The sequence below is a fragment of the Dermacentor variabilis genome, chromosome 9, assembly GCF_050947875.1.
Source record: "Dermacentor variabilis isolate Ectoservices chromosome 9, ASM5094787v1, whole genome shotgun sequence".
Lineage (NCBI taxonomy): Eukaryota > Metazoa > Arthropoda > Arachnida > Ixodida > Ixodidae > Dermacentor > Dermacentor variabilis.
The window spans coordinates 120,675,796-120,964,153 of record NC_134576.1 but is presented as its reverse complement, the minus strand read 5'-3'; the positions used below and the strand labels follow the sequence as shown (position 1 = coordinate 120,964,153).

General features: G+C 45.8%; 1 protein-coding gene across 1 annotated transcript; it reads right to left on the bottom strand.

Moving 5' to 3' along the window:
* Positions 1-91,320: 91,320 nt before the first annotated feature.
* Positions 91,321-249,709, bottom strand: LOC142558531 (uncharacterized). Its single transcript, XM_075670664.1, has 9 exons — positions 249,490-249,709; positions 147,082-147,531; positions 122,971-123,081; positions 121,255-121,461; positions 117,886-118,362; positions 116,062-116,367; positions 114,450-114,788; positions 92,939-93,298; positions 91,321-91,544 (listed from the first exon to the last, which is right to left on the bottom strand). The coding sequence occupies exons 1-9, from the start codon at positions 249,707-249,709 to the stop codon at positions 91,321-91,323; spliced, it is 2,694 nt and encodes an 897-aa protein (XP_075526779.1).
* Positions 249,710-288,358: the final 38,649 nt, after the last annotated feature.

Below are 288,358 nucleotides of genomic sequence, written 5' to 3'. Positions count from 1 at the left end.
TCAAGGAAGCACACTTCAATGTTTTCCGACGGGTTCAGCCCAACGCGCCCCACATTAAAAAGAAAACTGTGCGACTGATGCAGTGTTTCTATAAACCCGTAAAAAAAAGGCATATCACGATTCTTGCGCTTCTAGTCGCATTAACTGCTTTCCTGTAATAATGCCTCCACGATACAACTGCGAACTTGGGTACATATGGCACGCGTTCGCGAAAATGTGGAATTCCTCGCTCTTCATGTGTTTGGCAAAACTTTCAGTAACAGTAAGCCTCTTCACGGTTGCTCTGGAGCCGATAATTCAATAACATTCACTGCATGCTATCTTGTTCATTCCCTGTAACGACTCCGGAAATACTTGAGTATATTTATCAAATGCTGCATCAGCAATTCCCCGCAGGGGCGTCTGCGTCAGCAGGCGTTTGGTGTGTTGCGACACCACGTACCCGAGCACACGAGGGTTGGACCCTCCCGCGTGTCGCCGTGTGCGGCTTAGCCGTGTCTGGGGAAAGGGGGATCCTGGAGGTTGAGCCGATGCCGGGTGTTTGGACCTTTAAGGCCCCCCGGCGGAGGCAACACGCCTCTTTGGCCTCTGCTTCACATAGACGGCACCTCCAGACTGACCCACCTGGAGGAAATCGGCAGTCGCCTTTTCCTGTCTTTCTCTTCCTACAACCTTCGTCTTTCCCTTACTTTCCACCTTTCCTGTCTCCTTCTCTCTTCTATTTGCTTCCTTCTTCTTGGCGGCAAGGGTTAACCTTGTGTGAGTAGCCAACCTTGGTTATGTCATATTGGGTTATAGTGGCAACGTACAGCTGGCGTTTGCAGGCCCTGTTTTTCAGGCCCTGCAGCGTCCCCTTGTTGGACTCCATGGTGGGTGGCTGGCGTTGCTGCCGAAAACTACATGTCCACTCATGGCTACCTCTTTCCCTCCACTACCTAATCGCCCTCAGAAAAGAGGGCGCACCGATGAAGTCTTCCAATTTTTTGGCCGCCAAAAAGAATCCTTCCCGCGTTTCCATGTCATCCACTCTGCAAAACCAGATAAACCAGTAAGAACTATCTCACCCTTCCTTGTTTCCAAGTCACTGACTGAAGCCTTTGGTCCTGGATATAAGGCGTCGAGGATGTCAAGCGGCGATCTCCTCTTGGAGCTCCGCGATCAAAAACAATATGATAAATTGTCAACACTAGTGTCATTTGGGGAAACCGAAATAATAATAACCCCGCACCGCACGATGAACACCACCCGTGGTGTTGTCTCTGACGATGACTTAATGGAGCTCACTGAGGCTGAACTCTTGGAGGGCTTCAGTGACCAGAATGTAATCAATGTTAAACGAATTAAGATGAGGAGAGATGGAAAAGAGATCAAGACGAAACACCTGATACTGACTTTCGGCTCAAGTGTCCTTCCCGAGTCCATCGAGGCTGGTTATATCAAACTTCGTGTTCGGCCATACGTTCCCAATCCTCTCAGATGCTTTAAGTGCCAACGTTTCGGCCACAGTTCACAGAACTGTCGAGGCCGGCTGACTTGTGCCAAGTGCAGTGACAACGAACATTCCTCCGAAACGTGCCAAAACACTCCACATTGTGTCAACTGTGATGGCGAGCATGCCGCGTACTCGCGCGCCTGCCCGTCCTGGAAAAGAGAAAAAGAGATTGTGACAATCAAAGTCAAAGAAAAGATATCTTTCAAAGAGGCACGTAGGCGGGTGTCATACTTGTCTAAGAGCAGCTTTGCCGATGTGGCGCGTAAGGGGGCAGCGTCACAACGGCCTCCGGCGGCTGTCCGACCCACAAGCAGTGAGTCGGCAGTTACGCCATCTGCCCCTGCGGCGGTTGCAGCTAGCGCTGCTCCGTCAACACTGCAAGGGGGACCATCAACCCCGAAGGTGGGCGCAGCCGAGGCTGCCCCAACCACCCCGGCCCCTTCCAGCGCTGGCAACAGCCGGTGCAGCCAAATCCCGCAGAATGCCCCATCGACCTCCGGGCTGGTGGGCGCAGGGGTCTTGCCCTCCAAGGGAGGACTCTCCCTTGTAACTTCTCGCTCGCAAGAGCACGTGTCCGGCGCCTCAAAAGAGGCAATGGACACTACACCTGTCCTCAAGGCGCACCAAACGCCTAAGGAGCGTCGAGGCTCCCTCGAACGCTCCAGAAAGGGCAGAACCCCTGTTACAGGGCCTCGAAAGAGCTTTGTAACCTAAGGCATCACCTCCCTTTCCATAGACACAGCACTTATTTACTTCCAATATGGCTACACAAATAATTCAATGGAATGTCAGAGGTCTTCTTAGGAACCTTGATGACTTACAAGAGCTTATCCAAAAACACAATCCAAAAGTGCTGTGTCTACAGGAAACACACTTAACACCACAACACACAAACTTTCTCCGACCGTATGTCAAGTTCCGCAAAGATCGCGATGATGCTTTCGTATCATCAGGCGGTGTTGCCATTCTTATTCATAAAAGTATTTCCTGTCAGCATTTACAGCTACAAACGCCCCTTGAAGCAGTCGCGGTTCGAGCTGTTTTTCTCAATAAACTCGTCACCATTTGCTCGCTTTACATACCCCCACACTACAAATTAACGAAACATGAATTCCAATCGTTTATAGACCAATTGCCAGAACCTTATGCTGTTCTTGGCGATTTCAATGCGCACAGCTCCCTGTGGGGCGACTCTCGTATAGATGCGCGAGGACGACTTGTCGAACAATTCCTTTTCTCTTCTGGTGCGTGCATTTTAAATAAGAAAGAACCCACTTATTACTGTCTTGCAAACAATACCTTTTCTTCAATCGATCTGAGCATAGTTTCCCCGTCCATACTGCCTGAACTCGAATGGGAAGTTACGAACAATCCCTACGGAAGCGATCACTTCCCCATACTATTAAGAACACTTAAAGAAAATGAATATCCACCACAGGCTCCTAGGTGGAAGGTTAACACAGCAGACTGGAAGAAATTCCGAAACTTAACTAGTATATCATGGGATGACATGTCTTCTTTAGAAATCGATGCTGCTGTAGAGTACTTGACAGCCTTCATAATAGATGCCGCATCTAAATGCATACGTGAAGTAAGTGGTTCGGCATGCAAACGGCATGTCCCGTGGTGGAACGATGAATGCAGAATCGCACGTAAGAATCAGAACAAAGCGTGGGGGTTGCTACGCGCTTCCCCCACTGCAGAAAATCTTGTCAACTTTAAGAAAATAAAGTCCCAAGGCAGGAGAACCCGCCGACAGGCTAGAAGAGAAAGTTGGGAGAAGTTTTTATCGAGTATAAACTCTTATACAGATGAGGCGAAAGTATGGAACAAGGTAAATAGAATTAGAGGGCGACAAACATATTCACTCCCTCTGGTAAATACACAGGGCGATACACTGCAAGATCAGGCAGACTCACTTGGGGAGCACTTTGAGCAAATGTCGAGCTCAACGCACTATTCCCAATCCTTTCTTAAACATAAAGAAATAGTAGAGCGTAAGCCAATCATACGAAAGTCCAAGCAGAATGAACCGTATAACCGGCCTTTCGGTATTGCCGAGTTGAGAGCTGCCTTGAACACATGTAAAAGCACTGCACCGGGACCTGACAGAGTCATGTATGACATGATCAGAAACATACATACTGACGCACATGTTACACTTCTTACACTTTTCAATACTATTTGGGCTTCAGGATACCTCCCATCCACATGGAAAGAAGCGATTGTAGTTCCTGTTCTAAAGCAGGGAAAAGACCCTTCTCTAGCATCAAGTTATCGTCCAATAGCTCTAACTAATTGTCTGTGTAAGCTTTTTGAAAAAATGATAAATCGCAGACTTATACATTTCCTTGAGCTCAACATTATGCTCGATCCTTATCAGTGTGGATTCAGAGAAGGGCGGTCGACAACCGATCATCTGGTGCGCATTGAAGGAAATATCCGCGATGCATTTGTACATGGGCAGTATTTCCTATCGGTATTCCTTGACATGGAAAAAGCGTATGACACGGCATGGCGTTACGGGATGTTGCGAGACCTGTCGGAGATGGGCATCCGTGGAAACATGCTGAACATAATTGAAAGCTATTTGTCGGATCGTAGCTTCCGTGTGAAAGTCGGCAACGTATTGTCGCGACCTTTTATACAGGAAACAGGCGTACCCCAGGGAGGAGTACTCAGTTGCACTCTCTTTATCGTTAAAATGAACACACTTCGTCCTTCACTGCCAGCGGCCATTTTTTATTCCGTTTACGTAGATGATATACAGATAGGTTTCAAATCTTGCAACCTTACTGTGTGTGAAAGACAGGTACAGCAGGGCCTAAACAAGGTGTCCAAGTGGGCAGACCAAAATGGATTTAAAATCAACCCGCACAAAAGCTCTTGTGTTTTCTTCACAAGAAAGAGAAACCTGGTACCTGATCCCTGTGTAGAACTGGGTGGACAACAAATTCCCTTCAAGAAAGAGCACAAATTTCTAGGTGTTATTCTCGACTCCAGGCTCACTTTCATTTCACACATAAAATATCTTAAAGAAAAATGTCTAAAAACCATGAACTTACTTAAAGTACTATCCCACACTACATGGGGTAGCGACAGGAGGTGTCTCATAAATCTTTACAGGAGCCTAGTTAGATCACGATTAGATTATGGTGCCGTAGTATATCACTCTGCTGCACCGAGTGCGCTAAAAATGTTAGACCCCGTTCATCATCTGGGTATCCGCCTGGCCACTGGCGCATTTAGAACAAGCCCGGTGGAAAGTCTATATGCAGAGTCAGATGAATGGTCACTACATTTTCAGAGAACGTACATCAGCTTTATTTATTTTCTCAATGTGCGCTCCAATAAAGAACATCTGTGTTTCAAGACTGTTAATGACTTAACGTGTCAAACACTTTTTAATAATAAACCCTCCATGAGACTTCCTTTCTCACTGCGTGCAAGAGAACTTAGCACGGAAATGGATGTCCCTGTTCTTGAACATCGACTAATGCCTCCAACTAAGCTATTACCGCCCTGGGAGTGGCAGGTGATAGACTGTGACGTGTCCTTTGTAGAGGTCACAAAACACGCACCCGACATCGAAATCGCTATGCACTTCCGCGAACTTCAATCGAAGTACAGGTGCTCCGAATTCTACACAGACGGGTCTAAATCACATGCTGGTGTATCTTATGCTGCTGTTGGTCCCTCTCTTTCTATATCTGACTTACTGAACCCGCAAACAAGTATCTTCACTGCAGAAGCTTATGCAGTACTGTCTGCAGTAAGACATATACAGAAATTAAAACTCGACAGAGCAATTGTATACACAGACTCGCTAAGTCTCGTAAAAGCGTTAATTTCATTACAAAAGCTTAAAAATCCTGTATTCATTGAACTCTACTCCCTCTTATGCAGTATTTATATATCACATATACATGTAGTAATATGCTGGGTACCTGGCCATAGAGGTATCGAGGGTAATGTACTGGCTGATAAAATGGCCACATCACTCACATCACTAAACACTTTTTCTGCAGCTGCTGTCCCGGTGACAGATTTGAAGCCTTTCTTGCGTAAGAAACTGCGACAACACTGGCAACGCATGTGGAGCGCAGAAACAAACAATAAACTTCACGTTATAAAGCCAGAGCTAGGTTTTTGGCCCTCCCCAACAAAATCACGGCGAACAGATGTCTTATTCTGCCGCCTCAGAATAGGGCACACATTTGGTACACACAATTTTCTCCTTACTGGAAATGAACCTCCAATCTGTGGTAGATGTGGTGAGAGGTTGACCGTCCTCCACGTCCTCTTGGAGTGTCGCGAAGCCGAACCTGAAAGAAAGAAGCATTTCCCTCTTGCATATCGTCATTGCATACCTCTTCACCCAGCTATGTTTCTTGGTAAAGAACCATTTTTCAACACCAAAGCAGTCCTGAATTTTCTAAATGAGGTTGTCCTACATGTTATGAGCCCAATAAATTCGTAGCGCATCCTCTCTCCAGAGGATGCCGCTGTGATAGTTGTTTTATATAGCACGTGCCTCCAGGCCCTTGTGTCTCAAGGGCTCTCACGAGGCCATGGTGCTCTAGTTAATTTTAGAAACCTATGCATTTTTTTTAATCGTATCATTATTTTACAATGCACCGTAATGCTCACAGTACACGTCATTTGTCACCGCCATAATTTTATTAAACGTACATTTTACGCACTTTACAGTGACTATATTTTAGGCCCCTTTACAGCCACGTCACATCAACTTCACAGAATTCACAACTCCACTGCGAAATCACTAACACTTGCATGGCGCTCTTTGGCCATACCTGGCCCTTGCGCCAATAAAACCCACACATTCATTCATTCATTCACTTCCTGATCGCCCTCAGAAAAGAGGGCGCACCGATGAAGTATTTCAGTTTTTTGGACGACAAAGACCCAACTTCCCACGATTTCACGTCGTTCATTCAGAAAAGCCAGATAAACAAGTACGCACAATCTCCCCATTTCTAGTTTCTAAGTCTTTAACTGAGACTCTTGGTCCAGGTTACAAGGCATCAAGGATGGCAAGTGGAGATCTCCTTTTGGAGCTCCGTGACCTGAAACAATACGAAAAGCTACCTAATCTAGTGTCTTTTGGTGACTTTCAAGTTACAGTGACTCCACACCGCACTATGAACACTACACGCGGCGTTGTCTCAGATGATGACCTGCTTCAGCTGACAGAGGCAGAGCTCCTAGAGGGCTTCAATGAGCAAAATGTTGTTAATGTGAAAAGAATAAAGATCAGGCGCGATGGTAAAGAAATTCCAACCAAACACCTAATTCTCACCTTCAATTCAAGTGTCCTGCCCGAATCAATCGAGGCCGGGTACATAAAGCTCCGTGTCAGGCCTTACGTGCCTAATCCACTCCGATGTTTCAAATGCCAGCGCTTCGGCCACAGCTCCCAGAGCTGCCGAGGCCGCCAAACTTGTGCTAAATGCAGTGCCAAAGAACACACCACTGAAACTTGTGAGAACGCTCTCCGCTGTGTAAACTGTGATGGGGAGCACGCCGCGTACTCGCGGTCGTGCCCATCCTGGAAGAAAGAAAAGGAAATTGTTACAATTAAAGTCACGGAAAATATCACCTTCAAAGAGGCACGCAAGCGGGTTTCATACCTGCCCAAGAAAAGCTTTGCCGATGTGACGCGTCCGGGGCAGCGTCACAACGGCCTCCGGCGGCTGTCCGGCCCATAGTCAGTGAGTCGGCAGCTATGCCATCTGCCCCCGCCGCGGTTGCAGCTAGCGCTGCTCCGCCAACCCAGCAGACGGGGCCATCGAAGCCGAAGGTGGGTGCAGCCGAGGCTGCCCCAACCTCAGAGGCCCCTTCCAGCGCTGGCAAGGGCCGGCGCAGCCAAATACCCCAGGGAGCCCCATCGACCTCCGGGCTGGTGGGCGCAGAGGTCTTGCCCTCCAAGGCGGGACTCCCTCTGAAATCTTCCCGCTCGCAAGAGCACGTGTCCGGCGCCTCACAAGAGGCAATGGACACTACACCCATCCTCAAGGCGCACCAAGCGCCTAAGGAGCGGCGAGGCTCCCTCGAACGCTCCAGAAAGAACAAAACCCCTATTACAGGGCCTCGAAAGGGTTCTGTAATCTAAGGCATCCCGTCCGTTTCCGTAAACACAGCACCAATTTATTTTAAATATGGATACACAAATCATTCAATGGAACATTAGAGGTCTCCTTACAAACCTTGATGATTTGCAAGAACTCATCCACAAACATAATCCAAAAGTGCTGTGTTTGCAGGAAACACATTTAAAATCCAGACACGCAAACTTTCTCCGTACGTATGTTACGTTTCGTAAAGATCGCGATGATGCCATCGCATCATCGGGTGGTGTTGCGATTCTCACACATAAAAGTATAGCATGTCAACCTTTACAGCTTCGAACGCCCCTTGAAGCAGTGGCGGTGCGAGTTGTTCTGCTAAACAAACTCATCATTATTTGCTCGCTTTATATACCCCCACATTACAAATTAACTAAACATGAATTTCAGTCCTTTATAGATGAACTGCCAGAACCCTATGTTGTTCTTGGCGACTTCAATGCGCACAGCTCCCTGTGGGGCGACTCTCGTACAGATGCGCGAGGTCGTCTTGTTGAACAGTTCCTCTTTTCTTCCGGTGCGTGCTTGCTGAATAAAAAGGAACCCACATATTACTCTCTAGCAAATAGAACATTTTCTTCAATATATCTTAGTATAGTTTCCCCGTCTATACTGCTCGAACTTGAATGGGAAGTTATGAACAATCCTTACGGGAGCGACCACTTCCCGATACTGATAAGACCATCTAAAGAAAACGAATGTCCTCCACAAGCTCCTAGGTGGAAGATAGACACAGCCGACTGGGAGAAATTTCGAACTCTCACTAACATCTCATGGGCCGACATGTCTTCTCTAGAAATTGATGCTGCTCTAGAGTATCTTACATCATTCATGATGGATGCCGCATCAAAATGCATATCCGAAGCGAGTGGTCTGGCATGCAAACGACGTGTACCGTGGTGGAACAGCGAATGTCGGACCGCCCGTAAGAATCAGAACAAGGCGTGGGGGTTGCTGCGAGCTTCTCCCACCGCTGAGAATCTTGTCAACTTTAAAAAAATAAAATCCCAAGGTAGGAGAACCCGCCGACAGGCCAGAAGAGAGAGCTGGCGCAGGTTTTTATCGAGTATTAACTCGTTTAGGGATGAGGCCAAAGCCTGGAACAGAGTTAATAGGATTAGAGGGCGGCAAACACATTCACTCCCCCTGGTGAACACACAGGGCGATACACTGCAAGACCAGGCAGACTCACTTGGGGAATATTTTGAGAGCGTGTCAAGTCCAACAAATTATACACAGTCCTTCCTCAAATACAAAGAAACAGAAGAACGTAAGCCATTAAGAAGAAAAGGTCGAGAGAATGAGCCTTACAACCGTCCTTTTTGTATTGCTGAATTAAGAGCTGCCTTGAGCGTATGCAACAGCTCCGCACCAGGATCTGATAGAATCATGTATGAAATGCTCAAAAACCTACATAATGACACGCAGGTTACACTATTCACACTTTTCAACACCATTTGGGATGCAGGGTACCTTCCAACCGCATGGAAGGAAGCCATTGTGGTCCCTGTTTTGAAACAAGGCAAGGACCCTTCCTCAGTGGCAAGTTACCGCCCGATAGCCCTCACAAGTTGTATCTGTAAGGTGTTTGAAAAAATGATTAATCGGCGACTCATCCATTTCCTTGAACAGAACAAAATACTTGATCCCTATCAGTGTGGCTTCAGGGAAGGGCGCTCCACAACTGATCACCTTGTACGTATTGAAGCAAACATCCGTGACGCGTTTGTACACAAACAGTTTTTCCTATCCATTTTCCTCGATATGGAGAAGGCATACGACACAACGTGGCGATACGGGATCTTAAGAGACTTAGCAGAAATGGGCATTCACGGTAAGATGCTAAGCCTCATAGAAAGTTATTTGTCCAATCGCACATTCCGTGTAAAAGTCGGCAATGTACTGTCACGTCCTTTTACACAAGAAACTGGTGTACCCCAGGGAGGCGTGCTTAGCTGCACGCTCTTTTTAGTGAAGATGAACACACTTCGTGCTTCATTACCTCCGGCCATTTTTTACTCTATCTACGTGGACGACATTCAAATAGCTTTTAAATCCTGTAACCTCGCAGTGTGCGAGAGGCAGGTACAGCATGGTTTGAACAAAGTATCAAAATGGGCAGAGAAAAACGGATTTAAAATCAATCCTCGCAAAAGTTCTTGTGTTCTTTTTAAACGAAAGAGAGGCATGGTCCCGGATCGTTGCTTAGAACTGTGTGGACAACAAATTCCTATCAACAAAGAGCACAAATTCCTAGGTATTATACTTGACGATAGACTCACTTTCATTCCACACATCAAATATCTCAAAGAAAAATGTCTAAAAACAATGAACTTAATGAAACTTCTATCCAAGACTACGTGGGGTAGTGACAGAAATTGTCTAATGAATCTCTACAAGAGCCTAATACGGTCACGATTGGATTATGGGGCCGTAGTGTATAACTCTGCCGCCCCGAGCGCACTAAGGATGCTGGATCCTGTCCATCATCTAGGTATCCGCCTAGCCACTGGTGCTTTCAGAACAAGCCCGATCGAAAGCCTTTATGCCGAATCGAATGAGTGGCCGCTCCACTTACAGAGATCATACGTCGGCTTTACTTATTTCCTTAAAGTGCATTCCATTCCTGAACACCCATGTTTTAATACCATTACCGATATGACGTATGCTACACTTTTCCGCAACCGTCCGTCCATAAGACAGCCTTTCTCGCTGCGTTTGAAGGAGCTTAGCGATGAAATGCATGTCCCACTCCTGGAGCACCGCTTAATGCACCCACCCAAGCTATTACCTCCTTGGGACTGGCAGGTCATAGAATGCGACGTATCCTTTGTAAAAGTTTCAAAGCATGCTCCAGAGGTTGAAATTCGAATGCATTTCCTAGAACTTCAGTACAAACACTCATGCACAGAGTTCTACACAGACGCTTCCAAGTCACATGGCGGAGTATCATATGCAGCCGTTGGTCCTTCTTTTTCGGAATCCGATGTACTACATCCAGAAACAAGTATCTTTACGGCAGAGGCCTACGCTGTATGGTCGGCTGTAAAGCATATAAAGAAAGCAAAACTCCAAAAAGCCGTTATATATACAGACTCCCTTAGTGTGGTGAAGGCCTTAATGTCACCCTACAAACATAAAAATCCTGTACTTACTGAGGTCTATTCCGACATGTGCAAAGCTTATCTATCTAACCAGCAAATCATCATATGCTGGGTACCCGGCCACAGGGGAATCGAAGGTAACGCTTTGGCAGACCAGATGGCTACGTCAATTGCACTCCCTGCCGTTAATAATACTGCTTTGGTGCCCTTCACAGATCTGAAACCTTACATACGAAGGAAACTGCGAAACCACTGGCAACGCATGTGGGACGCAGAGATAGATAATAAACTGCACGTTATAAAGCCACAGTTGGGTTTTTGGCCCTCCCCAACAAAATCTCGGCGAACCGATGTCCTATTCTGTCGCCTCAGAATAGGACACACATTTGGCACCCATAATTATCTGCTTACTGGAAGTGAACCTCCAATCTGTGGTAGATGCGGTGAGAGGCTTACCGTCCTCCACGTGCTCCTGGAGTGTCGGGAAGCCGAAACGGAGAGAAAGAAACATTTTCCGCTTGCTTACCATTACAACATCCCTCTACACCCGGCTATGTTTCTCGGCAAGGAACCGCTTTTTGACACCAAGGCAATCCTCAACTATTTAAATGATGTCGTAGTACACGTTATATGCCCTTTAAATTCGTAGAGCATCCTCGCTCCAGAGGATGCCACTGCGACAAGTTTTGCATAGCACATGCCTCCAGGCCCTTGTTCTTCAAGGGCTCTAAGGAGGCAGCAGTGCTCTAGCATATCTTATAACCTTATATATTTTTACGCATCGTATCATTCTATTTAAATGCATCTTACTGTTCATGGTACACGTCAAAAGTCATCGCCATAATCTTATTATATAGATTTTGCGCACTTTAGCGCGACCATTTTTTAAGGCCCCTCTACAGCCACGTCACACCAACTTCATCGAACTCATGATTTCACTGCAAACTCATCAACACGGACATGGCGCTCTTTGGCCATACTTGGCCCTTGCGCCATAAAACATCCAACATTCATTCATGCATCAGCAATTTCAGCGACTGACTCATATAGCGAAACGAATATGATATTTCTGTCATACTTCGCGACTTTTCGTGTAAGAAATTATTGTTTTAATGGAGAGGCATGGGTTTGAGTTACCACTTAAAATATATCAGCCTTTTGTTAGACGGTTATTGGGAGACACGGGGTTCTTCGACACCTGGGGCACACGCAGTTACACTCATATGTGTGTTAGGAGCAGCAATTGCCCGCTATGTATTGCCCAATTGCCCGCCCGCTAGCAATTGCCCGCTACCACCACCACCACCAGCACACACGCCACAAAACGGACAATTATCCGTTGAAATTGTTTTGAAGCTGCAATTGTTTTAGTGAAGGTTTCGCCCGATGGACGGTGAATTGACACGAATAGCAAAGTCTAGCGTTGCTCTAGAAGTATTTGAACGATGTTGTAAACTGTAAGCGGGTGCGACAAGTTTCACGACGTCGCACACTTGGCAACTCCTGCTCCACAGGAGGAACAGTGCCCTCGCAACTACCAGGCATCTGAGAACGCTAGCATCATGAGCACCGGCGGTGGTGTAGGCGGCGTCACACTAAAAACAAGGAAGCTTACCAGCAAGTATTCGGCTGGTGTATTAAGCAATATAGCAACAACGAACATTAAAATCATAGAGGCTCTGCTATTCTCATGGATGGAGGCAGAGTAAAAATAAAGAGGCCACGAGTACCTACATAAGAGGTATGAGTGAGAGAGAGAGATTAGCTCTAGATATTGTTCAGCAGGTTAGGGGTACAAGACGAAGCCTAAACGGCGGCCTGTAGCCCTACGTCCCTGGCGGCGACTTCGGCCAGCTGGACGTCCCAGTGTTGGTCCTCTGGCGCCGAGCTGACCAATGTTACATAATTTGCATTTTTTGCGAATGCCGGCCCAGGTAGTAGCGACTATAAGCCACCGGGTTCAGACACGTATTGACTTGAAGGAGGCGCTAGGCCACCACTTGTTGCTTAGTAAGTGTTTGGTCCTGTGGGCGATTCAGGACCTTTCGAAACCTGAAGTGAGTCGTGATCTCTTTGTAGTTTATCCATGCGATCCCCTCTCGACCTAGTGGGGACTTCACTATGCTTCACTAAGTCGAGTGAAAGGTTGCATTTGCGCCGTGCTATGATGCGTACTTAATGTCGAGTTTGTGGAGCATGTTTCTGCAGTTGGAGTTTTGTGTGTGTCTCGTATTGCGCTACTTTTTGAGCTTCTGAGAGTTCTTCGAGTGTGTTGTGCATATGTAGGGTTAGGAGTTTGCCGGGTCCTGTGCGTATGGGAAGTCCTATACCTTGTTGTAAGACTGTCGATTTGGTGCGTTCTATATTGATCTTCTCTGAGGCTTGGAACTTTAAGTGGACATTTACGTACACTGCGCGGCTAATATGGAAGGCCTTTACGTACGTTCCAAGTAGGCCTCCTTCTTGCCGGTAACGTTTGTATGTCCTCAAGATGAGCCTCATTGTTTGTTGGGCACAGTTTTCTAGTAGTTTGATGGTTTCCCTGGTACATGCGTTTCTGTCGCTCCTGTCTGTCGCTCCTGTAAAATGCGCTGGTATAACATCGTTATGATTATATCGCCATTCTCTCCAGAGACGAAACCTGAAACACACAGCCCTGGAAAAAAATCCTACAGATGTGTGCGTCGATTATGCCATTGTTATCTTCTAACGCGACATGAAGCGTCGGTCTGTTAACCCTGTGAGCAGAAGTTGATGGCGTTTACTTGCATTTAGGGTAGCTTCCACCACCGCAGAAACGCAGTGGCTGTGGCATTTCTCTTACGAGCCCGTGGTCGCGGGTTCGACCCCCGCAGCGCTTACCGCATTTCTACAGAGACGATGCGCAAAAAACTCTCATGCACTTAGACCGAGGTGCGCGGTAAAGAAGTCCATGTGGCCAAAAACGAATACGGAATCCACCAGTGCGGTGTGGTGTCTCTCTTAGCCTCGGTGAATTTTCGGGCGTTAAACCTCATGAATGAGCCAGATCATTGTGACTGTAAGAAGGTGGAACGGTCGGCGCTTTTCGTAGTCTCCATTCCTGTGCATGATGCGCCCCTCCCCCCCTCACCCCCGGTTAGTGGCCAGGGAGTGTCGCTCACTTGAAACTTCCTCATTGAGTGGAGATATGGTGCCACGGGGCGTCAGATCAGAATAAAAAAATTTCCCCGCCCGTTGAATTCTAGCCAAAGACGAGGCTTGCGTCCCATAGGAATTAAGCCGTGCACAGACGCAAAGGAATAACTGTTGCCGTTACCCATCCGTGGGTCGTGACCTACGACGCAGTGCATGTTTCTATTAGAAGGACTTACCGTGTGTTTGGTCACATTACATTACTTTTAGAGTAAAAATGTGTCGGCTACTTACGTAGAAATACAAACAGATGGCCGACACTGTTTGTACTAAGTGATGGTGGTATGTCGAAAAGTGCGGTAATTCTCATAAAAATGATGTCATTATGGCTTCTAACTGATGTGAAGTGAGCACCGAGGTTTATGTCAATCGAAAATTAAAGATTTGACAACATGTAGCTCCGCTGCGAGGCCCAGCGTTGCAGCAAGTATCACGTGAGGCCCAGCACTGCACTCAAGCGTCATGCGGTCCCTGCAAGTGTTGGTATCGTCGATTACAATTTCTCACCTAAGAGATAACCAAAATATGTAAGGCTGTGAAACTCCTGACGTTGTTTACGGCAAGGCGCTGCGCTCAGCTAAACAAATTTGAATATCTACACCGTTTATAAGAAATACTAGGTTCAGTGCATTTTGTAATCGCAGTTACAGCCTGCTGGATAAAAAAAAAAGAGGACGCAGAAACCCAGCGTGTAAATACGTGACTTTAGCGAACGATAGGCAATTGCACTTCAACATAACAATTCTCCTCAAAAAGTAACCTTCGTTAGTGATGTACTGTGGTGGAAAACCGTGCAAACAAGACGTATAATGTTTGTCTGCCAATGCAAGTCGCATCAGCTGGTGTGTTGTGAAACGCAGTACGGTAATTTAACCAACAAGTGATCATTAGTAGTTCCTGTATATAGAGCATATCGTACTTGATAGATGTCAATGCTGAACACTGACATGGAGCCGATCCTTTAATAACGCTTACTGCACACTACGTCACTCTTCCGCCGCAACGACTATCAGAATCAAGTGAGGATGATCTGGAGTAAGCTGCGGTAATTCTGACGTCATCAGTTTCGGCACGCCGCGCTTGGCAGTCGAAGTTTCAGTCCAAGAAGTGTGGCTTCATTAAGCAGAGTGCACAGGAGTGCAGTGTAGGAGGCGTTGGCTCTGCATCGTCCGGGAGGGCTCACGCCAAACTGTTCCCTCACGCAACACCTGGCTCGCTATCGCTACCGCGGATGTCGCCTTTCGCCCGCTCTCCTCTGGCGAGGCGCAGTTCGTGATGTGGCGTCGCGGCAAACGGAAATGCTAGTTTAAGAGGGAAGAAGTTTGGGCGTGTTGGCAGTTCAATCGTAAACTGGGATACGTGGCGCAAGAACGAGACAAGGACGAAGCAGGAACACTGGAGGAGTGCTAACTTTAAACGATTGATTTATTGCAGCAGGTAAGCATATATATACTCACAGAGAAGCCACGGCAACAGATACACAGAAAGGGAAAGAAGAAAAGGAAAAGCAGTCATGTGACAACTACGCCAAAAAATTCAAGCTCTTCCTTAGATAAAGAATGGACAGCGTGCTAACACAATCATCACCTGTTCTAGCTATCTCAGCTGCTTCGACAATTTCCCTTTATCTTATTCCTGTCGCGATAGACAACAGTGTGTTTCAAGATAGGGTGGCGTGATGCATCCACGTCCCATTTCCTACAATGGGCAGTTAGACGCCCATCAGTTGCCCTCTAATTTGTTACTGTGCTCCGCCAGACGCACGTTTAAACGTCTGCCCGTCTGGCCCACGTAGTACTTCCACACGTAAGTGGACTCTTATATACCACGTTACGAGTGCATGTTACAACAGGATTCTTGTGTGCGGTAGCGCAGCCTGGCTTTCGTTTCCGCGTGGGACAGCTCAAGCCACTCAACATCAAAAGTTTATTAGGTGCTGCAAAAACAACGTTCCCACCAGACCGTAGCACTACCTTTTTTTTTTAGGTTGTGGAAAACCTTATGAAAGTACACAATTCCAATTTTTAAAATCAATTGTTGAAAGTTAGCACTCGTCCCTTATTCCTGCTTCGTCCTTCTGTCATTTTTGCGCCATATATCCCAGTTTACTGTACTTAAGGAGCCGTTTAGCAGCTGTAGACGACAGTCACCGGCTTTTTCGCTCAGTGGGCCATTTGGCTCTTTCGTATCGTAATTACCAGTTTTGCCCCGAAGCGAAGCACTGACAGCGACAGCAAGGGTTAGCGTTGTGTTTGAGCTGCTCTGATGGCGTTCTGATATCACAACTATGCGACGTGGCGCGACTTCGCACGCAAGGCGACTCTTGCCGCGTAGAAGAGACAGCGCCCTCGCAGCCACCAAGCATCTCACAACGCTCACGTATAGGGTGCGTTGACCCCAGTGACGTCACCTCGGTTACCGGCCGGTGTGTCAACCCCCGTCCGCCTTGCTCTCTTCTCTTTCTCTTACCCCTGCCTCCTATTTCTTAACGCATACTATGTATAGTGCTTGTCAAATAATTTAAAACGACAACGCCCACATTTTCGCATGTAATTCTGCACTTTGAACTGGGAAAAAGTAAAACTTAAAGTAAACGGCAAATACGGTGGCTGTTTGACATGTCACATTTTGCAAGCGTTCTAGAAATTGAGGAGATAGATACGGTAAAATCTGAGCCCATTGTTAGCGGCTGAAGTATTTTACGATAAAGTGAAATTAAGTAAGCTACATCGTCAACGTCATCAACAATGCTTACAAAAATTATAGTTACAATTGGTTATAGCGAGCAACATTTACTTTTCTGAAATGATCTTTGAATATAAAACACGGAGCGAACACTTTGATCGGAACTTAGTATAATTAGGGCACATTTTCATGTATACAATATTTTCCTGCATACATTAGCAATATTAGATGGGCCGCCTTTCATGCCTTGGGAATAGAGTGGATATTTCTTCAGAGGTTTAGTCATGAACGTAACCTTCAAACATGCTCTATTCACACGAAACCACAATGTTGAGTAGAGGATGCAATTATTTAGCGAAAGAGTGAGTGAATAGAAATAGGCGATGCATCTGGCCGTCAATGTCATGTCTTCACAAAAATGGGTGACAGGCGAGTTTCTCACGTGTAATCGTTCTACTCCCCCCCCCCCCCCTCGATGATTTTCTTTATCAGAAGCAGACCAGCGGAGTGTAATTTACAACGAGCAGATCAAAAACGGGAACCTAGAAGCGACGAGACATTCATTTGCTGGTCATTAGGTGGTTCGGCACCTGTTCTAATAGCAATTGGAGAATATGAATAAGCTGCAAGAGTCGACGCATCTTCGTTTTCGAAAAGGCGCATATAAAAGAACAAATCAGGAGGATAGTGTAAGAGGTGTTGATATTGAAAAAAAAAAGAGACGACGGAAACACAGCGTATAACAAAGTGACCTTCTATGCGCATACTTTCGTATGCAATTGTACTTCATCGAAATAGATTTTCTCAAATAGTAAGCTTCGTGAACGACCTTGTGTTCTTAGCAAACGGCCAAAACTTACATATCATAAAGCTGTCTGCACTTGTATTTGTGCAAGCGCCTTTGCCGTAAAGCCAGTGACGATAGAATATTAACTGTCCATTACTGAATACTCTATTAATACTACCATAGAGAAAGAAAAAAAGTTAAGAGCGGACACTCTCATACACCCCCAGCGGCCCCATCGAACCTAGCGCGCCTGGCGGTTGATGAGAGCAACTGGCCTGCACTTCCTGCTTCGGTTTCGCTAGCGCGAAATTTGGATTACCCCTCGTAACCGACGTTGGGCTGTCGCGGAAGCTTGTCATTTCAGACAACTTTTCGTCACCCGAATGGCAACGATTTTATTTGTCGCTCACTCTTTTGTCTAGTTGAATATTTGGTGTGAATTGAGGTTGTGACGCAATTTTTATTTCGATTAAGTTGTAACAGATGGAGATAGAGGTAATCATAATTCACTATGGCTTTATCCATCGCGCTTGTCTTCTGTGTTTTGGTACAAGCGCTCATATGTATCAAAGAGACAGAGTTTCCGCAATGTTTTTATTCCAAGTCAAGATAGGCTTCTTCTGGGTTCTGCCGTTGTCAAAGCACCACGACACACAGCAGTAGCTGCAGTAGCTTGGACCGCCGGACGGCATGGCATCAGCACGTTCTGAAAATATCAATAAGTTCACGCTTCATTAATTACCAAAAACATATGTACACATCATAACTGTACCAGGAAACCGCGTTGAATGAATAGCGAACCGATGCACAATATAAAACCACCGACACATCCTGACCTCTGACTCATGTAACGCGGACTTACAAGGATAAATGTTAATACCCCGTACAGGGGTGTTCAAAAGTTTCCAGGCCGCCATCCTATTTAATCCCATGGAGGGCATCGCGGCCTGTGAAGTTTTGGACACCCCTGTACGTACTCAGTATAAGGAGTATATTGGTAGGCAAAATAGCAGTTCACATAAGCGTGATGAAGATACATTCGAAACTTCCAAATACTAGGCCTTTGTTCAAATGCGCGCCACGCCACGCCTACGCGACAATACGTTGTGCAATGTCTTCTCCGCGAAAAAATGATAAGGAACCGAAAATTACTAGAATGCGCAGTACTTCCCAACACGGCCGCCGCAATAAGTACATGCAGTAGTCATTGGTGACTTTTCCCCACCGTTACTTTTCTGTATAAACAATCCGCACGGACGCATACACCAGCGTTCGTCCATGCGCCGTAGATACACACCTCGCTAAAGTACCAAACGCAATAAGCTATGCTCGCTGTTTGTCACATGCCATTGTTTGCAAGCAATATCGTTGAAATATTCAGGAGCCCTTACACTATAAGGGAAACGAGCAAGCAAAACTTGGCTACAGCGTGCCTAACGTCCTGCTTTCTTTATTTAGGTAGCGCCCGTCCCCGGAACGCCGTTTTCGGTCTGAATCAGCGTGGCGTCTTTTATGTTCTTTCCAGCGTTCGTCGGCCTCTAGAACGGGCCAACGAAAAGACCGTCAACCGTGACGCGATCATTTAAACGCGGTTTAGGAATTCAATTTTCTCGAAACCGGAATTTTCCTGAAATGTGCAATTCATGACATTGACCTTAAGCGTTGTCCGGCAGATCATTTTTAATCCGCCAACACGAACTATTTCAATGGAACGCCGATACCGCGGTTATCGCAAACAGCGCTGGGCAAAAACGGTTTACCCTTGCAGACCGAGACGCAGCGTCTCGATGGCGTCTGACAAGCTGCGAGTCGCAGTGCAGTGCACAGCCGTGAACCGGTGCAAGTTAATGGCAGCTTCGCGGAACGCAACCAACAAAGATTATGCCGTTCTCGGTGGGGATAGCAAGGAAGTATAGCTAGTACAGCCCTCTTGCTACGCGTTTCTTGAGGGGGCATGCTTTTCGCATTGTTCGCGTCTAGCCGCCTCATATAGAGCCGCAAACTGCTTTTTTTAGCGAACCTAGCTCGTCACGCTCACAAGTCAATTACTCCAAGCTTCGCTTAAAAACGTGACTCACCTTTCTCACACACAAGAACACCGCCGCAGCCGACGTTCACGAGACGTTCCCGCTGGCAGCCCGCTGGTGTCGTTGATTTCTTCTCGATGGACGAATGGTGATTGGTGTTGATGGCAGGACGAATGAAGAACAAAAAGCACGGAAGGTGTCTTCGATAAATTCTGTTTTTATGTATCAGAAACACGCCAAATTTGGGTGTAAAATTATTATTTTGTAAAGCGATTGAGCAGAATTCATTACAACATTTTCTTTTTTTGCGCCTGCGTCCCCTGGCGTTTGATGAGAGCATTAGTTCGTTACGTAGCCGTGACGTAGTTCCTGAGGCCAGATTTCTCGGAGTGTCCGCTCTTAGTCTTTTTCTTTCTCTATGATACTACTATTAACTGTCCATTACTCAATGTTCGCGGAAATGTTCAATTCCTCGTACTGTATCTCATACCTTTCGGTCTCCTGCCACTGCTTTGGAGCCAATTTTCTATGACATTTAGTGTAGACTACCTCACTCATCCGTCGTTACGACTCCGGCCCCTCTTGAGAATTTTCTTCAAATTCTGATTGAGCTATTTCGGCAACAGGCCGAAGGAGCAAAACTGATAGAGTATTTCCTTCACACCTTTAGTCTTTTAGTCTAGGAACATGTTGTCTTAATCAATAGACGTGTGACTAAGTTTCCGTTTGAAGTATATGACCTGTGCTTAGATGGCTCATATGTAACGGTACCCAAATAACAAGACGATGAATGTGCCCTTGACGTTATGCTGCAACTGGTTTATTCAGTTTCCGTTGACGGGTGGAGCATTGACAGGAATAGCAACATCTCACGTTGCGTCAGAACTCCTTGGATGATGTTTTAAGTGTATGCGTGTGCGTGATGTTCGTACGGAGCACCACACCTGGCAACTCCTGACGCACAGACTGAACCGCGCCCTGTCACCTAACAGCCTTATGAGCGCCGTCAGTGGCGTAGCAGGCTTCGCACTAGGGTCTGAAAAGCTTACCATCTGTAATGCGGCCGGTATAGTAAGCAGCATAGCAACAGAGAACGTTAAATTCAAGGTTAGGATGTCTGTGAAAATCTTCTAGCTGGATGCACTGGTAAAAGAATAGGATATAAATATATAGCTAAGAAAGAAATGTGAAATGAGCATAGAAACATTTCATGATAACTCAAGGAGAAGCTCTTTTTAAAGCGAGATCAGGATGCCTTATAACGCGCAGTTATAAAGCGAGATATCGAAAGAAAGAAGAAACGTGCGTAGAAAAAAAATTTTATATCAGAATGCGAAAATATCTACCCGGTTGTTGGGTTAGGCACCGCTGTCATGCTTAAAGGGCTGGGGTTCACGGACAGCAGGCTTAAAGTAAATATGTCGGCCCTAGGGATCAGCAAAAGGTTGTTGGAGGTGTGTTGGCATAAAGGTTAGGAGATCACGAACAGCCGATGGGTGCAATAACAAAGCTCTCTATAGCGGAACACAATGTTTGATGCAGCGCATATTTGTCGTCGTAAGCTAATTAAGAACTGCGAAAAAAATAAGGAAAATAGAGCGTTGTCAAACGGTGTTCACCTGTGGCGTTACTTTATTTATTACGATTTTCTGACTGCACAAGCATTTTCTGTTTTGGTAAATCAGTTCAACCCATAACCGCAAGGTGGAGGACAGTACATAAAAAATAAAATGGTGGATGAAAATTTGTCTTTAATGGAGCTGTTTGTTTTGCTTTTCCTTCATTACGTGTTGTTACGGAGGTATTCTGTAGAATATACCACAGAAACTCCACTTCTGTCCTAAATTAATAAATATAGAATTTACCTAACTTTGTGGGCTTGACTTTCTGTTCTTGTTAGTACGGGAACAATCCTTCACCAGTGTTTAGCGACATTTGTGTAACCGCGTAAACAGCTATTCGATGATGCTTGAACGCACCATTTTAACATCCTTATCTTTTATGTACGTACGTTACTTATTTAGTATCACAAAGAGTTTCATTTTTTTCCTTCTCTACTAGAGCAAAGTCAATGGAGCAAAATCAATACAGGATTTCTATCATACTTGGTGACTTTTAGTGTAAGAATGTATTAGTTTAATCGAGAGTCATGGAATGGAGTTTCCCCTTAAAATATATCAGCTTTTAATTAGACGGTTAACGCAGAAGTGCACACACAACAAAACGGACAATGTGCCCCTGAAATTATGCTGCAATTGTTCTATTCAATGTTTCGGCCCACGGACGATGCATTAACTCCAATAGCAAGGTCTAGAGTTGCGCTAGAACGCCATGGACGATGTTGTAACTTTATGCGGGTGGCACAACGTAGCATGGTTGGCAACTCCAGCTGTTCAAAAGGAACAATGCCCTGGCACCTACCAGGCATGTGGGAACGCTAACGTTAAGAGCATCAACAGTGATGAAGGAGGGGTTGTACTAGAAACTATGAAGCTTACCAGCAAGTATGCGGCAGATGCTGTAACCAACGTGGCAACAAAGAACGTTAAAGTCAGAGGGCCTGAGGCATACTCTTGGGTGGCAGCAGGGAAAAACAAACATTCTTCGAGTTTAAGCTTATTTGAGTTCTTCGAGTGCATTGTGGATATCTAGGGCTAGCAGTTAGTCGTTTCCCATGCGCATGGGAAGTCCTATAGCTTGTTGTAAGGCTATTCATAGATGCTCTTTAATTTAGGCGCATCAGCTTGGCCTCGCTCATGCCGAAGTGATGACTGATTATCGTCAAGATGAGGCTGATTGTTATTTGGGCAGTTTTTTTCTAGCATTTGGATGGCTTTCTCGTTACACCCGTTGTCCGGCATGCGAAGTCCTGGGACTCTGATGCTCTCGATCACGCATATTCGGATGGAATCTGCGTTAAGTGTAACGTTTGATTGCTCCTTGGACCTCTTGCAGCCCCTACGCGTCGGGTGGTAGTGGAGCAACTCTTGATTTCTTCGGTGAACATCGCAGCTCTCTATCATCACGTAAGTTTCAACCTTGTTTATGGCTACTTGCAGACGTTCTTCTATCTCACCAACTCTTACTGAAAGGGTGATGTCATGTTCGTAGATAATAAGCGGTGACTCTTCAATGCTAGTTAGTCCTGCCGGTAGGCCTAACACAGCTATATTCAACAGAAAGGTAGAGAGGACCAATCACTGCAGCATGCCCCAGATACCGAGTTGTGCGTCCGCTGGTCTGAGCTCGCCTATTGTGTTTTGCGCGATGCGGGCCGTGACGAAGTCCTTAATGTACGCGCACGCTCGTTGACCCATTCCTAAACTTTGTAAGTTCTCTAAAATAGATTTGTGTGCCACGTTGCAAAAAGGTTTTGGGAGATCCAGTCCAAGCTTAGTTTTGGTTACCGCTATCTGAGATCCCCCGTATATTGCTTTGTTTTTGCGTTGTAGCATAATTTCAGTGGCCAGTTTTCTTCGTGAACTGAATCAGAGTGTGCGTGAAAAGGCCATTCTCGTTCATGTAATTATTTATTTGGGTGAGCGCCACGTGCTGCAAAAGCTTGCCCGCGCGCGACGGTGATTGAATGGGCCTGAGAATTTCTAGTTGGAGTTTTTTGCCTTCTTTAAGGATCATTACCACCTTCGAGTTTTTGCACTGACGTCGGATGGTTCCCTGCTCCCAGCATTCGTTCAGATACCTGGTGAGAGGAGTGATAAGATAAAATCATCGGCGAAGATTTCGCACGATCTTGTTGTTGATTCCGTCGGCTAGCGGCGCGGATTTCGTGTTCCACTCCGGCCTGCGCCACAGTTACGGTGCTGTGAAGGTTTTTGGTTTTCCTCGTCATTATACGAGTGGTGTTCTTCCTTTGTTGTACTACCTACTTATCACGTTTGTTTTTCTTGTAACAGGTCTTTCTCGGCGCCTGAGTATGTGTGAACTATATTGTTCAGATTATGCCTCTGCGTGGTCTTGCCTTTTTCTGGTTTAGAACTTGGCGCAGGAGTTTCCACGTTTCAGATAGCCCCATCTGTCCCTCCATGTTTTCGTATGTGGCCTGTCTATATGGCCGGCTTAGCGCACTCGCATGCTCCTGCATGTATTTATAGAGCATGGCAACTTCTCGCCGCAGGGTTCGGTTTAGCTTTTGCTGTCACCGGCACTTCCCACATATGTAGGACTTTAGTGTCCTCCTTCTCTAGTCCTGCTGCCTCTGGAATATGTTTAATGGCTCATTTCACGCTGTGGTGAAGCTTTTGCGGCCCAGTCTCTACGTCATCTATGACTTCGTCGGTCGTCGTTGTGGTCCGAAAACGAAGGCATGAAAGGCAACATAAGCACAGCCGTCGCTCATAGGGCTACAACCACGGAGCGGACTGCGAATAGTTGTAACACCTGCAATCGCTATAAGATCTCCCTTTTATCATCGCTTATGATGGCGCTAACATAATCCTAATCCATAAGAAAGGGGACGCCAAAGACTTGAAATATTATAGACCGATCAGCTTACTGTCCGTTGCCAACAAAGTATTTACTAAGGTAATCGCAAATAGAATCAGGAACACCTTAGACTTCTGTCAACCAAAGGACCAGGCAGGATTCCGTAAAGGCTACTCAACAATTGACCATATTCACACTGTCAATCAAGTGATAGAGAAATGTGCAGAATATAACCAACCCTTATATATAGCTTTCATTGATTACGAGAAAGCGTTTGATTCAGTCGAAACCTCAGCAGTCATGGAGGCATTACGGAATCAGGGTGTAGATGAGCCATATGTAAAAATACTGGAAGATATCTATAGCGGCTCCACAGCCACCGTAGTCCTCCACAAAGAAAGTAACAAAATCCCTATAAAGAAAGGCGTCAGACAGGGAGATACGATATCTCCAATGCTATTCACAGCATGTTTACAGGAGGTATTCAGAGGCCTGGAGTGGGAAGAATTGGGGATAAAAGTTGATGGAGAATACCTTAGCAACTTGCGATTCGCTGATGATATTGCCTTGCTTAGTAACTCAGGAGACCGATTGCAATGCATGCTCACTGACCTGGAGAGGCAAAGCAGAAGGGTGGGTCTGAAAATTAATCTGCAGAAAACTAAAGTATTCTTTAACAGTCTCGGAAGAGAACAGCAGTTTACGATAGGTAGCGAAGCAATGGAAGTGGTAAGGGAATACATCTACTTAGGGCAGGTAGTGACCACGGATCCGGATCATGAGACTGAAATAACCAGAAGAATAAGAATGGGCTGGGGTGCGTTTGGCAGGCATTCGCAAATCATGAACAGCAGGTTGCCACTATCCCTCAAAAGGAAAGTGTATAACAGCTGTGTGTTACCAGTACTCACATATGGGGCAGAAACCTGGAGGCTTACGAAAAGGGTTCTGCTGAAATTGAGGACGACGCAACGAGCTATGGAAAGAAGAATGATGGGTGTAACGTTAAGGGATAAGAAAAGAGCAGATTGGGTGAGGCAACAAACGCGGGTAAACGACATCTTAGTTGAAATCAAGAAAAAGAAATGGGCATGGGCAGGACATGTAATGAGGAGGGAAGATAACCGATGGTCATTAAGGGTTACGGACTGGATTCCAAGGGAAGGGAAGCGTAGCAGGGGGCGGCAGAAAGTTAGGTGGGCGGATGAAATTAAGATGTTTGCAGGGACAACATGGCCACAATTAGTCCATGACCGGGGTAGTTGGAGAAGTATGGGAGAGGCCTTTGCCCTGCAGTGGGCGTAACTAGGCTGATGATGATGATGATGATGATGGCGCCAGGCGTAAAGCGTATTTATTGCGCGCCTGTTAGCAAAACCATGCTAATAATACTCATCATCTGCCTATTCTAGCTAAAAACATTATCCGCCTATTTCTGCAATGCCTCTGAATGCTCACAACGTTCATAAGGTACCTCTGTAAATGTCTTTGTCGTGCCAAAAAATATAACGCTTCGCGTTATCCCAGGACATGATAGTTTCGTCTCACATACATTCAAAATTTCCGCCTTTCTCGCGGAATTGGAGCTCTTTGTCGTTTACAGTTGTTTTTGGACTCTGCGGAACAGTGCGGATAAGGGTAGTGCGGCACTCTGCAGCGCTGGCATAAAACTGTTGTAAAGCTACGGGGATTGGAAGATTTATCGCTCGAACCTTACAATATGCTTAGTACTTAAACTAAGTACGAAGATCGTGCTTCGCTCATTGCTCTGAGGGGATGATCCAGGGAATATCATCCTTAAGCTTCATTATGCAACAAGCGCCTGCAGCTCGACACATTACTCCTCTTTAGATTCGAGTTATGTCTCTGCCACACCGTAGCTATCACAGATATCTCTATTTACGCATGCAGATAATTTCGTTCAATTTCAGTCTGCGAGCACTTGTTTCAAGTATTTGTGGATCCCGGCTTGTGATAAAAATAATCAAGGAATGCGCAATGCGCTGCCTCTTTTTCGTTTCTTAAGTTCCCCTTCCGGATGTTCAATCCGTCTTTTCGGGCTAAACAGCATTGCCTCGTTTGCAGAAGGAGCTATTTAGTAAAATTTATTATTAGATGGGTAACCGCAGCTCTTTTATGGTGCTCTGTGAGTTTACCAAATTTACCGCAAAGCTCGCCAATACCCACGCTTGTTTTCACCATTGCAACAAAACTACAACATGATGAATTAAGAAATGAAGGAAATGCAGAACCCGTCTTTCTGATGCGCATCGACGCAGTGACTTGGATTACGGAGGAATGCTCCGGCTGCGCACGTGATTCCACAAATATAAAGTTCTCGCTTAAAAAGAAAAGGAAAATCAAGTAATGCTGCCTGAATTGCCAGAACGCGCTGTAGGTAGGGCCTTGGCAAGTATGTCGCATACATACATATATATATATATATATATATATATATATATATATATATATATATATATATATATATATATATATATATATATATATATATATATATATATATATATATATATGCGATATTGTAGGGACTTTTACTTGGTATTGTCAGTGATTTCATTAATGTTTGTTCCGTTCTTTTTCGTTTTTTTTTCTTTCTGCTTGCCCTGCTGCTTAAGGACTCCATCATACTGTGTAATTTTCAGCATAAGTTGCACATGAGGGTACCACATATGTGTACGTGTAATATTTTATATCATTCATTAATTGTTTTTCTTCGTCACCGGAGAAAAGATCGCGACAATGCAATGTATTACTGTTAAAGTTGTCAACGCTGTTGATATCGAGGTTTCGGGTTTGATCCCGGCCACTGGAGCCCGATGTCACTAAGTGCAAAACGTAAGAACGCTCGGGAACATGCACTTACGTTGCATGTTGAAACACCCAGGTGATGAAGAATACTCTCCAAAACACGACTACGGCGCGCCCCATAAAGATATTGTAGGTCTGGCATGTAAACTCCCAGAATATACATTTTTAGCAGATACCCACGCAAGTACCGAGACGAAAGAAAAAGTCCGAGTACACCTGATCAGTTTTAACGAGTTATTAATTTCAAAGCATTAATGTCCAGTTGGACGGCGCTGCGCAGTCTTTCGAGTTTTGCGCTGCTAGTAGTGTCCCACAGCGGAATGTGCTGTCCGAGCTAGCACGCAGCAGAAGCCTGAAGCACCAACGCCGCATGGCGCCGTTCAAGCGGTGCACTTGCTACTCAGGCAACGCCATCATGTGTCCCTTTTCACCCGCTCTGCCGCAGCTTCCTACATCGCATAAGGCCTGTGCACTTCGACCTATGACGTCATGCAATCTTCCCCGGCTGCCACAGAATCTAAAGCAGATGGTCGGGAGTAAGCTGCTGTAATTTTGACATAATCACTTTTCGAACGCCGAGCTTGACAGTTGAAGTTTTGGCCCGAGTATCGTAGCGTTATTAAGCAGTGTGCACGGGCCTGCTGTATAGCAGGCGTTGCCTCTGATTCGTCGAGGAGCGCTCGCGCCAAGCTGTTCCCTCACGCAACACCTGGACAGCTATCGCGGCCGCGAGCGTTGTCTTTTGTCCACTCTGATCCCTTGAGGCATGCTCCTGACGTGGCGTCGAAGATGTTAGTAACTGTGTCGAGGCGCAGCTCGTGATGGTAGTGTTGCAGCCAATGGAAATGCAACGGGTAGGCGCCGCTTCGCTCCTGCAGCCGACAGACACCGGCTATTTAACACAGTGGGCCATTCGAGGCTTTTGTGTCATAATTACTAGTTTTGCCTCGAAGCGAAGCATTGACAGCGACAGCAAGTGTAAGCGTTGCGTTTGAACTGCTCTCTTGGTGTCCTGATATTGCAACGATGCGACGTGGTGCGATGCAACACAAGAGCGACTCTTGCCATGCAGAAGAGACAGAGCCCTGGCATCCACAAGGCATCTCACAACGCTCACGTATATGGTGCGTTGACCGAAAGGTGACGACACTTGGGCTACTGGCAGGTGCATGCATCTGCCTCATCCTCTCTTCTCTTTCTTTTTCCACTGCCTCCTATTTCTAAACATTTATTTGTTCAGTGCTTACGAAACAATTTAAAACGGCAACGCCCCTATTTTTGCCTATAACTCTACACTTCTGTGAAAGAGGAAAATTTATAAAAAACGACAGTATGGTCGCCGTTTGACATGCCACATTTTGTAAGCGTTCTAGAAATTGAGGTGACCGACACTGCAAAATGTGAGCCCTCATTTGGTGGCTGAAGTATTATACATTAAATGAAATTAAGTAAGCGTTCTCCTGCACAATATAAACACCTCTTACAACAAAATATAATTACTGTTGGTTATTGCCAGAAACATTTACCTTACTAAAGTGATCGTAAAATACTATAAGTGGTTGAACTCTCATTATAGGACTTAGTAAAATAAGAGCTCATTTCTTTCTAAAAAATACCGTACTCTAAACATTAGCAAACTATAAGTAGGCCGCCATTCATGCCTTAGGGAATGGATTGAATATGTTTCAGAGGTTTAGTAACGAACATAACCATCGAGCTTGATTTATAACTTAGTGTTGTAAGGCATCGTGAGCTCGCTTCGAAATGAACTTTTCCTTGTGTTGTCGTGAGACTTTTCTCTCCTGACTTTACTTTTTTCTTGATTAGTTAAGGTTAAGTTAAATGTTACGTATAGAATACTTCACCTTATACGCGCGTACTTCGATGTACGATTGTTATACTTTCAGGAAATTGATTTCCTGAAAAAGTAAGCTTCGTGAGTGACATAGTGCTTTTAGAAACCGTGAATACCAGACATATGGTAAAGTTTTTTTGCACTTTTAGTCGTATAAGCGCCTCTGCTGCAAAACCAAGGACAATACACTATAACCTATGCATCACTGAATACGGAGCACATGCTCTCGAAAATGTGCAGTTTCTTGGGCGCTTTCGCAGTCGTACTGCTTTGGAGCCGCTTCTTCAATGATGCCGAGTGCAGACTAGCTCACAGATCCGCCGTGATGACTCCGGAAATGCTTGAGAATTTTCGTCAAATGGTGCATCAGCGATTTCGGCGAGTCGCTCAAGAACAATGGCTAATAGAGGATTTCCGCCACGCTTTGCGACTTTTAGCGTAGGAACATATTATTTTAACCGATACACATGTAATTGAGTTTCCGTTTGAAATATATCCGCCTTTGCTTAGACAGTTACTATGTAGGAGCGCACAAACCACAAGACGGACAACGTGCCCTCGAAGATACGCCGAAAACGATTTGTTCAAGGTTTCTCCCGACGGGTGGAGGATCGACAGCCTCAGCAAGACCTCGTGTAGCGACATATCTCCGTCGAAGATGTAACTGTATGCTGGTGCGACATGTTGGGCATGTCATGGCACGCTTGGCAACTCCTGCTGCACAGAAGGAAAGGCGCCCTGCCAGCTACCACCGTCATGAGCGGCGGCAGTGGCGTAGCAGGCATCGCACCACTATTTGGAAAGCTTACCAGGAATTATAATTCGAATTGGCCAGTACAGTAAGCTACATAGCAACAGAGAACCTAAAACGGAAAGTGAGAATGGCTGTGGCGGTCTCCTAGTTGGAGGCACTGGTAAAGGAACAGGCTACGAATAACTAAGAAAAAAAAGTGATGTCAAGGGAGAAACACTTCATGACTCAAGAAGAAGCTGCTTTCGAAGAGAGCTCAGGATGCCTTATAACACGTAGTTATAGATCCAGATATGCCAAGAAAGAAGAAACGTCCGCTTGCTGTGCGAAAAAGTTGGGCTAGGCACCGTTGTCATCCTTCCTCCTCGCCCAAATCTGTCGCAGCGCGGTCAGGTAGACAGCCTTCTGAATTTTCAGTCGAGAGCTCAATCTTACACAAACTTGCCAAGGTTACCGAAAAATACTAGAAATTTGGCAAAAAACGCGGGAGCGAGAAGGTGTTAAACGGAGGCGTTCTTGTACTCCTCATTCTACTGCTTGCTGCCACATGCTGGCAAACGATTTCTCCAGCTTGTTGCGTACTGGCGTTCAGGAATCTGACGTTGAAGGAGTGATTCTGACTATATCGAAGATTTTCAACCTTGAGTTTGGAGTCTTGTTACGTGGCAGGTATATGAGCTAGTGCATGTATGCAATCTCTTACACAAAGTAGAGGCGTAGGATACTTTCCATTTTATTCGTCTAGACTGAATTGTGGCGTTGTTCTTCTTTACATTGAATATCTCGTAGCATTTCTTTTTCGTTTGGTTTTTTATTACATTTTATGAACTGTAAGCAAGGCTATGCTTGAACCCCTTTAGATGGCGCCGACTGCTCCCCTTAATTTATAGATGGATCTGTAATCTCCCCTCCTTGTGTTTTTCTGTTTCGCGTATATACATATAGATATATATATATATATATATATATATATATATATATATATATATATATATATATATATATATATATATATATATATATATATATATATATACCCCGCAGGGGCGTCTGCGCAAGCAGGCGTTTGGTGTGTTGCGACACCACGTACCCGAGCACACGAGGGTTGGACCCTCCCGCGTGTAGCCGTGCGCGGCTTAGCCGTGTCTGGGGAAAAGGGGATCCTGGGGGTTGAGCCGATGCTGGGTGTTCGGACCTTTAAGGCCCCCCGGCGGAGGCAACACACCTCTTCGGCCTCGGCTTCACATAGACGGCACCTCCAGACTGACCCACCTGGAGGACATCGGCAGTCGCCTTTTCCTGTCTCTCCCTCTTCGAATCTTCGTCTTTATCTCCCACTTTTTTACCTTTCCTGTCTCCTTCTCTCTTCTTATTACTTCTTTTCTCCTGGCGGCAAGGGTTAACCCTGTGTGGCTATCCAACCTTGGGTACACCATATTCGGTTATAGTGACGGCGTACGACTGGCGTCGTGCAGACTTGCATGCAAGCTCTGCCGCGTCCCCTTGTTGGGCTCCGTGGTGGGCGGTCGGCGCTGTTGCCGAATGTATACATTTTTCCATGGAAACTTCTTTTCCTTCCCTTGCTGATCGCCCTCAGAAACGAGGGCGCACCGAAGATGTCTTCAAGTTTTTTGGACGCCAAACCCAGAATTTTCCCCGCTTCCACGTTATTCATTCCGAAAAGCCAAACAAAGCAGTGCGAAACATTTCTCCATTCCTTGTTTCAAAGTCCCTCAATGATGTTTTTGGTCCAGGATACAAGGTGTCGAGGATGGTAAGCGGCGACCTCCTCTTGGAGCTCCGCGATGTAAAACAATATGAGAAACTACCGCAACTAGTGTCATTTGGGGAGACCGCCATAACAGTAAGCCCTCACCGTACAATGAACACCACCCGTGGTGTTGTGTCAGATGATGATTTGCTTGAGCTGACTGAAGCGGAACTCCTGGAGGGCTTCAGCGAACAAAATGTAATCAACGTCAGAAGAATTAAGATGAGGCGGGATGGTAAAGAGATTCAGACGAAGCACCTAATAATTACTTTTGGATCAAGTATCTTGCCCGAGTCAATCGAGGCCGGGTACATCAAGCTCCGCGTTAGGCCGTACGTGCCAAACCCACTGCGTTGTTTCAAATGCCAACGCTTCGGTCACAGCTCGCAGAGCTGCCGAGGCCGCCAAACTTGTGCTAAATGTAGTGCCCAAGAACACACCTCTGAAACATGCGAAAACGCTCCACACTGCGTGAACTGTGATGGCGAGCACGCCGCGTACTCGCGGTCGTGCCCGTCTTGGAAAAAAGAAAAAGAAATAGTTACAATCAAGGTTAAAGAAAATATATCTTTCAAAGAGGCACGCAGGCGGGTTGCATACCTACCTAAGGCTAGCTTTGCCGAAGTGGCGCGTCAAGGGGGCAGCGTCACAACGGCCTCCGGCGGCTGTCCGACCCACAAGCCGTGAGTCGGCAGCAACGCCATCTGCCCCCGCGGCGGTTGCAGCTTGCGCTGCTCCGTCAACACAGCAGACGGGGCCACCGACCCCGAAGGTGGGCGCAGCCGAGGCTGCCCCAGCCTCCCCGGCCCCTTCCAGCGCTGGCAATGGCCGGCGCAGCCAAATCCCCCAGGGAGCCCCATCGACCTCCGGGCTGGTGGGCGCAGGGGTCTTGCCCTCCAAGGCGGGACCCTCGCTGGTAATTTCCCGCTCGCAAGAGCACGTGTCCGGCGCCTCACAAGAGGCAATGGACACTACACCTATCCCCAAGGCGCACCAAGCGCCTAAGGAGCGGCGAGGCTCACTCGAACGCTCCAGAAAGGGCAGAACCCCTGTTACAGGGCCTCGAAAGAGCTCTGTAACCTATGGCATCACCTGTTTCCATACACACAGCACTTTTAACCTTCAATATGGATACACAAATTATTCAATGGAACGTTAGAGGTCTTCTTAGGAACCTTGATGACGTGCAAGAGCTTATCCAAAAACACAATCCAAAAGTGCTGTGTCTACAGGAAACACACTTAAAACCACAACACACTAACTTTCTCCGACCTTATGTTAAGTTCCGCAAAGACCGCGATGATGCTGTCGTATCATCAGGCGGTGTTGCCATTTTTCTTCATAAAAGTATTTCCTGTCAACTTTTACAGCTACAAACGCCTCTCGAAGCAGTGGCGGTTCGAGCTGTACTCCTAAACAAACTCATTACCATTAGCTCACTTTACATACCCCCCCATTACAAATTAACGAAGCATGAGTTCCAATCCTTTATAGATCAATTGCCAGAACCTTATGTTGTTCTTGGCGATTTCAATGCGCACAGCTCTCTATGGGGCGACTCTCGTGTAGATGCGCGAGGTCGTCTTATTGAACAGTTCCTTTTTTCTTCAGGTGCGTGCTTGCTGAATAAGAAGGAACCCACGTATTACTCCCTAGCAAACAGAACCTTTTCTTCTATTGACCTGGGCATAGTTTCCTCGTCCATTCTGCCTGAACTCGAATGGGAAGTTATGAACAATCCTTACGGAAGCGACCACTTCCCCATACTATTAAGAACACTTAAAGAAAATGAATATCCGCCACAGGCTCCCAGGTGGAAGATTGACACAGCAGACTGGGAGAGGTTCCGAAGCTTAACTAGTATATCATGGGATGACATGTCTTCTTTAGAAATCGATGCTGCTGTGGAGTACTTCACAGCCTTCGTAATAGATGCCGCATCTAAATGCATACGTGAATTAAGCGGCTCGGCATGCAAACGGCATGTCCCGTGGTGGAACAATGAATGCAGAATCGCACGTAGGAATCAGAACAAAGCGTGGGGGTTGCTACGCGCTTCGCCCACTGCAGAAAATCTTGTCAACTTTAAAAAAGTAAAGTCCCAAGGTAGGAGAACCCGCCGACAGGCCAGAAGAGAAAGCTGGCAAAAGTATCTATCGAGTATTAACTCGTTTTGGGATGAGGCCAAAGCCTGGAACAGAGTAAATAGGATTAGAGGGCGGCAAACACATTCACTCCCCCTGGTAAACACAAAGGGCAATACACTGCAAGACCAGGCAGACTCACTTGGGGAATATTTTGAGAGCGTGTCAAGTCCAACAAATTATACACAGTCCTTTCTCAAATACAAAGAAACAGAAGAACGTAAGCCATTAAGAAGAAAAGGTCGAGAGAATGAGCCTTACAACCGTCCTTTTTGTATTGCTGAATTGAGAGCTGCCTTGAGCGTATGCAACACCTCCGCACCAGGATCTGATAGAATCATATATGAAATGCTCAAAAACTTACACAATGACACGCAGGTTACACTACTCACACTTTTCAACACCATTTGGGATGCAGGGTACCTTCCGACCGCATGGAAGGAAGCCATTGTGGTCCCTGTTTTGAAACAAGGCAAGGACTCTTCCTCAGTGGCAAGTTACCGCCCGATAGCCCTCACAAGTTGCATTTGTAAGGTGTTTGAAAAAATGATTAATCGGCGACTCATCCATTTCCTTGAACTGAGCAAAATCCTTGATCCCTATCAGTGCGGCTTCCGAGAAGGGCGCTCCACAACTGACCATCTTGTACGTGTAGAAGCAAATATCCGGGACGCATTTGTACACAAACAATTCTTCTTATCCATATTCCTCGATATGGAGAAGGCGTACGATACGACGTGGCGTTACGGAATCTTAAGAGACTTGTCAGAAATGGGCATCCATGGGAATATGCTAAACCTAATAGAAAGCTATCTGTCCAGTCGTACCTTCCGGGTGAAAGTAGGAAATGTACTTTCGCGTCCTTTTACGCAAGAAACGGGTGTACCGCAAGGAGGCGTGCTCAGCTGCACACTCTTCATCGTGAAGATAAACACGCTTCGCGCTTCATTACCACCGGCAATCTTTTATTCTGTCTACGTGGACGACATACAAATAGCTTTCAAATCCTGTAACCTCGCAGTGTGTGAGAGACAGGTACAGCACGGCCTGAACAAAGTCTCAATGTGGGCAGACAAGAATGGATTTAAGATCAATCCTAACAAAAGCTCTTGTGTTCTTTTTACAAGAAAGAGAGGCCTGGTTCCGGATCCTTCCTTAGAACTGTGTGGACAACGAATACCTATCAGCAAACAGCACAAATTCCTAGGAATCATACTTGACTACAGACTCACTTTCATTCCACACATTAAATATCTGAAAGAAAAATGTCTAAAAACAATGAACTTAATGAAACTTCTATCCCAGACTACATGGGGTAGTGATAGGAAGTGTTTAATGAACCTATACAAAAGCCTAATTCGGTCTCGATTGGATTATGGTGCTGTAGTATATAACTCTGCCGCCCCGAGCGCACTAAAGATCCTAGATCCCGTCCACCATCTAGGAATCCGACTGGCCACTGGCGCTTTCAGAACGAGTCCCATACAAAGTCTATATGTAGAATCAAATGAATGGTCTCTCCACCTACAGAGATCATACATTAGCTTTACATATTTCCTTAAAGTACGCTCCAATCCTGAACATCCATGTTTTGATACCGTTACTGATATGACGTGCGCTACACTTTTCAGCAATCGTCCCTCCATAAGACAGCCTTTCTCGCTGCGTGTGAAGGAGCTTAGCGATGAAATGCATGTGCCACTCCTCGAGCATCGCTTAATGCACCTAACCAAGCTCTTACCTCCTTGGGAGTGGCAGGTGATACAATGTGACATATCCTTTATAAAAGTTACAAAGCACGCTCCTGAGGCCGAAATCCGAATGCATTTCCTAGAACTCCAGCACAAGCACTCCTGTGCAGAGTTCTACACAGACGCTTCGAAGTCAAATGCCGCGGTATCCTATGCAGCCGTCGGCCCATCGTTTTCCGAATCCGATGTACTGCATCCGGAAACAAGTATTTTTACGGCCGAGGCCTACGCATTACTCTCTGCTGTAAAGCACATAAGAAAATCGAAACTTCCAAAAGCAGTGATCTATACAGACGCTCTCAGCGTCGTGAAGGCCTTAATGTCACTCAGCAAACATAAAAATCCCGTATTTAATGAACTATATTCGGTCTTGTGCGACGCGTACTCATCTAACCAGAATATCATAATATGCTGGGTCCCTGGCCATAGGAACATCGAGGGCAACGTTCTGGCGGACGAGATGGCCACGTCTATAGCATCGCAAGCCGTTAACCCTACCGCCAAGGTGCCTGTCACAGATCTGAGGCCTTTCTTGCGAAGGCGGCTGCGGGCCCACTGGCAACGCATGTGGGACGCGGAAACCGATAATAAGCTCCAGCTAATAAAGCCACAGTTAGGACTCTGGCCCTCTACAACAAAATCGCGCCGAACAGATGTCCTATTCTGTCGTTTAAGAATAGGACACACATATGGCACCCATAACTTTCTACTGACCGGAAGTGAGCCTCCAAACTGTGGTAGATGCGGGGAGAGGCTAACCGTACTCCACGTCCTCCTGGAGTGTCGCGAAGCCGAATCTGAGAGAAGGAGACATTTTTCCTTAGCATACCGCCAACACATTCCTCTTCATCCTCTAATGTTTCTCGGTCCAGAACCGCTTTTTAATACAAACAGCGTCCTAGGTTTCCTCAGAGATGTCGTCTTACATCTTATTAGTCCCATGAATTCGTAGCGCCTCCTCTCTCGAGAGGATGCCACTGCGATAATTGTTTTGCGTAGCACATGCCTCCAGGCCCTTGTGCTTCAAGGGCTCTGAGGAGGCAGTAGTGCTCTGGCATTTTTTTATAATCGTGATATATTTTACCTATCGTATCATTCTTTTTATATGCATCTAAATTTTCATAGTACAAGTCATACGTTATCGCCATAATTTTATCATACAGATTTTACGCACTTTAGAGCGTATATTTTAAGGCCTCTTTACAGCCACCTCACACCAAGTTCATAACAATCATAATTACACCGCAAACTCATTACCACAGACATGGCGCTCTTTGGCCATACCTGGCCCTTGCGCCATAAAACTCCACACATCATCATCATCATCATATATATATATATATACTTTATTTATTTCTTTTAGGTTTAGATTCTCAAATACAGTGCATCTAAAGCAAAAAATAATTTCCCCGCTTACCTGCGCTCTCCAGATTGACAGCACGCAGTTTCAAGATAAAACTATCATCTGAGCCACGGAATTGCCATTGAAAGCCCATTCGTGAATCACTCGAAGAATGCAGAACGAAACGAGTTAAACCTTACGTACCTTAACCAGAAATCAAAAGCTTCGTTGGTGGTTTCCTTTTGGCAAAGTCTTTTTGAGAAGCCAATATTCCATGCTCTAAATCTTATCATACTTTCCAGCCTATCCACAACACCTAATGAATGATTTGAATAAGGAATAATAATGAATTAATAATGAATAAAGAAGTTTAGAGGTATCACCTACGCATTAGCTGACAGATGCGTTAGCTTCGACAAATCATAGGGTTTCAGTCAAACAAAGCATGCGTAATTCTTAGCCATCGTCACCATGCGTCGAATTAAGAGCACTAATAAAGAGTCTCGCGGTTCGTCTTTTCACGTTGGCACGATGAAAAGAAGAAACCTTAGAAATTCCACATTAGGGCGACGTTGCTTCTTAAGCATAACAAAGTATACAATTCATTTATTATTCCTGAGATAGGACCTATCAAACCAACTATGCCTCTCGTATGAAGCACAAGAACTTCGAGAAGACGTTTATTTGCTAAGTGCATTTAAAGCACTTAATTACACAAGAGGCCTAAATGTTTCGGAAAAAAGGTAACCCCAAAACGGCGCCTCTTCCACCTAAATGAGGAATGTCAGCTCTTCTACATTTTCCTAGTAAGCTGGTAAAATTTTTAGGTGTTTAAGGGCGGAGAACGGGGCTGAAAACGATATTTTTTGCAATTTTATGAATAAGTCAAAGTCGCGCACTTCAATGTTTTCTGACATATTCAGCCTAACCCATCCCTCCTCAAGAAAAAAATGTGACTAATGTATTGTTTCTATGAACTCGTGAAAAAAGGCCTATCAGGCTTCGTTCGCTTTAGTCGCATTAACTGCGTAGCTGTAATAACGCATTGACAATACAATTGCGCACTAGGGTACGTATGACGCACTTTCACGAAAATGGGGAATTCCTGGCTCTACATTTGTTTACAGAAAGCTTCTTTCAAATGTAAATACCATAAGCCTATTGTTGCGGAACCGGTTACTAAATAATGTTTACTGCATGCTATCTTACTCATTCCCCGCAACGACTCCGGCAATACCTGCATATTTTCATCAAATACTCATCAGCAATTTCAGCGATTGACTCATTAAGCAAAACCAATACGGTGTTTCTATCATGCTTTGTGACTTTTAATGTAAGAAAGTATTGTTTTAAACAAGAGACATGTTATTGAGTTTCCGCTTAAAATATATCGCACTTTCGTTAGCCTGCAATGCGAGACATGGGGGTTCTTTTAACATCTGGTGACACGAAGTGACACTCATAGGGGGCTCAGGTGAAGCAATTCCCGCCTATGTACGCCAGGCTAACCCCGTCTGCTGCAATACAACCACCGCCACCAGCACACACGGAACGAAACGGACAATCTTCCCTTGAAGTTGTTTTGAAGCTGCAATTGTTGTACTGAAAGTTTCGCCCGACGGACGATGCATTGACACAAATAGCAAGGTCTAGCGTTGTTCTAGAATACATAGGCCATGTTGTAACTGTATGCGGGTACGACATGTTGCACGACGTCGCTCGTTTGGTAACTCCTGCTGCACAGGAAGAACAGTGCCCTCGCCGCTACCAGGCATCTGAGAACACCAGCATCATGAGCACCGACAGTGGTGTTGCAGGCGTTTCACCAGAAACTATGAAGCTTACCAGCAAGTAAGCGGCTGGGGTATTAAACAACATAGCAAAAAAGAACGTTAAAGTCATGAAGACTGTGCTACTTTCATAGGTGGGGGCAAGGAAAAAAGACTCAGGCTATGAGTACCTACCTAAGAGGTAACAGTAAGAGAGATAGATTAGCTCTAGATATTGTTCAGTGGGTCGGCGCACAATACCAAGCCTAAACGGCGTTCAGTAGCCCTTGGTCTCAGGCGGCGACCTCGGCCAGATGGATGCCCCGGAGTTGGTCATCAGGGGCCGAGCTGAGGAGTCTTACATATTTAACATTTGTGCGAATACTAACCTGGGTAGTAGCGGCTATATTCCACCGGGTTCAGGCACGTATGGGTTTGAAGGAGGTGCCAGGCGACCGCCTGTTGCTTAGTAAGAGTTTGGTGAGTTGAGCGATTCGGGACGTTTGGAAATCTGAAATGAGTCGTGATCTCTGTGTAGTTATCCATGCGATTCTCTTTCGCCCCTAATGGGAACCGCTTTGTGGCTCGGCGTGCAAATCCGCGGGCCACGGCATGAGCCGTCTCGCTTGCGGGGAGAGAAGAGTACTCCGGATGCTTTCGTAGCCCGTGCCTTTTATATTAACGCTATCACTTCAAAAAAAAAAAAAAACGGACGAAAAGCTGAATTCTGCTCCACTAATTCTGAGCTTTAACTACAAGAGAGCCCATAACATTAAATAATTGCATGCAACCTACGAAAAGATCCCAGTGTGATGTTTCTTATGAGTAAATAAATCAACGTTTTGCAGTTTCACCTGTAGGACGAAGCCTTGGCAGTGACAGCTATGTTTCATGTCGTACTTAAACACCTCGGATGGTGTTCTATCTAAAGTCAATACGGCATGTCGCACGTGCGTGTTCACGCGAGGCAGGTTGCAAGGAAAGTGCTGTTCAACTTAAGAAACAGCGCTTAAGAAACAAACCAGGCACCTCACAATGCCGGTGAGACGAGCGCCACCGTCGGCCTTACCGGCGTCGCACGTTGCTGGTGCGCGAGATGCGACGGACGAAAAACCGTCGGAGATAGTCATCGCCCGGTTACCTATTATAGTCAGCTATAGTCATAGCACATTTTGTATTACTCATCAATACACTCTTAACAGGTAAAATATACGCGGTAGCAATAAAAAATCATCCCTTCCCCTCTGTGAAGAAGGATGAGCAGCGAAACTGCGTTTTTTGACGCCTGTGTGCATATATCATTATTATTATTATTATTATTATTACTACAGCACAAAGACAACGAATAAATCTTTGATTGTGTAGTGATTTATTATATTATGAAGTATGTGCAAGTACCGCAGATGGTACACTCGAATTGAAGAAAATTTACAACTTCACTGTGAACTACATAATTATAAAAAGTAAATGAACCTCGGCGCTTTGTGAGAGTGTTCTTAGCGACTAATTCTCATATTATTTGTTTCGGGATAGTTTTGAGAAAGCAAGAGTTACTGCCGTTTTCTCTAACCATACTCCCTCCTTAGAAGCTCATGCATTGACAGCACGCGGCAATTCTGTAACGCCGACAACTTCACTGTCAACTAACTAATTGTGAAAATTAAATGAAACTCGGGGTGATGATATTTTTGTCACAGCGGCCAATTTCAGTATGACTTTTTCTAATATGTCGACATTAGATTGAGAGCTACAGAGCATTCGCTAGAAACTAGAGACAGAAATTTTTTCGTGTCGACGCGACGCGTAGACGGACGGTCATCGACCACCGCCAGATGGTAGCTATATCTAGCTTCACTGTAATATCCAAGGATCAAAATGCGGTCAATCTAAACGTATGCAAGGGGTAGCAATAATAATAAATTATGGGGTTTTACGTGCCAAAACCACTTTCTGGTTATGAGGCACGCCGTGCGAGGATACGTGATCGGTTCTAAGGAGTTGCGAATGCTAAAGCATCGATGCCCAATTGGATAGCTCTGAGTGGTCCTTCGAGATTTGGACTGCGAGTTGTGTACCATAGCGGAACGTGCTGTCTGAGCCAGCAAGCAGCAGTAGCCTGACGCACCAACGCCGCATGACGCCGACGCGGCGATGTGTTCGTACATAGCACAATGCCTGTGCACTTAAACTTATGCCGTTACGCAACCTTGCCTGCCCGACTGCCATAGAATATAATGGGGATGCTCCCGAGTAAGCTGGTGTTTATTTGCCGTCATCGCTTTCGGCGCGCCGGGCTTGGCAGTGGAAATTTCGGTCCAAGTAGCATGACGTCGCTGAGCAGATTGCACAGGCCTGCTGTCTAGGAGGCGTTGGCGCTCCTTCGTCGAGGAACGCTCGCGCCGAGAGCGAGAGCGACGGTGACGTGGCGTCGCGGCGATGCCCTCTCTCTTCCCTCACGCAACACCTGGCGCGCTATGGCGGCCGCGGATGTCGCCTTTCGCCCGCTTTCCTCCGTCGAGTCGCAGGTCGTGACGTTGTGTGGAAGCCAACGGAAATGCCTGTTTACGCGGCGTTTCGCTGCTGCAGATGGCAGACAACAGCCTTTACACTCAGTGGGCCATTTGACACTTTTGTGTCATAATTACTAGTTTTGCCCCGAAGTGAAGCACTGACAGCGACAACAAGGGTTAGCGTTGCCTTTGAGCTGCTAGGATGGTGTCCTAATATTACAACGATGCGATGTGGCTCGACGCAACAAAAAAGGCGACTCCTGCGACGGAGAAGAGACAAGCGCCCTGGCAGCCACCAGGCATCCCACAACGCTCACGTATAGGGTGCGTTCACCCAACGGCCGGTGCATGTGTCGACCCCCCCCCCTGCCTCAACCTCTCTTCTCTTTCTCTTTACACTGCATGCCTCCTATTTGTTAACGTTTATTTTTTGTATTACTTGCGAAATAATTTAAAATGACAACGCCCCTATTTTTCCCTGTAGCTCTACACTTCTAGGAAAGATGAAATATTTAAAAAAAAATGTCAGCATGGTCGCCGCTTGACATATCACATTTTGTAACCGCTTCATAAATTGAGGTGACAGACACTGGGAAATGTTATGCTGTAATATTATACATTAAAATGAAATTAAGTAAGCGATGTCCTGCTCGATATAAAGACTGCTTATAACAAAATATCATTACTATTCGTTATAGCCAGAACCATTCACTTTTCTTAAGTGATCATCCAATATTAAACAGTGATTAAATATTCGGAATGGAACAATACAATATTTTAAAGTGAATACAATATTTGCCTGTATACATTAAGAAACAATAAATGAGCCGCCATTCATACCTTTGGGAATAGATTGCATACTTTTCAGAGGTTTAGTACGCAACAGAAGGTTCGAGCTTCGTGACCTTCAAACCATCTCTATGCACACGGAGTGCAATGTTGAGCAAGTTCATGCAATCATCTAGTGACACAATGAGCCGATAGAAAGAGACCATACATGTGGCGGTCAACGCCACGGCTTCACGAAAATGGGCTAGTAGTGAGATTTCTCATTTGTGATTGTCTTACCTCCCCCCCCCCCCAGCCTTCGATGATTTTGTTTACTACAAGCAGGCCAGCGCAGTGTATTTTAGAACGAGCACATACAGAACGGGAACCCAGATCTCACGAAACGTTCATTTGCTGGTCATTACGTGATTCGGCACACGTTTGAATAGCACTTGGAGAATAATAAGCTGCAAGAGTCGATACGTCTTAGTTTTCGAGAAGGCGCAGAATGAAAAAAGAACAAGCCTGCAGGATAGTGTAAGAGTTGCCGATACCTAAAAAAAAAAGGATGCGGAAACACAGCGAATAAATACGTGACCTTTTACGCGCATACTTCGATATGCGGTGGTACTTCAACGAAATAGATTTTCCCAAAAATAAGCTGCGGGAGTGACATAGTGTACTTAAAAACTGTGCAAACCAGACATATTATAATGTTCTTTAGTGCTTGTAGTCGCATAAGCGGCTTCACTGTAAAACCAGGGTCGATACGATATTAACTATGCATTACTCAATGCGGAGCACACGTTCGTAAGGACGTTCAGTTCCTCATACTACATCGTAGGTGAGAATTACGCAGACCTGACTGCTTTGCAGCCAATTCTTCAATGACGTTTAGTGCACGCTACCTAACTCATCCGCCTTAACGACTCCGGCCATGCTTGAGCATTTTCGTCAAATGTCGCATCAGCGATTTCGTCGAGTAGCTCAATAAGGATAACTAATAGAGGATTTCCGCCACACCTTCTGATTTTTAGTGTGAAAACTAACTATTTTAATCGACAGACGTGTAACTGAGTTTCCGTTTGGAGTATATCAGCCTTTGCTAGACGGTTAATATGTAGGGTACACAAACAACAAAACGGACAATATGCCCTTGAGGTTAAGCTGCAACTGATTTATTAAACTTTTTCCCGACGGGCGATGCATTCACGACAATAGCGAGGACTAATGTTTCGTTACAATTCCTTCGACGACGATCTCTCACCTAAAGTCTCTCTCTGTCTTTCATTTGCCTTTCTCTCTCTCTCTCTTGGAGGACGATGTTGTAACTGTATGTTGGAACGAAGCAGCACGCCTGGCAACTCCTGCTGCACAGAAGGAACAGTGCGCTGCCGTATAACCGCGTCATGAGCGCAGTCAGTAGTGGCATTGTAGGCGTCTGACTAAGAACTGGAAAGCTTACCGGCTGGAATGCCGTCCGTATAGTGAGTAGCACAGCAACAGAGAACGTTAAACGCAAAGTGAAAGTCGCTGCGGAAATCTCCCAGCTAGAGGCATTGGTTAAACAACAGGCCATGAATAGCTAACTAAGAAAGAAAAGGGAAATTATCAGAGAAACATTTTATGCTAACTCAAGGGGAAGCTCTTTTCGAAGCCAGCTCAGGATGCCTTATAACGCACCGTTATCAAGCCAGATGCACCAAGAAAGAATAAACGTGCGAAGAAGAAACATGTTATATCAGAATGCGAAGATAACTGCCCGGTTGTGGGGTTAGGCACCGTTCTCATCCTTGGAGGGCTGGGCCTCAGGGACAGCAGGCGTAAACATGTCCGCCATAGAGATCAGCAAAAGGCGGTTGGAGGTGTGCTTGCAGAAACGTCGGGAGACCACAAAAAATCGATGGGTACAAGAACGAAGTCCCCTGTAATGGAACACAATGTTTGACGCTGCGCCACTGAACTGTGGTGCTTTTTATGTTTACACTGAATACCTAGTAACGTTTTTTTCGTTTTCCTCTTTATGAACTGCATGCAAGGTTATGCTGGTACCGCGTTAGATGTCACCGACTACTCTCCTTAATTCATAGATGCTTCTGTAATCTCCCATATATATATATATATATATATTGATTTAAGCTTTTGATTCATATACCCAGGTGTTCCTGAAGAAATCTCTACACAGTGACAATTGATATGAAAAATTGTATTGTACCCCTGCCTGGACTATCCACAGTGACAGCAAGCAGTTCCAAGATGAAACTATCATCTGGGCGCCGAAGCTGAGGACCAAATATTTAGCGCGATCGCCATTGAAAGCCCATTCGCGAATCACTCGAACAATGCAGAAGGAAACGTGTTGTTCCTCTCGTAATTAAACCTCAAGTCTAAAACTTGGTTGGTGGTTTCTTTTTAGCAAAGTATTTTCGAGCAGTCACTATTCCGTGCTTTAAATCTGATCACACTTTCCAGCCAACGAACAACACCTAATGAGTAAAAGGATTCGTCTGCAAGGACGATTTGAAGCCAGCCGAAAGCCATTTAATTTGTACTCTGAGCCATCATGATCGCGTAGCGCAATTCATCAAGGACATTAACGAGCCTCGTTCGTAAAGAAGTTTGGAGCCATCGCCTACGGATTAGCAGACGCCTGCTTTAGCTTCGACACAGCGAAAAGCTTCAGTCAAACAAAGCATGCACAATTCTAAATCATTGTATCCGTCCGTCGCATTAACAGCACTACTAAAAGTCTCGCGGTTCGTCTATTCACGTTGGCACGATGAAAAGAAGAAACTCTAGAAATTCGACATTAGGGCGGCTTTGCTTCTTAAACCTAACAAAGTATACAATTCATTTATATACATATCTAAGAAAGACCGATAAAACAGACTATGCCTCTCGTATGACGCGCGAGAACGAGAAGACGTTTATTGGCTAAGTGCATCTAGTGCATATAATTACACAAGAGGCCTAAAAGTTTCGGAAAAGTAACCCAGAAGCGGCGCCTTTTTGACCTAAACCTGAAATGTCAGCTGTTCTTCATTTTCCCAGGGACGCGGGTAAACTTTGTATGTGTTTCGCATAACGTCTCAAAACAGCTGCAAACTATATTTTTTGCAATGTTATCAATAATTCAAGGACTCGCACTTTAAACATTGCTGACGTATTCAGCCTAACGCACTCCAAATTAAAGAAAAAAAGCTTTGTGACTGATGCAGTCATGACGCACTTCTTGAATATCACACTTCCTGCTCTTGTAGTCGCATTAACTTCTTTGTTGTAATCATGCATCGACGATACAATGGCGCACTAGGGTACATATGGAAGACGTTCGCGAAAATGTGGAATTTACCGCTCTACTTCTGTTTTGAAAAAGTTTCTTCGAGCGAAAGCAAGGTCACACCGTGATGCTTTGGAGCCGATTATTCATTAACGTTCACTGCACGCTATCTTACTCATTCCCCGTAACGACTCCGGGAATACTTGAGCATATTCATCAAATGCTGCATCAGCAAATTCAGCGATTGACTGATGGAGCAAAACCAACACGGTATTTCTATCCTACTTTGTGACTTTTAGTATAAGAAAGCATAGTTTTATTCGGGAGACGTGTTATTAAGTTTCCGCTTAAAATATATCAGCCTTTCGTTAGACGGGTAATGCGAGACACGGGGCTCTTCGACACCTGGTGACACACACAGTGACACACACAGGGAGCTCAGGCGGAGCAATTGCCGGCTATGTATGCCAGGCTAACTCCACCTGCTACAATACTACCTCCACCACCAGCATACACACTACAGAACGGACAATGTTCCCTCGAAGTTCTCTTGAAGCTGCAACTGTTTTACTGAAAGTTTTGCCCGACGGACGATGCATTGACACGAACAGCAAGGTCTAGTGTGGATCTAGATTACTTGGATCATGTTGTAACTGTATGCCGGTGCGACATGTTGCACGACGTCGCATGTTTGGAAACTCCTGCTGCACACGAGGAACAGTGCCGTCGCAGCTACCAGGCATCGGATAACACTAGCATCATGAGCACCGACAGTCTTGTAGGAGGCGTCACACTATAGAAACTAGGAAGCTTACCAGCAAGTATTCGGCTGGTATATTAAGCAACATAGCAACAAAGAACATTAAAGTCAGAGAGGCAGTCCTACTCTCATGGGTGGGGCAGATGAAAATGACAAATGGCATAGGTGACTACCTAAGAGGTAAGAGTGAGGCAGAGAGATTAGCTCTAGATATTGCTTAGTAGGTTATGGGCAGAAGACCAAGCCTAAACGGCAGCCAATAGCTCTTAGTCCCTGGCGACGACCTCGGCCAGCTGGACGCCCTGGAGTTGGTCCTCCGGGGCCAAGCTGACCGGTGCTACATAATTAGATTTGTGCAAACACCGGCATGGGTAGTAGCCGCTGCAACCTACCCGGTTCAGACACGTATTTGTTTGAAGGAGGCACCAGGCCACCGCTTGTTGCTTAGTAAGTGTTTCGTGCGCCGAGCGATTGGGGACCTTTCGAAATCTGAAATGAATCGTGATCTCTGTGTAGTTATCCATGCGATCCCCTCTCGACCCTAGTAGGGTATGCTGTGTGGCTCGGCGTGCAAGTCCATGAGCCGCGGCGTGCGCCGTCTCGCTTCCGGGGAGAGAGGCCTGCGCCGGGCGCTCCCTCACAAGCGGTGGGTTTGGTGCAGCTCATTGCGTATTTGCTTTGTACGGAAGCTACTGCATATGAAATAGCCGATTCCTCTGCTATACTACTTCGGCGTTGTCGGTGGGAATTGAGCCGCTTACATTTGGGGCACCATACACGTGCGCTCACCAGAGCAGGATTGGCCACCCTGGTGCAGTACTTGGCCTCAACATCCTGTGTGAACACAACAATCAAACCCCGGCCCTCAGTCCCCATCAGCTGTGAAGCAACTGACCATGGCAGCGGTCAGACCTGCGACGCAGCAGAGGGTGCTAAGAATCCCTGGTTCCGGACAGGCCGTCATTGGAATCTGAACCTGGCAACGTTTAATGCTAGAACGTTATCTAGTCTAGTCTAGTCTAGCAGGGCTACTGGAGGAATTAGAGGGCAGTAAATGGGAAATACTAGGTCCAGTGAAGTTAGGAGGACGAAAGAAGCATATACAGTGCTGAAAAGAGGGCACGTCCTGTGCTACTGGGGCTTAGCGGAGAGACGAGAACTAGGAGTCGGATTCCTGATTAATAAGGATATAGCTGGTAACATACAGGAATTCTATAGCACTAACGAGAGGGTGGCAGGTCTTGTTGTGAAACTTAATAAGAGGTACAAATTGAAGGTCGTAGAGATTTACCCCCCTACATCCAGTCATGATGACCAGGAAGACGAAAGCTTCTATGAAGACGTCGAATCGGCGATGGGTAAAGTTAAAACAAAATACGCTATACTGATGGGCGACTTCATTGCCAGGGTAGGCAAGAAGCAGGCTGGAGACAACTCAGTGGGGGAATATGGCATAGACTCAAGGAATAGCAGTGGATAGTTATTAGTAGGGTTTGCAGAACAGAACAATATGCGGATAATGAATATATTCTTGCGCAAGCTCGATAGCCGAAAGTGGACGTGAGGGAGCCCGAATGGCGAGACTAGAAATGAAATAGACTTTACACTCTGCGCTAACCCTGGCATCTTAGAAGATGTGGAAGTGCTCGGCAAGGTGCGCTGCAGTGACGATAGGATGGTAAGAATTCGAATTAGCCTAGACTTGAGGAGGGAACGGAAGAAACTGGTACATAATAAGCCAATCAATGAGTTAGCGGTAAGAGGGAAAACAGGAATTCCGGATCAAGCTACAGAACAAGTATTCGGCCTCAACTCATGAAGAGGTCTTTAGTGTTGAAGATATGAACGACAATCACACGGGCATCATTATGGAAGCTGCAATATAAGTCGGTGGTAACTGCGTTATACAGGATGCCAGTAAGCTATGGTAGGAGACGAAAGAGCTGATCAAGAAACGCCAATGTATGAAAGCCTCTAACCCTACAGCTAGAAGTAGAAATGGCAGAAATTTCCAAGTTAATCAACAAGCGTGAGAGAGCTGACATAAGTAAGTATAATATCGATAGAATTGAACCTGCTCTCAGGAATAAAGGAAGCCGAAAAGCACTGAAGAAGAAACTAGGAATAGGCAAGAATCGGATGTATGCGTTAAGAGTCAAAGCCGGCAATATCATTACTAATATGCATGACATTGTTCAAGTGGCTGAGGAGTTCTATAGAGATTTATACAGTTCCAGTGGCACCCACGGCGATGATGGAAGAGAGAATAGTCTAGAGTAATTTGAAATGCCACAAGTAACGCCGGAAGTAGTACAGAGAGCCTTGGGAGCTATGCAAAGGGGGAAGGGAGCTGGGAAAGATCAGGTAACAGCAGATTTGTTGAAGAATGGTGGGTAGATTGTTCTAGAAAAACTGGTCACCCTCTATACGCAGTGCCTCATGACCTCGATCGTACCGGAATCTTGGAGGAACGCTAACATGATCCTAATTAATAAGAAAGGGGACACCAAAGACTTGGAAAATTATAAACCGCTCAGGTTACTGTATGTTGCCTACAAAGTATTTACTAAGGTAATTGAAAATAGGATCAGGAACACGTTAGGGACCTCTGTCAACCAAGGGACTAGGCAGGATTACGTAAAGGCTTCTCAAGTATAGACCATATTCGCACTATCAATCAGGGAATACAGAAACGTGCGGAATATAACCGACCCTTATGCATAGCTTTCATTGATTACGAGAAAGCGTTTGATTCAGTCGAAACCTCAGCAGTCATGGAGGCATTACGGAATCAGGGTGTACGCGAGCCGTATGTAAAAATACTGAAAGATATCTATAGTGGCTCCACAGCCACCGTTGTCCTCCATGCCTGCTGTTTTTTTTTCTCTCTAGTTCTCTCTGTTTGCTTTACACTACGTCATCCTGCGCCGACAATGCACGAAACTGGGACTCAGAATCCGGGTTCGCACTTTCTGGCAGAAGTGAAAGAGATCATATTTGTCGCTTGAACTCTGCCTAAACAGCACTTTTAAAGAATCAAAGGAAAAGAAATCTGCCTCCATTCCCCCCTGTGAAAATGCATGTGCAGCGAAACCGTCGCCGAAGTTAGACAAGCGCCCCCAACAAAGGCGACATACGTCACACGTGCACGCACGTTGGCGGAAGTGCGGCATGCATCCTCAATCTCCTAGGCCCTCTGCCAAGTGCAAATGCGTTACCGCAGTAATTGAATTTCTCAAAGTAGACTGCGCCAGAAAATTGGTGAAGCACAACTTACACACGAGCTGCAGACGTCGTACTTTCATATGGTATTTCGAAGATACGAAAATAACGGCACGGTCACGTGACGATATATCGCCTGATGACGTGATCTGATGACGTCACCACGTCAAATGAAACGTCAGGCGATGAAGTCTTCGAAAAGTGATGATCTCACCCGACGACGTCGTGTGATGCCTCCTGGAGCAGGAGCGCACCGTGCGTTTTCCCCTTCTTTGCGCTGTCCCCGGGATCGCCCCAGATTTTTGCGGGACTGCTGGGCGCGGACACTAAAGATCCGCCTTCCAAACACGCGATATTAAACACGTCTTTCGAACACGCGAAAGGCCCATTTTGGAAGCAGAATCGTAACGTTTTGCGAGCACTTGTGGGGTCTTTCAAGCGGAATCCCCCTTCGCGATACAACGCCGCGAGCGTTCCTCTTTCTGGCATCATTTGTGCAGGCTGTGTTCCGCACCCGAAAAGATAGAAAATAGGTAACACGGGATACTCAAGCTTTCCGCTTGAAAAGGCATACACGCAAACACGCATAAGGTTTGAAGGAATGAGATTTAAGAACGGCTTCCAGGCGCAGCATATGCGGAAGCTGTGGCAGAAGTAACAGCAGGAGCAGGAGCAGCAACGGCGGTAGGTCGAACTGTTCACTGTGCGGAAGAAAACAATTGTGAAACGATTTTCACGTCGGGAAAATGCTCCAGGTTCAATGTGGGCACAAGCCTCACTCGGTCTCTAAATAACTACGGGAGAATTCGAAGGATACAGAGTTTGCAGCAGCCACTAGGGAATAGAGTTGACGAAACCCTTATAACCTAAGCACGTGTTGGTGAGGGGTTTCTGCCTGCCGCACTCGTCAACCAGCACAGCCAATAATGTGACCTTGAAAAGCATATGCGAATCGCAGACCTTTGTCGAATTCGCGACGCCTACTCGCTACATTCCTGACCAACATTCGTACACTTGAGTGCATCCGAGATCAAGCACTCTCTTACCTGCCTATGACTCTCGATGCGTGCATCTACAGTGGCTGCCGTAACGGCTCCACCGTGAGCACGACGCGCATTTCGATTTAAGTCATTGGGACACACATCAAACACCCTACTCGCCTGCTATTGCACCTTCTGGCTTGCCTGTATACAGTGAGGCAATGTAGAACGGATGTCAATGTCAGTGCACCTCCCCATACCTACCTGCCATCAGGTTTTAGACTTGATAAGAGAGTGCCGTCAGCTTTGCGATGCATACACTACAAAAAGGTGCTCCTCGAAACTCCTGACTTTATCAGACAAATTCGAGGGCCGCTAGCATTATTAAAACAAGCAAAGTTACGATGTCTATACAAGGAGCAGAGCAGCTGACCTCATTTCTTTACTGACGGTCCTGTTTAATGTATTAGTTTAGCGAGCGCCGTCGTGATACAAGATAAGTTGGTTGGCGACTTCCTTACAGAGAGACCACGTGTGTCCATAGTTGATGGGCTTGATGTATCTTTAACAGAAAATGCCCTTATATTTTAGTAGTTGTCGGTGTTTTTTGAGCGCATTAAGCTTGTATACGCTAGCGTGCGCTGGCGATGTCATCATCATCATCATCAGCCTGGTTACGCCCACTGCAGGGCAAAGGCCTCTCCCATACTTCTCCAGCTACCCCGGTCTTGTACTAATTGTGGCCATGTTGTTCCTGCAAACTTCTTAATCTCATCCGCCCACCTAACTTTCTGCCGCCCCCTGCTACGCTTCCCTTCCCTTGCAATCCAGTCCGTAACCCTTAATCACCATCGGTTATCGTCCCTCCTCATTAGATGTCCTGCCCATGCCCATTTCTTTTTCTTGATTTCAACTAAGATGCTTTTAACTCGCGTTTATTCCCTCACCCAATCTGCTCTTTTCTTCGTTTGGCAGGCATTCTTAAATCATGAACAGCAGGTTGTCACTATCCCTCAAGATGAAAGTATATAACAGCTGTGTCTTACCAGTACTTACGTATGGGGCAGAAACCTGGAGGCTTGCGAAAAGGGTTCTGCTTAAATTGAGGACGACGCAACGAGCTGGCGATGTACCGCTAAAGAAACTAACTGCTTTCAGAGCTGCACACGTGTACGGATTGCTATAAACAAACAAGCAATAGGCCCGTTTAACAGACAATCCTGCAGTGCGGCGGTGCTGCTGACGTCATTCTTTCCACCAATAGGAGTAGTGTGTCTAGGTAACGTGAGAGGATAGAGTGTTTCTCGCGTCAGTACACTCTCGGAGCTGCGATGTGTAGGCCGCGCGCCATGCGTTCGGCCGAAGAACAGGCGGTGTTTGATGAACGCCGCCGGGAACTCGCTCGAGAAAGGGCTCGTTGTAGACTAGCCGACCTCACCGTGAGGGAGCGCAAAACCGAGGCGTTATGACAACGAAGAGCCGCGGTTCTTCGCTTGCACCCGTCTTCACAGTAGTGTAAAGGCGGTAAATATTTTTCTTTTGTCGTTAACTTTTTTCTTGGATGTTACGTGACATTTATTGAATCGAGAACTAGATGGCTTGATAGACATTTGAGCACGTCATGTTGATAAACTGATGCTGTCTGCACTGATCACATGATTCAAAACCTGAGAAAGAAGCTGTAGTGAATATAGAAAACAACCCCACGCCACCCACACCATCCTCCGAAATTTTCAAGGGGGAGAAAGCAGACTGACATTACAGCCAACGTCATAAGCTTTAGGTCATTATTTTTTTTATTTCAGCAAAATTAATTCACCGGCGAAAGGTATGTGAAGTTGAAGACAAGGCCCAACTTTTCGATGAGTAAATTGCTTTATCATATCTCTTTCATGTTCTCGTTCGTTTTTTATTAACAAACGAAAAAAAAGCAAGTAGGACGTTTTATTATTCTTGATTATTTCTCTGCGGCACTGAGTGAACGGGAGCTATACTATATCTCTGTGAAGCCAAAAGCGACTAATGAAAACGCCGTGAGCTCTTTCCTCAGTCTTCTCTTCAAGAACATTGAAAGTGCGACAAGCTGCAGCTCGACTTGTTCGCGACAAACTTATATTGAATTGAATTCTGGAGTTTTAAGCGCCGAAACTACGATTTGATTGTGAGGCACGCCGTAGTGGGGAACTCCGAATTAATGTTGACCACCAAGGAATCTTTAACTTACTCACCATTCCTGGGACACCGGCGTTTTTCATTTCGCTCCCATCGAAATGCGGCCGCCGCGGCCGGGATTTCATACGGCGACCTCGTGCTTAGCAGCGCAACACCATAGCCGCTAAGCCACCGTGGCGTGTCGGCGAGCTTATATACGCTTGAGTATTTCAAATAAAAAAGCCCGAGGCGAAATGATATAGACTGGAAACGTTAAACTCAGGAACAGAAAAAGTTTGTTGCAATACTGAGCGGAAGACCACATCTCTCACTGACATGAGGACGTTATGCTTTCGCGAGCAGCGAGCAACTCTTATTTTGTCGCCTCGGGCCCTTTTTTTGTCCCTTCACACTCCTGCGAGACAGCTGACTACCGTATAGTCGAAAACAACAGTAGCCCTTTTTGTCTTTGTATTGTCATCTATCAGTGGCACTTTCCCTACAATTTCCTGGCGCTTTAATTCTGCGGAGCGCGCGTGTTCTTGTATTGTACCACGCGCCAAACCTTCTTTCTCGGGAGAAATAGTTCGTTACGCAAAAATGAATTCGTCCCCGACTAGGATCAATTTTTCTGCCACTGCGATACTTTTTTTTCGAGAAACCCGTATGGGTTTCCTTTGTAGCGATTGCCACGATTGAGTGGATGTCTCATTTTTTCTTTATTAAAAATAAATGTAATAGCGCTAGAAGGTGACGCTATCTGCAGCCCGAATAGTGTACACTATGGTACACATGTACACAGCAGTCGCAGATGTTCGTCCAGTGCTCGGAACAGAGAGCGGGAATTCCTATCGGCTACAGCAAACAGCGTCAAGTTATGAGTTGCGCTCAACGAACATTCCAGAATCATGTGTTCAACGCACTCCTGAATTCCCGTTGTCTGCACAAAGACGTCACACATTGTTTTAGCTGTTAGCAGTTTTCACATTAAAATTAAGCATACACGGTGTCGAAGCCTATACGTAACTCGTCTCTCTTATACTGCACACAACGTACGCAGACTGCGAAGCGTTGCTGCTGCGTGCGTTCATATTAATTTCCAATCCCCCGTATCTGAACGCCTATACGGGGAGCAATGTGTAGACAGCTAGGTCGTGGGCTTCTTGTGGTTCCTGCACGACGATTTGAACACCTTATGCTTGACTTTCCTGTTTTCCTTGCGCAGCGCACGTTGCAATTAAGGGACTAAACATAGTTTACTTGACCTGCAGTGTAGGACCCTTGATTATTGCCTGTATCCGAGTGGTTGTGCTTCTCCGCGCGGCCAGGTTCATCGCAGTCTGCTTACTTTTCTACAAGAAACTGACTTGGGTTCCCTTTTGTGAGAGATTTCACGAGGGATGACTTTTTTTTCCTAATTTGGTTTTTGCGCCCTTTACATTCCTCTGTACCGAGTGCGACCTGCGTGTTATTTTGTGTTCCCGTGTGTATGTTCTGTTCCTATTTGCTCACTCTATGCCTCGCATTACTTTCGCATTTGTGGCCTGAAATCTTGCTGTTTCTTCTTTACTACCTTTCTCCTTATCTTCAACTTCCTTTTCGATCCCCTCCTACCTTTGTGCCCCCCATTGCTGCAGTTGCCAGCTTGCTACTTTGCTATTTCGCTATATCCGTGGGTTTGTGTGTTTCCTTGTGAGATAATAATCAATCAATCGTTTATTTACCGTACCCAGGAACAGTCATTAGGTCTGATCTCAGGCGTACGCATACAATAAAGAAGAGTGACAGGAGAACATAAGTGAACAAAAAGAAACAAAGCATAAAAAGAGCAATCTTGAAAAGAAGAGTGTACGTACAAGCCGTACGGTGAATTCCAAAGAAAAAAGAGGGGAAGGGCAGGTAAACAATATGTGAAACTATGACACAACAGTGCAAAGTTCGGAAAAGAGCATTGTCAGCTGTTTATGAAAAATATCAAGACACGCATTATAAGGTGCCTGTGTTCTATGGGCGGTTGAGTGCTGATGATTACAGGCAGGGACATGGAAAGGTCTATGTCCTCTGGTGATTTTGCGTGGAATACGAAGCATGATAGAATTGAGGAGTTCGGAGCAGGTCAGGATACCGTGAAGGAGTTTCAATAGAAACGGAAAGCCAGCGCGATTACTTCAGCAGTGAAGTAAGGGAAATGACGGTAATTCAAGAGTGCAAGAACAAGGTGCAGTGCCTGTATTAGAAACGCGGTGATGATATATGCTTAGAAACCTTTTGTGGACCCGATCTATTGTGTTACTTGTTTACATAATGCATGTTGTCAATGTTGACAGGTTGTTGTGTACACCTTGGAAGCGCTGTAGGAGAATTGGATCCGCTCGATAGTCTGCAGACAGTGCCAATAGAGCAGGTACCCCGAACTGCAACGGGTTTAGTTTCAGCTCAAAAGTGTAAGGTTGTATCAGAAAAGACACCGAGATTATCGATATCGCAGACCTTACACAATAGTACAGAATGTACAGAATAAGAAGAAGGAATGTTTACTGCTTTGCGTGTGAAAGTCACGACTTTGATCTTAGCAGCATTCAAGGTGAGAAAAAGAAAACAGGTGAGAGTGCAGGATACGACTGTCATCAACAGTACGAATTTGACTGAAAATCCTGATGTCATGGCCATATAGAAGGAACGAGGAATTCCGAATAGAAGAGACAACGTTATTAATAAAACAAATTGAGTTGTCCTAAGGAACACCGTTAGTTGCCATGTAAAAAGAAGACGTTTGGCCATTGACGTTAATACAACATGATCACCAGGAAGGTAACTCAGCAAGGGACTGACAGTTGACAAGTCAACGACAAAGTGCGTAAGCTTAATGAGAAGCAATGAGTGGTTGACTACATCGAAAGCCTTGCCGAGGTCGCCGTAAATGCTGTCAATTTGCCGCTTTGAAGTGCCGGCGCGAAGATCTGTGTGATGACACTTGCGAGATTTGTGGTAGCGGTGCGGCCGGTGAGAAATTCATCCTGTCTTGTAATAAATGATTTCTTCACAGCAAAATACAATATGCTGTGAAGAGCAAGTTCAGACACCCTAGAGAAGAGAAAGTGGGCTGCACTTCGAGACATGGGTTTTACAGCCAGACTTAAATGCAGGAACAACACGAGCAGTTTTCCACATGTGAGGCGAAGTATAAATATTGAAAGCGTTATTAAATAGAGATGTCAACAATGGGGTAAATATACTACAGCAAGCCTTTAGAATTGAGGAAGGGATGCCATCAGGGCCGCAGGATAGGGAAGGCTTCAAGCCCTTAAGACATTCGCTGATTAGCCTTTCGTCACAAAACACAGCACTTGATGTAGAAGCCATCATGTGCTGCTGACTGACACCAGCGTTGAAACCTGAAGCTTTATATCAGAACGAGAAATGGGCAGCAAAACATTCCGCGACTGCTTGGACTTCTACTCCGCTAAAGACGAGCAGGCAAAAACACTCTGCACTTTTATTAGAGCGTTTGTAGAGGTACTTCCAAAATTCCACCAGCCTGCTGGAGGCGCTCTTTGCCAATATGTGAATCTGAGTAGTGATCCGGCTCATAGAGGCGTTTGCAGAAATTCCGAAAAAAAAAATTATTCTCTCCACTCATTAGGCACGGCACTTCTGTATTTTTGGGTGCGCGTGATCTGTTTACTTTAGGGCGGTTAAACGTACAGATGGGAACCAGTGTGGGCAATTAGAGCCTTCAGGTCCGTACTGCGGAATGTATTTCAGCCTACTGCTCAGAACAAGCTCCGCAAACTCAAGTATTTGGTGATCAGCATTGTTTTTTTTCTGTTATCTATGACCAATCATACGCCAACATAATCACACCGCTTGAAAGCAAAGCTCTCTCGAGAGGATTCATTTAAGCCACTGGAGGAGCTCTGCCTCAGGGCTGAAACAGAGGCAGTTATAATAGTAATAATAATAATAAGGAAGTTTACTACTACTACTACTACTACTACTACTACTACTACTACTACTACTACTACTAATAATAATAATAATAATCATAATAATAATAATGCATTTCCAACACCTTCACTTCATTTATCACATTGCACCTATTGTGCTGCAAAAGCGTGAATATTCTGTTTTTTTTTATTTTTTGCTATTGCCAAGCTTTCGCATCTCGATTGCCAAACGTTTATTTCTCAATTACAAGGAAGTCTCGTACTACAGACCCTCTTACTATCTGTAATTTTTGCTCTTGAGCAATGTCTTTCGCCAATCAATTGGGACGGCCAATAGTCAGTTTCGCTATCAGCACGTATGACACAGTCTGTTAGACTTATCAGATGCAAAACATACACACCCAGTTGTCCTGACGAGAACCCGTTGCACAGTAAGTCACAATATGCTTGCTCTTCATCTTTGCTACAGCTGTGACTGGCCCCATCATTCATAGGAGAAATGAGCCGAGCACGAAACAAAATGCAAAGACCTCCGGGTTCACGCAGCTCCCGACCACGTCTGCTGCAAATCTCGAAGGCCCTGAGCAAACTGCGGCCAGATTTATAGGGTTTAACGTCCCCGAGCAATGAACAGACGCCACCGTAGGATCGCGCTCCGAATGAACCTCTCCGAAATGATTTAGAACGGACTCGATCATTGATACTCGAACCTTTCTTGCATTCTACCGCTATCAGAATGCGGCTGCGGCGGTGGGAGATTCGAAGAGGCAACTCGGTACTAAAGCGGTAGGGCGTTGTAGAAACTGAGCCAACACGGTGGGTCCCCAACACGAAGTGCAAAATCTTTCTAAAGTACACAGCGCTGTTCGATATTTTCAAGTGCTCCACACCTCAGGAAACCTTGCCACCATAGAGTTGATCGTTATTGGGAAGATGGAAGAGTCGCGCCTCTCGAAATTTTTTACACCAAGGGCTGCGCCTTTTAATGACATCCCGGAAGTGACGCCTACGCCGTGACTGCTTACTTCCGGCTTTTCGTCAACGGACGCCTTCAGCGCCAAGTGTTCTGCAGGGGGTCACCTTGCGCCGACGCTTGAACAAGGGCTTCCGTGCAAACACGAATATATTGTGACCTAGACATGGATGAGCCTCTGCGTTATTGTTTTTTTTCTCACGTTGTAGGGTTGGAAGTGTTTCAGTGAGGCAAGTAGAGCGGAAGCAGGCAAGTAGAGCGGGGGAGGGGGGGGGGGCTGTTGTTTTCTAAACATGTCCGCTTTTTTATATACTTAGGTCAAACTTCTGAAACCTTACTTCCTCACTAAAGAAGCCGTCATTGAGGTCGGGCTGCTTTACGTCACTTGCGAAGACTTCCATGTTGAGGTGCCTGTAATGAAGTCTTCGTAGATGCATGCAGCTTGGTCGCAAGGCGGGCCCGAAGCAACCCTCATTCTTAAGTCACCCCTGGCCCTGCAAGAGCACTGCACCTGGCAGCATGTAGAATCGATAAAATGAATTCACTGCTTCCCTGGGTCACACTCTCTGTCATTTATTTATTCCTGCATTGAGCTTCCCATGGCAAGCGAACAGTCATAGAACAGTCTTCGACGCTAGGCAACTTCACTTCAAAGTAATTATCCTCGCTTTCTATCGTGTCTTATTAAAGCTCGGCACTTCTGAAAACGTTCGCGGTCCTCGCCTCAACGCCAGTGCCCGTTTTATTAAGATCAGAAACATTAGGTGCCTTCAAGCCGATTACACCATAGCTGGCCTCAAACCATGGAACGAAATTTTTCCATAAGACATTCGACAAGCGCGGGGCTGTGTGTCGCACAGCTATGAGTGGTTGCCTCGTTAATTCGAGCTTCGTCGGAGAAATCGAACAAACGCCTCCCACTGGCTTCATTTCGTCAAACCATCTCGCACAATTATTTCTCCCCCATTTCTCGCCGTCAGGGCCCACTCGAAAGCCCACATCTGGAGAAAAAAAAATTGCCAAGCCAGTCAAAGCACACGATTCCCCGTTCGCTCACTTTCAGTCAAAACCAGATGTTCACTCTGTCAAAAGCACACGGTGTCTGCCTCTTCATTAGCCTCGCGCTGTCAATGGGCACCGAAGCTGACATACAGCACGCTCTACACCGTCTCCGAAATTCAATAGAGCATTGCGGACGCTATCTAGCTGCCCTATAATTCGATCGGTCAATTAGCATAGCTTTCTCTGCAAATAATGAAGCTCGTCTCCCATGCAAAAAAAAAATGGAAGCGCAGAAACCACCGGTATTTTTATGTATTCTCTATTCCTACTTTTCGGCAGCCCCAACAGGGCATTATCACAGGGGGAACATTGCAACGAATTGGATTTTACCACGAAAGAAAACAAGCATTTGCAAAGCGAACCAAGAAAGAAATGTGAACAGCAAAGTAGGATTTGGAAAGTAACGCCGGCAGCATCTCCATTAAACGGCATTCAGCAACAGTTTTACGCAAATTGTGCTTTTGTTGTCAGTGTGATCATATTGCGGAGTCCTAGAAATCTATTCGCTTTACGAAAGCAATGACGAGCATGAAAGTGCTTATTTTCTGCAGTGAGGATATCGAGATGCGTTGCTCTGTTTCATCGCGTAGTTCGCTAGAGAACAGGGCTACAGCGTGCGCAGCTGTAGCGACAGTATATCTGGCTATACATATTTATTCCCTTTCGCCGTATGCCTTTTGTCTTCAGCGACCCGCGAGCGCGCGCTCTCCCCCGCCGCCGCCACAGGGTGACGAATCGGCGGGAGAAGGGGGGCGCTGTCCTTCGCGAGCCTTCCACCACAGAAAAAAAAAGGGATAGGGATTGTAAGGAGAAAGAGGTGACGTTTGCTTCATCCCATTAGGGAGCACGGCTGAGCGCCTACACAGACATTTTGTGGGGTCTTACGTACCAAAACCATGATCTGATTATGAGGCACGCCATAGTGGGGGATGCCGGATTAACTTTGGCCAGCTGGGGTTCCTTAACGTGCAGCTAAATCTAAGCACATGGGTGTTTTTGCACTTGGCTCCCATCTAAATGCGGCCGCCGCGGGCGGTATTTGATCCCGCGACCTCGCGCTTGGCAGAGCAACACCAAAGTCACTAAGCAACACCGGCGGATATACCAGCACCTTCACCACAGCATGCAAACTTTAAGCTACCCCAAAAGCTTTCGCGTGATAGCGTGTTCATCTCAAAAGAGCTATTATACAGACTTTGCAACCTAAGCTATAGACGGCGCTGCGGACGTTGCTGAGCAGCACTGCTCGCGGAAGCAAATGAAAAAACAAATTGTCAGGCACCGCAGTTGCGTAGGCGTATTGTGTATGGGGAGTACGGGCTGTCGATATTGTGTCTCCCGCGCATTTGTTCGCACAAACCTGCTGTTGGGAGTCCTATCGCCGTTTGACGAAGAACACGCCTACCCAATTCTGTAGAGCGAGAGGACGTGCCCTTTCCACCGGAACCTCTGTATGGATGGCGAAAATCGAACCACCACCGACTACCGAACAAGAATCGCCGGACCACTCCGTCGACCACCAACCACCAAACCGACGAGCACCAGCCACCAATCCAACCATCACCAATCCACTGACCAGCAATCCATAAATGCCCTGCCCACCGACCACCAATCCACCTAACACGGAGGACAGAAATAGGCGAGAGAGGTAGGGAAGGTTATTCGCTGTAATAACCGACTTCGTCCGGCCAGCAATTTATCGGCGGTCGGAGCCAGAAATCTAGCACTCGCATCTCCCGCTGAGCTGGCGGCCAGATTTTTTTCACCTGTCGAGTATCGCCACAAGAAGCTGCCAACGTGCTCGGGATTGTTCACACTGAGGCGCCAAGGCTGGCTGAGTTGATTTTCTTCTTTTTTCACATTCACGGCTGCTTCGTTGCTTGTGTTGTCACTGATTGATTCACGGTGTTTAATGTCCCAATGCAGTACTAGGTTTATGAGATACGACTTTATGGGGTGCTCAAAGAACAATTTCGATCACGTGAGGCTCTTTATAACGTGCGCCTAAATTTGGCTGGACGAGCAGTTTTTGCATTTAGCCCCACTCAAAATGTGGCGGCCATGGACGAAAATTGAACCCTCGAGCTCGCTATCGGCTATAGATTACTGCAGCCAATGAGCATCACCGGTGGTTCATTACAATTAGATCTCATTATTCTTTTCCTTTTTGTTGTTAATTTAATCACTCGAAACCTGCCTCATTGTAAGGCATTGATTGGTCGTCATAGGCAACTCATAAGCTGTGCAATTATGCAATTTTGTCCTATGTTAAATGAACAATTTTTTGGTGTTATTGTTCTACTCTTTGCAGTCGTAGTGTGGCTACACAGCAATAAAACACGTTCAAGTCAAAGATCCTTGCCAAATCGGCGCCACGGGCTACAGTTATTGACTTTCACGCGCGAAATATTCAAACTCATGGGATATCTAGAAAAGTTGCTGCTTGTAGCGTTCGCCTTGACCAGATCTCATTACATCCAGATGTCACGTTGCTGACAAGCAGCCGGAAAACATATTCCAACACGTGCATCAGATGACGTACCCCTCGTTTGGAGCATCGTCAGGCGTGAACACGCCTTGCTAGGAAGTAACATGCAACGGCGCCACCACCGACGCGAGCTTCGCCACCGGCCAGCCAATATTGGCATCCCACATCCGCAAACCTCTGCTCGACCAAGCGAGAAAGCGGAGCTGGTGGAAGAGCTGTGCCACCAAGATTCATCGCTGCCATATCTAAACGGGATCACTGTCACCGTGAAGGCCAAAAAAAGAGTCAACAAAAACTGCCTGACGCTTCAAAACCATAGCTAGTTCCCACAGTTGCTAAGACTCGTCGCCTATTTCTTTGTGAGACATATGGTCAAATCAACAGCCTTGTCGCTCACGCTGCCCTGTCCTCCCAAGAAAACGAGAGAGCGCTGATGAAAGTACACCTATAGAGTTTTCTAGTCAGCGGCTAACAACGCAGAAATGCTCCCTAGAAAGAATATTTAGTCATCAATGTAACGCTGATAGCTTGCGTGTGCAGGATACACCTCATGATGAAATAACTGTTTGTCCCATATTTCACTCCGGTGATTTAGCTCCCTCTTTTACAATTCTCATGCTTTTCTAAGAGTATGATTCCTTTCAGGGGTTCAGAGTAGTGCTGCTGTTATGAACAACAAAAAGAATAAAAAAGTAACTCTCACTATAGATTAAAATTTGGAACAAAGACTCACCGCGCAGAAAAGGGATTGTCACTATTGCTCTCTTTTAGGAATGTACTGCCTGCGCTTCTAGCCACTATCTTAGTTTCTATGGCTACTAGCCAATCCTGAACCACACTTCCGGGATGAGAGCTTTGCGGACACTGCATTTAAACAGACGCTGTAAGGTTCGATCCCTGTGAATCCAAAACAGGTCCTACGTACATCTTTGCGCATAAGCGCCTTCGAAAGCTCGCACCTGAATAGTCGTGCATACAGACTTTAAATAGCTGTTGTCGGACTGGCTACCATAAAACCAGAACTACCCTCACTTGGTAGACAAGCTTGTGTTACGGTGTTTGAATGGCTGAAACCAATTCGATTCCTGTAGATCCAGAACGAGTGTAATGTAGACAGAGCTTTTGGGACGCGGAATTTCAGTATTTGCTATCGGATTGGTTCCCAACCAGTAGAGAGCAATGACCTGCTTTACTTAGTACGAGCTTTGTAAGTGCGACACCTCAGTGACAGATACTTTCGTTGTACGCCTCTCATTGCGCTGCGTCATTCTATGAAGCAAGACTTCTGTCATAATGAGCAAGGCAACGGGAAATGAGACACGGTTGTGTAATATGAAAGAACCCAGTACGTTCGCCACATGTCGTCTTCGTCCTTCGGGGAAAAAGAAAACAGCGTGGACCGGAGCTCTTCTTCCTCTAATTAGAGCATGACGAAGGAGTGCGGTTTAGCCGAAAACTGCTCCCACGAGCGAGAATGCGCGTTCGTAGTAATTACGCCGCCATCCCGAAGCCGTCTTGTTTGCAGTACGCATGCTAGCCTAGAAACGCGCCGCGCTCTCTCTTTGTGTGGTTCTTTTTTTTTTTTTGGTTTCGCGTCACCTTATCGCTTGCAGTCTACGTAGGGAGCCAAGATGGTGCAGAAGTTGGCTTCGTTGAAAGTTTGAGCCCCTCTATATGCGAGCACGAGAACTTACTCTCCGCCCAAGTACCGCTAATATCCGATACCTACGCCTACACCTCTCGGCCCCCTTATTCTGAAATGAAAATTTCCAGGCATTTGGAGAAAGAAATATATCTCACTAAGGTAGTTTTGATCCAAATGCGCATACGTAAGAGATTGGCTCATTGAAAAACCAAAGGCTGCCGCACAAAGAAAGACTGAAAGGACTTCAAGGACTTGAAGTTGTCCAGCTCGTCTCCCTTTAAAACGGGGAAGTTTACATATGTGTTCCGTCTTATCAATCATTCCTTACGAAATGCGTTTAAGAAGTTTCGCTAGCGCGGCGCGTATGCGTACAACCTGGTGCAGTCTCTGTGCTTGCTTCGATGCTCTATAGCGGTGCGTTCTTGGATGTAATCAGCTAATGACGGCTTTCGCTTGCCAGATACAAGTCCTATCTTTTTAATTTTGTTTGTCGCTTGCCCTCTTTTTTTCTTTTTTTGACCCGCGATAAGACATACGGCATGTATGAGGGTTCAGACAAGATCACAGGAACATTTGCAGGACACTGAGCGTCAGTTTCTATCCCTACCGAAGTTTTCGCACAACTGTCAACTAAAGCATTGTCATAAACGTAAAGGTGGTTACGTTTTTGTTAGGGCTCTAGTCGTACTAGGAGGCAGTAACCATTCAGACTACCGCTATCCATATTGATAGCCCTTTTAGCCAGGCAACTATGCTGCAGCTTCCGTGTTGTAAATCGCGACACAGCAGGACTAAAATAGTTGCTCAACTTTGTTGCACTTATGCAGACTGGCGGCTTCTGGCGCTATCGTAGTTGGCGCCAGCAGGTGCACACACACGCATAGGCACAAAAAAAAAGAAACAGAGAGAACATCACTCTACGGCGTGCATACACCAATATTGAAGAGAAGCCGCTACGACCCAAGTCTACAGGATAGTGTGGCTGTGCTTGTTTTGCTCTGCAGCTGATATTACTGGGGATAGAGGCTTAATGAAACCTCGCGAATGTCTTTATCGTCAATGTGTGGTTTTTGGGCTTTTTGTGTCGTTTGCTTGTGCGGCCACGGTGTATACTAGAGTTATCACACTGCGCAGAGTGTAGCATATCAGGAAGTCGTCCATGATAAGATCTCCGACTTATCGATAAAGTCAGCATGTATTCTATGAAAAAGAAAAGTCGAATAATTCCGTCAAGTTTCAAGAGATTGTGGATTATATAAAAAGGCAGCTTTTTTTTTTTCGTCCTATGAAACTCCGAAAGAGTCAGTAGGCCTCCGCCTTCCCATATTTGCGGAATCTTACTTCCTCGCCGAACTACCACATTTTCCACCTCCAGTTTCGTGCAAAACTTCTCGTGCTTTTTTGTTTGTTTGTTTCGTCACACAGCTATGTGCTCATCACAAACAGACGTTCAGTGCTTGCGTGCACTGACTTGACGCAATCTATTTGAACGTTGCCAGCACAACGAAAATTGTCCTTTAAGAAAACAACGATGTAGATGCGCCACGATACCGTTCAGGGACTTCTAAGACCCGCTCTTCCCAATTTGAGAGGATTCCACTTGCTTGCTCGTTTGCCAGCGTGACCTCTTCACTTACCTCAGCGAAGCAAGAAAAAAGGTCAAAGGAATAGTGCAGTAAAAAGGCGGGTTATTTTGCCGATTGATTCAACTGCAATTACCAGAAATACAACGGAAGTAAACAAACGGCAGCTTCCGCAGTAATCAAGACGCTTAGAAAGGTCGACACGCCGCACGAAAATATCAACATCTAAGGTAGCCGAGCATTGAGGCGACCCTTGCGAGTCACCGCAATGTTTCAAAACACTTCAAGAATGCTGCGAGTCTGGGGTGACTTCAAGAAAGTTCATAGCCACTGCGTCTGCAATGCACTGCCCATGGAAGGCTGATAACTCAGCGTGCTGGGCGTGCTGGTTTTTTATGTTGCGATACAAGAGGAAGGTCGTCTTGTGTCGCCTTTGTATCGCATCCTGTTGCCAAGTGCTGGTATCGCAGTACCTATAGGAGGTATTCGATATTGATTTCACTGGTGTCAGTTGGCGTAGAGGGAGGGCTACGACCAGGAGACGAAGAGGAAAACAAGAAGATAGAGAGAAAACACGAGTAGGAAAGGCAGGGAGGTCGACCAGACGACTGTCAGGTTCGATACCCCACACTGTGCGGTGAAAGAAAAAGGGGAATAGAAACAAGAAGAAGAAGAAGTATTTTAATGATTGGAAAATGTAGAGTGGTCGGCCGGATAATGGGAGCATCTGGCCTGCTACTCTACGTAAGGGAAGGGGAAGAGGGGAAGAAAAAGGGTCACAATGGGGGATGATAATGGTAGGAACGAGGTGAAGGACACATTACACAACTGGTATCACATGTGTGAGTCCAGGCCCGTGTCACCTAGGAAACGTGAAAGTGCACGCATTGTTTCTGTCGTCTGCCAACTCTGTGGCCATGCGCCTAGCAAGAGGTCCTCCGACAGTGGTCCATTGTGTAAATGTCTCAATGTATCTGCCATTGTCAGTCTTTCGCGCACATACTCACGGCACACCACGAGCACATGTTCTATAGTGTCTACAGCGCCACGCACTGAACAATTCGGGGAGTCTGTCCGTCCGATAATGTGCAAATATTTTCGCGTGAAGGCGACGCCTAATCGCAGTCTGTGTATCAGGCATGTATGAGGGCGTGGAATTCCACGCAGAATAGGAAATTTCCTATCGGGATCCAGATAGAAACAAGAACACAGGGAGATAGTAAGCAGTGAGTTGTACGTGGGAGGATGCACAGGAGCATGACCAGGTTAAAGACTGAGTGCCTCTTCTCTTCGCTTACAAGGAGCGCGACATTACAAGGTCATGAGACACAAGTGCTTAGTTGGCCACATTTGTTTTCAGGGCATAGAATATGGCAAAAGAAACTAATGCTTGTAGAACCAACCTTGGTTGGATACTTTTGTAAGCGATTGCTTTGTAACAATCCCTGGTATGCAGTAACGCAGAAATACACATATATATTTATGTATTGCATATTTATATACGTACATGTTTACTCATTTTTACGCTAATTCTCAATAAATTTTCATACCTTTCTCTGCTTTTCCTTCTTCCGTCTGATTCTTTTCTGGTGCATTTTCAATCCGGCCCTCTTAGAATTGCCGTTATTCTTCGGTACTGCCTGCATGGCGAAAGTGCTGTCATGAAGACTGAACCGGCCATTCTGTTTTTACAGGTTTTCCTGTGCAATGCACCCATTTCGGCATACACTTCAAGCAAGGAAACAGCCATCGCCAGCTGCGAGGTACATCGCATCCAAGGAACATCGTGGCAGCTTGCTACTTCCGGACTGGAGCATGCGCACGGAACAGCACCGATAACGACAGTGACATCCCAGCGCAGCAGCTATATAAGTGCAGTCGGCACGCAGCAATCCCGTGGGCATGGCGAAAGTGCTGTCATGAAGACTGAACCGGCCATTCTGTTTTTACAGGTTTTCCTGTGCAATGCACCCATTTCGGCATACACTTCAAGCAAGGAAACAGCCATCGCCAGCTGCGAGGTACATCGCATCCAAGGAACATCGTGGCAGCTTGCTACTTCCGGACTGGAGCATGCGCACGGAATAGCACCGATAACGACAGTGACATCCCAGCGCAGCAGCTATATAAGTGCAGTCGGCACGCAGCAATCCCGTGGGCATGGCGAAAGTGCTGTCATGAAGACTGAACCGGCCATTCTGTTTTTACAGGTTAGTAAATTTGAGAAGTGCTTCAGAAGTGACAACCGGTTTATTATTGTTCTGCCATGCCCCGAACTATGTGCTTCTTGTGCCCTGGAATGTATTTCCATTTTGCTGATACTGTCTGGTGATGTTGAGCTTAATCCTGGTCCCAAAACAGTTGAAGGAATGCTCGCGGAAATTTTGGAAGGGCAAAAACTAATGAGTGAGGATATAAAACAAGTAAGAACAACACAGGCTACCTTTTCCAACCAGTTAGAAGTCATAAACAAGAAGATATCGGAGATGGAATTGACCATGAGAGCTGTAAAGGAAAATGAAGGAAAAATAGAGCTCCTTCAAACAGAAATTAACAACATAGGTAGTGCTCTGCAGTACAGCCAAGAAAGAATGGCTGATTTAGAAGATCAAAGTCGTAGAAGCAATTTAATTGTCTTCGGAATAACGGAGAGTACTACTGAAACGAATGATGAATTAAAAACGCGAGTTCTGCAAGATGTATTTGAGGAGAAACTTGGAGTGAAAGTCAGCACAGTTGAAAGAATTCACAGAATTGGGAGACAACGGACGAATAAATATCGACCAGTTATTGTAAGATTCTTTGACTACAACGAGAAGGCGAAAATATTCCAGAACTGCAAAAAGCTAAAGGGCAGCAGTATCTCAGTTGCAGATGATTTTTCCGAGGTGACGCTACGAAAGCGTAAAAACCTTTGGGAAAGTGCAAAAGCTGAAAAGGCCAGAGGAATGAAGGTTCGCCTCGTGCGTGATAAGATCTTGATCGACAACGACACGTTTATCTGGGACGAAGAAAAAAAGTGTCGAAAGAAGGTGGTTAAGGGAGGGTCAAGCTCGCGTATAACAAAGTGACAAAGAGAAAGCAAACCCAGAGATTTGAACTTGATTAATGTCAACGTTCGTAGCCTGGCAAACAAGACAGTCGAATTTGAACACCTTCTTTTACAGTACAAGCCAGATGTCGTTGTTGTCACAGAAACGTGGCTACGCCCCGAAATAAAAGACAGTGAATTAATCCCTCCGGGTTATATCATGATCCGCAAGGACCGCGGAACGCGTGGTGGAGGCGTGGCTGTTGTTTGTAAAGAAGAAATTGAGCTGATCGTTCTGGCTGACTGCCCTAATACTGAAAGCATTTGGTGCAGAACAGAGTTCCTAGGAGTTCCTTTTATTATTGCAGCTGTCTATCGACCTCCGGATGCTCCTCTTTCATTTTTACAATGCCTTCAAGATTATATGTGCAACAATGTTCCTCTTAACACACGTGTCATTATTGCAGGAGATTTCAATTTACCGGGAATAGATTGGGTTGATCTTGCAGTGGGTACTACAGATGTTGCTCATTGTGAAGCTTTATTAAACCTGACTTTCAGTTACGACCTAAAGCAAATAGTTCCTGAAAGTGCTAGGGTTACACAGACCTCGGAATCCTTACTTGATCTTGTGCTTATTTCAAGCAATGTACCAGATTGTAGTGTTTCCGTCAAAGACGGAATTTCTGATCATAAAATGGTTTTGCTTTGTGTAAAGGAGGCCGTCCCGACGAAGCATTCAAAGAGGCCAACTATCTGTATAAGAGATTATAGCAACGCCGACGATGTTAGCATCTTGGACTGTCTTGAAATGTCACTGTACTCGTTCGATGGGGCGACTGACGTCAACATCTTGTGGAATAAGTTTAAGAATACGGTGATCTACTGTCTGGAAAAGTTCGTGCCAAAACGAATGAAGGTAGTAAAGAAGCGCAATCCTTGGATTAACCGCAATATAATACAGCTTAAACGAAGAATAAGACGCAGAAGTAGGAATAAAGAGAGGAACAAAATGGAGATTTCGCAGCTTTCCCAGACCCTTAAGCACATGCTCGTAACGGCAAAAGAACACTTTTACTCGCAGACGCTACCCAATTTCATGAGAGATTCACCACAGCGTTTTTGGCGTCATCTTGCCCCGTCGCACGAACAAATACAATATGTCTGCATTAATGGCAACATAATTAACAACTGTGCTCAAATTGCTGAAAAATATAATGAATATTTCCATTCTGTGTTCGCTCCGCCGGAGCCATCTTCCACTGACCTTGATGAGAATCGCACCGAGGGTAGGTTGCCTATGCCAGACATCGTTTTCTCTGAAGAGGGGATATATGCACTACTCCTTAACATAGACACAAAAAAATCAGCCGGTCCTGATGGTATCCCAAATGAATTTCTAAAACGATACGCGGAATGGATATCTAAGTATCTCTGTATAATTTTTAAGGCGTCCCTGGAGCAGCACAAATTACCGTCTGACTGGCTGACAGCTAGAGTTGTCCCCATCTATAAATCCGGCAACAGACACAGCATCGAAAATTATAGGCCCATTTCAATTACCTCCACATGCTGCAAGATCATGGAGCATGTAATATCAAAAAGCTTATTCAAATATTTGGAAAATGCTAATATCCTTCTTCCTAACCAACATGGTTTTAGGCAAAAATTGTCAACGGTTACCCAACTCACCGAAACCATACACGATTTTTCAAGCGTACTTAACGAGAAAGGTCAGTTAGATGCTGTTTGCCTCGATTTTTCAAAAGCGTTCGACCGCGTTCCACACCCAGAACTTCTTGATAAACTGCTTAGTCTCGGCGTTAACATAAACATTGTCAAATGGATTCAATCATATTTAGTAAGAACACAGTTTGTGGAAGTGAATGGTGCGACATCCAGAGTGTTGCCTGTAACGTCAGGAGTCCCTCAGGGATCGGTGCTGGGCCCTGTCCTTTTTCTCAGTTATATAAATGACATTGCAGACCAGATTAACCCCGTTATCAAAGTTCGACTTTTTGCAGATGACTGCTTAATGTATACCGCAATATCCAGCCGCAATGACCAGACCGTCTTAAATTCCGCATTAAAAAGAATTAGTGACTGGTGTAATAAGTGGAAAATGAAAATAAACTACAGCAAGACTAAGTATATAAGGGTAACCAAGAAGATAACAAATATACACTCCTTCGATTATGAGATAGATGGTAAGGTCATAAGCCGCGAAAATCACATTAGGTACCTCGGAATTACCATATCCAGTGACCTCAACTGGAAAGCACACATAAAGAACATATGCTCATCAGCTGAAAAAAAGCTCTGGTACTTGAGGCGAAAGTTAAAACTTGCTCCTCAGCAAACTAAACTAGCTGCATATATAACGCTTGTTCGTCCTACATTAGAGTACGCAAGCGTCGTGTGGGATCCGTTTAAAAAAAACCTGGTAGATAAAATTGAAAAACTTCAAAGAAGAGCGGCAAGATTCATCTTGTCAAAATATCGTTCAACGGACTCCGCAACTGAAATGCTCAGGAAGCTCAACCTACCGCCACTTTTCGAACGCAGAAGGATAGCTAGACTGAAATTTCTTTACCTGATTCGCCATAACTGGTTTAACCTTAATACACAGCAGTACATAAAACAGCGTCTGTCTCGAACAGTACGAAGCAGCCACCTAGAGCAAATTCAACCCATTCCAGCACGAATAGATACACATAAGTACTCGTTTTTCCCAAGAACAATAGAGGAATGGAACGCGCTACCACCTGAATTACTAATACTAGACAATGTAAATAAATTTGAAACCACACTAACAAAATTCTTTACTTCGGTTAGAAGTACATAACTACTGCTTTAATAATGGTACTTTGTCGTATGTTCCTGGTTGTAATACACACAATAATTCCAGCGGCAGTGGTACAATTAATACCACCCTACTGCAATTTGTTTTTGCTGCTTCTTGATTTGCATTGTGCATTTGCCTGTGTGTATGCCTTATCTTGTTTGCTCTACACTGCGGCAGTGCTGCTATCTTGTATTGTTTGTCTTGAAACCACCCTGTAACGGCCTTCGGCCAACAGTATTGTTAAATAAATAAAAATAAATAAATACTCAGTTTTTCACAATAAGGACTGAGAGAAAAGCACCACAAAGCGCCCCTGTTATACCCCGTGAAACGCTTGTCTGTCTCATTGGGAGAATCGTTTGTGACGGGTAACGTGATGCGCTGGAATGCGTCGCGTAACATTTTGTTTTCTCCAGCGTCGACTATAAGATACGCGCTCATTTTTGTAGGAGTAAATTGTTGCTATTCGTCGTGCCTGACGCGCAGAGTGAGCGCAACATTTACTTGATATCAAACGCGGTAAATAACAACACAAGACGTGCTTGACAATGGGCGTTTCGCGTTTGGAGTAAGGCAGGCTTGTGAAACCGGTTGCATTCCCGCGCTGTCCGTTTTGTCGGTTGGGGCGCCGACTGCCAAGGCATGTCTATCTACCCTTGCAGCTATGAAAACGGGAGAAGCATGCGGCTGTAAGCCTTCGACGTGTGTTCGCGCCCACTTATCTTTTTCGGTATTTTTTCAGTCAATAAAGAGACCGTACAGAATCGACACCACATATGATCTTGAATCGGCGTTTATTTTAGCAAGTATTGAACATGCGTCGTCTGACAATCGTCGACCACGTCGAGTCTCCATTTCAGTGTGATCCGCGATATTATTTTGCTAAATCGGTGCATGGATTGAAATCCGAGAAGGCTGCTAGGCTTCGGCGTCATGTTTAATCATTTTGTCAAATCAATTCTGCACTGTGCCGTGATCTATCACTTGCGAAACGAAGCCCTGCACGCGTGGTATTTTCTCCGGCCCAAATTCCCAATTCAATTTTATTTTCCCCTCTTACAATACAGAAAGAAAGGGTTGCAGAAAGAAGCTACGCCAGGGTAGCTTGACGAGTATGCAAACCTAATGTTCAGCAGGGAGGCAGTACTGGAACTTGTACAATACACGTAGATTCAGTCTTTGAATTTTACAGTGTGGCTTGTTGTTAATAGGAACATTCTAATGAGGGACTCTTACTTTTCTGCAGGTCTTGGTGCAAGTGCAGGCTGGGGCTATGTCAACGCACTGTTCCGGCGTGTAACAAGAAGCGAGTGCTACCAGTCGCAAAGCGCAGAGGAGAAAATTCGAACATGAACTACGCTCCCGTGTTCTCATTAACAGTGGGCTGCACTGCACATACTGCAAGCTTCTTGTCAGCAATGCGAACTGTTTTATAATTTACCAAAAAATATAGACGATGCAAAAGAACGCGGTTGCAGAAGGTTAGGATGTGAAAGTATTTCCTTGTACACTGGGCTAACTTTTCAAAACAATCTACTGATTCTTATTCATTGTGGCAGAGAATGGTGTGAAAGTACTTTTTGATGTTCTCTTCAGACATAGAAATGTTCGCAGGTGTGATGCAAATACCCTTCGTTAGATAAATAAAAAACTGGTCATGAGAGGCAATGTCAGGAACGGTGCGAAGTTCTCGCTGTTGTATCACATGCCTTGTTTCCTTTTTTTTTTCATGGCTTGTTTTCCCTCAGCTATTTGTTAACATTATTATCGAATTTTTTCTACCTTCCTTTATTCCAATTGTTCATGCATGCGTGGAAAACAAATGTGCGCTTTCCATGTAGACAACATGCTCCGTAAGCTATATGATTGCAACTTACTCCTTGAGCGTTAAGTAATTAAGCGCAATCGCTAATTATATCACTTGTTTTAATATCCACTGGTCGTAATATTGGGTCGCTGAAGGCGTAACCTGCCTATCTGTGTACCTTGTGATATCCGTACGCCATGCCATAGCGTACCCAGGTACGCTGTAGTATCTGTACTCCATAACAAGCATGAATACTACTACGTGCATAACAGAACTACTACGTCCATAACTAGCATCTTAGTAACTAGAAGGATCCACGTTGTCGCACATCATTCTTTCATTCATACGTCAGTTTCATGTTGTTCACAAGTCACGAGATATTCGTCACCAACATGTCCAATATCATATATAAGGAATGCGGTAATAAACTTTTGCTCAAACACATCGAAATACGTGATTATAATAACCTCAATGACCACTCTAATTCGCGTTATTCCAATCATATCAGCGTGCATAGCGTTTCAGCGCAGACACCAGCTGTTCGTTAAGACAGACCAGAATGTTCGATCCTAAGTAAGGCCAGGATAGTTCTAGCGGTGTCTGTACTGCACGCCGTATCTCTACAAAGCAGTAAAGCACAGTACAGGAACACAGTACAGGAGTACAGGACACAGGTACAGGTCCAGGACACAGGTACAGGTACAGGACCACAGCACAGTAACACAACAAATGACCAGAGTACTTCAGCGAGGACGTCATTTTTTTAGCTGAGACGTTCTATAATATTTGATCACAAGTCAAAGCCAGTATTGGCGATTTCAACTTTTCACGTCTTAATATCTAGCGCACAGTACTACACAGTAACTGCGCACAGTACTTCAGCAAAAACGTGACGTCACCGACGAAGCACAATGCAATTTCTTCCTAGTTCCCGCCAGTTGCAGCTCCTTACAACTCACACGTTGTTATCCTAAGTGCCCAGTACTAAACTGTAAATGAGCACGGTACCTTAGCGAAAATTTAATGCCTTTCTCTTAAACCCACATGAATACCAGATCCTGTATATCCGCGCCGGATCTGGCTCTCACAATAGTGCACACTTATGGAGATGTTCTTTCTAAGTCTATTGCCTTATGTTGAGAACACCCATTACAACTTTCAGCAGTGTTTCCTTGCGGAAGTTAGTCGCACCGTTTCTCTGACAAATGAGGCTTCTCATTTCACGCAGCCCTTTTTTTCCGATGCTGTGCCTGTGGCGCGAAAGACAGCCCAAAGGTAAATAATAGGGTTGCGCAAGGATACGGGCATATTATCGCCCCGCACTGGGAGTGTCTACTGCTGTGGCTGTTCTTTCCAGACGTGCGCCATGCGGTAGAGTAATCGAAGCTGTCAAAGGAGAAATTTATCGCAGTGGCTTCGGCCACGGTTCCGATGAAAAGCGCAAACGACGGTATGCTGCTCGCCGTCGATGGACACGTACAAAAGCAGGCAGGCAGGCAGGCATTGAAAGGGAGCCACTTTGTAATCTTGAGGCAAGAGTGGAGTCGGGGATGTGTGGTGAAGGCACTTTGCGGAAGACATGATCATTTCCGTACTTCCGTTTCGTGCAGGAAGTTCTTTGCGTATCGGTTCTGATGTGTTCGGCCACCTGTTGCCTCTTTTTTTTTCTTTATTTTGCAGTTTATTCGTACTCAACAACAAAGCTGCCGGCGAGTTCATGTTATATATTCATGTGCAAGTAAAAAACAAGCACAATGTCCGCAAGTGACGAAAACACTCAATAGAGCAAACAAGGGAACCCAGAGATTGAATCTGTTTCCTTTTTTTAACCGTCAATGGAAACCAACAAAATATAAAGCTCAAGCGGGAATAGAGGAAGTTTACGATCGCTATTCATTAAAATTTGGAAAACATCACGGAATTAGCGTATATGTTTCGATAATTGGCTTTGTATTCTATGTAAAGTTATTCAATAAAAGTTACAAAGTTATAGGATAATATTTATAATGTTGATGGGTCCTCCACCACAGCGTCTCTCGTGACCGACTGGGTAGTTTCGAAACCCGGATAACAAATTCCGCGTCTCGCTTTCTGACGAAAACAAATCGCTGCCAGACACATCTAAAATGTCCAAATGCTTCAACCTTTCAGAAAAGACGGAGGTCAGCACGTAGTTGAGTATACGGCTTTGGCGTCGGTCTCAATTCTAGCTACACCGTTAAAGGTGCGTACAGGTACAAGGAGTGCTCTGTGCTCACTGTCGCCAACGTCGTCGAGGTCATCTGGTGCCATGATGGAAATGAAATCGAGGGCATCGTCAGCGGCGATAGCTCGTCGGTCGCTCTGGCCACTATGTCGCTACTTGGTCATCCGAGGGGGGGCCCGTCGACCAGTCCGGACGGTACGCCTGCGCGACCAGCGCTGCTAACAGGTGGAAACACGCTGGAGCTTCGCCTCAGAAGTGAGTACGCTGAAGTTAAAGCTGCAAGTTATATGGCCAGTGCAGGTAACTCTCAGTAGCCGTGACACTGCACCCTGCCTTTGGGACCAACTTAGTTTGTCCAAGACTCAACATCCAGCATATCCTTGTGGCCTCAAAACATAGTTCTTAGTTGTTGGTCGGTTGATTACATTCTTGGTCTTAGAGTCTTCCTTAGTGGCCTCAACTCTCTGCAGAGGATAGACCGTGAATCGAACAGTGCTACAAATAAAAAAACTAAATGTAAGAGATAATAAAGTGCTATTAATCGTGTAAATTAAGGAGGTTGGATCCAATTGGTTGGATGGCTTTTCTATAAATGTGGCTGACGCTCACTAAGAGGGATTGTCCAAGTATCGGATAGGATTTGAAAACAGTCAGGTCTATAAAGAGGAATCTAGCGAAAAAATTATGAGAAAACCAAATGATAAGTAAGGCATTGAATGCTTTAAGAATTTAGCAAGAAAATTTTCTTGTATAAAATCGTCATTTCTCATTTCCGGAGGTGTATTAAGTGTGTCGAGCATTCCTCGTTTTTTTTTTCGCGCTGCTATATCCTGCTCTGTACTCCATGTGACGATAAGTATTCACCCAGTCGCAGCCTCCGCGTCGCACCCGTAAAATCGGCAGCCGAAACACCGCACCTGGTGCCGAATCTGGCCTGTGCAGACGTCTCCAGATGTCGGTGGGATCCAGTAGGCCAATTGCGTTGCACAACTCACGTTTTGGTGACTGCACTCTACCCTAGCACAAAAGAGCAGAAAAAAAAAAGACTTAATGAATGTAAGCCACCATGAAAGAGTTTCTGCCGCAAAGTTGCGCATTCGGTGGGATCCGGTAGGCCAATTGCGTTGCACAACTCACGTTTTGGTGACTACACTCTACCCTAGCACAAAAGAGAAGAAAAAAAAAGACTTGAAGAATGGAAGCCACCATGAAAGAGTTTCTGCCGCAAAGTTGCGCGTTTGAGTACATGAGCTTCGTTTCAGCAAAGTCAGTCCTCTGTCTTGCTGCACAAAAACAGCTTCAGGATTTTTAAACACCTGGGCCGGAGGCTCGGGCTCGAGATGCTATTTTGCCTATGCTTATATCCGCTTAGCTTCCACCCGTTGCTCTTTCCATGCTAAGCTGGCTTCCGCCTTACCTGCTGCAAGGCTCAGATTAGTCAAGGCTCCAGAGCTAACGAAGGCAAAGGCTTGTTTATCTTTCCGAAGATCTTCTCTCCTCATGGTCTCGCTTCATATTCTCATTCGCGCTCCTCAGTAACGTGTTCATGAACAGCTTGTGAAGCAAGCGAGAGAGAGAAACATTTATTTACGGAATCGCAGAGAGGTCGGCCTGGCATTAGCAGACTGTGGCCTGCTACTATACACTATGGAAAAGGGACGAGGAGGGAAAGGACTGGTGAATGATTATGATCATGATAAATTCTTTTTGTGTTATAGACGTTTACCTGGCCTTTTTCTTGCTTTTATCTTATGAGAATGCGGCATTTGCAAGCATGATCCTACCACTAAAGTTTGACAACTGAATAATTCACCCTCTGCCCACACGCACGCACACGAGCGCGTGGATATATATATATATATATATATATATATATATATATATATATATATATATATATATAGAGAGAGAGAGAGAGAGAGAGAGAGGCAAGAGACAGAGAGCACGTATGAAGAATTCGGAGTAACATTTCGACGGGGGCTGACGTGTATTTTGAAGGTTACCGGGCCCAACTCGAAATATTAGTATAGTATGAGGGATCACGCGGCGCGCTCCTCATAGGTTTCGCTTATGGCGCTCAATCAAAACACCACGCGGCAACCCTCCTGGACATTTATGCAGGAACTCTCATAACGAAGGAAGTTTCTGACTGTCGATATAATATTCTTGGGCAAACTGAAAGCACAGAATCCTTTACAGACGCTATATCTTTACCGAATACGTACAGTGAACGCCACTGCGCGCGGTCGCCGCGATGGAGTCTCCCGAACCGGCTTCTTGAGGGAAAGGCAGGCAAACGCAGAGAGTAAGCTATATGAAATATGTTCTTATAATGGGCTGTCTGTATAACCAAATGGGGAATGATAGAGTAAAGCCTTAATGCAATGATCGCACGGGTTTGTAGCGACAGACTGTGCGTCTGCAAACATGTCCGTGCACAATGTTTTACTTTCGCTGTGAGTGCGTTTCCGCACCATTCCGTGAGCTTAACGCGACAGCATATGAACATTTCACAGCACACTAGCAAGCATTGTTGTGTGGGCGCTATCAGAACTGTTCAAAAATAATTTCCTTACAGAGACTTCGACGGCTAAGGCGACTGAGATGTGCTGTCGTGACGAATCAATATTTTTTTTATCTTCTAAATTCTTGAACGTTTCAATATTTCTCACGTTTCGTCGCACTCTATGCTTATCGGTCTTCTCAGCGTGCGATTTCCCTCTGCATCTTTATCGTAATCCAGTGCATTAATTTGATAACACAAACATGACCATATGCCCCGTCTTTTTAATGCGCTTCTTACCGCTCCCTTTTCATTCCGGTGAACTTGACAGTATCTAGCATTAACAAGTTCATAGAGCAAACTGTCATGACATTAGTCAACCAGCAGGCACGGGCGAGCTTCTCAGTACGCGCTTTCCGCTACTCACCGAAAATCGCAGTCCCGGTGCCGTAGCATAAATCTTCCTCTCGTTTGTGCTTGCTGCATACCCCAGTTGCAGCCGATGGCTGTCTGCCGGTTCTAAGTTTCGCCAGCCAACCTTCACGCAGTTCTTTGTCCTGCGGTTACGTGTGAATAAGGCTGACATCGGGCTCCGTTGCTTGCGTCCGGCACTGCGGCACCGAGCAGTAGCCTACCATGCTGCATGCCTCAAAAGGCAGCCACTACCTATTGCAGTACTTTCATATGTTGTCAAGCAGACACCCAAGGCGGCAAATCCTCACCAGTTATCAGAACCACAGCGCAGGTGGGACTTTACACTTTCGTTTTCAGCTCGCTTCCGCGCTTCCGAAGCAGCCGACGTGGCCGCTGTGTCCACGTGATCCTTCATGCCACGTCACGCCGACGGTGGCGCCACGTTTTCCAGTGGTGGAGCTCGCCTCCAATACCGCGAAAATCAAAGCATCGACATGGACGAAGCGATGATTCTATGAGCGCTGGGGTCGTGCTTATCCTTTCATTCTCCTTGTATTGCGAGTATTATCTGTGGGAACTGCCTGCTGGGAGGTTGGCTTCTCCTTTTATTCACTACGTAGGCGGGGGTGCACGCTTGCAAGGGGAATGTGAGCAAGGGTTGGGAAAGCGGACCGTTGCTGTAATTGGCTAAATTCTTGGAGAGCAAAAGTATCCATATAAACTCATTTCAATGCACTATCCCAGTGCACATTAGTGTAGGCATCAACACGGAAAAAAAGCACAAGCCGCCTCTGCAAAGAGCCCTGTAATGAGGAGTGTTGCGTACTATATAAGGAACTAACCTGACAGATCAAGTAGGGTGGGGTCTGCAGCTGGTCGCATTAGATCTGGCAACACTAGGGCACCTGCGAACAAAAGAGCACAGTTATGGCGAAGCCTGCATTGCAAATGTTCACTGTGTAAAGTAATAGCAATGAATGAATGAATGAATGAATGAATGAATGAATGAATGAATGAATGAATGAATGAATGTGTGCGGCACAAGAAGTCCGATAAATATACTTACAGAATAATAGTAAATGGCGAGATAGCCCTTTACTAAATCCTGAAGAACTTGGCACGACACTGCTAACACGATACTACATATGGGAATGACGAGGAATGTAATGATACGAAAAGTGCGCATCGCGGACAAACAACATACACAGAACGCACGTACGAACAGGCTTGGTAGAGATTATTTTAAAACATCTAGTTGAGACAAGTCCACTGGGAAAAGTTAAAACGCCTCAGGTGAACGGAACGCATAGAAGGTGAAAGTCCTCTGACTGGCTAAGTACGAAGTGCGTAGTGCAACCAGGCACCAGATATTATAACTGAGACATTTCGCTCCCCCTTACTGCATTGCAGAAACAAACCAACAAACAAAAAACGTACTCAGAAAGAGAAAGGAAAAAGAATGCCCGCAATGCGGAGCTCAAACCTCGTACGGACGTATTTTACGTTTAAGCTGCATGCCTTGCTCGAAAATGCGAAAGTTACGGGACTTTGTGATAACATTCTTCCTGTATAATAAAAGCAAGCGCATCATTTCCTCTTTCATCAAGCTGTATCTGCAGAATCTCATAGCGGCACCCCACGATAAGGAATTGACAAAATCATTTGGACGTACGCCTTGAGCTTTCGTGAAAGAAAAAAAAATAAAAAGGCTGGCTCATTTAAAGTTGGCCGTACCGCCTCGATAACAAGGACAAAGCTGTAGAAGAAAGTGATTTCGAGCTGTATCAAACGGGGAACGACATCAGAAGGATTCGTAGAATGCTAAATTATACTTTGAGGAACGAGCATCTGAGCCTGCCAGAAAACCTAGCTTTCTCTTTATTTTTGATCCCCAAAACTCGAGAACGATGGCAGCGATACATCAGATATCAACACCAACAAAAAAAGAGGAAAGGAAGAAAAGGAAAAAAATATCAAACAAGCGAGGGTTGTACCGTTCAGCGACGGCTACAATAAACGTTTCTTCATCTCTCTTTCATAAGCCTAAATATAGTACAAAATCATTGGCCATCAAGGAATAGAACACTGGCAGCACTTTTACTCCTATGAATGACGCGCGCATTTATTAGTGAGCTCACTCTAAGGATCAACGCATTGAATACGCATGCCAAATTATCAGTCTGTCTGATATGCATGCGCATGTTTGTGGGGTGGCCTTGTATATGCCAAAAGTTTCACGTAACTTGACCCCAACGTTTAAGATAGATTGGTGCACCTTATTCACTAGAGAAAAACGGTATATTGATCGCAGAAGTCTTGGGTTAGAATAACTTTTGATGAGCAGTCAGTTGGCCCATGAGTTACGTTTTATTATGCAAAATCCTAAATATTCATTTTAGGGCGTATTAGTTGTACTTAAGAAGTGGCAAGTGTGCTGAAAGCGACAGTCAAATTGTGGTCAAGACGCTATCTATAACGTAGTCCTTCCTTTCACCCCTTGAAGCCCACAAAGCTGCGCAAAAAAAGAAGTAACGTCACTGCGGGCTTGTGCGCGTGGATAGTAGTGTCATCAGTTGTGCTTCCATATAACAAAACCGTCACGCCTGTCATAAAAAACAACTAGAAAGAAAATTGGGTGAAAGTGCTTGTGTCCGTGTTCAGCGGCGGCCTATCCCTTAAGAATTTGGGGCGTGGTGGATTGTGATGTACATAACGAAGGTGCTTATGGACGCTGGACGCCATGGTCGATCGGTGACTTTTCATTAGCGAAGGGCAAGTGACTTTTCCGCATGGCGTTGTGACTGCTTGGTTGGCACGAATATTTAAATCGCGCCACACGCACAAATCTTTTTTTATTGATTGTTTCCTCGTTACAAGTTCGTCTTCAAAGCGCCATCACGACAACATACTGATGCGATATCTCGATGATAATGTCGGTAAAGTGCAATCTACCCTCACCTAAGGTCTGTTTATAAAGAAACAAGGTCAGCCGACTTGCAAATCATTTACAGATAACAAGATGGGGCTTTCCTTAGCCATCGAGAAGTTGTACCGTCATCGTCATCATCACCATCTTCATCATCACCATAATCATCATCACCATCATCATCAGCAGCAGCAGCAGCAGCGGCGGCGGCGGCAGCCTATTTTATGTTCACTGCAAGACGAAGGCCTCTCCCAGCGACCTCGGATTATCCGTGTGTTGCGCCAGCTGAATCCAATTTGCACCTGAAAATTCAATTTTGTCACCCCATCTGAATTTTTCGCCATCCTCGACTGCTCTTCCATTCCCTTGGTGGCCATTCTGTAACTTGGCCATCTAAGTGCTACCAAATCAATTTTTTTTCTACCATTTTCCTCTCAGCTTTGAAGAACTTTATCCCGCATTCCTCTGATACACAGATAAAGAAAACCCGGTGGAACATGTTAAAAAAACTACTTGGTGTCCGTGATGAAACTTCTCATACACCTTACGAATGCATAAGAGACGCATTGCTTCCTGGGGGTAATAACATGAAAATCACCTTGGAGGATCAGACACGAAATAGTACATGCTCAAGTTACAAACACGGCAGCCAAACGTAGTGACTGTAGTGTCGTACTTATTTTCCGCTGTATGCTGTTTTTCTTTTGTACACTTCATACGCCTGCCTCCTTGTGAAAAAATGTATGTCTGCTCTTGCCCCCTCTCGTCACACGCTGACACCTGGCAGGATATTGCACCAATGAATGCTTCAGAAATTGGAGACTCGTTCGGGATGCCAAGGTGCTTACGATGTTTTTCTCGTGTTTGGCCCTGTGAAGGAGACCCTCCAACTCAAAAGAATTTGTTCGGCGGAAAAAAATTTTTTGCCACTTTTTTCTGTGGGCATCTGAGTCCTTTGATCTAGTCTATCGAGCCCTACGTGGGTTCTTAGCGAAGATTTGCTTGCAATATCGGCATGTAGGCAGACGAAGAGATGCTAGTTCAACAGCGTTAAAAACTAGATTCTGCAGAAGGAAAGGTTCACCTATTCGTAGGTATAAAATTATCCTTGGACTCCTTTTTATCCTGGAACAGCGTTCCATTCGATGTAGTAGGTGACCATACACATTAGTGTAATTACTTTCTTCTTTGAGTCAACTCGAAAACGACAAATGCCCCCTCGTTTTGTCGTTGGTTCGCCGGTGCCTGAGCCTTCAAGTGTTCTCGCACGTACTGGTCTCCATATGGGAGTGGTCCGTGCGTTTTAAAGGGCCTCTAAATCCCTACTATTATTTCATGATATGCTCCGGTACGCATTTCCAGGCTTCTCCGACCAGTTATTCACACATCGTGGCTCAAATAGGGTCATGCATCAGATGAAACCGGGGTGAAAAAAAAAATGTCGTCGATTGGTCCATACACGAATGACGTCTGTTCCGATCCGTCGTCTAACACGCCTTGATGATGAAGTCGCACGACGGCTCCTTTTGACTGGCCTGCTGTATGTAATTAACCGATTTCACCTCGTGCAGACTGTTTATCAATGCGCCTGCCACGGCAACAGCCGGATAGCCGCAAAGCATGGAATAATAGCACTTTCAAGTTGGACAAGACCGGACAGCGTTACATTCGTCTATGACGTAGTGCACACGAGTGTGCTAGAAGAAGTCGCAGTTTCACCCGAACGATGAAAGCATTGATGTGATTGCGAAGTATCGGCAACTCCCCGAAGTTCGTAGATTGAGATCTCAGGTTGTGCCTTGCTAACAAACATGTGGGCTGGTGCTTCGAACCGATGAGTGGGAAGTCACTCTTGCCCTTTAGCTAGGCACACTCAAAGCTCGTTAAACGATGTGTTACAAAGCTATTCCTCGTTAACATCCTCAATAAATCATGCTCGCACGAGATGCAACATAGTTTTGCCGCACAGGTTGATCGCCTTTCTTAGGCTGGTTACCCTCTGGCCTTAATTTCAGCCATAGCGGAACAGCTTCTGAGGCGCACCAAACTTGAGGAGCCCGCTCAGTCAAGGAGCCAGCCGGTTGAAAGCCGCCGGTTTGCAGGGCTACGGCATGTGCATGATATCTCCTGTAAGCTAACAAAGATCGGGCAAGCGTGCAGGAATGACAGTGGTTTTCTCAGTCGCGGAAAAGCTGGCCAGGCTCTGTAAACGTGTATATACGCCTAAATCCTGTCAGAGTTGTTCCCCAGTCGGGCAGGGAAAACGTTGTGTGACGTGCGCAACGAACGTGGTTTACTAGATTCCACAGTTTTGGGGTAGTAAATAAGTCGGACAGATAGGCAGGTGCTTAAACGATCGCTCAAGAGGGCACTACAACAACGTTCATAACACTGTTCAAGGCCACTTGGGCATCCATTGCCGCGACTGCGGCTGCGTCGGTTGCGTGAACCTCATTGAAAATACGGAAGCTTTAGCGAGACACAGCTCACAGCTCAAGCGGGAAATTACAGAGGCAGATTGCAGCAGAAAACTGGGTAGTTTGTGCGTTAATGCACCCCCGATCATGCTGACACCTAGTGACGTCGTGTATCTGAAGGAATAGTAATAGTAACCTGCATTTTTTTCACGTGACAATGTATTTAGTGCAATGACTTGCTGTTAGGAGACCCCCCTTGTGACCATCTTACATTTGCCCCCGCTTGTATATATGCACATGGTGTGGCAACGCAATAAAATGTGGTTGGAAGCCAGCGCAGTGTTTGTCGCCTGTGGCACTCCTTGTCCTCGGCGCTGTACGTCGTTTTTTTTTTTGCCTTGAATTACTAACTGGCCCAAGCAGCCACCCTTGTTCAAAATATACCAGCCGTTGGACCTGCGTGACCGTTTTCAGGCTGCGCATTCTCGGGCACCTTCAACTTGCGATTAGTTAAATGTAGCAAGCATCTCTAGGCTATCTTAAAATTGTGTTCGCTTCATTTCGAGCCGCGCTACACTTTTTATCGAGTGAACAAGTTTACCAATCTATGTAAGCTCTTGCGGAAGTGATTATTATTAACGCTTAGATTGATCTTTATATGTGAGATTATAATGAAGAATCCTTCTTTTTTAGGCTACGCACCGTTGACGCATTTGCCAAGGACTTTACACATACACAAACCTTACTAGCTCGATAATCACGTTTTTTTTTGTTGCAAGGTGTATACATTCAGCAGGAAAACAAACAGTCATTTGAAAGAAGTACCACTCATGCCATCGATCGACATTTTGGTAAACAAAAAGGCGGCCTTACAACGGTTTTGTCGACCCGGGCCAGCATAGTTTTTGCGTCGTCTATAGGTAGCCCGCTGCCCGCAAAATGGGTACAGCAATCCTGTGAAGGCTTCGCACCTTCTCCTTGGGCACTTTCTCCAAGTCTAGTCGGTTGGCGTACCAAAGCCACCCATGAAAACTACAGGACAAGTAAAACGAAAACTGAAATGTTTGATCTTCAAACACTAATGAATGATTCAACGAATTGATTGACGTTATGATAAACCATGTTTATTATGGTTTCAATACACTATGTCGATTACAGAACTGCGGCAAATAAATGGCAATGTCGTCCTTTCTCCGTGCGCATTGAAAGCACAAACATACCAGCTGCGCAGCAGATGTTGTGTTCGCTATATAAACCACTTGTCTTTTTTTTAAATATAGCGCAAAAGTTGACGAGATGTTTGAAGTTTACAACGACACATCGAAGATGACGCCAACAGAGAGAAACTGAAGCAGACCTGGCAAGCGCTTGTCTTTGGTGATTCTTTCTCTCCATCTCGTCGTCCTTCTTTTTTTTTTTGTGCAGACCTCACCCCGAACACAAGTTCGCCACGTTAATGTTGAACGGCGCCGGTGTAAAGCAATTGAGACGTAGCAAGAAAACTTACCCGGAAGTTTAATAGCAGCCTGGCTTGTTGTCTGTCTGACGCACTCTTAAAAAATAGTTCTTTCATTCGTAAGCCCATCTCACGTTTCAGCTCAACTATGACCATGTTTCAGAGAAAGAATGAACAATGGATCATCTGCCATCTGACGAAAAGTGAAGAACTTTGCTTTACTATCTCTGCCGCAGTTCTTGCAAGCCACAGCGTGGAGCACACAGAATCGTTGTGGGAGTTTGTACGCTAGTTCGCTGGCATCAAACCCGCCAAGGGACAGAGCAAAATGGCGTCTTCGCTGCAACCCGGCAAAAAAAATTGACAGTCACTGAAGCATCCTCACGTGATCTGAAGGCGAAAGCATTGTGACTTCTCTAAATAATTAGATTTGTCCCTAATGTTTGACGTCATACATTGCCACGTGTCGTTCACAACTCGACCTTAATCCGCTTTGGCCTAATTTCTGCCAACATTAATCGACCTTAATCCACTTTAACCTACATTATTGCACTGTAATCCACCTTGCTCTAACTTGTACCAACCTTAAACCACTTTCTCCAACTTGTACAAATTATAACACACTTTAATCCAATCTATTCCATTTTAGTTAAGCTTCATACAATTTACTTCACCTTAATTCGCGTAAATTCACTTTAAGACAAAATAATTCCTCATAATTCTTAATAAGTAACGTTTAATTATTTATTATATTTTGTATTAGTACGGATGTCGTACAGTGCCCTGATGGCGTCCGATTAATTTTTGTTACAACTCATTGCAGACAACGCCGGATTTTCTGCCTCATGGGACATACAATGCTTTCGCATTAGAAAAACAGCCTCTGAAACTGGTACTGAAGAAAGTATCATATTGTACAGGCGTCCAGACGTGAAAATCGGCAGCGCACAAACTAAGCTGAGCTGAGCGCGAAGCCAATAAAGGCAGTGGCACAAGAAAAAAATGTCAGTTTGACAAGGATCCGACTCGCCGCCACTTCACTCGCGCATGCGCAGGAAAGATCATGTTTGATTTACACGGCGGTTAAGGGCGACAAGGCAAGTGAAAGGAACAAATGACTGCAGTTTCTTGATTTTGCGCCTTTCTTAGTTGAAAAAAAGGGCAGTACGAATATGCCTAAAGCATTTTCGGAATAGTTTTTTGTTATGTCTGCTATGCGACAGGTGGCAGAGTGATCGCAAACAAAACTTACGAAGTGATCCCGCCCTGCGGTGTGGCCTCTCGCTTCAACGCGTCTCCGAAACTCGAGATTACCTCCCGCACTGGGCGCGCGGAAAGACAGCGCACATAAAGCGCCAGCCATCTCGGCTTTAAACAGTATTTACGTGTATTTACGCCCGCCACAGATTAATTCTCAGAAGAGGAGCGCGGGCCACTTACGGACTCAGCCACGGGCACAACCAGCGCAGCCACGGCCTGGGTAGAGGAGACCCGCGCTCACCAGACCATGCCTGTTGTCTTGCCTTCGACCGATTTCAAGCCACGTGTTGTGGCTTTTAGTTCCGGTCCATTTTCATGTATTGTTGCGAGAATATATAACGAAAATTCATTCATTCATTCATTCATTCATTCATTCATTCATTCATTCATTCATTCATTCATTCATTCATGCATGCATGCATGCATGCATGCATCGTGCCTGAATGCCTACTGCGCGGCAATGACTAGATGGCGGCTATTCCGTTCTTCAGGGCGTCCGAAAGGTGGGGCCACAAAGCAATGCTAAGTAGGCTCCCTAATGCAGAAGGCGAATTTCGTGCCGTAAAGCTGCATATCTTTTGTCGTGTCCGTGGCGTGACCGGTTGCCTCCGATCAGCGTCGTCTCACGGTATGTGGTGAGCCTGCGCAGTGAACCTATCGCGACGACGAATTATACCTACCTACTTTGGTGAAATTCTCGACGTGCTCCGTCAACGTTGTTTCGCTTCATCTCGCGGTAACTGATACAACCACGTAGCCTGTGCGACGTGTCACCTATACAGCAGTGAACGAGGTTATCCCAACTTGCCCGTTGACGCTTTCCGGCAGTGGCTGTGGCAGCTGATCGACCCGATGCCGAATTCCACGCATTCTTTGTGCAATTGCAAATTTTTGTCACAGCTTAGACTTGGTCTATTGCCTCCGATGAGCGTTTGCATCTGGCGTGGCCACGTCATTCACTCATTGTGACAGTGTTTATCTGCGTACTTTGGGGTAATTCTTGACGTGGACTGCCGCCGTTGGTTGACGTGCTCTTACGGGACTTGGCGTGGAAGTGTAAACGTGTAATCCGCTCGTCGTGATGCCAATTGAAGTATCCGCGAGGACGCCACAAGTGCCTTGTCGATGCATGGAAACTGCAGTTGTGGCTTGTCGACACCCTGCTTCTGAATTCCACACATCTTTTGATCACAGGTTCGTGCTGCTTATATTTTTTTTTTTCATTTTTCCTTAGCGTCGTAGCCGCCGCTGCTCTACTCCGCCACGTTATTGTCTCCAGCACTATGCCTTCCAATGCAGAGCTTCCTAAGCGACTGGTTCTAGAAAACCTGTTTTTGTAATAAGCTTGGCACTTTGGTCACTGACCCTGTGTTTATGTGCAGTGGCAGACTACACGAGCTCGGCGTCGAATAATGCACGATTTTATCTCGTCGTTTTCGGCACCCGGGCAATGTCTTTTTTTTTTGGGGAGGGGGGGGGACAGGACGGAATCAAAGAGTCCTTCTAAAAGAACGTTGCTTCACTTCAGGTGTGTGCTCGCCTGAACGATGTCGAGATTAAGGCGCTGCCGCTATTCAAGGTTAACGTAGAACTTCAACGGTGGGAACCATCGCTGAGGCTATAGACTCTTCCTGATTCTCTCTCTGACGTGGACGCTGTTCATCACGTGTTAGCGCAGTCCAAACAGACATCTTCACTCGCTTTTGTCGCCGTGAAAGCACGAGTGATCTTATTTGGAAGGCCTACAAGAGCACGTCTATCGCGCAGGTCCAAGTTTTCTTTTCGGAAACCTCGGGTTTGCTGTTTGTTGCATACCACCAAACTCATTAGAATAAACGTTGGTTTTCAACACGTTAGCTCTTAACTCCAGAACACAGAATCACCGCTGCAGATAATTAAAATTAAGAGCAATCTGATAGCCTTTTTTTCTCGCCATAGAGAGTACATTCGCCCCAAAAACACAAACTTTATTTTGAGCATGAGGCAATCAGGATAGGGACTTAATTAGTGATTGGTTAACGGGACTAGATCTATCACAGAAACATCACTCCAGCGTTTAGAAAACGACACTCTGGTCTCACGCTACAAGAGGTCCCGAAACACTTTTTATCGATGTCGCGAAATGCATTTCAAATTAAGACGGGCTATTTCAGAAATACTTTGCCGAAAGAGTACTACAGTGCACTCACTAGAAGCGCAGTTATTGGCAGTTAAATATTGCTTTTCGTCCTCTTCGCGTTGCCTCCCTCATTCTACAATGCCCCGCACTGCGAAGGCTACGGCGGAGCTTGGCGTGCCCACTAAACTCCGCCGACCAAACGTCGCGGTGGTGTGCAGCTCAAATTTCATTTTTGGATGTTCACGTAGACGACACTACCCCTGATGGCTATCCGCAAACTTTACTCGTACGATTGATTTTTTTCACGGACTCTTATCGCTCTGCTGTGGCACAGTGTACTGGATAGCTATCAGCGGCTGTGTTTTCTCGCATCGAATGGCAAGTCGCAGATTTCCTTTCGCACCCATCTTTACTGCAATCGCACAATTGCCGAGGCTCTACTGAAACGTCGTCTGCACGATCACTCGTGTGAGTGCAGACGTCAGGACGCACACATTAGGTAATCGATTGACGCCACTCTGCGTGCTCGCGTTGAAAGGAGTCCTAACGTGGGGAGCTTCGACCATGGAGTGACGACACATGTCAAAGGTACGCATGAAGGTCCGCAAATCGGGAGCAGACGACCGTTTCTAGCCGTATGTTGGCCCTCGGACTGGCTCGCCACGCGTCTGTAGTCACGTCACTCACAGAGACCATTCAGAGCACGCGGTTGTCTTCGCCGAGCAGCAGCGAGCTCAGCGAGTGAGTGAGCTCGCCACACTACCTCGCCGTGGCCGTGGTATCGACGCTACGACGCAGACGCGGCTACGTGCAACTGTAGAACGTTTGCGATGTATATAGCAGGGATACAGTGCGCGTTCGCGCCAATGTGCTACAGTCTGGCCGTTCTACGTGGAGCGTACCGGCTTGGCCCTGCACCAGCTCGACCGACGGATAGTAGCCGCATGCAACTTGGGCATTTCTAAAGCGCTGTCGATAGCTCAGTAGCCAGCGATGTCTGCCAAGGTGTCAGGGCGTTTAGCGAGGAGCGCCATGGAGTGAGCGGGCGTTGGCAAGCGTACGTGTGGTCTGACCTTAGGTTTCGCGTCGTTCAAGGCTAGTTTGATTATTTAAAGCTCATCGAAGTTAGTAAGACTAGATGGCTTCCGATAGTGACAAGCCGTGTTGCCAAATTTCGCTCCTACGTGAGCGGCCGCGATCGAGTGCGAGCAGTTGGCACTCGGCTTCATTCGCAAGTGTGTAATTCTCACCGAAACTCGAAAGCGGATTTTCACTAACTTCAGCCCGTTCAGTAAACTGTTTCGATAAACATACGCAGTAGCGGAGGAAGAAGTGCCCTGATCGGAAGAGCTTTCTTGTTCGATGTGAGCTGTCGGCCAACAGCAGCCGTCTATGGGAATCTGCTAAATGTCAAAAAATATGGCCGCTTCAAAAAAAATGAGGACTAGGCTTCTGTTGAAGGAAGAGTGAGAAAAATGTGACTGCGCTCCACTCGTGAGCTTATTAAACGCAGCTTATCAAATATTCGTAGTTCGTGCTTTCTATCGTAATGAAGACCGGAGCTGGCAGTTCCCATAGTCGGATGGCTGGCCAGATTAAGGCACGTCGAGCTGGCAGCAGCAATGTGTATCTCACCAAGTCCAAGACTGACGCCCCAGTTTTTCCCTATAATTGATCTAGCAGCTCTCTCGGGTTGTTGCATATCTGTCACCTCATGTCTCCTTCTTCTGTCGAGTGCAGTTCTTGGGTTTTCGAAGAACACCGTTGTCTAACTCACTGCAACGTCCGTAGCGGTCTCCTCAACCAGATATGAATTATGCGCCGTATACTGAGCTTATCACGCATTTGATTTCCAATTCTTTATGTGATACAGTCATCAATTTTGCCGGGTGCTCTCCTGATGATTTATTAACGTGCGCTGGGGTTACACGAATGTACAAGAAGAGTGATAACCTATCACAAGTTAAGTGAGTTAAGCTATAACAAACTATCAGTATATGTTTGTTATCTCTTCAAGTAAAATACTTCGACATTTGTCTGTTAGGTATCTCAGTTCTTACTTAAACAACTTCAATATTATAGAACCATGCCCACTTGGTGTTCATTGAGGAAGCTCCAGTGATCATGCCTTGAAAAATAATCGTGTGCTTAGATTTTGGTGCAAATAACTCCAGGTGGACAAAATGAATCACAAGACCTCTCCCTCCTCCCCCTCTCCCCAGGGTGTGCGTCACAATCACATCATGGTTTCGGAACTGAAGACCTCGCAAATTAATTTTTTTTCTTGCGACCTTCGTACCAACGACAGTGTTGCTTTTTTTAGTGTGAGTTGAGTCAACCCCAAGAACAAATTCTAAAATTTCCCTAGAAAGTTGCGATTGTTGTGCGTAGCGACACTCTTGGGAACGAGGCACGCCATGAGCAAACTTTTGTTTTTATGGTTACGGAATCTTGTAATGACGCGAGGCGATCCAAGTTAATCTGAATGCCCCCCTACCCCCGCCAACCGCGGCGTGCGTTATAAGCGTATCGCGGTTTTGGCACGCAAAACCCCAGAATTCAATTTCTTTTGTTAATTTATTGGATCCGAAATGATCATTCAAATTTGCCTGCAGAAGCCCTCTGTTTACTCGGGCTGGAGGACATTAGGCCTCCTCTTGGCGTTTAGTGCTATAGGCGTTGGTCACAAAACTTCTTTTCACTTCAGTTTTTATTCTCGTAAAAACTACAATACATTGCAAAACGTACATATATATAAACGCAGATTCATACACATTCTTTTGTCATTAATAAAGGTTTCTCTCTCTCGCTATCTCTTCTAGCGCGAGAGCTCCCGTTAGTACATCACTCATAGGTAGATGACTGTCCCTGCACACCAATTCGTGCAGGTGTGCGGGAAATCGTCATCTGCACAAGGCGAAGGCTGCGCCGTGAGCGGTTTCGGGTGGACGGTGCGCGAACATGTTAGGTTAGGTTAGTATCCCGTCCCCGCGGTGTGCCAGTCCACCGACACCAGGACTTCAATGATCCTAGTCGCGCCAGAAATGACTATGCAGCCCTGGTAGTATACGCAACGTCTCAGTGTTCGTTGTTGTTGCAGTCGCTAACTGTCCTCGCCACTTCGTGACTGAGTTTTTCACGCTGCACAAGCGCGGCTGTTCGCATCTGCGCTAAAGACTGGCGTTGGCCGTCGCATTTTACACAGAGACAATTCCATTTGACCCGCGCGACGTCGTACAGATAGACAGTCTACAAAAATTACTACGTGTGAAAGAAGTCATTTTATTCAGAAAGGTGTATATACAAAATGCATTAACCACAATCACTAAGATAAATATAACCTTAAAGTATACAGCCAGAAACTATGTATAGACATAATGGCAGAAAATTTAATTCGGTATTCGAAAAGTAGGATAGCGAATTCTTTTGCAATGGATTAATGCAATATTTTGTCACACCCGAAGGAAATGAATTCCATGTTTGTACAGATAAAAAGAAATGTGTGGTTAACTTGGCCCAATTGGTTGATAATTGGTAATGAGATGCTACTTAACGTAGCAAAGCTAGTCGATGAAACGTGAGAACCTTGGGACGCGCAAACGAAATGGCAACTTTCCAATGAGAAATTCAGATAATAAAATCATGACGAAGCATTCGCAAACATTTTGCACAAATGAAGCTCAGGGCGTAAGACGATGAGCTTGACTCTTCGTGTGAATGCAAATAGAGATGTTTTTTTTCTTTTCTTCTGCATTATCTTTTTTACATCGTTAGTTTATCGCCATGCTTAACAACTCTGCTAGAACAAACTTTACCTCGTGCAGAACTATTTCCGCATTAAGATATTTGTAAAATGCTGAATTCTGTTCCCTAGACAACCGTATAATTGATTCCAAAAAAATTTGTTGAAGTCAAGTAGAAATTGGCAGTTATACTTACTGTTTGCAGCATAACATTGATTCGAGGTGTGAAGATTTTTAGTAAGTGCTGAAGAACTGTAGGAAAGAAAACTCAAGGAGACATTTTTACAAGTCCATAACTCTGCACCAAATACGCATACCGCACTGCTCCACACTTTATTTGATGGAACATCAAAAGCGGGCAAATTTGTTACATAGGTTTGCAGTTTACAAGATGTTGTTTCCATGCTTACGGCGGTTTTGAAAAATCACTACCGGCAAATTAGTGGTATATACTACAGAGCGTTGCACAATACAGTGATTTTATTCATTTTACATGTCTTAATGGGTTCAGTTGTCCGAACTCTGATATCTATTTATTGATGATTTAGAGCGCTAAATCTAATAGAGCAGATCTTTGATTTCTTAATTTATTTTGCAGTATTCAAAGTTTTTCGTATAAAGAATGATAGCCCAAATAACAATTTCACTCCAAGCAGTCAATATGCATGGCTCTTTTATATAAATGCAACGCACCTCATCAAAATATACGTTGTGTTCGCCAAGAAAAACGATATCTTCCTACCCATGTACAGTGAAGCCTCGTTATAACGAAGTCGGATATAACGAAATAATGGACCTGACGGTCGAAGCAAGTGAAATTATTTTGAAAATCATTATATAAAGCTTCCTAGCACAGTACGTGCAATAATGTATATAGCGAAGTAACTCAGGCTCTCTCTTCAACTTCGTTATATCGAGGTTTTACTGTATTTAGATTGAGGCACCTGAGGTAAAGCTTCATTTTAACGCATCTAAGGACGCACAATGTCGAGAAGGGTGAGGAAGCACACATTTGAAAGTGAAGGCGCATATCGTCCTTGCGATGTTTCATCGTGAGCGACACTGTTGGTAAGGACATTAAGGTGCAAACAGAGTGAATGTGAGAAAACTATGAGAGTGATCAGGGCAAACGCGTTCCGCTTGTGTCCGCAGTATCAGCTGCACGAAACGTCTGCGGCCAGGTACGCCTTGTGTTCGGCGTGCTTCTGAGCCGCGGCGGCTCTCAGCAGTCGCGATCGTCTCCTGTGGTGCTTGAACCACAGCGCTGTGCAGGTGGCTGCTAAGCCTAACGTGGCGGTCGCAACGATGCAAACGATGACGGCGATCGTAGTCATCATGGGAGGCACCCTGGTTGTGCTTTCCGCCCTCGAGGCGCGTTCTGCACAGAATGCAGAGTGAAAAATAATGAAGTGCCGCAGCAGGTATAATTGCAGAGAACTGTGATAAGAAAAACAGACAATATGAATGCTGATTGATGCTAGCACATAAACACTAGCTGGTTTGGATTCACATTACACACGTCATACCAAGCAGTATAGGTAGTCAGGATTCCCAGATGATCTTCCCTGTCGAACTCCACGGTATCACCCCTAAAAGATGATGTTTTATTGGGAATCGGCAAATGGAGAGTTAGAACTGGCGCTACCACTAGGATCGTTTTTTTTTTGTTTGTCACAGACCCAGGGAATCACGCCAAAAAAGATTTAGGCTTTTATGATTCTCTGTTATACTTTTCGAGCACATTCAATGGTCAGACGTCGTAGAGAATATGTTGTATCTATTATTTATCTATTTAACTATTCGTTTCCAGATGTTGTAGGAGCCTTGTACTGCAGAGCTGCGTTTAGTATTGGCTTTGTTTACCGTAAGACACTATCCCTGTCTCAGCGGAAGATGAAAAACTGGATGCATTTCTTAGGGTAGACCTCTTGCAGCGTTTTTTTTTAATTTTCTATGTTTTCTGTTTTTTTTTCTTTCTGTCTGCACGCCAAATCTGCAATCATACAGCATTACGTAGACGCCACATTTCGACTCAGCGTTCATTCAAGGCTGTAGTTCTAAAGATTCAAACGCACGCAGGAACTTCCTAACCTACGCACTGCCCATTAGTGAATGCTAACACAACAGAGGGTGTTATGTCTATCAAACGTTGTCTTACCCGAGGTAACTAAATGTGTGCATATATGGTATGTGTGTTATAATGGTTGACATTGTTTTTGTTTTTGAACTATCGTTGAATGCCTATAGCTGTCTTTTTATGTTAGTTAATGTTCGGCGCATTTAGTAATTAATTGTGTTACTTAAACTGTTATTATTGCTTTGTATTCTTCACTTCGTGCTGAAATTCCCACTGTGGCGTTACCACCACCACCAGAGGCGATGGTACTCCACCGTACTCCAGTGTAGTGTAGCAAAATATATTTCTTTTTTTACAGAGAAGCTGTCTATTGCTAGGATCTGGCGGATCGCGTCCAGGCGTAAATCACTAATTTTTCTTACGTGGGCCCATCCCGAAGATAGTTAAATGCCAGGCCGACCTGCGGCGGAGGTGCAGTTCGCCATTGAGGGGCCCGTATACACAGATTTCCTGGTCATCCTTCATAGCGTGGAAGGGCACTTAGTTTTTTGATCAAGATCCACTACCTGCCACCTTCCGTTCTTTTACCTCTCTCACGTTGTCACTTTTTTTTTGCAACAGTACTCTATAATTGAATTTTTATCTGTTCCCACAATATATTTTTGTTAGGTAAATGATTCATTGACCTCGCGCACCTTCCCGTTCTCTGACAGTCAGGGCAGGCGCCAGGGTCCTGACGTAAGTGGCGAACACGTTCGCTTCCGGTTCTAGCCGCGCCACCACCAGGTAGTCCGTGGCCGGTTTGAGGCCCGTCAGGAACTGCGGGTCACCACCGGCGCTGGTCGCTCTGCCAGACTGGGTCGCGACCCAGAAGTCCCGCACCGATCGGTTACCAGCCGTCGCATCGAACAGCTCGATGCGCAACCGGGCCTTCGCCGCTCCGTCGTCGTCGCTGCCTCCCCTGGCATGACCGCGTCGACGCGACGCACACGTTACTGAGAACGACGTATCCGTGTAGTTGCCCACCACGCATTCAAGGCTGGACGCTCGCTCACCTGCGACATGGGTAGATGCAATGGTAGATTGCTTATCAGAACGGCACGCAAAGATCTTTATCACTGTGGGTTGCGTTTTCTCTTGCGCTCGAAATGGTGCTGAGCTTAACTCATGACACCTCACTCGACACACTCACCTCCACAAGGAAGTACGAAGCTAGATATTACGTAAGTATTAAGCGGCTGTATAGTATTCTTTTATTTTTCAATATTCTGTTTTCGTTTTTCTGCAAATGCAGTCGCAGGCAGAAAAGCAACCAGAAAAGTAGAAAAGTGGTCCTGTGGGCATAGGCAAGCTATCTCGAACTTTGCACAAAGAGCGCGGTGTCACTAAAGTGAAACATCGCGGCTTTCGCGTTATTTTTGTGTATTGGCGCGAGCTCCACCACTGGAAAAGGTAGCGCCACCGTCGGCGTGACGTGGCATGAGGGACCAAGTGGACACAGCGGCCGCGTCGGTTGCTTCGGAAGCGCCGAAGTGAGCTGAAAACGAAAGTTTAAAGTCCCGCCTGCGCTGCGGTTCTGATTAAGTGGTGAGGCTTTCGCGCCTTCGGTGTCGGCTTGACAACATTTGAAATCAGTACAATAGGTAGTAGCTGCCTTTGGAGACGTGCAGCATGGTAGGCTACTGCTCCCTGCCGCAGTGCCGGACGTTCGCAACGGAGCCCGGTGTCAGCCTTATTCACACGTAGCCGCAGGACAATGAGCTGCGTGAAGCTTGGCCCGCGAAACTTAGAACCGCAGACAGCCATCGGCTGCAACTCGGTTACGCAGCAAGCATAGACGCAAAGAACATTTCTGCTACGGCGCCGGGACTGTGGTGTTAGGTGAGTAGAAGAAAACTCGCGCTGAGACGCTCGCCCGCGCTCGCTGCCCGGTTAATGCCGCGACGGTTTGGTCTATGAACTTGTTGATGCTATATATATATATATATATATATATATATATATATATATATATATATATATATATATATATATATTTGCTGCAAGGTCAGTGGAATGGGAAGGGAGTGGTAAGAAGCATGTTAAAGAAAGGCACGGCATGTGGTCATGTTTGTGTTATGAATTAACGCACTGTATTAGGAAAGAGAAGCAGCGGGAAATCGCCCGCAGAGAATACCGATAAACATATAGTGCGACACAACTTGAGAAATAATATGGAAACGTCCAAGAATTTAGAAGAAAAAGACAAGATTGAATCATCGCGACGGCACTTCACAGTCGCCGTAGGCATTGAAGTCTCTATAACGAAATTTAACAGCTCTGATAGCGTCCAGGCAACAGCGGTTGCTTGTGTACTGTCAAATGCTCATATTCTGCGACGTAAAGCTTACGGCACGGTGTGACAACGTGCTCGCAGCGACAGCGAAACATTGTGCGCGCACATGCATGCAGACGCGCAGTCGGTCGTCGCGAAGCCGTGCGATCGCTGCATTGAGGCTTCATTCTGTTATGCGCCATTTGGTTGTGCAGACAACCCGTTATGAGAACGTATTTCACATAGCTTGCCGTCCTCGACTGCCTACCTTTAACGCAAGAAGCCAGTTCAGGAGACTCCGTCGCCGCGACCGCGCGCAGTGGCTTTCACTGTGAGTATACGGTAGAGAGATAGAATCTGTAAACGATTCTGTGCTTTCTGTTTGCCCGACAGTAAGAAAGTAATTTCGACAGTAATTTCGACAGTAAGAAAGTTCGCCAGTTTTGAGAGTACTTACATAAATGTCCAGGAGCGCTGCCGCGTGGTGTTTTTATTGAGCGCCTTAAGCCGACCCTACGAGGCGCACGCCGCGTGATCCCTCATACTACGCAAGGGAGCCGCTTCCGATAGATGACGACTCCGTAAGTCCTCGCCCCCAATTTCTGCAAATAAAACAGCACGTAGAATCTGCTGCGTGGTTTTCGTCCCCTACGACGGCATAGCGACCTTTCGTCATTGCTAAAAAAACCACCCACTGCTGAGCCGATGTTTTCAAACGCCATCACATCCCGTAAGGTATTGGTGTGCCGACTCCATCGGTGCGACATTGTTACTGGTCTGCCTTTGTACTACAAACTCCCGACGTTACCAAGCCACCCCTCATAGCCAGAAAGCTCGGGCTCCGATTGTCATACCTGTTGACCTAGCTTAATGTTTGTTTTTAGTGTCCCCTTTACCACAGCATGGCGGATGTCATCATCATCAGCATCATCCTACCCTATGTCCACTGCACCACGCGTGGTACACTGCCAACGGTCTTCGTGGATACACATGCCTTCCTTTGCCGACCCCACCGGCACTCGTCCTTTGCTTGGCGCACATTCTAGCGCACTATTAAACAACTGGTTAGCTCTTTGTGCATTAAATGACTCGCCGAACCTGGAGCCAACGTTTCGACAAGTGGACTTGTCAAGTGGACGATGTCGTCTTGAACAAGACAAGTCGACTTGTCGAAACGTTGGTTCCTGCTTTCGCCTTGTTCTCGTTGGGCTCACTGTCTTGAATTTCCATCTGCGGCCTTCACCCTGTTTGCCGAACCTGACTTTAAATTTAATATCAACTACTCCTGTTTCCAATCCACACCGGTTTTCACGCTACCCTCATCATTGCACGATGCCATCGCTCGGAGCGTGAGCTTTAGCTTCTGAAGCTTTCTGAATTCTTTCTTTATTCTGAATGAATCTAACGGTGGGAACTGCAGGCCATCACTTGGTTGTGCCTTCCATAATGAGCGCCATCTCCATATTTAGAAAATTTACGTTTTATGAGGCTCCTTCTGAGCACTTTATCTATATATGTGTGCGATGTTTTGCTTTGTCGGTAACAGAAATTTTAAAGATGCCCGTGACATGTAGCACAATTATGCTTCTTCAGCTAGAATAATCTCAGGGGGCAGACATAATTTGCAAGAAAAATAATATTTGACTAATGAACAAATCTTGGCTAATTAACGTTTAAGCTTATTGCTTTACTCCGTATATTGTAATTTATGAATTGCTGCTTCTGAGCTTTAAGGACATATGCACTTCTAACGAATCCTGGGGATGACACTATTTGCGAGGTATGCATTCCCGAAGTTAGGGGCGAAATACATCGGTGTTCCAGTAACTTTTAAGCTTCAATGCATAAAAAGGTGTTTTGGTAAAAGAGTAACTCGAACACTTGTGCATTCTTACGGTAAGTTTGGCACCGGTCAAATCAAACCTGGTGCTAGTTTCGAAATCCGGTCCAAGTGGATGTGCCTTGCGAAATCACTGGTTTCAATCTATGTATCGCAATATCTGCGTTCTTAGTATTTTTTACTGGCGCGAGCACCGAGCGACACATTTGTTTCTTGCGCAGGACTTCCGGTTCACCTCCTCAGACGACCGGGAAGAAAATTCAAAATAAATCAGAAAAAAATAGAAAAAGAATAGTACAGTACAAAATTCATGAGTTTCGTTATAGACATGATATCAGAGCTTAAGTTAGTTACTGAAGTGTGTGGAATAATTAGAATTAATTAAATATCACTGAGACAATGGGTGACGAAATTAAAACTAAGAAAAATACAAGAAACAAAACATCACAAAATTCATGGCTTTCATAGAGATATGGTATCAGAGCATAAGTTTTGTTACGAGTTACTGAAGGGTCTGCAATGGTAAGAATTATTTAGAAATCACTTATTACCGCACACCAAAGCAAGGAGTCGTAGACTTTAGACACTTTAGAGACCCGCTACGTGAGCACGACTTTGGCGAAATTCTTGGAAACCCGGATGTAGAAAGCGGAAGTAATGACCTCTCTAATGACGTCACACACAAGGTGGTATGACATTTAACCGACTAATTACTACAAAACAGTTACCACCGGCGCGTGCGTTGCGTTCGCCTAAACAGAAGCTAAAGAACACCAACGCCGAGGTGCGAGCGCCCCTAAGAGACACGTAAGTCAAATATTAGGGTAGCCTACCTACACTGTAAACACAAATGAGCCCATATGGGCGTTTTAACAGTTGATATGCCATTTTTTCCCCCTAGCCTAAAATGAGTACTCCCACGAGAAGAAGTAAAATAAGCTAGAACCATTATTATACCCCCGACCCCATTTGAATAGGCATTGCGGTTGTAAAATGGGGGTTTTCAAGGAATAACGGTAGCGTACGGGAAAGTGGGAGTGTTGAAATACACCCATATCTGAGACGAGCCAAATAGAGAAAAGAATAACTCAGCCGTGACAAACAAGGAAGTGAGCCGCAGCGACAATTTCAGTAGGATTATTTCTGCAGTCAGATTCGAAATATCCCGCGCGATGTGTGTCGGCGCTGTTTTTCTGTTCGGAGTAGCCGCGCCTTGGCGCTGCACAGGACGCCGAAAGTCGGAACGGTCGGAACTACGCGCGGAGGAGCACAAGCCTTCGGAGCGCGCGCGCGTGCGTTGAAAGCCGCAAAGGAGCAGCCATTGTCAGCGACGGCGCATTCTTCTACCGTGGTTGTTGTTTCTCACAGCTTTGAACTCCCAAGACTCCACGGTAAGTGACTTTGAACGATTATTACACGTTATATGAGTGTGCATGTGTTCAAAGTGAGGAGACGCGCTGATATGACTTATTGAAGGTCTCAGTACAACATGTCGCGACAGGTGGCCGTCCAGAACCATTTTGCACGATCACTGTGTTTCTTCGAGCTTTGTCGTAATCGAGGCGACTTGAGTGCTTAGAGTCAAGCGAGTGTACCTTAAAAAGGGTATTTTACATGATGACAAACTTTGCCGCGTCTTTGTGTGGATGTGAGCATTCGACATGTTCCCCGAAGCGCAAGCCACTACCATAATAGTTACGTGCAGTGCGAGGTGAGCTGAGCTTCGCCGCCTAACCGCGGCCTGAAAAATGTGGCGGCTCGTTAAGGGTTTACTGCGGTGCGCGTGTGTGAGTGTTTGTACAGCGATCATTTGAGCGAGAACCGGCGGCGCTTCTTCGTGCGCGGTATCTGCTAGCTGGCGCGTACGTGGCGCCAATCCCCTAGCTCGTGCGATTGTGTGCAGTAGGTCGCTCACTAAACGCGCATTGTGCAGATTTGCCAGTACGCTCCGTGCTATCGTCTGTGTCTCTTGGCGCCCACATCGCTGATTGTGCAGGCAGTGCGCGACTGCGACGCGTAGCATGTAGAGCCTGCGCCCGTCGACTTTGATCTGCGGGCGTGAAATGTCGGCTGCGCGTTTGTGGTATTAAAAGCGTGTGGTGAGCTTCCAACGGCACTGCGGGTCAACGCCGCGTGAGCTGCCGGTCAGAGTATAAGAACCTCTTTATTGTTAGCGTACTGCTTGGCGGCAACAGGTGTCCTGCTTGGGTTCAGATTACTGGATACGCCGTCACTTGAACGGCGACGGCCGGAGCAGGTGAGTATCAGTGGCGCCGGCACCTCGGCGGCCAGAAAACGATGCCTGTGCCGTGACGAGATATATCAACTTACGCGATAGAATTGCCGGCGATGGCTCATACGGGCGCGTCGCTCCATGGCTGTGTTCTTTGCTGAGGCCGCCACTACGCCTGCCGTGCACCATACTACGATAGATCTATATAGTCGATGCTTGTGCAATGTTGTTTTTCAACAGCTGGCGCTGTGCACTGGATACCTGGACTTGTTTAATGTTTACTTACTTTGCTGCTGTGCCATTGCGTATTGGGTACAGATATTCAGTTTTGAATTTTAGGTGCCAAATCAGGATCATATCAGATCATATCATATCAACTCAGGATCATATCACACATCACAGCGTCATCCTATATTGCACGAGTATTATTAACAAAATTTCTGCTGCTGGTGAAAAATTAAGGCAGACCGATCAACCTGTATCTGTGAGAAAAATGTGCTTGAAGTCCACCATTATCTATTATAAAGAGGTACTACCTTGGTGTTTAATGTCAGTAACACTCATAAGTTATGCATCCTTTTGTGTGAAGTAATTTGTCTTAGAAGCCATTCATTGTAAGGGATCAGTAAACATCTCATAGCTTAAGTAGTGAATAAGTGCATGATTTGGGCAAAGCTTTTAGTTTGTAAAGAGCAAAGCCATTAAGATATAAAATTTTGGCAAGCTTAGTTTAACAATAAGCTGACCAATATACAAAACCTAATGTAGCAGCAGTTGTTCTCCAAGATAAACTTGCCACCAGATTTTTTGTGTTCTGTGTTATCATTGTAGTGTCAAATATTTCTCTTTTATTTCAGGACTGCGGCTGCGGCCGTTTCATTGCCAGCTGTGAGGATGAAGCAGCTTCATAGCCGGAGATCAGACGCCTCTCATCAGTTTCCCTTTTCAGCAATAGAGGCCTTGGTATGCTCTTACCTAGAGTTTACATTTTTTACCCTGTATGTTTTAAGTGCAATGGCTAGTTTAGTGGCATCACTTAGAGTGATTGGTGTGACACCTGTTCCATGGGACGTATGCAGGTTATGCCATGTAACTTTAGCAAACTTAAAAAAAATATGCAAATGCCACCTAGCTGCAGAGAACCTAGGTAATGTTGTTTCCTGTCTCTTGGAAATACTTGGATTTGCTGCATTTTGCCTAATTACCTAATTAGCCTTGATCAATTAATAAACTTATCAAATATTATAATTAGATAAAGAGTTTCAATTATAAAATTGTAGAGCAACGTGAAAATTTCCCAGTACAGCTTTCTGTGGCTCAATATGTGCTACAAAATGTTTTAGGAGCATGAAAGAAGCCTGAGAATCTCGCAAAGTGCCTTGAGTGTGTGTGACAGCGCCTGTATTGTGTTCTTCCTTCAGTCCTCGTCTTTTGCGCTGTACAATCATGTCGACCTCAAGTGGCCAGTCCTGTGGCAGTTTTGCATATATTTGAGTGCTTGCCCTGTATAGGCATGTGTGTTCGAGTAAGAAAAAAAATACTGAAGGAGCCCAAAGTGATGTATTTCAGGACAAGTGTATGATGTAAATTACTATGTAACAATAAAATAAGAAACTGAAACAAGACTTCACAGTAGAGGTATGCAGGTGTGTGCATCAGCATAATGACGAAAACTTTGTGCAAGTTTAGAAAAATAATAATTAGATTGGTTTCTGTCATTCTTCTCTATGACATAATTATTGCAAAAATATGCTCTCTACTATTGCACGACTAAAGATACAGTTCAAATACATCATTTGCTAGCACCTTCACATTCATAGCAACATAGAGAGGAATGGTTAAAAATTTGCTTTGCTTCTCTGACCTTCATTTTAGGTCCTTCTCATGTTTGCTGAGCTTCTTAAAGTATCTTAGACACCTTCCAGGGTTTACAGGCAACTTGAGTACATTATGCCAGATTGTGGAGAAGCCGCAGAGGTCGCAGCATCTATAGTGGTGTCCGGTAAATGCAAGTTTCTTGCATGATGCATTATGCTCAGTACCAATTAGATTAAGTTATCATTTTAGCAAAAATCATTGTTTTACAGACATATATCAATGTGTGTCCAAAGAACTGCACTGTTTATAAGAGTTGCTCATTCTCTAAGTGTACTGTCGGTGTTGTAAAATGCATGTTTGTTGGACGGCATAGTGTTTGGCCTTCAGCTGAAGGTAGTAGTGGCCCATTTGCATGCGCATAAAGCTGCAGTAAGCCAAATGTGAAAAGATAAGGGCTAATACTAGCAAAATTTACACGTAAGCAAACTGTTTGATGTGATCCCTAGGAAAGTATGCAAAAATATAATGTGCTTATATGATAAACAGTACCTATGTTTTAGGCGCATGGCTTTCTAGTGCCAGATTCCATAACAGTTCATTATTTAACACTTTAAAACTATTTGCCCTGTTTATGTCTAACTGCTCTAAATTCGAAAATTTTTATTCATTGCACTGTGAAAGTTTTGGCCGTGACTTAAGTCACTGCCAGAATTAAATTTATAGTTGTGGCCGTCCTATGTGTGATAACAAAAAACCATTTTGGAACCAGGTGGCTGTTATGCAGTATGCTAAGTGTGTGTATTAGAACAGTCACTTATATTTTCATTGTAACCATGTATCAAGTATGTATGTACACATCTCGAAGCCATAGACTGTGTAATCTTAATTGAAGGTGTTATTGTGTGGAGTAGGTTTTTTTGTAAGCATTGTCTAGAATTTGCGCTACATTAAGGTGTAGTGAAGCTAAGCAAAAAATATTTTTAAGACAAAATGGCTGAAGTACACCCTTAAGTCTTAAGCGCATTTAGACGACTTTACAGCATGTAGTAAAACAAGAATGGGAACTGAGGTGCTTAATTTTTGTTCATTATTACCATATGGCACCAGCATGCGATGAAGACAAAAGAGGGAGAGAAGTGAAGTGCACCAAAGGGCAACCCGCTCCTTATGGGAGCTGCATTCACATCTGCATGATGCATGCAATCTTTGAGTTATAGCAGCAGCTATCCACCTGTTCACTTTGTTGCACATTTGCATTGTTTATGCACTAAGTCTGGCCCTGGAAGTGTTAGGCAGTGCCACTCATGCATTGGTGCTGCATGCAACACATGCTTCTAACCACAGATGTCATGTATTATGTGAACCTAAGTTCTTTTGAATTCATGTAACCCACAAAAGTTCCATTTGAAAGGACGTGCCATACTTGCCACCATTGCCATGAGTAGCACTGGCTGACAGTCACAGGGCAAGATGTTAACCTTGCTCAGCTATTATGGAAAACTATTTTACATACAAATGTGGTAATTAGTATACATGCCAAAAGCCTCACAGAATAAAATTTTTTACCTGCATCTTACAATGATTGTTATTTTGCTTTAACTCAGGATGCCTTTCCACCTGCGTTGCATCCTGTGGCTGACCACTCCAACGATCTTAGCAGAATCGTTACACAGGTGTGTTTTTATTTTATTCTCAGTAGTGATATTTTGTAGTTTACGTTCGATGTAAATGCACAGATCGAATGAAAAACAGCTTAAAAGATGAGCTCACAGGCACTATATCCAAACGTTTGTTAGGAAGGAAAATCTTTGTTACAAGTTGTCATTATAGCAACACAAGAGAGTGTGCTCGTCAAACCACCAGTTCCTAGCAAGCAACAGCATTATACCATGGAAGAAGGCAAAACATCAGGCGAAAACCTGTACTAAACTAGGGACTGCATTAAGACGTTTTGGAGGCTTAAACTATTTATTGGGTTACTCTGTCTAATTGCTTGAACTGAACTGACATGTCCTGCAAAACAGTTTGTATTCACATTTGATACAATCTGCAGCAAAATGTAAACAAAGGGCTGCAATACTCTAAGGGCCTACTATTGAAGTAGCAACCAGTCTTCCCAGTGTACTGCAGCCTCAGGAAAATGATATGTGGTACACTGAACCACATGCACACACAACAAATTTTAATCCATAAGCATCTGTACACTGTGCTTGTGCAGGACTGGGCAACTGGCTGTTTGTTCGTGACTGAAACAACTACGTACTTCAAGACTGTATTGGGTAGCCACCATCTTTTTCAGTCAGTGTAACAGTCCATAAACATGGATTTCCATGAACATTTTGTCTGCCACGCTTTTCTTTGTTGTTTTTTTGCACTCCTGCTTTGATGGCTGCGAGACACTTCAGGCTGGCTGAAGAGACAGTGGTAGCCTAGTAGCTGGCCTCGCAAAGTTATCTTGATTTTTAAGAGCCAACTTGCTTTGGACAATGTTGAATAACACATCAAAAGGCACGGGAATATTGACAAGGTTAGAATGACTTTGAAAGAAGTTTATGAGAGTTCATTTTTAACTCTGATCTGTCTGCTGAGACCAAATCATGTCAGCTTTTAATGAAGCAATGTTCAGGTTGGAAAACTGCAAGGCTGTGTGGATACTCAATATACTCAAACACCATCGTTGCTTCATATAGCTGAAGTTGCTCCATGACATCAAGGCAGAAGCAAATGACATGGCAAAGGAAAGGTTGGCGGAATAAGGACTCTTGGTGGCAATTATCTAGGTTCAAAGGCTATCGCACTGAGTAAGAAAATGTGTTCCCGATACAGCGTCAACATAGTGTTAATGCTGAACAAACTGGCACCATCTGCTTAGTCCTACACAAGCATGTGCACAGAAAGGGATGCCTGTTGGCCTTGAGGGCCACCACTGCAGGGATCAGCTGCTATCGCTGTGACATAGAATGTGACATCAGATAATTATAGTTCACACCTTTGCTGCAGCTCGCTGGCTGGGTAATTGAAGCCTTGATTGTAAGGTTGAAAAGTTGCAATCACAAGGTGGCAATTTAGTTGCCAACTCTTACAGCATGGTTCACTACTCAGTGCTGCAGTGCTGGACATATTCAACCAAGCCTGGTGCGAATTCTCATGACTACCCATGTTCAAGCTTCTGCTGGATACTTAGTTGATAAAGTCACTGAAAATGAAATTTGGTCATCGAAAGAGTCATGAAAACGATGCACACGAGGCTTGTAGCGTGCTCACTTGGTATGGCATCAGTCAAAACACCCTGTGTAGAGATGCTGGCAGAAGTGCAGCAGAAGTGTGGATTGAGGAGACAAAAATATAACCTGTTCAAGTTCCACATATAACAGACCGATAATAAATCGTCGTTCAGCAAAAACTCTGGCAAAAAGGGCAAGCCGCACTCCCCATGACGAATTCTATGAAAACAGTACTGTTATTGCAGCAAAATTGCCTATAACTCTTTTGTGAAAGATCATGCCAACTGAATAACCAATACAAAAGCATCAAGTTGCTCCAATAAAAGCCTTTGTTACGCTACACACCAGACTGGGATGTAAGGTCTAGGTTTGTTTTGTAGCCAAGATGCCCACAAGCAATGCTTAAAACATGCAAACACTTGGAATTAACTGTGATTAAACTGCTGATTAAACTGATTAACACTTCACAGCTGGTACCACAATGTTGTTTTCTATGCCACAGAAAGATTCCAGCACGTGGGGGCCACAATTCTCCTAGAGGCCAATACAGACACAGGGTGCCAGCAAGCATGGACTAAAGATTTTTCCATATGCATTGATGTAGTCTACCAGATTTGGTTTTCTTGGGGGCACAGTCATATTTGGGGTAACAATTTTCTGCCTGAATATTCATCGCAGGGAGCACTGCAGCCAGCTAAAGCGAGTTTCTTGTTCACACCTTGCCACACGTGTAGACTTGGCCCATTTTTCTAGGCACATTTGTTGGATTCAAGAAAGAACACAGAGTAACTTAAGAACTTTATTCCTTCTAGATTTAAGGCGTGGGCCAGGTGTTAACCAGTGTTTAAAAAATTTTACCAAACCGGGAAAGATTCTTTCTTGAAAGTCTTCTCATATCAGCTTGATACAGTCCCTGGCTTAGTATGGGTGCATGTGCAGTGGCTTCTTTTTTGGTCTGTTTAAAAGGTCGTTCTCCTTTTGAGTGTTTCAGTTGCAAGGAAATCACAAATATATTTTCATTTCAGCAACCCTTGTGACATTACAGAATTTCTTTACATATTGCAACCAAGCTTATTTTTTAAACAAATGCCTTTCTTTCAGCATCAAAAAACATCTTAGATGAAACAAGGCAAAAATGGCTGCTTATGCATTTGTACGATATTCCATCTGAGAGGGGTGAAAAGTAATAAAATGTTCTACTTTCATAATTTTTCTACCATGTGTACAAAATTTCTTAATAGGAATGAAGCAAATTCACTTTTTGCACTAGCCTATTACAGAAACAAAAATGACGAACAGCTTTTAAGGGGGCCCTCAGAGGAGCCTAGTCCGTGCGTTTCTTCTTTTCTAGCGCAGCCGTCGCTGCACATGGCTGTGAGTACAGCTGAGCACATCTGCAGCCTGCGCACCCTGTTCTATAGGTGAACTGCTGCGTGTGGAAAGGGTGGACGTGTTGATATGGCGTGGTATTATTTGCACAGTCTTCCCACGTGTTTAGTACTGGGGGTTGCATAATCTGTAGTTTCGGAGATGCATTGAAGTGAGACAGACAAAGCGTTCGCCTCCACTGCCAGCACTTTTCATGATGGTGTCGTCCCACTGCGCGTGGCAGTATCAAAGAGGACAGAGTGGATGCAAAAGCAAGGCTAGGTTTGCTTCATACTACCTATGCGAAGGTATCGTTGACACACCGTGAAACCATATCTTTGGTCGCAGACTCTCAAATTCAAAATTTTTTTTTCTCATTCAGATTTGATTTTTCTGACTGCGGCCCTTTTCGTGGGAAAACAATCCATTTGCAAATGTACTTATTTGACAAAAAGGTGGAATCACAGTACAACAAACCAAATTGCTGATTTTAGTGGATTCGTTATGTTGGGGTTCCTTTGTACATGCCTCCAGAAAAAGCCGACCATCGTCTGCTCACACTCCGCCGTGCCCGCCCGTGTAGGAATAAACTTAATTTTGGTTGGCCACAATGCTTATCGGTGTAGTAGCTGTCATGTGTCCACCCATACATATTTTGTCGGCGACCCGAAAACCTCAAAGGACAACTGTATTTTGCTTATGTGCATTCACTAATCAAATAAGTATGTGTTTGCTATGATCCCCATAATATTGAGTTAGCTGGTATGCTTGAAAATGTTCAAAATATGGCAGTTAGATTGGTAATAGGAAGTCATACTAAAAGGCTTTGTATTACTGATAGTAAGAGTAAGCTGCAGTGGCAGGATTTAAAAGACTAGGAAATCTCTTCAGCTAAAGTTATTTCACAGCATATACTGTTCCAAACATGTAGAGATAGAGAAATTCATATCATGCTATCATCATACCTCACAAGAGAGAGATTAGACTAAACAGGTTTATTAATTTCCTTTTACTTATAGGTGATGCCTCACATTTGTTTTTTCCTTAGACCAAAGTGACTGCAAGGTTTTTCCGCCTGCAAATGTTTGCATAGTTCTCAAAGATAATTCCCTCCCTGCTTTGTCTGCTTGATTTGAATGTAAGTTACATTGCACAGAATGTATACCCCCCTGCAATGCCAGGACAGGCGAAGCAGGTACTAAATGAATAACCACAAAAGGATTTTGGAGCGAGCAAAAATGGCATGTGCAATAAAGATATGCGTAGATGTCCCGTTGGTGTTGCTGTCAAACAAGAAATTGTGATATCGAGAGACTGAGCAAAATAACGAAATGTGTGCTTGGCAAACTATAGCTGTCATTTGCACCTTGATTGTGACTTAGCTTCCAAAAGAAGTTTTCTTTGTTTTGTCTTGTTCTTTTTCTGTTAAAATGTACTTTTTTCTTTGTTTACTTTTGTTTGGGTTTTTGTAGCTATATCATGTGCACATGTGACCAATAATGCCGTCTGGAAGTAAGTGGTGGCTGGCATTTCTCACTGCCTGTCGTTTGTTCAATGTGTGTACTAAAGTCAATAGAGCACCAACCAGTATAAACCAGTGTATTGAATTTGTTTTCTTGTTTTAGTATGAATGATCTGACTGGTTATGTGCCCAAATAAACAATTAGATTATGAAAACAAAGTTCATCAGAACATGTCATTCGTTTTACTTATAGTTACCCTATTTCAACTGCAGAACAAGTCATTTTGCGATTCTTAGTTCTGAACAGGTAAGAGCAGTGCTAAGGACACAAAGTGAGTCAACATAGATAAATGGCATGGTGCACTGTGCACTGACTGATAATTGATATGTTTTTGCAACAGACAAGCAAATAAATATCCAGTAACGCCTTGTCAAAGGCACGAAAGCACATAAAGAGGCAGGGGGTGGTCAATGCAAATGTGCCATGGTTGTAGGTTTGTTAACAAGCATGCCACTTTCCTGTAACTTCAAAAAACAGGTGCTGTACTGACGCATTCGTCCTTTTTTTGCTGTTGTTATTTTGTGGGATTTGGTTAGTTTCTGGGTTAATGGTTACTGCTTTCGCTAACATGTTGCACTTGTGAAATTCGGGCCGTCATCTGCACTCTTTACAGTGTATGTACCCTAATGGTCACATTATAGTGGTGCTTAATCGTGAAGGCTCATTCAAATATAGACGTGTCTGCTCTACATATGCTTTTCTTCATGCCAAAGGAATAAGATATACTATGTTTGTGTCAGAAGGAAAGAAACTGAGACTGGTGTCTATTATTGCACATAAATCTACGCTTAGTTGCGTTAATATTTTCGCATAATTTCAACAACTTATTTGGGGCATTTCTGTAACATTCACTCTGGCTTATCCACTTAGGTGTAAGGAATAAAGGCAAAAAAGCAAAGCATTGCAGTGGATCTAACTTAATGCTCTTGATTCTTGTTACCTTCTTGGCAGCTTTCTTTTTGGAAAAGCATATGTACAAAAGCATGTTTGGACCAAATAGGCTGCTGTTTGCGAGGCTTTGCAAGCACCACTATAACGTGACAAAAGCAGTGTGTGGCCATTGGTTGTGCAAATTCTGGTGTAATGACACCACAAAAAGTAAACGAAGAAAGATATGTACGCAAATGACACAAGCATCGGATCTCACTTCAAGCTTTAAAATAAGGAAGCAGGCAATATTTAATAAAAGGTGGAGACATGATGTGATAATACCTGTTAAAAGAAATTCTTTATGCAGTGCAACTAATGGATCAGTGATACATTTGTCCTTCTTTTTAAATGTTGCAAGCCACAATTACCTTTCATGTTGTCAGGTCGTAATACCTGGCTACAACGCAAGTTTTGTGGAACACAGGACTGCAGTCCCATTCTTTGCAGTATCTAACATCGTGTGAGGGAGGGTTGTTTCACACAGATGACTCATACTCCCTCAATCTCCCTCATTTCGCATTAATAGAGCATCCCATCTGTCCGATGTAGGCACGGCTTTATGATGGCAGCAGACTACACAACGCTTGCGGCCTAGCTCACTAGATGCATATTGTGCTTCAAGCCACAGCCAACCTTTTCCTTTTTTTGGCTTCTGCCTTTTGTTACAGCACAAAACTCTCCTAGCAAGGGCCTGAGAAAACAATGATTTGTGCAACTAAATTAGGCATGAATATGGAATATAATGAATGAGATGATGAAGTAAAAAAGTGGTTGCAGTTGTTTCGTATGCATTTGTAATTTTCATGGGTAATTGTGTAGCTGGTTCCTACGTACAAATTTTTTTTTCTGTATGAGACGTGGAGAGATTTGCTCTGATGAGAAAAAAAGACTGAAGCCAGGAAAACAAATCAATTTGTTTGTTGCATGCAGCACAATTTGCAGGCGGTGCACTGTGCAACGGAGGTTATGTACAGTCTGCCATTCCCATCCAGTCATGCTTGCATTGCATAGACACACATTGTAATAATTTGAGATTGAGGCTAATAAAGTTTGTGTGCAACAACTCTCATCCGCACATTGTGATGCACTGCAAAATAGATTGGTTCGTTCCTGTGTTCTTCAAAACTCGTAGCCAGAAATTATGAGCAGACGTACATAAGATAATTAAGCTTTGGAAGATTAGCACAAATAGGACAAATGCATCAGTCATTCTCAGTTACATTGCACGAAGAATTTGTTTTTGAAATAATGACGTCACTTCATGTCACTACGTGTTGTATGTGATGTCTGTTTTGTTATTAAAGCCAGAGTTGAGGATAGGCGCTTGTGCCCTGCATGTCTTTGTCTTCGTTTGCTTCTGTGGTGTCATTACACCAGAATAAATCCATGGCAGGAGCTGCCAGTCCATGCATTTATACTACATTGGGCTCAGTACGGCTGGCGGCCTCAATGTGACGAGTTCGAAGTAGCAGTAAGTACTTCAGAAGGGCAGAATTTTGTGTCAGTTGGGGGTGCATATTACAGTATGGTGAAGCAATAGATGGAACAGTGTGAGGCGAGACAGGCAGGAAAGTGCTACAGACAACTGAAAGTTTACTGGAAAGTTTCACTGCAGCAGGACAATGCGTGCATTATCCTGGTGCAGCGAAATTTGCCAATTTTCATAGTTGTCAGTAACACTAGCCCATCTTCATTACACTTCACCGTACCCTAATAGCAGTAACAACAGCAATAAACTGACCCGAGCAATAATCAAAGCCCACAGAATTGACAAATTGTAAGAGAAATGTTTCAGTGCAACACGTTTTGCTAACTGACAAGTAAATCTGCAAAGCAATGATCAGATGTATTTTTCATGCACATACATTATTACATACATACAACTGCTTCCTGCGTTGGTTTTTTTATGGCTTTTAGGAAGCATTTTAAGGCACGTAACTGTTTGTCTGTTCTAAAATTAAATCTGTTGTCTGCCAGTACTATGTGTCATTACTGTATAAGCCCTTACTTTGCCAGTGTCCTTCGCACTGTTCGCAACTAAATATGAATAACCAGATAACCATTTTTTAATTTTCAGATTATGAAGAGAATACTCCTAATATGTATTTCATGAGAAAAATTTTCTCAATTTTAGGAAGAAGTCCGGCTGGCCCCAAGCCTGGTGTGAAATGAAGTGGCACTCCACATCAATTCATGTTTACTTGTCGTCATAGCCAGTCTGTTAGCTTAATTTTTGGTTCTTCCTATTGAATTCCCCAAAAAAGGTACCAACTCTCATTCATTGAAAAGAAATTTTTGCACTTGGGGACGCAGCCATGCACAAAGCCTTTGAGCTCATTAATATCTTTATTTTTGAAAGAAAGTGCAACACCTGCGTGGAGCAATAGATTGAATAAGGCGAGGGTAAATGAAAACAATGGCGACATTAGTCATCAACAGTTGTCCAACAAAGGAAGTCTCACGCTGGAGCCAACATCTTTGCAAGGGAACCAAATGGCTCCAGCCCGAGACATTCGTTGTTCAACCTGGCAAGTCTCCTTGTCGAAGTATTTCCTCTAGCCTGAGACCTATATCCGTTCCACCACCCTCGACCAACAATACACCTATACATTTGGCAACCCATGGCAAGGTAACAAATTCACATTCAAAGAGAAGGTAGTGTGCACCTTGGAAAGTAGCATGAACAGTAATTTATTTAGTTAATGAAATGCAGGTTTGCTATCCAATTACTTTATTTTGATCCCCATTTTATAATTGGACAGCATGGATCCTCAGGGAGAATAATAATTCGAAGCTCACACAATTTTGCTCCTTTATGTCCGTTAAATCCGTCCTGGTTGCTATACTATCAGCCCTGTCTGAAATTGCATTGCAGTGTTTTGAGTATGCATCCCACTTAAAGAATAGTTACACTTCTACCTCAGAATGTCTGCTACTGCGTTGCAGCCTCAATTTTATGTCTAGGTGGTGACTGTGATGCCATGTGCTTTTTAAATAAGACCAATATACTATTTGAAGTGCAATTAAATGCAATCCCAAATGACCTCAGTTCGGGGGATGACACAATTGGAGGCTAATGTGATAAGGAGGATTTGATTTCTGAAAGCAAGGCACTTAAACGTGAGAAAGCATGACTAATTTCGTCTAAAGATGCTGCTATTAGATATGATCAGGGAAGGTACTTGTTCGTGGCTGCATTTGCAACATGTTACATTGCTGGCTTTATATATTGCACTGGGTACAGTGAAATGTTGCTGCTTGCACAATATTCAACTAAACATTGTAGCCATGCCAAAGTGTCCATGCAGAACACAACTCATCCACTATTATGGTCTACAGTGGAATCTCGATAAACAAAAATCGCTTAAGCGAAACTGCCGCTTAAACAGGACACCATCCTGGTAGTTGGTTGGCTCTCTGGAATGTCTCTCAGAAATAGAACACCTGGTAAATGGAACCAATTTCCCTGGCCCCTTGAGGCTCCATTTAAAGAGCGCCCACTGTAAAAATATAGGGGGGATCCTGTTTGGAAGTTTCGCAAATCTAGTCTCAAACAAAACCGCATTTCAGTGGGAGCGAAATGCAAAAGCACCCGTGTACTTAGGCTTAGGTGCATGTTAAAGAACCTCAGGTTGTCCAAATTAATCTGGGGTTACTTGCTACGGCATGTCTCATGATCAGAAGGTGGGTTCTGGTTCGTAAAATACGATAATTTTTAATAGCTTGCTCTGAAATACATCCCAATAACTACACTAAATTATGTAGCTTGTTTGTGTGATGAGTCCCAATTTCTTAATTTAGTACTTTGACATATATCATATTTGTGTGCTAGTCCATGCAAAATGCCGCTGATCGGCCTCATTATACAAGCGACTGTTAATTTGGAATGGCTTATTCAAGCAACTTAAACTTACAACACAAACACCTAAGACGGACCACAAAAGGAAGATACGACACACACTGGCGCTAACTTCTTTATTTCTTCGTTGTCGATGCAATATAAACCCTAGGCCACACAACCGCGCAGGCACTCAGATTACATTACAGAGATCTGCCAAATTATCACGTACGCAAACGTAGGAAGTCAAATTCAGATGGGTGCAGGGACAAAGATATCTCACTGATGCAGTTATCGCCTTGCCTTTTTATGTGGTAGGCCTCTAAGGCAAGCCACGCATGCTCATTCTTGCTTTTGCCAAGAATTGACGTCCCATCAAGTTGTGCCTCCCAATTGTGCAAGAGTTTATATGCGCACCAAGGTGCGCTCCTCTATCTACATTTCTGTTTACTTTTGCGCATGTTCCTCGAGTCGTTCATTGACGCAATGCCCTATCTAGCCAAGCTATGTCTTACCACATGAGAGTGGAATGGTATAAACCACGCCGACAGCGCGCGACACGTATAAAGCAGCATGCCGAATTTGGCATCCTCCTCTGCTCTCTCTGCAGATGTGGAAGCATAGCTCTAAAAGCTTGTTCGGCGCAGAAAATGCCAAAGGAACACTCTGCCTGCAAGCAACTGTCTTGAGTTGATAGATGACCTTATGTGTTTAAGGGACCACGCAGGGAACATGCGCAAAGAGTAAACAAAAATGTAGATGGAGGAGTGCACCTTGTTGCGCATATAAACCCTTGCAACAGTTGTGAGACACGACTTGATGGCACGTCGATTCTTGGCAAAAGCAAGAATGAGCATGTGCGGCTTGCCTTAGAAGCCTACCACATAAAAAGTCAAGGTGATAATTGCATCAATGACATATCTTTGTCCCTGCACCCATCTGAATTTGACTTGCTACGTTTGCATATGTGATAATTTGGTAGATCTCTGTAATGTAATCTGGGCGCCTGTGCAGTTGTGTGGCCTAGGGTTTATATATGCATAGACGATGAAGAAATAAAGAAGCCAGTTAGCGCCAGTGTGTGTCGTATCTGGCTTTTGTGGTCTGTCTTAGGTGTTTGCGCTGTAAGTTTAAGTTCAGAATTATGTTGTTGAATTATGAAGTTTTACTGTTAGTCAAGCAAGCTCAATATGTAGTCTGTGCAAAAGTGTGGAGTGTCAGTACAAAGTAACAATTCAAACACATGGCTCTGTAGTTACAGTTTAGTATGAAACGAGGTAAGATTTCTTAGCATTTCTTTCATTTACTAATTTCATTGTGTTAGGACATGTAGAATACTAGTAACTGGCATGCTTACAATGTACATTGTTCTTTTTTAAAATCCAGAAAATTGTTTTACTGGGGCAGAAATGTGCTTTCTTTTGGGCCCGGAAGTAAACATACTATGTTTCTTACATTTGATGTCTAATAAATTTTCTTCACTGTCAGTGTGTGTCTCGTGCATTTTTCCTTTCAGTAAGTAGCAACTGCTCTCGAAGGCGTTTGCTGGCCTCGGAGGCACTGCCGATAAGCTAGGACGACTGTATAAAAGCTTTGCAAGGAGGGGGCCTGTGATCAGCGAAAGGAAAGAAATGAAGACGTGCGGTGACTGGTTCATTCGCCATTGGACCACGTGTGCGCGTGACTTGGTCGATTCAGCGGTGGCCCTGTGCCGTCAATTGGACCACGTGTGGCGAGCCCGCGGCGAAATGCTTCGTGGCGGTACGCCGCGCCTATGCAGCAGCAGACGGAATACCGCAGGCCAAAGTGTCGGACGCCGGCGTTCGCTCCGAGCAGGTGCGACGCCTGCTCGGGTGGTAGCTCACGGACGGCCGAGTTCCCTTGAGCCTTGATTGCCAGCGTTCGACATTTCGGCCTGCAGTGTTCCGTCTGGTGCTGCGTAAGCGCGCGACTCGCGCCACCAAGCATTTCGCTACGTGCTTGCCGCACCTAAACTAAAATGCCTTTAATTCCTTCACAAAACTCCCATTGTACCTCCCTCCCAATCAAATGGGGGTGAAGTGGGCGTATTACGGTACCCCCGTTGTGTGCCCAAATAATGCCCATCAATGGGAGTTTTATCGTACGCCCTTTCAATGGGAGCAAAAAGATGTACAAAAGGGCATGCGCTAGAGGACAAGCAAAAAATGCCCATCTGGGTGTTTTTTTGTTTACAGTGTAGGGTATTTAGCTAAAATTCATTTATTGAAACTTTGTTAATAAGTCAACAATGCTTATTTATTTCCAGGGTATGTAATGTATATCTCTTCTAGTATTCGAGTTCAGTAAGTAGATTTGTGCTAAGAGCGACAGGTGACCTTTAAAAGTTCTGCAAACGTTGAAATAAAACACCCGGTATATTGTCGTAAAGGTTTTGCGGAAACCCTCCAGGTGGAGAGAATTATTAAAGGGGCAATGAGACATCTACCCAATCGTACCAACTGCTACAGAGGAAACCCATATGGGTTCCTCGAAAGAAAAGCCTCGCAGTTAAAGAAAAATTTGTTCCGGTCTGGCGTACGAACGCGGGACCACCACCTTTCCGTGGCAACCGCTCTTCCATCTGAGCTAACCAGGTGGCTAGCAGATGGCAGGGCAAAGTCGTACCTATCAACAACTAGAAGCAAAGGCAAGGGTTTGGCGTAATAGTTCTGCGGGAACCCGCAAGGTGGGAAGAAGTAATTAATAAGCAGAGCTTCTTGGAATCCAGACAATAACCATGAGTTTCGAATTATTGTTATCAGACTATTACCATTACCTTAGCCGTCTGCATGTTATTTTTTATGCCTGTTCTTAGATTTCTTGGTTAAAGTCCTCAGTCATCTGCTGCAATGTTACCGCAATGTTGCAGTGTTGCTCAACAGGACAACGTCATCTGCCACTCGCGGGCCGCTGAGGTGTTCCCCTTTGAGCCTGGCACCTGATCCTTCCCAGTATGTCAGGTTAAATGCTTATCTTTAGGCATGCAGTGACTAACATCTGAGAAACTCCGCTTCCTTGCCCGACACGCGATGCCTAATTGACAAACATCGAAGATATCGAGTAGAGATTGATTCAATTCGATCGAACAAAATCTTACGCCTCAACTGGAAACGGTGTCTGCAAGGCTCTCGCTGCGTGCCCACGCTATTCCTCGCCCAGCAGAGGAGCGTCGCGTGAAACAGGTGCGCATCGACCAGCACTTCGAGTCGGTTCGAGTCCTGCACTTCCGGTGGCCGGTCTTCCCAGTCCGCACTCTCGGCTGCGGTGGCGCCCTCCCTCCGCGTCACGTGACGCCTCTTCCCTGTGTAGTCCTCGGCAATCCAGAAGAAGCGCAGACCTTCGCTGGGATCCGCGCTCACGTCGCAGGTCACGTTCAGTGGCTCGTTGGGCCGCACCGCTAGGAGCGTTTCGCGTCGTGCGCCGCACCGGGGCGCATCTGCAGCGAGACACAGCCAATGGAGGATGTTAGGCTTAGAAATGCGTTGAACTTGGCTGGATGATACACATTCGCTTTTCATGTCGCGGCGCAAACTGAACTACAAGACACAAAAACGAAAAACAACCATGCATTGGCTGACAACCGCTCGTTTTCTTTCTTTTTTTTTCTTTTTCGAGGAAACGACCTTTATACATGCACAGGCATCTTCTTTAGGCACGCTCCACGCCCCTTTACAGCTGCCCATCACGAACAATAAGCACCTGCATTCGAAATGCATTATTTCGCTATCTAGTAGTGTCATGGACATTTGGCTTACGCATTTATCATTATTTTTATTTACAGCATAAGCTTCCGTTATATCTCGAGACTTGACATCTCAGTCCCGAAGCAAAGCTGTGGAATCGCATGGAACAAATGTTCGAACGCAAAGTTCCTGCAACGTGCTTTGGCCTGGAGGAACCACAAATCTGCACATTCGATAAAGGCACCCCCTTCACGCGAAGCGCTTGTGCGGATGTTGCACTCAACTTTTCTAAATCGCTTCAGCGCACTGTACGCACGTAGGTCGACCAGCGAGGCTGCTATGAGTCAGGAATTCATTTGCGAAAATTGACCTGGGCACCCGTTATCACAATACTTGTCTTAGGTCGCAGCCTTTTCCCATTGGCCAGTGCAAGCGTGCGTGCCACGCATGAACAAGTGTTTTTATTTGACACTCAAAAAAATACAAGAAGGTTCGAAACAAAAGCGAAAGTACTTCACTTGAAGAAGTTAGAGTTCCTCCTACAAGGCAGTTCTGCACGTAACTAGTTGTTTAAACCGTCAAATCTGGCGAGCAGGATCTGAGTAGACGAAAATTAAATTGCTAAGACGAGAGAGGAAAAAAATTGAAACCTAACACTCGCATAGGAAAATTACGCCTTTGATATAATTCTTCGGGCCAACGAAGAGGGAGGGTCAAATTGCTTATATACCTGATACAGAAAACACCGCAAGATCGTGTCATCAACATGACGTTACAAGAACGTTTTTCGTTTCGTGTTGCCTACTTTGTCAGTTTCTATGTTGCGTGCATGAAGCGTGCTTGGCAATGTCGGTAAAAGGTGACGAATCATTTGGTCAACTAATATCATTCGAGACAATGGGCACGATAGGCACAATAAACGAGGCAGATGCCTCGACCATGGCCAACAGCAAACCTTACTTTACGCAAGAGAGAATACTAGCCTCGAAGTTTTGGGCCTACGGCTCAAAACCTCTGCTCACTTACGTCTCACGCGGACCTCCAGCGGGGCGCTCTCCACGCTCTCTCCGTCAGCAGTGCTGGCCGTGCAGGTGTACCGTCCGGTCTGGTCGACGGTCACACCTCGGATGACCAGGTAGCGCGAGGTAACGAGAGCGTCGGACGAGCCTTCGCCACTGGCGAAACCATTGATTTCGGTTCCGTCGCGACGCCAGCTGACCTCTGTGACCTTGGAGGCAGCCAGCACCGAGCACTCCATGTAGACGTCCGCACCTTCGACGATGCGGCTGGCGTTGAGACCCGCGCCGAGCCGGATGCTCACCTCCGTCTTGTCTGCATGGCATTGCGTTTGGTCAGTTGATGTGTGTTGATTAATGCGATCTCGTTGGGTGACTGAGATATATAGCATTGAATTTTGAAGCAATAACAGCAACCTGGTAACGTACCATTTCTTCGGAAGAGTCGCCGGTGGAACAAAAAGGAAACACGAGAAAGTGTAAATGTGGACGCGGGCGACGTCCGGTTTTCTCAATGTCCCATGTAAGTCCGAAAGAAATATGGAATTATATAAATTCGTAATTATGGCTCGCCCTCGTAGCTTAGGAAATATGGTGATGCGCTGCTGAGCACGGAACTCGCAGATTCGATCCTGCTCGCGGCGCTCTCATTTCGATGGAGAGCGGGTTCAGAGAACGCTCTCCATCGAGAACCGAGCTTTCGGTGCAAGTCAAAGAACCCCACATAGTCAAAAGTTATCTGATGATGACGATTTGGAATTTTAAGGGCACCACAGCCGCGCAGGCTACAATTCGCCAAGCACAATTAATCTGGTGCTCCTCAGTACTGTACGATTATCGTAGTTTTGCTCTGTTTCCCCCAAGCCCCAGTGTAATGTAGGAAACCGAGTTTTCCCTTAGCCTTCCTAACTTTCCACTTTCTTCTCTCTCTCTCTGCACGTAATATCCCCCGCCAGAATTTATAGATTATAATATTATGTGGTTTATTGCGCCAGACGTGGCAGACGGCAATCGGAAATTTTCGACTACATAGGACTATCTTAACGTGCACCTCAATCTAAGTGCACCGTTCCTGCCACCGTTCCTGCCAATCGCTCCTGCCACGAGGCACCGTTCCTGCCAATCAATCATGGTGATGACGTAGGCAGCTGTTTATAGTATACCCGACGAGGCCCAAAAGGAAATATCAGTGACCGGTAATGTTCCTTTCCCTTCTGTGATAACAGTTATGCAAAAAGAGAGGAGAAAAAAAAAGAGAAGCTTCTCATGCGTAGTGGTTCAGGAAAGTGGCACAAGATGCTGCTTTTAGTGTTGCTGTTTCTGGTCCCGCAACGACTAAGCACATGATAATAGAATCTTAAGCTATTCATCCAATCAGACCCTTAGGAAACGTCCACCTTCTCGAAGAGATGCCATTCAGAGCTGATATAAGCAAGAGACGTTTAGAGCATTGGCGCAAAAAAAAATGAGGAAGGACATTGATAAAACTGCAATTTCTACAAACATAGAAAACTTACAATATAGAGATGGAGGTTTTAACGAAGAAAGAAAGGATGATGGAGAGATATACGAATTGATATACTTCTGTGCATGGATGCATAATACGTATTAGCTAGAGCACTCTTTCGCAGGGGATGTCAATATATATGATCATTATCGTCACCGCCATACAGCTGCCGCCTACGTCTTCGACATTTCGGGGCTTAGTAAACGCCATACACGCGTTCACGGAAGTGCTCCTTCTCTCTAACAACGCGTTAATTTGAGCACTTTTTTTTACGTACATTAAAGAAAAAAGGCCCAAGACACCTCTCCCTTAGGCCCTTTCACTTACGCGACATGTCCACTTTGAGGAAGCGGCTGAGCACGCCTCGGCTCTCGGGCAGGTTGCCGTTGATGGCGCGACACTCTAGCAGCCTGCCGTACCGGGCCAACGCCGGCAACAGGAGCATGCTCGTGGTCACGTTGCCGTCGGTCACGCTTCGGCTGAAAGCCGGGTCCACTGCCGTGCCGTCCATAAACCACGTGATGTTTGCCGCCGGTCGGCTACCAGTGGCTTCGCACTCGAAGCTCCTGGGCTTCACGGGGAAGCGTTCGGAAGGCGAACCAAGCGATGCAGGCGCCGCCGCGTCACTTTTTGCCACCTTGGCGTCCGCGGACACCGCAGTGCTGGAGCCGACGGCAGCATCCACAGCGGCTGTCTTATTCGGTGGTTCGCGCTGTGTAACTGTGCCGGGCAGGCCGATCCACCCTGAAGGGGCGTCAGTCTGCTGCGCGGGCCAACTCCAGATGGTAACTGCCGTTGGTGCCACTGCGGCGCGAAGAAATAACGGATTGCACTTGGTGTTATTGCCACCCAGCTGCTCACGCCATCAGCGTCATTAGCTATACTACGAAGTGCAGTGTGATCCACTGTCAAAGCAAACACCCATTAAATATCTGGCTACAGGTTACAGCGGGATTGTAATGAGAAGATATGGTGCCCATGATTATATCATAGATAGGGCAGCCTAATGAGTTTTAAATAACTTATTTTTTTTCTTTCGTCAAAGTAGTTCAGTGTTATTGCGTTCATTTCCAGCTATGCGTTCTAAGAATATACCATACGGTACATGAAACCTCCCTAAAGTTCGGATGGAGCAGGTGAATTGTTCACCGCTACATACAGCACCGCTCAAAATAGAAGCGGGAACGAATTATACCTTCGTTATACAGGTCATTTCGTTCTAGAGCTGTTCGTTACATAGGCGATTGACTGTACACGAAAATGTATTTGTGATTGCCTTCACTGTTCTCATCGCACTCAGAGACGTAGTATGAGTCAGAAGCCAAATAGTATTAAATTCTTTGTTCAACCCAGTAGAGGATTCTAAACTTCTGTATACCTAACTTAGTCTTATATATATATATATATTCGACGTTTCGGCCGAAGGATCAGTATTTATCAAGGCGCACTCTTCGTAAGGGCTGGTTGTCCGGCTCAAACGTCAATGGACCGTGCTCCCTTCGTTTAAATAAGGTGCGCAGCACACAAAGACCCATTCCTATATATATATGCACAAACGAAGATACTGAGGGTCTTAATGGGTTGCAAAACTTTGTATTAGGTTCGGATCTACTGGCCGGTATCACGGACGTCAACAACTACTCGCCTAAAGAAATGCACGGGCGAGAACTGAGCATTACCGTGGCTCGGATCGCTTGGGAATCGCTTATGTCCGCACGCATGCAAGGTGAAGCGTTACCGACGCGAACAACAATTATTAATGTTCTCGGGATGTCTGTGCCGCTCTTTTTCGGACCGCCCCGCTGGTGCCAGAACAGCTCCCTCACGTACGCTTAGCACCTTCGTCGAATATTTACGCTTCCCGACGCCATCAGCCACACCGTATCCCCACGGACGGGCGTTCTCGACGTTTCACGCATCGCGCACGAAGAAACCACGAAGAATAAGCTTTGCGGAGCAGGGCACGCCTCTGAATATCCAAGGACGGGCGCCGGACGTATAATGGGGCAGCTAAACTACTCCCAGGTGCGTGTTCAAGTGTCTTTTCCTTTAATATATATTCGCGTTTCGTTGATGGATACATGCGTAAGGTACTGGGCCCGTTTCCCTGGGTTGAAGCAGGGCATGGTGTGAATCGCGGTCCTCGACGCCAATTCGCAAGAAAGGCGAGTCTGTGCTTCTGAAGGCCATTCACGCTGCGAGGTAGGGTGGCGACCGCTGGAAAATTCGGGAACCGCAGCAGCACCGATGCACTTTCGGGGCTTGTTGCTGCCGGTCCATTGGGCGCCGCTTCGCGACAACGTCCTCCCACAACTGGTGAAGCGCTGACGCGACCCGAACACGCGATGTTCTAAGGAAAGTGTGACGTTGCGAGCACTCCTCCCACTTTAGGACGGTCTTTTGCGAGGTGGCCATAGGCCATTTCCGAGTTGGCTCGACGGGTCGAAGTGTGTAACGCGCAGGGATTTAAGGGGCGGGGTCTTTCAGCGCGGACACCTTACGGCAGCCCTTAACACGTTTTTTTTTTCGGACAATTGCCAAAGTCCCTGGACTGTGTAATACGCGCCTGAGCACTGCCGCGAATGTCCGTGAGAAGCACAAACTGGGAGTTCTACGCTCATCATTTAAATATATATATATATATATATATATATATATATATATATATATATATATATATATATATATATATATATATATATATTATAGCAGGTCCTTTAAAACCATCAGAATGTAGAGGCAAGGTTGTCTGAACGGGCGTTTTTTCTGTTTGATAATTTCATTAGCGTAATCTCGAAAACAAACATTTCTGGACCCTGACGCATAGAGGGACCACCCCTTGATTATGTTAGCGGCGTTGCTTGGTAAACAAAAAAAAAAAAGATTAGATTGTGCGACAGACTGTAGCTCTGTGACAGAAAGCACTGTGTGCGGTTGTAGATCTCTTTGCGAGATTGTAGGTGACTGTGTGGCGCTTTATGTGTTACAGAATCTGGCAGAGATTTTCTCAAATTTTCCCTTCTCTCTTCATTCTCTTTCATCGTTTTTCATCCCGTTTCATTGCCCCCAACTATAGGGTATAGCCAGCCGTAGATACTCTCCTGGTAAAACTACTTGTCATTTATTTTTATCTCTCACTCGCTCTCCCTGGCGGTCATCCCTTTTCAAAATATAAAAAGGAAGCTATTTCTCATGCCGCGCTGTAGAGAGGGCTGGGTGACAAATCTCAACATTTGTATTTTGTTTATATGTCTCACATCTTGTATCATATGCCAAGCCACACCCTAATGCCACGTTTAAGCTTGTGATAGAGGCCTGTTTGAAGGACATACCTTTTCTTGGTGCTTATGTTGTGTAATTTTATGCGCTATATTTTTTTCTGCTCATGTAGAAGCATGCGCACTTCTTTCGCTCTGTCTCCATCTTTCCGAAATAAACATTCGGTGATAGTAAGTGCTCGTGGTGTGTTCTGTCCCTTCCTTCTTTGTCTGGTTTTAGGGTTCAATTGTCGACGTGAAACAGTACCAACTTTCCCAGTCCATCCTCCTTATTAACAAATAGGTGGGTGAGCTCGCTAAACATAATGACAGGTATGACGCGCCTAATAAGCGGAGACAGAAGAATAGAACGTAGTGACACACACAGCGCTCAGGAGTCAGGCTGATTGATGAGGTTGACTCATATCGCGTTACTCACTGTATAGATCGAGAAGCACCGTGGCCGATCCGGGTAGCGAGACGTTGCTGGCAGCGAGGCAGGTGATGTTCGAGTGCAGATCGCGGCGACTCAGGGGACCCACGGTGACTAGGTTCTTCCAGCCACCGTCTGGTGTCGCCACTGTTCCGCGGGCCGTCCTCAGCTGCGTGCCGTTCTGGTACCACGTGAGCGTGACGTCGTGGTCGCCTGAAAAACGAAAATCACGTGACGTCGTGATAGCACTTCGCTGTGTACGTTGGACGAAAGCAACGCTCATCATATGAAGACGGGAAGAAAACGGCCTTTGCAAGGTCGAGATTGTGTAATGCAAATGCAGCCTGGACTGGCCTCTCAGTAGCTAAGGCGATGTCAGCGCAAAGTCGTGGCTTCGACACGCTGGCACGGCAGGCGCATTTAGATGGCGGCGAAATTTCAGAAGATACGTGAACATAAATCAGTGTGCACGTTACCAAAGCCCAGGCGGTGAAAACTACTGCGCAGCCCCCCATCTACGCCATCTCTCGTGGAGCGTTGCATCCACTTGCGATGTTAAGCCCCAGAAATGGGTCAGCGAGTTAACCATATAGGGAAGAGGACAGCACGAGGGAAGATCAAGCGTCGGTTCCTCAGTACAAGATTGAAGCTTGCCATACCCGTGTTGTCCTCATTGGCGTGCACACAGTTCTGCGATTCCAAAACCTCATGCCTGCTTTCAAGGATTCCAGCACTTGTTCTCAAGGTCGCAGATTAATGAGTTACTGCATGCTTACGGAGATCTGTCGTTTGTCCCAACTATGTGTGTCGTCTCAATGTGCTACTTATTATCAGACTGGAGGCCACCCGCTAGTCCCTCGTCTGTACAAGACTGCTGGGGACTCCACCGCTTTAGTTTACCGAGTAATTATCACTATAGCTCGCCCATTATTGCATGTTAAGGTACAAACAAACACAGGCCTGCCGAATCCACTACAGCGTTGAGAGGAAGGGAGCAGCAGTGTATAGGAACTTCATGAGAGCGCAGCTTACAAATAAAAGATCACCAGGTAACAGTGTTGGCGTATACATGTTTAATAAAACTCCTAGTTATTAGTTGAGTTCTGCAATAATGTCTACTTATGTGCCGTTTATTTTCGGCACTGTAAAGTGCGTTCAATATAAGCTTACCTTCTTTTTTTAATCTTCACTTAGCGTTATAGTACGTGCAGGTTTCGTTCACAAAAAGCTTGGAAGTATAAGGAACATCCAGTATATGTGAAACGGCCAGGGTAGCTACTCGATATTATGCCACTTCAGTTATTTTTACAATTTTGTATTGTTATTTTATTTTCTCACTTTATTTGTGGAGCTGAGACAAATCTAGATAAAATTTATTTTTCTAACGCATTCTCTATGCACTAACCCGCCAATAACGCTAGAGAAAAAAATGGTAGAGGTAATCAATACGCCGGAAATTGCGGTACGGAGGCGTCACATAACAACGGAGCTGCTTTCTGTCTTAGCGAAAGTCTTCATGGGAAGTCTGTTGCGTCTCTGTTGGCTTTTTGGTTTGCTCAGTAGGCTTTCTGTTTAACTACAACCGAATGTAATTCACGCCTTCTTTTTTTTTGCCAGGTTCTAGGCAACCAAACCCTTACTGCACATTCCATCAGCGAATAATTCGAACATGGGTGGTCGAGTACTACTAAGGAAGGGTGCGCATCTGCAGGCTGTACCTACACGTTTCTATTTCGCAGGTCAGTCGCACGACCTCTCCCTCGGCGTACGGTCCAGCCACGTCCTTGATCGTCGCGCCCCTGGCGTCCTTGATGAGAGGCGGGCATGCCTGCGCTGTTGAAAATGCCGAACCACACAAATTTCCGTAAGTTAGTCAGCTACAATATATATATGTTGTCGAGTCATGTCTGTGGCTTAGCCACTGGACTCCTTATGTTGTTCTCTTAAACAGGACAGAAAACAACTATGATAACAATGATGAAGATGGCTACAGCAACAAAACACGTTCTAAGTACTTTCTTTTCTGACTGAGACGACTGCAGATTTATTTTTTTCTCAGCGGAATAAGAAAGAATTAGGTTATTAAATACCTGTCGAATGTTTCTAAACCAAAATTTACCTTGCAATCATGGTTGCCTTCTTTCATCGGCTTAGGTTTCGTCGTGTGACTTGGCTGGAGAAAAGTATAAGAGATCACAACTATAGGCGGAAGATGAGTTAATACGTGGCCTAACGAAAGCCGCAGCAGAACGCCTGTAGCAAGCAAGTTCCATATACAGCAAGCTACAGTTCTAATAACGTAAAACAGGCAAACTCAAGTGACGGAGCTCCTCAATGCATGCCGCGTGAATGGAACGAAGCTTCTTTTTTTTTCTGAAGACGGCACACACTGCCTTGCCATTATTCGTGGCAATGAGGATTGTCATGTCTCCCGAGTATCCCGAACGGCATAATTACCCGGAAGACACATCTGTATAAAATGAGTTTCTGATTGGTCTCTGATAGAATGCCTCCTTTGATGTGTACGAAAGTATTATTAAAAGTTTCTTTTTTTTTCTGTTTCAGTTCTCGCTGAATGACAGCAAGATTTGTATAACCTATCGTCATATATTTTTACATATTTTAGGCTAGGACTACTTTATAGATCGGCAAGAAAATACTGAGGCCCAGCACGCTGTAAATGATGGAACGCATTACATCCGGGTCATTAGCAGTCCTTCATATGCGACGGTATTCCATTACTCGTGGAGTAACAGCAGCGTTGCTGCGTTAAGTATCTCACTGCGTTTTCGTCTATCCATTCAGCGTTTTTTGTATTGGTGAAGTACGTCTTGATTTTGCAGGTTCGGTGACTCCTTCCGCTTGAGCGCAGTGTGATCACTATTTTCTGATGAAGAATTCAACAGTATCGAGCAGCCGCTGTAAAATTCTGCGACATCACGATTGCGGGAATATTTTTCAAGATGGCGTCAGCACTCGCCTTCGGCTTGCACACCAAAAATTCAATGGTGGAGCTAAAAAACTGATGAATGAATGAATGAATGAATGAATGAATGAATGAATGAATGAATGAATGAGTTATTCACTAATTAGTTAATACTAACCTGTTTCGTTTTGTTGAGGAATTACTTAATATATTTGTGGATGCACCCAGTACATTTTCAATTAAAAGTAGGCATCTATAGCTTTTATGGCGTAATTTTAGAAGGTAAATTATGGCACAACAGCCAACGGAACGCAGGATTTGCAGGAGAAAAAAAAAAAGAATGTTTGCGAAGCCAGGGCGCATATCGGCGTATTGAAAGTGTGGAGCCCTAGCAATTATTGCGACATGCACAGTGATTCTATAAATCGGGTTTGTTATTTTTTTAAAACTAAAAAAAATCGTATTTGTATTAGAGCCTGTGTCCCGGACGCTTTCATGGCCGACTGCACGCGTCTCATATGTTGCGTTCGCCTGTTTGTGGACACCTGTTACCATAGCAACACCGGACTACATTTAGGTTCAGCTTATGACACGGGAATCATATTACGAGGAGACAAGCGCAGCTCAATAATAGGTAGAAGTGACAAATGATCACACTGAAACAAATTAATTTACTTCCACATGAAAGCACAGTTAATTATCGGTTATTTGCTTACCCGTGATGACAAAACGGCTAACTCGTAAGGAAAGACGCTGCAAGACATACGATAAATGCGGGTGCCAGTAAACAAATGAACCGATGAAGATGATAATGTGCCTTCCGCGTGGTATATTCATGGCAATTTTTTCATTTAATCTCCCAGGACAATAAGCGCGCACTGCAGGGTTCGATATTCACATTATTATAAGCAGGCTGTCACAGCAGGTTCAACGAAGATATGTTGTAAAAACAGGTTTAAAGCAGTAACAGGTCTTGTCGCTCAACTCTGCGAATTTTAATTATTTTATCAGCGCGTTTAATTAGCGTGCGTTTTCGAGGCTGATTGAAACAAGAAAGGAAACCTTGAATAAAATTGTTCTGGTATAGGAAAATCTAATTTACAATGTGTGGCAAATTTTTGTTCCCGTTTTCCGTGTAGACAAATTTGCCTTTCGTGTAATGTTCGGGCACATCATCACATTGTATGGTTTGATGGACTTTCTTTAGAGTTACCAAAGGAAGAAAATATATGTGGCTGTTTTCGTGAGATAATCCGTGGCTCGAGTATTTATTTGTTTTTATGAATGGAATGAAACCTGTCGCCTAACATTTTTTATATAGTGATGTTCGTATTGTACGTGCTGTTTTACGGAAGACTCGTATGTATAAATGCATTTTGGCAGGCAGTGTAATACAATAACTGGTCTAGTTTGTTGACGCAATAGCAGTGCGTCAAGTGGAAAAGGTGCACAATCTAGCGTGACAGATAATCGTTTAAATCAATTAGGTTTGGAGGTCTGCGTCTCTATGGATTGGTTGGCCTCTGTGCTGGGGCAATTGGTAATCATTATGCGGAAGGCAAAAAGCCTCTCAACAACTCTCAGCAATTTCTCGTTGAGAGAAATGAAGGTTGCGGGCGAGGAACACAAGTCACTCTACGTGAACTGAAAAAATAATAATAATGGAGTTAAAAAGAACGTGATTCGCTATCACACGCTCGGCTTAGAACTGCAGTTTATATGGTTTAATTGCTCATGTGAATAATTCGAGCTTAACTGGCGTACGGCAAAAACGACGCTTCATTTATGCTTCCGATGTACTTACCATATCTGTTCGCCAAGCAAGCAGTATGAGCGGGAGGGAATAAAATACTCTTCCTCTTTCAGAAGAGAAGGAAAGTCGTCGTATCGACAGATTCTTGTAACGCAATCTTGGGCTCTCCGAATCGTTCCGATATTAACATTTGTGCTATAGAAATGCAATGTTACGCTCTGTCGTCATTAGTGGGACATAACTTCGCGGTGAATGCAATGGGGTATCCGCAACCGATCGATTAGTCAAGTCATAAGTCCCACGGCTCTACGAAAGCTATGATAGACCTCGTTGTTCCATTACTGCGATTATGTTCCTCCGCTGAATGCCGTTTATCGAACACGGAAGCCATCGTTGTTATTGGAATACGTCCCTCTCGGGACACAACCACGTGCTCGCCGAAGTCGCTCCATCGCGACGCCTCGTGTTCCACGCGTCAACGTCGAATCCACGCATTTACAACCACGCACTCGTATCCGCAAATTCACAGCCGCGTATTCGCGACCGCAGATTCACGGTGGTGAATTCGAAGTGGCTTCCGAAGTATTGCTGTCACATTGCCACGTGCCGACAACACCGGCTGGTTTCTGAGCAAAGCATCCTCGAACGCTACAGGAAATTCAACCGTTTCCTTCCGGGAATGGTTGAAGGGGCTATAGAACTTTCAACGCTGGAGGGGTCTGTTAGATAGGCTTGGGTACTCAGTTACAAGTGTTTCTCACCCCCTATTCTTTTTTTTCTCGAACGTTTGCTTCCTTTCTCGACTATTATTTCCCTCTTTCATTTTCCCCTTACCGCTTCCCCAGTTTAGGTTAGCAAACCGGAAGCTTCTCTTTCCGTTGACCTCCCGGCCTTTCCCGTTGCATTTATGTCTCCCAAAGTTCTCGTACAGCATGCATGCGAGAGATTTTCATAGGAAAGAAAAAAAAACGCAAAAACTGGTTTAGTACAAACGTGTCCAACAACCTGACAAAACGGATGCTTTAAAAATCGGAGGCATCCAAGTGATGGGACTTGTTATAGTCGACACGGGAAGAACTCCCTGCACAGAACGGGATGACGACGTCTCGTGTAAAACGCTTTCACCGCACGTCTCCAATTTCACTTCCCCCTCGCGATATAAATCTGTGTCTCTTTCTATGCCTGCCTACTTGCCTTTACACGCGTCTTTCGACGGCGAACAGTCCAGCCACCGTTTGCACCTTTCATGGGAGCGCGGCTGAAGCCACAGCGACGAATTCCGTCTTGACAGCATCGGTTATTCTGCCTGATGGCGGACATGTAAAAAAGAGCAGCCGCAGCAGTGGATACTCTCGGTGCGGGTTATATCTTCGCCTTCCGAAGCCCTATTATTCACCTCGTAGTTTTCTCTTGCGTGAGTGCACGGCTTCAAGGCGCGGCGCCGAAAAAAATAAGGAAGCCTCCGTGTAACCCACGGCTTCGTTTGTCAGAGAAACGATGCGATTTTCTTCCGGGAAGAAACACGGCCGAAGGTTGCGCAGTTTGTTCCCAAGGCGAGGTTGTGGGCTTAGAGGAACATTTCAATAAGCGTGCAGTGTTTGAGAGAGAGCTGGAGCTGAAGCGAATATTAGAGTGGCGTTTGAGCGAGTCAGGCTGTGTGTCGTCGCTGAAATACGGCGCTCGGTTGTTTTGCTGTACTATGCAGTAAATATGTATGGTGCAGAATGGCGAGACAGAGAAGTTGCGTAGATTTACTTTGCGTCAAATGTGCCTGTGTGTTTTAGTGAATAGGTTGTACTGTGGTCAGTAATTTCATTGCCGTAACTTTTGTGATCGCGTCCTAGAGGCTGCGTGGACTTTCCCACAGTACTTATTATTTCATTGCCTTTCGGGGAAGACGTGCAGTCGTCGCCTAAAGAACTGTGGTTATTAACTCTGAGGTGTACTGAGCTGTATGTTCATAGACCTTGCACGTACTGCGAGAGCTAGAACTAGTGTTGCCTTATTAGGATAAAATATCTAGGTGTATTTATGACTGGGCCAGTTTACTTATATATTGACTGACTGACTGGCTGGCTGGCTGACTCATTCATTCATTCACTTATTCACTCACTCCACTCGTTCGTTCGTTCGTTCGTTCGTTCGTTCGTTCGTTCGTTCGTTGGTTCGTTCGTTCTTTCGTTCTTTCGTTCGTTCGTTCGTTCGTTCGTTCGTTCGTTCGTTCGTTCGTTCGTTCGTTCGTTCGTTCGTTCGTTCGTTCGTTCGTTCGTTCGTTCGTTCGTTCGTTCGTTCGTTCGTTCGCTCGCTCGTTCGTTCGCTCGTTCTTTCGTTCTTTCGTTCGTTCGTTCGTTCGTTCGTTCGTTCGTTCGTTCGTTCGTTCGTTCGTTCGTTCGTTCGCTCGTTCGTTCGTTCGTTCGCTCGTTCGTTCGTTCGCTCGTTCGTTCGTTCGTTCGTTCGTTCGCTCGTTCGTTCGCTCGTTCGTTCGCTCGTTCGTTCGCTCGTTCGTTCGTTCGCTCGTTCGTTCGTTCGTTCGCTCGTTCGCTCGTTCGCTCGTTCGTTCGTTCGTTCGTTCGTTCGTTCGTTCGTTCGTTCGTTCGTTCGTTCGTTCGTTCGTTCGTTCGTTGGTTCGTTGGTTCGTTCGTTCGTTCGTTCGTTCGTTCGTTGTGATCCTCCTTTCCAGCCAATCGCGCCCATTACGCATTCGTGTCAAAACTTCGAGCCTTCAGCGTCACTTACGAACAGGGAACGAGCCTTCGCCAAAAGGCACTTCGTTCTCAAAAGAAAACCGTATATTAATCTCGAGAGAAGGGTGTCGCAACGCTGTGCAGATGCCAGGTATTGACGTTACTGGGGGGTGAGAGTTAGTGTCTCTGCTTGGGCCCAGGGCTGAAGGCTGGGAACGAGGCCAACTCCTTCAGGCTCTGGCTCCATATGCTTAGCGCGTGCGAGAAAGTCTCGCGACATCCGAAGGACCACGAAAGCGAGAGCGCGTCAAGCTGCACCACTCGCATGCATACTACAAGCAAGGCACCGAGATGCCGGCGTAATTAATACGAGCCGTCTTACTCGGGCGTACTTCTTTTGCCTACACCGATCTGCATCTCCGCGCTCTGATTAGAGTACGAAGTGCCCCACACCACGTTCCCTTTTTTCCCTGAAGGACGACGAAGACACGTGAAGACGTCGGGTGCTTCTCTCATTATGAGAGCACTCGTACTGAGAACGGTACAGCAAAGCGGGAGGTATAACTGGTACGGCTGCCGTCGAGCGTCGGCATTCACAAAGCTCTCCGATACGTAGGGCGAGTTCCGCTTCTGGAAGGACAGGAAGCCAATCTTATTGCAGCTATTCAAGACCCGCGTTCACAAAGATGTCTACATAAGACTCGTCCTGGACTGAGAGCGCAGCTGGTAGCGGCCACTGAAGGTCCGTAACAAAGAGCTCTCACTAGGTAAGGTGAGTTCTTCATCCACAGGAAGCCAGTTTTATACACGATCATTATGACAGCACTTATAGGAGATCCAATAACACAAACCTCTGTTTAGCTTCACAGCCAAGCTGACAGCAGTTACCCAAAACCTGATTTCACCGAGATCTTGGGCAACGTTGGTTCAGGATTGGCTGTTGGACATAGGTGCCGTTGTAATGGTTACATTGATATTTTTTGGCGCATGGCATAATGCAAGAGCAGGCCATACTTTACGCCAGACTAAGAGCATGTCAAAGTCCGACTTCATTTCGAGAGCCATTTCAGTCCCTGCGGAGCAGGCTCGCTTCTTCGGATCCCTGTCAAAAGTGAACGTACTCAACAGAACGCTCGATAACTTCAAAAGAGGGAGCACAACCTAAGAAGCAGTTAGCCCTCCAAATAGAGTAAATGCATGCCATTTCTTCCCTGTCTTCAGGTGATTCCTTTAACCGTATCATCGAAGAAATAGCGCTGTGATGTGGGTTGCGGGCTAATTGACTCTCGCTCTAACTTCGACGGCTCTGTCTAGATTTCGCAGAAGGACCGCAATACTGTGAGCGACAAAGTTGTTGATACGACTGAATAATGTATTACGAAGGAATAAATAGCGAGTCTTCACCGGAGTCGAAGCTGGCACGGCCTCTTTGAAGTCGGGCGGAGTTCTTTCGTTTTTTCTTTTTTTTTTTGCCTTCCAATTCTGACAGCGGTGCCGTCCAGATTTGGTGGCGACGAATCTTGACAGCACAACTTTTCCACTTCCTCAGCGTCACGCTTGAACAGGCAGAGGTGTTCGGATATAGAACGCCGATATAGGTTGGGCATTGGTTAACCTGGCGTAGGAAGTGGTGCCGTTCTATATTTCTTTGTGGTATAGTGAGTTCAGACATGGTGCTGTACGAAGTGCACATGACCTGCTCTACAGGTTGTGGATATGCTTTGCACCTACTAGTCAGGAACGTGGAACCTGATATCGCTATATCATGAGATATTGAGGGATTATTATTATTATTATTATTATTATTATTATTATTATTATTATTATTATTATTATTATTATTATTATTATTATTATTATTATTATTATTATTATTATTATTATTATTATTATTGGCATACCGTTTGAAACGGGGCGGCGACACACAGTCACCTAGTCTGCTTGATTTAATCACGTTTACTGCATCTGTCACCATCCAATGTTTTGTCTATCTGTACTGAAGAACGCTGCATGAAAAGCTACCCTTCAGGGCGCTAAATAAATCTGTGTGATTCGTGGCTGAAAGTCAATAGAGGTGTGGCCTCTGTGAGAACCTTCGGTAACTTTCTCTGGATTCGGCATTTGTGGGAAGATTGGCGAGCTCGTCGAATCGCTTTTGAGCGATGTGATGTCTTCAGCGAATATATTACAACTGCAAAAACATTCTTTCATATTTACCGAAAACGGGAACTTCTAGCCCTGCGGTTTGAAAAGTGCTTCAATATGAGAACTTTAAAAGGAGGCACGTTTCGAGCGAATAATACAATTTGTACAAGAACGAAGATAACATATAATGGGGCCTAATAACGCTCACAGCCGTTGCTTAGCACTAAGCGCCTTTGCACGAGGTCGCGGATTCGATCCCCCGCCGCATTTCGATGGGGGCCGAATTGCGAAATTCCCGTATGCGCAGACATCCGTGCCCGTTCAGAAACCTCAATTTACCGAATTTATCCCTTCACCCTTCTGTTTTGCATCTCTCGTAGCCGCAGACAGGTTTTAAGCGCTAAACGATATGATTTATACGGTCAACAATAACCACACAAGCAACTAGGCAGCTGCGAATCTAATCAGTGAAAATCGGCCGTCATCGGCACCTTTCGATTACTTAGTCGCGTCCACCATGCACTGTAAAATAATTAACGCCCTTAAGCGTGCCCGAGGGTGAAAAATAGTTTTATGATTCGCAATCTTAGGCCCTTCTTTTCTTTTTTTTTTTCGGAGGAGGTGAGTTATAAACTGATTTACACGGTTATTTACTTTTTAAAGTTGAAAATAATTTCACAGTGCAGAGTGCTCTAAATGGTGCCGTTAGGGCTCTTTAATTGCGCGACACTGATTAATAGGAGCTGTGTACCGTGCCAGCGCATGGTGGTGATAACTTTATTGTACACAGGGGAGTTGCGGACACGCTGGTCCTTGGGCCCCCGCACGGCCCCACTGCACTCAACCGTTTATGTCCCGGAGGCTCATGACGCTGGCAGCGCATCTGCTTCCCGAAAGAGCAAGAGGCTGTTTTTGACGACAAAAGCGCGTCGACAGCTTTCTGCGACGTGTCAAATTGTTTCCCCTCAGTGCGAGCTGTCGAGCGGATAGGGGTGTGAGGGTGAGAAATGACAGCGAAAAAAATTGATTGTTCGAGACGAGCGTGACAAAATAAAGCCGGCGACTTGGGAGGCGTTGTTTGGAGGCTCCGACGATGCCTTAATTAAAGGCGGAGCACTGGCCCTAAAAACTGCGGGGCACGCCGAAGCGCGTTCGTCGAATATTCGAAGGAAACAAAAATTTCTTTTTGCGTCGAGGGCTGGGTTCTAAGTAGTGGCAACGAGGTAAGCCACGCGCAGAGCGGAGTCGACAGGGCTGAACAAATATAGAGGGTGAGTTTGGGGAATTCAGGGAACGCAGGGAAACGAGCTCATACGGGCAGCGAGTTAGCGGTAATATTAAGTTTGGCACCGTCGAACCAGGCAGGAGGATCGCGGAAGTTTTCAGAAGTGTTAACCTACGCCAAGGCGCGATACGAAGTGTAGTATAAGAGGTGCCGTGTTTCAGTAAAGCTGATCGAGAAAAAAGTAAGTTTTGCGCATGTTCGCGTGTAGTGGGAAGCTGGATAACGGAATAAACAAAGGAAAATGCTGAACCCGCCATGGTTGCTTAGTGGCTATGGTGTTGGGCTGCTAAGCACGAGGTCGCAGGATCAGATCCCGGCCACGGCGGCCGCATTTAGATGGGGGCAAGATGCGAAAACACCCATGTACTTAGATTTAGGTGTACGTTAAAGAACCTCAGGTGGTTTAAACTTCCACAGTCCCCCACTACGGCGTGCCTCATAATCAGAAAGTGGTTTTGGCACGTAAAACACACTTAATGGAAAAAGCCGATGGCACGATCAAGCAGTGCCTATCGTGGAAGGGTTTCTTATAATCGGATTGAAAAGACTGACAGGTAGACAGCTATTTCTTGATTCGGTCGGTGTATGGTGGTGCGCGGTTGTTCATAAGTGGCGGAGTGATTTGTCAGTGTAAATCCGCTAACAAACGAGACTATAACCTATTAGAAAGTATGCGAGCGGTGCTCAACAAGTTACAACCTTCTTAAAAGGACAGGCGGCGCATAGCCGCACGGTAACAAATCTGTCACGGACCTGCGGCGCCCTTATCTGTCCGTGGTCGCACGTTAGTGGCACGGAAGGAAGTACCATGTCTTTAACCTTGTCTTAGAAGGCTGGGTAGCCCGGGGAACTTCTTTCGCTACATGGATAAGGGCCTAAGGCAGAGAAATGTTCTCTAAGGCGCAGATTTTCCCATTAATCGGGATGCGTAAGCTGCCATTGATTACGTTACGGCCCTTTGCACACACCGCATGTCGCCACCATCGATTGAATGGGTTAGTGAGGCCTTCAGATTGACGTGATGTGGGGCAAGGTCTTTCAGCGGCGAAGGTTTATTTGAAAGACGCGCGAGGTTTGAAAAAAGTAACAGTCGTAACAAGAATCACGTATCCTGAATATATGGTTGGTGTATATGTTAACAATACAATACAGTTACAGAATTTGGGCCCAAGAATAAGGACAACGGGCATGTTCACAATGCAATAGAATTTCAGAATTTGAGCCTAAGTATAAGGACAGCGGATGTGTTCACAAAACAATACACCTGCTTTCCCTTCTCACTTCTTCGCACGCTCCGTCACGCATGCGCTTTTGCTGAACTTGCAGCACTAAATGAGTTGACACATCAAAAGAAAGCGATAGTGCCGGCACGCGTCCATATCCAAGTCGTAATGCTTGGACAATATGCCACGTGATCAGCGGGAACCCTTCGCGAGCTTCGGTGCGAGAACGACAGAAAGCTGAGCTAGTTGGTAAGGATTCATTGTGCAAAATACAAGTGAGGCGTGCTGACAGGACACAAGAGTAGAGAAGTAGACAACACGAACGCCCGAACAACACGAGGCGCCCTCTCAAAACACGTTGCGCTGAAGGCGACCGTTGACCAAAAGTCGGAGGTAAGTAGGCGTGGCGTCACTTCCGGGACGTCATTCAGAATCGTCCTCGCTGCCGGAAGCACTTTTCGAGATGCGAAGTGTTTTCGAGCAACGATTGGCCGTGTAGTGGCATGCTCTTTTGCGTTGTCGGGAGCGTCAAAAAACTCTAGCAGCATTCTATACTTTAGGAAGTTTTTCCAAGCTTGCCTGAGCCCACCGCTGGGGCTCAACTTCTGTGGTTTTCCGCTACTGAGCGTGAGGTTGCTCGTTCGAGTCGCGCAAGCCGAGGACGCGTTCTGCTGGTGCTGGTGGGCAGAAACGCTCGCGAAGCCATGAGTGCGTACAAGTTAAGCAAAACCTAGGGAGTCGAATATCAATCGGAGTCCTTCAATACGCTGCCAAAGCCATTGTACAGTGCTTCGGGGCGTTAAAGCCCGCAAAGCCATCTGTAAATCAATAAAAGTTTCAGAGATCTGCAGTCAGCCTGGTGCCATAGAGTTTCTCAACATAACACTTAAAGGGAAAGCTGGCGCCACCATCTATGGCAGTTTTCTAAGGGGCGCTGTGCCGTCATGGGAATGAGTGTATACGTGTCTGCGATCCTTGTGTTGGCTTGTGTTGTAAGAGGATTTGTCTAAAACGTGGATATGGCTACACGAATAACGCGTTCTTAAAGTAAAATCTTCATAAAATGTTTTCATCCACGCAAATTACATCTTTACTCACCTACAATGCATGACGAAGGGAAGAAAAGCAAGAACCGACGACAAACTGTTTCAAAGCGAGCGCGAATCTTGTCGTCTGCCCTCCAACTTTAGCAGCCCGCTAATACTTTTTACGTATCATATAACTGTACATGCAATACCAAGTTCTCATAATTGAACAAAACATGCTTTTGTGCAATAGTAAAGTTAAAACAGCTTTTTACGTGCAGTTTTAGTAGAAAGTGAGTCATTGTGACAGATGGAACGGTGCTTGCTGTCTCTCCGACAACGATGCCAATCCGAAGTCACAATATACCGGCATTCCCATGCATACCACAGCGCAGCAGTGCCAGATTTCCCTCAACTTCATGCCTGGTGTTGACAGTGCGCGATCTCGGAGGCCACTCGGTACGTTTTGTGCCCAAGATGATACATGTGACGTCTTTGGCTGTATTTTGAGTGTACTCTCAGCACTGCGCCATGGAACACATGAGCAGCTCGTCGCAGAGATCAGAGAAGTCCACCATCGACTAGTTGACGAAGGACACGATATAATATATCAGTGGTTTCCTAGTCACTGTGGCATACAGGGCAATGATCGAGCAGAGGCAGCTGCCCGATCTGCCCAAGACGGCGTCAACTGCGTTGCCATTCCTCTTTCGAGAGCCGACGCAGGGAAAAAAACTTTCCACACTTGCGCGTGACCTGACATTAGCCCAATGGAATTCATCCGATTTCACAAGTTCACGTCTTCATACCCTGGACCCTAATTTACAGCTCCGTATTCCGCCTGAGCTTCCACGACGTGAGTGCACCCTTCATGTCCGTCTATGGCTTGGAGTAGCATATTCAAATGCCTACTCTTTCCTTATCGAAACGGCCAACAGCCCACTCCGTGACTTCTGCGGGTGCAATGAAACAATCGAGCATCTTCTTTGTCAGTGCTCTCGTTTTAACCCACAAAGAGCAGTCCTCTCAGCCACCCTAGACAAACTGGACAAGCTCCCAATGACAGAAAACAAGATCCTTGGAACCTGGCCTACGCGAACATCAGCGCGATCCGCTACGAGGGTGCTGCTAGGCTACTTGAAAGACACGGGACTTTCTGACAAAATGTGACTGCGCACTGTGTGACGTAGGACTGTAAGGTGACACTGCGTAAGACTAGGAACGCCTTTGCGGGCTGCGTGACTGCCCACAGCAATAGTTCGTGTGTACGTGCGTGTGTGTGTTTAGGTTTTCTTTTTCCTTTTCTTTATTACTTCTTTCTTTCTCACCTATTGCATCCCCTTCCCCTCCGCCAGAACAGGGTAGCCAACCGGAGATAATCTCTGGTTAACCTCCCTGTCTTTCCTTTGCCTTTCTCTCTCTCTCTCTCTTGTGTACAACACGTTCGCACGACTAATGGTGTAATCCGCCATGGCTCAAACAAAGACGGAGTTCAACATGGCGTGTGCGTAGGACTGAGTCTACGACACGTGGTTTCATCATGCGAACAATATGCGCATAATGCTCACTTAATAAGACGAACAGGCTGAGCACACAAGCGGATTGCCAAAACTAACTAAGCCACGCCTTTAGTGGGGCAAACTGATTGGCACAGGGAAGCACACTTTAGAGTTAGTAAAAAGGTGGTACGTTCCTAACAGCGGGGTGGATGAAATATGAGTGGGAACGGCGCTGTTGGTAGCTTTGCTTGCCGCCGAAGTTCAGAAGAAACAGCGACGCTTTTCCAGCAAACCAGCTGCATACGACGAAAGAAGTAGAATTGCAAATGCAATGGAAATATCAAGCGACGTGCCCACAGCGCGCTATGCTGTCATTGTGCACAGCGTGTAGTATAAGAAATAGGAACTCTGTATACGGACTTTTACATGGTGTGCAGATGATTCTAAATGTATATCTACAAAGTGATAATAGCTTAAATATTGTGCGGCGTCTGCATATCACGTGCATTGCTCACGTGATCCTGGTGCCCTCTCAGTCCTACTCGCAATGAAAGCTGGCTGCCTACCGGGAATTTGTGTACTTTTTTTTCAGTACTTCATAATTGCAAAACTCCTCTGAGCAGGTGCATACGCTTGAAATTTTTTTAATAATATCGCGGGAACGTCGACTGCCTGTCGTGTCAGCGGCCTCGTAGTGACAGAAGGCGGAGGGATAAGCGGCAATAGAGAGTTTTAGTGCATGGCGTTTTCCGCCACGCGCATGCTTATCGGGCGGTTAACTTGGAGAGCAGGGACGTAAACGGGAGCGGCCAGAGTGGTGGCTATCGGGTGGCGCACAGCCGAAACAGCCAAATGCGTAACTAATATGGAAGCAATCAAGTGAATTTTATCTCGCTGCTGGTATGAATATTTCGGCAGGGGCACAATTGTTAACACGTCGTTTTTTTTCCATTTCTTTTTTCAAAATTAGTTTATTTAATATTAGTTGTGTGTTTGGCTGGCTTAACTCTGCGCCCCCGGGTTGCGGATAATAATAATAATAATAATAATAATAATAATAATAATAATAATAATAATAATAATAATAATAATAATAATAATAATAATAATAATAATAATAATAATAATAATAATAATAATAATAATAATTTTATCAATACTACTAAATATAACAATTTCGTTCTGTAAATGCTGAATTCTAATAGTCAGGTACGAAGCGCTCACAACGAAAATAAAACCACAATTAGTTTTGCGTCGAAATAGATATCGAACACTGATTCAGACTTAACATTGTAGACATATAAGCCATTGCAATAAATCATATGTAACATGCCGTGTTCAAAAAGCCTAAACCTTATTCCTCAATCGCTGACGGACGTATGCCCTATTGGAAGCTTTGTACGTGTAAGCGCGAAAAAGGCGTGGAAGTTATGAATGGAAAAAGTTTCATCTAGTAATATACAAGCATTCGAAATTTTGGTCGATGTTTGACGAGCGATCTCCACGATCAGTCGAGAACGGCTGATAATCGGAAGATGTAGAAAAAAATTTCCCAATTTGCGGACGTAGAATAAGTGAGTTGGCACAAGAAAGGGGTCATCGTCCTGCATTTGGACCTGAGTAAGGCAATAATGATGGTTATCTGCACATTAAGTGGAAACGTCGTGTGACGGTATAGACGTACGGAGACCCGCACATATGCAATGCACCTGCAAGACTACAGAAGAAGATTGTCGTGGAAATTGCAACTTAATAATAACAAGATGTAGAAAAGATCTACGGTTCTTCTCATGCCACGATACTGCAGCTGTCTCGAAGGACTGAGAAGGGACTTTAGAAATGGTTTAAAGCGAATGGTATGAATTTTTCATCGCACAGGAAAGTGTAACCGTCTTTCGTCGGCACCAAATGTAGTCTTCCTTTCTGTACAGCCGCAAATTTTTTTCGGTTGCTTACGTTAACTTTTTCTCTCCCAGACAACATCATCTCGCCTCGGGGACCTTAAATACTGGCCGAGAGTTAGGTTTTTCGTGAAGGTGTCAAGCTGAAGCTTCTCAAACTTTCATTGTGTAGGAAGAGAAGGCTGAGTAAGAAAAACCTTCCCGCACTGTCTTTATTAGTTTGTCGTAAGGGAAAGATATGGCGTCGTTGTTGTCGACTCAGTGTTCAGCTTATAGGGACTGTAATAAATAGGGATGCTATTTGCTCTCCTCCCTTTCAAAGCAGAAAAAGAGAGATCAGAGCGCGATTTGAAGTTCGGAAAGTTTGACTTTCTCCCTGACTCCAAGTACGTTCAGCAAGGGAACAAATTTTCCTGGGGAAAAACGCAGGGCACACACAAGCTTACTCACATGTCGGGTCCTTTTTTGTCCCTTGTCGTGCTCTCTCGACAACTCAAGTGTTAGTGTCCGTTATTACCTATGAATATTTCTAGCACAGTATAAGCCGCGTGTTTTTACTTTCTACATTTACTATAGCTTGTTTGTAAGGTGCCAGTATATCAGTACAGAAAACGTCAGTGGGTCAACATGAGAAGGTGAGATTTCCGCGTAGCTGTATATCTCGTTATAGTAAAGCCTTTGGTCTAGTGTGCCTCGGCCTTCCGTCACGCGTCAAAGTCGGTGGGAAAGAATGTCTTTGCAAGTCAAGAGTGCCGATGAATAAGAAGCAGATTTGTCTACCTCTTCAGTCTGGGGCCCTAAGAGAAGAGAATTGCACGGTCTACGCAAAAAACATATATCATGTTGTACGGGAAGAAGCTGCAAATTTCATTTTCTGCAACCTGAATGACGCTTTTCAATTCCTTTTACATCACATTTTAATTACTGGAACAAATTTAATTGGAAGGACACCCGGGCAAGGAGCTGTCACAGTAGATTGACGAAGTAGAATTGTTTTATATTTGCTTTCCTATCTCTTCTGGGTGTGATAGCCTTCATCTTTGTGAAGCTGTAGTTTTTTACTGCTCTTACTGCTAGCCTCAGTATCGTTGGTTTACTAATTTTTTACGTGCATTATGCGACAGAGCCGCAAAATAAAGCAAGGACAAAATAGCGAAGAAAAGCACCACACAAACTTTGTTTCTCGAAGGAATTGTCCTGTCGCGATTGATAAATGCCGGAAAATATCAGTGCAAGCTTTCTTAAAGTTACAGTTAAAACGTCAACTCTGCACATACTTTTTCAAAAAATATAAGCTCAGGCGTTACTATATTTTGTGTAGCATTATCATAATTGGCTTACGGACGTTGTTAAGAACGGCTAGCTGCAGTGCAAGTTTTGCCGGCCATTTGCGACAGTGGCGGCAACTTTCCTGGAGCGTCGCCGCAAACGTCTAGCCACGGCGTGACTGTCGACTGTGTGTGAACAACAGTACGTGCTTCCTCGACTCTCCATCGCTGGAGCCGAGTTTGTCGAAGTCGCCATTGTGACTAAACGGGCTCGGCGCACCAACTATTGTTACTGAGCCCGCGGGAACGTCTACTGAGACCCCTTCCAACGCGCCTACCAAGACGCCAGACAATGGGCAGCCGGCGAGCGCGGTGCAGCTCGGGAAATAAATGTCCCTACGTTGCCGGGTCGTCTCCCCTACGGTGCCTCGTCTCCCCTACGGTGCCTGGTCAACTCGCCTACGGTGCTTGGACGGCCGTTCTATGGGGCAGGACCGAGTGTTTTTAAAACCGCTGTTGTGCGGCTGCTGAGGTCACTCTTTCAAGCAGTCATATTAGGCTAATGTACTTTTCTAAGCAGTCATGCTAGACTGATGTAGATACTGTAAATAAACCCATACTCCTCGTTCTCGATGCGAAGCAGTGCTTCCCTTCATCAACGTCCTCAGCGTGGATAAGTTGGTCGACGGCATGGGCCAGCTACCTTCTAATTCATGCCCGACTCCAATCTTGACAACGGATCACGAGCGATGGGATTGAGCTCCCAATCATAACAACATGTTATTCACATTACTTACAATCGTCAATAATTACTAAAGCTTAGCTCTTTCTATCTTTACAATTTCATTGAAAAAAATCGTTTTTTAATGTATGACTACGAGGAAGGGGTTGAAAGAAGACTGAAATTATAATACGTCTCAATTCTCCTGTTGAAAAGTTCCCAAACACATAAAAGCGGAGATTTGAAACGTGATCATTCACTGCGCTGCATTCATCGCTACCTTTTCACATGTTAAATGAAATCTTTGTTTTTTTCTGCTTTATGAGATTAGATGTCAACTGCACTCCATCTTGCAAGAGACACAAATCTTGTTGCAAGCAGCATTGGGTTCCAGTTGTTGCACGTGCCCCGAGCGTGTGCCCCGCAAGCATCAGTTGTTATAAAGAGCTACTTCGTGTTGGTACGGGAGAAGTATGCGTACCAGGTATGCGTGAGATGGCGGCGTAATGGTAACGAAGGAAAAAAAAAAGCTTGCGGATCCCGCGCACTCTGGGAATCGATGTGAGCGAAGCTTTGTACGCTGCTTGATTGGGCTGACGATAAGTAGTGGTGATGTTGGCGGTGAATGTGCAATTTTGTTCAGCGTTTAGTAAAACGCGAGAGTGATGTGGAGTTGATTTTACCGCTTACTTTGCGTGAACGGGTGCTGTTTGTCTGCGTAGTCCACAGAACACACTGGATGACGTGTTTGCCTGAGGCGTTGTTGTGCGTCGTTGCTCGTAATCTCTGAGAGGGTTGAGCATTATCAATGGCTCACGTGGCAAATCGCATCGTGGCAGAAGTCTTAAACTTTAACTGAAGTATGGCGCTGTATGTAATTAAATTAATTATCAAATTGTATGTGTACATTTTATACGTACATTCGGTGCCTGAACCACGTTTCACTGTGCAGCGAAGACGCTGCTGTTCCGCGCGATGCCTCTTTTGGGCCTGGGTGTCCTCGACGCTGAGTGCACATATTGGGGCCATTTTTCTGGCGGCTGTTTGCGCGCTCCGTCTGCATACGTGACCTCTGTTAAGACGCCAGCTACAAGCCCTCTCTTTGGGCTAAGACGATTGCGATGTTTACACTGTCACAGCCCACCACGGGACCTCCACAGCCCAGCACCTGTATTTTTGTCGCACAGGAAAGTAAGCACAGCACGTGTCACACGCAGAAACTACACATCCCGGCCCGTGGCGCAGACGACGTGATGGATGGATGGATGGATGGATTGGATGTTATGAGCGTCCCCTTTGGAACGGGGTGGCGGGTTGCGCCACCAAGCTCTTGCTAATGTACTGCCTAATGTCCTACCTAGATTAAACAACCAAAAAAAAAAGAAAAGAAAACACAATGAACTTCCACAACCAAATTTTTTGATCCCCTATTGCGCCCTATGCTTTTGTACGTCTCCGTTTTTCGTCGTTTCCCTACTTTTATTCCACCAATCCTCCAATCGCCTCTTACTAACCCCTATTGCGGACATGTTTACTTCTCCACTGCTCTCGCTGAACCCAAGGGCTTCAAGGAGGCCAGTGGTGCCTAAATCGACCGCTGCGTAGACGTTTACACATTCTAATAAAACATGCTCCATAGTTCCCCTAGCTCTACCGCAGCAAGCACCTGTTTCTTCTTCCTTCTTATATCTCGCTTTATAGGTGCGTGTTCTAAGCCATCCCGATCTCGCTTAGAAAAGTAATCAGCTTCCCTTTGAGTTATCATAAGTTGTTTCTTTCCTGATTTCGTTTTTCCCTCTTGAGTAGTTACTCATGGCAGGTTTATTTTCCATTGCCGCCACCCATGAAATTATTTCGGCCTCTCTGACTTTCCGCTTGACGTTCTTCGTTGCTGTGTTGCCCACGTTACAGGCCGAATACTTGCTGGTAAGCTTCCTAGTCCTTTTCCTTCACTGTGAATCAATGTTTTTCCTGTTCAGATACCTCAACACTCTCACAGACCATTTACTTTATTCCATATTCCTCATGTCGTTCTTCATACCCAATTTTACTGCGAGCTTCCCTCACTTCAAAACTAGTCCAGCCCATATCACCTTGCACAGTTTCATCTGTAGTTTTCCCGTGAGCGCCCAATACGAGGCGACCCACTGACCTTTGGTTCACATCAAGTCCTGATTGTACCCTTGATTTAAAGCAAACAACCGTATTTCCAAAAGTAAGTCCTGGAACCATTACACCTTTCCACATAGCTCGGAGCACCTCGTATCATTTCTATCCCCATAGCGATCTGTGCTTCATAATGGCTGGATTCCTCTTCCCCTTTACTGTTATTGTTTTTACCTGTGTTTCCATATATATATATATATATATATATATATATATATATATATATATATATATATATATATATATATATATATATATATATTGCCTTCGTTTATCCATATACCAAGGTATTTATATTCTGTTACCCGAAGTATTTCCTGGCCCTGTATAGCCACTGTCTGTTCACTGCTTTCATTGAATACCATAACACCTGATTTTCTAACACTAAATTTGAAACCTAAAATGTTGCCTTCCTGTCCACAGATATTAGCCAGACGTTGCAAATCACTTTGCTTGTGAGCTAGCAACACAATATCGTCCGCATAATATAAATCTGGAAGCTGCTTCTCTACTACTGTACCCGCCTTTTTGTATGAGAGATTAAAACCGATATTACTTCCTTCTAGCGCCCTCTCCATCCTCACCATGTACAGGGTTGTCCACTCTTAGGGTGAACACGGCTCACCATGGCCGCGCTCCGCGGCGCGCCAGTGCGTCCGGCGCGGCGGCGCGTCGAAGCGAAGCGGCGCAGGCGCACATGGACCTCGCGGAGGTGCTTCGCGCCGTCTGCTACAGCGCTGGAGCTCTGGCTTCGCTGTAAAGGACACTTCGCTAGACCCACAGGTGACTGAGTGACCGAGGCGGCGGCGCGGGAAAGCGCACTTTCAGCATTTCAGCTGGTTCTGTCCACAGCTTGTGAACAGCCTGGTTAATCAATATACATAAACAGAAACAAGCTCCTCACCACATAAATCACTTAGCATTTTTTTTATAAGTGATGAGGGCAAAAACACAGTGGTTTCTCGCGCTCTTTATTACGCTGGGGCCATTTTATTTTTCTCTCACAGCACTTGGTGTAGTGCATACCCAGAAACATATTAGGCACGCTCTTCTTGGTTGGAGTCATCACGTGATGAGCCTAGCGCGCCGTTTTGCGCATGTCTTGATGCTAGAACGAACTCGCTTATTTGACTTAAGGAAACGACCGAAACCCGCTATCAATCTCACAGAAAGTTAGAGAGCGATTGTTCAATCATGCATCATCATGTTTGGCATCGATTTTGCCGTTAAGGAGGGCAATACCATTACTTCTACAACAACTAGCAAGTGACATCCGCTGCCCCGCAACTGACGCGGTAATTGACGCCTTAATGTCACTGGTAGTGGTGCGTGGAGCGCTTTACGCGATGTAGGAAAGTGCTCTAACCAGCATAGCAACTGATTTGGCGACAATTCCACCTCCCCCTTTTCATCTTTCTATGTCCTACAAAAAAGAAAATTAATTTTTGTTGTCACAGTTTAGTAAAATCACCGAAGCAGTGCCGGTATTCTAACGGCTACGGACGCGAGAAGTCAGATTCTCATTTAGAGGAATCGTCGGTCAATTATTGTATCACATTCATTAGGTGGAGTAAAACATCAGGTGCCCAGAGTCGCGCCCAGAGTCGTATTGAAGAACCGAGGTCACTGCACTGATTCCTGCTACAGGACAGCCATACACTCCCCATTCCATTACTTTGTTTTCTTTAATCCCCCTCTCCTTTCTAAGTCTTTAGATTTTCTTCATCTTTCCGTCTCTCCTTATCCCTTCCCTAGTGAAGGGTAGCAAACTGGATTTCTATTTTCCGGTTAACCTCCCTGCCTTGCGCATCTCATTTATCTCTCTCTAATGATCAGAGAAGCTTCTATGGGTGCATATTGTTAATCTATAGAACGCTATATAGGATATGTAACTACAAATAAGGAGCGCCCATGTGCTCCGTGGGTTCTTTTAGCACAGTCAGTAGGGCACGGTGCCTGTGACCACGTGCTCTTACGTGGAACTCCGCAACCACTGAAGTACCACGTTGTGGGGGCAGACGTATTCTATTGTGAAAGCCAACGATGCTGCGACGATGACAACAACTACGGCAACAACAAGTACGACGACGTGCGACGGGGACAACTACGATGTAGAAACCTCTTCCGCATGAGCGGCAGCGTGCGCCTGAGTACCAGTTCGATGAGCCAATGGCAATCTGTTGGAGGGAGTGCCACTTAATTAGTGATGAGGTGTAAGGAACGACGTGACGGTGGCCGATGCTGTTGTGCCACTAATTGTCCTGAAATTTATTGTGTTACATGTTATTACATTTATTACGTGATGCCTTGGGGCCCTTAAGGTTGAATAAATGAAATGAAAGGAAATAGGGAACGCGAAGGCGAAGCGCAGGGCTGGCTTCTTCAAGGGCTAGCCCTTGAAACGACTTTTAGGTTCGGTTCACGCCTTTGGACCGACCAAAACTGTCGGCCAAATAAACCCAAGATTTCTTCTCGTCCAAGTTCTTCTCGTCCTTCTAAATACGTTTTACTCATTAAAAAGTCCCGTCCAATATACAGATATAGATACGTGCACTGTTCCGGACACCTGCATCTTATTTCGGGTGGCTGAAAAGTACGCATAACTGGCATAACGCGTAACGCTGAACGGGGGCACCACAAACAGCATTAATTCTTGTGATATGGAACGCCATTCGGTATGCAGGACTTGCCAAAGCAGTGACAATGCAAAAGCAAATATCGTTGGAACGTCACTTATTCGCGGCACTTATTCCGGTAATTTACGAAGCGCTTCTTGTTTCTGCGTACGCGAAAGGCTCTTCAGCTTAGCTGGAGCACGGCGGTGGTACGTGGCTCCCTAATCCGAGTAAATCCCTCGTAGTTCATCGGGAGAACGCATTCCGCAGTCACTTTTTGTTTTTGTTTTCTTCTTTTTTTCCTCTTTATTTTGTATGAATGTTGGACGAAGAGCGCTTTTTAGCAAGCACTGCAACAAGCATAGAGAGCGCAGCAAAATTTACCGCGGCTACTCTTCTCGCCTTAAATATTCGTGAATGCGTGCTTCTGCAAACGAGGCCCCGGTAGATTAAGGGGTTAACTTTGACACTACAAAGGACGCTGACGCGTTGTTGCGTCTCTTGAGGACAAGTGAATTGAATGAGAGACTTGGAGAAGTTTTTGTTGTTGCTGTTGTTGCCTTTAAACATGGCTCAGTGCCGTGCATGTACAGTTCTTTTTTTTTTTATTTCTGTAGAACACGTCTGTTCCTGCTTGTATTGTGTGTGGCAGATAACGTTAGCCAATATGTTTTAACAAAATAAAAAGATAAAAACCGCATTTATTGGATCGAGTGTCCCAGAGTTATTACGGGGCGTGTGAATTGGCTTTATTATTGTTTGACTTATTTGTGCAACTTGACACTAAGTTTGTTTTACGTGAACCTTTTGTGAGCTGCCTCTATATTGCGTTTACGGGACTTGACTTCTGAATGTCTGAGTGTGCTTATGAATAAGTACAAAATTTTTAACGAATGTGGCTGCTGCCCATTTGGAACTAGATTTCAACGCGATAGAAAGGTTACAGGCGATATTCAGTTAGATCTAAAGACAGTGTAGGGACAATTTCAGGATCCTCTATGGAATGCATCGGGGGTCTTTTGAACTGCAAACTCATAAAACACCTGCATTTCCTAAAGCAATTTTCGCTGTACCTATGAGTCCCGCTTAGATGTAAAGACAGGTAATGTTTTCGGCACAAAGGTTATAGGCCGGTGGGATACAGTAAACGAGCTACAAGTGGTTAACCAATACCCGACTTCCAATATTGTGATGTTCCACTTCAACTTTTATTCCATGCGGCATTGGACCACGTCCCGCCTCCTTTGTCACAGTGACGTGCAATGTTTCGGGTGTTGTGTACTTCTGATTGATTTGAACCCGAGTGAGTTGCCGTCTCCCTTTCCGGCGCAGATTTTTTTTTAAGCCGCAGAATGAAGTTCACGTGCAGCGATCGCATTTTCTATCAGTGCCCTGCCCCTGTAGTTCAGTACGTGCAGGAACAACTAGCAGTGCATAAAATGTGAAACGGAGCACTAGTTCCATTCAAGTCGTTTCCCAGCAGGCGCTAGCGTCACTGCACTGTTGCACAATTACATTGCATTTTAACGCGACTGTGTTAAGTGCCCCGTGTCGCAGAAAATCCGGGGTTGGCGGCGGCGGCGGAGTTGCCCGTGAGCGAAAATTTTCGTATTTGTATTTGACTAAATGCATATGCCACGCCTTGCTATACGACATTCCGTATATGCGGGTTATATTGCCGCACCATTCTATTACTAACTTTGCTCATACCGTGCCTTACATTCTTGACAAAATTGTTCCTCTGAATTTTGAGGATGACAGCGCGCAGACAGATGTCATGAAAGGAAACACCGACAGCGCATGCCTTTTATGTTAAATCTCCTCGGACTGAAATATTAAGAGTGTAATAAAATTGTAGAAACCGGGAAATGACGTAATCATTTTTGGTGAGGCTGTGCATTACCTCCGGGTTTGGCGCACGCAAGAGGCCGCGTTTCTACCAGGAAGCTCGCCTTCGCGCATAGCGTTCGCCACCAGCTGAGATGCAGCAATTTTCTACTAACAATTTTCATTATCGAGAAGTTTCATGGAATAAAACTTGACACGCCAGGCCCGAGGTCTGCACGAGAGTGCTTCAAGTCATGACGGCACTCTGGTGTAAAGAACTACTGCCCAGCGCTGCGTCGCTCATTTGCGTGTTATTTACACTCGGAATCGCTGTTCTTGACGAGCTTGCCCAGCTTTGCTGCATCAGTCAGCTTGCCTACGACGTTTAGATATTTCTAATTACTGTACTATATCTACTGAGCCCGATATCGTTGTTTCACTTAAATTTAGTTTGGGATCTCCTTTTGAGAAGTAGTGTGTTATGTGTTTAAGTTGTGCCTCCGGTGGGGCAGAGGAAAGATCGTTTTTTACCCACCTGTAATCTATCGTGACTTAACCATTGCCTCTACTGAAACAACAATTCAGATTCTTGCTGATCGATCATTCAGCGTTTCTCAAGTTTAAATACCCATTAATAAACATTATTACTCCATTAATAAGTTTCACCCTGCTATAAGGTAAACAAGATAACGTTGCCGCCATCCAGTAAACAACAGATGCTGAGCTGCCATAGAAGCGTCGCTTAATAAAAAAAATAAAAAATGGCATTACAGGCGTGGAATAAAGAGTACTCACCGGCCACGAAAAGATCCACGCGGGACTCCGTCACCACTACAGCGGCGGAAGTGACGTTGTCGCGGTAGGTGACGTTGCAATCGTAGTTTCCGCTGTCGGAGCGCTCCAAGCGATTGAGCCGCAAAGCAGGCGGGTCGCTGAGAAGCGAGAAGAACGCCCTGCCCGACCAAGATGGCCGCTTCCAGTGCGTTCCGTCCACCAGGCCGCCAGTTTCTCTCAACGCCGTGGCAGACGGTTCAGGCGCTTCGATGGCGTAAACCTTCTTCGACTGCAGGTGGCCGTTGGTGTAGTACGGTGAGCTGCCGTATTCTTTGTAGGCGTGGGTTGAGACGTGGAACCAGATGGCTGAGATTGGCTCGCGGGTTGCCATGTTGATGGGGCACGGAAGTGACGTCGGCTCACCTTCCAAGACGTTCAGGCGAAGTGGCGTATTAGGGCCGCTTTTGTCCTCTGCAAAATGAAAGAAAAATACATTGTGTACAGCGGGAGTTGTCGCCCCTATACCCAAGCATAGTTCCACATCGACAAAAATTAGAACTTGATATAATACGAATACGTCGATTGCGATCTTTTCCCGAAAATTCGAGCCGAAACGGGCCCCCTCAAGCGAATCCTTCAAAGAACTAATTACCAATCTTAAACAGGCCGTCACAAACGCGACCAAAAAATTCAGCACAGAAATTGAAGTCGCCAAAATGGACTCGCGGTTAGCGCATCTCCTGGAGGCTAAACACGCTCTTGGGGAGACGTGGAAAACGCAGAAATTAAATCGCCGACTACGAGCAAAACTAACGTCTCTAAACAAGAAAAGAGAGTGGTATTCTAGACAACTGGCCCTGCAGCAGTGGGATGAGGAGTGCAACGAAACGGACGGTCGTATGAGAAGAGGTAGTAAGAGAAATCTGCTTAAAAGTCTCCTCAAGGACAAACAGGCCAGGAATGCATTAAATCTCGCCATCGATAGGGTCATAAATAAGCAGGTCACCTTGGGCCAGACGAGATCCTACCTCACCCCCGTAGCATTTAGTTGGATAGACCCCAACTTCCCGCAGTCGTGCTCCAAATGCAGTCACACATGCTGCTCCTTCGAGCACATGCTCTGGCTGTGCCCGTACAACGCGGGCTCCGACCTCCAATACAAGTCCAAGTGGGACGCCTTGCTGAAGAGCTCGGATTTCGCGAACCAACTCCAGGCCGTCCAAAGGGCCTGCGACGTTGCGGAGAGTCACCACCTCCCTGTCCTGTCATGGGCGGAGCCACCAACTTGATTGGAGAGCCTTTGCATGGTTCATCCCCAATCTAGTTCCTCGGGACACTCAAATAAAGTTCTTGTCACTGTCACTGCTCATATTTGTTTCTAGTAATGTAGACTATGCTTGTAGAGAGGATTGATGAAATGGTGTTTGGACAGGACAATTATTGGTGTTGTAATTATTTATTTAACAAATAGTTCGCTTCACTATTCACCACATAAAGCTTGATTTGTCGTATCATGAACATTGTCGCCTCCCTTCAGAAGAGCAGGCAGGCGTTGTGCCCCTTCCGGTGGCAGTTGCCAGCCTGCTCCTCGCTTTCCCTTTCCTGTTAACTGTGTGTATGTGTTCAAAACACATAATAATAATAATAATAATAATAATAATAATAATAATAATAATAATAATAATAATAATAATAATAATAATAATAATAATAATAATAATAATAATAATAATAATAGCTATAATTGCCACCTGCTTGAATCAGCATTTCGAAGTATGAAATTCAGCGTAGAATAAATTATGTGTCGTGCATTACAGGGTTAATTAAGGAGTTTTGGCATGTATTTGCGATGCCCAAGTTTGAGTGCGCGCCTCGGTGTGTGTATGTGTGTGTGTGACTGATTTTCTTGCGCTTCCTGCAAGGCAACCACATGTATCCCACAGAAACTTCGTGGTCGAATATGCTATTCTTTGCCACACCAGTCACTCAGTTTTATCGACATAAAGGGCTCTTTACTCTTAAGGTATTGTTATGGCTGAACTGGGAATGGCGCCATAGTGAAGAGAATATCAATGAGATCAAGCATAGTACAAAAAAATGAAGTGCATTGACTCGCTGGAATTGCGGCTTCGCCTAATAAACCGGAGTGGAAGGGAACTTAACGTCGAAACCGTGCCGGCAGTCTAAGTCTTTAATTGACATTCAAAAATAATAACTTGTAAATTAAGGCTCCGTTACGCCTTCTCGCGTGCATTTCCGTGAAAGGCTGAAAGTGCCGGGCTGAGGAACCGCAAGGACATAAAGGCAAAAGACACTTCGCTTCGAAATTCGGCAGGCGTAAATTGGGTGCCAGGCGTCGACCGCCGTTTCAGAAACCATCAATTTCGGACCTCACGGTTGTCCGGCGCTCCACTTCTGCGAAATTCACTGAGCAGGAACGCAGCATCACGGCAGCACCACTTAATTGCCTCCAGGACGTTCATTAATAAAGCAGAGGCAGCCTTACCCTTCCCTTTTTCCAATAACACCCCTCCTCTTTCCACCGCAGCGTCTTCGACGCATTTTAATGTGGAGTAAACGTGGTTTCATTCATTCATTCGGTAAGCTGTCCTTTACTCGTAATGCACGCCTGCTTAAGCATCATGTGCACCCACGAAGACGATAATCCGGACAAAAGTGTAAGGGAAACTGGAAGCGGCTCACCTAACCAAGCTAGCTCACTGAAACGGAACTCCACCTCTGCGGCGGCTAAATTACTTGTTACGTTACCTTCGCCGCTGGCGTCTGTACTTTTTCGGGGAGGCTATCGCGAGAACTCGTATTACATCAGGACGAGTAACGACTCCCCCAATGCTCTGCTATTTCCGGCCCTTGGTCTTACGTGTTCCTGTTGTTTTTGTTTTTTCCTCACACGCTAGATTTACCGTGGCAGCGTTATTTCCTGCTCCTTCGTTTTTTCCCTTTCTAGCCCTGCGCTATAGGCTGGTGTATATCATCCGACAGCCACAGTGGTCGCGGTCAATATAATGACGAGAAGTGGACGTGATCTTTGTCTTTTACTATTCACCCCACGGCGTTCCTGTCTATTTCGTTCATTACGTGGGCTGAGGCCGACAGAAGTGATAGTAGCATACAAAAAACGCCAGGCCCACCGTATTTATTGGCATCTTTTTGAGCCCAACGGAGAGTTGGTGCATCAAGCCGATGTTTGCGAACAAAAGGAGGGGGTCGTAACAACCCTCGCTGTTGTTTTTGATTTATTTATTGACACCGCAAACGGGCCCCTTGTGCGGCTTGTTACATCAGGGCTGGGTTGCTATGTTTGTCTGAGGTCTTCGATGAGTGGTTTGTAGTGGCTAGGATAGGAATGGGGTGCACAGCATCGGTAGGCAGGTTATTCCAGTCGTTCTCTGTCTGAATAATAAAAGAACTGAGGCGCCCACCTATAGCATTGCTGGTGATGAGCGAAAGGCGATGAGCAGATTTGATAACCGAGCAAGCTTGTGACGAGTGGTAAAACTAGAGGTAGAGGCACAAGCATGCTGCGTTTTCTGAGTGACTCAAGACTAGGGTGATTTCTTGTGTGTTATATAGCTCAGCGCTGGCAGAGTAGTCAGAATAATCCACAAAAACGAAAGTGATAGGGTGGTTTTGGACGGATTCAAGAGTTTTGATAGGTTAGTCTTGTACGGGTGTTGGTGTTGCCACGTTGTGTGGTTAAGGTGTACGTCTTTGGAGCGGCTGTTCCTGGCTCGTGCAGCTTAAGGGCCCTAGAGGTTCAAATTTCAAGATTTCGGCGGTTACCCGAACCTCCGCTTACCGGACGAATGTTCCAGCATCGTAGAAGCACCTCGTGGCAATAGTGAGCAGTGCATAGAATGACATTCAACAGTAGACCAATCTTGCACACTGATTCTGTATATGCTCAGTTGGTCGTAATCACTGGGACTCGTATAGGCCATGCAGAGATGTGCATGGCGTTGAAGTTGATTTTTGCAGTCACAAATGAAGGGCTGAGCAGCTGCGTGGTCATTTATTTTTATGTTTAATAGACTTTTATTTAACATTTACTTTTAACGTTGAACATCTAACTCTGAATACCTATGAGTGGCGTAGGTATTCATACGGCATGGCTTTTTGATTGAAAGGTAGGACGCTCCCCTATATGTCGCCGACGCTTTTAGCTCTGCATTCGTAATACGCCACTGCGACGCTTGTCACCTTGCAAAACCAGCATATTTCTTTAGATGGGCAATCATTTCTGTGTTTAGCTTTCGTCACCCTTAGTCACGTAAGAAAAAAAAATGTGGGCCCTTCCTGGAGATAGTGCAACCAGGGGCCGACCCAGGGCCGACCCGGGGCGAAGGTGAAGCAAGCTTCAAGCACTTGGCAAAATGAAGCGGAAAGTGCATACATGCTTTCGAATCACGCATTCAGTATAGATGGAGCCCGCAGCAGCGAGCGGCTTTACCTTCGTGCTACCTGTGGCTTCCACGCGAACGAAGTGGCGAGAACACGGCGCTCACAAATCTCAGCACACGCCACACTGTGCTCCTTTCGCTGATCGCTTTCGGGACATGGGTTCGCGCCTCTGTCTTCGACGCGAAGCAGTGAGAACACAGCGCGCGAAGCTATCAGCAGTCAGCACTCTCTGTCTGCATAGCTGATCGCGTTCTGGATAGTGTCCGCGTGCTCATAATCGCGCCACGCGGATGGATAAGGCCCTAAAGAGTGATAGCAGGTTGTAATGATCGGGACGTCATCAGCGCACATGGCACCCCCCCTGGAGTAGTTTGCTTACGTCATCAATTCACCTTGCGCCGCCGTCAGCAGCAGTTTGTGTTATCGCAGCGCTTTTGTTTGTACCGGTCGTATCAAGTTTCATAAAATCGATAATGAAACCATGCTGCTGTGGGGATGAGCAAGTTGCGTAATGCTTACGCATGCTTACACAACTCCCAGAGGAATTTGTGCGGGAATTTTTCTTTACTGCGCTCGGAAAACATCAATCAGCCAGCTTGTTAAGCCTCTTGTTTGACACAACTATCCGTACACAACAACTCCGCCTCTGCGGCCCCGCCGATTCTCCTGATATCAGAGGCACGGCTCTCGACTGCGCCCTACTATATACAGCAGCCAAATGTGAGAAACTGCCGTCCTCAGCTCCCATTAATTAGTTATAAAGAGCAAACAGATAACGGAATCTCTGCGTGCTTTTGCTAACTAGACATTGTTGCTGCGTACGATGCAGGCACAGGGGAGGATATCACTTCAGAGGCCCTCATCAAGTATTATTGATTTCTGTATTTTTAATCTAGTCTCCTGCCAAAGACAGGTGAATTACGAAAGTAAGACTGGACACCTGGTACCATACCTTTAAGTAATTTTTAAGCGCAATTTCAGTTCCAATGACTTTATTAGCAGAAAGCTTCAGTTAATAAGCGACGGCTATAACAATCTAAACCAAACTGCGCGCTTAAGGATGCTTTCTCGGCATAACTCAGGCGATTACACCCTTTATGAATGTAAGGGTGTGAGTTACAGACCGATTCGCATCCTTAGAGACCCTTAGCGGTGTAAAGCGGCTTACAGTGACGGAAAAATAACACTGCCAACCATTAACTTCTATTAGTAACGACTACCATATCTATGTGTTATTTTTCCTTGATCATTGAGCGTATATTATCTTCTCGGCACTAACGACCAGTAACTTCAGCAGATGGTTTGAACTTTTTCGGTAGCTATGACACATGTGTCATGTAGGTGAGCATTAGCGTTATTGTGTAACTAGCGATGCAACTAAATAGTTGCGTCCAACATGATCAGTCTGCGTCCATGCCTCGAGTTCCGCAGTGCACTCTGGATTCGACGCGAGCGCCATCGGCGACTGTGTAACTTAGAATGCGAGATTGTTGCAGAACCGTTGAATACGTTTTGTATATGTGTTGCTACACTACCACCTTCATCGCTAATCTGTCCTCACTGCGTTGAAGCGACCGGGGTAAAGAGAACGTTTTTTTGCAGAGAAGGTTCTTGGACAGTGGTCGTACGGGTCGTCGTTCAGCGTAGAAAACGATGGCGAGTGCAACTATTAATAGTTTGATGGCTTTGTTGCGCACCTTAACGTGTATGCGTGGCTAAGGCTCTTTTTTTCTCTGCCGCAACAGTACGACGGGCGGCAAAAAGGTAACCGAGGCTACACGCTCACTTCTCAATGAAAAAGCACAAACAAAAACTTCATATTGTCACGCAACGACTTATTGTTACAGTTACAATTTTAGATGTTGTTCTCAACCAGGCAAAAGTTTCCGTGATATCAACGGACATTGTTGGAGCGCTAACTGACGCACTGTGATCAAGGGAAAGCATCGTTTTCATAGCGAAATGTACTTCTGCCGTAAGCCTGTTTTGAAATGATCTTGAGCCGTCATGCAAGTGAATTTTGACATAGGTACTAATTTCTGCCGTAATTATATGTACTTGTATCGTCTGCCCTCACCAAATCTTATTTGCGCCCCGTATACAGAACATATACAGGTGCTTCACTATAAAGTGTACAAACTGCGCGTCGTCGTGGCGCAGACTTACAGCATTACAGGGTTTGCCGACCGATGAGAACCGACTCGAATGGGCGTGGGCAGTCACAGGCAAAAGAAATACACTAAACAACACTTGTAGACAGAGAGACATTGCAAACTACTATCTATCAAATGCCAAGTCGAAGGAGAGGCTACAATTCAAAGGCTCCATCGAAAGACTGGCGCATGAAAAAACGGCAAGAAAATGCTTCTAGAACTTATTTTCCAGAACCTGTAATGGGGATTGTAACAGGCGCTATGGTGGAGAGTTCCGAAATAATTTCTACGATCTGGATACATGTAACGTGCACCCGAAGCAAGGTGCACAATCGCTGTTAGTTCAGTATTCGGCGGAACCCATGACCTCGTCCTCAGCAGTACAAGGATACAGCCACTGAGCGGCGGCTACAGAGGGACAAGAACGGCGTTTACTCTGTATCGAAAAATTGCTCGATCACTTCCTGCTTCACAAGAATAGGTCATAAAACGAAAGTGCCAGGTCTATTCTAAGAAGCAGTGGCAGCTCTGTTGTACGTTCACAAATACAATTTCATAAATGTGCACAGTGTTCTACTTATTACACTTTCTCTCGAAAGACAAAGCAATGGCAGCGAGCACGGCAGGCCGGTGCTGCTGCGCATCGTAAACAGCACCCCGGAGGCTACCAGGTGTCATAGCATTATGCGACGTAACGGCGAGAGCGCATGACGGCGAAACTGCGTAGTTAGAGCTCCGGTGGCGTAATGCGCTTGCACGCGCTCTCATGCACGCGTTCAAAGGCGAAGCAGACGCGCGTACGGCGAACGCGCTTATGGAGTGTTATTTCTGGGCTGAAGGTGAGCACGCGGTGAAAAGCGGGCGACCTTGGCGGGTTTGGGCCCACCGTTTCTCTCCGCTCTCCCCTTTCCCTCTGCTCCTCCCAACCCTTCCTCGGGAGACCCTTCCCTGCCTCATCCATGCTAATCTTCGTGTAGTTGTAAAAGCAAGGAAGTCGACAGATCGACCATTGAAAATGAGTAGGGACTAGGGTGTCGCACATCATACAATCACGCCCATGACAATGGAGGGACGCTAAGCGGGGCACCAACTGACTTAGGCTAATTAAGTCCGGTTCGTGCAGGAAATTTACATTGGGCGATAATTTTCATCTGTGTCTCATAACTTTTCTTCGTAATCACAACTTTCTTAGTCAGATTTCGACATCATAACTTTTATTAGCGTGCCATTCAGTTAAGTGAAAACAATGCATAGTAGAAGATATGAAACAGCTAACTTGTGTAAGTTCGGCGCTTAGCAACCAAAGGCGAGAACCGCAAGCTGCAATCACAACGTACTGTGCTTTCAGAAAAAAATATCGAAATGAATGCAGCGCGTATGCAAGGAGAAAAGCTACATGAAACCAAAGCCACACATAAAAGCTTGGTTTGGAGGTAAGAACAAAGGACTGTCACTAGCATCGTGATGTCGTTATTTGTTGCTGTTCTTGCTTGTTCAAAGCTGACACATGTTTCTCCTTAGCACTACACACAAACACGTTAAGAATAACTCAAACATTCAAATTTACGGCGTTTCCTCTAGCTTTTGTTTTTTCTTTTTAGACCTTTCTGGCAGCGTAACTAACCGGATGTTTTCAGCTCGAGTTCATTTGAAAGCGTCCCCAGCGACACGCCATTTCGGTACCGTTACCATGCATATTACCGGAAACTAAAATATGTTAGGGTAACAAGCAGAAGTTTTTAAAAGCCACAAAACACTAACACCATCACGTAGGCACGCGAGTTCCCTACTACGTGAGAAACCACGCCACGTGATTCTTGCGAAACATAATGTATGCGTACTTCTAATGGCGATTACTGCACTCCTTTTTTATTTTGTTTGTGGCAATCGGAATTCCAGCGCGGGGTTGCCACTCATTATATTCGCAACTTGATCACGCAAAAAGTTCCTTCCAGTACAACCAGAGCTTTCCGTGGAAAAGGGATGGGGTGTTTGTTTTTAACTCTTTCTGACTTCTGTGTTGCCCAACATCGTCGGCTTTCGCTTCTTCTTTTTTTTTTGTTCGTTTTCGCACCTGACCTAGTTTCGTCGACAGCAGCCGAAATGTACTACGTGATTTCCTGGGGCGCAGTAATGAAGTCATAAACAGCTCCTTGCATATTGAGAGATACAGTTACTCTCTGGTCATTTCGCGAGCGTATTTCCTTTTACGAAAATTTTTTACTTTTGGCTATTTGTTTAGTAGCATCTCTGTTGTTTTTATTTGCGCCTTCTTTATATTGCGATAGCAATTATATGAACACTCCAAGCGACTGTTTGTCATCGGTGTCGGCGTCACCGTGAGGTTTCCCTATATACTTAGGAATATGTATGCTATGTTGATGCCATGCTATATGACTCGCGGTATATACGTGTTGTATTGCCACACCATGCTATCAATACAGTTGCTGTGGCAGGTCTGGCATTCTTTAAAAAAGGTAGTCTTCAAAATTTAGAAAATGGCAGCCAAGAAACAAATGTCATGAAACAAGCACCAACAGCGCATGCCTTTTATTTGAAGTAGGAGAATGCCTAAATACTAGAAGTGAAAAACAATACCTGAGCTCGAGCCTCAAAATGGTGTAATTATATGGTGAGGCTATGCACTACCTCCAGGATCGGCCCAGGCAAGTAGTTTTGAACACACCCGATGGGAAAATGGGCGGTAAGGTCACTAAGAAAGACGTTGTCTTTCATTAATAAGCATAAATAAAATTTTGTTCCATTGGCAGGATATAAACAGATGACCCCCTGACACGACAGTTCGTTTTTACTTAGGCAGTTTACTTTTACTTCACCTCATACTGCCATTACAGCTACGAGTCTTACGCTTCGTGTACTCAACAAACATGTCGCTATGGCATTCGTAGCTCCCCTCTGATGACGAAACTGTGATGTATAATGTTTTTGTTTTGCTCGCCGTATAAGCATTTCCTGCGGGCCCCTTGAGGTTTCGGTATAAAAAGGCAGCGTCCCTGAGTTTCAGTTATCAAAAATTTCTCACTTCGCACTTTCCGATCGAGTTCCTACGACAGTTTCCTTCCCTGTATCCTTAAAGCAACGTGTCCCTATTGCATTGCTGAACGTCCTCGTGTTTCACCGCAATGCCTTTGCCGTTATGCTGATGAACAAGAAGTCGTGGGATCGATCTCCTTATTCTATACCATGTGGCCAAAATTCATCTGGATGGGCTGTGTAACCTATCTCAATGTACTTTTGTTTATGTACGTGAGGTGTCGAACGTAGTTCTAGAATTCCTTATTACCAAAAGTTCCGTAAGTTTGTGGCGAACTGCTAGAAAGTGCGCGACTGGCTGTTTCGTCGCGGCTCCTTTGCTTTTTCTTTTTTTACATCAGGATTTAATCACCGAAAATTAGGAAGGACATTGTCGCTGCTTCCAGTCTGAGTTTGGGCTTAGTCTGAATTACTAATATTTGCCCGCTGCTTTTACCTCAACTCAACCTACCTTGTCGCATATCCAGCTTCTGAGAAGAGCAAATTCTTTATTATGCACGTACACATTATAGAGGCACTGATGTTTATATTTTGTTCCGTTCTTTAAAACTTTTTTGTATTTTTTTCGTGCTCTTCAAGACGCTTAAGTTTATGCGCTCGGGCACATACAGCCACGTTAATCCTCTAAATTATTTTTCCTAACCTCATGAGAGAGAGAGAGAGCAAAGCTATATTCACTGAAAGAATAACCATTAACTTGTCACTAATCAGGAACGGGTGACTTTCTTTACAAATTCTGCTTGCTCATTTTTTTAAAAAACGTGCTTTGCATGGGATTTGGCATAACAAAGCCGCCTTTAAAGCACTCGGGAATGCAAATTATATTCTACTCTTACTTTCTTTTGCTCTTTCGGGATTATTAAAAGCGTGCTCTTGAAGACATAAAAAACGTTTTTTTATGCATTCAGTTAGTTATATTTGTTTTTTCTTAGTATAAGAGTTCATTTGACCGTGAAACCTACATGCTTGTGCCTTAATTTTCCGGAACACAAATCGTCACATATGGGTCTTAGTCAAAAAAAGTCAACTAAAGGAAGAGACTTTCATCAGTTTCCTTTGACAAGGAAGGATTTATGAGTGAGAACAGTTCTTTATTATTTCTCCAGTCAGTGCAGTTGGATTGCGTCGTTGTTTCCATCCGTCCTGGTTTTTGTGTGGGTTGCTTTGTACTCAAATTTCGCTTAATGATCGTATTGCGAACGCACGCGCGCATACGAATAAATACGTCGACGAGGTCCGTGTAATGCGCTGACTGCGTTACTTTCTGAGGCCGCCTCTCCTAGAAAACCGTCTCGGACTATGTGGGTAGGCGATCCTACGCGAGCAGATGCGCACCAACTCTTCCTTTTCTTTTTCCTGAGTTCCCATCCTACAAATGTTGGCGGGACTATGACCAAGCATGAGTTTGGCGGGAGTATGACCAAGCATGAGCTTGGAGTATGACCAAGCGTGAGTTTGGCGAGGATAAAACCATGCATCAGTTTGGCGGGAGTTAACTAAGCTTGAGTTTTGCGGTAGTATGACCAAATATGAGTTTGGCGGGAATATGACCGAGCATGAGTTTAACGGAAATAGGACCAAGCATGAGTTTGGCGGGAGTATGACCAAGCATGAGTTTTGCGGGAATATGACCAAGCATGAGTCTGGCGGGAATATGATCAAGCATGAGTTTGGCGGGAGTTTCACCCCGCCACAGGAAAACATGAGTGATCTATTAAGTGATATTTCAATTTCGCTGCAGCGTAAAAGTGAGTAACATTTGCCTCGGTTGTTCGCGGCAACATTCTTTTTCGTCTGGTATAAGTTATTTACCCTCTCTAAAAGCTGCTTCAGTGTGCTTTCATTCCAAAAAATGAGTGAAGGGTGACGAGCCTATCATATCAACACCGATGTTAAACTTTCTTGCTGTCATGACAAATTTCCGTGCACTTTGTATGCTTCTTTGATGCGTAAGCCACAGAAAATAAAATTTAGAAATTATGACACTTTCTCTGATGGGATTCAACTTTTCTACCTGCATAGTTTATTTTTTCTTGCGGCCTCAACGACGGTTCAAATTTTCCTCAGTAAAACTAAAGAGTAAATTCCGGGGTCTTACCTGTCAAAACTACAATTTGCTTACAAGCCATGCCGTAGGGGGAGACTCCGGATTAATTTTGACCACCTGGGCCTTTTCAACGTGCCCCCAATGTACGGAACACCGGGCGCTTTTGCATTTCGCCGACATCGAAACGCCGCCGTCGTGGACGGTACTTGATCCCCTGATTTCGTGCTTAGCATCGCAGCAACACAGCCCTGGCTAACATTTCCCAGGACTAGTTCAATCCACAAACACAATTTTATGAGAAATTTTGTGAGGAGGCAGCCATTATCCTTACTCATTTGGGCGAGCATCGCAGGTGAAACAGGCAGAAGGTGTAGGTTCAACTCCCACCGGCAGCAAATTTGATGATGATATGTGGTTTTTAATGGCGCAAGGGCCAGTTATGGCCAAAGAGCGCCATGACAAATGGTTATTCCGGCAGCAAATTTCAACTTCGTATGCTTTACCTTAATTACCTGTTCCACATTGTTTTACATTTCAGTTAACACGAACTCGTAATATACCCTATGGTTTCCTGGTCTCCATTGTTCTTTTGATTTCCCATAGTTATAAATAACAAAAAAAAATTTTGCCCTACAATTCTCTTTATTTTTGTAGTCTTTGTATTTTTTGTAGTCCGTTGGTATAAGACCTTTGGAGTCGGGCCCCAAGAACAAATGCGAGCAAAAACGCGTGAACAACCACGCCTACAGGCTACAATTAGGAGCGATAGCCGTGGCGCAGTGGCATTGGGACATCCTGTTGCGGTTTCGCAACCTCACGAAATTCGCAGTGACAACCGTCTCACCATTCTCACCACTGAGACAAACTGCAGACAGGAAAATCCCACATTGTTGGTACCCCGACCCCAATCGAGCCTCGTAGGAGAGAGCTGCGATTGTGTTGATCTGAATGCTGATTTGGGAGAAGGCTACCATTTATTTGTTAGGTCATTCATTCCACGTTCTCTGTAATCTTGTTCGCACAGTCTGGTAACGGTTGTTTCGGTGAGGTGACGACGACATTATTTCCGTGCATTGGCGCCATCCACAAGTATGCAGATGATTCGCTCACCATGCGGCTCATTTAGTATGGATAGACATCCTGAGAAAAGTGCTGTGCGTCAGATGTACAACGACGATCTATATCGTGCAGGATTAGTTCTGCATATTACTTTTGCGCCAGCGATACGAAATTCACACAGAAGTAATATCAGCTATATTTAAAAAAAAAATGTACGGAAAACGTACATGATTGCTAGAATGCTTAGCGAAATGGTTGGAAACTGCATGAAATGGACGACGCAGCACAATGTCATTGTATTGCATGAATACCACGACCGCATAGAATTCACGACGGAGTTTACTTTGTTTTCCTTCAGTTTCCCGCAATGCTGGTAAAAAAAAAATTCTCGTACAACTTCCGCGCGTTTTCGCCACGCGATGACGAGGGAGGTCCTGACGCTGTTTTCCCACTTTGGACGTAACAAAAGGACTCGCATATACCTACGACCGACAAACGCCCTTCGATATGTTTGCGCCCTGCAGCAGGGGAGATTACCGCAGCCTATTTTTGGAAATCATAACGAGTGCACGCGCTCAGCCGAAATGCATGCACAACTGTCACGCAAGCTCGTAATGTCTCCCGATAAACAAAGGGTAGGGGGTGGAGGTGGGTGCGTCATCGACGGTGTTCCGCGAAGGACCCTTTTCGACCAGTCTGCACGGTATGTCAGTAAGTTTGGCAGGGCCCCGGTATATTGATCTCTTGACAGTAATGTATGTGCTACTGTTTTTTTTTTACAAAATTTACGCAGTCACCGAAAGGAAAATGTTTAGCGCCCCCGTGAAACAGCAATGGCTGGTTCTGCGTTGATGAACGTAAAACCATCGAGCAATAGTAATAGAACAAAACAAGAAACGATGAAACTATAAGCAGTGACACGAGTAGAAATTGACAGATCTAAAATCAAAGGAGCGGGGTTTTCACCTTACGTTTCACCATTGCTATCTCTAATTGTTAACGCGACGCTTAAGAAATGTAGAAATATTTTGCCAACAAGCAGGGCGTGCGAAACGGAAACAAAAGTGATTTAGAGAGTGGCTGCATGCGATGTAACTGTTTTCGTTTCCTGTTCTGCATAATTCCACACTGAAGCAACTGAACTGACGTATCGAGTAATTCTACATATCGGAGGCAGCGTTATCGACATCAACTACAGACTATTTTCTTCTGTATGCGTCATTGCGTGATTCGATGGGGAAGCACTTATCTGCGGTTGCAAGACTTCTGGTGCTTTTACACAAAACCTAGAAACTGTCTTTCTTCATCGGGCAACGGGGTTTGCTTTGCCTACGAGATGTTCATTTCGCATTTCCTACGAGATGTTCCTACGAGATGTTCCTCTCGCATTGAGCACATTGGGCATTCGCACAATGTGCTCAACAGGAATTGCGCAGCCGCATTGTTAACTTAATTTAAAGTGCGCTTCGTGAGCGCGTCAACGACCCCGTTTTTTCAACGCCAATAAAACTAGGAGACTCCTCGATTTGGGTGGATGACCAGATACTGCGGTGGTAGCCGAGGAGAACCAAAATTTTTGTTCATTAATTCGTTTACGCAAGCTCTTATTGCGGCACATGAACGTCACTTACAATGTATTGTCGACTCGTTCCTACGCCCTGTAGAGACTTCATTCATTGACGTTCCATTAAATGTGTTAACCATTATAAGCGTACTGGTTCATTGACCGGAAAGTCTTTGACTGAAACTCAAAGCAGCCATGGTTCGCCACGACGACAGAGATAATACAAAAGAAAGCGAAGCCTCGCAACAAGAACATTAGGGACGACTGAGACATACTGTACTTGGGTTTGAACCATGCCATGTGCGCCAGTAAAGCACTATGTTGCGGCCACGTCTTACGGCCGTGTGGTTTACGATGGTAATGAAATTACGATGATGCCGAACGCTAAAGAAGCCTAAAAATTACGAAAACTACGATATAAGGTGTGCTGTTCTGCTCCTGAACGCGAGGTTGCAGGTGCGATGCCCGGCGCGTTTCAAGAAGACTGAAATAATAAAAAAGAAAACCCTCTTAAGCCCAAATTCAAGTCCATGTGAAAGAACCCGAGGAGTGCAGAAGGTAATCCGAGGCACTCTGCTTTAGCATCCCTTGACCTAAGTGTTGCTTCAGGACAGTAAGCCTCATAAATAAATAAATAAATAAATAAATAAATATGCCCTAAAAGTCCTCGCTGTGAACTTATCCCACGCGTCACGCTTTTTCAAGACCAATGACGACGTGGCATATGCAAAAAGCTATAGAAACAACAGTAACCGCATTGAGAATGATTGAAATACGATAAAGGGCCATTCCGCGGATTCTTTTCCGCTTTTATCGTTCGCTGTTATCCGTTGACTAATTCATTCTGTGCCTTTAAGCTAGTGGCGCGCAGTCGCATTACTGCTAGTCAGGTCTCAAATGGGCCGTCAGCGTGCACTTACATTCCAAACTGTCTTGCCTCATGGTAAAAAATCGCTCCATGACCACATGGGATCGCCCTCCACGGCTTTAAAGGGCACGCTCCGTGACGGATGTTTGTGAGCAATAGAGCTTTTGTCGGCGACCTACGCAATTAATCGGTGCTGTGCTGTACGACTAGGCGTAGTAACCCCAATCAAAGATGCGTTTTAAAACCGCCGCGTCTAATTAACTTCTTGGGTCAGTGATGCCCGAGGAATGCTGACCTGTCATAAAAAGCGCGCCGAGTTTAACGAGTGGCAATTATTTACCCCTGGGAGCCGAAAGTTCCGCAGTGTCGTGTTTCTGACACCTCTGCATTCCACACATATGTTCCAATTCTCAGGCAAAAGATCAATCATCGGAATACAAGTCTTTCTCGTTGAAAAATCTGCGAGCTGTGAAATAAATGACATGCTGGACGGAATGAGTGATCCAGAGCAGAGATCACCGGGAGCATAATCACCGTTGTTCTGCGAAGCGCCAGTTGGGGAAAACTGGAACCTCGCACAGAAGCATAAAATCTATACGGCTACCGCCAGGGTGCTTGAGAAGCGTTCGGGGTGGAGGGGGTTTGCTTATCGTTTTGATAGCAAATATGCGGACGATCGAGGTCATTCGTACTCTTCGTGCCGTCGCCGTCGCCGTGACGTCCCTCTATCTATTCGCGGATAGCCAAAGCCACCTAGGTGGCTTTCGGCTAGCGCGGGGACTGTTAGTGTGTCTTTGGAGACGCCGAGTGCGTTTGGTTGATAAACAAAACACACAAAAAAACGACGAAGTGAAGATGACTCACCGTCGACGCAACGCTGAACACTCTAGGTACCGGAACCAGGGCAGCGTTCTGCCTTCTGTTGCTGCGACAAATGTTGTTTGAGCACGCTCGCGTTCTTCCTGAGATGAGCGGAACGGTCAGTGGAGATGAAGCTATACATTGTCTAATAATTCACTGGACATTGAGTAACGCCGATGCCTTCACGTCGGTATCACCTCGTGTACCATCGAGGTGCGATGCGTCTAACGCCATCTGACGTCGCTCCTGGTCCTTTGGTGTTCAGGCAAAGTTAATTAAGACACAGTTAGTTAGCAGAGAGTTAATTAGGGCACTCGAACCCACGATTTTTGGTGGGAATCGCACCTTCGACCTTTGGTTAGAGTCGAACCCACGACATTTGGCAGGATAATACGAGTAATAAGACGTAACAATGCATTCGAATTGGAATGTCAGTTAATTTAAGGAATGTTTCTTGAGCGCGCGGGCTTTTGCCATCACCCTCTCTGGCGTATGCTAAAGTGACTGTCCAGTTTTTTTTTCAGAAGCTCGTCGACTGTTGGAACACGTTATAGCACTTACCGCTGTACGCCATGACTATTGCATTCCGTTGCTTCACTAGTTGCGCTGTCTTTAGCTTCTTTCGACATGCATGAAATGCGTCCCAGACATATCCTGCCCGACGAGTGAGCCCGGCCACGCACCGTCGATAAGGATACAGGAACAAGCGGTGCAGAGAGGCAAGAAAAATCAAAGGTAAAAAATATTGTATATTGTCGAGACACTGACAGTGGTGCGGTAGGGAACAAGAGCAATAAAGCGGAGAGGCGGAAGAAATGCAAGATCAGGAAGGGACACAGAACTTACTGTAGGGTTGGTATCTGGGTGACCTGGCGCGGGTGCCTAAATACAACTGTAGAACATGGCAAGAGGCTAAGTAAGAAAGCAAGCAGGCTTGAATTTTCAGTGAACGACTGAGTGCCGAGGGCGCTTGCTTTGAGCCGTAAACTCAAGACCCGTTCCAAACTTCGTCTTTCGAAGCGTCTACGCGCTCAGTCGTGTTTTATGAGGCTATATCGCGTCTGCGAACGCGAGCACCAGCGCAAAATGTAAATTGCAATAGCACGGAAAGGCGCCTTGAAGCAGGCAAGTTCAGCTCGTACTTTGGAAAAGGCGGGACCAGTTGATGGTATGTCAAACGTTCTGGGACATCAAGTTGTCGTAGATGGTTTAATAATGTTCGACGTGATGGGTCTGGATATCAGTCGAAACAAGACAAGTTGACTGGGAGATTGAGCATCCTTGGGATCAAGAGGGGTTCAACCAAATGGAACAGAAGTTCAGCAACGGTCATAAACACGATTCGTCAACAAGGACTGCACTGAAGCCAACGTTCTAACTTGAACTGGGGACCTGCGTTTGTTAGGGCGTAGGTAAGTCCACTCGTCGAAATGTGGCTCCAGTGACACCTGTTTTTCGACAATTGTTGTTCATTGCGGAGCGTAAATGATATCGAAGAGCTCCTTTCAATCATTAATGTTGTTACGTCCTGCAAAACTTTATTGTTGGCCTATACGTAAACGGCACGAAAATCTCCTACCCCACATGACCTGTTCGCGTTTGGGCATATGGTCGAAAAATCCGTGTCCTTCGCTAGAAAACTACCAACCAATCATGACATTTAATGGGTTGCCAATGCATATTAATAGCGCGCATACGCTCTTACGTCGGTATCATAGTCGATCGCAATTGCTGCACCAATTTGCGCTGTTCTTGGAGAGAAGGAAGGTGACTAAATACTTTCGCTTTAATAAGGCTTTCTTGAGCAAAGGTTCGAAAACGTGGTATCCTACTTTCCCACTTTTCTTAACTTCATAATGATTAAATAAGACGCCGTGGGGGAAACGTGACCGCGTTTTACAAGTATTTCAAAGTGCATAACCCAACATGCACCCCAGATGCGTCATCGAAGTCATCAGTCAGAAAACTACGCGTGAATTTCGTATTAGGTGCACTATATATAAACTGTTATTTACGGCTTGCGAGTTTCCTTGTTGCCTCGCTCTGTTCGTTTCGCCGGCGGTTCTCGCCCTCCCATTTCAGAGTTATTTCTTATCTTATCACGTACCGCGTCCGTGATTTTTTTAGCAATAGTCTTCCTGTCATGAAAACGCAGATGCTGGCGCAGGGACAACTGCGGTTACTGGAGGGAATGTGCAAGGTCAGAGCACGCCGAAAAGCGATGATGTGTATCAATAATTTGTGCTGAAAAAAGGCAATAAATTAAAGTCTCACACCCCTACCCTGTTTGGCTTGGTTTTTTTTTTTTGCATAGGTTACTCCTGAGTTTTGCGTGCTCAAGAGAATCGTGAGAAGTTACCGCGCACAGCTATATATATATATATATAATATATATATATATATATATATATATATATATACACAGGGGACCAATTGCAATGCATGCTCACTGACCTGGAGAGGCAAAGCAGATGAGTGGGTCTAAAGATTAATCTGCAGAAAACTAAAGTAATGCTTAACAGTCTCGGAAGAGAACAGCAATTTACAATAGGCAGCGAGGCACTGGAAGTCGTAAGGGAATACATCTACTTAGGACAGGTAGGGACGGCGGATCCGGATCATGAGACGGAAATAATCAGAAGAATAAGAATGGGCTGGGGTGCGTTTGACAGGCATTCTCAGATCATGAACAGCAGGTTGCCATTATCCCTCAAGAGAAAAGTATATAATAGCTATGTCTTACCAGTACTCACCTACGGGGCAGAAACCTGGAGGCTTACGAAAAGGGTTCTACTCAAATTGAGGACGACGCAACGAGCTATGGAAAGAAGAATGATAGGTGTAACGTTAAGGGATAAGAAATGAGCAGATTGGGTGAGGGAACAAACGCGAGTTAATGACATCTTAGTTGAAATCAAGAAAAAGAAATGGGCATGGGCAGGACATGTAATGTAACATGTAAGCTCACAGTTACCAAGAGTAGCAATGTTCAATTTGTTTCTCTTATATCATTAAACATCCCATGAAGTAAAAGAAACGATCCTTTCCACTCAAATGAAAAGCCTTAATGGCGCACATGTGGCATACCTGTCACTAATCCCATTCACCACATGGCGGCACTGAAGCCATGGACAAAGCTTCGGGCTCTCGTACAACGGAGCCCTCGTCGATGTTTGTTTTCTTCTGTTCCTTTGTTCTTTGAAACCCGTACAACGAAACTTGAGCAATGAAAGGACAAGCTCAGCACAGAGGACTGAGCGACCCATTCACTCTATGAATACCAATAGCGTAGATTAGACTGTTAGCTGACTTTGATGCGGATTGCTAATGCGTAATTGTTCTATGCAGTGTCGTGCAAAAAAAAAAATATATGTGACGCGAAAAATATGTATATGTAGTCGTACGTTAGACAAACTTCCACGAACGAGATTACACCATCTGCTCATATAAAGCAGCCAACTTCGTCGCGATTTTTCAGTGGGCAAGCTTCACCTGCCCACCACTCCGGCTTCAGCTTGGCTTTTAACACACTAATGAGGACCAAGGTTATCGAGTATAGGTTGGAAAATTTAGATAATTCATTTATAGCCCCGAGAAAGCAAAACCGGGAAGAAAATTGCCCGATATGCCGAGCCCGTTTAGATTCCGGGCAAGCGGCTCCATTGTGTACGAAACACACGCATACGCGCGCGATGGAACTGCACTGCTCTCGGGGAAGCACAAAAAAAATGCGATGCGTGATGCCATTTCTCGTATAAAAACAGAATAGAATGGAAGCACACGTGTGTTACCTGCATAATGAACTCAGTAAGAAGAAAGAAATCAAAGGAAAGATATTCCGAGTCGACCACCGCACCGCTGAACTCAGCTGATTTGACGCATAAGTGAAGCACACTGTGGCACGAATTAAAAAAAAACCAAGCTTCGAGCCGATTCTACTCGCGCTTTGGCAAGATCATGAAGCGAGCTAACTCTGAAATTGATGAATCAACGAACCGTTTTGGAGGACGTGGAATTGTAGTGCATTAGCGCGTCGAGTGTGTGGTAGTCAATCAGAGACGATGGCAGACTCGAAAGTTGGGCTTAAAATATTCCACCCGACTTGCGCTCCTTTATTTTGAGCGTGAAAAGAAATGAAGGTTCAATGGAGCGCAATTCATTTATTTTCGCGGGAATAAAAGAAAGTCCTGCATTCCGCCTCAGATGTCTGCATGATGCCATTTGCAGCATTAACAAGATTTTGCTTTCGAGCACTCAGGTGAGCAGGAAACTAATGGAAGGTATTATGTGTGGGCTGATAACGTTCTTACGTTTAGGCTGTTCGGAAGTACTGACTACTTTACTTCCGCAGTTTCGTACACGATGGTCGCGCTAAGCAATAATTAGGGCACCGTGAAAGTAATTTGGGCTAGGTTATTCATATTTCCCTATTTCCTTTAGTTTAGGGCCGCATCAAAGGCCCAATTTCAATAACGTTATTATATTGATCAGCTTTGGAAAGTACAGCTTGTTCGAAATGAAAACGGGCTGCATGAGCAGGAAACAAGAGAAGCCCGAACGAGGTATACAAGCAGAAATTTTTAGCTATACAGAAGCATGACAGCCTTGCTTTAGAACTTTGTTGAGTTGCTACCAATCGTGCAGGGACGCAAGCTCTGTATCACCTACCGCATTTAGTCGTGTAATACCCACACTTTTCCTTTTTTTTTAAATTTTCCCCGGGTGCGCGCCTTGCACGAAGCAAGCCTATGGCTGCTCACTGAAGCCTCCAACAGCCCTCAGATAGCTATGCAAATGAATGCAACCACTGCCGACTGACTATGAACACATTTATGACACAGATCAATTTTTCGGACACAGACGTGCGCCACCTCATAGTGGCTTGAGGGAATGATTCAGCACGCGAGTATACGCCTGACGCTTAAAGAATTTTTTTCCCACATTTTCGCACTCTAAAGTAGGGATGTGGGCCTTAGACGAGGGTAGGCCTCACACGAGTAAACATGGTATTCTTTTTGCTTAAGACGTTGTCGTGTTCAATGGTGCCGGAAAAGCTATCATGACTAAGCGATAAAATCATGACCTATCATGACCTGACCGATACAATTGACTACTATAGGTCTGAAGATTAATATGCCTTAACAATTAAATTCAATGAATAGTTAATTGTCATTAAACTTCGAGGCGCAAATTAACGATGTCGGAGGCTTGCGACATGGCAGTTATGTAAACGCGATATGGAGCAGGGGTCGAGGAAGCAACACAATACTCTTCGTCTTTCCCCGTGTTCAGCCGTTTCATTGACTTCAAGATCATGTTCAACGTAGCAAAAATGCTTTGCGGAATCAACCTGTTCCTTGCAAAAGTGGCTTCGAATGCGAGGACTGCCTAGCTCGCTAACACTTTCGGAATGAAACTTTGGTTGCGAATGGTGGTTGCACGTACCTTGCTATTTTTCGAAAGCTTGAAAGCAATAGCGACACTTACTGATCTTTTTCTTTTTCTTTTGCGTTACGCTGATAGCTTCTTACGCTCATAATCTTTCATCTATAGAATTACGTGGATATTTAAACTGTAGTACGAATCGAATGCAATGTTTCTGTTTCAGAGTGAAGTACAGAACACTAGGGTGTGATGTTCAATTTCGTTGAAGATTCTATTACCAATCTGCTGCCATTGTTTGCAGTGCGCCTACCACGATAATGTATCATACACGTGGTTGATATACCAATAACACTGTTGGAGTATCTGCTGTAAGCCAGCCAACGTCTAGGGAAGCACTCACTTCTTGCTTATTTGTAAGTGGCTCGGCCCAATAGACTTCCAAGAGACTTCTGTTTCTTTAGCACAGATGACGAGCTTAGCGATTCTTCTCGGCAAAACAAGTTACAAAACGTAGCACATGGCCAAGTCTCTATTTATTTTATATATATCCCTGCAGCTGCTGTAGGAATGATGCGTATGATCTATACTAATAATTTCATTCCGCATAAGGTTAACTAGCTCGCTTTGTAAATTTGTTGCACTACTTATCAACGCCTGCGTGGTACGCGATAAAGGGGTTTCACTTACTTAGTTAAAGTTAGGTGGAACTATATTAGCAGCGACATAAAATATCTGCGTTGCGGAGCTCCACGGAAGGAAGAGCTGACCCTTAAGGTTATTCGTTCCACACAGTTTATACTTTACAATAAGTGCGACACCTTTTTTTCTTTCTGTTTTTGCGAACGCGGTCTGTTTACTCAAGGAACCTATTTGGATCGAGAATAAGAGTGTATTGGGGAAAGCGACATGAAGGTAATGGAATTCGCCTCGTGAAACGGAAGGAATGCGCATTTTCTTCCCTGCGAACAAACAACGTAAGTTTCGAGCTTATTCTGCGGTTATGCGTACCGTGCTTTGATGTATCTCTTGTGCCACAGCGCGAAAGCATAAGTGGAGTGAGGGTACGGGCGTTCGTCTCCAAGACCGGTTAATATTCGGCAGTGTAAAAGACCCAGCGGGATGTCGCGGCCCAGGAAACCCGAATTAGACTGTTTTACCGAGTATCTCGAAGAACCACGGCTGTTGACGATCCGAAGGTGACGCCGATCCCGAAGGTGGCGCAGCCTCGCACAGTGATAAGAAAACCACGTGGTGGTAGCGATGGTAAAGCGGATGTTCGCCCATTCTTCCCTTTTTTTTTGTGACAGCAAGGGTTTTGTAACGCTGTTGTTTAGACGCTGCACCTCACTCAAAGACGTTGCCGTTCGAGACCCTCTGGTTGAAGTCGCTCGAGGCGCGACCGTGAGTGTGACTGTGACGGTTGTGACAAGTTTCTGCGGCCATCGAGGGAGATCTGATCAAGTTTCCCTGTGCGCCCGCGACAGCATGCTCGCTATATTTAGTAAGCGAAAGTTTACTGCAATTTATTCAGCCGATAAAACTTAGTTCGTGTAGTTGCCTAGCAATTTACTGCCGCTATCAATGTATCATCATTTGGGCGAAACTGCCTCTTTTTTTATTGCTTTCGTTAAAGCAAGTAAATAAAAGATATGCACTTCCACCAAAGTCCCTTCTACTGGTTTTTGAGCGAGTTAATATTTCTCAATGCGCTGAGAAATACCCACAAAAACGTTTTAACGATTTCTGGGTGCACTAATGAGGACCTTTAAGGCAGCAAATACGCACCGCTGCCTCAAGCATTGGCTCCATCAGCGCTGCGCGAGCTCGACCTAAGAGAACATCGGGTAGTTCCAGCTCTTCCTTATTACACATTCACTCGGTAATCATTAGACACAGAATAGCATACTCTGTCCCTGTGCTACATGAAATATTTTGTAATCTAGAAGAAACAATTCATAGATTGCTGGCGAGAAGCTTTAGCATATGTCTTGCTATTCCGCGTGCATCTGCCAGCACTTTGGTAATTTCCGAGTCCCGCCAACAAACTTTCCATGCAATAAGATTTACCGAAACTTGTCACTTTTTTCGTTTGGCTGCACGACACGCTAGTCATCCACTATGCCATGACCTTCAGGATAGAACCGCTCTACGCATGCATGAAGAAATACGGCGGTGCAAAAACTTACTGCCTGCTTATCAATACTGGCCTACTTGTGCAACTCATCCCCCATGGCGACTAGCAATTCCAGAAATGGTCACTTCGATTCCTGGAGTAGGTCGCACATGCGATATGCCCGTAGTTGCGCTAAAGCAATTACCTTTATCACATCTTTGCACTAAGTGCGTAGATCGAATTCACGTGTACACCAAGGGATCATGTTGGAAACAAAGTTCTACATCTGCGTTTTATATAACTGCGTACCAAGAAAGAAAGACTTATAAGCTTTGCCACTTTACAACGACCACAACTGCAGAACTGTACGCAATACTTTATGCTTTACGTTACATATGTAAGCAGTCAGAACCACTTCATTGGTTGATTCGGAGTGACTCACAAGCCTCATTGCTGTGCTTAAAAGAAATCAACTTAAGCAAAGCAAACAGCACATTGACATGGGAAATACAGAAGACATACGCCATAGCGAAAGATCTACGACATGACATATCTTTCCAATGGATTCCAAGTCACTGTGAAATCATGCGAAATGTAACAGCTGATCACATGGCACGTGCAACAACACATCAAGAGAATGAATTACCACTACTTCCTCTATTGACGAGTGATGGGTGATGTCTAGTGAAGAAACTATTTGGTAGATTGTCCATGGAAAATTCGTTCGTAAATGATGCGCAGAACTCTCAATTAAATAAAATAGATCCTGGAATAGAATTCAATATTCTTTTTAAGATTAGTCGATCTGTTGAAGCAACAGTTCATAGGCTTTGACTAGACATTGGCTATACTTAAAGCTTCTTGTATAGGATGAGAAAAATTAACAGCGCTACATTCTCATGTAAAGAGGCTGAAGAATACATAGAACACCTTCTTCTACACTGTAAAAATCACGATTTTCCCCGCAAGAATCTCTCGAAAAAACTACATGGCCTGGATAGACGGCCACTATCCTACGGAAAAATTTTAGGGCCATGGTCAACAGAAAGACTCCAAACCATCGCTGCGCACGCCTTAGTACAATTTTCGGAGGAATAAAAAATATTACAAACATACTAAGTCAAGCAATAGTTATGGCTCACATTGTTATTATTACCAGGCACCCTTGATTACATGTTCGTTGTGTCTTCGTGTTCATGTATCATTTGCATTTGTTGCATTTAGAGTGCCGCAGTCAAGTGCCCAGCTACCTGAGTGTGAATATCTTGGTTTTGTGAACATTTATGCAGTGTGAACTCACCTGTTGCATGTGAGCATTGCGCTTTTGTGAGTATTGATGCGACGTGAACACTTCTGTTGCGCTTACGTTTATTTATATTGCAGTGCTGATACTCAACAGGTGAATGTTCGTTTATGTGTTTATTTGTCCAGTTTGGAGATTGTTGACAACTTTCCGGCGATAACTATCACGTAATAGAATAGGAGCAGCCGGCGCCACACGTAGGCACCAGCCTCTCCTTAAATACATTTATTAATAAAAAAGAATATATACTATATAGACCACTTTTCATTATTGGGTATGTCTCAAGCCTCGTACAGTACAGTACAGTAAAAAAATTGACCGATATGGGTTTCTGGGCGGCTATTCCAACATTTTTAGGCTGCGCTATCTCCGAGAAAGGCCCACGGTAGGGGGCTAGACACATACCCAATACGTAAGACTGCTGATAACGTGCTAAGACTTTCTATTTGAAATATCTTTGCATAGACCGATGCTCTAGCCGTTAGGAACTACCCAGTGGCCCATGTTGGAGAGAAAACGGCTACACAGTTAGAAACAAAAAAACATACCGAAAGGCGCGTGAACTATGTTATCGATGCTAATCACATTACAAGAAAACGTATACACCGTAAGAAGCGGTTCAGTGATAAATGGCGCAACTATCCATCGAATAATTTTCGAAGCTTCTGGATGTTTATGTGTTAATAGCGCATCCTCAAAGCTAAGCAGCGTTAAAACCACGTCTCGACGAACCGCTCAGGATGTGTTCATGCTTTTGATACCCTTGTTTTGACACAGCTGTCACTCCTTTCAATATTGTCTGGTACGTCTGTAGCTTTTCCCTCTAATGCAAGCTTTTAGCTCGAGAAGTGCCTGTCAAGCTGCTCTTTCTGAGCTGCACTGTACATTTTTTGGCCGTTCCGAAGGGGAGTCTTGTTCCTTATAAGTATGCTCTAATGAGGCCGGCTTTGAAGTGAAATTTGACTGTCTAAAAAAAAAGAGCACATAAAAAGATATCCCTTGGGTGCTTTTAATGGCCCATTTAGGGCAAATAAGGGACATAAAAAATGATTCACGTATGTTCCTGCTAAAAGCACCGAAAGTTTAGCCAAACATCGTGGGCAGTGTGTTAGTGAACAAGATCGTGTGACACTTTTCTTCCAGAAACCTGCCCATCAAGATTGCAAATTGAGGAACTGAATTTTGTCTTTCATAATGATTATAGTAGAGGTGTGCCGTCCATTCACTTGTGTGATAATTTTTTGCACCTTTTTCCCTGAGATATTATATTTGTTGGCGCGTATTCATAATATGAGTACTTTGTTTTTATCCGAAAGTGTTCGACCATTAACAACATCTGAGGCGTGTCATGGATGCCCGTATATACTTATTTTACGTAATCGCTGTGGGTCGCGCGCTAGTGGGCAGGCACATACGACGCATTTTTTTTAATGAAGGTTTTAACCACTCCTCTTTTTTTTTTCTTTCATAGAATTCATGTAAGATAGAGCTCTATGAAATAATTTATGCTTTTAATATCTCTTTTCCCCTCAGTTTTAAATTTATTTGCACATGTTGAGTGTATGCAAATTTTAATCTTCGATTTTCAAGTAGGCTGTCGTACATTCTGGAAGCCGTTATTCGTTTTGACGTTTTCCTGCTGCTCAGTGCCAACATAAATGTCCCTAAGGTTCCCATTCAACACGGACGTGTGCTTATATCATCACGTCAGCGAGTAATCCCATAAAGGTTGAAGAGCGACGTGGTCAGTTGGGCGTTTTCTATCAGGTTTGATTCTAACTATAGCGTAAAATGCCGAATTGAGATGTTAGAGGTTGGATTGCGCAACATTTTGACGAGACACACAGAAGAGAAACACACACCACAGAGCTCTACTTGCAACTTTTGCAAGACCCACAAAGTGGACTGCTCGCTTAGGGCAATTGTCACTGCTAAAGACACCTGGCAGTTGCCGGTAGCCTCGTTCCGGCAGATGAGGTTAAAATTACTGGAAGTTGACGACCCCTTTTTTAATAAAATATTTTGAGCAAGCTATTGTGTTCCTACGAGAAAATTCTGACGAGGGGCATTTGGCTTACTCTTTTGGCGTCAAAGACTTGTTTTACTCTATTCCTCACAAAGAGCTCTTGCTGTGCATTGAACAATGTATTGGAAAATACGGAAACTTTTCCTTTCAAAATGATTCACAGGTGCATGTTGAAGCCTTTTAAGAGTTGTTGTCCATGTATTTAAGATCCACCTACGTCTCTTGGAATGGAGACATTTTCCTTCAGAAACAAGGAATATGTATAGGTTCGGCTATCGTACCGATTCTGAGTGACCTGTTCCTAGCCAACACTGACAGAACCCTAGCAGTGCGCCTCATAAATTCACGGGTTGCTCCTGTGTTCAGGTTTGTTGATGATTATTTAGTTTTAGTGGAGAACGTTGATAACAAGAATCAGTCGCCGCTAACACACCTTGAAAGAATTTTCAGAGAGGGGCTGGACCCATTGGTGATCACAGGCGAAGAGCCGGATGGTGGATCAATTAGGTTTCTTCACTTAAAACTAAGTCTGGGCTACAGTCATTGTTGTTTGCAATACGAACCGCGTGCAAATAAGCCTCTTTTGCCCGTCGAATCTGCGCATTCATAAATCGTAAAACGAGCCATAGTTAAGTCATGTTACAGAAACGCGTTGCAAAAATCGTGCCATCATAGCATTGCTGAGAGCTTTCGGGAGCAAAGCGCAGGCTCACGGAGGCAGGTTGTCCTTTCCATGTATTAGTATCTGTGGCACAGTGTTTGCTCAAGGAAATCAGAACCAGGGCACCGTTATTTGGGAAGGAGCCTTGCGGTCCAAGCACATGAGATAAAATAGTGCTGATGCCGTATATTCATTCGATAGCGCACCGAGTAAAGAAAATTGCTAAGAGATCCGATGTAAAAGTAGTGTTTTCCACACCGGAAAAATTGCTAAGCATGTGTGCAAAAATAAACACAGGTGTCACACAGAAACGAGGCTGTGAAACACAACACAAAAAAAAGTTTGTCGACTGCACTGAGGGAGTGGTATATTCCATTCCACTTCAGTGCGGCAGAAAGTACATCGGACAGACTGGACGATGTTGGAACGAAAGATTAAAGGAGCATGATTATAACGTTTCAAAAGCAGTCGTCGGACACCTTGGGATACATTGTAGAGATTGCGGATGTCGGCCATTCTTTAAGAATTGCAAAATTGGGAGCAAAGATGGCAGCCAAATAACGCGAGAGATAATCAAAGCCACTGAGATTGCGCGTTTGGGAAGTATGTGCGTGAGCATGCCGTCAGTCTCCCTTAGTGCAAAGGAAATAGATTTCCTCACGCGCTAACCTGAAATTTCGTATCCTGTTCCTTTCTTTTTTGCGATGTCGAGTGCAGCAAAATGATCACATGACAAATCCTGCTTGGCATAGGTAGATGGTCATGTTTGTCAAACATTTTTTTTTATTTGTCTTTTGTCGCTACCGCCCCCTCCCCCCCCCCCCTCATCTTGAGTATATTCCTGTACTTATTCCATTGACAAGGGAATCAAACGATAGTTGCAAGTAGCGCTCTGTGGTGTGTGTTTCTCTTTTGTGTGTCTCGTCAAAATGTTGCGCAATCCAACCACTAATATGCTATACCGAGACGCCCAGTCGTCAACCTTGGCGAAGTGAGATGGAATCTCAGCGGCATGTAAAACTCGTAAAACCTGAGTAATTTTCGTTACAAGGACGCTGTGGAGGTTCATTCTAAAAGAAATACCGCATTGTTAGCATGATTTTTTGAGCATGTTCTAGGGAGAACTCGTAATTTTGAGTAAATAAATACGGATTTATTGCGCGTTCAGTCAACTTGATTATTTCGTAGCACGAATTAATACCCCGGCTCAAAGCACAAGCACACGTCATCTATTGACTACGAGTGTTAGCAGGCAGGCAAAAAAAAATCCAACGACGCCTACGCACTTACGAGTTGTGATTGCGAAAGCAATACTGTCCAAGGGAACGCCGCTGAGCGGTACTTGGAGTTATGTACTCCTCGCTGTCAAGCGAGCGCATTGACACGCTTGGCGCGTTTTGATTTGGCCTTACCATGCCGTAGTTAGAACGGGCGAAGAGCTTGCGCGGACAAGCAACGCGCGATTAACACAGGCTGCCGAGAGGGGAGAGCGAATGTGACGTGGCGTCGTGGCGATGCCCTCTCCCTTCACGCAACGCCTGGCGCGCTACTGCGGCAGCAGCCGTACCCTTTCGCTCATTCGGCTCCGTCGGGGCGCGCTCGTGATGTGGCGCCGCAGCCGAAACAAATTTTAACTGCCGTTTCGCTGCTGCAGATGACAGACGCCTGCCTTTTCTCTCCATAGGCCGTGTGACGCTTTCACATAAAATTTAAGCGGAACGAGAACTGTCCAATACATGCGTAGCGTGATATGGCGCTCGTGGTGGTGCGGAATGTGTTCTGCGGGGTGATGATGATGTGTGTGTGGGGGGGGGGAGGATTTCGTTGACATAGTATGCGTAAGGAGTGCGAGCAAAGAGGTGCAAACACTTGCATTACCGAGCATCACGTACATTTCGCACCACGCCGAGCGCCATATAATGCTATGCCTATCTTCTAGTGTTCCTGTTCAGGAAGTTTCCGCTTAATTCGTTTGCGCGATGCCCAGCGCTGTATAACTAACGCGTTAAGCCTGTCATAAGCAGCGTAGGAGGAAGGGCTGTGCATGCATGCGCGAATATAGCACGAGTGGCGGATCCCCAAGTTTTGGGTCCCCTTTATTCACTTTCCAACCTCATGGGTCCGGTGTTTGCCAGGGCGCTCCATACTACTTGCTATATCCCTTTTATTGCAGGCTTAGGCATTTCTGGCCTAAGTTTAAGGCTTCCTTTCTACGTTTGGCGTATGTGGAAAGGCGAAAGCTTAAGGGCGCGTAGAAAGTTTGGCGCCGGCAACGTTAATTGTTATCGAGGATGATGGGTCGCTTATCACTGTACCCTGTATGTCAACTGTCAACCACGCGCCCAATGAATTTAAACGGTGTATTCTCGCCCTGTATTGGGAAAGTGGTTTTCTGGCTTCACAGGGAATTTTTCCGCTGACTGGTTATACAACGCTACGCATGGAAATATATATATCCTTTCACCAACGTTCATGGCAACCGACCAGTAGAAAAAAGAATCTCATCAAGCATGATAGTGCCCTCAGCAAGGTAATCCTATGTAGCAGTACTCAGCCAATTGGAGCGAAACGAAGCAGTACAGAAGTACATACTGTAAACTTTCGGGTACCAGATATATACGCGAAAAATTTTCCGAATGTTTTCCGCTTAGTTAATGGAATGGCGTGGCACATAAAGTCACAAAATATCTGGAACGTCTTTTCAGATATTCGAACAGCTTATTTAAAAAAAAAATTAAATTCACATCACAAATATGCCGTAATAGGTTCTATTGACGTGTTCGCTGTTGTCCCGAAAAGTGTTCCACATGCCTGAACCTACAATTTCGAAGATTAAATATGTGCGACATTTCCTAAGATACCTAAATATGGTTCCACTTACAGGTGAGTGGAAGGATGTTCTAGTTAATAGGTTGGTGGATTTTGTTATCCGTGAGTAGTTGTTGACGAATTTAAAAAAAAAAATTTACCATTATACATTTAACGCTATTCGTTTTGCTTTTATAATTTCATGTGGAATGTCGTTCCATAAGAAAGCAGAAAATGTTTGCAAAATAGTGTACTTACTAGGCTGAACTTGAATGGAACTAGAATAAAAGCTTAGGTGCCATTATTTCCTCGGTCTATTTATTCAATAGCATGCGAGCCGTCTCGATATGCATCTTTGTACTATGTTGATGGAAGCTTTGACTTAACAAGCCTTCGTGTTTCTTCACTAGTAATGGTTCTGCGTTTATTACTCTGCTGTTAGATTATGTCCTTCGTCGAGATCAGAATTCGTATCGTGTGTTGCCGTTTGTCCAATAGATTTTTCTGCATCTCGTCGCCTGACGGCGGTAGCCAGCCGACAAAAATAACCACATTTTTGTGCAGAGTGCAGTCGTCAGCAGCGAGTCCCAATTCCATCAGGCGCCTCACGCAAACCTGCGTGCGCTATACCGTGCAATATCAAGCGCTTGCTGCACGCTATAGCGTGGATTTAATTTCTACAGGTCCAGTTTCTGTCAGTGCGCAAGTGTGCACTGATGTGAAGCCGGCAGTACAGCCGGCATTATGCAATAGGCGCCTAGTTGACAGGGTCGTTCGCCGACATTTAAACCCGCCTTGCTTGGCCGCCTTGATTGCAAGCCGATTGATTGCGCTTGACAAAAAAAAAGGTAAGCGGGATTACATGCTAGACGCTGAAGATTCTTGGGCCTAACATTCTTGTAAGCGCTGCGCCAGCTTTGCCGAAACTTGTCAAGGATTCCAACGCACTGTACGCGTTTGAAAAAAGAAGGCTGGAAAGTCTATAATCATCGAAGTCGCTTCTCAGCATATGTGACGTCGAGGTTGCCACTGTAGTGGACGAATAAGCGATGGCTATAATGAGTACCTACGTCTGGGCTCCTGACATCACAGTGTGGATGTTTCACAGCTTGTGACATCGTTGTAACGACAACGATGTATGCAAGTCGAACGCCAGTTGTCGCAACTGCTAGCGTTGCGGTGAATACGCATCAGGAAATGTCCAAGTTAAAAGCTATGGTTTTAAATCTGTGGACGTGGTGTCGTCACTGCTATAGGCGGTTGCAATTTAGGATTGCAGCGGCCAACTACTCCGCTATCCGACTCGCATAACAATTAAGTTCACTCACTTCCATGACGTAATGCCGGGGATAAATTTCATTCAGTATTGTGGTTCAGAGAAGCAAATTTTGGATGCACAGAAGGCCTGCGCAGGGCAGTCTCGTGGGATTGTTTTATAGATGCCTTAGGGTTTGCGGAGTGTAAAAATTCGACCCAATATTTAGAGTGTTAAGGGCTAAGGGCTCCTCCAGCAAGAACCTGCCCTGTACTGGTCTACCAGTGTTGGCCACATTGGCCACATTGGCGTGACTTGGCCAACACTGGTCTACCAGTGTTGGCCAAGTCACGTGCACTTGTGTAAGCCCACCTGCCATCGCCTCCTCTGAAGAGGAAGCTTTAACTCGGGGTCAACTCTGGCGCTGCCTAAAGAAATACATGTAATCTGTAAGAAATGGTTTCATGAGAGAACCGCCTGACGGATCTGAATGACATTTTCTTTGCATATGTAAGAAAAAACTTAACTCTGGTAACTATAGGAAGCGAAATTTTGATTGAGAAGCTAGAATTTCTACAATCTAGAAATTGTCTAAAGATTGTCAAGTTTAAAAAAAAATTGAAGCACGAAGTTTCCCACTTGATAACTCTTATAGAGATATCGCCATTCTGTACACGGCATCCTTTAGATAATCTAAAGCGTACAAACTTAGTATGTGAATTTATAGCTTACACTAATTTGTTACTGTGTTTACAAGTAATTTAGAAACGTCCTACTTACAAATTACTGTTACACTTGCAGAGGGCGGTATATAAATCACGCTTGTCTGGCATACGTGTATTACGATATGCAGCTGATAGAATCATATCTTTTTTCATTGCTGAGTTAGAGTGGTAAGCATGATAGACTCTGATTTGAAATTTCTAACTTGTTTGTGAAAAGAATGGCACCCTAAAAAAACCGGATTCCTGCACTCATCAAACTATAACCTCATATTTTAAATGTAAGAAACCTCATCAAATTTGGAGCATTGGTTGCCGACGAAAATGATTTCCCTCTTCTCATGTATTTTGCAGGAGCCCCAAGTTAAAGTTCAATGTTAGGACCCCATTCATGCACCTGAAGCAGGGAACAAAGGGCGATATTCAAACGATCATCCCAGGAAGATGCAATGCTGCATTGGTGTGAACCTCTGCAGTAACCGAATAGAACTCACTGCGTACTTTTGAGGGTTGCAGTGAATATGCGGAAATACTCTAAAGTGTCCGTCTAGTTACCGAGAATACAGCGATTCATAACAGGAGGAGAAATCTGCAGCAGCCGGCGACCAGCCACCTTTATCTAAGTTTCCGTGTGAATTCATTGATCCACTTCTGTGTTACAGCATTAGCTAATTATTACCTGTAGAAATAATTGCGGACATTATGGTTAAAGTGGCTTTCGGTGAATGTCTTCCAACAATTTGCATAAAGCTTCGGCAGTTTCTTTTTACAGCGAAGCTGCGTATGGCTAGGGTTCCGCGCATTTTTGCTCTCCTCCGTGAACAAAAACCATCATCATCAATGGCTCATACTCCCGTAAGCATTCATACTTCCGTAAGCAAGCAAAAAATGCAATGGCTCATCGCCCCATAAGGCAGAGGCTACAATCGCTCAGGCTGCAGCAACAATCACTCATCAAAGGGAAGCGAACAGTGCTTAAATTATTTTTAATCATGCACACAACATGCAGAACAGCATGTCGAAAACTGGACTCCATCAATGGCTTATACCCCCGGGAGTAATGGCTAATACCCCCGTAAGCAAACAAAAAAAATGCAGTGACTCATAGCCCCGTAAAGTTCATGGCTGCTGACTTTGTGTGAATTAGCTGCGATGACATACCCCTGTTCTCGTTGTCGGTGATTTTAATGTAGATGTGTCAGTATCGAGAAGGGAGTCGTTTACGCGTTCCGTGTTGCAGACATATCCCTTGCGATGCTACACTGATCCAGTCCAACCAACCACCCAGAGGCGTACGTGCATCGATTTGACGTGATCAAAGAATGCAATTGTAGTTGCGAGTGAAATAATGGCCACCGATTAAGACAATAAATGAGTTCGTACCTTTCTTCAAAATTGTATGTTACCCCAATGTCGTGTGCTCAACAGCTTCGCAGGTCAACCACCTTCACGCAGTGGCATGGCTTATGATTTTTTTGACAACAACGTTAGGACGCTGCGACCACCAAGCACCCTTGCTTACACTTAGTTTATCATTGTTCGAAGAAATCTGTATCAGCGCATAGTGTCCTAAGACAAAATATCTGAGAGGCACTTTGTCAACTTCGTAAGTATCTTGCTCAGCAATAATGAAGCGGTTACTAAAAAAAATTTGCTATACACTCATGCCTTCTGCTTCGACTCTCCATACAATCGCGTCTTTTTCTCAAGGCAGGCTTTCTGTCACGTCCTACCTTTTATTTTACTCAAATAATCAATCACTCGATCAATCAATCAGTCAATTTTCATTGAGAAAGTAAGAGTTGAACAACAACGACATTAAGCTGATTGGTCTAAGCACAATGCATTCGGCAATACATGAAACTCAGTTTGACGGGAGTCAAGTAGACAAAACCTGCTCAAGTTCACACACTGTAGTACCTTCGGTTGTTTCAACGTTTCATTTGAATTACCGTGAACGGCATGTGCGCTATCACAACGCTTTCCTTCTCTCTCCTTCTTACCTGTTCTTCCCCTTTCCCACTCCCCAAGTGTAGGGTAGCCAACCGGGCACCTTCTTGGTTGACCTCCCTACATTTCCCTTTTCGTTTATTTCTCGCTCTCTCCTTGCCAGTAACACGGAATCGGTCAACTGCATTGATTTTTGTCGATTTGCTGTGTAAAAAAAAAGCACTTTGTGTCATATTTGCATGTAATTGACCATTCTGTTTTGCATAATTTTCGTACCTCCTCCTCATAGCGTACTTATGAAAGCGTCTGCAGTAACCATCATGAACAGTTCTTGAGTGTGCTCGGCTGTGACTAAAAAACATCAACAATGTGAAAATAAACAAAGGAACTGTTTTGCATACACACGCCTCCAGGTCTTAGAAGCAGATAATTTGTCTTGTGCTGAGCACAGTCCTGATGAATTGTCGCGAGTTAAATAATAATCGTGTGAAGCTGCACACGCATGAGTGCACGCAAATGCAATAACATACCTTTATATAATACAAAGGCAAGTGCGTTACAGCTACTAGAATGGAAAAAACGAAAGTATTCCTGTACACTTTGTATAATGATGGACCACATTCATGGCTGCAACCTATTGATTCCACTGACAATAATTAATTTATTATGGGCAGCTAATACTAGTGTCTTTGTCAACGAATCATAAAACCCTGGCTTTGCGATTCTGAACTCATAACGAGTAATTAATTAAGGGGAATTGAGACATCCACCCAATCGTAGCGATGGCTACAAAGAAATCCTTTGTAGCAATCGGAGGTTTCCGCAGAATAATTACGTTATAACGAGTAAGCCTTGAAATAGTACAAAAAATTGTGGCACCATAAAACTGTAGCTAAAGTAACTTGATTTGCGTGTTACTTAAATAAATACCGAACAGCTGCTGTCAATTTGTTCTCAGCTGCGAGAAAGTAAACGAAGAGTGGCACACAAAAAAATTCATTAAGTGGATCGGTTTCAAAGCACCATCTATGTACTTAATATTACAGAAAACTCCAAGTTGTCTAATTAAGCCTCGTCTCCTGCGAGCAATAGGAAATTGTACAAGAGACTTTGATGGAAGTTAACTGTTTTTCAAAGTTCGAAAGCATCGTACTAGCTGTGGGTTTTGCAATCGCACATACCTAACGAGCAGACGGCACGCTCAAAAACGTCACATAATGGTAGGTTACGTTACCTTCCTTTGGCATAACTTTTCCAGATGCCTAACACTTAATTGAGTGCCATTATTTATGCGCCTGTAATGGAGATAGAAAAAAAAACAATCATCGCAATATTTCCTCAACTTATCAGTTAAAATACCCATTTTTTTGCAATATTACAACAATGAAAGTTCACGTGCAGTGCACGTCATTTGCTGCAAGGAGCGCAAATAACTTGACGTTGAAGGTTGCGTAGTTCAGGTGACGAACGCGGGGACACCAACGCCTAAACACGAAACGTACAGCGGTTTCGCGCTGTTCTTTGCAAGTTGTGTAGGTTTCGTGTCCACATCTTACTGCCCACGCAACTTGACGGAATGTAATTTGACAGCAGCGCAACATTCAGGCGTTAGACCATACTATAACCTATAATCCCGTGCCAAAGCCGGCCTTTTAGAGTACAAATAAGTTTCTTCAAACTTACCGTACTCTGTTTGGCCAACGATTCCGGGTAAGTTCCCAATCCAAGTGAGTGCGATTAAAGCGATGCTGCGACGATAAGAACAAGCACCTCGCTTGAATCGAGAACTCCTAGCCATTTCGGCGGTTCACAACACACGGCTTGGGCTAAGACGTGCGTATTCCGGACTACGGAGACGCACGCGATGCCAGAAAGTTTCCTGAAGAGACACGCAAGCCAAAGGCAGCAAGCTCGCTGTTCGATCGGCAAAGCAGGAGGTTCTCGGTCGCAGTTGTTGGCGCGCCGGCACGCCGAGCCAAAGTGAGAGTCGTCCCTGCTCTTCGCTCGCAGCGCCCCCTTGCGGAAAGCGCGCGAGGGAGCGCTCAAGGCGCGCGGCGTCAGGAGGAAGGAGCGCTTACACTTTGCTATAGTTAGACTCATCGTATCACTGGGTTCGTTTGTTAAGAGGAAGCTTTAGCTCGAGTGCTCCTATCTGAATACATGTAAAAGGAGAATTCGTTTTTCTCGGCAACCACTGCACCAAATTTGACGAGGTTTGTTGCATTTAAAAGAAAAACTTAAAATTTAGTGACTTGGTTTCAAATTTTTGAGTTAGGTCGTCAGTCCTTTATTAAAAATTGGCGAAAATCCAAAATTTTCAAAAAACTAAACTATCAAGTTTACAACTCTGTAACTCAAACACTAAGAAAGATAATACAATTCTGTGAATTGCATCTAAAAGTACATCCATAGCGGACAAAATTGATATGTTACACATGAATATAAAAAAATTTAATCATAGGGAAATACAGCTTTTGTAAAACCGTTGTAACCAACGTAACAAATTCATGTAAGATGTAAGATGACATATTGAATTTGTCCGCTTTGAATGATCTAATGGATGCCGTTTACAGAACCGCGATATCAGTTCTTGATGCACAGCTATCAACTTGTAAACTTCGTGCTTCTATTTTTTTCAAACGGTCAAATATTTGAAAATATTTTTCAGAAAATTCAGGCCATAAATCGAAATTCCGCTTCCAACAGTCACTAGAATTTAACTTTCTCTTTCAAATGCAACAAATTTCATCAAAATCAGTCCAGGGGTTATCTCATAAAAACGTTTTTGCGTTTTACATGTATTTGAATAGGCCGCGTCGGAGTTGGGCCCGAGCTAAAGCTTCCTCTTAATAGCGTGAAATAGGCAGCGCAAACCATGGCTTCGTACTTGCCACTCTCCGTGAAATCATTCTGTTCGTTTGTTTGTTTGTTTTATTTTTCCCTCGCGGTTGACCTCTGAGATTCAGCGTATTGGCCGAGAACGTTTGGAATTGAGAACTTGCATTGGGTTGGGAGAGAATGCTTCGAGGGGTGTGTGCTATTGAAATTGAGCGGGTGGTATCAATCTAAGCTGTGCGGTTTAATGGCAAGCGTTACTGAAAATTACTTTACAAGCATTTCAAGAGCGTTACAAGCGCATTTCGTGAATCGCGTACGATCTTTGCCCGATGTCCTGAAAGAACTGAACGTTTAAAAAAGTTATCACCTTGAGGGAATACGGAGCATAATATGGGTGATATGCTGCCAATGTTTAGGTAAATGCGGGCTTTAGCGAGATTGCGTAGGGCAATATTTTTCTTGTGGAACTTTACGCTTCTCCCTATACGCAATAAGTACAAATTAGCTCGCGTTCAACTTGACAGGATGTCAACATCTTAAATCTATCTGCTCCCATTTGTATCACCGAGCCTAGATAGTATGCAAGCGCAATTTGTAAACATGCCTGCGTAGCGCGAGCTGTTGGCGGTGCCACCTAGTGTTGCAAAACATGCCATGGGCCCGACTGCAGTAAGCGGTGTGTTTTTTAGAGCACCGTTCAAAGTAGTTTTCGGGCAAATGAGACCGTCTGTTGTCCTGCCTTCTTTGAAAACACGAGAGGTAACTATGACGACTGACCTGCTCCAGTCCGCGTCGTTGCTGTTGAGGGCGCAGGTGTCCACCGAATGACGAGGCGACGGATTCCTTAGGGCCGGTTTATGCTCGAGCCGCCCATCGCCGCAAGCCGCACCCCACGCGTGCGGTCGCGCGAAAGATTGCACATATGGAAAACTTGTGCACAAATTTCCATTTACACTGTACGCAGTGTAAACCGTACACATCGTCGCACAACCGTACACATCAGTAAACCGTACACATCGTCGCATAAAGGCGGTCGCTGCGGCGCCGGCGGTCGCGAATTGTGATGACTAGCCACTCACGACGCTGGAGGTAGAGCACGTGCTAGCACTGGGCAAATCTTCTTCGGCACCCGGCCTTGACGGCATCACTCTTCCCATACTAAAGTCACTATTCGCTCACCACCCTAATTTCTTTTTGCTCGTTTTCAATTCGGCTTTAAGACTTGGCTATTTCCACCGCGAATGTAGAAAAGGTCGCGTAATCTTCATTTCCAAGCCCAACAGACCACCGGATGACACATCCTCCTACCGACCGATTGTAATGAATTCCCTTTTTCGGCAAAATTGCGGAACGTCTGCTAAACTCACGAATCTATTCTTTTCATGCACTCTTGCGGCCTGCTTCACAAAAACCAATTCGGATTCACGCATGGGGAAGAGCGCCGTCTCGGCTTTGCATCAGCTTCGCCAAAATTTGCGTCAATACAAAAAAAAAAGAAAAAATTAAATGTCGCGGCTATTCTCATTTCATTGGATTTTACAGGTGCTTTTGAATCCGTCTGGCACCCATTGGTTCTCGAATTTCCCCGAAAACACGGGTGCCCACGCAATCTGTTCTACATCCTCCGCTCCTTTCTCTCCGGACGCCTTGTCATCCTTCGTTCACACACTGGAGAGGTGTCCGCGCCGCCCACGTTGGACAGCCCGCAGGGCTCGCCCATGAGGCCATTGTTGTTGGACAGGGTTATTTCCGGCCTGCTCGATATTCTCCGTGCCGCCTCAAGTACGCTTGCAGGCCTGTGCTGTTGATACGGTCATCATCGTCCCGGGCGAGAATAGAGCGACTATTGAGCGCTCTGCGGCTTTAGTCTTAAGCGGCGTGGTGCAGTGGTCTCCTCGAGCGCGAGTGTTGGTCAGCGTGCAGAAATCTTTCTTGGCTTTCCCACACGGCCGCGCCGCAGTGAGAGGACCGCTGTTAAAGATATGCGTGGGGGGATGGCAGGCGTCAACCTGAGGAAACCATTTAAAATTTTAGGCGTGGTGTTTCAGCTAGTGCGCGAAATGGTGCGAGGCAATATGGTTTTACGAGGGTAATTACGGCACATGAAGTCAGAAGTAATGCTCTCCGTCAGCTCATGCTGACATAAAAAAGCAAATTTTTATAAACACGGGCCTATTAATGTGATGGTTCGGAAAGGGAATTGGTCGCGCTCTCTTCGCGTGATTGGACAAAATCATGGCTTTGTCAGCGGGCCGCTGATAGAAGCGCCATTCTGACCAATCACGACAAAGCAAGCAAGACTACTTGTGTTTCGAATTCTTCTTCTACGGCGGTGCCCCCAAGATACGTGCTTTCAATGAAGGTTTCAATTATTTTAGTCGAAATGGTGACAATCATTTCTTTCCCCGATTTTGATGTCTTGTACATATTCACATTCCACAGGAGGAATATATAGACATTTACCGCTTTTAAAAATGGCCGGCCGAATATATTCTCTCAAGTTGTGTACAGAGGAAAGTTACCATAATGCGTTTCCTAGAATTCTGTGATCTAGGTTACGATTTTCCTAAGTGGTTGTTCAGCACCTCTGAAACTATTAACGATGTCAGTAGTACAAGTAAGCCGAGAAAACTGTGTTTTCTATCAATATTTTACTACTTCGAGAACGCACGGAGGTGCAGGACCGAAGTAAAAAGGGAGAGTTATTCATACGACCAGCCGATTTATGGCGACTGTTGTATTCTTCCTTAAAAGGCAGCTACATGGAGAGGAAGATCATATCTCATCATTATACATCACACCAGACTCATAGACTGTCAAAGAGGTCGTGTTGCTCCTCGCATGCACAATGTAGGCCCTCTGTTGGGACTGCGGTCTGCGCTGTGTTGTCAGCGGAGAAAAACGCCAGCAATTTAGCTTCTGACGAAACGAACCGACGCAGGAGAATGTGCACGCGAAGTTGCGTGCACTGCTCTCTTTGTTTGAGCCTACTTCTCCGCGAGCGTGTGTTTACATTGGTTTAGCGCAATCTCTACTTATACCTCATTATTGCCCTGCAACGCTGTTCAAGGCTAAAGATCGCGCAACTTAAGTATGGGGAGAAGCGACGACGCTATTGACACGCGAGAGAGTGGGGCAAGGAAATGCAGGTCAGCTGACTTGACTTTCTGCAGTCTGCCACCCGTAACGTGAGTATGGGGACGAGAGAGAGGAAAGAGAGAGAGAGATACGGACTAACGATTCATCCACCGCACTACAGAAGATGCAGCGTGTCTACAGCCTGGCTTTCTTGTGTGTCGCCTTGAGGCATTGCAGAACTGCCTGTGTGGCTTTCTCGGCTCCCAGGACTTTTGATTCGCTAAAAGGCCGATTGTGCAACGCGATCAAGGCGTGCTGGAGAGTTGGGTCTTTTTATTCGGGGTGGAAAAAACGGCAGAGGGGCCTGCTCGATATAGTGCTATGATATCTGCACCGTGCGCCCATGGAGGAGTCCGCCATTTCTGTGCGATGGTTGTGTCAGTTGTTGAAGGATGTCCGACCCACACGACGTGGCAGCGTTGTGTAATATTGCGAGAGAGTTTATGGCAACTCCTATTGGAATTGATTGTCTACCGGGCAGGAGAATAGAATGCCCTTTCCGCTTCCGTCACCATGGCAACAAATTTTGCTTCCTTTAATTCTCTGCTTGCCTGATTCAGGATATTTATTACAAATTTAACATCCACCTCCACCCCGTATTACAGGGAACATTACATGAGTGTGATACTACATACATATATAAATATATATATATATATATATATATATATATATATATATATATATATATATATATATATATATATATATATATATATATATATATAAATATATATAATGTTACGCATGAAGAAAACGAAGACCAGTGAACGTGCTTGTGGTCCCGAGTAGAGGAAGGAAGAAGAGAACGACGCTGAGTTGATTAACCAGCTGGCCGCTCTTGCGCTCACCTTCGATCGCGACCTAAAAGTAAACGGTCCCCTTCATCCGTAAGGGTTAAAGACGGTCTCCTTCGCACGTAACAAAGTGGTGGAGGTGCGGGGTACCGCTGACAACAACGGAACCGTCACTGCCACAGCTTCGTCGAAGCCGTCGACTTGCCGGCCTCCCGCCATCAGCCGTGACCGTCTTCGACATGCCAGAAGAAGGAGCCGCTCCTAGGGCAGCGCCTAGCAGTCCACTGCCATACTACCGAGTTCCACCCACCTTCGGAGGCAAAGCGGGGGAAGATGCCGACGAGTGGCTCGTCCACTACAAACGAGTGAGCAAGTCCAACGGGTGGGATGCTACCGCTCAGCTCACCAATGTGGTGTTCTCCCTGACCGATACCGCCCTCGTGTGGTACGAGAACCACGAGGACGCGCTTACGACGTGGGAACATTTTGTTGACGAGCTAAAGGCGTGTTTTGGGGACTCAGTCGCCAAAAAGAAGCGTGCGGAGCAGACACTGTCTCAACGGGCGCAGCTACCAGGTGAGACATGCACAACATATATCGAAGAAGTATTAAAGCTGTGCAAGGTGATCAGTGCTCGCATGTCGGAAGAAGATAAAGTTGGACATTTGCTGAAAGGAGTGGCTGAGGATGTGTACAATTTTCTAATTGGAAAGGAGAGCCTCAGTTCTGTGTCTGACGTCATTCGGCACTGCAGAACTTTTGAAACGCTCAAGATGCGTCGGATTGCGCCAAAGTTTGGTCGATTGGCAAACGTTACGACGGTTGCCAGTGTGGACACGAGTCCTTGCCTCGACCTTCCTTCCACCATCCGACAGATTGTCCGCGAGGAACTTTCCCGCCGCGAGGAGTTGCATTCAACTGCTGACCACCATGGCGTGTACACGTCACGTGAGGCTATGACGACGCCACATGCGGCCCCTTGGCAACCGATGGTTACCGCAGCGGCCGTAGAGTACAGCACAGCCCCACAGTCGAGGATGACAACACGCCCTCCCACTCCGCGCTATGACCAACGCGCTCAACGCACGCCTACTCGACGCCCGACGTGTCGTCGTGACACACGCCACGAACCAACCCACTACACGCGGGAAAATAAGAATATCCGCTTCATTGACGAACAACCAAGGTTTCGACCTCTCCCGGTGTGTTATTCCTGCGGTGTCCTGGGTCATATCTCGCGGTTTTGCAACCAGCGTATGACCATGTGGTATGGCCAGCCCTCAGAGTTTTCTCGGCCCTCCGAACGGTCACACGGTGGCCCGTGGCCACCACACGTATCATCTGGCGACGAGTATTGGCTCAGCAGCTCCCGGAATCGCTCCCCGGCATCTGACAGGAGTTTGACACCCCCACCGCAACGTCGTGCTCCCCGTTCTCCCTCACCGCGGCATCGCACCACGTCCCCTTCGTCACCGGAAAACTAGCTAGCGCGGCCGATGGAGGTGAGGTCGCTGGAGACATGCTACTGACAGAAATACCTCCTGTGTTGATGCTGAAAAACAAAGTGCGCGTTCTTGTAGATAATGTCCCTGTGATGGCTCTGGTGGACACAGGCGCAACAATTTCTGTTATGAGTGTCTCTTTTAAACACGTGTTAGGGCGAAAGGTTTTGTTTAAATGGGACGAAGGTTCAAAGTTCTGGGAGTAAGTGGCGAGCCGTTGCGACCTATTGGGGTGTGTAGTGCTGACGTGTTCTTGGGAGGCCATGTTATTACGACAGAGTTTGTAATTATTCCTCGGTCGACCCATGATGTTATTCTCGGCATGGACTTCTTGCGGGAGTGTGGGGCTACTGTCGACTGCCGCACAGGGAAAGTATTCATAAGTGGTGCGATTCCATCAGGACTCCTGGAGAACCCTGTAGATCGCGAAACTACACTGTGTGTTTGTGGTGATACGGTCATACCTGCGTCATCTACCGTTTGCGTTCCCGTTGTCTGTTGCGGCGCCGATTCCGACAGCTTCGAAGCTACCGTAGAACCGATGCACTTTAACTTTGTGAAGAAGAATGTGTTGGTGCCACATTGTGCGGTGTCAATCAAAGGCGGACGCACTGGCTTATGGACAGTAAACTGTTCTAAGGAGCCCGTTATACTACCAGACGGCATGAAATTAGCCTTCGCCAGGGAACACGCGTCCTTATCAGCGGCTGAACTTACAGATGTGCCGGAAGAACCTGATGGCCACAGTTCGGAAACAGCCCTTATGTCGATGGTAAATAAATCGCTCAGCACGAGTGAACGCCGAAAGTTAGTGCGTGTGCTTGCGAAGCACGTTTCAGTATTCGACTTTGCGCAGAAAGACAAAATGCCTGCGATCCCTGCGTCTCGAACGCGCCATACCATCAACACGCGTTCGGCAAATCCGATTAGACAAAAGCCATATCGTGTTTCACCATCAGAGCGCCAGATTATCAACGAACAAGTGCACGAAATGATGAAAAAGGGAGTCGTACAAGAGTCAGCGAGTCCGTGGGCAGCTCCAGTGAGTCTTGTTAAAAAAAAAGATGGATCTTGGAGATTTTGCGTCGACTATCGCCGTTTGAATGCTATAACAAAAAAAGACGTGTACCCACTTCCACGTATTGATGACGCAATAGACTGTCTTCATTCCGCCTCTTACTTTTCCTCAGTAGATTTACGATCTGGCTATTGGCAAATTCCGATGCATCCTGACGACAAGGAGAAGACTGCCTTTGTAACCCCTGACGGCCTCTTCGAATTTAATGTGATGCCATTTGGATTGTGCAACGCTCCGGCAACTTTCGAGAGATTTATGGACACTGTTCTTCTCGGCTTGAAGTGGAACATCTGCATGTGCTACCTCGATGACGTCGTCATCTTTGGCCGCACCTTCAGTGAACACAACTCGCGCCTGGATATTGTCCTGAACTGCATCAGAAACGCTGGTCTAGTTTTAAACTCTAAGAAATGCCACTTCGGTGAACGCCAAACCCTTGTGCTTGGGCACCTTGTCGACAAGGATGGCATCCGCCCTGATCCCCAGAAAACAGCAGCCGTTGAAGCGTTCAGTGCACCGCGCTCTGTCAAGGAGCTCCGTAGTTTTCTGAGGCTTTGTTCCTATTTCCGCCGATTTATTCCGAAATTCGCCGACGTCGCGTATCCGCTGACATGCCTGCTACGAAATGACACCCCCTTTGAGTGGACTCCGGAGTGCGACTCTTCTTTTCGTCAGTTGAAGTTTCTGCTGACGTCACGACCGGTTCTTCAACACTTAAGTCCTTCAGCTCCGACGGAACTCCATACGGATGCGAGTGGCATAGGTATTGGTGCCGTCCTAGTTCAACGCTACGGTGACCGCGAACACGTGATCGCATATGCAAGCCGCTCATTAAGTAGGCCCGAGCAGAATTACACTGTCACGGAACAAGAATGCCTCGCGGTAATATTTGCGGTTCAGCGGTTTCGTTCTTACCTGTATGGACGCCCCTTTGCAGTGGTCACCGACCACCACTCATTGTGTTGGCTTGTGAATCTTCGTGACCCTTGTGGCCGTCTTGCGCGCTGGGCGCTCCGACTGCAAGAATACAGCTTCACCGTATCTTATAAGAGCGGTCGACGACACGCTGACGCGGACTGCCTCTCGCGTATGCCACTTAGCATCACGGACTGTGACGCCGACGACTTCGATCACCTCGTGGCTTCTGTGTCGCCGCGTTTTCCATCCAGACTTCGACTGCTTCAAAGCTGAACAGCGAAAAGACGATAAATTAACACCGCTCGTCGCCTCGACGACAGCAAACCATTTCTGTGTACGTGATGGACTCCTGTATAAGAAGAACTTTTCCAGCACTGGCGCACGTTTCCTCCTAGTGGTACCGGAGAGCCTTCGCACAACGATTCTGAGTGCTATGCACGATGACCCTACGTCTGGCCATTTCGGTTCGGCGAGGACGCTTTACCGGATTCAGGAGCGCTTTTATTGGCCTGGAATGCGACAGTCTGTTGAGACGTATGTGGCCAGTTGCTTGCAGTGTCAGCGCCACAAACGGCCATCTACTGCTCCAGCTGGTCTCCTGCAGCCGATCCCGCCTCCATGCACGCCTTTCCAACAAGTGGGCATTGACTTCGTATGTCCATTTCCAAAATCAGCCAAGGGAAATCCTTGGATAGTTGTTTGCGTCGACTACCTCACGCGCTACTGCGCGACGGCGGCCGTGCCCTCCGCAACTGCCACTGACGTTTCAACATTCCTGCTGCAGTATGTGATCCTGCAACATGGTCCGCCTCGCGTGATCATCAGCGACCGTGGACGACCATTCACAGCGGACGTCGTAGAGGAGCTGCTTCGTTTGTGTGGATCCGTTTCTGTGGATATATATATATATATATATATATATATATATATATATATATATATATATATATATATATATATATATATATACACGTGTGTGTGTACGATTTCAGTTTTTCTTTTGGTTAATCGCTCTGCCGCTTCAATCTCCTTCTCTTGCTTTAAAACTCAACAATTCGACAATTGAAAATATAGCTACGAAAATAAAACATCAGATTCACCGCTCACTGTCTCGCACACTATTACAAGCCCTACCCTTTGCAATCGCGTATGAACTACGTATTCTCCACTTCTTAACGAGTCCAGCGTTTTCCAATTTAGCTCTTTTGATTTAAATCCACGTGCTTACTCGACAAATTTTACATTCGCCGAGTTAGGCTTGACGTTTTTTTGTGTGTGTGTGTTGGTGAACCAAACAGCAAGTCCAACGGAAGACCTTTTGTGTCTGAAATACTGCATGACGAGATTGCAGATAAGAAGTACGTGGTAGTGTCGTACCATAAAATGAGTTGGTCTCATCATGTGAAGTCATGACGCTATTTATTTATTACGGCAACTCAGTGAGGGCCGCAACCACTCAGCCACTGGGGCGTATTTTTTTTCATTGTTCAGCTATGCTGCTTGTTCAGAGATGGCCCACCATGATAGCTGAGTGGCTATGGCCTCGCGCTGAGCTCAGCTCGAGGTCGTGGGTTCGATCCCGATCGCGTACCGTGCATTGGGCGACCGTTAGAGAACACAACGTGGTCAAAATTATTCCGGAGTCCACCACTACCACGTGCCTCCTGATTATTTCGTGTATTTGTCACGTAATATCTTACATTTAATAGATTGGCATCAAATCACGAAAAAACAAAAGACTCCTCTGCGTCGTCCAGGATGCTCATATGTGAAAATACTTGCCCAAATAATGTTTAAATAATAATAAAAATAACTAATAAATAATGAACATTATTTAGTAATGTTCAAAGTGAATGAGTTTTCAGAATGACGGAGTAAAGCTCCAGAGAATATTGTAATCATCCTAACGAGGCAACACAAAACAGATTCCAAGCAAGGCATCCAACCCTTACCCTGCCGTAACGTGGAAACTATCGTAAGTGTTTTCTACAACAGAAGAGAAATAGCAAAAATTGAAATTACCGTCTCCATAGAATGGCACTAGCGCATTATCAATTCACGACGAAAGGCGTGCGACGGAAAAGTATAATCGATAACGTCAATTTGACTCGCTTCCTGGCGCTTTTGCGCAGAGTGATCATCAGCATGCAGGACTGCGATTCTCGCTTCGCCTACTTCCACTAATCATTTAGCACATCTGGTACGTGCGACGCAGACCTATTGGCTCTTCCACGTTCAATGAAAGCTTGTTGGCAAATGCGTTTTCCCTCCAATTGCTTTCGCTGTGTAACGATTGATCAACATATACGTCTTCCTCCCATGACTGCATTGAACACATGAATTGAACCGAACGCGTAGGGGCTTTGGCTGGGTAAAGAAGACGTAAAACGTGCACGTATGCTCTTGGTACGCTTAATATAAATGCTAGATTACGTTTCTGCAATATACCGCTTTAATGTAAGACTATATTTTCATTTGTCTGCATGTAGTCCAACGACAACACCAACGACTGCAACAATAACCTTAAGCTAAAAACAAATGTTTCATGTTGGCACAAAATAACCACATGAATGGGAATGACACGGGTCTGCCGTTGTCGGGTGCCCCCTTTTTTTTCGTTCGGCCAGAATGATAACATCTTGAATACATGTCCACGTTGTTGTTATCTTTATCTGCAGTGAAATACACAGACTAGAGTGCCGGAGACCAATTGGCAACTGCCACCGGGAGAGGCCCAGTACCCGAATGCCTTAAAGGCAGCGAGGGTAAACGTGTGCATAGGCTCAGGAAAGGCAAACGAATGATAAGGGAAATGGAATAGACGTGTGCATAGGCACACATGCACGCACACGCACGCACATTCACTCACGAACACATACAGGCAACATGCGGTCAGTGGTCGCTCGACCTGGCATTTTGAAGTCGGAAAGTGATGTGCCGTGTTAGAAAAAAATCAAAATGATAAAAAACAGAGAGAAAAAGGAAAAGGTAGTGGACATCAACAATACGTGCATTCGGTTTGCTACCTTACACAGGGGTAAAGGGTACAGGAGGAGGAAAGAGGGCGGCACCCACTAGCAGTACGGATATAAACATTGCGGCGAAGTATGTATCTTATCCTAACCGTGGGATACGAACTGCAGGAAACTAATGCAATCATACCTAATATAGAACTTCCCCAGTTGTCAGCCTGTCGTCGTGACAACGAGGCAAAATTAAGCGCTTCGAAAGACTGTTTCGTTTTTTTTGCTTTGTACGATTGAGAAAAATACTGTTGATGACACTTTGCTCACAGGCGCGTTTTCTTGCTTTTTCTGGGGCTCATCATGTTCACGCCTAAAGAACGTCTGTTTTTGCAAGCCACTTTTATGAATGCATCGTGATGAAAAAGTGCGTTGTCCAATGTCAGAGCTTCCTGCTATTGCAGTAAACGTCGACGGGAGAATCGCTTAAGGCCTACGGATTGTTGGTTTTTGGTTCTGCAATGAATGATTTCTACGCGTTGTCTGGTCTAGCTTTTGGGCGATTATTCTACTCAAACTGGCATTTAAAGTTGCTTTACTTCTACCAAGTTGCTTCCATTGTCTGCTTGAAGGACGCGTGAATAGATAGGCAATGGGAAAACTGGGGTATCCCGTTGTCAACCACTGGTGCTTTCTTTATGAGCCTTCTATACGAGAACATTATTTCTTTTATTGTTGTTTTGTGAAAATAATCTGGCAGCACATACCAATTTCCGGAGTCCCCCCACTGCGGCGTGCTTCGTAATGAGATCGTCGTTATGCATCTTAAAACCACATAATTTTTTTAACATTGCCTCGAAATAGAGACGACGATATTAGACGAGCAGACAAGTTTATTAATGCAAGGCGTTGTATGCCCCAGTACGCGAAAATCCGTCGGTGCCAGTGTGACTGAAAGTTGGTACCAAAAATGGCCTATGACGCAGATTAGAAACACGTGAAGGAATGTTCGGACTGACATCAAGTTTCTCCGCGTGGTTCCTTTATACGAAGTATATTAATGACCTTGAACAGAAAATTTGGTAAATTTTAGTCTGGGTGCGAATCGAGCTCGTGACTCCAGGGTGCTAGACGAGCATGATTCCCTGACAGCACGGTGATTCCACAGTTCTGGCTGACTATGGGGTGGTTAGGCTAGTTAGGTTAGAAGAAGGGTGGTTAGGCTAACTGTCCTAAGTTGCTCAGATTTCGTCAAATTTCAGTCTCAGTATGCAGTGTAACTTGCAGAAAGAAACTGAAGTTACAGCTCACTTTTTTAGTGAATGTTACTCCTATTAATTCGCATTTGTCATTAAATAAATGTGTGGGCTATGCGTGCGTCATTGGGCACATGACGGCACCGTCAATGTGGAGGAGGTGGCGCCACCTCTTGAGTGTACAACGGCCTGAATGGTGAGCCACACACATCAAGCGGAAAGTCAGAGAGGCTAAGATAATTCCCTGGGTCGCGGCAGTGGAAAAGAAACCTGCCATGAGTAACTACTTAAGAGGAAAAAACGAAATCACGAAAGAAACAATTAATGTTAAAGGGAAGCTCATTATTTTTCGAAGCGAGGAGGACGCCTTAGAAGACGCACCTATAAAGCGAGATATAAGAAGGAAGAAGCATGTGCTTGCTGCGGTAAAGCTTATGGAAAAGTTTTATGGAATGTGAAGATGTCTGCCCAGCGGTCGATTTAGGAATCACTAGCCTCCTTCAAGCCCTTGGGCTCACCGAGGGCAGGGGGAAGGTAAACATATCCGCATTAGAGATTTGTAAGAGGTGATTGGAAGTTTGGTGGAAGAAAAGTAGGGAAACGACAAACAACGGAGGTGTACAAAAACAAAGTTCAAAATACGGATTGAGAAACCTTGGTTATGGGAATTCATCATGCTTTTCCTCCCCCTTTTTTTTTCTTTTATGCGTCGTAGGACATTAGGCAATAAAATAACAAGGGCTTGGTGGCGCAACCCATCGCCCCGTTTCAAAGGAGACACTCATAACATCCATCCATCCATCTATCGATACATCCATAACATGATCTCTTTCATGGCATTAACGAGGTGTACAAATGGTATAACGCTCTCGCATTCCCACACGTAAGCAGCTTTAAGTGTCTCTGCGAAATTTCTTTTCTGCGCTATTGTTTTGCGGTTCCCTTTAGGGTTTTTAAGAGTTTCCAAACTTTTCTTTTGATCGAAACTGTGCCACGTTTTCTAGGTTTTATTAATGAAGGCTTTAGAATTATTAACAACAAATCAACGAACGCCACGCCAGATCTGTTACGCTGCTTTTGACATTCAACGCAATTTCAGTTTTTATGGGTTTATGTCGTTTATTATTTTTTTGTACGGCCTTCCACAAATCGCACGCTTTGACTGTTCAGTATTGGGCATGAAAGGGTCATTCAGCATTCCATTTTCTTGCTGTAACTGTCACCTAAACTCATGTCAGTCAGTACTGATGTTCATAGTTCGTGCTCTTGAACGTACGTTTAGATTTCCCCCATTCAATGCGCTCAGCGTCGCTAATCATGAGCTGTTTGGCTATTTAAAAAGGCGGCTTTAACAAAATTTCACGCTAGCATCAACATAATAAATTTGTGCCACTCATCTCACCTGACGTCACCGTTGGGCGCCAGGTACACGGGATGTCCACATTAAAAGCACCCAATATCAACACGTAGGAAGCCTTGCCTAACACTGAAGAAAATATCTCCTTTGTCAAGCTCGCCAGGCAATACTAATACTCATTTACTCTTCAGTTAAAGAATTGATGAAACGCTGACTGGTATTGACCCATTCGATTGTGCTTGACTTAGGCGCGAAATGATATTTTCATTTACATTAGCCTCTTTTACAGGAAGTATTCACTTTTCAAAGCTTGCAGGCGTTCAGAAAACAGTTGAAAAGCCAGCGTAAAGGGCTGGTTTTCTTACAGTTTAAGACCTCACGCTCGGTAAAAAGGAAGCGCTGAGTTAAATATTTTCTGGTAGCGATGAAGTAGCTCGTAAATACAGTGGACTTCAGATAACCAAAACTCTCCTAAACCATAGACACAACATTTACAACACTTCGGCTAAACGAAATGCTCCTTTTTGTTAACTTTGGTTGAAACAAACGGTAACTGAAACTACCATATACTTGATCGACGGCCGTTATACGGCCTATTCAGCGAGAGAAGTACGACAATCACCTCAAATGGCGACGCTAAATATCCAAGAAAATGATTTCGTCGGGTTGCAGGCACGTTAAGGCAAATTAAGGCTTCGAAATTTCGACGGTGTTTCCACATTGAGGGCTTGGTTAGGCAAATGGTCGCTCGGGAGAAAGACGGCACTGTTGAGACGGGGACGTCTTCACAATTAGGTTTTCACTAGTGCTTCAGTAAACTACTCCGAGGAGAGCGTTGAAGATAATATCGCTGTCGTTCGGGACAAAGAGCATGATTACAGATGCAATCATGGCATAACCATTGTTGCTTCGGCACGCTTTACTGTTCCATACAACGGACAAGTCTGCAGCACTAATTTGAACGCGTGTCCTGGATGGAATTTCCGGAAGACCTGTCGCGCGTGAACACGTGACTCGCACCAAAGATGCAAAGCGTTATTGAAACCAAAGCACAATAACGTCTTCCTTTCTTTTTTTCATCACAATATAAAGTCCAAACACTTGGCGCTCTTCAAAATATTTTTTTTTTAAGTTTTGTGCCCATAGCCTTAATGAAACTCCTGATAAACCCCCATAAGCGGAACGCTTTCTTTCTCTCCATTCGAGTTTCTTTTAAGCTAATTACGGTAACTAATTACCCTTTTTGGTAATGTAACTGTGCACCATGACGAGCTACTGGTCGCTACGACCACCGACTCGGCTTCGGCTGCTCCCGCACGCTACCTGATGCAGCAGCACGCGTAATTGCCCCCCGCGACCGTATAGCAACTGCACATACTGCGGAAGCAAACACTGCGAAGAACCAATTCGCCGCGGCCTCAATGCTTTCCTGCACGGTGCACTCTAACCTGACATCGACGGCACGTGCGGGTAATAAAAGGGCATAGTGCTCGCTTATCGTCGCCGCCAGCTAAGCCTTCCTTCCTTAAGGGCGTCTCGCTCTATCGGCGTCGTCACGAAATGCCTTGTGGCATGTACCGCTCAAGCCTGCGTTATGAGGTCGATCACGGAAACCTTATACCTAGCTGTCTTTCGAGAGTAAGACGGAGATAGGGGGGGCAGGGTTGGTTAGAGGACCCGCGTTACACTGTCGGGGTGCGTGGTCGTCCTGCGCTATCGACGTATCTCATTATGCGAACAGGCACCCTGACGACGCCTGGTAAAATTAATCCGCTTCCCTCCAAACCCTCCATTCTCGCCCAATGTACGCCGCTCGGTTTAACTAACACTCATTCCCGACGTCCAAATTGGGCGTAATTAGGGTGACCGCTCTGTATCGCGCTTAACAAGCTTTGGCCGTACTTCTAAACATTGTGCTATATTGTCTGGGCACAACGACGTTCCTCTCAATTGACACCTAGATGGACACGCTGGTGGAAGGGGAAGTGCGGTGCATACGTTGAGCATCAGCGGAATGTCCCTGGAAGTTGCCAGGGGAGGAAGCTTCGGGGATCCAGTGGCGCTGCATGCTTGGGTTCAGAAGCAACAACGCAACAAACAAACGAACTCAATCAATGTTGCTGTTGGTTTTACAAAACGAGGTAATCTTGGCTATAGAGGAAAACCTATTGATGGCCGCCTACGCTTAAAGTTTAGACAGGAATAATTTGATTATGCGGGAGCACCTTCCCGAAACCTTCACGTTTATGCTCAGCTTGTTCATGCTCTTGTCTTCACGGGGACTGGTATTTGTCTGTTGCGTGTAAAGAGAAGTTTGTCTAAGAACCCTTCATATTACCGTAAACGTGCGTATATGTCAATGAATGAATGAATGAATGAATGAATGAATGAATGCTGTTCCGGCTTGAAAATGATTTCAGTAGAAATGCTACAATTCAAAAGCTGATGCGAGTTTATCGGCGGCGGCACAGCAGCGCTGACATACAGTCAAGAGCCACAAGCGCACTCTGTCGATCACAACAATCACCTTCATTGCCAGGATAAAACAACAGGAAAGAAGTGCGAACGCCATGACGTGGGATGTGTGCTCCCTAACTCTCGCCTCTCTACTGCGACTGCCTTCTTTTTAAGACCAAGTATGTCCGTCAAGATAGGGTACTTCTGAAATGAGCAAGGCTCTCTTAACACGTTTGTACACAAACGACTGTGCAGCAGTTTAAAACTTCGTTATTTGGATGAGTCAGGCAAAATGCTACGAACTACGAAAACCGTTTATGAGATTGCTGTCTGGCGGCACGCATCAGTGAATCGAGAGCAGCGAACTTGCGAAACGCACGGATATCCACGTGTAACGCATAATCTCACTCTTTGTTGGCGCGAAGGGAGCTTACAGCTACACAAAAGTTAACTATAGGTTCCTTGCGCGGACTATACTCTGATTCGCGACGTCTGTAATGCATCGAGGCCAATTCACGGTTCTCATTAAAGCTCTCTTCGCGTGAGGCTGCCCGCATGATGTCAACAGTTTAGACGCTGTCATAGGAATGTCAAGTCATACGATGCGCCGGCAAATTGCGGGCACACTGGATAACTTCATCCGTTTTATTAGCGGTCTGTTTGCGACGGAGCTCTGCGATGCTACAGAAAAGCGAGCCCCTCCGTTAATATATACCCGGTGATCATTTTTAACCGTTACTGAATTTCTTTTTAATCACCTGTGGCATATAGCATAACTATAGTCATTGAGCTGGATTATTCGAAGAGTTGGGCATCGTTTTGCACGAGAAATTGAAACACATATTATCCTGATTAAGAAGTCGCAACTTACCTTCCTAAACAATGAAGTTACGCACATATTGCAATCAGTAATTGTAGCTGATAAGCTGGCATGGCATACCACTTTGAATGAATTTTGAAGATTACACAAGTTTCGAGATTCATTGCCGAATTGTGTGAACGAACTGAGTGTTCCAGTTACTTTTGTGCTTCAGTGCATAAAAGAGCATTTCGGTAACAAAAAGCAAGTGCAACAACAGTGGATTTTTACCGTTAGTTCGATGGTTTATATGAAAAAAACCATGCCATCCTCAAAATTCGTTCCAAGTGGTTATGCCTTGAAAGTTACCCGGCAGTTGCAATTGCAATTAGTAAATGGCAGATATTAAGATAAGTTAATTAGTGAACTTTCGTAAATTAGTTAATGTGTTTCGATTTCTTGAGCAAGTAGTGTCTGCATCTTTGTATAGTGCACCTCGAGGACTAGTGTTGTGCTATATGCCGCAGGTAACGTTTTTTTTTTAAATCTGTAAATCTCAAAAATGATTACGCCATATACAATATTGAGCAGAATGTGATGATGCTGCAACATGGCTCGTCGTTTTTTGCAACCAAACGCAATCAGCGTACTTGCAGGCCTTCTAACGCGCCAATAGTGGGTCGTGGATGCGCTGTCGATACCAATACAGGATGACGGCACAAGCGCCAGTAGCGTAAACGCACCTCATGTTTCTGCATTATTACTATCACACTGAAATATTGATTTAGCCACTTTATGCTGCTTCCGCAGAGTTTACCACTAAGGATAGAGGCAGACACTGGCGAAGCTGATTCTCAAAGTAAGCGATAAGCTTGTTGTGTAGCGTGCTGTATATCTTTATGCCATCAGTGAATCACGAAACCGCATGACCACATGCGAAAATACACAAAGTCGATATCTCGCTATCGACCACAATGCCAAATGATGGCACGCCACAGTGCAAATGCATTTGGGCAACCTTCGGCGCCATGTTATAGCGGTGCACAAATGTATATACGCCGCGACTTCATGGCATGTTTCACCTGCTTGTCAAGTCTCTACGCGATACAAGGTTTGGAAGTGAACCGCGAACCGTATGTGTTGTCGTGCTTCGAAAAACGTGCAATGCACTGCGCTTGTCACCTTGGTTTTGATGTCTGGTGTTGTAGTTTTACTGCTAAGTGCTTCAGACCATTTTGCAAGGCTTGGTGCACTTGCAGTAACGCAACATCCTTCGTCTTCCTTTGTAGCGTTACCATTCCCGGTGCTCTTTTTGTCCGGCTCTTCGCGCATCGCTACTTGTCCACGTTAGCAACTGGATCAGCCAGCCGTGAACTGGACAAGGTGAGAGTGGCCTACAGTCGTGCAAGGTGCATGACAACGAAGTCAGGGCCCTGCTGCATATGCCTATGTCGTTCTTAAATCGACAAGGCTCGGCGCATCAGCAGACAAACGCAGTGTAAATCTCGCTGTCGATCGCAAGGCCGAATGCACCACGACACATAGTCTACGCGCGTCTTGCAATTACATCATCTCAGTCGAAACTCCGTAGCAACACGCACTGTCCCGAGGATATTGGCTGCAACTTCATTGCAATGGTACTCGTCAAGCGGCAGCACCCGATAGCCGAAGGTCTAAGCCAATATAGAGCGCCTCTACATCTCCTACTACGGGACGTCACTCCCACGCGTACCGACCAATATTATGCCTACCTTGCTTTTTCTTCAAATCTATCCGTTCTCTCTTCGCTCTCTATTATCTTCCTGATTTTGAAGACAAGGTCCTTGGGGATTTCATAGGGTTTGGCGTATCTGGGATCTGGGGGTCCTGTAACCGCTCCCAGAAAACAAATGCCCGTTTAGCGCCTACAAAGCGTCATAGCGAATAGCAAGAGGCATCCAAATGTATTTCTCAACGTGATAAGAACCGAGAACTAGTCGAAAAGTAGCGAACTTAGCGCTACGACCGTAATTAGCGCCAAGGTGACCGAAAATTAAGCACAAGACATTGTACCCCTGTAAAGGGTGCACCACCGTTAATATAGGCATGATAAGGGAAAACAGCCGTGCGACACACTTGTGGGAAGTGGAGCGAGTTTGCTTGGACTACGCAGGTCTCGCAAGAGGCAATGATGTCTGGAAGGCGGCTTCTGCCGTACCTACAATACGCGAGAGTTAGTTACAGAGTAGGCAAAATAATGGTGTAGACGTAATTCGCACTAATATAGGCCAAAATTAACTACACTGCACCGTAGACTGCACTATAGGTGAGATCACCGTACCTGGCCTCTTAATGAAACAAACGATGGTCAACCAGATGTCAACTCTAAACAATACATGGTTCACATAAATGTATGTGAAATATGTTACCAATAGATAGAAAGTCCAACTTGAAAGAGTATGTCAACATAAATACTTAGGTGTCATTCTCACAGAACATCTTTCTTGGTCTGAACACATCGAAAATATATACTGGAAAGCCCTAAAAAAAGTTGGTTATTTGCGCCGCACTTTAGCTAAGACACCCCGCGATACTAGACTGCTATTATATAAAACTTTAATTGGCCCTGTTCTACAATATGCATCTGTCAATTAGTTGCCCTACAAACAATGTGAAATATGTTCGCTCAATAACTTTCTAAGAAAATTTATCCGTTTCATTTGCCCGAATTACAGCCGCAGTTTCTCACCAACACAGGCTCAACAATCTTTGAACATCGAGCCATTTTATTCACGTCGCATCGTTATCGCATGGAAGCCTTAAAACATTGATACGCAATTAACAACTCTGCCTCTGGTCTTTCTGAATGTAAATATATCAAATTTGCGAACGCAAGTTGTAACCGCAGCTTCCCCGCCTTGAACATAACACCCATTCTTGTACTAACACATTCAAATACAGTTTTTTTTTCACATACAGTAGAGCTTTTGAATTCTCTACCCCGTAACGTTCGTGCACTATCACTAAAAATATTTTATAGCTACCACTGGTGAGCACTTCGCTAACGTGCAAAGCGTTTTTTTTTATCATTCATCTTTCTGTGTATGTCTGTGTTTTAATGTGTAATGTATAGCAATGTATAATGTTCCCACTCATGCTATAGCCCTATATCAGGTTGCAGTTTATCTAAATAAATAAATAAATGAAACGTCAGTGAATAATGAACGTAAAAAGGGATGACAAAGAATGAGCAATACCTTGTGGCCTTCTGCGGGTAGCTATGAAACGGCGTTCTCAAATCCTCAGATGAAGCAAGCGGCGGCTGTTGAGACATGGCAGCGCACATTCACGTCTCTTCTTTCGCATGTGCCGCCAAATGGACAATGCAAGGCGCTTGTATTTTACAGCGAAGCTGTTTGTGGCTGATGTTCTGAGCATTTTTCGTGTCCGTCAACAAATCCGCGTGAGCAAAAGCTATCACCATCAGATTGGCTCGTACCACTGCTCGCGCGTTTTTCGTCGTCTTCTACCACACATGGCTCGTTGGCGTCTCTCGGCGTAACCGCGCGAACACCCTCGTTCCACTGGTGGCGCGTTCGTCGTCGTCGACTTCAACAGATGGTTCCATTGCCGCTCGTCATGCCATCGTTCCCGTACTGCACCTCCCTCTGCGAAGGCGCTGACGGCACTGGCCCAGTGACAGTCAGTGCGGTGATTTCGGTCTCAAGTTCTTTGACTCAATATATGGCCAAATGGAAACACGAATGTATATAACGAATGTGCAATACACGTGGACGCGGATGTATAAAAATAAATGTGTGTGCGCACCTTTCGTCACGATGACCACCGACCAATACAATGTTAGCATCTTTGTTCAAAATTCTGCGTCACCTTTTTGTCGTCTGCTGCTCAGCTTCGCCGGTCATCCACCTTCGCAGAGTGGAATGGCCCGTCATTTCTTTTTTTCCGAGAGCGCAAGAGTGCAGTTTCACACACGCTCGCAGTTATCCCGAAAACTTGTCCCCACCTGCGTACGTTCGTATTTTATTCTCCTTCCATGGAGAAAGGTGAAGCAGGTATTTTGGGCGACTTGGTTATTGGACTTGGACTTGGTTATTGCACTGGCACTAGACCGAAACGCTCGAGGCTGTGCGTTTTCGTGGAGAGGCCAGGGTTATTCGTAGCGACCTTGTTCTGCGGCTCGCACATAGGGGCATGTTGCCTGTGCGCTGTGCTCTGAGCCACTTCTTCATGTCTGTGCGTGTCTGCCAGCGCTAAAATCAGTTCACTCTCTGTAAGACGATGCTGACAAAATGACGATCAATGTTTCGACTATAACAGTCCAGATTTCTCGGACAGCGAGCTTCGCTTTATGCTCAAGCCAAAAGAGGAAACCATAGGTATTCAAGCAAGGCTTCTCTAGATAGATATTACTGTCGGACGGAACAGCCTCGAGCCAGATTTACTACCCGGGCAGCTTACCGCCATTGGTACCTTCCAGTGTGATAGTGCAAAACGGTGGAGTATTGAGGTCCCCTCGCCCTCGGAATTAGTTCGTATCTTAGAATATATTTTATTTCCGGGATCCTTACAGCCCGGATTCATTCTTTACGAGTTCACCTCGAAGGGAAGACCTTTCCCAACAGTGCAGCATAAAAACACCTAACGAACAAAAGGGTCCGGTGCCGTAGAAGTAAACCTTTATGGCGAGTGTTTATATTTGTCGCAAGGAACAAGTACGTGAGGGAGTACGTAAAGGCAAAACTATAGTGCAAACAAAGTTTTATTGGAAAATAGTTACAAAGGAAAGGCCTTTCTACCGAAAGATCCCACCGCTATATAGTCGGGACAATCTCCTGTCTAAGCCGTTACGTCGCGGTGTTCTTGGCACGTCCTTCTTGGACCAGTGTCAGTAATGAAAACAACTTTATAGGAGGCGTGACCTAAAAGTGAGTGGGTTTTTTGATGCAGCAAAATGGCTCCATTTATAGCCTTCCTGACAACACTTGGTTGAAGAGTATGTAGAAAATATGTAGCCGTTTCTCTATATAGTCTACAAATTATCTAAAGGCCACTTTCGGCCTTAAGCTTGTTTTCGACTCAGACCTGTAGGCGTTTAATAAATCTGCGAATCACTAAAGGTAATAGAACGGGCATAAATACTACCCCATATATTTCGCTATGTTCCATCTTTCTAGCGGATTTTTTTTTCCTTTTGTAAATACCACCTAGGCAAAGAACAAGTTTTACTGAACACAAAAGAACACAGAATTCTCCGCAACTGTTCTTTGTATATTTGCAGGATGCATACAGCCTATAGCCAATTGAACAGCTGGATGAGAGGGAAAAAAGCACACAAGAGTTAACAACACATGCATTGTATCATTTTTTTTACTGTAATGTTTACTGAATGCTATGTGTTCAGCGCCCGCAGGGCGGACTCGGCAAATAAGGGAGAAAGGCTCCTTTTCAATATTGTGCACTGATGGTGACGTTCTCTCACACATCCTAGTGGGCGTGAACAAAGAAAAATACAATTTTGAGATTGTTCAGGCCATCAAAAGGTTTCTGTGTAGTCCTCATGCACCGTTTTTTGCCTCCGGCAGCCGTAGCCATCAGTGGCACGTTTGGCGAATTGCTCCGTTTCCAGTACCACAGCGGACGTCCACTGCTAATTTAATATTCATCCCCTTGTAGATGCTAAGTCGGGCGGAACGCTAATGCCTTGGAGCCATTCCAGACTTTGTCTGTACAAAGTGTGGCCGGTATTTTTTATCATTAATATTTCGTAGACAAAACGTTCGCAGAGAGAAGAGCTGAGCTCATTACTTCCACTATATGGGAAGCTAAAAACCTGCTTGCCTTAAAAGAAAAAAAAAGAAGGTACAGCCTTTGTCATAAGTATACGAACTACTCGGTGCCTTCACCAGTTATGTCTTTCGGCTCTATGGGACGGTTCTCGTGGCACTCCTGCACTACAGGCCTCTGGATGGTGTAAAATTTTAGAGCCGTGTTCTCAGATTCAGGCGTCACACGTAAGGGCATGCTTTAACCTGCACCACCGGTGCATCTCAAAAAGCGCTAGTTGGCCTACGCTACCGGAACGTCACACGGAGGCTAAGCTTGACCCATACCGTCGTATATAAGAAAATATATACTCGTCCGGCTTTTAACAGCCCAGTGCTATGTGGCAAACCAAGCGTAACCCGGTGTAACGCACGTATGTGCTTCTCATCGTCATTTCTGTCTTTCTCGCGATTGACAAGCTTACTTCTGCGTTGCTAAAATTAATTTTACTTGGATTACGCGCGGGAATGAAGGAGCTCGAAATCAACGAGGGTAAAATGCATTCTTTTTTTTTCTTTTTTGTTCACTGAATGGGTTGCTGACTGTGCTTGGAAGCCGGACCACTTATTGCGATTTGCAGACCGCGGCCTGTTATCAGCACATCCGAGGTTAAAGCAGCCGCTGTCGAGTGGCGTTCTTGTTATGTATCGTCTTTTTATTGTCACGCAGTGCAACACCTTGAACAATAAGTACACCTAAGAGACTGTCCAGAGAGTGCTCATGTGACATCTATGCAGACCACAAGGTAAACACCACTTCCCTACAACTCAACAAAACATTTACCCGAAGTAACTTGCGATGCGCTGCTTGTTTGTACTGTCAGCCTAAATTCAAAGATGAATACTTGCGAAACTATGCTAATACGTTGTTCCGACTTCCCGCTCACCCGCACTTGTAGCAGGGGCTATAACCCTACTACACGCTTATAAACCTGCTACAGAGGGACTGCACGTCTCACTTACATAGAACTCCGCTGGCCAAGCGTTCTGATCAGTCAGTCTCTTGTTGGCGTTTCAATTTATGCTCAAGGCACACTTTGTTCGCGTTTTCGGAAATAACGCGTCCATCAGCGTGAATTCAGACATGAACAAGTCTAAAACAACTTTCATGCGCTCTAGCTTACACGAGCTTGCTTACGTTTGTAAATTAAATTGAGTTCAGCCACAAAATTGCGCTTTATGGAACTTGCAAAGCTGCAAAGCCGGCTAAGGAATGGTTTCTCCTTCCAATCCTATGTACTTACGCGTAATAGATGTCCTCTATATTTTTTTTTCTGGTCACGCTTCCTGTATGATGATGGTATCTATATACGCACGAGTGCCCGCTCCACGTCGTAATTTGTCACACGAGATGTCGCTGCGGCTAGCCAGTAATACGCACGTGTACAGCTCGACGTGTGACCGCGATATAAGCACCGCGCCCAAAGAGACGAGGCCACGGCCCCCGACGCAGGAGTCAATCTGTCTTAATTTCTTCGTGCTGAGCAAGCATTGTGCGCGAAGTGCAGTTTTGTAATTGCCGGTGCACCGCATAAAAAGCACCCGCGCGCACGAGATAGCACCGGAAACGGTTCAGAAAAGCAAATTCAACAAAAAAGGCCCGCAGATTCGCTTACGAGACGGTCCCGCGTGCTCTCCAACGATCGTCGACTCGAAGGAAGCTCCAGTCCACGAAGTTAAGCACAGCGCCCTCGCTAGGCTTGTGAAGACGTTGCACTTCTCAGGAAGTGCCACAGATGAACGTGGCACTTTCTGAGTCACGGTGGAGTGGTGAGTGGAGAAACTTTCTAGAATATGGGGGGTGTACGTCTCGCGACTTTTTTTCCTTCTTATTCTAGAAGAAAAAGCGACGTTGTTAATCAGCTTCGATGGTGGCTACGTGAGAGCCACAATCGATTAGCATAAAAAGCAATCTGGAGTTCGCTTGAGCTGTTTCCTCGCAGATGAAAATTGGATGTCATCTCTTTGAAAAGGGATTATTCGCTCTGAGAAAGGATTTCTCTGCTCAGGAAGCTACAAGTGGAGGTGGAAATTAACAGCGAGGTGGTTATGGCATTCACCTGGGTCAGTAGTATTATTCATCCGTCATAGCTTTCAGATTTGATTTGCTTAGTGTTTATTTTCGAAAATTTAAATGAAATGTTCCACTAGCTATAGAAAGGTCTCAAAAAGGAAAAATAAAACTAAAGGCCGATAATTTAGTTTTATACCTGCAGTATTGTCCGCTTTCCTAATTTTCAATGCCACTTTAACTAGGGCGAAATTACAGAATCACGCGGGCATCGTTTCATGGCGTCTGGAGATTTGCGGTACTAACTCTGGTCTCGCATCTTCTCGAGTCTGCTCTTGTGGACTGTGCACTCTACTTGCCACAGTGGTAAAAAAAGCGGTGGGTGTCAACCCGTACAACAGGCAACGAGAATAATTGTTCAACGCCTGGATCAGTCGTGCTTCTGACTTCGATGATCGTAACGTTCCTCCATGCTGAAGTCCGCCACTCGGTCGCTGTTGAGCTCCGCGCTTTAGGAAACAGCAGATGGTCACGTTTCCGACCTCCGGCCTAATGGAAACATTCTCCTTCAGCTGAACGCTTCTTTCGTGTATTCGTCTTTTCCACACTCAATTCGTGCTTTTGTGGTCATTTTGTAATATTATTCCCTAACATTTCACTCGTCTGCTACTGTTATCTACTTTGTCGTTTCTCTACAGCCAACTTGGTGCTACAGACGACTTGGAATTGGTGCCGATTTCTTCACTTCCTGCTTCTTGTTGTCTCCGTCTATCACGGGCACATATACCGAGAAACACAAACCCTTTCTTGGGCATTGGCCAAGAACTCAGGGACCCATGCCTGCTTCCATGTACCCAGTGGCTCAAGTAGGCCATTTTGCCACAGTGGTACAAGTTGCTGCCAACTTGGTAAGACAACAGATTATAGCAGTCAGAACCCACAAATTGGGTCACAAAGCTTGGCTTTAAGATCTGCAACATTAAGGGTTGTAGTAATACCTAGTTGTAAAATGCTGGAAGTTCCATGTAGTGTCGGTTAGCGGAATTAGAAACGGAGTGCACAGGACAGACGCTTGCCTGATCGTCCATCCTGTCTACTTCGTTTCTTCCCGCCCGTGTTTCCGCTCGACAATACTACATGATGCACCAACTGCCCCAACAGTCTACGCATTTGGCAGTTTCGCCTGAAGAAGGAACATAATCATTGATAGCGATGTAGCAGGCATTAGCGTTGAGCTTAAGTGGTGTGGCAACACTGGCGTGATTAGGAACGCGCCAAGCGGCGCTGCAGTCGTCGCACCTCGTTGGTGCGCGAGGTGAGATCGAAGGAAAGACCGTCGGTGCTGGTCAGCGTCCAAAATGGAGGTTCACTTAAATTTAGCTTCGCGTTCACCAAAATGTTGTATGCGCACACAGCTGCTCGGCACCAGCGCTGATGCGTGTGTTGAGCAGCATTCATTGTCGTCGCGTTTGGAGCCAAGCGCAGTTAACGTCTACGGAGGCCCTCTAATCCTCCACTCGCGGGCTGTGCATGCGATGTCTCTTGCGGTACAGCCCGAGAACGACCTAACACCTCCCCCCCCCCTCGGAGTGACCAACGCAGTGAGTGGCTATGCCTGCCTGAACGCTGAACGAGAGGATAAATTTATCTCTGCTTGCGTTACGCGCGGTGCAACGAATATGTCACGTGAGCACGCGACACATGTATGCGCAATGGCTTTCTTCATCTACACAACGATGGTAGAGCAAGACACACGTGTTGTAAGGTTGCAAGGACATATGTGATAATGGTACTGATAACATGTTTTCGTTACATGCGGTTTTAGCAAGCGACCTACCAATTTTAGAGGATGTTTCACGTCAAATAACTTAATAAATATGTTTTTTAAAGGGTCAATAAAGCTGTAAAAGCAACTACACAAATACAATTGCGAGCATTCGGCACTGCGAAGTGATGCTGCCATTTGGAGGAGAAACTGAACTCTCCCAGCGAAAATAAGTCGGGAATACAACATTTGCTTTACAAGATTGTTGCTTTTATGATAAGTGGCGACAGCAGATTGCAAATGGTGATCGAAACAGACCATCTGACTGGTTGGCTGGCTGGCAGAGTAAATGGCTATAGCTGACTGACTGGCTGCCCTGGTTTGGCTGGTTGTCCGGCTTCGTAGTTCGGAGTCCCGGAATTAATTTTAACAACGCGCCCACAGTTGAAACTCCCTCGGATGATTCAGAGCTTTGCTGAAGAAGGAAAGAAAGAAACAGCCTGATACCATGAATATGTAGTTCGCAAATGAAGAGGCATGCACATTGCACAGACCGTGAGTTGTGTTTCAATGCACAGTTCTCCAGACCCAAGAAAGCTTCGCTTACATGGACAGGCATCTGAGATGTCTTCATCGTAACGTTTTCGTTCAATAGAGGGGAGGATTCATGACGTGGTCTTAATTGTGGATTCCTCCAGCGAAATCAATCGCAATCAGGTGAATAACCCCTTCAGCATCGTTCTCGTAACCTGGCCTAGAATTCATCTCAAATGCAGCCCGCGAGTACAGGCTGCTTTTAAATTGCCTTCTGTGAAAGATAGACATGCATCGGCTTTTACCGGCTCGATTAACTTTTGTAGCATATCGAATGACTTTCGGCTGATCGCGAACTCAATTCTCGAAGTGAACTTATGCAACTCGTGATTTCTGTAGATACGCTTGCTGCGTGAGCTCGATTCAAAAGCTACAGCCGTCAGTGGGTCGTTGCACTTCTTTTGAATTTGCCGGCCTGCAGGCAGCAGGCGCGTGGAAACAAACATGTTGCGCAAGATCTTAAAGCAACTCAGCGCGCGGCATCACTGATGTATACATTTCGCCCGAAATCGAATGGAACCAATCGCGCTGGCCTCGCGATTAGGGAGCCTCTTTTAATATTGAATATGGCGTCATGGGTTCGATATCCGATAACGGCTGCCTAAATCTGCTGGGGAGGATCCCAGAAAGCGCTGGTGTAACAAGTTTTGTTACGCATCAACCCTCTCCGACCGCATGAAAAGACAAAAAACGCACAATATTTTTCAATAAATTTCTTAGAAATGCGCGACTCAGACAGCAATGTGTTCAGTGCAACCGTTTACGAAACAAACAGTAGAAAACCTAAACACATTGTCACTGGCATTAAAGACCCTACATGCAAGGCAGTAATATGACGAAGTCATGACGACACTGGGATGACGTGGTGCTCATGTGCTGACGATGTTAAAACGATGACAGCGTGACGACGATGGCTTAACGACATTGGTCTGACGACAATGATGTGACGACGTTGGCATCAAACATTTGAATGACGAAGCTACAATGACGATAATAAAACGATCGCGACCGCATCACGGCGACAGTGTGAAAACGAACGCATGGCGACGAATGCATGACGGCGATGGCGGGACGACGGCAGTATGACGAGAATTAGATAACAAAGCTGGAATGAACACTACGCAGTGACCCTGATGGCATGCTCAAGATGGCTTAAGTAGTCAGAGTGATATTCGCATTAAATATCAACCACGGTGGCTCAGTGGCTATGGCATCCACTCTGAGGCCGAGTACGGGGTCGGAGGTTTGATATCCCACCTCGGTAGCCAAATCAAGCGCGGGGTAATCCCGCAAAATGCTGGTTCAACGAGTTTGTTTGCGTAATATTCTATTCGGGGCGCGCAATGGGTGAGAAACATTTTTAGAAAAATGTTCTACAAGTTCCTCTAGTGTGGGCGACGCGAGGAAGCAACGTCTATATTTCAAGCGTACGGGGAACCGATTAGAGTTTCCCCTCCCCCTGTGCAGAGTAGCAGGCTAGAGCGCCTTAGCTCAGGCCGACCTCTCTGCCTTCTTTCAATTAAATTATCTCTCTCAGGGAAATTCCATCTCACGATTAATGTCCACGTTAATGAGATTGCCATCGGAGCAATGTGATGACACGCCATGTTGTCACCACCGAAACGCGTCCTGTTGTAGGAGGGGCCAACTGCAGCTGGGCTCCTCTGTCGCGCTTTCCCCTGAATACGCTGCGCCAACTAACGGGGGCTGCGAAATTTTCGCCTGGCGCCCGTGCGTAAACGTATTCAGACAAGACTGTCTCAATATAGGTCTCACGAGTTCGATTCCGCCCTGCACCGGATAAATTATAAAGGCTACATTTTTGTCACGGGAGAGCTGTGCGTACCCAAAGGCACATTATCAGCTACATAAGTTGGCGTCAAAGGGTTTCACCGAAGCGCTGCACATCATCAGTGGCATTTGTCCCGCGACTCAAGGTGGTGTCAAAGGGGTTCGTTGAAGAGGGCGCACATACCCTGCGGTGCATACCCAGTGACGTACACACAGTGACCCATGTTGTTCCGACGGTCGGTTTCAAACTCTGCTCCCCCGGCACGTCAGCCCGATGCTGTAACCGATAGATAGGGCACGAGTTAATGACATCTTAGTTGAAATCAAGGAAACGAAATGGGGGGCATGGGCAGAGCATGTAATGAGGAGGGAAGATAACCGGTGGTCATTAAGGGTTACGGACTAGATTCCAAGCGAATGGAAGCGTAGCAGGGGGCGGCAGAAAGTTAGGTGGACAGACGGGATTAAGAAGTTTGCAGGGACGACGTGGCCACAATTAGCAAATGACCGGCATAGTTGGAGAAGTGTGGGAGAGGCCTTTGCCCTGCAGTAGGCGTAGCCAGGCTGATGATGATGAAGAAGAAAAAGATGATGATGAATTACAACACACACAGATCGAAGTTGGCTGGAGGACGGTGGGAGACCGTTCCCGACGGCCCGATTGTACGCTAACATTGCGTAATAGTACCCTAAACTCCCAAAGAATGCTAATCGCAATAAAAACTATGCGCTCATCCCCCCAAGCACTAAGCAGCCAATGGGCAAGCGCCACCGGCCGGTAGCCCACTGATTGTGTCGCTGCGCTGCTGAACTCAAAGTTGCGGGTTTCATCGCGGTCGTGGAGTCCGCACTACAGTGACGCGTAATAAAAAAAAAAGCTTTCCCGTACCACGCATTCGGGTCATGTTAAAGAACCCCGGTTCGTCCACCATCGCTAATATATCAAACGAAAGGATCGGCGGTAATTTTACCTTACAAGCAATTGTAGATAAAGTGATTTTCGCGAAGACTGGCCCAGATTAAAAGCGAGGTCGCGGTGTCAGATCGGGCCGTAAATGAAGGCAAATGCAACAAACTCAGTTCGCCGCTATTTTGATCTGTGCAACTGCATGGAGAGGCTATAGAGTTTCGATAAATTACGCATTCACTCAAAATAATAAACAAAGACAAGGGAGACGACTATTTCCTAGTAAAATCTTAGATAGTGAGCAGAAGAAACCATTCGAACAAAATACGCGTCTGTTTACCTGGCGTTCTCACATCTATACGAACAACAGTAGGCAGAATTTGATCTTTATCACCGTGCCCTCGCGCTCGTCATACCTGCCAAATCTGCATAGTTTTTCGCACAGTTTCTGAACTTGGACTCCTTCTACGATTGTACGATTTCTTGCGCAAAGTTTTACGGAAAGAAAAACAAATAATTTTGGGGCACGAGAAAATCTGAAGGTATTACAAAGCTGGGGTTGTACGAAATTGCGGGACTAAAAAATGTGTGCAAAATAGAAATTGTCGTACCTGCGTCAACTTACCGTGCGAGCGCAAGACGCTACATATGGAGCTGTCTTAGCCTTCAATTTACTTTTGATGATGCATTCTGATTGTCACTAAGAGAAGAACTTACCTTGAGAAACATTATCCAAAGAAGTTCTTCAACTAGACGAAATCTGCAATAACGAAGGCGCTGAAGAAGTGACTGTGATCCAAAAACAATGCTTTGCTCTTCCGACTCTCTTGTTTCAATCTTTTCGCTGCTTGTATGCTTTGTCTAAAGGTGAGTAACCATTATTAAAGTGCGTATGCATCCGACAAAAGCTGCATTCCGATGTCAAATCTTGCATGCTAATCTTGCAAACATCTTGCAAAAACTAATTGCATGCTATAAGTATCCATTTTTTTTCTTATTCGCAGTTGTGTCGCAGGATATTTGCGAATTACTATGTTCATAGTTTGCCAGGTATGCCCCTGCGTGGCGGCGAAGAGGCAACACAGATATTTAGCAGGCACTCACAGCACTGCATTGCATGTCCGATTCGAAACAGCAGATCCCGACGCCTTTACGCGCTTTATGCCTTATAACAGAAAAATTGACCGTCACTTTAGCATACGCCAAAGAGGGTGAAGGCGAAATCGCGTCCGCTCAAGAGACATTCCCTAATTAGTTGGCATTCTCATTCGAATGCGTGGTAATTACTTCTTACTACTTGCTTTCTCCCTCAAGAGGTCGTGGGTTCGAGTGCCTTAATTAAAGCTATGGTAATTAACTGTGTTTTAATAAACTCCGGCCTAATTAACACCAGAAGTCGAGGGTTTGACTCTCACCAAAGGTAGTGAGTTCGAGTGCTTTCGTTAACACTATATTAATTACCTGTGCCTTTTTTTTACATGATTAGCGGCATCGATGTTGCAGCGACGTGGAAGAAGCGATGTCGAAGAAGACGACGAAGTACGCGCGAGCAGGGGCCCGAGCACTCCGATTTTCTCCACCTCACAACGTGACCTTGAAATGCAGAGATCTAAGGCTTTCACCTTACTATCCTCCCATTCGTCAAGATGTGCCCTCTCTGTTAGTTATGTACTATTGACGGCAGCGATATTCCGTCGCCCAATTCCATTATCTCAAAATTTTGGGCTGTAACCGATAACATTAACATAAAAAGCATGCGCTGCCAACGGACTTTGTTATAGCAGTTCTGTGCCCGTTAAAATTTTTTATTGTACAAACAATGTCTGAAGCAAAGATTCTTTGACCTGTTCGGAGTAAGTATGGAGCACTCGTAGAGGGACAACTACATATGTGCTCGCCGACTACGTATGTACTCGCCACACCTCTTTGTGATGACCTCGAATCTTGAGAGTAAATAAATAAAGAAATAGTCGGCCTCTCTGAGGTCTACTGCATTCAACAATTGGGAGGACTCAACTTCGAAGTCACCGTCAAGAGCATGGCTTCCATGACTCTAATCGTCAATGCTGGCTGCCTTGTCATCTGTGGCTGGCGTTGTCCAGTCGGCCCCATCGACCCGCAGATAACCGACGTAACCTGCCTCTTCTTGGCGTCCTTCGTTCCGAACGATGTCCTCGTCCAAGCACTATCACCATACAACAAGGTTGTGTCTGTCAACGTTGGTCTTATGAGTGGACGACGTGGCGTGCTCACCGTCACCAGCTTCGTTCGGATGCAAATGAGCACCACAACCCATCTCCCGAAATACCTGCAGCTCTCTGGTCACCGTGTTACGTTCTACTACCGCGGCTTGGAACGCGTGCGTCATTGGTACGGCTCCAGCGGCCACCACCGTGCAAAGTGCCCCGCAGCGTTCTGTGGCAGTTGTGGTATCCGTGGCCACGAAAGCGACGGATGTGGCCGTCCTTGTCGACATTGCGGGGATGGTCAGCCTACGGTCGCGTGCCCTGTGCGGCGCTCATACTCGGACGCTGCCGCCGGAGCCTTCTCTCTTACCGCCGGCGTCAGCTGCGGTAGGAACTGCGCGTGACGCCGAAACAAAAGACAGCGCCTCGAAACCACACCAACCAGCGTCGACAGTTGACGAAGAAGAAGCAAGCAGCTCGGACAATCCCAACACGCCTTGTTGGCCGACCTTTTTCGCGCCATTTACAGGCCCACACTTTCCTCTCTCCTGCCCGACTTGCCCTTATTCACCCCGGTGCCTTCTCACCTGAATGCACGCTCTGCAGTCACCCACGAGCAGACTATGCTCATATTCTGTATTCGTGCCCTAAACACTCACCCCCTGCCTCTTGGCATGTATCTAGTCCGCAGCTGTGGGAGGCTGCTTTGGCCAGCTCGGAGCCGGATGTCCAGCTACGGCTAACGATCTGGGCAGCGGAAGTCGCCTCCAGGCATGATCTGGTGGCCACGACCGGCAGCCTGAAGGCCACCCACGGAACGGCGGCACCTTAATTTCCTTTTTTTTTGGCCTTCACTAAATAAAGTTTGTACCACCACCTTCTCGACCAAAAATGAAGACCGTGCTATTGATGAGGTAGCCGATCACAATACGCCATGTTCGCTGGCCTCCCAAGCAGCAAAGGACACGAGTGGTGTGGAGGATAACGCCTCTAATTTGACTGCTGCCATCAGTCCGCCTGATCGCACCGAGGTTTTAAACAAGGCTGGAACCCCTGACCCTACGATTTCTACGCTCGATACACCCTCGAAATGTGCGGCGACCTTATTCGTCTCAACAGCGTCCCCTACAACGCCGCATCCGATTTGTGTTTCTTCTGCAGAAGGCCACTGGTGCCGTTGCGTCTGGACGAGCGCGCGGCAGTTAGGCGAGGCTCAAATAAATCGCGCGCTTCTTGCAAGGCGAGAGACGGGAGCAGCCGCAGATACAGCGAATAGCTGTGATGCTGTTGCGGCCGTTGCTGAATCCGAAGCTCTTTGAAGTCAATGGTTATAGCGGCTGCGCGCTGCGATCTCAGAGCGCGCTCGTTCTTTCATCTCTAGTACCACGGACATTGGATAAAAAACTATATTTGCTTTACGGACAGTGGGTACGTCGCAGGAAATGCGAGACCTCACCCGTGTATGTTTGTATCGTGTGCGCGCTTGCATCCTACGGTTCCCACAGCGCGTCCGATGCTCGAAGGTAGCGTCGTGTCTTATCGCCGGCCGCGCTGCCGCCGTGTCTACTTTTGGGGAACTCCACATGCGCGTAGTTTGCAAGTGAATTTCGCATTCTTCTGCTGCGCGAAACGTGCTCATTTCGGATCGTACCAATGGTTATGTCATCTAGCGTATGTTAAAACGACGATGGCATTTGTACACCGGCGAAGAAATAAATCATTATGAACTTGGGCGGTCATGAATCTAGTCTAACGTTGCAGTTTTTACGTAATGAAAATGGCTACGAAAGTGGGGCGGTCCCGGAGATAGGCGCTTCAAAGCGCCAGCTGTAGCGACAGCACCAGGAACTGGCATGCGGCGCACGCGCCAAGCATTTCAGAGCTTACTGGCTTTCGAATGAGAGGAGTATGCGCGCGCTCGTGGCCTATTCGTTAGAGTACCGGGCTCGACGGCCGACGTTCGATTCCACCCCATCGGTCACAGATTATTTTCTTTTAGTGAAAGCGAGGCGAAAGAAGAACCTACCTGCCGCAAAGTGACAGGAATGAGGTTGGAACGCATCGCAATAAATGTTTGGAATGTCTTCATATGCGAGCCCTAATTATTGTACACTGGACTCAACTGCTACACAACAAAGAAAACTAGAAAAATCAACACAAATTACCCAATAAATTCTTTATTGAGAACACTCAACAGAAATATTGTTGTGCAAGGGTTGAGTGAACTCAATTGCTCTTGAAAATTTGTTGAAGTCTGTTGTTTCAACAATTGCCCAGCAATATAGCAATGGTTAATCAACAGTCATTTTTGTATGGGCGAGACCGCGAATTCGATTCCCGCTGGTCGCAATCCCGCGGTGGTGGAATACAGATAAAAGAGCTGGGAGGTAGGGCCTTCGTCTGCAGCATTTGGGCGTGCGTGAACCATTTCTGACCCTGCGATTTTTGTTTAAATCCTAATGATTTGGACATGAATTAAAATCTAATACAAGCGCCAGTCTTACATACATGAGGATCGGCATCTCGAAGTTGCACATTTTGTCGACTTGGCGCACGTAGGCAAGGTTCTTGCGACGATTTACGTATGCCCGCGGGTTACATTGCGCCAATGCTTGGCCTCTGTTTTGTATTCGTGGACCCTGCTCGTTAGGCACATACCCCGCGCCAAGTGGTGCAAAAATCATCTTTACACTTTTGATGTTCGAGTGCCCGTTAAAGAAACGCCAGTTGGCCCAGCTTAATACAGGTGCTTCAACTACAGCGTTCATTAGTGGTCCACTTTGTAGCCTGGGAACCTGAAACAAGAGTTTTAAACTTCTTCGATATAAGTGATGCTCGAGCAGGGACGGTGAAATGGTCCGTGAATTCGTTGAAACGATTCGCCGCGAACGGACACATAGTCCATTGATTTCTCAGCGGCTTGGCAGTAGTCATTGTTGTTAGTAGTTTAGAGAGTAACGATTTCTTTCCGTCGTATTTCTCTATGCATAAACCTTTCGTCACCATTCTTCCCTAGGCGAACTTGAAACATCGACTTCGTACTCCTGATACCGCTGCGTCGATGGCTTGTAGTGCTTGTTCGCACAAGCCGTCATTTACATTTCCGCATATCTTGTGAACGGTGGAGAGGGCGTAAACATAAGGCATTGCTTGAGAACAAATGTTTGACTTGTGCTGCGCATAAACGTAAACAGGGCACAAAATTGCACGTTGCGCGCGGTAGCAATAAGAGAAAGTTGCACGCATCGCCTTTGGTTGTGGATTATTTAATCAACAAATTAACGAAACCTTGTTTTACATGGGTTCCGAGATGTGCGTTAAACCTGCTTGGTTTTTTAATGCGTGACCATCACAGGTGTCAAAGGTGAAAATTGTATGGGCGTGAAGTGTGGGAAGCCAGTCACGGTGGAAGATGTGTGTGTGTGCGTGTATGTGCTTGTGTGTGCGTGTAGGCGTGTTTGCGTGTGTACGCGCGTGTGCGTGTGTGTGTGTGTGATTCTATAGGGGTGCAAAACTCTGTTGATAGGCTTGGAGTTGATTCTTATAGAAGAACTGTAGGTGCAGTATAGGCTTTCATGTTGTGCTTCTTTTTTTCTTTTTTGCTTGGAACGAAACCATCATTGGTGTTAATAAAACTAGCTAGTACTGGAAATAAACAAGCGATTTGAGCAACTGCCACTGCGACTGCGTGGATATGGTGTTCTGCTGCTACCCTGCCCTGCCATGGTGGTCGCATTACAGCAAGGCTACAAGCCGCTCAAGTACCTTACATTTATGTGCATAATATACGCCTAAATTAGTCGCTTAGGTTAGACTTTGATAGTAACTTAGATTTAGTATAATGAACAGCCTTACTTGGTCGAGATGAGGCCAACCCCCTCCGTTATTGCCTCATATCCCTGATATTGCAGGTAAATGCCGAACACCATAATTTGAGCTTCGCTCTACGCGACATTTTAGATGTGCTGTAATATTATCCCTGGCGTCTCAGTTTCATTTTGGCTGCCGTGCGGTTCGCTCTGAGCGATGCAAAAGCTAAACCTTGTCGGACTTCGGACGTTGCATAAGCATACACACAAGCAAAAATTAGAATTGAATGAGGTATACTTTCATTATCTTAGACAATGACAACCAGTCACATCTGAAACTGTACGATTTTATAAAACTTACGGCGTTGAGACTGTAGTGTTCTGATCTACCTCGTGAATCGCCTCTCGCCGGGGTTTTTATTTCTTTTGTCTTTTACTTTTGCGTTACAAATGATAACCATGAGTAAGATTCCGCAATTCGTAAATAAATTCAGCGATGTGGAAATAGGAAATCGTTTGTTGAAGTTAGAAAGACACCACCCATCAGAAAATAAACTGTTGGAATCAAATATTTTGAAGCGCACGAAAGAAAAGTTAAAGTTATAACACCGACTTAACAGGGTCAGTACTGCAGCCGTACTTAAACTGCGATGTGTTTATACATCCTGCCGACTCCGTGGCCAGGTCAAAATAAAAACATGGCCTCCAATCCACGCTGTGAAAGTCATTGGACAGCGACGCTGTAAACGACAACTACAACGATTACGCATTGCAACGTAGTTCGAAAATATTCACGTGACGACATTCGCGTGCGCTTTACCTAATCATTAGCCTAAGTCGTGAGGTCGGCCAGTGACTTGGCTGGCACCGCTGCTTCGTGCAGCTGCAAAGGGTGAACCGGACAGAAGAGAAATTCGCCGCGCCTTGTATGTTTACGCTACAGCTCTTCAGGAGCCCTCACTATACGTGGCCTACCCATAGCCCTGTCACACCACAAATCAGTTGCTAGGTAGGTTCTTCTTTTACGTAGGCATCAAGCTGCCGTCGCCGAGGCAGCTTGTGCTACACTAATCTTTGCTGTGAATCATATGCGCGGAGCGCCATGTGCTTCGCGGTGCGTGCAGGGGTAGGAGCGCCTAATCACCAGTTATACGGTTCGAATGCTTTTTCTGAGGTTATTTTTTTTAATTGAAACGTATGCTGGTTCTGGTATGTTGCATGCGTGATCCCAAGGAATGTATGCACTATTCGCTTCCCTTTGCTAAGGGCCTGTAGTCTCTGCCTTGCGGGGGTATGAGCCGTTGATGATGATCGTTTTCTGTCGGCGTTACGCCACTAGGAAATACCGTGATCCGAGGCATAGACAGCTTCGCTGTAAGAAGTCTCCCTGCCTAGTCACTTTGGGATCTTGTTTCCTTCAGTGACAGTTTTCTTTGTATAGCACATGCCTTTTTAATTGGTTCCATCACAGGTGACGTTTCCTGCTTTAATGTGGGTGTGAAGCACTTCGTTGTTGGAGTTCGTACCTACATACTTAACATTTTATTGTGTCCTAAGGCTGCACGAGAAGCTCACAGCGCGGTATTCTCGTTTCACTTAATTAAAAACTGTTTCTTGATCCTTTCTCTTTTAAAGGTTGCACCGTTTCGTCTTCTAATATTAGCGCCTCGCAGTTCGCTGCTTTGCACATTCCATAATGCCGAGATATGCTTGCAGCTGTTGCCGCTCGGCAAGCTGTTGCGCGCTGAATCGAGCGATAGGCGCAGCGTCTCTTGAATCGAGGAGTTCGCAGTAGCTCCTATGACGCGTGTATAGTGTGTGTTTCTGCTTGTACGTTCAAACTGTTCCCCGTACGTACATACGGAGGGCGTCATTTACGCTTATACAATTTGCTGTGCAAGCGCCGTCAAAGAAGAGCACCTCCTGGTTTAGTGAATTAGTTTAGTGATCACTTGGGACCGCAGCAAACAGTCATGACACCACTTTTCTTCATGAAGTGTATTTTTTGTGCACGCAGTATCACGCTAAGCACAAGAAAGAATGCTGATTCGCGTGTTTCTCCTGCGAAGTATTTTATTTTCCCTCAGAGGTTTTGTTCTCGTCCCGAAACCCACAATGGCAGATGAGGTTGCCTGTTTTAGCTCCGCGTGTCACCACGTCACCACCTGTAGCGACAAATCGGATCTCACTAATTATTATCGTAGACGCCAGGAGAGACATGTAGGAGGTCCCATGATTCCGTGGAATGCTCTGATTTTTCGCATATATTTGAAACAAGCGAGCAGAGAACTAAGGTACCAGATGCATACACGCGTAGGGGAAATGAATTAATCAATTCTGCGGTTTTACGCGCCAAAGCCACGGTTTGATTATGAGACACGCCGCAGCGAGAGACTCCGGATTAGTTTCGACCACCACGACATCTTTAACGTGGCCCCAATGCATGGGACACGGGCGTTCTTGCATTTCGCCCCCGTCGAAATGAGGTCGCCGCGGCCGGGATTCGATCCCGCGCCCTTTTGCTTAGCAGCGCAACACCATTGCCTCTAAGCCGCCGCAGCTGGTGAGAAGGTGATTGAAACCAGCAGATACCTAGCCGAGTGCGTACGGGTGGGAGTTCTTGGGATTCCAAATGGCAGGCGGCATTATTGGTGAATGAAAAGAAGACGGCCAGACTGGGCAATTCATAGCTAGCGCGCTAGCTAGTCGATTGCTTGCGTGCTTGCTTAATTGATTGATTGATTGATTGATTGATTGATTGATTGATTGATTGATTGATTGATTGATTGATTGATTGATTGATTGATTGATTGATTGATTGATTGATTGATTGATTGATTGATTGATTGATTGATTGACGAAGTGAGTGGAGTTGAGTGACCTTAGAACTGAGGTGAAACAGCGCGAAAAAGACGAGGACACAAGGGAACAAATACCACAGACAAGCGCAGACTGCCAACTGGAAGTATAGAAACAAATACCACAGACAAGCCTTGCCCGTGTTTTCCAGTAGACGTGAAAAGTGGGTCTCACAAACTAACTCGCTTAAGAAGATCACGCAGCAACTCGGAATGCGACAAAAGAGGTGCGAAACGAGAATAATATGTCGCTGAGCTCCCTCCGCTCCTTGTGTTAACAAGCAAAGCCTTCTACCTGTCGATATGTAGGATGGCGAAACCTTGCAGGCTTCCATAATCATAGCTCCATTGCATTAGTGTCGCTTGTCTTTGTTTGCCACCGCAGTGAGTGAAGAGACCCAGACAGCTGGTTTGTCATCTTCTTAAACAGTGCAAAACGAGACAAAGCACGGCCGTAAGGCGAGACGAAGAGAAGCGCCGTGACAAGTCTTATATCCAAAACTCCCAAATAAATGTTTCGGTACCACTTGCTGCAGTCGCCCTTCGACCTATTTGTTTACGCCAGAAGTTATTCGTTGCTTTGGAAGCAGTGACTGCCGCGTTGATTGCCGACCATAACTTGAAATACTGTGAGTAGTGAATCTGCTATGAAATGCATAGCTGATGTACAAGTAATCACGACGCCTCCTCCATGTGGAACAACGTAGTTCGGACAACTGTGAACTCCTACAGTGTGTAGAGCGGCGCCTATGGCGTCTGTATTTTTTTATTGGCTTTTACTTTATCTTGTATGTTATCCTATCATCCTGTACTTTTACTCCACTCCTCCCGCCCTTCACTGCTGGTCGCCCTTCATGTGGGAGCAGCCAAACCTAGACAGTCGCAGTGTGGACAGCAGTAATTTCAACCTCTTCGTTTTTACTTTTAAATCTGTATTAAACATCCAATTACCTAGCTACGGAATTTGTGGCAAGATGTTATGCTTTGAGCTTGTCTTAGGTTAGGTTAGAGGTTGTGCTGACTTCTATGCCACTCGCACCATGCAACTAGAATCATAGTTTAATGATGTAAACAATGAAACTTTAGTAACTGATAATCGTACTCGCGATTGTAGCGGAAATCTATATGTCCGCCGCTGCCTGAAGATTGGTTAGCAAACTTTTTAAATTTAATTATCTCTTATGACTTATATACGATAAGCATATGCTTGAGTGCCGCTAACTTGACGAAAGAAAAGAACGAAGAACGAAGACACACACCAAGCGCTACTTAAGAGCACGCTTAGCGTAGAGCAAAATATTTTCCATTCCATTAGCTTTATTATTATAGGACAGTAGTCGCATATGCGCTCGGTATAATCAGTTTCCATTTGTTGATAGGCGAAGAGAACACGGCAAATGGAAGTAAACGGTTTGATGAATGAGGACATTAAGAAGCTATTGAAAAAAGAAAGATGCCTGTGTGTAAGTACGGGGCCCTCTTACACCTCTCAGACACCCGTTCAAAAGCGAGCTGTGTCTCTGCTTCCGAGCTGCGAGAAGTTTCCCACACAAGACTCCCTTCTAACGTTGTAGTAAGACCACCGATCTATAACAGCGCCCTATGAGAATGCCTGTCAGACGACACTTGCTATTAGAGCCAGGCAATAGGGTGTGCGCCTTGGGTTAGAAAAGTACTCCGCCTATTACTGCCGGAGCGTGTTCCACTTTCGCCTCCATGGCTGTGAGGGCACTCTGGCTAACACTCCCACAGCTGGATCTAGTACACGTATGAAGATGCCCATTTATCCACATTCCTTGAGAGTCTTTTCGCTAACTATATGAGGAATGGGACGAAGAAAAGAATGTGCTGGCTGAGAGCATAAAAGAGGACAATGCGTTGTAATGTGCGCGATGGCTTAAACGAAAAAAGAATGTGATTGCTCGCAGATTAAGGAGAGCAAAGTTATTTCTCTGCATGGGAATGCGTCAGTTATAATGATCGGCACGAACAAGAAATAAGGGGAAGCAATTACAGTTCTGGTCGGACAGAAGTTACGGGTGTTCAAAGTATTGCAACGTTTTACTAGAAATATGACGCAAATAAATGTACAACCCGTGTAACCTAGACGCAGAAGAAGTGAGCAATGGCTTCTCCTTCTTGGATCTGCTGGCCACTGCAGGGTGTTTGATCGCGGCCACGGCGGTCACATTTCGATGGGGACGCAATGCGAAAACACCCGTGTGCTTAGATTTAGGCACACGTTAAAGTACCGCAAGTGGTGCAAATTTTTCCGGAGCACCCCCCCCCCCTCCCGCTCTACGGCATGCCTCATAATCAGGTCGTGCTTTTGGGACGTGAAATCCCATTATTTCTTTTATTTATCAAATGTTTTGCTAAGATAGTAAAGTGCTTGACTGATCTCAAAAAAAGAGTGTCCCTCATCCCTGGGCAGAAGACTGCGAGGCAGCCTACCAGGCACTCGACATCAAATATCGTCTGACCCAGTGTACCGGACTTCAGCCTGTCCTTTCAAATGAATACTGACGCTTCTAACAGCGCTGCTGGGGTAGTCTTATACCACAAGGGGACACCTGGACTTCCCTGAGTCAACAGCTACCAGTGATAGATTATTATTCCTATACCTTCAGCCCTCATCAAGTCAATTATGCTACGAGCGGGAAAGAGACCCCTAGCTGTTTTAATCGCGGTGCGCTATTTTCAGTCATATATTGGCAGGAGAAAGTTTGTCACATACAGATCATGAAGCCCTGACCTGCTTCAAGAGGAATCAAGAGGAAGGCTTGCTCATTGGGTAAATGAACTACTGCAATATAACATGGAAATTTTCTATCCTTCAGGCAGCCACCAGACAGACGGGACTGTTTTGCCTCGGTTGGCAATTGAGCTCCCAAATCAGATGATTAACGTGAATAAGATTTTGGGAAGGGTTTAGCAACTTATATTTGGAAAACGGAAAGTTCGTGCTACCCGAGACGATACATTGTTTCAAAAATATTTCACCTGTACCACGACACTCCTGAGTCCGGCGGTCACGATGGCTTGTGGCGTACGTGCAATATTCTTGTGAGGTTCAGCTAGAAACACATGAAAGTAGACTTTGAAAACAATGTCTTGTCGTACCACTTGTGCCAGGTAGACCAGTACTAGTACCAGTCATGACCGGACTAGTTTGTGCTAACTGAGCAATCGGACAAACCGTTTGGAGTCATTCATCTGGACTTCGCCGAGATGTAACAGAAATCTCCTGGCGTACGCAAAACTCAGCCATTTCTAGTCGCAATGGATCAACGTAGCATAACGGTGGCGCCACGGCGTGGCAAGGAAGATGCAAACGTTCTCGTAGCCCTCCTTGACACAGGAATATTCTCTGATTTGAAGGTTGTAATATTGGACAGTGGGCATGCATTTCTTAGTAGATAGGTTCAAGAGTATCTTAAGAGCCGTTGCGTCACACTGCGGTGTTGTGCGCCGTATCACCCGATCACAAGCGGAATGGCGAGAGGGGGAGACACAATTTGAAAAAAACTCATGTCGATGTATCGATGTTTAAGGGTGGCTGGAAATGTTGCCTAGAAGTGGCCGTGGCTCGTCATAACAGGCTTTATACAAGTAGCCTTGGGTGCAGTCCATATTTTGCTGCGTACGTTGAGGTTCCAAATGTAAGGGCAGACAGAGAACTTGCAATTTCACACAGGGTACTCCTGATTCAGCGTTTCAAACAATCTGAAGAACGATGCAGATGGGGAAAAGGCATGACGTTTCACTTTTACAAGCGTCGTCAAGAATATGTCGGAGATCTTGGACTGCAAGACTTCGTGCTCGTTCAGAAAGGACTACCAGCCAGTCAAGCAGTGATTCTTGGGCCTTTTGAAGTGGTGGTGTTCTCGGTACAACATTATGTACTCGAGGTTGTGGGCTACATCATTAATGGTCAGGTGGAGCTTGCTGCCCCTAGCAACGTTCTTCGTAATCAACCCACGAGGGATGACGCGAAGGGGGGGGGGCGCAGTGTAACCTAGCCGAAGAAGAAGAGAACAATGTGCTCCCGAAGACGAATAAGTGGGGGTCAGAAATTGTGCTGCCAGACTTGTTTTCCTGGTCACTTGTTCTGTTACCACCCGTGTGAAGGGGCACTCATTGTAGTCAAGGAAACTATTCAGGTAATTGTGCATGATTTTGAAAGGCAGATTAATTAGGAAAAGTGCCCAGAGAAAGTCGAAAAAGAACTATTTGCCGCTGATTAACGACGAAAATATAATTTATACACATGACGACGTACCTGATGCTCTACCGATTAAGATAAGAAAGAAACCAAATTTCGGGGTTTCGCGCCCAAAATAACATAATTTGCGGCACCCTGTAGTAGAGGACCTGGGATTAATTCTGATCAATTGCGCTTTTTAAGAGGCACCTATTTTGATGTAAATTTCGTGTGCAAATCATCTCAATATGCATATTTTGGGTATAATGGCATGACTTTAAAAAAATCGCGACGTGTATTTTCCTCGAACCTATGTTCATATTTAGGTATGACTGGCTATTCATATGTGTGCAAGCGGGTGATCGGCGCTCTGTCAGGCTTTCTGTGCCTTTACGCCGTTCCCTAAGCACCTTAGTTACTCGTTGTCTGAAATAAATATGTTTCACGTTTAAAAAAATGTACACGAGCACTTCAGGCACTCAGCCCGCATCGAAATGCGGCCGTCGTGGCTGGGATAGCATCCAAGACTTCAAGCTCAGAAGCGCAACCACAAATATCAACAGGCCGACGTCAGTGGCAGCATTTCAGCTAAAGCGGCAGTAGAACATCTTATAGTAAGTATAGAAGCTCAAACAATGCCGCTCATGTTGAAAGCTAGTTCATCCCGATTACCCTTCAGGAAAAACTTCTTTGGGCAAACAGGAAGGCCGTGCCATCAAATACGGTGCGATTGAGAAGTTAAGTTAGAATTCCGACCTCGTTTTACTTAGTAGTTAGTAAGCCGTTCATAACCGGCGACAATTCTTCCAGAAATACTTTCTTCCAGGGTGTTACGTATAGGAATGTAGCAAAGTTTTTGGCTCTATTGAAAAGTATTGCTTTGTGGCGGTCGTCGTAGTGATATAGAAGCTGGAACCTCCATTCTTCCAGGGAAAAGTGTTCCCAGTAGAATGAGCGCAGAATACGTTTTAAAGGATCACTACAATGATTAAAATAGGCGCGCAAGAGAGGAAAACATGCAGTTTGTGTGCAATCCCTTTTATCTTTGCGATCATGATCATCATAATCATCAGCACATTTATTATTATTATTATTATTATTATTATTATTATTATTATTATTATTATTATTATTATTATTATTATTGAAACATATAGAGACCGCATCAAATAGGAACAGCCTAGCAATAGTTACCTTAAAGGAACACCACTCCTATTCACGTGGGGAGGAGGAAATAAGTCTAAGGGAAGTAGAAAAGGGAAAAGGGAGGAGGAAGACACAACGCATGAACCCAACTTTGGCAAAGGCATCGCAAACGATAGTAAGGACTCTTACCGAGTGAAAAACTCTAACAGCGCTTCGCGGGCCTTCCACAAACTCAAAGCGTGAATCAAGAACAGAATTACAAAACGCGCAGCACAAGTTAAAGCGAATGGGCGATGACATATGAGGCTGGTAATGCAATGCGACTTCTTCCTAGCCGCACAGAAAGAGCGAAGCAAACAGGCAAACAAACGAATCGACAAAATCGAGAGAGAGAGTGTGTGTCAAATAATGCAAAGTGCTAAGCCCAACTTGCCGGAAGTGGTAACCATCGGCGACAACGTTTGGGGCACGTGACCAGTGGAAGGCAAGCGACACGACAGTTTTGCGCCGAGTTCACCCTCACATGAAAAAAAACATTTTCTTTTCCTTATGTGGAAGTCAAAGCTCAAAACTGTTTACACCGAACAAAACTAGGGGAAATCGTAAGCGCATGCAGCTCTGAGTGTAGATGAACGTTCATTTACGAAAGAGCACTGGTTCAACATTCTAAGTACCTAGCCGACGCTTTATTTGGCGCATATACTTTGTTGCCAGTGGGTGTGAAAATATGGCAGATGTATGCGCTTCTACCACCTTTTGAACAGCAGGAAAACACTAAAACAGTGCTCCTAGTTCTCGCAATGTATACCCGGGAAAATATATCATAACACAGCCAAGGAACGTTTCTGGGTCTAATGCTCTCACTGCATGCCTGCATAAACTGCGCACGCACGTATACGTGCAAGACCGGACGATAGCCATCTCCTCCTTTTGATACAATATGCAACATCAGAGGTGAAATTATTCATTAGGACTCACTGGAACTTGGCCACACTCAGAGGAAGCGGAAGGAAACGTAGTCAATCCAAGGTCACTCATACCCGTGGCTGCTCATAACACATCCACATCTGACCTTAAAATTTTCGATGCGAGAACGTCAAATGGTTCATTTAGCGGAAAAACCGGCGTCTGTAGCAGCGAAACCGCACCTAAATTCTCATTGGCTGCGACGCCAAGTCACGTGCATGCCTTGACGTAGTAGAGCGGGAGATGGGTACGCTCGCTGTCGCAATGGCGCGCCAGGTGTTGCGTGAGGGGAGAGGGCCTCGCCGCGACGCCACGTGATCCTCGATCTCGGATGCCTGCGTTATCCGCGCGTTGCTTGCTTGTCCGCGCAAGCTGTCGCCTACGTTCTAACTTGGCCTCGGTAATCGCCATAAAGAGATTAATGTGAACTGAAATAAATAAAACAGAATCAATTGAAAGAAAAAATGTTGGCGGTAGTGAGTTTCCGACATGCGACCCAACGCTTGGAAGCCGAGAGGGAGCCTACTGGGCCAAACCAGCGCAACCTATAAAGCAGGCTGGTGCCTTCTGCTTTATGCCATCATGGTGCTTGGACCGAAATTTCCACTGCCAAGTCAGTGGTGACGAAAGCGGTCACGTCAGAATCACCCGGCTTACTCGGGAGCGTCCGCGTTTGAGTCTTTGGCAGTAGGACAAGGTAGGATGACGTCACGAATCGAAGTTCAATGACATTGTGCTACCTATGAGGCGTTGGCCAAGCGTAACAACGCGCTCGATTGCCCACAAGGAGTTCGTAACTGGAAGGACCGCTCAGTGGCGTTCAATGACCGCATGCCTGGCAGCCCGCAGCACTTCCCATGTATTCGCGAGCTTATGCTTGTAAAATAAATTTTGTGCGCCACGTGTGGAGCAATAAAAATCTTCCTGGAGTGTTTTCCGTGTTCGTCTACAATTTTCTCATTTGCAGTTTGATCTAGTGATTATATTTGATAAACTGTATAATTATTTAAGACTAATTAGGTAACGTGGTAGGACACAAGAAGATTGAGTATTTCCAAGTGACGGCAAACATTATCTTGGTTTTGTCCAGCTACGTGGCATTCGCATAATCATTAAAAATGAAAAATAAAATTGAATTATGTGGTTTTACGTGTCAACACCTCGATCAGATTATGAGGCGCGCCGTAGGGGGGGACTGCGGGTTAATTCTGACCGCCTGGGCTTTAACGTGCGCTCAATGGCGTACACGAGCGTTTTGCGAGCGGTGACGTAATAGAGTGCCGTGCGCACTGCCATGCGCCCAATTATTACTCCCAGCTAACTCGGTAAGAGATTCTTTAATTGACGTCAGAGGCTGAATCGCTATTAGCGGTTGACTTTCCTGCTACAGTCCTTGCCAGTAAACGCACGCCATAGAAACAATTTCGTTAAGTGCTTTATGCTTATCGTCCTGTAGCATCATGAATTCAAACGAAGCACGCTGTTCCCACCTGCGTGCTACACTGATACGTGTACGAACTTGTGCGAGCTGTCAAACAGGGAGAGGACTAAGCATTCGACTACTTTGAATCAGTGTTCATAGCTTCGTTTCGCGGTCCTACTTGTTAGGAGCCAATCCAACGTACTATAAATTGCCGAATACAGCTGGCGCTTGACTACGTAGAAAGTTTTAAACGCGTACGCAATTCGACGCCTACCGAACGAGGAAAAACGCGTCCGTCCATCCGTCCGTCGCGACAGACGAAAAGCGCTGCATGAGCAGCGAGCGAATTGACCTTGTTGCTGCCTATCGCTTCAACGCGAACTAAGCGGCGAGAGTACAGCAAACACGAAGCTATCAGCACTCGGCGCACTTTATCCCTATCGCAGATCGCTTTCAAGATGGTGCCCACGCGGCCACCGTACGAAGCAGTTCGTGTTGCCGCAGCGCTGCCGTACCTACGGATCTGGTCAAGTTTTATGACATCAATAATGGCACCGGGCTGCGTGGAGGTGAGCAAGTCGCATAATGGTTACGCGTACTTAGACAACCCCTAGAGGAGCTTCTGCGTGAATTTTTTACTGCTCCTAGTCAGCACAAACAGTCGACAATCCGCTTTTGAAAAGCGGAAGGTATGAAAATAAGGGGTGTAACACGTTTCAAAAGATATTTTTCGTGCGCGTATTCTCGTAAGGATGTGTAACGAAGCCGGCGGAACCCCGCCGAACGTTGGCTGACGTTAATGTCGCTTCGCATTTTACAACGGTCGGGGACTATAGTGGGGCGCCCTAGCCGTGACAACAAAAATTAAAAGAAAAAACTAACAGTGTCACTGAAGAAAAAAAGCAAACAACACAGGACGAAAACATAAAAGACCTAATTGTCACTATTGAGAGTGAGAGAGAGAGAGAGATTCGAGAGAGGAAGAGTCGCTATGATCTGCAACCCTTTAAAATTCACGTTTCAAATTCAATTCATGGACGCCCGATCGCTGCCCTCCACCACTGACGCAGCCTTTCCTGCGTGGTGGACTCTGCTATTGCGAACGCATCAGGCGTATGGCGTCGGTTTTCTCGCAAGCGGTTGCTCCCGCGGCAGCGGGAGTGACGTATAAGTTTTCTACTGCAATGGCTGCAATGGCTGTTTTCTGCGTCCTATGGGATTTCGGCGTCCCTTTAACGAGCACCGCGAACTGCCATGGCGCTGCATCCTCTTCCCTAACCCGCGCCTTCACTACCTTCGCCCACTTGCGTTCGCCGTCTTCCTGCACGGGATTACTGACGAAGCCAAACTTTCGCTGAAGAGTATAGGGGCGTCTATACTACACTGCGTTTGTACAGCCTTGAAATGTAGATATCTGAACACTGACGGGGCCAGCCTCTCGTCGTTAAGCCTAGAGGACCGTGGAAAGAAATCTTAGTGGCTGCTTCTCTATGTATTCGAAAGAAGACCAGACCATGTCGCCCTGAATCGTCCGACAGCGACGCTCGCATGGCCAACCTATGGCTCTCCTCCCAACATCGCGCTGACTGCGTTCCATTTATACTCGCGTTTAGGCAGACCGGCACACTAAAGCTTTAGCATGTATGAGAACGGGCAGCTGTAACGACTTCCAGCGTTCGCACACCATCACTGGACGGCTGCAACCCCTCAAGCATCCTCGGCGCAGCAAATCGCGTGCCCGCTAAGCAGCCCGTTTCACCTGGTCATCGCGTTCCTCCACAAGATTTTCTGACGTACTGAGCGTTACACCAAAGTAATGGTATTCCGTTGACCATGGTAGAGTGGCACCGTTGGGAAGAAATACGAGGTGTGTCACCTTTGAGAGCCGGATAACTGCAGCAACGCAGATTTCTTAGCATGGAACTCTGTGATCAACCGCTGTACGTCCCTTACACTCTCGGCAAACATCATGATGTCATCCGCAAAGAGCAGGCGCGGCAATGTTGAAGAACTCGGTAGACCGTCCACAATGTATGGTAATACGAAGCCAATGCCCCTCTGGAGCAGCATGTCCCCCAGTCCCGCGACATACTTATCATGGCACCCTCTCACCCGCGCCAACTGTCGCAGAAAGCGCACAACGTTTGCCAGTGTTCTCTCTTGTTTGGAGACCTGTCGTAGACCTGTCATATTCTTCAAGCCTGTTACATGTCAACTGAGGCGGGTGCAAAAGCTAGGTGAGCTGATATCGCTGGTGGATTCGCATGCGTGCGCCTTATGTTGGGGGTTGCGTAACCAAGTTTAGAGACGCGCTGAAGCGTCCGCTCGCCGCTCTTCGTCTCACCAACGTTGTGACATGGAGTTTCCGCGATTATCTAGGCAGATTCGGATCATCTTTGTCTGTACGCCCGTGAACCCGCGCTTGCTATTTTAATTATTAACGAATGATTGTTGCGCTTTACTCGGCCGAGAAAGCTTACTTCGAGTAATTGTCTGATACTTTACTATCGCTATCAATGCTCCGTCATTCGCGCGAGACTATGACTTTTCCGTGCTTCCTTTCAAAACAATAAAATAAAAGGCAAGTACTTCCGACAAAGCTCGGTGGTGATGTTTTGTGGGTGTTCATATTTCGCCGCATGCTGACAATATTGGCCACAAAGTGTTTTCGTAATAACCGGGATAACTAATCAGGACTTGTAAGGTGGCAAATATGCGCGGCTGCCTTAGATGCTGGCTTCATCAATGTACTTCGGAATTATTGGTCGTGGTTCTACTTTACGCACTATGTAATCGGTGTCAATGCGGGATCGTGATAACGCAAGAGCAACCGATGTCAGCGTTAACGCGCGCACACCCAACCTCTAGCTTTCCTCTCAACTTCGCGCTGACTGCGTTCCATTCATCCTCGCGTTTAGGCCGACAGCAACACAACAGCATGACAGTGGATGAAAAAATAACGTGTACGTGTGGAAGCCAGTCACTTGCAATCGGCAGACATGTATATATACACCAGGGACTTTCCTAAAGTTTCGTCATTTATTTTCACACGGGAACTTTATTGTAAAACAAAATAGGGTATGGCATCATGAACTCTACACCTTGCACTATTTTTCCACATATTCGCCACCGACATTGAGACATTTGTCTTGACGTGCAAGAGAGAGAGAGAGAGAGCAAAGAGAGGAAAGACAAGGAGGTCAACCAGACGAGCGTCCGGTTTCCAACCCTGCAATCAATTTGAAGAAACCACTCTGGTGAAACTCGGTGCCCTGTGATGCAAGGAATTGTCGCACAGCCTCCTCCCTTTGAGCATTGTTTTGGAAGTGACGTCTCGGGAGTGCGGCTTTCAATGCAGGGAACAGGCGCCCATTCATACAGGATAACAGCACGCACTTTCATTGGCAGCCACGCAGTCAGCACACGTCTCCCTGACATTGTGGCTTGCACTCGAATAACCTCGGGCACGCCGGTCCGCTACTACTCTCTTTTCTTCGGTGCTCTGGGCATGCGTCTTTCCTTTTCATTTTTTTACTTTAATTTTTCCTTTTAATACTCTCAAGGCCGATCAGGTGTTACAAAGAGGAGTGGGGAAAATACAGTAAAAAAGAAAAAGAGCAGGAAATGTTACAGGAGATAACTATGAACAGCATCCTTAATGCGCACGATCGTTGATGGCGAGCACAGAGGAGGGCAGGTGATTCTAGCCCGAAGCAGTTTTTGGGATGGAGGAATTCAAGTACCGGTGTGTCTGGCACAGTGGAACATGTACCTTTAGGTGGTGATTTTTGCGAGAGGATAAGTACACCGGAGGAGTAAACAGGGGTTGTTTTGGGGTGTTGTTAGTGTAATATATTTTATGAAGTGTCAACAGGCGAGATGGAAAGATGGAAAGTCGTATGAAAAGATGTGGAAATTAAGAGTTGTTCTTATTCTCTAAACACTAGCATATGGCCGGAGCTATTAGACATTATATATCTGGCCGAGCGATTCTGAACTAATTCGAGCATTGCAATGAGAGAGTTAGTATATGGATACCATACTGATGCGGCGTTGAGGAGGAGGAAGAAGGAGGACGAAAAAAGCTTTATTCAGGTCCTATACAAGGTGTTGCCCCCTACCTGTCTAGTCCCATGTTGGGAACGGGAAGTCAAGCCTCCTAGCGCTATCACGGCCGTACTCTATAGCCAGGACTTGAGGGATATGATCGTGGAATTTAATCATTCCTGAAATGCGATTCCGGGAAATGCCAGGGCCGGGCGACCCACACTCCCAGAGCGTATGTTCAAGCAGGCCATATCTCCTTCTTGCATGATTTGCATATAATAGTCATGCCTGCAATGTGATACCATTCCTTCATTAGTGCAGGTGAATAGTAAGAATGTGTTTGTAGTGGCCTAAGTGTAACTGCATAGGCTTTGTTTTATCTATTGTGAGGGGTTTGCAAACTCCCTCCTTCCCATGTAGTAATGTTCTGTAAGTTCATTGTATGTAATGAGAGTATCTCCCTGTAGGTTCTCCAATCCACCATAATCAAAGCCATATGTGAAAGCGGCCCGATCTGCTAAGTTCGCGGGCGACGCTGTTGGCCTGTTAATTCAAATTGATCAGAATGTCATCAACTCAACCAAGGTGCGCAGGGAATCAATAAATGTAATGTGTAACATTTGTTTGTCTTGTGCTAATTACCTTCGCAGGCTGTGGGGCAATCTTTCCCCTTTTTAAAGCCCTAATAGGCGTTTTTGAGTCACTATATATTTCTGTGTATCTATCCTCTATTAGTGTCAGTGCAATGTCAACTTGTTCAGTGAATTCAGGTTTGATAGTTTAAACCGTGGCACAGTTGGTGCATTTGCTCTGTAGATCCACTATCGCCGCGCGAACTTAGTTCGATCCTTGTAGGCAGCCGAATCCACAAAGCAGGCTCCTCTTACCCCTTTATCCATTTTCTTGATTGAGGCCCTGCCTCGTGCAACCCTCCTGTTGATAGTCCTAGGTAGCGGTGCGAAAATAATGTTGCCTGCAAATTCTTGATGTACTGCTCTGAATCCGTAATGGCGTTGATAAAGATCTTATCTGGGATTGGCCTTCCCGTGCTGAATTGTAGATAGTCTCGCTGTTTGTGATATTTCTTGAGCCTCTGGCATCTCCATGGTCGTGTTGTGTATTCCTAACTTGAGCAATTTTTCAGTGATGGTTCGAAATGGGAGCCCAAATACAATTTATCAGCCTTCTTGATCGCCGCGCCAAACTTCTTGAGTTGAACCTGCGTCCAGTTGTACATGGCAGCGGCGTATAAAATATGACACTGTACGAAAGAGTTCATTAACCTAATGGGGTTATCTTTTTCACGCCCTTGTGTCTTCCTGCCAGGCGTCTGATCATCCTGTACGCGTTATCCGTTTTAAGGGTGCTTTTCTTGAGCTCCGTACGTTTCCACCGTTTGCGTAAATGAAAAAGCCTAGTAACGGGATCACATTGACTCTGGGTATGTTGACCCCATTTTCCGTAAGTAGGTGCATGTCGCATTCCGATAGAGGTTTCCAGCCCTGAGGCCTACCCCCTTTTTCACGTCTAGAAAGTAGCAACTACGATTTATGGCGAGAGCAGCACCTGAGTTCGGTCAGTCTCAGGTATTCCTCCACCGTTGTTTGGCAACACTGTTGCTGGGCAAAATAGAGACAGCACCCTGGCAGCTAGCAGGCGTTTCATAACACTGGCCCGATGAAGAGCGCCGCCGGTGGCTTTGCTAGCGTCGCACTTCGGTGGTGCACGACATGAGATGTACCGACGAGAAAACTTCGGTTGTATTCAGTGGCCGATAAAATATTAAATAACGTTAACTTGACGTCTAGTGTCCGTTCTGCTCCGACCAGTGCTCCTAGAGCTAGCTATTATAGTTTGCTTATAACAATCATAATCGCCATCATCCTCGTGCTTTTTTACGTCCATTTCAGGACGAAAGCACCTCCCTGCAATCTCCAATTACCCCTGTCTAGCGCCAGTTGATTCCAACTTGCGCCTGCAAACTTCCCGATGTTATGACCTCACAGAGTTTTCTTACCACCTACGACTACGCTTCCCTTCCCTTGGAACGCATTCTGTACCTCTAGTGGTCCACGGGTTATCTACCCTACGCATTATTTATGTATTCTTTTACTTATATATATATATATATATATATATATATATATATATATATATATATATATATATATATATATATATATATATATATATTTACAAAAAAATAGTTTCAGGGTCCAAGGGCCCACTTGAACGGAGGGGGGAGGGGGCAAAAGTGGCAAGCCGTGGCGCTCACAAAATTTTACAAGAGATCTTGGAAAGCTATCTTGACCTAGTGGTCACCAGTTATGCTCGCGATTGTAGAGGGAAGGTGGTTCCACGCGGCGCTTATTCCAGGAATAAAAGATTCATCGCACAATTTTGTGCGTCAAGACGGCAGACGCACGGCAGACGCAGAAGCGATGATCGGTCTTTGAAGATCTATAATGAGATAGACAAAATAGGACCTCCTTAATATCGTAGTTATAATAATATATTTTGTGAAAGCAATTAAGGCGAAATGACTTTAGACTCAACGAAGGGTCACGCAAGTTTAGGGTTTTCTTCATAAACGTGACGCTGGAATGACGTAACTAATTCGATAAGTTGAAACGTGCAGCGCGATTCTGAATTGCTTGAAGAGCTTGAATCAGGGTGGTCTTAGTAGGATGCCATGTGGCCTAGGCGTACTCTAATTTAGAACTCACCACGGTCTTGTAAAGTGTTAACTCATGGACGATTGGCATAAAAAAAATTCGACGCAGATAAAGAAGCACGCGATTCGCGTTGTTAGTTATATATGCGATATGCATATTCCACGAAAGTTTAGAAGAAATGGGAACACCAAGGTATTTATAAGTGCCAACAGATAGTAATGGAATATCATTCAGGGAGTAAGTACGCAGACAATGAGTACTGGTGTGGCGAGAAACTCACATGGCAGTATATAGTTGTATTAAGTGCCATGATCCATTTACGACAACATTGAAGTACCCCATCTAGATTGAGATAATCGGCATGACTAGTTATTTTCTTTTAAGCTGCACAGTCACCTGCAAACAGTCGGACACTTGAGGAAGAAAGGCAAGAAGGAAGATCATTAATATAAAGCAGGAAAAGCAGAAGGGCCCAATAACGGACGCTTGTGGAATACCATATGTTACGGCAGAATTAGGTGAACAAAAGTTATTAGCTCTCACATACGGACTACTTGGGTCTGTGTTAAGTTGATTGAGCTTAGCACGTGGCCTGCGCAGCTCCATTCTTTTTTTTTTCCTTCTAATGCCTACTGGAATACCGGCTATCCCTGTTTGCTCTGCGATCCACACCGCTCTCTTCCTGCCTCTTAATTTTTATAATGTTTACGTATAACGTTCGTGGGCAAAATGTTCGTGTCAGCCACAGAAGTGTGAACGCGGTTCTCGCGTCGCTGCAGAGCCGGTCGAGTGGATCGTTGATGGATGAATGGATGTATGAGCGACTCCTTTGGAATGGGGCGGTGGGCTGCGCCACCAAGCTCCTGCTATTAGACTGCCTGATGTCCTACCTAGGTTAAATAAAAAAAACCACTATGAACTCCCACAACCAAATTTTCTGATCCCCTATTGCAAGCTGTGCTTTTGTACGTCTCCGTTTTTTGTCGTTTCCCTACTTTTCTTCTAACAAACCTCCAGTCTCCTCTTTCTAATCCCTATTGCGGGCATGTTTACTTTTCCACTGCTCTCGCTGAACGCAATGGCTCCAAGCAGGCCAGTGGTGCCTAAATCGACCGCAGTGTACACGCCTTCACATTCTAATAAAACATGCTCCGTAGTTTCCCTAGCTTTACAGTAGCAAGAACAGGCTCCATGGTTTCCCTAGCTTTACAGCAGCAAGCACACGCTTCTTCTTCGTTCTTATATCGCGCTTTATAGGTGCGTGTTCTAAGGCATCCCCATCTCGCTTCGAAAAGAAAGGAGCCTCCCTTTGAGTTATCATAGATTCTTTCTTTCCGGATTTCGTTCTTCCTCTTAAGTAGTTACTCATGGCAGGTTTCTTTTCCATTGCCGCCACCCATGAGATTATTTTATTTCACCCAAGACATGTTGCACCCAGTGCGTCCCTCTTGCGGCGATAGCGGCACACCTCCGCATTCGGGTGCCGTCGTGTGGTGCCACCTGGAGTGTGCCACCAGAAATATTGGGAGTGTTTCCAGCGTGGCCGGCCCCGCGTCAGGCATTTGCGGTGAGCTGCCGCGATGGGCCCATCGCGGCAGCTCGCTGCAAATGCTTCTGCGCGGAACCGACGTGGCTGGTGGATTCCTCTGCGCTGTGTTTTCACGCTCCTTGTGTTGGTTGGTTGCGCGATCGAGTATTTGGAGACTTGTTAAAGCGTCCGCCCGTTGCTGCTGCCGCTCTTGATCTCGCCAGCGTTGTGGCATTCAGTTTCGGCGATCGTCGAGTGAGGTCTGATCAAGCTTGCCTGTGCGCCCGTGACCCCGGGCTTGCTAATTTAAATAGTAGGCGAATGCTTATTGTTGTTTATTCGGCCGACAAAACTTGCGTCGCGCATTCTTCATTCGAGCAAGACTAAGACAATATGGGCCAGGCGCTTGTTTATTTCAAGCGGGGAAAAGAAATGAGGGCTTGTAAGGTGACATTTACGTACAGTTTGCTTCCATGCTGGCTCCATCAGCGCCCCGGCAAAAATCTCCTCGCGATCCTTGTTGTAGCATTGACGGATATTGTAGAGATATATGTAATCCACGTGGCTGGTTCATCGTGATATATATATATATATATGACGGTAAACCAGCGACATGGATTACATATATCTCTGAAATCTTCATGTGACAGATTTCGCTGACGTCACTCTTCTGTTTCGAATTCTCTTTCGCGTAATATGTATGCTATGCCACTCGTATATATACGTATATGACGACCAAATAGCGGCGCGGATTATATATATATATACACTGCAGCCTAAATGAGGCGGCAGTGTGTATAAATAAATTGTTGTGTATAAATTGTTCCAGTGGTAGTGAACGGATGTTGCCCAGTACTGAATTCCAGATTGAATTGTTGATGTAAAAAAGCTATATTTAAAGGAATCAGTGCGGGCAGGCAAGTTTGAGATATATAGAGCGTGGTGACTCCTCGTAGATGAGTGTTTGGTAAAAGTTAACTAGTTATCTAGAGAGAGAAGACGAGGATAATTTATTAACATGTGAAGGAATTTTAGGCGTTCAAGTTTGCGACAGTCTGAAAAAAGAGTGAGACCAAGTAGGGAAAAAGAGTTAGAGGGCGAAAAGTCCTTTTCATATGCCCTACAAACAAAACGCGCTGCCTTTTTTTGTACTAATTCTAGTTTTCTTGATGTCACAGTGCCTGCATGAATTCCATACAACGCAGCTACATTCGAGGATAGGGCGAATTGGGGTTTTATATGTCAGAAGATCAGTTTTTTGGGGAGCAAGACACAGCGTACGATGTAAGTTACCCATTCTTTTAAGGGCCTTGTTGCAGGTGACATCAACGTGTTTCGACCATGACAAATCGTGTGTTAGTAGGGTACCTAAACATTTGAATTCGAAGACCCTATCTAAAGTAATATTGTGAAAGGCATAGGCAGAGAGAGGAGGGCATGAGCGTACGTGTAAAGGACATGAAGACAGTTTTGGAAAAGTTGATATTTATTCTGCCATGCTTTGGTCCAGCTAGAGAAGTCAGCGAAAGAATTGTTGAGCACAACATGATCAGTTGGCCATTTAATTGCATGACATAAAAGGCAATCGTCTGCAAAAAGCTGTATTTTAACTGAGGTACGCAGGAGGAGATCATTAATGTAAAGCAGAAATAAAAGAGGTGCCAGTACTGAGCCTTGCGCAACCCCTGAAGAAACAGTCATCAAGGGTGAGTTAGTAGAGTTGAAACATACATATTGTGAGCGCTGGGAAAAAAAGGACCGATATCCAGCCAACCAAGGATGCATTTTCTATTATTGCGAACAGCTTGTGCATGAGTTTAGGGTGTGAGACAGTGTCGCTTGGCCAGATGCTCGCTTGGCCAAATGCATGCGCCCTTTCCAAGCCCTTCCTGCGACGAACAGGCGAGCGGGATAACTATAGACCGTCGGTCCCCTCCCCCCTCATTCTTGTCCTGCCGTCCACTACGTTGTGCCAGGGCTCACGCACAGAGCATGGAGTGAGGCACTGCGATTAGTGGTCACCTGCGTACCCGAAGAAAGAATACGTGTCCCAAAGACGCAGTGAAAGGCACCAAATTCTCTTTATACGCGGCTCTATAGACGCACGCAATTTTTTTCGGAATCAGAATCAGAATCAAATTTTGTTACTACATCCGAAGTTATTACATTTAATATACAGCAGGAGGTTCCGGAGTCGGAGACTTAATTGGGACCTCCAGTACGTGATATATACGAAAGGAAAAGTAAACTTAGTTAACGCAGCGACTGTACTAAATACAATTGTAAAAACAAATTAGAAAGGCAGCAATTATAAAAACAGTACCACACAAAAAAGTCAATTAGGCAACTATGGAAACATGAACAAATTGAACAGAAACTGGGCTTGTTTAAACAGTTTCATACGTGATTAATAAGCCTGATATAAACTTCAGTATTAACCATCGAAAATGTAAACGCATGCATTATTCGGCATATAAGAAAATGTTATGTAAGGCTCGGTTTGTTTAAAAGGAACTTTTTGAATTCTGTAATAAGTGAATGTAGTGCCATTAATTTTAAAAGAAATGGTAGCGAGTTCCATATTAAAAAGGCGCTGAAATTAAGAGATTGCTTGCCGTAGTTGGTTCGAACATTAGATGACACTTTAGGTAAGATGAGAAGAGCAAATATAGTGCTGTTAGTGTTAAAAATTAAATTAAATTATGGGGTTTTACGTACCAAAACCACTTTTTGATTATGAGGCACGCCGTAGTGCACGACTCCGGAAATTTCGACCACCTGGGCTTTTTTAACGTGCACCTAAGCTGTTAGTGTTGTCTAGGAAAGAAGACGGAATGAAAGAAAAGGGGAATCGATTGTTGACATGTTTACATAACCAGGTACCTAGATTATATATAATTATGTAAGATACTGTAAGGATGGTATTGGCTTGTAATTATTGTTTGACGTTGGTGTAGTATGAGCTAAAAGTTAATATTTTGATTGCTCTATTCTGGACAATTTGTAGTGGCGCAAGATGAGTGCTGTATGTATTACCCCATGTAATTATATAGTAGTTAATATGTGAATGAATGAATGCATATACAATGATAACAGAGTAGAATGCGAAGAAAAGGGACCAGCTTGAATGAGGATGCGTATACCATGGGACATCTTTTGTTTTACGTTTGAAATGTGGTGATGAAATATCAAGTTTTTATCTAGACAGACAGTGTAATTATTGAAGTCATCACTAGCTTAGATCGTGTACTGTGGCATGCAAATGGAAGGAACAGGAACTAGTCACTGTTGACGTGCAGTAAAGACAATGAACTTAGCTTTAGCTGGATTAAGGTGTAATATGTTTAATTCACACTAGTGTAATATGTTCAGAAGGTCCGCATTACGTTTATCTACTAGGCAGTTCATGCTTTTATCCGAGTTAAATATTGTAGTATCGTCAGCATACAATTACAGTGCGTGATGAAATTCGGTAGATCGTTAATATAAATTTAAAAAATGGACCCTTGTGGTACCCCTATATTGTCAATATTTGCTTTGAGTAAGTCCCGGAAACACTGACCACCTGGTTTCTATTATGGAGGCAGCTAGGGATTAGTAGAAAAGCAGGACCAGATATTCCCATTGTTTCTATTTCTAGAAAGAGTATCTCGTGATTTATAGTGTCAAAGGCTTTATTTAGGTCAACAGAAATAGAGCCGGCATAGCTACCATCACCAATAGCTTTCTTTAGGTAATCTGTGAGAAATATTAAAGCGAGATCTGTAGAATATCCTGATCGAAAATTGAACTGATAACGCGTAAGAATAATAAATTTGTTGAGATAATTTGTTAGGCGTTTCTCAGTAAGTTTCTCGATTATTTTAATGAAGAATGTGAGCGCACAGATGGGTCCGTAGTTAGTTAATAATGAACGATCTTCTTTTTTTAAATGCTGGTGTAACATTGGCATGCTTTAGTTCACGAGGAAACGTCCCTGTTTTAAATATTAAATTAATAACATCCGCAAGAATATTAGATATTGGACAAGCAATTAATTTTATAGGACCTGGCCTAATATTGTCAAGACCGGCACTTCTGACTTTCAGATGATTAATTACAGAGATTAATTTATCAGGAGTAGTAGGAAACGTGTAAAATGATTGTGGGATGCGTGTCAATTGATAATCGAAAGCTTGTCCGATGCCAAGTTGGTTCAGAAAAAGAAGTCACTGAAGACATATGCTATGCCACGAGGGTTTGAATATTAATTGCCACAGTGGTTTATTCTAGTTACGGTTTCCACGTTGCTGTTTCTATTTAGGAACGAATTTTCTGTTTTCCATTTTTGATCAGAGTTGTTCCCACTATCCAAAATTTTCTGTTTAAAGTAGCTTCTTCTTGCTCTTTTCAGCTGTGCGCCGATATGGTTGCAGTATTTTTTGTACCAGGCTATCAGTCTAACAACGAAGGGCTGGTTTTTTTTATTTTTTTAATAAAGATTCCCTCGTCTTCGCATTGCTTTCAGTAATATATCAGTAAGCCACGGATCTGGCGGTGACGCTAGTTCCTTTTTGCATTTTTTTATTGTGGGAATGGAAATGAAATTTGTGTAAAATGTATAGACAAAAAGCGCGAGTAAGCTTGTTGAGGGTCGTTGGTTTCTTTTACTGTGAACCAGTCTACCTTTGTTACAGCTTCGAATAATTTTTCTTTATCAAGGACAAGTTTGTTGTAGAATACCACACGGGAAGAAGGAATAGAATTGATCTTGAGAAATATGGGCAATGGCAACCTAGCCTTATACAGCTTCGCTCTAATACATACCGTGGAAGAAGAAAACGACGAGGCAGTTTCTGCTGACGCCCCTGAGTGTTTCCGCCAGCGAACACACGCAAAGTGCCTCGAGTGCGAAGTCGCGCTGCACAAGTCCACGTGGAGCCAGCTCCTCAGAAAGCGGATCGCATCTGCAACCTTACAAGTCCTCATTAGTTTAGCCAGTTATTAAGAAAAAGCTTTTTAGCGATATCGCCAGCATATTAAAGAATTTGCACGATCGCAAAATCAGAATTAGTAATTTAGAACCTAACCTTATACAGCTTCGCTCTAATATATACCGTGGAAGAAGAAAACGACGAGGTAGTTTCTGCTGACGCCCCTGAGTGTTTCCGCCAGCGTACACACGCAAAGTGCCTCGAGGGCCCAGTCGCGCTGGACTAGTCCACATCAATAATCCCTGTCATGATAGGCTACGCATTAGAGCACGGAGACTATGGGTGATGGAGCCAGCAGCTCAGAAAGCGGATCGCATCTGCAACCTTACAAGTCCTCATTAGTTTAGCCAGTTGTTAAGAAAAAGCTTTTCAGCGATATCGTCAGCATATTAAGAAATTTTCACAGTCGCGAAATCACAATTAGTAGTTTTGTTGTTTGTACAAGTCTTTTATTTAGCTGTTTTAAGAAAAGCAACCGAAAAGCCGTATTTTTGTCCAAATGTTGAAGCAGCGAAAGCGGTAGTAAAGTATTCGTTAACTACACGAAGTAAGTTTTGTCAGCCGAATAACTCCACTTGCCGCCCTCTGTGGGGCTTGGTGCGAGGCTCCTGCAAAGCGAACCTACATGCAAGCGCTGTTGTGGTGCTGGTGACAACACCAAAATTTTTACTGTTATTTAGCCCCTAATTTGGTGAGTAGTTTATTTTGGACCGTACTCTGGCTTGAAGTAGCGGTGGATTCCTGCTTTTTTTTTTGTCACGATCTGCTGTACGTATGGTGGCACGTCATCTATTACATTTCTCTAATTTAGTTTAATGTCAATGCACGCACGAAACCTGCCTACATATTTAATATACTAGACGCGTTTTCCTTTTATTTTTGAACACACCTATCATATATCTTTTTTCTATCGCATTTCATGCGACACGTATAAAGCGACAAGTTATAAGTTACGGTGGCGTGCTCGTGGTATAGTATTAACGGACGCCAAGAATTAGAAATGCGTTGAGCATTGCGCATTGAGCAGAGAGCGCCAGGTGGTGAAAATATACCCGAACTCCCACACTAACGCGTTCTTCATAATCATATCGTGGTAATGGCACGAAAACCTCTAGATTTGCACTTTATTTACGAGTTCGCCTAAAGTTTCCATATTTCCAGCGCGCGAGATATCGCAGATTTAGATTCATGTGTTGGTGTACGAACGCCGATGCCAACAAACGTAGGCCAGCCACAATTAGTGCCTCAAATGGGTGGCGCCAAAGAAAATGATGCGCAAAGCAGCGTGCTCCCGGAAGTGCAAGCACCCGAAAATGAGCATGGCACACGAGAAGATCGCAATATTTTAGTAGTCCATCTGGAGTCCGTCAGTTCATCTGGAGCGCGAGTGACTGTAGCTCGCACACAGTCACCACACCGTCACCAAACGCCAGTAAAAAGAATAAAACCCGTACGTCGCACGCAATCAGTACAATACGTGTTGAAAGGAAATAAGGTTCCATAACAGGAATCAGCGCGAGAACGAAGAGGAATCAGATACGAGGTGAAAATGCTATTGAACGGCGCCATTGCGCCACCCAGGTATTGAAGGGCAGTAGACATTCCAATGAAATTAATTTGGACCGCGCGACTTCGCCTGATCGTGTTCGAAATTAGAAACAATGCGCGAATCGCGGGGTAGTGGAATATTAGGCAACGCAGTTTCGACGTCGCCAAACTAGCGGCACTTGTTGAAGCCGCAACGTTTCGGCAAGTTTAGCAGCTCTGCCCTTTGCTACCTGGTCCGCATCCTATCGGGATGCTGTAGCACTAACACATTCGGCCGCATTTCGATGGGGGCGAAATGCGAAAACACCCGTGTACTTAGATTTAGGTGCACGTTAAAGAACCCCAGGTGGTCTAAATTTCCGCAGTCCTCCACTACGGCGTGCCTCATAATCAGAAAGTGGTTTTGGCACGTAAAACCCCATATATTATTATTATTATTATTATTATTATTAACACATTCGGAAAAGTATTTAAAAGACTGCTAAATTCCTGAATATGTTATTTTTTACATTCTCGAAACCTCATAACAACTTACCAATTTGGCTTTACGCATGCGCAGAGTGCCCCTCTGGCCCCGTACGTCTTGAAACAGGGAGTATGCGCACTGAAGGCGGTGAAAACGCCGCCGGTGTGGAATTAATTGGACTTCACTGGCGCTTTTAACAGTGTATGACATGATGAGGTTCTCTTCTTTGCACGGTGGAATGGATTCCCCTCGTACCTATATCATATTCTGAAATCGTTCCTGACGGGTCGCAGGGTTGTATTTCGAGTAAACGCCGGCGAAGTATCAGCCCGCCCTTCGACAGGAAGCCAGAAGGGCTCGCCGATAAGCCCTTTATTATGGAATATCGTTATTCACTCCTTCCTTCACTTACGTCTCCCAAAGGGCGTGCACATCGAAGCGCATGCAGACCACACTATCGTCCTGCTTTCCGCCTCGTCACGATTGGAATTGGACGCTCTAGCGGAATCGGTCCTCACCTTGGCTCGCAATTCGGCCCATCAAAACAAGGTTAAACCCAGCCAACAAAAGTATTTTTTCGACTTCTTCATCAATAGGCACATTGGCACATCCAAACGGCGTACTTTCATTCTATTAGCCGGCGCCTTCCTAAAACACAAATATCACAGTGAAATTCTCGGTGCGATTTTTGATGGCAAACTGAATTTTCATGCCCATGTCGGTTATCTCAAGATTAAAGGCGAGGTACTTGTTACGCGACTGCTCAACTTTATTCGCATACATTTCACGATGCATCCAATGATGTTACGTCGCTTATGCAGGCAGGTTCTGCTTCCTGCAATTGAACGCGCGTCCCCAGTCTGGCGGCCCAACTTGCCAACGATGCACCTTACCACTCAAACCACTAGAACATTGGCGCTACACGTTATGGCTAACTCTCCACCGTTTACTGTGGAACTCGATAGATTGAGTAAACAACTATCCCTATTCACGCTCCGCAGGTAACACAATATGGCCAGAATATATTGCACCCAAATGGCATTGGACACCATTTTGTTGAGCGGTCGCATTAGCCGCGAAAAACCCGCCGATTCTGGTTCCGGCATCTGAACCCTCCTCAGCCTATACTCGAATTTCTCGCGTTCCTGGCTGCCGTATTTACATTGACGGCACCTTCACGAGCACTGTGGTGGGCGCTGCCTTTGTCGTGGTCGACCCGCACGGTCGATTGGCTTCTGTCCGCAAGTTTCGGGTGGTGAATGCGACTAGAACTTACAGTGCTGAGGTCATTGCTTTCGCCGAGGCGCTTGTGTTTGTGGAATCCAGCAGGCCAAAACAGACACAAGCACTTGCACCGATTGCCTGTCCTTGCTGACCGCCCTTTCGAGCCGCCGCGTTAGGGATGCGCTCGTCGTGCAGTGTGAGAAGGTGCTTCTCTCGCGAGCCCCCGAGGGGGGGGGGGGGGGGCATCGGATTAACGTCTATCACGTCCATGGCCACAGGGACTGTAAAGTTGGTAATGAGCTCGATGACTCGGCTCCGTCGAACGCGGCGATCCCGGGCACATTACGCGAGAGTCATGCCTCCCTGAAGCCGGCCCATGCGCATTTCTTTCAAATCGCACGAAAGCAGGGGCACGGTCATTAGCAGCTCGAAGGACAAAACACCACCCTTTATAACTTGGTACAAAGCGTACGCGAAATTTCAGGTTGGTTACCTCCTAATCATCTTCTGGTTCGCCTTTTCATGCGGCATGAGCATTTACCGTACTGCTTACAGCGGTTCAACCTCCCTGCCTCCAACCTGTGCTCGTGCCCGCTCACTGCGCGTATCGTGTGCCAATTGCACGCCGCCGCGCATGCATCGTCCTTGTCACCCAACACCTACCGTACCTTGCTAACTGTAATGAAATCGCGGGCTTTGCCCCTGCAACTTGTGCATATTGACACGTGTACTTATCTTTATCGGGCGACCACGTTTCGCCACCTAACAAATGTAATCGCACAGCGCGGGACGCGCCTGCATGTATCCGAAGTTTCTGGAAAGTTATCGATACTTCTACCCGGCTATCTGTTGTCGCCGAACGTTGTGTTATCTGATTTCATCGTGTGACGCGAATGGTGTAGAACTTTGTGGAAGGTACGCGGGTCCGAACGATTAGTCTGGAACATTCGACGACTGCTGTATAAAAGCCGACGCGCTTGACTCGCTGATCAGATTTTACGACGATCGCCGACTGTGTTCGCCGCTCTCGTTGTGCTTTAAGTGTAGCCTGTTTTGTGGGCACAGGTTCGCCCAATAAAAGCTAGTTTTTGCCTTTCACAGTTTTGCTACTGTGTTCTTTGACGTCACGACCACGTGACAATATCATGAATCTTTCCGTCCCTCCCGCTCCCACTCCTATCGGTTCCATTCTTCCAAACGCAGATTAACTCCTCTTGTTTTAATTTCTTTTTATCCCTTCACGTTACTTTTGCACATTTGTTTTTCGACATCCCCACTGTTTCAGTCCACTATGGCGGCACTTCCTCGGGCGAGATGGCTCTACCTGCGTGCTTAATCCTCATCATTGTCCTCCTTTCCCTTTCTTATCCATTTTCTTTATTTTCTCTCTGCCATCATTGATGATTTTCCTGCTTTCACCTGCCTTTACTATAGCTATAGCCCTAACTGTGCGCCTAAGGCCCTGACGCAGCCACCCCTGTGTAAGCACTTGCCTGGGCGCCTCCTGTCAAGCAGAGCAACCTCACAACTGGACGGCCACCTACTGGAGGAGGCTGACGTCCCTGTATCGGAGCACCTTCTCTCATTTTATATCGCTTCAAATGCAATAAATAGGCACCAGTGCGACGCCTGCGCATCACTCGCGCTGGTCTTAACTTTTAACTCCCAAAGAGCTTAGATGTACGCACTTCGCTATGCTTATTTTTCTTCCGCCAAGTAAAGTGTATTTTTGACGATATTCTTTCGTGCCACTTAGCCGGCTACGCCTCCGAATTTATTTTATTACGCTTGCTTCTTGAAATCGCTTTTCAGTTGCCGCTGCAACCCCTATTTATTTCTTTTTAATGGGTTTTATACCCGTTGCACATATAGTTGGCGCGGGCTCACGCCTATATTTATAATTTCTGATATACACACGGCGAAACAAATAAGCATTGGGCAACCTATAGCGCCAACACAATGAATTCGCCAACTCAGCAGAAGGTTCAACTGCGCAGATGGAGCCAGCGCGAAAGCAAGCGGATCGCATTTCTCACCTGAAAAGTCCTCATTAGTTTTCCGAGCTTTAAGAAAAGGCATTTCGCACATAAGGTCAGAATATAGCGAAATGTTTAACAAGCTCAATATGGCAACAATTACTTTTATAAAGCGCGCGCGCCTTTTATTTCACGGTCTTAAGAAAAGCAATGAAAAGTCGCATTTCGCTCCAACGCCAAAGCATTGCTAGCGGTAGTAAAATATTCACCAGCTACACCAAGTTTTGTCGGCCAAATAAACTGCACTTGCTTCCCGCTGTGTGGCCTGGTGCGAGGCTGCTGCAGCCCACGACCAGCTAGATGATGCTCCTTCTGTTCCGCATTTCCGCGGGTCCTGCACTTCGCCACCAGCACTTTCGGTTTCGGGTCATAGCATCGTCGTTACACGACAGTGCGCCGTGACGCTGCTCGTGCCTCGCAGAGCAGACCACTGACATTGCTGTCGTATAGGTTTGAAACACCGATGCTTGTTTGGCGCGCTCCTGCATAATAGCGACGTTCGTTTAAACAGCACGACGAACTGCCATAGCGCGGTCTCTCCTTGCCTAACCTGAGCCCTCGCTGACTTCGGCCTCTTGCGTGCGCTGTCTTCTTGCGCGGGACGAGCGAAGAAACCAAACTTTCGCTGAAGATTGGAGGCGCCTACTCCAGAGTGTTTGTATGGCCTCGAAATGTAGGCGTCTGGACACCTTGCTGGTTGCTACTCTACAGGTTCGAAAGAAGAAGATGAGCCGATGTTGCCTTCAATCACCTCGACAATGACGCACGCATCGCCAACATATAGCACTCCACCCAACTTCGCGCAGACAGCGTTCCATTCATCCTGCCGTCTTCACCAACAGGCATACAACCGCGTCACCACAGGTCACACCGGGCACGTGTAACGGTTTCCAGAGCTGTCACACCCACATTCAACGGCCGCAACCCCACGTACATCATCTGCGCAGCGAATGACATGCTGTCGGAACGACTCGTTTCACGTGGTAGTGCCCCTCCACGGCATTTTTTGACGGACTAAGGGTTACACAACAGTAACGGCATATCGTTTACGACGGTAGCGTGGCACCACTGGAAAGAATTGCGTCTGCATCACCTTGAGTGCCGAAGAACTGCAGCACCGCAGATTTCTTGTCACGGAACGCCGTGACCAATAGCTGACCATCCTCGGCACTAATGGCGAGCAACATGATGTTGTCCCCAAACAGCAGACCGTTTACTGTGCAAGGGCTCGGCTGACCGTCCATTATGTACGGGATCTTGAAGCCGGGGCCACCCTGGAGCAGCCTGTCCCCCATTTCCGACACATACGTCATGGCGCCCGGTCTCCTGCGCCACCTCTCGGAGAGGGCACGTAACTTTAGTGAATCATCTCTCGTTTGCAGGCCTGTTTATGTACCTCTCATATATTTCGAAGGTGTTGCATACAATCTGCGGCAAGTCCTAAAGCTAGGCAAGCCAGTTTGGCTGGCAGATTCTTGTTCGCTTTGTTCTCGCTCGCCCTATGCAGGATGTTACGTAATCAAGTTTGGGACATGCGTTGAAGCGTTCGCTCACCGCAGCTTTTGCCGCCATTGATCTCACTAGCGTTGTGAGAGCGAGTTTCTCCGGTCATCAGGTGAGACCTGATCAAGTTTGCTTGCGCAGCCGTCACAGCGGGCTCCCTAGCTTAATTAGTAAGTGGAAGTTTACCGCAATTTATTCGGCCGCAATTCGGCAACTTGTGTTGCGTAATTATTTACTACCCCTGTCAATGCTTCGCCATTGGGGCGAAACTGCTACTTTTCATTGCTTTTCTTGAAATAATAAAAGGCATGCAATTCCAACAAAGCTCCTTCCAGTGGTTTTTCAGCATCTTAAATATATGGAAGAAATTTTTAAAATAATGTCCGGGAAAACTAACGAGGACCTCTAATGAGGCAAATACGAACCACTCCCTCAATAAATTGCTTCACCAGCGCTCCGACGCCACCACCTTAGATAAAAAAACATTTCGGGCCCTTCCACTTTGTGAAAAAGGATAACCAGCGAAGCTCTGTTGGGATGACTATATTGCCAACTATATTGATTGGCTATATCGAGTATGCGCCGCGCAGACGCAAGATGGAACCGTCTTCGCGACGTTCTACGTTCCTCAGGCTACATGCAAAGGAGACATTGAGACCTACCTAATAGACGCCTTTGGATGGATCTCTTCCGTCGAAAACGAGTCAATCGTCACATTGGGAGATTTTAACGTCGACGTAGAGCGCCCCGACGGCAAGTGGATTGTGTCCTTCCGGTTGGCACAGTTTGGAATTGACTGCTGCACCGAGTTCAATGTGCCAACCACGCGTCACCGGTCGTATATAGATTTAACCTTTGGCATGAACGTGTCTAGCATAGCAGTACAACCGTCGGGGGGTGCGCCACAGCCACCAGAAAGCTATGGTCACTATAGTAACGAATGAGATAAAATAAAGACGATAGCAAACCACAAAGTTAGGTGTATGCATCTTTGTTCAAGCAATATAGCAACAACAATATAAATTCATAGAGTTGACAATATAGTCATCTCAACATAGCTTGGCTGGTTATCCTTCTTCACAGAGTGAAAGTGCACGAAATGTTTTTTATCTAAGGTGATGGCATCTGAGCGCTGGTAAAGCAATATCTTGAGGCAACGGTACGTATTCGTCTCTTTAAAGGACCAGGTTGGTTCTCTCGGATATTATTGAAAAAATTTCGTCAATATTGGTAGCATATTGCGAAGTTCGAAAGCGACCAAAAAACTGCTGGAAGGAACGTTGTTGAAAGTGCGTGCCTTTTATTATTTTAACAAAAGCAATGAAAAGTAGCAGTTTCGCCCCAACGAGGAACGATTGACCGCGGTGGTAAGTAATTAGACAACACGAAGTAAGTTTTGCCGGCCGAATTAATTGCAGTAAACTTCTGCTTAGTAATTAAGCTACGGAGATCGCTGTCACGGGTGCACAAGCAAGCTTGATCAGATCTCATTCGATGACCGCAGAAACTCGCTATCACAGTGCTGGTGAGATCAACGGCGGCAACAGCTGCGGTGAGCGAACGCTTCAACTCGTTCCTTACTCAACGCGTTACTTGATTACGTAACCTCCTGCATAGGGAACAAGAATCGGCCAGCTAAAGCGGCTTACCTAGCTTTTGCATCTGCCGCAAATTATATGCAACGCCTTCGAGAAATATGAGAGGTACGTAAACAGGCCTGGAAATGAGAGATGAGTCGCTAAAGTTACGTGCCCTCTCCGACAGGTGGCGCAGGAGACCCGGCGCCACGAGATATGTGTCGGGAACGGGGGACAGGCTGCTCCAGAGTGGCTTCAAGATCCGGTACATAATGGACGGTCAGCCGAACCCTTGCATAGTAACGGGTCTGCTGTTTGCGGACAACATCACGTAGCTCGCCAAGTGTTCCGAGGACGGTCAGCTATTAGTCATGGCGTTCCGTGACAAGAAATCTGTGGTGCTGCAGTTCTTCGGCACTCAAGGTGACGCAGACGCGGTTCTTCCCAGTGGTGCCACGCTAACGTCGTAAACGGTATACCGTTACTGTTGTGTAACCCTCAGTCCGTCAAAAAATGCCGTGGAGGGGCACTAGGACCTCGTGAAACGAGGTGGTAGTGCCATGCGCACCATGTCATCCGGTGCGCAAATGATGCTCGTGGGTCTGCAGCAGTCCAGTGTTGGTGCGACAACTCCGGAAACCGTTACACGTGCCCGGTGTGACCGGTGGTGACGTTGTTGTGTGGCTGTTGGTGACGACGCGACGATGAATGGAACGCAGTCGGCGCGAAGTTGGGTGGAGTGCTATACGTTGGCTATGCGCGCGTCATTGTCGAGTCGATTCAGGGCAACATCGGCTCGTCTTCTTCTTTCGAACCTGTCGAGAAGCAACCGCTAAGGTGTCCAGACACCTACATTTGGAGGCTATACAAACACTCTGGAGTAGACGCCTCCAGTCTTCAGCGAAAGTTTGGTTACTTCGCTCGTCCCGCGCAAGAAGACAGCGAACGTAAGAGGCCGAAGTCAGCGAGGGCTCAGGTTAGGCAAGGAGAGACCGCGCTATGGCAGTTCGTCATGCTGTTTAAACGAACGTCGCTATTATGCAGGAGCGCGACAAACAAGCATCGGTGTTTAAAACCTATACAACAGCAATGTGAGTGGTCTGCTCTGCGAGGCACGAGCAGCGTCACTGCGCACTGTCGTGCATCGACGGTGCTATGACCCGAAACCGAAAGTGCTGGTGGCGAAGTGCCGGACGCAGTGGCGTAGCTAGGTCGTCTGGCACCCGAGGCCCATAGGTCTTCTGTCACCCCCCTCCCCGGGTGTAACTGGCGGAAAGAGGGGTGTCTTCGGACGCATATGACACCCCCCCCCCCCTCTCTGGCCCCTTGCACCCGGGGCCCATGGCCCGCCAGCCCCCCCCCCCCCCCCCCCCTGTTGCTACGCCACTGGCCGGACGTACGGAGATGCGAAATCGAAAGAGGATCATCTGGTCCCGGGCTGCAGGAGCCTCGCACCAGGCCGCACAGCGGAAAGCAAGTGCACTTTTTTCGGCCGACAAAACTAAAGTGTAGTTTGTGAATGCTTTACTACTGCTAGCAATGCTTCGCCGTTGGGGTGAAATGCGACTTTTCGTAGCTTTTTTTAAAACCATGAAATAAAAGACAGCCGCTTCGCATAAAATTATTATTTGCGAAGTTTAGCTTGCTAAAATTTCCCCACATTCTGACATTACCTGCCGAACGATTTTCCTTAATATCCAGGAAAACTAATGAGGACTTGTCAGGTGGGAAATCGATCCGCTCGCTTATGCTGGCTCCATAAGCGCAGACGTCTGCGCGCGTTCGTTGAGGTATTCAGTGCTTTTTTTTTTCGCCGTTTGTATATCAGAAACTATGAATGCTGGAGTGATCCCGCACTAATTGTATGTATAACGGGCATAAAAGTAAGTAAAGGTAGACAAATTGAGATTGAAGTAGGAACCCAAAAGCAATTTCAAGAAAGAAGCTAATTCAAAAAAATTCGGAGGCATAGCTAGCTAAGTGTCACGAAAGAATACCGTGAAAAATACCCATTACTTGGCTCCACAAAGGATAAGAATAGCGAAGTACGTACAGTCGCGGACAGAATAAAATGGACCACGGCGAAGGCGGCCGGAGCGGCTGCGGGGCCGGCGCTGCTATCACGCTTCGCGCGCTCGCGATGAGAGTACCCCGAGTGACGTCAAACTTCTCAGCTTGTCGCGCTTGATAAATATCTAGAGCCACGTTCGGCTCCTCTGCTGCTGATGGCCGGGACGAAGGGGCGCGTGAATCGCCAGTAATTCAGCACTTAGCGCTGTCGCGCAGTAGCGGACGGCCGCAGCCCATCAAAGCGCCGCGCTGTGAAGGAACCAAACTCGATGTTCATTTTTTTTAACGCGATAGCGTTAAGGAGCTCGTGTCGCAGAAAAGCCGGTGTCGTCGGCGTCGGCGTCCGCGGCGTTGGCCGTGAGCGATAAATCACGGCAGGCACTTCATAAATAAAAAGCAACTTCCAAGATGGGCTGGGTGGGAATCGAACCAGGGTCTCCGGAGTGTGAGACGGAGACGTTACCACTGAGCCACGAGTTCGATGCTTCAAAGCGGTACAAAAGCGCCTCTAGTGAACGCGTTGTTGCCTTAGAAACGAGCTGTTTCTAGGGCTCAGGCGTGCGTCGCTTGCTCAGGCGCACATTTCGTTGTCGCGCCGAACGCTGCGTTGCTCGACGCTCACCGCGTCCGATGCAGGGCGCGTAGTCGCTGCGCCGTAGCCCAATACCGCTTGGCGGGTCGACGGGAACGCTGTCGCGTTCCACTCTTGAAGGCGAAGCTTAAGCGTCCTCCAATTTTTTTGTCGGCGATTTGCAGTCGCGTACACAATGAAATGAGCCACGGATTCGGGCAAAAAGCGCGGACCAGTGCCAACAAGTGAAAAAGGCGCCTCATACGTGTCGAGACGTCTGCTCTCTCATGCGCGTCCCTTTTAGTTCGCAGCCTCTCGAGACCTATAACATCGGCTTAGCGGTATTTAATCGTAGGGAGCAGCGCGAGGTGACGCCGCTACAGCGCCGCAACGTATGGTGCGCTGCCGGAATGGGTTGTCGGGGGTGCACTGTCCTGTGCGCCCTGCTGACGCTGCTGCTGACGTCATCCACCTTAAAGCCGCAGTCCCTATACATTTCTTTTTTTCTGTCGCGTGACCACGATACCGCGTAGACAAAGGATAACTGCGGCGTCTCGTCCACTAGACTCGGAATTATCCGTGCGTGATAGGTTGTTGGGATGACGGTGCGCGACCCGCTCTTTATATTCGCCCATGCTATCTCGCACTTCTAGGGTTTATTCGCAGGAGATAAAGCGGCTTCGGTAGGCTTTCTCCTATAATAACTGCCAACCCAGTCTTCGACAATGGAGCGCTCATTGTACAAGACTGGGTTGTGGCTCCATCAGGACGCCTTTGCCAGGCGAACTTCTGCTTTATGTAGTGTGTAAGCCGTACTACTGCTTTATCCTCATCATGAGTAGTTCTTTTCATAAGCGGTGCATCTGATATATATCGCTGATCGGCAACAACAGGGGCTCGGTTGGAGCGCTGATGGAGCCAGGAATTCAAAAGGTGGTTCGTATTCGCCACCTTGCAAGTCCACATTAGTTTTCGCGGTTCCTAAAAAAGTTTTTTGGCCGAGATTATTAACATATCGCGAAACGATATCACGATGTAAAACTCATTTATTGCTTTTGGTCAGTTGTACAGGCCCTTTGCTTAAATGTTTTGAGAAAGCAATAAGAAAGTCGCATTTTTTTGTCCTTGTGGCGAAGTCTTGATCGAAAGTGTTCGTCAATTACACGTAGTAAGTTTTGTCGGCCGAATAAACTGCACTTGCTGCCCTCTGTAGCCCAGCACCATATGAGCCTCATTCTCTTCTGCATCTCCGAACGCACGGCTCTTCGCCGCCAGCACTTCAAGTTTGGGGTTGCAGCTGTACAAAAGTGCGCAATGCTCCTGAGCGTGCCACAGCGAGCGGACTACTCACATTGCCATTGTATAGCTTTTATGCGAAGCATATTAACGTAGGTTTCGGGCCTTCGCGCGACGCCCGGCGGTGGCCACCATTGACCCTGAAGTGGGGTCACGTGACATGACGTCACGTGATGACGTCACACAGGCTGCAGATGGGGCCTCATATCGCGCCGTCGGTCGCCTCCCGGTGGTGGCCACCATTGACCTTCAAGTGACCTTCAAGTAGGTCACGTGACATGACGTCACGTGATGACGTCACACCGGCGGCAGATGGGGCCTCATATCGCGCCGTCGGTCGCCTCCCGGCGGTGGCCACCATTGACCCTGAAGTGAGATCACATGATGTGACGTCACGTGATGACGTCACACCGGCTGCAGATGGGGACTCATATCGCGCCGTCGGACGTCGCCCGGCGGAGGCCTCCACGCTTCGGTTCGCGCCGTCGCGCGCGGCGCCGCGGCGGCGCCACCATCGCTGCATCACGTGATATGTGACGTCACGCCAGGGATGAAGCGGCGCGCGCCCGCCGTCGCGTCAGTCTCTGTGCCCGCAACCGCGCCAGCGTCTTTGCGCCGGGCGTGTATGCGGTCAAGATGCCTCCAAACGCTAAGCATACGCTAAGGTTAAGCCCAGTGGATGCGAAGCATCCCCTGGGCTTAACCTTGATAAGCCTCCAATTTTTACACTGCAATCCTTCTATGGTGGGCCCAGTATAATTGCAGGGTTCGTTTAGAGAGGATGGCCGGACTGCCACAGCGCGGCATCCTCTTCCCTAATCCGAGCCTTCGCTGCCTTCCCCTCTAGCATTCCCTGTCTTTCTCCACGGGAACACAGAAATAAAGCAAACTTTTGCTGAACACTAAATGCGTCTACTCCACCGTGTATTTTCAGCCTTTACATGCACATAGCTGAACAACCACATCTGTCCTCGTTCATTAGCCTTAGACGACAGCCGAGTAAAATCCTTACGGGTCGCTTCTCGGCAGCCTCGGAAGAAGACCAGCCAATGTCGCTCTCAATCGCCTCGACAAAGACAAGCGGATAGCCAACCTGTAGCTCTCCACCTAACTTCACTCCTACGGCGTTCGATTCTTCCTTGAGTCCCTCCAGGCATACAACAGCGTTAGTAAGAGTTGCACTGGGCACGTGTAACGGTTTCTATAGTTGGCGCACCAACACTGGACGGCTGCAACCTCACACGCACCATCTGGGCAGCGAATGCCATGCTCTAGGGATATTCCGTTTCACGTGGTCCTCGTGTCCCTCCAAAATCCTGTTTATGCACTAATCGTTACGCCATGGTAACGGAATTCCATGCCGCACTGTTAGACAGCATGGAATCAACTAGCAAAAACACAAATACCCCATAAAGTGGATGGTAAAACGCCACCGCAGCAGCTCAATTGGTAAGAGAATCGCACGCTTAATGCGAGGACGTGGGTTCGTATCCCACCAGCGGTCAAGCGTTTTTTCATCCACTTTCATTTCTTTAAGTTCTACTTACAACTAATTTTCCCTCTACTGTCCTTGTTGTCTTTGGTTGTTGACTTATTGTGAAATTATACTGAAAATGGAGCCCCTCGGTAACCTTTCCTGTCGTTCATATATCATATACCTAATCAAGATCCAACGCATACGTTTCTCGTTTTCCAGGCAACTTTTTCGAAATACTCTCCGCGTGCGTCACGTGCTCCACCCTCGTCTTCTTTTCTTGTGACGTGTCACGCTTTCATTCGCCGCGCAAGACTCCAAGGCGCCTCAAGTGCTCCGGTGAGACAGAGTTTCCCTAGTACTTTCCTTGTAGTAGTTTACGCTAGCAGAAACTGTGCAACGTTGTACCAACTTCATGACCGCCCAAGTTCATCGCGTTTTACCATATCGTGACCAGAGTACAATTTCCATCGTCTTTTTCACACATACTACATGGCATAGCTACAGCAACGTACTATTGTACAACACTTAGTTGCTGATGACGCCGCAGTCAACGTTTCTGTCGCTTGCGCTCGTCCTGTATAGCCTAGAACTGTAGATGTAGAAGTTAACAATCGAGACGTGTAAAGATGGCGCCGACCGCGAGGCGTATATCTGCTTTTGCTGTCATACGATCGTCTTCGACGGGGTCGTGGTCATTCAACTGTGGTCACACACCCGTACGCTCGCGACCCACAGCCACAACTACTCAAATTACACGTATAAGTTGGTTATTCTCGTAAAAAAATGATGTATAGTTAGGTATCTGCAAAATGCATCGCATATAACACTTATTCACGCAGTCCAGGGGATCTGCACAATTTTCCACTTCCGTCTGCTACTCATGCAATGAGGCTACTTTTTTCTCCTATGCTAAGGAGAAAAGATAATTACAATGTTTCACATACGTGAGTGCTACAGCAGCAAGAAAGGATGCGGACCAGGTAGCAAAGGGCAGAGTTCCTAAATTTGCCGAAACTTCACGGCTTCGACAAGTGTCGCTCGTTTGGCGATATAGAACTGCGTTGCGCAATCATACACTGGTGCACCATTCGCGCATTGTTTGAGATTTCTAAAACAATCCGGCAAAGTCGCGTAGCACAACATACTTTTTTGGAATGTTTATTATTCTTCAACATCTAGGTTGCGCAGTAACGCCGTTCAAGACTATTCTCCCCCCGAATCTGATTCGCCTTCGTTCTCGGGCGAATTCGCGCGCTTGATGTTATTGCGACGTGTTTCGTTTCAACTCGTAGTGTATTGGTTGCGTCCGAGGTACCTGTGTTATTCTTTTTACTAGAGTTTGGTGACGGCGTAGTGACTGTGTACGAGCTACAGTCACTCGCTCTTTGAATGGACTGAATATCTGGCCGGCACTACTAAAATATTGCGATCTTCCCCACTGCCTACCAATTCTTGGGTGCTTGCATTCTTGGGAACACACCGCTTCGCGCATACCTTTCTTTGGAGCCACCCACTTGAGCCATCAGTTGTGGCTGTTCTACGTTTGTTCGCATCGGCGTTTGTACACCAAGTCATGAATCTGCATGTGCGGAATCTCGCGGGCTGAGCATAACACAACCTTAGGCGAACTCGTAAATAAAGTTAATGCACATCTGGGGTTTTGCGTACCATAACCTCGATATGATTATGAGGAACGCGTTGGTAGGGGATTTCGGGCTTATTTTGACCACTTGGGGCTCTCTTCCATGCACCCAATGCGAAGCACGTCTGTTTTTCTCCACTTCGCGCCCATTCAAATGCGGCCCCGCGGCCGGGATTTCATCGTGCGCCCTCTATAAGCGACCTCGTTTTAACTCTAGTTGCAGGTCTGCTGTTTTGTACGGCGGCTTATTTCACCGCCTTGAACTCCGCTAATGCCGAGCTTGAACTCTGCATCAGGAACGCTTTTTAATAGTTCCGCGAAGGCGTGGAAACTCTTGTACCTAGTACAGGGTGTGCCATTATTTTTAATCGTTATCAGAATTTTTAAAACTCACTTGTAGCTTGTAGCACAATTCTACTTCTTGAGCTCAATTATTCTGAGGCGGACATTATTCGGAAGAGGTATCAAAATAAATATTTCAAGAATTAACCATTTGTAATGATCTTTTAAGCGAATTATATTATGCATCACTGTTGCAATTGACAAGTTGTAGCTGGTAACCTTGAATCTCATATCCGCTTGAGCATTTTCCGAGGACGGCACTAATATAGAGATATGCGTTGACAATGTTTGCGACGAAATCTATCGATGTTCCTGTAAATCTTTTCCTGCAATGTATAAAAATGTGTTCTGTTACATAGGTCAGTGGAAGAAAACTGGATGTATACTGTAAGTATGACAGCGCGTATCTCAAAACCTGTGCTAGCTTCAAAATTTGGTCCAACTGTACGTGCCTTCTGAGATCACTCCTTCACTTCGTGTATTGCAATATGTCCTCTAATGTGATTGAAGGATGGAAAGAGAAAAGCAGAAGGCAGGGAGCTTAACCAGAATAACGTCCGGTTGGCTACCCCACACCGGGGGGAATGAGAAAGGGGAAACCACAGATGACAGGGAGAGAGAGGAGGGAAGGAAAGAAGGAAATTGTGGTGAGTTCACTGACGTGTGTGGCCTTACAGAAATTCCATTAATAGTCACAGATGGTCGCACAAGCCCGTCGTCCTTAAGAAGCACAAAAGCGCCTTCAACGCTTTATGGGCCGACGAGCGATGGGGGGCGGTGTTGCAGCAGCACCTGCACAGAAAGCGGTCGATTGTCCAGTTTTTGGAAAGATTTGGCAAGTTCTTGTCTTTCTGGGGCATATCGTGGACAGTGGCACAGCAGGTGTGGGTTTACAGAAAACGGCGGTAACTCTTGTTTTACTGAAACTATCCCGAAACAAGTTATATGACAATTAGGCGCTAAAGTCACTCTAACATTACGCCGGGATTCATGTAATTTACGGAATTGCGTAGTTCACAGGGAAGTGGTAAATACTGTGGAATTCCCGTCTGCTCTCAATATATGGGCTTCTATGGCAGGTAAACGGACAGCCCCATGTTTGTCCTCTAGAATAAAACTGTAGCCCTTCCAAGTTTCATTTAGCTAATTAACTAGGAAGGGGGCCCAATCGCAAATTAAAAACAAACGTGTTTGTTTTTAACAAACGGTCAACGCAGTATGGCCGCTCGCGTTGATGCTCGGTACAACGGCCACCTGCGTCTTAACGGCGCTCCGTCGCAGCTGCGTCGACAAGACCTGCGTCTTTAGAGCGTCTTTAGGCTGTTGTCCTTTGTGATCGAAGAGTTAGCTGCAGTTTTATAACAGTGACCCCAAAGTGCCCACGTCGGCGCCTCAACAGTCGGGTACAGCTTTGACGCTAGCCAAGAACCTAACCGGCGCCATCATAGAGCCATTGGTGGTGTATCGCAGTGACCACAAGGCCATTGTCACTTGCGCGACAAAATAGAGATAATGAGAAACGAGACAAGAAATGATTGTGTATTTCTTTGTATTTCGCATAAATGACATATAAGTATTTATATGTATTGTTACATACCAACATAGTTTATACTACCGCAGCAGCTTCGCTGGTTAACCACCTTCACAGGGTAAAATGGCTCCTCATTTTCATTTCTTTCTTTTTTTTAAGTATGAGCTATTCGGTGAGACAGCAGCAGCACCATGTAGTCACGGTCAGCAGCACATGCCGAGGGAAAGAAAACAATGTCAGTCATGGCAGAGGGTTAGGTGGTGCGATGAAATTGGGAATATTGCAGACACAGGATGGGATCAGCCGGTGTGGTGCAGTGGCAACCGAGGAAGGCCCTTCGTTCTGCCGAGCAGATAATGAGAATCTTAACGATGATGGTGATGAATTATTAATGATGATGGTGATGGTGAACCATTTGGTGGGCCTGTGTACATGTGACTCCATAGAAATATAAGCACCATTATCCTCAGTAGCAGTCACCAGAGCCATTGTCACTGTTTGTTCACCCCATGGAGCGTTGATTAAAATACGTGGAATGGCTACGGGAGGTGTTCGTGATGAAGTGGGTCCGAATCCTGTCTAAGGGTAAGGGTTCCAGTCACGCACGCAAACACCGGTGGAGTCGATATGAGTTCAGGTTGTTCGCCACTCAGGAGTGGGCCTTGACTGTTCGCTTAGAGCGCTGGTCGCCCTGCTTCGAAGCCGAGGGGCTTACTCGGCGGAGATGTTGTCAGCGTCTAACGAACGCTGGAACTCTCCGGGCACACGGCCAGCAGTCCCTATAGGGGCGGCTGGATGAGCGCGGATGGTTGACTGGCTGGTGCTCTAGACGTCGCTCAAAGTATCTGTCCGAATGCAGCTTGTCTCTGGGACTCGTTACTCTCGAGGGGCCCTTAAGGGGATGACGCTGCACTAGGCTTACTACAACTCCATCGAAGTAATGTGGCGTGCCACGAATAAAAGTTGCAAGGAATAATTTTTCTTTCTCTCGACTTTTTTAGTCCTACCTGTTTATATGATCTTTCAGGTATGCATGGCTCGTCTTTGTAGCATTCTATAGAAAGCAATACCACGTTGTGGGTGTTTGGCAGAGGTTGCGCTGTAGTCTCCTTGCCTAAACAAACATTTTTATAAGGGAGCTTTTATTGCCTACGCTACCACGGCTTCGTATCGATCGGTTGGTCGCTATCTCGCTGGATATGGTTGTGGATATATATTTTAGAACTGGAATTTATGACCACTGCGCGCTGACCGATAAAGTAGCGTGAGTGCACCTTTGTTCCGCTTAATCGGGCACTATATGTGACGGCGTAAAACGTGTGCGTAGAAGATATTCCCACAGGTATTTCTAAAACTGTAAACTACTGCATAAAACTCGTAATGGTATTGTCTATTCATATGCATGTTTATCTCTAAAGCGTACATACCTCTTCATAGAGCAGCGCATGATTTTCAACGGCTGATTTTATTTTCTGATATTTCTTAGATTTGGCCTACCCCATTCATTGGGTGTCTGGGTATGTGCCACCGTGACAGTAGGAACGTATACATAATTTAAACGTTTCACATAAGCCTCGCACTTCTCTCTGCTCAAAACCTCTCTTTACCTTTCTTCCCAGGCCAAGCATCACACATTGCCTCCGTTCTTTTGACGTTTCTGCCCCCCCCCCCCCCCGGCTCCTCCCCTTTTTTAAAAGGTGAATAAAGTTCATTCATTCATTTGACGTTTCTGCGCCGACGCTTCACGTTGTGCAAACGTATGCACTGCTTGATTGCCTTTCGGCGTAGCTAGCAAACCTCTGTAGTGCGCGTATCCAAAGATTACGTGACATTAATGTTGCGAGAAGTGCCGCGCATAAACATTGCATGAGCGTACACGTCACATTGCGATAAGGTAGAGCGAATTGTGAGCATGAAATTAAAGTTACAGATCATTTACGTTCCCGCATCGGGAAATGCCCCGCTCTTCATATAGACTCTAACGTGTGCGTTGGTTCTGCAGAACTTGCATGCACCACGTGTCTCTTTGCACATTAAAATGTTTTGAGAAGGCCTTGCGTAACATTGATCCCAGCAAGCGGGTATGATCTCCTGTTCAGTTTCAAAGCCGACGGGTGGCACCTGGTTTAGCATTGTTTCGCAACAATCCGCCATGGATCTCTAACGATGAGAGGCTGCACCAACGTCAAAGTTTTCAGTCATTCGATCGAGCGAGTTAGCCAATAGCGCCATAGGAATTGTGAGGCGGAGACTTCTTCGAAACGATCAAGGAGCTTACAATATTGACAAAATCGTTCTTGATAATTACGAGACAAAGTAATGAGGACATTAAAGGTGGCATATGCATACCGTTGCCTTAAATACTTACTCCATCAGTGCCTCCCACTCCATGGAATTAGAAAAATGTAAATTCAGTTCAACTTATTTCAATTTGATTTCATCTTTTCAAGCAAGAAAATGGAGGATACCCGAACATAAAGCGAACCTTACTTCACTTGATGGGGATTCGAGTCCCCCTTGCAAGGCAGAATAACATTACGTGTTATTTTTCCCATAAACTTGCTCAATGTGTGTAATTACAATTCACACGCACAGAAAAAGTCGCCATAAAAGCACTCCAATATAAACACAAGGGAATAGTAACTCTTCACTGGTATTCACTACCGAAGACAGTTGAAACACTTTCTGAACGCTTTATTACTGGTACATGCCATATTTATTTTACGTTCCTGCAGGTTCAGTTTAAAAGCTTCGAAAGCCTCTGTTTTAACGTCCACTCACTCATCATTAAACGCGTGTGTGCTATTATCCAGTTGTGGGCATTTCGAGATGAGTAAAACTGTGTATGTATTTTTTCAAGGTCCGCTAATGAAGGTAGTGTTATATCGGAACATTTAAGGTTTTGTTTGTAGCGATGAAGAATAAGCTGAGACAGGTTCTGCTGATGTCCCTGTGGATTTGACTTCATGGGCAGCCACATCACAGCCATTGCACCTACAGTACTCGTGGTCTCTCTGGAGCCCAAGTCATCGTTGGGACTCTCTGACTCATCGTTCTGTTTAAGCCAGCGTTTGAACTTGCCGACAGAACGCCGCAAGTCTCTGATTTTGCTCAACGCTTGACGCTAACTGGGAATAGATGCACATACCGCAATTTATTTGAGTATTTGGCTGCCTCAGCGGTTGTATCCGAACATTGATTGAACGAGCATTTACAATATTTGCCACTCTACCATTGGTCCGCCCGGTACCAGCTGTTTTGCGCGCATTGCCTAAACCGCAGAAGCTATGCAACGCGGCAACATGCCCACGAAGCTATACCGAATAAATCGCAGTCCCTGGGTCACCCTGATGACGCATAGTTGTTTTAATGTGTTAAACGCATTACGCGCGTCAAAGCGTAAAAAAATAAAACAAGCCTCGCACTTCATCGACAGTGCATTCGCGCCACGGTGTGCTGTCTCCCATGATAATAAAGACGCGAGCAGTTCCACTTCGAACGATGAAGTCGCGCTGGCTCCGACAGTGGCGCCACTCCTATCATGCATGGACTAGTAAATTGCCCGCCAGACGGAGCCCATCACGTGTACAGTCATCGTTATAGTCAGAAGAGTCGAGAAAGAACTTGGAAAATCGCCAAGTAAGGAGGGAATATAGTGAGTTTCTAAGTGCCATAACGACAGAAATGCGGAAAGAGAAACATCATGTTCGTTGAAAAGAAGTAAAAGAAACCGAAAAGCTGGTGTAACCGGGAGATATGAGAAGCTTTCCCCGAACGACAAAAAGCATCCCGAGAGGTAAGACAGGCTATAAAAGCGCACTTGTAGCAGGATCAATTAGCCAGAAAATGTAAAATATACAGGACAAAGGATCAATGGTTCAAGCACTGTTGCTACCAAGGATAAAAGGTGAAAGGGAACCTTGGTTGTCAGAAATACATGAGAAAAAGAAGGCCGCACCTAAAATATTTTGGAACCACATAAATTTATTAGGCAGGTTTTCTGGAACAGTATGACAACAAACCCTAGAGGAAGATGAACAGGAAGGGGACGCGGCAATAAATTATATCCCAATATAACCGCCGAATCTTTCTCGGGCAATGACGATGTTTGTAGTTGAACAATAACGGGGCATAAAAGAGAACCAGGTGGAAAAGCCGCTGGTGCTGACAAATTTCAACTGGAAGAAAATGGAAGACAAAGTTCCTAAGCGCACAGCCAGAAGGCTAGACGACGTTCCTGTTACACTGATTAATGAACTAGAACTAAAAAGTAAGGAAGCTCTGGTGAAAACTGGAAAAAACTTTGAAAGATAGACGAATTGCAGATAACTGGTGGGAAAGCAGAATGAATTTAATGTAAAAGGAAAGGATATTCACTTGTTTAGACCGTTCACTATTACGTCGGTAATATGCAGGTTAGCAATGCAGGCAATTAAATTGAAGCTGCAAGCATTGGCAGGAAGTAATGGCATTTTGCAGGAACTTCAGAATAGCTTCAGAATAGGTAGACGTTTAGAGGATAACTTATGTTCATACTCAGTGTTTTGAAATATCAAATTTAGAAAGCAGACCGTTATAGGTGGCCTTTTTACACATTATAGGAACATATGACAAAGTAGACCGCAACATCTTGTGGCATATTCTGGAAGCGGAAGGCTTAGGTGATTATTGTCTACAGTTTTTGAGAGAGATTTGCCTAGAAAATACAATTTGCTTTTAAAGGGAAGACATGAGAAGCAAGGAGAAGGATGATATCAACAAGAGACTGAAGCAGGGGTTCCCTTTATCCTCTGTGTTGTTGATGATGTACATGTCGAGGATGGAAAGGGCGCTAGAAGGAAGTTATATCGACTGTAATCTCTCATAGAAACAGGCGGGTAGAGTAATAGAGCAGCAGCTTGTAGGTTTGTTTTATGCTGACGACATTGCATTGCTAGCTAACAAGCAAAGTGATAATTAACGACTCGCTAATATCTGTAGACAGGAAGGCGATAAGGTAGGTCTGAAATTTAGCGTTAAAAATCACTTGTGGTGTTCACTGAAAACAGCTTGCATACAGTGACAATACAGGACCAGGAAATATCTCGGATAAGAGAATATAAATACCTTGGCACATGGATAAACGAAAGCAATAGATTTATGGAAACACAGGGAAAATCAATAACAGTAAATGGGAAGACAAATGCAGCCATAATGAAAAGCAGAGCGTTGTGGGGATACAATAGGTAGGAGGTGTTCCGGGGTATGTGAAAATGTGTATTGGTTCCAGGACTTACATTTGGAAATGCGGTTGTTCGCGTGAAATTAGGAGTAGAATCGGGTCTCGATGGCAACGAAAGGTCAGTGGGATGGCTCGCAATGGGGGCTCGCGGGAAGGCTTCGCTGTATATTTAATATATACATGTGTAGTAGTTACATATATATTAGTAATAATATTATACATATATAGAACTTTGTCGGATTAGAATTTGTTGCCGCTCCATCAGGACGCCTTTGCCAATCGAACGTCTGCTTGATGCAATATGTAATGCGTATTACTCGTTTGTCGTCATGATGAACAGTTGCTTTGAGAAGCTGTGCATGTGATATATATATATGCATGTATATAATCAGTGATATGGATTTCATATTGTGTAACGCAGACGCTCGATTGGCGGAGGCGCCCGCAGCAAGTGCATTGGAAGAGGGGTGAGCATGGAGCCAAGCGTGATGGAACAGCTCGAATTCGCCACCGTACAAGTCCACATTGGTTTTGCCGGGTATTAAGAAAATCATTGCCGCTGTTTTGATGGTGTATTGCGATATGATAAATGTTTGAATACTACGCTTATTGATTTTGTTAGTAGCAAACAAGTTTTATTTTATTTGTTAAAAACAAAAAAAAAGTCGCATTTTTGTCACACTGCCGACCTCTTGATAGAAAGTATTCGACAATTAAACGAAGAAGGTTTTGTCGGCCGAATAAACTGCACTTGCTGCCCACTGCAGCGAAGCACAGAAGAGCATCGTTATCTTTCGCGTCTCCGCACGCACGGCCCTTTGCAGCCAGCACTTCTAGTCTGGGTCACAGTGCCGTTCATGCACAAAACTGTGCTGTGCTCACCTGCAAGACACGCAGAGCAGACCACTCACATTGTTTTGTACAGCTTTTAGACTGCAATGCTTCTTTCGTGAGTCCAGTATAATTGCTAGATTCGTTTAAAGAGCATGGCAGACTGCCGCAGCGCGGTATCCTATTCCCTAATCCAAGCCCTCGTTGCCTACCCCTCTTTCGTTCGCAATCTTCCTCCGCAGGACGAGGGCAATAATCGAAACTTCCGCTGAACACTAGAGGCGTCTATTCCACCGTGTTTGTGCAGCCTTGAATTGTACATATCTGAACAACCGCATTTGTCGTCGTTAATTAGCCTTAGACGACCATAGAATGAAATCTTACCGGTTGCTTCGCTGCCGCCGGGAAAGAAGACCAGCCAATGTCGCCCTCCATCGCTTCGACAAAGACGCGCGCATAGCCAACCTGTGGCTCTCCGCCCAACTTCTCGCTGACTGAACTCCATTCATCCTCGAGTCTTCGCTACAGGCATACAGCAGTGTTAGAAAAGGTCACACCGGGCCCGTGTAACGGTTTCGACGGTAGTCGCACCAGCACTGGACGGCTGAAACCCCACATCCACCTCCTGCGCAATGAATGCCATGCTTTCGGGAAATTCCGCTTCACGTGGTCCTTCTTTATGCGCAAATCGTTACGCCATGGTAACGGAATTCTATGCCTCAGTGTTAGCCAAGGTGATATCAGGTAGCAAAAACATAAATACCCCACAAAGTGGATGGGAAAACGGCACCGCAGCAGCTCAGTTGGTAGGAGCATCGCACGCTTAATGCGAAGACGTCGGTTCGTATCCCACCTGCGGTCAGGCGTTTTTCCATCCACTTTCATTTGCGTGAATTTATCATTTTTTTTATTCAACTAGTACTTACAAGTTATTTCCCGTATCTTTTCCTTGATGTCTTTGGTTGTTGACTTATTGTGAAATTATAATAAAAAAGAAGTCCCTCGCTTACCTTTCTTGTCGTTCATCTATCAGATACCTAATCAAGATCCAACGCATGCGTTTCTCGTTCCCCAGGCAACGTTTTCGAAATATCCTCAGCGTACGTAACGTGCCCCACCCTCGCCTTCTTTTCTTGTGACGTGTCAGGGTTTGATTCGCCGCTTAAGACTCTAAGGTGCCTCAAGTGCTCCGGTGAGACAGATTTTCCCTAGTACTTTCCTTGCAGTAGTTTACGCTAGCAGAAATTGTGCAACGTTGTGCCAACAACTTGATCGCCCAATTTAATCACCTTTTAAGGTATCGTCGCCAGAGTACAAATGCCATCGTCTTGTTTACACGGACCACATGGCATAGCCACAGCTACGTGTGAACCTATAACACGTAGTTGCTGATGGCATCACAATAAACTTATCTCTCGCCTGCGCTCGTCCTGCATAACCTAAAGCTTTATGTTAGAACTCAACAATCGTGATGTGGAAAGATGGCGCCGTCCGGCCGGCGTAGATTTGCTTTTGCTGTCCTACGATCGTCTTCGACGGGGTCGTAGTCATGCTGCTTTCGTCACACACACGCACACACGAATTTGTACAATCTACAGCTTCCGCCTGCTACTCAAGCAGCGAGGCTGGTTTTTATTCGTCTATGTTGATGTAGCACATGATTATAATGGCACTATTTCACATGTGTGAGTGCTATAGTAGCAAGATAGGATGCGGACCAGGTAGCCAAGGGGAGAGCTCCTAAATTTGACGAAACTGCACGGCTTCGACAAGTGTCACTCCTTTAGCGATATAGAACTGCGTTGCGTAGTCATACACTGGTGCACCATTCGCGCATTGTTTGAGATTTCGAAAACAATCAGGCAATGTCGCGTAGCCCAAAATACTTTTTTTATGTTTATTATTCTTCAATATCTAGGTTGCGCAGTAAAGCCGTTCAAGACTATCCTCCCCTCGAATCTGACTCCCCTTCGTTCTCAGGCGAATTCGCGCGCTTGCTGTTATTGCGACGTGTTTCGTTTAAACTCGTACTGTATTGGTTGCGTCCGACGTACCTGCGTTATTCTTTTTACTAGAGTTTGGTGACGGCGTAGTGACTGTGTACGAGCTACAGTCACTCGCTCTTTGAATGGACTGAATATCTGGCCGGCACTACTAAAATATTGCGATCTTCCCCACTGCCTACCAATTCTTGGGTGCTTGCATTCTTGGGAACACACCGCTTCGCGCATACCTTTCTTTGGAGCCACCCACTTGAGCCATCAGTTGTGGCTGTTCTACGTTTGTTCGCATCGGCGTTTGTACACCAAGTCATGAATCTGCATGTGCGGAATCTCGCGGGCTGAATATAACACAACCTTAGGCGAGTTCGTAAATAAAGTTATTGCAAATCTGAAGTTTTTCGTATCATAACCACGATATGATTATGAGGAACACGTTGGTAAGGGAGTTCGGGTTTATTTTGCCCACCTGGGGCTCTCCACCGTTCACCCAATGCGTACCACGCGGGTATTTTTCAACTTCGCGCCCATTGACATGCGGCCGCCCGGTCTGGGAGTTCATCATGCGCCCCCTGTAAGCGACCTCGTTGTTACTTGAGTTGCAGGTCTGCCGTTTTGTACGGCGGCTTATTTCGCCGCCTTGAACTCCGCTAATGCCGATCTTGCACTCTGCGTTAGAAACGCTTTGTAATAGTTCCGTGCCTGCGTGGGAGCTCTAATACCCGATACCGGGTGTGCCATTATTTTTAATCATCAGAATTTTTAAAACTCACTTGTAGCTTGTAGCACAATCATACTTGTTGAGCTCAATTACTCTGAGGCAGACATTATTTGAACGAGAAATCAAAATAAATATTTCAAGAGATAACCAATTGTAATGATCAATTAGGAAAATTATATTTTACATCACTGTTGCAATTGACAAGTCGTAGCTGGCAACGTTGAATCTCATATCCGCTTGAGCAGATTTCCGAGGACGAAACTAATACAGAGATATGCGTTGACAATGTTTGCGACGAAATCCATCGGTGTTCCTGTAAATCTTTTCCTGCAACGTATAAAAATGCGTTCTGTTACATAGGCCAGTGGAAGAACACTGAATGTATACTGTAAGTACGATAGCGCGTATCTCAAAACCTGTGCTAGCTTCAAAATTTAGTCCGACTGTACGTGCCTTCTGAGATCACTCCTTCACTTCGTGTATTGCAATATGTCCTCTAATGTGATTGAAGGAAGGGAAGAGAAAATCAGAAGGCAGAGAGGTTAACCAGAATAACGCCAGGTTGGCTACCCTACACCGGGGGAATGGGAAAGGGGACACCAAAGATGGCAAGGAGAGAGAGGAGGGAAGGAAATTGTGGTGAGTTCACTAACGCGTGTGGTCTTACAGACATTGCATTAATAGTCACAGATGGTCGCACAAGCCCGTCGTCCTTAAGAAGCACAAAAACGCCTTCAACGCTTAATGGGCCGACGAGCGATGGGGGCGGTCTTCCAGCAGCACCTGCACAGAAAGCCGCCGATTGTGCAGTTTTTGGAAAGATTTGGCAAGTTCTTGTCTTTCTGGGGCATAAAATGGACAGGGGCACAGCAGGTGGTCGATATATTCTTCGGTGCCGCAGACCTCGCATGCTGCACTGTCAGTCACTCCAATTAATGTAGAGTATGCCTTTGTGAAGGCAACTCCTAACCAAAGGCGACAGAGAAGCGTAGCTTCACGTCGAGGAAGTCCGAGTGGAGATCGGAGTTTCAGAGAGGGGTTTAATTGATGCAGTCATGTAAGTCGTAACTTTGGCGAGTTCCCCTCGGTCAGTGAGAAACTGCGTGCCAGGTGTCGAAGCTGCCTTGCGGTGTCATTCCTCGAAAGCAGAATTTAAACGCTGTGCTCTTCTTGATGCGCTGTGCGAGCAGCGTTGTCGGCGGAATCATTGCCACTGATTCCACAATGGCCAGGTATACGTTGAAAAACAGCCACGTAACCTTTTTGTTGGACGTGATGGTAAAGTTTCACGACTTCGTCTGTCAATTGCTCATGACACCCGTGTCGGATAGCTGACTGCGTGCACTCTAGTGCCGGTTTTAAATTACAGAACACAGCCCATTTTCTAGGTCATTCAGAATCAATGAATTCCAGTGCACGACGCAGGGCCGTTAGCTCTGCCGCCGTTGAAGTCGTGACATGCGATATTTTGAACCGCAGTGTCATTCCTCGCGATGGTGTAGCCACCGCACCGCGAGAACAGGACGACGTAGTCGATCCATCAGTGTAGATGTGCACGTGGTCGCTGTACTTTTCGTGCAAAAAAAAGTAAGCACAGCTGTTTTAGAGCAGGGGCCGGTAGATCTGTCTGCTTCTGTAGTCCTGGAATCGTTATATGTACTTCTGGACGGCTCAAACACCACGGAGGAAACGCGCCGACCTTATGCCGGAGGGCGAGTAAGCAAATGTCGTAGAAACGTAGATGCGTTCGCTCGCTGCTGCTGCTGCCGCTCTTCATCTCACCAGCGTTGTGACAGAGAGTTTCCACAGTCATCGAGTGAGATTTGATCAAGTTTGTTTGCGCACCCATGACAGCGTTCTCGCTAACTTAATTAATGAGCGATTATTTAGTGCAAGTTTTTCGGCCGACAAAACTTGCGTCGTTTAGGGGAATAATACTTTTACTACCGCTATAGATGCTTCCCCATCGGGGCGAAACTGCGACCTTCCGTTGCTTTGTTAAAATATTTTTAAAAAAGGCATGCGCTTCCAACAATGTTCCTTCCAGTGGCTTTTGAGCTAGGAAAGCTTTCGCGATATGCTTAATATATTGACAAAATCCTTCTTGATAATTAGCCGGAATACCATTGAGCAAATTTAAGGTGGCAGTTACGCAGCATTGCCTTAAACACTGGTTCATCATTGCTCCGACTCCATCATCATCATCACCATTAATATGATCATCATCTAGCTGTTATGTCCACTGCAGGACTAAGGCCTCTCCCTGCGTTCTCCAATCACCCCTCTTCTGCTCTAACCGATTCCAACTAGCACCCGCGAATTTCCTAATTTCATCGCACCCACCCAGTCTTCGGCCTTCCTCTACTGCGCCTCCCTTCTCTTGGTGCCCCTTCTGTAACCCTAATGGTCCAGCGGTTATCTAACCTGCGCATTACATGACCTGCCCAGAGCCATTTTTTTCTCCTAATGTCAATTACGATATCGGTTATACCCTTTAGCTCTCTGAGCCAAACCGCTCTCATTCTGTCTCTCAAAGTTATGCCTAGCATTGTTTGTTCCATCCCGCTTTGTGCGACTCTTCAACTTGTTCCATGTACTGCCCATCATTCACATGCCGGCTGAACTGCCCTGCGTACTGCTTCCAGAGACACTAGCGCCACCATTCCGTCTAGTACTATTTTTACGACGCTCTATGGTTCTGACGGCTTAATACCCAACACGGCCAACGTCATGCAGGCCACCCTCACGCTGATGTTCACTCACGCTCATACAGCCATGTGAGGACCGGAGTCAGGAATTCTGTGATGCTGAGTGAGGGGAATTGGACGAAACACGGTTAACTGACGAAATTGGTATTTAAGTCGTAAAATTACCCACATTATATACGCACTCCTCGTTTAACGATTTGTGCTTGAACATATAGGCGTGGTCACATTACTGTGCCACATATATCTGGTCATGTGATATATATCTCACCATAACCAGCTTATATATACATATATACCATGACCGGCTTATATTTACCTGCGTCCTGCATCGACTCAAATTCTGCTTTATACAATATGTAATCCGTGACACTGGTTCATCGTAATTATGAATACTTGCAAGAACTTCATTTGCGCGAGTTGGTTCATCTTGAGTAAAACTTGAAGCAACGCGAAGAAGAGGATGACAACCATCGAAAACACACGCAACAGGACGAGCGCTGTACTGCGAACTGGAAAAAATTTCTTGAAAGGTCAGTCGGCTTATAGTGCATATTGCACGAATAACCGAAAGGTTGAAACGCATGCCCACTGCCTAAAAGTTTATCTGCTTATCTAAAATATTTATCCCATGTTTCGTCATGCTGTACGCATGCGTACTGCCTTCGAGAGACTTAGAATTATTCATTATCACGATAAACCAGTAACACGGATTACATATTGCGTAAGACCGTAAGTACCCCAATATGTCACTGCTGATGGAGCCAGCACTCTAAGAAGCGGTTTGTATTCGCCAGCGTACAAGTCCACATTAGTTGGCCTGGCTATCGAGAAAAGTTTTCGGCCGATAATGTTAGAACGTTGCGAAATTAAATCACGCGCTCGAAACAGCAATTCGTATTTTTGTTGTTAGCGCGTGCCATTATTTACTTGATCTAGAGAAAGAAATAGAAAGTCGCATTTCAGCCCTAGTGGCGTCGTTTTGACAGAGAGTATTCGACAATTACACGAATTAAATTTTGTGGGCCGAATAAACTGCGCTTGCTGCCCGCTGCAGCCCAGCAGAAGAAAAGCCTCGTTCTTTGCCGCATCTCCGTACGCACGGGCCATCGCAGTAAGCACTTCCACTTTCGGGTCGGAGCGCCGTCGATGCACTAAAATTCGCTGTGCTCCCCTGCATGGCACGCAGAGCAGAGCACTCACATTGCCGTTGTATAGCTTTGAGACTGCAGTGGTTCTTTCGCGGGCCCTGTGTAATTGCGAGGCTCCTTAAGAAGCATGGCGGACTGCCGTAGCGTGGTATCCTCTTACCTAACTCGAGCCCTCGGTGCCTTCGCCTCTAGCGTTCGCTAGAGGCGAACGTATATATCACACGCTAACGTATATATATATATATATATATATATATATATATATATATATATATATATATATATATATATATATATATATATATATATATATATATATATATATGTGTGTGTGTGTCATCAGTCAATCTGCCTTGACTTAGTTGTGGCTCCATCAGGACCCCTTTCACAATAGAACTTCTGCTTTATGCAATATGTAATCCGTATTACTGGTTTGTCACCATGAGTATTTCTGTTGACAAGTGGTGCATGTTCATAAGCGGTGCAGAACTGCCCATGATAAAGATAAAGCAGCACTGCAGATGAAATATTGCATCTAGCAGAAGTTCGATTGGCATAGGCGTCCCGATGGAGGGACGAATTCGCCATAGACTGCACGGTGCTGATGGAGCCAGGATTGAAGAAGCAGTTAGTGTTCGCCACCTTGCATGTCCACATTAGCTTTCCCGGGTATTAAGAAAAAGCTTTTGGCCGACATTGTTTGGACATTTGGAAATCGTATCGCGTTCGAAACTACAATTAGTGGTTTTGTTAATCCCACACGGCTTTTATTTAATTGTTTTCGGAAATGCAATAAAAAAGTCACATTTTCGTTCTAGTGGCAAATCCTTCATAGAAAGTATTAGAAAATTACACGAAGTAAGTTTTGTCGGCCGAACAAACTGCATTTGCTGGCATCTGTAGCCCAGCACCATATGAGCCTCGTTCTTATCCGCATCTCCGAACGCACGAGCGTTCGCAGCCAGCCATTCTAGTTTCGGGTCGCAGCGCCATCGATGCACAAAGGTGTGCTCTGCTCTTGGTAGTGCCACTACGAGCAGACTACTCGCATTGCTGTTGTATAGCTTTTACATAGCAATCCTTTATTCGTCGGTCCCGTATAATTGCGGGGTTCGTTTAAAGAGCATGGCAGACTGCCACAGCGCGGTATCCTCTTCCCTGACCCGAGCCATCGCTGCCTTCGCCTCTAGCGTTCGCTGTCTTTCTCCACGGTAAGAGCGAAATAAACGAAACTTCCGCTGAACGCAAGAGGCATCTACTCCACCATGTATGCACAGCCTTGAAATGTACGTATCTAAACAACCGCATCTGCCCTCGTTCATTAGCCTTAGACGATCATCGAATGAAATGCTATCGCTTGCTTCTCTGCAGCCTCGAAAGAAGACGAACCAATGTCGCCGTCAATCGCCTCGACAAAGACACGCGGATAGCCTACCTGTAGCTCTACGCCCAACTTCACGTTGACAGCGTACGATTCAGGCTTGAGTCACCACAGGCATACATCTGCATTAGTAAAGGTCAGACAGAGCACGTGTAACGCTTTCCATAGTTGGGGCGCCAACACTGGACGGCTGCTACGTCACATACAGCATCTGTGCAGCGAAGTCCATGCTCTTGGGACATTCCGTTTCCCGTGGTCCTCTGGTCCCTCCAAAGCCTTGTTTATGCAATAGTCATTACGCCATGGTGACGGAATTCCATACCGCAGTGTTAGCCAGGGGGATATAAAGTAGCAAAAACACAAATACCCCCCCCCCCCCCAAAGTGGATGGAAAAACGGCACCGCCCCGGCTCAATAGGTAAGAGCATCGCACGCTTAATCTGAGGACGTGGGTTCGTATCCCACCAACGACGGTCAGGCAATTTTCCATCCACTTTCATTTGCATGAATTTATCATTTTTTAATTTAAATTGTACTTACAAGTATTTTCCCCTATAATGTCGTTGGTGTCTTTGGTTGTTGGCTTATTATGAAATTATAATGAAAATGGAGCCCCTCGGTTCCCTTTCTTGTCGTTCATATATTTTATATCTAAGCGAACGTTCAGCGCATACGTTTCTCGTTCCACAGGCAGCCAACTTTTCTGAAATACTCGCCGCGTCCGTCACGTGGCCCGGCCTCGTCTTCTTTTCTTGTGACAGGTCACGCTGTGATTCGCCTTGTAAGACGCCAAGGAGCCTCAAGTGGTCAGGTGAAACTGAGTTTTCCTAGTACTTTCCTTGTAGTAGTTTACGCTAGCAGAAACTGTGCAACGTTGTGCCAACTTCACGATTATCCAATTTAGTCATGTTTTGACGTTTCCTCACCAGAGTGCAAATGCCATCGTTTTCGCGCCCACCACATGGCATAGGCATAGGTACGTACGGTCGTGTAACACGTGGTACCTGATGACATCGTTATACGCGTTTCTCTCGCTTTCCCTCGTCCTGTGGAACCTAGAACTGTAGATGTAGAACCCAACAATCGCGATGTCGAAAGAAAACGTTGGGGGGCCGGTGTAGATCTGCTTTTGCAGTCGTACGATCGTCTTCCACGGAGTCGTGGTGCTGTTATTTTCGTCCCACAAACGCATGCTCATGGCCGGCACACACAACAACTCAATTTACGCATGCAAGTTGCTTCTTCTCCTAAAAAACGCTGTATAGTAAGGTACCTGCAAAATGGTTTGCATAACACTGATTCCCGCAGTGCGTGGATTTTCCGCTTCCACCTACTACTCACGCAATAAGGCTGCTCTTTTTCTCTAAGGCTTTCACAAAAGTTTAGCATAGCGCTATATATCGCCAAATATATTGTAAGTCTGGTTGTCGCAAGCTCGCTATACTGCGCCAGTTGAACGCGTGGCACGGTTTAGGTAATGCATGCAAACCAGCTCCATGGCAGCGGGCGCAGATGGTGGAGGCAGTCATTGAGCGCCACGTATGGTAAATGCGTGTTCAATAGATGTTCCGAAGGGAAATGTTGAGGTATCTGAATAATTAAATAAGCGCTTACTTGCACGTAGCCTCAAGCATTGAGCAAAATCTCAGACTTGGGGCGTTCCATCAGCAAGCTCAAGCGCTGGCTTACACAGAACATTGCGTGAGTGAGCATCGTCGATGAGCTGAGCTTTCCAGGGAATCCACGACATTGTGGGTGCCATGGCTTGCAAGGTGAACCTCGCTGGTCTTGTTCTTGTTCCCTAGTGAACCGGGCCAACCTACTCTGGGGAATGGGCCATAAATATGGCGGTGATGATGTGAAACACGCAGGGACATAGCAGAGACTCTCCTTTTGCTTCTTCCTTGGTATATATTACAGCGAAGCTGTATATGGCTAGCTTCAAGAAAAAAATTTCGTGCGTCTATCGAGCCGCGTAAAACAAGCATTAAGTGCCCTTCCACTCTATCTATTTGCACATGTATTCGTTCTTCGGGTAAGCAAGCGGCCAGCAAGCGTAGTACCACGTGCCACTATTTTCGCGTCAGCCCTCGGGAAACGGAGTCTGGGGTAGGCACAAGAAGGAGAGGGAGAGGACGAACTGTCGATAGTTATTTCGCTCGCTTGTTCGTCGCGCGAAGGGCTGCAAAAGGGTGCGTGCAGTTGGGCAACGAGCGTCGTCCTAGCGACGTTGTCAGCAGTTTCACTAGGGGACTTGCTAGGGGCAGGACATTCACAGTACGCTCAGAGGAAGAGGAACGTTGCCCTCAAGAAGCGACAACGAAAGGAAAAGCGCGTATGCGCATGAAAGCGACGAGAATCCGCTCCCGCCGAACGCGCAGCGCTGGACGAGCCGGGACCATCGAGTGTGTGACGCGCAGACGCAAGGTGGGACCGGCGTCGCCCCGGTCTGCGTCGCTCCGGCTACGTCCAAAAACATATGGAGGCCTTTCTAATAGACGCCTTTGGTTGTATCGCATCCGCCGAAGACAAGTCGATCGTTATAGTGGGAGACATTAACGTCGACCTAGCGCGCCCCGACGGCAAGTGGATTGTATCCTTCCTGTCGGGACGGTTTGGAATTGAGTGCTACACGGACGTCAATGGGCCGACGGCGCGTCACAGTTCGTGTATAGATTTAACCTTTTGGAAGAACGTGTCTAGCATAGCAACACAACTGATCGCGGTGTACCACAGCGACCACAAAGTTATGACCATTTCGGTAAAGAATGAGACAAAATAAACAAGATAAGAACAACGAAGTCACGTGCATGTATCGCTATTCAATTAATATAGCAATGACCATCGCAACATTACTACGATGCTCTAACAAGTGTTCATTCAGACAGGGCCTTTTTGGCCAATATAACATTTCCCAAAGGCGAGGGGAATGCTATGCACCGCTGCGGCGTACGCTATACGCCACAGCGACCTGTCCAGTGCCCGAGTGGCATCAGGTTTCAGTGCGCCTCAAGAAGGTGGGTGGCAAGTGCGGGGTACGAGTTGTGTCTTGAGCCCCGGAAAAGCTGGGGAGAATGTGCTGCCTAGTGAACGCTCACAAGGAGAGGCCAGCCTGCGAAATAAAGCACACCGAAGCGCTCGTTGAATGTGAAGTTCTTGTGGTGTATAGCATTCTCCTATATTGGTGAAATCGGGCGCGGTGTGATGAACGCTTGCTGGAGCATCGCGGTATTGCTGCTTCACAAAGTGCCGGTGGTTAGTTAGCCAACCACATTCGCCTTTGCTTGCACAAGCGAGCATGCAAGGCTTTTTTAGAGCAAACACCTGTGTTGCATAAGTTTAGCACTAAGGGGAAAAACCGTGCGTTTTTTGAAGCTCCTTGTATCTCTAGTGAAAACGTTTAGTGCGCCAGTGTGCCTTCTGTGGAGATCGAAAAAAAAAAAATCTTTATCTCAGGGTAAACGTGCGTGACGGGTCAGCTAGATAGGGCGGGAGATTTGCAATCGTCATGAGTGATGTGAAACCTGTGCCTTCATTTGGTTTTTGCCGCCTTTGTTCGTGGCCTGCTTCGAGGAAATATGTTTGAGCAGTAAGAGGTGCGCCTGCGGCTCCTCCCTGTCTAAATTAAGCCGCGTTTTTCGTGGACCGGCATTCTTGTGGTCCCTCTCTGCTTGTCGCTCTTGGTTTGTGCGCTGGAACGTTGTTTCGTAGCGCTATTCACCAGCAACGGGCCCAGCTGTCTACGCTTTGCGCTGTGTTCCCGCCACTTCGTTGGCGTTGAAGGGAGAGACAGCGCAAAGGTGAATTCCCTCGATGCTGCTGGCACTGTCTCGAAGATGGTCGTCTTATACAGGAAAGACGCAGGGACGCCTTTCTTCTAGGGAGGCAGAAAAATTCTTACGCATTTAAAACATAAGAATAGATCCCTTGGTCTCTCTCGCACATTTATGTAGTTGACGGTGGTCGGTTTTTCATACACAATAATCGGACTTACGAACAAGCTCCAAGCTCACTCACACTCATAGCTGCTAATAACATATTCATCCCTGAACTTAATTTTTGTAAATGTACATGACAAATTTATGAATTTAAGCGCTTGTCCACGTAAGGAAACCCTCATTGAGTAAATATGACAGCCAGCTCAATGAATATCATGGGAAAAGGCGAATTCATTTTTTATCATCTGAACACTGCAGGTTACGCAGAGATGCGATCAAATTTTTACGAGACTGTGCAAAGTTTCGGAGAATCATTTTGTGTGCGTGTGTGTGTCTGTAAACAAAGCCATAATGTGCCTCATATGCACTCAGAGTTGTCGCCTACAGCCGAGAGGAGTAACAGAAGCAGCCCATATTCCCCTTTTGCTGTGATTCGGCAATTTCGTTGCACTAAGATGGCATCGTATGGTGGGAGTATACTAAATATACTGTGAGCGTGGCCAAATCAGCGTCTCTTATTGTTCTGTGATAACTATGGTGACAGATGTCGAAGGGCGTGTGTTCATTACACAAATGTCCGTATAAATCGTGCTCGTGTGACTGATGTCACCCTATTATCTACCCTCATTGGCGACTGTAACGTCTTTCTGTGCGATAAATCAGTATCATTGCCACGCGAGGCGCTCAGCCCGTACGACCCCGTTACGGTAATCACACTCATTGATTATCTCAAACTATTATTTCTTTTATTCCAATTTCTTCCTTGTCGAGTTGTTCACACCCTTTCTATATCGAATATCCCTGTTTCGTGGCTAGACCCCTGCCCCGGCATGTGCCTCGCCGGCAACGGCCAGAGTTTCCCCACAGTCTCCGCCGCGTATGTTCTTTAATGTTATTAGTATGGTATACATTGGCGAAAAAATTCACGCAATCACGGTGCCGATTGGAGGGCAATGATCAGCGTATGCTGACTAAATTCACGAACTTATTATACAAAGTTAACTGGCTCAACAAAAAGTTTTAGTCTGCGCATTTCGGATCCTTCTCTGAGGCTTCGACATTCGGCTACTTTCTCTACATGGTAAATAGCCGTACTCCACAGCGCACGTTCGCTTCAAACAACGACGTGATTCGGCAGCAGGTAGGACAGATTTAGTGTGCTTAGATTGTCAAATCAAATCGCACAATTTATTTGAACACGTAATGCCACATGCATTACCGCGTCAATATGTGTTCTTACATGGACCAAGACAATACGTAAACGTGCTGTAATTATTGCCGCGTGTGCACCATCTAACAACGACGAGCCCATTCTCCTGGAAAATGCACGATTCACTTTGATTAAAGAAGTTGTGTCGCAATAATGTAAAGGGAGAAGTTGAAACGCAACTGACTCGGCTTTGTAATGGCGTTCAGGCTCTCTACAAGGGAAAACATATGTGCCAATGCTTACTACAAAATAGAATGCGGGTTCGTTGGATTGCACGTGTTCGAATCTACAGCATAGACGACAGGCGTGACAACCTACGCAGTTTCACAATTCCTCCAGTGAATTTATTGCCACTGTTTCGAAGAGATGAATCTCCGAAACCAGCTTCATTGAATGCAAAAATTTTGAAAGGGCGATAGATTTGCCTGTTATGGTGTTTGCAAATGAATGCCCATAGTAGAAACAGTTTCATTAGATGCTTTATGCTGTGGTCACATAGAATCACGATTTCCAATGAGGGACACTATCCCGGTATGCGTGCTACACTGATAGGTTTAAGAATGTGTGCAACCAATTAAATAGCGAGACGACTAGATATTTGACAATTTGAGTCACTGCTTGTTGTTTAATTTAGCGGTCTCATTGTTAGGTTGCCGTATATCAATTTGTGGAATACAGCATCAGCTTGGCTGCATAGAAAGTTTGTAGGAAGTCCGTTATTGAGAACATAGAAGTCACAGCAATAGCTTACTCAGCCGAGCAGTCGAGGACTGCGTTTTGAAAAAGTGAAAATGCAAAAGAATGTTTGTAACACGTTTTAAAAGTTGGTTTGCTTATGCCTGCCCTGATTGGGCAATATACCCACCCCGCCCATACTCCGAGGAATGTTGATGTTGATGTAGCTATAGAATTTGGAATTCGTGGCCACTATTTTCTTTAACTTAGCCATGATAAGAAAAATAAAAACAATAAAATAACAGAGTCAATAATAAAAAAACAGGAACAATTTAGAAAAAAGTCTACATTGTCACAATCCAATGCACGGTCTAACTTCGTTTCACAGACATCCACTCGCTACCTTTCACCACTGAAGGACTCTGTTATTGCGAGAGCCTCCGGCGTACCATCGCTTTTCTTATGAGCGGTTGCCCTCACGGAAGCGGGAAGTCCCAGAAGGTAAGGTAACATGCTGCCCCCAGTGTGGCGTGGCGTAAGGCTCCTGCAAGAGATGATCCGTGTACTCTTCCGGGTCTCCGTACGACCTGCACTGCGCAGCCAGCAGTTCCGGTTTCGGGTCATAGCGCCACTAATACGCAAAAGTGTACAGGGCTCCTGCGCTTGCGCTGCAGAGCAGAGAACTGCCATTGCTTTTGTCGTACAGGTTTTCTACTTCAATGTCAGCTCCGTGAGTCCTGTATGATTGCGGCGTTCGTTTGTAGAGCATGGCAGAGTGCCATTAAGCGGTCTCCCCTCCCATAACTTGAGCCCCCATTGCCTTCTCAGACTTTCGTTCGCTGTATTTCTTCACGGGACGAGCGACGAAGCCGAGCTAAAGCTGAAGAGTGTAGAGGCGTCTAATCAACTGTGTTTGTACACCTTTAAAACGTAGGTATCTGGACACTTGTCCGGCCAGCCTCTCGTCATGCATTAGCCTTAGAAGGCCGTCGAAAAAAATCTTACCGGTTGCTTCTCTATCCTAGAAACAAGATCAGGCGATGGCGCCCTGAATCGCCTCTAGAGCGACGCGTGCATAGCTAGCCTATCGCTTTGCTCCCAACTTCGCACTGACTGCGTTCGATTCATCATCGTGCCTTGACTGACAGGCATACAACTGTGCTATCAAAGCTGAGACCGGTAATTGTGTACCGGCTTTCAGAGCTCTCGCAGCACCACTGGACAGATTAAACCCCACATACATTGTCAGTGTAGCTAATGCCATCCTCTCTCAGCATTCCGTTTCACGCGGTCCTGGAATTCGTCCATATTTTTTTTGCCGCACTAAGTGGTACGGTGTTTCAATGAACATTGCAGGGTGGCACTGTTGGGAAGAATCACGTCTGCGTCACTTTGAGAGCCGGAGAATTGCAGCACCGCAGATTTCTTCGGCATCAAACTCCGTGAGCAATCGCTGTGCGTCCTCTGCACTCTCGGCGATCTGCACGATGTCGACCGCAGACAGCGGATCCAGTAAAGGACAAGAGTTCGGCTGTCCGTCCAGAATGTACTGGAATTCGAAGCCAAAGCCAGTCTGGAGCAACCTGCCCTCCGCACCCGACACATGCATAATGCAAAGTAAATCACCGAATCATGTCTCATAGCGCCCGCTCTCCCACGCCACCTGTCCCAGAAAGCACGCCGTTTTAGCGAGTATTCTTTCTTGTTTCGAGACCTGTTCATATGCCTCTCATATTCTTCAAAGGCGTTGCACATAATCTGCGGCGAATGCAAAGATCAGGTGAGCCGATATGGCTGGTGTACTGTTGTTCGCTGCGTTCTCGCTCACTTTATGTAGATTGCCTAAGCAAGTTTTGTAGAAACGTTGAAGCGTTCGCTCGCCGCTGCTGCTTCCGCTTTTCATCTCAGCAGCGTTGTGACAGCGAGTTTACGCGCTGTCAGCTCCTGTATACACTAGCGCCTCCATTCCCTCTAGTAGTAATTGTAGGAAGCTCTATTGGTTCCGACTGCTGAATACCCCACTAGGGCAATGTCATGGAGGCCACCCTCACGCTGATGTTCTCTCAAGCTCATACAGTCATGCGAGTACCGGAGTCAGGCATTCTGTGATGGTGGGGGAAGGCAAATTGGACGAAGCAAGCTTAACCGACAAAATTGGCATTCAAGTCGTAAAATTAACCACATTACCCACTCCGCGCTCAATGATTTGTGCCTGAATATAAAGGCGTGGTCGAATTACGGCGTCACATATATCTGGTCATGTGATATATATCATTACATAGCCAACTTACCTGTATCTATATCATGACCGGCTTTTATTTAACTGCGTCCTGTATCGTCTCAAATCTCAAATTCTGCTTTACACAATATTTTTTTCATGACACTAGTTCATCGTAATAATGAATACTTGCAACAACTTGATTTGGGTAAGTTGGTTCATCTTAAGTAGAGCTTGAAGCAGCCCGAGCAAGACGAAGACAGCAACAGAAAGTATGCGCCACACGACGAGCGCTGTACTGCAAACTGCAATACATTTCTTGAAAGATCAGACGGCTTTTGTTGCATGTCAAAAGGCACCAATAACCAAAAGGTTGAAAGGCATGCGTACTGCCTACATTTACGGGTGCTTATCTAAAAAAAATTCTCATGTTTTGTTAGGTAGTACGCATGCGTTGCAACCCTTCGGTTATTGGTGTTTTTTGACATGCTATAAAGTCTATGTGATCTTTCTAGAAAATTTTCCACTTGGAAGTACAGCACTCGTCCTGTTTTGTGTTTTCAATTGTTGTCTTCGCCCCTTCTCGCTGCATCAAGTCTTACTCGATGAATAGTTCTCTTGAAAAGCCCTATTCATCATCACGATAAAGCTGTAAAGCAGACTACATATCGCGTCATACGATGAATGTGCCAACAGAAGTGCAGATGGAGCCAGCACTAGAAGAAGCGCTTTGTATTCGTCAGCTTACAAGTCCACATTAGCTGTCCCGGCTATTGAGCAAAGTTTTTGGTCGATATAGTTGAACGTTGCGAAATTAGATCACGCTCAAAATCGCAATTATTATTTTGGTTCATAAGGCATGCTGCTATTTACTTGTTTTAAGAAAAGAAATGAAAAGTTGCATAGTTGCCCCAGTGGCGACGTTTTGGTATGAAGCATTCGACTACTACACGAAGTAAGTGGTGTGGGCCGAATTAACTGCACTTGCTGCGTTCTGCAGCCCAGCAATAGACCTTTGCACTGAGGCTTCCACGGGCGCCGCCATATTTGGACTACCGGCGCCGCCTAGCGTCTGCTTGGCGGCGATCCCATACTGGACTGTCGTTGCTCAGCCTCAGCCGGCTCAGCGCTGCTGTTGCTATCCGTGTATTCTCCGTGTATTAAGTCTCCTCAGCGTCGTTTTGGGCCTTTGGTGCAAGTACCGCCAGTGTTGAGAGGTGTCGCTTTACTCATTAGGGCGAGAACTTTCCTGTTTTGAGCGCCTGTGGCTGCGAATCAGTCGGTGCGATTGCGGAATGGCGTCGACTTGAAGATGAACATAAACAGATATTAAACGCGCTTCGGCGCGTTTCGAAAAAATCAGTCTGACAGTCGTGCATACATTCGTCAGAGGAGGACTGGAAGATGGGGCCGCCTGTGGCACAAGGTTTTCTTTTGCCCTCTGGAAATAAAAGGGGAGCGCTTATTACCGATGTTATCGTCAACACAACGTGTGAGCCTACCTTCTTCGGCACTTGGATGTCCGTAATACGCCGCCGCCCCTTCACGACCTACTATTAATACGGAAACGACCACTGTCATCACGCTTGCCAAAACTTTACCTTGTTTGCTCATATTTGCATATTTATAACCCATCTAAACATTAGGGGCTGACCATGGAGACACACACAGCGCATCTTACCTTCCTCGCGTATCCGAGCTGAAGCATCGGCTCTGGATTCTCAGATTTCCGCTTCATGTCGATAAAATTAATCGAGCAGACGCGCGACGACTCCGTGGCGACGAATCCCTTACGATCTACAGCGCTAATCCAGCGATGCTTCAGTACCGCGTCGGCAGGAAACCGATACAACAGGTACATGATGTAGCCGCAGTCCTCTTTTCTTGCTGCATTGCGCTTCTTCTGGTTGTTCGAACAACCGTACACAGCGCAGTGCTGCCCGGACGTTCGCATAGCCTGTGCGGATAAGCATAAAATCGCGATAACGTCGTGCAGTCAATGCGGGAACTGCGCGCGTGACAGTCCAGCAAGAGAGGGCAACTATGAGACGCTAGCTACTCTCGCTACCGGGGGCCTGATATCCGTTTCCCACTCTCTGGTTCGAGGCTTCCGGTGCAAAGGTCTATAGAAGAGCCTCGTTCTTTTCCGCATCTCCGCACGCCCTGCACATCGCAATAATCATTTCCAGTTTTGGGTCAAAGCGCCATCGATGCACACAAAAGTGCGCTCTGCTCCCCTGAATGTCACGCAGAGGAGTCCACTCACATTGCTGTCATACCGCTTTTACACTGCAATGCATGTTTCGCTGGTCCTGTATAATTGCTGGGATCGTATAGAGAGCATAGCAGACTGCCACAGCGCGGTATCCTCTTCCATAATTCGAGCCCTCGCGCCCTTCCCCTTCTTGCGTTCGCTGTCTTCCTGCACGGGACGAGCAAAAAAAAATTGGAGGCTTATCAAGGTTAAGCCCAGTGGATGCGCATCCACTGGGCTTTATCTTAGCGTATCCTTAGCGTTTGGAGGCATTTTGACCGCATACACGCCCGGCGCAAAGACGCTGGCGCGGTTGCGGGCACAGAGACTGACGCGACGGCGGGCGCGCGCCGCTTCATCCCTGGCGTGACGTCACATATCACGTGATGCAGCGATGGTGGCGCCGCCGCCGCGTCGCGCGCGACGCCGCGAACCCAAGCGTGGAGGCCTCCGCCGGGCGACGTCCGACGGCGCGATATGAGGCCCCATCTGCAGCCGGTGTGACGTCATCACGTGACGTCACATCATGTGATCTCACTTCAGGGTCAATGGTGGCCACCGCCGGGAGGCGACCGACGGCGCGATATGAGGCCCCATCTGCAGCCGGTGTGACGTCATCACGTGACCTACTTGAAGGTCACTTGAAGGTCAATGGTGGCCACCGCCGGGAGGCGACCGACGGCGCGATATGAGGCCCCATCTGCAGCCTGTGTGACGTCATCACGTGACGTCATGTCACGTGACCACACTTCAGGGTCAATGGTGGCCACCGCCGGGCGTCGCGCGAAGGCCCGAAACCTACGTTAATATGCTTCGCATAATAAACCAAACTTTCGCTGAACGCTAGAGGCATCTACTCCACCGTGTTTGTGCAGCCCTGAATCGTACCTATCTAAGCAACGGCCCCTGTCGTCATTCATTAGCCTTAGACGACCATCCAATGAAATCTCACCGCTTGCTTCTCTGCAGCCTCGAAAGAAGAGCAGCCAATGTCGCCCTCAATCGCCTCGACGATGACACCTGCATGGCCAACCTGTAGCTCTCCACCGAACTTCTCGCTAACTGCATTCCATTCAACCTCGAGTCTTCGCTGACAGGCATATAACAGCGTTGGCAAAGGTCACACCGGGCACGTGTAACCCTTTCCATAGCTGGCGCACCAACACTGGACGGCTGCAACGCCACATACATCATCTGCGCAGCGAATGCCATGCTCTCGGGACATCGCGTGTCACGTGGCCCTGGTGTCCCTCCACAACAATTTTTTTATGAACTAATCATTACGCCATGGTAACGCAATTCTGTTACGGAGTGTTAGCGAGGGTGATATCATGTAGAAAAAAACATTATTAACCCACAAAGTGGATGGGAAAACGGCACCACAGCAGCTCAATTGGTAAGAGCAACGCACGCGTAATGCGAAGACAGTTGTTTTTTCCTCCACTTTCACTTCCAATAATTTACCGTGTCTTTAATTTATTAGTATTTACAAGTAGTTTCCCCTATGTGGTCCCTGGTGTCTGGTTGTTGGCTCCTTATGAAATTATAGTAAAGAAAGAGCTGCCTGTTTCCCTTTCTCGATGGGGTCGTAGTCATGAAGCCTTCGTCACACGCACACACGCTCACGAGCCACTCATACAACTACTCAAATTGTACATATAAATTGCTTCTTCCCATAAAAATTGCTGTATCGCCGGGTTCCTGCAAAATGCTTCGCATACCATTGATTCCCGCAGTGCGTGCGATATGCGCAATTTTCCACTTCCGCTTGCTACTCATGCAATGAGGCTGCCTTCTTTCTCCTTTAACGATGTAGCACAAGATCATCATTGCACTACTTCGCATGTGTGAGTGCTAGTGCAGCAAGATAGGATGCGTACGTGGAAGCAAAGGGCAGAGTTCCTGATAAACTTCCCGAAACTTTACGTCTTCAACGAGTGTCGCTCGCTTGGCGATATAGAAATGCGTTGCGTAATCTTCCATTGGCCCGCCGTTCGCGCCTTGTTTTAACGCGATAGCGTTAAGGAGCTCGTGTCGCAGAAAAGCCGGTGTCGTCGGCGTCGGTGTCGGTGTCGGCGTCCGCGGCGTTGGCCGTGAGCGATAAATCACGGCAGGCACTTCATAAATAAAAAGCAACTTCCAAGATGGGCTGGGTGGGAATCGAACCAGGGTCTCCGAAGTGTGAGACGGAGACGTTACCACTGAGCCACGAGTTCGATGCTTCAAAGCTGTACAAAAGCGCCTCTAGTGAACGCGGTGTTGCCTTAGAAACGAGCTGTTTCCAAGGCTCAGGCGTGCGTCGCTTGCTCAGGCGCACATTTCGTTGTCGCGCCGAACGCTGCGTTGCTCGACGCTCACCGCGTCCGATACGGGGCGCGTAGTCGCTGCGCCGTAGCCCATTGTCTTACACCCCTTGGCGGGTCGACGGGAACGCTGTCGCGTTCCACTCTTGAAGGCGAAGCTTAAGCGTCCTCCAATTTTTTGACTTCGAACACGATCAGGCAAAGTCGCGTAGCCGAACATAATTTGATTTGAATGTTAATATTCTTCAATTTCTGGATGGTGCAGTAACGCCGTTCAAAAATATTCCCGCCTCGAATCTCATTCCACTTCGTCCTCGCGCTAATTCGCGCGCTTGCTGTCATGGAAGCGTGTCTCGTTTCAACTCGTATTGTACTGGTTGCCTGTGACGTACCTGTTTTGTTCTTTTTACTTGCATTTGGTGGCGGCGAGGTGACTGTGTACCAGCCACAGTCACTCGCGCTTCCAATCGCATGAAGAGCTGGTTGGCACTACTAACATATTGCGATCTTCGTGGGTGCTGTCCATTCCTGGGTGCTTGAATTATAGGAAGCACGTCGCTTTGCGGATAGTTTCTTTGGCGCCACCCATTTGAGCCACTAATTTTGGTCGGCCTACGTTCTCGAAAACGGTCATCTTATACGGGACGAAGGGAGAGACGGTTTTCTCGTTGGACAGGCATAGAAATGCTTACGCATTAAAAAAAAAAAGCGAGTAGCTAGCAGCCTGGGCCTCTCTCGCGTATTTCTGTAGTTGGCGGCAGTCGGGGTTTCACATGCAGAGATCAGGCTTGCGATCAAGCTCCAAGCTGACTCACACTCGTAGCTGCTAATAACATACTCATTCCTGAGCCTATCTTGTTGAAATCTAAGTGACAAATTTATGAAGATAGTCTGTTTTCCGCGTAAACAAACCGTTAATGGGTAAATGCGACAGGCCGCACAGCGTTTCTAAAGCAGCGTCTACTGTCTTTAGGGGACGACTATAAAGACAGATGTCCAAGAGCTTGTGTTCAATACAGAAATGTTATTATAAAGCCTGCTCGAATGACTGACTGCTGTCACCCTATTGTCCACGCTCATTGGCCCTTGACACGTCTTTCTGCGGTGATAAATCAGTATCACTGCTACACAAGGCGCTCGGCCATAGCGACCACGTTGCGATGCGCCCGCCCACTCATTATCTGAAACTATTATTTTTTTTATTACGATCACTTCCTTGCCGAGTTGTTCACGCTTTTTCTGTATCAGCTATATATGTTTCTAACCCTCTGTCTTGACTCGATGCCGAAGACAGGGCGCTGGAACAATGTGGTCTGATGAGGGAGGTGCTGCAGCCTGAAAAGTG

What these genes read in the sequence shown, in the direction of transcription:
- LOC142558531 (XM_075670664.1), bottom strand. Translation starts at nt 249,709, where the DNA reads ATGACGTATGTGTCGGAAATGGGGGACAGGCTGCTCCAGGGTGGCCCC. An exon ending in CGTGGATCTTTTCGTGGCCG is followed by an intron (nt 123,082 to 147,081) that starts GTGAGTACTCTT and finishes CATTTTCAACAG; the next exon opens with CGCAGGCATGCCCGCCTCTC. An exon ending in CCTCAAAGTGGACATGTCGC is followed by an intron (nt 116,368 to 117,885) that starts GTAAGTGAAAGG and finishes AATGCCATGCAG; the next exon opens with ACAAGACGGAGGTGAGCATC.